Source organism: Pseudophryne corroboree, chromosome 7, assembly GCF_028390025.1.
Source record: "Pseudophryne corroboree isolate aPseCor3 chromosome 7, aPseCor3.hap2, whole genome shotgun sequence".
Taxonomy (NCBI): Eukaryota; Metazoa; Chordata; class Amphibia; order Anura; family Myobatrachidae; genus Pseudophryne; species Pseudophryne corroboree.
The window spans coordinates 386412524-386700881 of NC_086450.1; the positions used below are offsets into that span (position 1 = coordinate 386412524).

A 288358-nucleotide genomic window follows, 5' to 3' on the forward strand; every position below is an offset into this window, starting at 1 on the left:
GCATGCAAGAGCTGTCTTGCCAAATTACACAATCACAATGTGGAGATGTGTCCTGTTTTACAGGACACATTCCACTTGCGGGAGGGCGTCTCTGACAGCGCTGGGACAGCTTGTCTGTCCCTAGCGCCTGTCAGTGTGCAGGAGCAGCGGGTGTCCGGTGCAGGGATTACACTTTTCCCTGCACCGGACCGGAGGCGTTCAAATGTCGGCGCCCTCCGGTAGCCAATCGCGGCTCCCGGAGCGGTGGCCAATCAGAGACGGGCGCGGCGAGCCAATCGGGACGTCACAGGCCCCGCCCCCGGCATCTGACGTCAGACGCCGGAGGGGAGCCGAAGAGGTCAGGCGCGCGGAGGAGCGCGAAAGAAGACGCCGGCGGGAGCCGAAGACGGAGGGCACGCGGAAGAGCGCTGAAGAGCTCCGGTGGCCGCGGAAGAGGCCAGAAGACTCCAGGCTCCGGGAAGAAGATGTCCAGCGGCGGCTGGATGCGGAGAAGAGACGGCGGCGCCGCTGGCCAGGATGGGTCAGCGGCAGAAGAGGGTTCCGGAGACCCCCGGATTAGGTGAGGCCTCAGTGAGGCTACTCTCACCCCCTCCCCTTTTCCTCCCTAGACCATCAGGGACGGGCATTAGGCCCGGGGGCACAGTTCAGGCACTAGGCCTGTGGCGCAGGTAGGAGTTTGGGGGTCACCATTAGATTTGGTGGTTTGAGCGTTAGGCCCAAGCCACCTAAACTGCGCAAGTTAGGTGGGCACTAGGCCCGTGGGCAATCCAGGCAATAGGCCTGTGGGGGCATTAGAGGGCATTAGGCCCTAGTTCAGTTTGGCGGCCGCTAGGTACATATAAGGTGACCCTGGGAACTAGGCCCAGGTCACCCAACGGGCAACAAGTTAGGCGGGCGCTAGGCCCGTGGGTGAAGTCAGGCCTCCAGCCTGTGTGCAGTCAGGGGGCGCTAGGCCCAGTGAATAAGTGCCCCCCCCCCCCCCCGAGGTGAATAAAAGTGGCACTGGGCACTAGTCCCAGGCCACCCTGAGGTGTTTAGGTAGGCAAGTCCGCTTGACCTGAGCCCCATAGAAGGAAGTGTACAGGAGGTGGGCAGGCTGTGTGGCGCCCACCCCCTTCCAGCGGTAGGTAGTGATTTAAAGGGACAGCACCGTGGGATCTTGTAATCCGATATTGTGATGTATGTTGTTACCGTGCAGGGCAAAGTGTCTGTTTGTTTTAAGTTTGTGCATAGTTGTGTTGCACCTCCACACGAGCTAGTTTGAGGGCTCTGTTTATGTAGCTAGTGTAGCGGACGCACACTAGGGTAGTTCTTGACCCTGCACGGCTGTTTTCACTTTACCTCCTTACAGGGATCTGTAAGTGGAGAAGATCGGAGTGCAAGACTTGTAACAGTGAGTAGCATCTGTGTACGTTTGTCCCTTGTCTGTCCCCGAGCGCCGGAATAGGGATTGCTCACGGACGTGAGAATCCTCTTCATCACACTACGCGCGAGAGTGCGAGTGTGTGAAATCTGGGTGACTGAGGCTTTGTGCCAGTGATGACCTTTCACCCAACCGGTGAAGGTCGCTGTCACCCATCGGGTATCCCCTTTTCCGGTGGAAGAAGGGTTGATACCCCCCTTAAGGTAGACTATTTTCTCCTCAGCTCGGTCGTCGGTCAGCTCCGAGAGGGAATCGCCATGTCCGGATCCGACTGAAGATTGCCAGGTCCGTTGAAGATTCCGGTATCTGAAGGTGAGAGAGAGCGGCGCCTGGTGAGTACCGAAACTACACCTGCACGGCAGCAGGCACCACCACACGCACCGCCGCCACCCTCTTACATTTTGGCGTAGTCGGCAGGATAAAGGATACAGGATCACGGACACGATGTGGAACGCCACCAAGAAGACCTCCTTGCGGACGGCTCCGGAACAGACTCACCCCCGGACGTGTGCGGACCAGAGCGACTGGGTGACGGTGTCTGGGGCAGACCTCCTGAAGATGGCGCAGCGGTCGGTCCAGCGTGAAAAGGAAGAGCGCCGGGAGAAGGGGCGCAAGAAGGCCGCTGTGACGCCCTGCAAGAAATGTCGGCAAACGGGGCACTTTGCCGACGAGTGTACTTGGCGAGAGACGTCCTCAAAGAAGGTGGTCCAGGAAGCGGACCGAAGACGTCAGAAGGGCCAAGCGAAGAAGGAGTCCTGGTGTTTGCTCTGCGGAAACTACGGGCATGAGCATAACCGTTGTCCCTGGGATGAAGAGTGGAGCCAAGAAGAGGTTGATTTCCAGTGTGAAAGCTGTGGAGATCCCCGACATAGACTCCCGGAGTGTCCATGGACTGAAGACAGGACGGACTACAAGGCCACAGTGAAGCAGCTGACGGAGTCTCGTCAGCGACTTCGGAACCCGTGGCTGCAGAGCCCGTGTGTGCGCTCTGCGAGGCGAGAGGACTTGCGCTTCCCGATTGTCCGTGGAATGAAGACCGTATGATTGCGGATGGTCGTGCCCAGAGATGGGAGGAGGAAACCAGGGAAATGGAGCGGAAGACCCTGCTTGAAGTTAGTTCGCAGGTGCCCATTTCCTCTGAGCCGGAACCAACGGGTGAAGATTAGAGATGAGCGGGTTCGGTTCCTCGGAAACCGAACCCGCCTGAACTTCAGTTTTTTTTACACGGGTCCGAGCGACTCGGATCTTCCCGCCTTGCTCGGTTAACCCGAGCGCGCCCGAACGTCATCATCCCGCTGTCGGATTCTCGCAAGGCTCGGATTCTATCGCGAGACTCGGATTCTATATAAGGAGCCGCGCATCGCCGCCATTTTCACACGTGCATTGAGATTGATAGGGAGAGGACGTGGCTGGTGTCCTCTCCGTTTATAGAGAGTGAGACTACTAGAGTAGAGAGAGACACAGTATTATTTACTTTAGTAATTTTGGGGAGCATTAGGAGGAGTACTACTACTTGCTGAAGTGATAGTGTGACTGTATATCTGACTTGTGGGGGAGACAGTGGGGAGCAGTTAGAGTCTGAGAGCAGGAGTACATATTTTAACGTACAGTGCACACTTTTGCTGGCACTCTGCTGCCAGAGTGCCACACTGCCATTGTGACCACACTGACCACCAGTATATATTGTGATTGTCTGCTTAGGAGTACTACTTGCAAGTTGCTGATAGTGTGACCAGTGACCTGACCACCAGTTTAATTAATCACCACCAGTTTAATATATATATATATATATAATTGTATATAATATATATATAATTGTATATGTATACCACCTACCCGTGTTTTTTTTTCTTTCTTTCTTCTTGATACATACTACTATAGTAGCTTACTGTAGCAGTCTGCGGTGCTGCTGAGCTGACAGTGTCCAGCAGGTCCGTCATCAGTCATTACATAATAAATATATATACCTGTCCGGCTGCAGTACTAGTGATATTATATATATATATATATATTAATTTCATCTCATTATCATCCAGTCTATATTAGCAGCAGACACAGTACGGTAGTCCACGGCTGTAGCTACCTCTGTGTCGGCAGTCGCTGGTCCATCCATAATTGTATACCACCTACCCGTGGTTTTTTTTTTTTCTCTTTCTTCTTGATACATACTACTATAGTAGCTTACTGTAGCAGTCTGCGGTGCTGCTGAGCTGACAGTGTCCAGCAGGTCCGTCATCAGTCATTACATAATAAATATATATACCTGTCCGGCTGCAGTACTAGTGATATTATATATATATATATATATATATATATATATATATATATTAATTTCATCTCATTATCATCCAGTCTATATTAGCAGCAGACACAGTACGGTAGTCCACGGCTGTAGCTACCTCTGTGTCGGCAGTCGCTGGTCCATCCATAATTGTATACCACCTACCCGTGGTTTTTTTTTTCTCTTTCTTCTTGATACATACTACTATAGTAGCTTACTGTAGCAGTCTGCGGTGCTGCTGAGCTGACAGTGTCCAGCAGGTCCGTCATCAGTCATTACATAATAAATATATATACCTGTCCGGCTGCAGTACTAGTGATATTATATATATATATATATATATATATATATATTAATTTCATCTCATTATCATCCAGTCTATATTAGCAGCAGACACAGTACGGTAGTCCACGGCTGTAGCTACCTCTGTGTCGGCAGTCGCTGGTCCATCCATAATTGTATACCACCTACCCGTGGTTTTTTTTTTCTCTTTCTTCTTGATACATACTACTATAGTAGCTTACTGTAGCAGTCTGCGGTGCTGCTGAGCTGACAGTGTCCAGCAGGTCCGTCATCAGTCATTACATAATAAATATATATACCTGTCCGGCTGCAGTACTAGTGATATTATATATATATATTAATTTCATCTCATTATCATCCAGTCTATATTAGCAGCAGACACAGTACGGTAGTCCACGGCTGTAGCTACCTCTGTGTCGGCAGTCGCTGGTCCATCCATAAGTATACTAGTATACATCCATCTCCATTGTTTACCTGAGGTGCCTTTTAGTTGTGCCTATTAAAATATGGAGAACAAAAATGTTGAGGTTCCAAAATTAGGGAAAGATCAAGATCCACTTCCACCTCGTGCTGAAGCTGCTGCCACTAGTCATGGCCGAGACGATGAAATGCCAGCAACGTCGTCTGCCAAGGCCGATGCCCAATGTCATAGTACAGAGCATGTAAAATCCAAAACACCAAATATCAGTAAAAAAGGACTCCAAAATCTAAAATAAAATTGTCGGAGGAGAAGCGTAAACTTGCCAATATGCCATTTACCACACGGAGTGGCAAGGAACGGCTGAGGCCCTGGCCTATGTTCATGGCTAGTGGTTCAGCTTCACATGAGGATGGAAGCACTCAGCCTCTCGCTAGAAAAATGAAAAGACTCAAGCTGGCAAAAGCACCGCAAAGAACTGTGCGTTTTTCCAAATCCCAAATCCACAAGGAGAGTCCAATTGTGTCGGTTGCGATGCCTGACCTTCCCAACACTGGACGTGAAGAGCATGCGCCTTCCACCATTTGCACGCCCCCTGCAAGTGCTGGAAGGAGCACCCGCAGTCCAGTTCCTGATAGTCAGATTGAAGATGTCAGTGTTGAAGTACACCAGGATGAGGAGGATATTGGTGTTGCTGGCGCTGGGGAGGAAATTGACAAGGAGGATTCTGATGGTGAGGTGGTTTGTTTAAGTCAGGCACCCGGGGAGACACCTGTTGTCCGTGGGAGGAATAGGGCCGTTGACATGCCTGGTGAAAATACCAAAAAAATCAGCTCTTCGGTGTGGAAGTATTTCAACAGAAATGCGGACAACATTTGTCAAGCCATGTGTTGCCTTTGTCAAGCTGTAATAAGTAGGGGTAAGGACGTTAACCACCTCGGAACATCCTCCCTTATACGTCACCTGCAGCGCATTCATAATAAGTCAGTGACAAGTTCAAAAACTTTGGGCGACAGCGGAAGCAGTCCACTGACCAGTAAATCCCTTCCTCTTGTAACCAAGCTCATGCAAACCACCCCACCAACTCCCTCAGTGTCAATTTCCTCCTTCCCCAGGAATGCCAATAGTCCTGCAGGCCATGTCACTGGCAATTCTGACGAGTCCTCTCCTGCCTGGGAATCCTCCGATGCATCCTTGCGTGTAACGCCTACTGCTGCTGGCGCTGCTGTTGTTGCTGCTGGGAGTCGATGGTCATCCCAGAGGGGAAGTCGTAAGCCCACTTTTACTACTTCCACCAAGCAATTGACTGTCCAACAGTCCTTTGCGAGGAAGATGAAATATCACAGCAGTCATCCTGTTGCAAAGCGGATAACTGAGGCCTTGACAACTATGTTGGTGTTAGACGTGCGTCCGGTATCCGCCGTTAGTTCACAGGGAACTAGACAATTTCTTGAGGTAGTGTGCCCCCGTTACCAAATACCATCTAGGTTCCACTTCTCTAGGCAGGCGATACCGAGAATGTACACGGACGTCAGAAAAAGACTCACCAGTGTCCTAAAAAATGCAGTTGTACCCAATGTCCACTTAACCACGGACATGTGGACAAGTGGAGCAGGGCAGGGTCAGGACTATATGACTGTGATAGCCCACTAGGTAGATGTATGGACTCCCGCCGCAAGAACAGCAGCGGCGGCACCAGTAGCAGCATCTCGCAAATGCCAACTCTTTCCTAGGCAGGCTACGCTTTGTATCACCGGTTTCCAGAATACGCACACAGCTGAAAACCTCTTACGGCAACTGAGGAAGATCATCGCGGAATGGCTTACCCCAATTGGACTCTCCTGTGGATTTGTGGCATCGGACAACGCCAGCAATATTGTGTGTGCATTAAATATGGGCAAATTCCAGCACGTCCCATGTTTTGCACATACCTTGAATTTGGTGGTGCAGAATTTTTTAAAAAACGACAGGGGCGTGCAAGAGATGCTGTCGGTGGCCAGAGGAATTGCGGGACACTTTCGGCGTACAGGCACCACGTACAGAAGACTGGAGCACCACCAAAAACGCCTGAACCTGCCCTGCCATCATCTGAAGCAAGAAGTGGTAACGAGGTGGAATTCAACCCTCTATATGCTTCAGAGGTTGGAGGAGCAGCAAAAGGCCATTCAAGCCTATACAATTGAGCACGATATAGGAGGTGGAATGTACCTGTCTCAAGCGCAGTGGAGAATGATTTCAACGTTGTGCAAGGTTCTGCAACCTTTTGAACTTGCCACACGTGAAGTCAGTTCAGACACTGCCAGCCTGAGTCAGGTCATTCCCCTCATCAGGCTTTTGCAGAAGAAGCTGGAGGCATTGAAGGAGGAGCTAAAAGGGAGCGATTCCGCTAGGCATGTGGGACTTGTGGATGGAGCCCTTAAATCGCTTAACAAGGATTCACGGGTGGTCAACCTGACAACGATTACGGACATGTCGTCTACTGTCACTGCATATGATTCTGTCACCATTGAAAGAATGGTGGAGGATTATATGAGTGACCGCATCCAAGTAGGCACGTCAGACAGTCCGTACTTATACTGGCAGGAAAAAGAGGCAATTTGGAGGCCCTTGCACAAACTGGCTTTATTCTACCTAAGTTGCCCTCCCACAAGTGTGTACTCCGAAAGAGTGTTTAGTGCCGCCGCTCACCTTGTCAGCAATCGGCGTACGAGGTTACTTCCAGAAAATGTGGAGAAGATGATGTTCATTAAAATGAATTATAATCAATTCCTCCGTGGAGACATTGACCAGCAGCAATTGCCTCCACAAAGTACACAGGGAGCTGAGATGGTGGATTCCAGTGGGGACGAATTGATAATCTGTGAGGAGCGGGATGTACACGGTGATATATCGGAGGATGATGATGAGGTGGACATCTTGCCTCTGTAGAGCCAGTTTGTGCAAGGAGAGATTAATTGCTTCTTTTTCGGTGGGGGTCCAAACCAACCCGTCATTTCAGTCACAATCGTGTGGCAGACCCTGTCACTGAAATGATGGGTTGGTTAAAGTGTGCATGTCCTGTTTATACAACATAAGGGTGGGTGGGAGGGCCCAAGGACAATTCCATCTTGCACCTCTTTTTTCTTTCATTTTTATTTGCGTCATGTGCTGTTTGGGGAGTGTTTTTTGGAAGGGCCATCCTGCGTGACACTGCAGTGCCACTCCTAGATGGGCCAGGTGTTTGTGTCGGCCACTAGGGTCGCTTATCTTACTCACACAGCTACCTCATTGCGCCTCTTTTTTTCTTCTTTGCGTCATGTGCTGTTTGGGGAGTGTTTTTTGGAAGGGCCATCCTGCGTGACACTGCAGTGCCACTCCTAGATGGGCCAGGTGTTTGTGTCGGCCACTAGGGTCGCTTATCTTACTCACACAGCTACCTCATTGCGCCTCTTTTTTTCTTCTTTGCGTCATGTGCTGTTTGGGGAGTGTTTTTTGGAAGGGCCATCCTGCGTGACACTGCAGTGCCACTCCTAGATGGGCCAGGTGTTTGTGTCGGCCACTAGGGTCGCTTAGCTTACTCACACAGCTACCTCATTGCGCCTCTTTTTTTCTTCTTTGCGTCATGTGCTGTTTGGGGAGTGTTTTTTGGAAGGGCCATCCTGCGTGACACTGCAGTGCCACTCCTAGATGGGCCAGGTGTTTGTGTCGGCCACTAGGGTCGCTTATCTTACTCACACAGCTACCTCATTGCGCCTCTTTTTTTCTTCTTTGCGTCATGTGCTGTTTGGGGAGTGTTTTTTGGAAGGGCCATCCTGCGTGACACTGCAGTGCCACTCCTAGATGGGCCAGGTGTTTGTGTCGGCCACTAGGGTCGCTTAGCTTACTCACACAGCTACCTCATTGCACCTCTTTTTTTCTTCTTTGCGTCATGTGCTGTTTGGGGAGTGTTTTTTGGAAGGGCCATCCTGCGTGACACTGCAGTGCCACTCCTAGATGGGCCAGGTGTTTGTGTCGGCCACTAGGGTCGCTTAGCTTACTCACACAGCTACCTCATTGCGCCTCTTTTTTTCTTCTTTGCGTCATGTGCTGTTTGGGGAGTGTTTTTTGGAAGGGCCATCCTGCGTGACACTGCAGTGCCACTCCTAGATGGGCCAGGTGTTTGTGTCGGCCACTAGGGTCGCTTATCTTACTCACACAGCTACCTCATTGCGCCTCTTTTTTTCTTCTTTGCGTCATGTGCTGTTTGGGGAGTGTTTTTTGGAAGGGCCATCCTGCGTGACACTGCAGTGCCACTCCTAGATGGGCCAGGTGTTTGTGTCGGCCACTAGGGTCGCTTAGCTTACTCACACAGCTACCTCATTGCACCTCTTTTTTTCTTCTTTGCGTCATGTGCTGTTTGGGGAGTGTTTTTTGGAAGGGCCATCCTGCGTGACACTGCAGTGCCACTCCTAGATGGGCCAGGTGTTTGTGTCGGCCACTAGGGTCGCTTATCTTACTCCCACCGCTACCTCATTGCGCCTCTTTTTTTCTTCTTTGCGTCATGTGCTGTTTGGGGAGTGTTTTTTGGAAGGGCCATCCTGCGTGACACTGCAGTGCCACTCCTAGATGGGCCAGGTGTTTGTGTCGGCCACTAGGGTCGCTTAGCTTACTCACACAGCTACCTCATTGCGCCTCTTTTTTTCTTCTTTGCGTCATGTGCTGTTTGGGGAGTGTTTTTTGGAAGGGCCATCCTGCGTGACACTGCAGTGCCACTCCTAGATGGGCCAGGTGTTTGTGTCGGCCACTAGGGTCGCTTATCTTACTCACACAGCTACCTCATTGCGCCTCTTTTTTTCTTCTTTACGTCATGTGCTGTTTGGGGAGTGTTTTTTGGAAGGGCCATCCTGCGTGACACTGCAGTGCCACTCCTAGATGGGCCAGGTGTTTGTGTCGGCCACTAGGGTCGCTTAGCTTAGTCATCCAGCGACCTCGGTGCAAATTTTAGGACTAAAAATAATATTGTGAGGTGTGAGGTATTCAGAATAGACTGAAAATGAGTGGAAATTATGGTTTTTGAGGTTAATAATACTTTGGGATCAAAATGACCCCCAAATTCTATGATTTAAGCTGTTTTTTAGTGTTTTTTGAAAAAAACACCCGAATCCAAAACACACCCGAATCCGACAAAAAAAATTCGGTGAGGTTTTGCCAAAACGCGGTCGAACCCAAAACACGGCCGCGGAACCGAACCCAAAACCAAAACACAAAACCCGAAAAATGTCAAGTGCACATCTCTAGTGAAGATCCCCCAGTGAAGGAGGTGGCCAAGGAACCCGTCTTGGAGAAGGTGGCAGTGACTCTCCCTTGTTGGAAGTGTCGGCGATCAGGACATTCGGCCAGTGAGTGCCCCTGGGAAGATGCCGCGGATCTACTCTGTCCCAAGAAAGCAACCCCATTAAGGAAGAATCCTTTCCCGCAGAAGGCGGAGGTGGACGACTGGGAGGTGAAGAGACCACGCTGCGAGGGAAAGCGTGAAGACCCAGTGATGGAGATGTCCGGAATCTCCCCACGTTGGAACCGTCCACGACCAGGACGTGCGGAACAGGTGTGTCCTGGGTACTTAGAGATGCCAGCGGAAGAGAAGTACGCTGAGGGATTAGACATGCCAGCGGAAGAGACGTACACTAAGGAAGTAAGGATGCCAGCGGAAGCGAAGGAGTACGCTGAGGAAGTAAAGATGCCAGCGGAAGCGAAGGAGTACGCTGAGGTAGTAAAGATGCCAGCGGAAGGGACCAAGTACGCTGAGGAGGAAAATAATCCCCTAGTCCAGGTATCGGTGGAGGAGGACTCGGACTACGGTGAGCTGTCCGCAGACGAATCCCTCCAGGAACAGATGGAGGACGACTCTGGCATCGGCAGTGCTGACGAGAGTGACTGGCAGGATCGGGTGGAGTCGTGCTCCCAGTTGAATACCCTTCGTGAAGAGGAGGAAAAAGTCCTGGAGCAAGAATACCTGCCGGAAGTGCCGAAATGGACGGACGTACGGGGACAGGATCGTGATGCCGTGGGAGGACCCGTTCCAGAGGAAGACATGGGACCTTTGGAGATGCCCCACGAGGAGATGCGACAGATGGTGGTTGTTGCCCGGAAGGAAACGGATGCCCCGGAGGATTCCGCTGTAGGGTGGTGGTCGGTACCACACCCTGAAGACAGGGACGATGCCACAGACGACATGGGAGGTCAAGAGTGGGTGACTGTTGTCACCGTGCAGGAAGAGTCCCCTTGGTGGCCAACGTCGAGCGACCGTGAGGAGATGCCACTCCCCCAGAGGATCCGCCGATGGAGGTCAGGAGGTAAGAAGAGGAACCCGGAGCTGGAGGAGGAAGGATGTGGGGTCACGGTCTGTCCGGGCTGGGCCCTCGAACACAACCTCGCAGGAGGGACCTCGGAATTCCCTGACCCGCGGACAATGGACATCGTGGAGACATTTGTAGGGACTACAAAGGAAAAAGGGGGGGGAAATGTGGAGATGTGTCCTGTTTTACAGGACACATTCCACCTGCGGGAGGGCGTCTCTGACAGCGCTGGGACAGCTTGTCTGTCCCTAGCGCCTGTCAGTGTGCAGGAGCGGCGGGTGTCCGGTGCAGGGATTACACTTTTCCCTGCATCGGACCGGAGGCTGCGCAGGCGTTCAAATGTTGGCGTCCTCCGGGAGCCAATCGCGGCTCCCAGAGCGGCGGCCAATCAGAGACGGGCGCGGCGAGCCAATCGGCGCTCGCCGCATCACAGGCCCCGCCCCGGCGTCTGACGTCAGACGCCGGAGGGGAGCCGAAGAGGTCGGGCGCGCGGAGGAGCGCAAAAGAAGACGCCGGCGGGAGCCGAAGACGGAGGGCACGCGGAACAGCGCTGAAGAGCTCCGGTGGCCGCGGAAGAGGCCAGAAGACTCCAGGCTCCGGGAAGAAGATGTCCAGCGGCGGCTGGACGCGGAGAAGAGACGGCTGCGCCGCTGGCCAGGATGGGTCAGCGGCAGAAGAGGGTTCCGGAGACCCCCGGATCAGGTGAGGCCTCAGTGAGGCTACTCTCACCCCCTCCCCTTTTCCTCCCTAGACCATCAGGGACGGGCATTAGGCCTGGGGGCACAGTTCAGGCACTAGGCCTGTGGCGCAGATAGGAATTTGGGGGTCACCATTAGATTTGGTGGTTTGGGCGTTAGGCCCAAGCCACCTAAACTGCGCAAGTTAGGCGGGCACTAGGCCCGTGGGCAATCCAGGCAATAGGCCTGTGGGGGCATTAGAGGGCATTAGGCCCTAGTTCAATTTGGCGGCCGCTAGGTACATATAAGGTGACCCTGGGCACTAGGCCCAGGTCACCCAATGGGCAACAAGTTAGGCAGGCGCTAGGCCCGTGGGTGAAGTCAGGCCTCCGGCCTGTGTGCAGTCAGGGGGCGCTAGGCCCAGTGAATAAGTGTCCCCCCTAGGTGAATAAAAGTGGCACTGGGCACTAGGCCCAGGCCACCCTGAGGTGTTTAGGTAGGCAGAGGTCCGCTTGACCTGAGCCCCATAGAAGGAAGTGTACAGGAGGTGGGCAGGCTGTGTGGTGCCCACCCCCTTCCAGCGGTAGGTAGGGATTTAAATGGACAGCACCGTGGGATCTTGTAATCCGATATTGTGATGTATGTTGTTACCGTGCAGGGCAAAGTGTCTGTTTGTTTTAAGTTTGTGCATAGTTGTGTTGCACCACCCACACGAGCTAGTTTGAGGGCTCTGTTTATGTAGCTAGTGTAGCGGACGCACACTAGGGTAGTTCTTGGCCCTGCACGGCTGTTTTCTCTTTACCTCCTTACAGGGATCTGTAAGTGGAGAAGATCAGAGTGCAAGACTTGTAACGGTGAGTAGCATCTGTGTACGTTTGTCCCTTGTCTGTCCCCGAGCGCCGGAATAGGGATTGCTCACGGACGTGAGAATCCTCTTCATCACACTACGCGCGAGAGTGCGAGAGTGTGAAATCTGGGTGGCTGAGGCTTTGTGCCAGTGATGACCTTTCACCCAACCGGTGAAGGTCGCCGTCACCCCTGGGTTATCCCCTTTTCCGGTGGAAGAAGGGTTGATACCCCCCTTAAGGTAGACTATTTTCTCCTCAGCTCGGTCGTCGGTCAGCTCCGAGAGGGAATCGCCGTGTCCGGATCCGACTGAAGATTGCCAGGTCCGTTGAAGATTCCGGTATCTGAAGGTGAGAGAGAGCGGCGCCTGGTGAGTACCGAAACTACACCTGTACGGCAGCAGGCACCACCACACGCACCGCCGCCACCCTCTTACAACATAATGGCCTAAGAAGAGGTACGTTAACCCCTCACACTCTAAGGGGCTATTACAGTATGGATCACAGGACCTGTTCAGCGCATGTGCAGAGCGGGACCTTCGTGTGGCTCACATATTTTTTTTAATTGACAGGCAGTGGCATTCAGGAGGAGGGGCAGGGGGTGGAGAAGGCCAGCGTTTCTGGAAAACGGAGGCATGTCGCCCCTGTTTTCCGGGAGTGGTGAGACCAACATCTGATTCTTGGAACGTAGATTTCCTGGCCTCACAAGGCCCCCTGGGACAGCCAACCTAAGTAAATTTAGGCTTACACAGAGTGTAGTCTGTGGGGAACAGATGGTCGCAATGTTGACAGCGCTGGGATCGCAAATGCAGCAAGAAGGTATTTATCATCTCCTACTGCATTTGCATTAATATGGATTGCATTTGCAAATCTGCGTTTGAGCAGCTTTACAAATGCAATCCATGCTGATTGAGGGCCTGAGTCAGTATCTTTGAAGTGGCAAAGTGCTATTGGGCCCGATTCAGAGTTGATCGTAGATGTGTTATAATTAGCACATCTACGATCAGAATCTCTGACTTGTGGAGATATAGGATTTAAGAGGTTCTAAAGTGCGCAATACAAACCGGAAATCAGCTCAGTGATATATATAAATGAAGTTTCACCTACTTCACAAGTTTGTCACAATTTTTTACACAGATAATATATTCCACTTTAGCGCTCTCCGGATTTAACACGTCACTTTTGCATGCAAAATTCTTCCAAAGGCCACAACCTGTATAATATGCGTCTCTGATGGCAATTACCAATCAGAGTACACACAGAAAGAGACAAAAGGCACACAATAGTGTAGAGTCTTTTTGTCAGGCAGAGATAATTCTTATTTCAATACATTACACTCACAAGGATCCATAAGATCTTAGGCATATCTTGGTTTCTTTATATCACATAGTTTGTCCCATTCCACAGAAATGGAGGAGGAGGAGGGCCACTTCGTCTGGAGATTCAAACTCCTATCACTCCAGTTCTCATATAACGAGAAAAAGAAGGCAAATAGTGCAGCAAGCCCTTACAAATGGCAAGTAATTTATTTTTTAAAATTGCACTCACATATTAACAAAAATAAAAAGGCATATCACAGCGTTATTCCTGATTTCCCCAATAAACACCTCACTGGCTCGCTAAGTTGTCCTTCAGCAGGTATAGTCAGAGTCCCGGGCACTCACGGCTTTCCTTCCAGGTGGTGAAGAGAGGAATCTCAGGAACCGTCAGGATATCCAATGCAATCCCGCTTAACGCGTTTCGGTTTATTACCTTTCTCAAAAGCGGATTGTATTGTACTGAAAGCTTCCCCTATATATACCCCCATAAGTCCTTTAATAAGTTCCAGGTGTTAAGATTGGAATTACAATGTTCAAACAAACCGCCGCGTATTAGCGGCTATCACTTCCGGTCACATGGTGCTGCGTCCTCCGTCAACTTCCGGTTGCCGTTATGCGGTTCAAGATGCGTTCCAAGTCACTGCATCTCCCGTCAGCTTCCGGTTAGCGGCGCACTCATTTCCGTGCGGCTCACAATGCGTTCCAAATTAAATAACATACTTTTCAGCCGCTGGCATGTTCGTTTTTGTACTAATCGGATATATTTCAAGTTCCTCTGCCTTCTTTATATTAATAAGTATCATACAAGATGGTTTCTCTTCACATAGTGATATTTATAAGTCAGATGCAATCCGGAAGTTTATTCACAAGTATTATTTGGAATATCATAAAGTGCATATGTGGGGCATGCCCAGCACAGGGCTAGTCCACCCCGCATGTCAGGCCCTCCCCCCCTCCCCCCCGCACAGGTGCAAAAGCACCGCACAGCAACAATGCTTTCGCACCTGCCTAGTAGCTCCCTACCTGTGCAGCCGTCACGCAGCCGCTGCGGCCTGCCCCAGCAATGGTCCGGACACGCCTGCGTTGTGCAGACGGCACCCCCTGGCATGCCCCCTCCTGCCCTGCGACCGTCTCTGCTTGTCAATCAGGCAGAGGCGATCACACCAGTGAGATACTTTCGCTGCGCAAGCCCTCTCCACAAAGGGCTTCAGAGTGCGATTGATGCCGTTGCAGCAATCGCCTCTGAATTAGGCCCATTGTTTTGGTAAATTGTGATGAAAAGAGATTTTTCTTAAAATTGTCCTAATTACCAGAGAAGTTAGCCTATTTATCAATAGCGCTTTCCTTTCTATTTATCCTATAACGTGGAAATATCAGTTTTAAACGATCTGTGGGTTAAAATTAGTGACTTGTTTCTGCAATTTGTGGAAAATTTTACAAACTGGAACATCTATTTAATTACTTTAGCAGCAGCAAGTTGTAGGCGTGGAACCAATCAGTTTAAATCTAATAATAATTAAGCATATTTGTCCAATTAGAACACAATTCAATTTGCAGCTGTTTTGTTAAACGCGAGGCTCCGCTAATGCTATAAAGGTTGCATTGATGGTGTGTAATGCTCAGAGGACTCACACCACTTGAATCTTGTTTGTCTGAGGAGTGGGCTTAATATGTCTGTAATTGCGGAAAAGAGGGGGGAAGGGAGACAGAACACTGATGTTTTACTGTTGTGTTATTGGAATCTCAGATAAAACAAAGGCAAGTTCTCTATCCAGCCCAACAAAGGGCAAGGCAACAGGAACATGTGGCAATTGCTACAAGGGCAAACCATGGCTACTGGGTGGGCCCACCAGTGAAGGCGCTGGCATGAGATTTTCCTATTTTGTCTGTGTGGACTAGTCATCTTGCACCTGTTATAAATATGCTACTGTAGGGCATACTTGCCTACCTGACCCTCTCCATGAGGGAGAAAATGCTCTGTTCCTGGACTTTCCTGGTAACGTATGATTGCCATCACCTGTGCTGAGCTAGGTAATTGATAAGAAAGGTGTTTCACCACAGGTGATGGCAATCATACATTAACAGGAAATTCCAGGAACAGAGCATTTTCTCCCTCATGGAGAGGGTCAGGTAGGCAAGTATGCTGTAGGGTGACCATATTATCCCTTTTACCCGGGACGCTCACGGATTACACAGGTTCTGTGGCTGGCTGACTTCAAGCCTACATTACAGCTGGTTTGAATCAGTCACAGAACCTGTGTAATCCATGAGCGTCCCAGGTAAAAATAAGAATTTACTTACCGATAATTCTATTTCTCGTAGTCCGTAGTGGATGCTGGGGACTCCGTAAGGACCATGGGGAATAGCGGCTCCGCGGAGACTGGGCACAAAAGTAAAGCTTTAGAACTACCTGGTGTGCACTGGCTCCTCCCCCTATGACCCTCCTCCAAGCCTCAGTTAGGATACTGTGCCCGGACGAGCGTACACAATAAGGAAGGATTTTGAATCCCGGGTAAGACTCATACCAGCCACACCAATCACACCATATAACTTGTGATCTAAACCCAGTTAACAGCATGATAACAGAGGAGCCTCTAGAAAAGATGGCTCACTACAGCAATAACCCGATTTTTTGGTAACAATAACTATGTACCAGTATTGCAGACAATCCGCACTTGGGATGGGCGCCCAGCATCCACTACGGACTACGAGAAATAGAATTATCGGTAAGTAAATTCTTATTTTCTCTAACGTCCTAAGTGGATGCTGGGGACTCCGTAAGGACCATGGGGATTATACCAAAGCTCCCAAACGGGCGGGAGAGTGCGGATGACTCTGCAGCACCAAATGAGAGAACTCGGGTCCACCTCAGCCAGGGTATCAAATTTGTAGAATTTTACAAACGTATTTGCTCCTGACCAAGTAGCTGCTCGGCAAAGTTGTAAAGCCGAGACCCCTCGGGCAGCCGCCCAAGATGAGCCCACCTTCCTTGTGGAATGGGCTTTTACAGATTTTGGCTGTGGCAGGCCTGCCACAGAATGTGCAAGCTGAATTGTACTACAAATCCAACGAGCAATAGTCTGCTTAGAAGCAGGAGCACCCAGCTTGTTGGGTGCATACAGAATAAACAACGAGTCAGATTTTCTGACTCCAGCCGTCCTGGAAACCTATATTTCCAGGGCTCTGACAACGTCTAGCAACTTGGAGTCCTCCAAGTCCCTAGTAGCCGCAGGCACCACAATAGGTTGATTCAGGTGAAACGCTGAAAACCACCTTAGGGAGAAACTGAGGACAAGTCCTCAATTCCGCCCTGTCCGAATGGAAAATCAGATGAGGGCTTTTACAGGATAAAGCCGCCAATTCTGACACGCACCTGGCCCGGGCCAGGGCCAACAGCATGACCACTTTCCATGTGAGATATTTTAACTCCACATATTTAAGTGGTTCAAACCAATGTGACTTTTGGAACCCAAAAACTACATTTAGATCCCAAGGTGCCACTGGAGGCACAAAAGGAGGCTGTATATACAGTACCCCTTTCACAAACGTCTGAACTTCAGGGACTGAAGCTAGTTCTCTTTGGAAGAAAATTGACAGGGCCGAAATTTGAACCTTAATGGACCCCCATTTCAGGCCCATAGACACTCCTGTTTGCAGGAAATGTAGGAATCGACCTAGTTGAAAATTCCTCCGTCGGGGCCTTACTGGCCTCGCACCACGCAACATATTTTCGCCAAATGCGGTGATAATGTTTTGCGGTTATATCTTTCCTGGCTTTGATCAGGATAGGAATGACTTCATCCGGAATGCCTTTCTCCTTCAGGATCCGGCGTTCAACCGCCATGCCGTCAAACGCAGCTGCGGTAAGTCTTGGAACAGACAGGGTCCTTGCTGGAGCAGGTCCCTTCTTAGAGGTAGAGGCCACGGATCCTCCGTGATCATCTCTTGAAGTTCCGGTTACCAAGTCCTTCTTGGCCAATCCGGAGCCACGAATATAGTGCTTACTCCTCTCCATCTTATAATTCTCAGTACCTTGGGTATGAGAGGCAGAGGAGGGAACACATACACTGACTGGTACACCCACTGTGTTACCAGAGCGTCCACAGCTATTGCCTGAGGGTCCCTTGACCTGGCGCAATACTTGTCGAGTTTTATAAACATGTGGAAGACTTCTGGGTGAAGTCCCCACTCTCCCGGGTGGAGGTCGTGTCTGCTGAGGAAGTCTGCTTCCCAGTTGTCCACTCCCGGAATGAATACTGCTGACAGTGCTATCACATGATTTTCCGCCCAGCGAAGAATCCTTGCAGCTTCTGCCATTGCCCTCCTGCTTCTTGTGTCACCCTGTCTGTTTACGTGGGTGACTGCCGTGATGTTGTCCGAATGGATCAACTCCGGGTGACCTTGAAGCAGAGGTCTTGCTGAGCTTAGAGCATTGTAAATGGCCCTTAGCTTCAGGATATTTATGTGAAGTGATGTCTCCAGGCTTGACCATAAGCTCTGGAAATTCCTTCCCTGTGTGACTGCTCCCCAGCCTCGCAGGCTGGCATCCGTGGTCACCAGGACCCAGTCCTGAATGTGCGGCCCTCTAGAAGATGAGCACTCTGCAACCACCACAGGAGAGACACCCTTGTGCTTGGTGACAGGGTTATCCGCTGATGCATCTGAAGATGCGACCCGGACCATTTGTCCAGCAGGTCCCACTGGAAAGTTCTCGCGTGGAATCTGCCGAATGGGATTGCTTCGTAGGAAGCCACCATTTTTCCCAGAACCATTTCATTGATGTACTGAGACTTGGCTCGGTTATAGGAGGTTCCCGACTAGCTCGGATAACTCCCTGACTTTCTCCTCCGGGAGAAACACCTTTTTCTGGACTGTGTCCAGGATCATCCCTAGGAACAGAAGACGAGTCGTCGGAATCAGCTGCGATTTTGGAATATTGAGAATCCAATCGTGCTGCCGCAACACTACCTGAGATAGTGCTACACCGACCTCCAACTGTTCCCTGGATCTTACCCTTATCAGGGAATCGTCCAAGTAAGGGATAACTAAAATTCCCTTCCTTCGAAGGAGTATCATCATTTCGGCCATTACCTTGGTAAAGACCCGGGGTGCCGTGGACCATCCATACGGCAGCGTCTGAAACTGATAGTGACAGTTCTGTACCATAAACCTGAGGTACCCTTGGTGAGAAGGGTAAATTGGGACATGAAGGTAAGCATCCTTGATGTCCCGAGACATCATGTAGTCCCCTTCTTCCAGGTTCGCAATCACTGCTCTGAGTGACTCAATCTTGAATTTGAACCTCCGTATGTAAGTGTTCAAGATTTTAGATTTAGAATCGGTCTCACCGAGCCGTCCGGCTTCGGTACCACAACAGTGTGGAATAATACCCCGTTCCCTGTTGCAGGAGGGGTACCTTGATTATCACCTGCTGGGAATACAGCTTGTGAATGGCTTCCAAAACTGCCTTCCTGTCAGAAGGAGACATCGGTAAAGCCGACTTTAGGAAACGGCGAGGGGGAGACGTCTCGAATTCCAATTTGTACCCCTGAGATATCACCTGAAGGATCCAGGGGTCTACTTGCGAGTGAGCCCACTGCGCGCTGAAATTCATTGAGACGGGCCCCCACCGTGCCTGATTCTGCTTGTAAAGCCCCAGCGTCATACTGAGGGCTTGGCAGAGGCGGGAGAGGGCTTCTGTTCCTGGGAACTGGCTGATTTCTGCAGCCTTTTTCCTCTCCCTCTGTCACGGGGCAGAAATGAGGAACCTTTTGCCCGCTTGCCCACGAAAACACTGCGCCTGATAATACGGCGTCTTCTTATGTTGAGAGGCGACCTGGGGTACAAACGTGGATTTCCCAGCTGTTGCCGTGGCCACCAGGTCTGAAAGACCGACCCCAAATAACTCCTCCCCTTAATAAGGCAATACTTCCAAATGCCGTTTGGAATCCGCATCACCTGACCACTGTCGTGTCCATAACCCTCTACTGGCAGAAATGGACAACGCACTTAGACTTGATGCCAGTCGGCAAATATTCCGCTGTGCATCACGCATATATAGAAATGCATCTTTTAAATGCTCTATAGGCAATAATATACTGTCCCTATCTAGGGTATCAATATTTTCAGTCAGGGAATCCGACCACGCCAACCCAGCACTGCACATCCAGGCTGAGGCGATTGCTGGTCGCAGTATAACACCAGTATGTGTGTAAATACATTTTAGGATACCCTCCTGCTTTCTATCAGCAGGATCCTTAAGGGCGGCCATCTCAGGAGAGGGTAGAGCCCTTGTTCTTACAAGCTTGTGAGCGCTTTATCCACCCTAGGGGGTGTTTCCCAACGCACCCTAACCTCTGGCGGGAAAGGATATAATGCCAATAACATTTTAGAAATTATCAGTTGTTATCGGGGGAAACCCACGCATCATCACACACCTCATTTAATTTCTCAGATTCAGGAAAACTACAGGTAGTTTTTCCTCACCGAACATAATACCCCTTTTTGGTGGTACTCGTATTATCAGAAATGTGTAAAACATTTTTCATTGCCTCAATCATGTAACGTGTGGCCCTACTGGAAGTCACATTTGTCTCTTCACCGTCGACACTGGAGTCAGTATCCGTGTCGGCGTCTATATCTGCCATCTGAGGTAACGGGCGCTTTAGAGCCCCTGACGGCCTATGAGACGTCTGGACAGGCACAAGCTGAGTAGCCGGCTGTCTCATGTCAACCACTGTCTTTTATACAGAGCTGACACTGTCACGTAATTCCTTCCAACAGTTCATCCACTCAGGTGTCGACCCCCTAGGGGGTGACATCACTATTACAGGCAATCTGCTCCGTCTCCCATCATTTTTCTCCTCATACATGTCGACACAAACGTACCGACACACAGCACACACACAGGGAATGCTCTGATAGAGGACAGGACCCCACTAGCCCTTTGGGGAGACAGAGGGAGAGTTTGCCAGCACACACCAGAGCGCTATATATATACAGGGATAACCTTATATAAGTGTTTTTCCCCTTATAGCTGCTGTATTTTTAATACTGCGCGTAATTAGTGCCCCCCTCTCTTTTTTAACCCTTTCTGTAGTGTAGTGACTGCAGGGGAGAGCCAGGGAGCTTCCCTCCAACGGAGCTGTGAGGGAAAATGGCGCCAGTGTGCTGAGGAGATAGGCTCCGCCCCCTTCTCTGCGGCCTTATCTCCCGTTTTTCTGTGTATTCTGGCAGGGGTTAAATTCATCCATATAGCCCAGGAGCTATATGTGATGCTTTTTTTTTGCCATCCAAGGTGTTTTTATTGCGTCTCAGGGCGCCCCCCCCCAGCGCCCTGCACCCTCAGTGACCGGAGTGTGAAGTGTGCTGAGAGCAATGGCGCACAGCTGCAGTGCTGTGCGCTACCTTGTTGAAGACAGGACGTCTTCTGCCGCCGATTTTCCGGACCTCTTCTGTCTTCTGGCTCTGTAAGGGGGCCGGCGGCGCGGCTCTGGGACCTATCCATGGCTGGGCCTGTGATCGGTCCCTCTGGAGCTAATGTCCAGTAGCCTAAGAAGCCCAATCCACTCTGCACGCAGGTGAGTTCGCTTCTTCTCCCCTTAGTCCCTCGATGCAGTGAGCCTGTTGCCAGCAGGTCTCACTGAACATAAAAAACCTAAAACTAAACTTTTCACTAAGCAGCTCAGGAGAGCCACCTAGTGTGCACCCTTCTCGTTCGGGCACAAAAATCTAACTGAGGCTTGGAGGAGGGTCATAGGGGGAGGAGCCAGTGCACACCAGGTAGTTCTAAAGCTTTACTTTTGTGCCCAGTCTCCTGCGGAGCCGCTATTCCCCATGGTCCTTACGGAGTCCCCAGCATCCATTTAGGACGTTAGAGAAAGGGATAATATGGTCACCCTGGCTACTGCAAGCGCTCGGTACACACTATACAATTATCTGGCAGATAATCTGCCGGATCTAGCTGGTTGGAATGAAAATCTGGTAATGGATGAGTACAAATGACAATCAACCATTTGCTACCAAAACACTGGAAAACGAACAAAACCTGTCATTCATACAAATTAGTTAAACACAAATGTAACCAGCTTGGATGACTGACAGTTTTTGTCTGTTCTCCAGTGTTTGGGAGCAAATGGTCGATTGTCATTTGCTCTCATTCATTACCAAATATTCATTCCAACCAGCTAGATCTTGCAGATTATCCGCCAGATAATTGTATAGTGTGTACCTAGCTTAAAACCATGGCTGTAGCTATTTAAGTCATGGATGTTTAACTAACAGTCCAGGTTTTAAGGAAATCCTTGCTTGAGCACAGATGGTTTAATCAAAATTAATGTGGTACTAATTAAGTCACCTGTGCCCAAGTAGGGATATCCTTAAAATCTGGACTGTAAGGGTACCTCGTGGACCAGGTTTGCGAACCACGGACTTAATAATAATAATAATTATTATTATTATTATTATTATTATTATAAATAAAGACACAGAGACATACTTTTGTCAGAAACTGTTAGCTATTTATTTAATAAAATAAATATTTAAGGGAAAGTACGGTGGCAAAGACAGGACAGCCAGAATCAGCACAATCCACACTGCACAATAACAACCAACAACATGCATTGTAGGCAGATACCGCCCAAGGTGCACGACTCAACTATAACCCCACCAAGAGTAAATCCTCACTGCGACCGCCGATGCAAGACCATCATTGCACATGTGCAGTGCGACGTAGATGCATGTGCAGCAAAACATCCCCGTGCAAAACGTCGACAGTCAAACGGTTGACATGGTCAAAGGGCCGACAATAAAAAGGTCAACTGTTTCTACGGTCGACAGATACAAAATATCAACAGGGTCAAAAGGTCAACATGCAAATGGTCGACACAGAAAAGGTCAACACACTTTTTTGGGGGTGTCATTTTGTATGTTTCATCATATGTGTACCATCAGTTAGTGCACCGTGTACCCTTGCACATGCCAGACAGCTGACGGCTGTCATTAGCTAGCGAATGCCTCTGCCTGATTGACAGGCAGAGGTGGTCGCTGGGCAGGAGGGGGCGGGACGGCAGCGCAGGCGTGGCCGGACCATTGGGGGGGCGGGCCGCGGCGGCTGCGCTGGCTGGGAGCTACTCCTGAAGTACAAAAGCATCGCCGCTGTGCATTGCTTTTGTACTTCTGCGACGGGGCAGGGACCGACATGCGGGATGGTCTAGCCCTGTGCTGGGCTTCCCCCTGCATGTGACTGATTGTAGCTGTGACTGATTGTAGCTGTAATAAATTTAGCACAGCTACGATCAACTCTGAATCACCCCCATTGCCCCACAGTGCCAGATACACTCTGTCCCACAGTGCCAGATACACATTGCCCCACAGTGCCAGATACACATTGCCCCACAGTGCCAGATACACATTGCCCCACAGTGCCAGATACACATTGCCTCACAGTGCCAGATACACATTGCCCCACACTGCCAGATACACATTGCCTCACACTGCCAGATGCACATTGACCCAGAGTGCCAGACACACATTATCTCAGAGTGCCAGACACACATATGCCCCCACAGTACAAGATATGCCCCCACTGCGCGAGATACACATATGCCCCCACAGTGCCAGATACACATATGCCCCCACAGTCCCAGATACACATATGCCAGATATGCCCCCACAGTGCCAGATATGCCCCCACAGTGTCAGATACACATATGCCCCCACAGTGCCAGATATGCCCCCACAGAGCCAGATATGCCCAAACACTCCAGATATGCCCCCACTTTGCCAGATACACATGCCCCCACAGTGCCAGATACACATATGCCCCCAGAGTGCCAGATATGCCCCTTCAGTGCCAGATATGCCCCTTCAGTGCCAAATATGCCCCCACTTTGCCAGATATGTCCCCACTTTGCTAGATGTCTCCACTTTGCCAGATACACATGCCCCCAGGGTGCCAGATATGCACCCAGAGTGCCAGATATGCCCCCACTTTGCCAGATACACATGCCCCCACAGTGCTAGATATGCCCCCACAGTGCCAGATACACATATGCCCCCAGAGTGCCAGATATGCCCCTTCAGTGCCAAATATGCCCCCACTTTGCCAGATATGTCCCCACTTTGCTAGATATGTCTCGCTTTGCCAGATACACATGCCCCCAGGGTGCCAGATATGCACCCAGAGTGCCAGATATACCCCCACTTTGCCAGATACACATGCCCCCACAGTGCTAGATATTCCCTCACAGTGCCAGATATGCCCCCACTTTGCCAGATACACATGCCCCCACAGTGCCAGATATACCCCCACAGTGCCAGATATACCCCCACAGTGCCAGATATGCCCAAACAGTCCAGATATGCCCCCACTTTGCCAGATACACATGCCCCCACAGTGTTAGATATGCCCCTACAGTGCCAGATACACATATGCCCCCAGATTGCCAGTTATGTCCCTTCAGTGCAAAATATGCCCCCACAGTGCCAGATAGGCATGCCCCCAGAGTGCCATATATGCCCCCAGAGTGTCAGATATGCCCCAGCAGTGCAACTCACCATTGTTGCTGCTGCCTGAGGCTGGCACTGTTTTCTGCTGCTGCTGCTGCTGCTGCTGCTGGGGAAAGGAGAGTGCAGCACGCACACCTCCTGCCCCTCTCCTGCCTTCAGTCCGGTCTCCGAGTCCTCCTACGGCGGCGGCATCCTGTATATTAGATCTGGCGCCAGTGCGCGAGCCAATCAGGGCTCGCGGTCCGGCAGCGGCAGCCCCTGATCGGCTGACGGTCCTCGAGCTCTGATTGGCTCACGAATCTGCGTTTCAGTGCACGCCGCCACTGCCACTGGACTCAGGGGACTCGGGAGTGACTGGGCAGGCAGGAGAGGGGCAGGAGAGTAGGGGCGCATGCTGCGCTCTCCTCTCTCCAACACCCTGTGTCTGCAAGGTGACGTACTGGCGGTACGGCGTACTGGCTGGGAATTTCTTACCGGTACACCCTACCGCCCTGTACCACCATACTTGCAGCACTGCCTGTCAACCCTTTGACCATGCTTACCTTTTGACCATGTCAACCTATTGCATGTCAGCCATATGGAATTGACCTATTGACTATCTAACTAGACACTGTCCATCCAGTGTCTGGAACCCGCTCCAAACAATGCATGTTTCTCTGTTAGAAAAGTGGGACTTGGCATGGGGAGTGCTGTGATTGGCTGTGAGGCACAAGGGCTGGTTTGAGGAAGTATGTGAGGGTGACCCAGAGACCCTATTCTTAGATTACTAGTGTCTTTTAAACATGGCACACTACATTTTTGTTTGGCTAATGAACAATATAGAACCCATCTCTGGTATAAGTGGGAAATTTAAACTGTATTTGCAATCTTGGCACAATCTAATTTGGAGTATTAATGATCATGTCTCGTAAATTGGGTGATGTTAGTCCTTGTATACACAAGTCGGATGAAGGTAACACAAGCTAGATGAAGGTAACACAACACAATGCAGTGTATCCTTAACTACAATATATCAAAATATTTATTAGGAGATTACCAAATTAGGGGGCTCCTCAAGCATAACCCACCCATTATAGTAAAACACATGGGGGGGGGGGGATTCAATGAAATGCAGTTTTTTCGACTGGTCGAAAAAAAGGCACTAATTCGACACAGGGTATTCAATTGCGGGCATTTTCAACCATTTTTTAATCCATTTTCGCCCATGCCATTTCACTTTTTTTTTGTTGAATCAGCATGGGTGAAAATTGTGCCAAAACACATGTATCAGCGGCAAATTCGCCGATACACGTGGTTTTCGCCAGTGCCGGATTTTTCAACCAGTCGAAAAAACAGCATGGGCATTGAATAGGTCGAATGTGAATTTAACCTAAAAATGGGAGAAAAGTGCAGTTTTTTTGACTGGTCGAAAAAACTGCACTAATTGAATACCCCCCAGAGGGTGAGATAGGGTGAATAGCATCCTTCTATGTTACACCCTTGCATACGCAGCCTCCATAAATGAGTAGGAAACAATCACGCCATATGTTTAAGGCACATTTTATGTGGCTAAAACTAGTTTTGACAAATATTTAATATTTAATTGAATAAACTACATCATAGTAAAATCTTGAATGCATATAATATAATGATTTCATAATAACTCCTTACCATTGTTATACTACATGAAATAAACCTTCATAAAAATCCTGGCATGTTCAGCAACTTTATTTTCTGTAAGAAATTGGTAATCTCTCCCTCAAGTTTCATCAGCCTTTATGCGTCGCCCTGGCTGCTCCTGGGTCCCAGGCGTACTACAATACCCAGGAGTACTGGTAAGGAGCTGTGTTAAGAACTTTCTAGGGAATGAAAATGAATTGTGTGTCATTAGCAATCTATGATACTTCATTATAGAGGGAAAGAAAAACAATTCTGTTTTAGCCAGGTTGCAGTTATGTTTTTGCTTCATGTAGGGCAAATCTCATTTATCCTAATACATGAGTGTACTTAACTGATGTAATCAAAGCTATGTTCAGGCAAACCATTGTAAAAGAATGGCCTGCCTTTGCTGTATTCTAGAGGATATAAGTATGTCAAGCATTGGTACTGTACATTGCCCTTGGGGTATCTCAAACAGATTCAAGAGGTAATACAGCCTTTTAATGTCCTCCTGCTGCATACACACAATGGAGGAAGCCATTTTGTGAGGCGAGCCAATGTGCATGAGAATGCATCATATTACTTCACTAGGAACCACTGATATAAATGCGGCAGCCATTTTGGGTGCAGAGGAAGCGGTTTTCAAAGCCAAATTGCAGTATTTAGTATCCCAGTGTTTTTATTTTTCCTATGAAAAATATTCTGGTAGTCAAATAAAAGGTACCGATTCCCACCAAAAGCTACAAATTGCTACAAAATTTATGGTAGCTTCCATACGCAATGTCCAGACTCTTATTTTATCATGCACATCTTATTTACCGCTAAAAAATTGAATTATTGTGAGGGTCATTTGGAATCAGCTGTTGTAAATGAATGAACATTGACAATCTCTGTGCGCAATGGTTACCTAGCAACGGAACAACAAAATTTCTCCGGATATGACGAGGACATCAGCTCCATGTAGATGAGGGCAAATAAACAGGATCCACCTTCGATGAAGTAAGGGCGGAAGTGCCATCCGAAAACGGAGCAGATACACGAAGGACTGGTGGAGAGCGGTATCACATGTCCTATTTACGATGACGTAGACGGTTTCCATGGCTACACAGAGGTAAAAGGATTGGTGGAGAGCGGTATCACATGTTATGTTGGTGATGCCGGAGATGGTTTCCATGGATACCGTGCCAAACAACATGGGGGCGGCCATATACACGCAGGTGTTTCTTATAATAATTGATAAGGACGGACATTTCATTGGTGGACTTACAGAAAAAAGCTTTAGAATTCATTAGGGGACACACTCACCTTGAAAAAGGCCTGAAATGCGTTGGTATAGCGCAGAGGAATACCCAGACGATAGCCGGTGGAGTGATTATCGGATCCAGGGAGCTGAATACCTGGGAGGCTTTCTGGAATTTTATGACATCTATGCGATTTGAGAACTGGATAGGTTCTCTCAACGTCCGGTAATTTCAATACCTGTGCCTTCACTGGGATTCTTCTCTGCACTTTGTGTGTCTTATACTCGTCTCACTGGACGCTACTTGGACCTTTTTTTAGAGTGTTTCATGTTCTAGACGTTCATGTCTGTTTTATGTTCTAAAAAATAAAACGTTTGTGCACGATCTTGTCCTTATCGCCTCTATTTTATGGTCATCCTGAGAGGGAGCATAATTAGAAGAGGAATACTACACAGGACATGAGTTGATCCACTCTTTATATGCTGAAGATACAAGATACAAGCCATCTACAGGAACGTATATTGTTAATTTTTCTATACATTAGCATTTTGTTGGTCCCTTTATCTGTGACTCTGTTGAAAGAATGTTCATGTAGAGGAGCGCCTTTTACATATTCACTACCATTTGTTTACATTTTGTCTTATTTTATCCATTTCTGAAATTATTTATTCATGTTTCTGGAACCAGTTGCAAGAAGTAGAAATTCTACCACAAAAAAAGCTGCCGGTATTTGGGGATGCGGTTATGTGACTGACGCCGGGATCCCGCATGCTCAATAGCCCGCCAGTTAGCATGCCGACCAACAGGGACTATTCCCACTTGTGGGTGTACACTACACCCATAGAGTGGAAATAGAAGCTGTGGCGAGCGCAGTGAGCCACCAAGTCCGCTGCGTGACAAGCATCCCCTGTGCCGGCCATCTCAAACCCAGGATCCCGGCATCGATAAGGTGACCGGCGGTATTACCTACCATTGCGTACCATCATAAAAAAGCCACTGCAGCACAAGACCATCATAACAGAATGACAGGTCCTGTGCAAAGTCACACAGTGGGGCCCCCATACACCCATTAATGGGAAACAAATAAAAAAAAATCATAACATGCCCTTACTGTGGTCCCGCACTGTCTGTCCCAATGCTTGCATGCAGTGAATCCCTGTCAGCACTCTGATTGGTGGATAGCTCCAGCCATCCACCAATCAGCATGCTGACAGCCATTTACTACTCAGCGGCAGGCTTGGAGGTAGATAGAGAATGCTGCCTCACCTCTCTGATTGTGTGATTATGGGGCCCTGGGCAGCTTCCCAGTGTGCCTATACACTAATATGGCCCTGCTGCAGCATCTAGAGAGTTACAGTTTGCTACCCACTAAACAACATACAGTTTTATTGCTTCAACTGTGCAGGACCTCAGCCTACTCAGATTATCAGAGCAATTCTGACCAACATGGGCCCCACGTGGTAACCCTGGCTTGTGGGTACTGTGATAATACTGTAAAAATATATTGCAAACATTTGGGGTACTACAAGTGCATAACATGCATTGATAGCTTATGTTATTGCATGCTGGTGTTTGTAGCGCTACTAGATTATAGTTGCAGACATTCTGGCTGCTTCCTCCGGCAAGAGGCAGCCAGGTCGGCTCAGATGGGGCGTGGCACGGCAAAGGAAGGCGTAACGGGGAGGAGTAGGGGGAGTGGTAGTTAGATTGCATCATCATAGCCCCGCCCCCTCTACGCTTTGCTGAGATTACCGGCATAGCGGGGACAGAGGGCGGGACCACGATGATACAAATTGCTTCATCGGTAACTCCGCTGAAGGGGATACTTGAGTGTTTCCCCAGGGGGTGCGGGGACTCAGCTGCCAGCCGGGAGACTTGCCAACTCTCAATGATTTTTGGGAGCCTCCCGGCCATTCCGGGAGAGTAGGTAAGTACAGTATGTACTAGATAACAGTAGTGCCCAATGCCCATACAGATAAATAAATGTTGGCAGTTTTACAAATGTGGTTTAACGTACAGTTTTGATTTTTAGTAAATGTCACGGTTGAAACTTCCTCAACCCGCCTCTTCCTCAAGAAATTCACCAGCCAGGTTTTGGGTGTCCTCTCTAGCTAGAGTAGATATCTTTCCCATGATTCCCCTACAAGAACAGTAGAGTAAATGAAGAATTTCTTTAACAAGTAATATAATTAGTATTCAATAAATGGATGTCCATTGGGAAATGGTCAATAGGACAACGGCTTGACCATAGATTAAACATAGAAGTAGTGTGCTGCAGCTAGACCTCAAACTAGAAAATTGCCAAATGAAGACTCATCACTGTACATTAGGGAGGGTATGGGACTTGGAGCAGGGATATAAACATATAAGTTACTAAAAGCTTTTCTTTACTATTAGATCAAATTGCAATACTGATATAATATGAGGGCACTGCTGGTTAGAATGGGGAAATTATTAATTATTTCTGGCCAAGAACCCTTTACTTGTCTGGTCTGACACTATTTTCCTACATATAAAAACAAAATATAAAAAAATCTGAGACTCAATGTTGTCTGCATTGCTCAGCTGTTCTGTAATCCTCAGGTGGGTGCTGTGCTGATGTCTATTACGGGAAAATCTCCTTTCGTCATCCATAGTTACTACGTGTTTGTGGCATATTACTTGATGCATAACCCTTGTTTATTTTGCACTTTTAATGATCTTTTAGAAGGTACCAGTGGGAATGTAATTAAGGAGCTCTGCGGCCAGGAAATCAGAGAGGAGGAGTCTGGGAAACTCTTCTGTAATAGCAGTAGGTCTTCAGAGGCGACATTGTCTTATAGACTTCTGTTCCTTTAAGTCATGCTCTGCTGAGTGTAACTAGATATTAATTAATCTTTTATGTGAGGTTCCTTGTTCAGATCAGAAAGTCCGAACCTCACTGTTCTAGTAACAAAACACATACCTGGTGGACAAAAAACTGAAAACATAGACACCCAGGAATATATACTGTAAGTAGAATTAATAATGGTCGTTAGACAAAGTTCAAAGTTTGGGAGCCAAAGAAGACCCCTGTCTTAATTACTTCCAGCTTTACCTACAGCTGCATATATTTCACTGTGAGCATTTTTAGATGAGAAAAAACAGAAAAGAAAACCTAAATCTGTATTAGCGTTGACCAAAAGTTTTTGCAGAAATGTCTCCTACGAAAAATCCAGACAGTATGAAAGCATTTAGTCAACCTTGGACACGGTTGACAACTGTCCCTAATTTGCAAGGAAATCCCGAGCAGTGGTGACCCCAGGGTCAGTGACACCCGATGCGGCCGATACTGTCTCCACTGCACACACAAAAAAGGGGTGGGTCCTCGTGGAAAGGGGTGGGGCCTAGCGGAAGCTCCTCTGGTTGCATTATTCCGGGGGCGTGCCCAGCATCCCTGGAGATGCTGACCTGCCCCAGAGACCAGTGCCTGCAATGTTCTTAGTGACAGGAGCCGGTTGCTGCAAGATAATCTACACTGAAGCACCCAGCTATTGACACTGTGGGGGAGTCGGCATTTTGGTGTCACCCCTCTGTGAGTGACACCTTAGTGCAGCCTGCACCCCCCTTGTGATGCCTGTGATCCCGGGTTTTAAAGATTTGTCACTGAAAATGTACCTGTTTCTCAGTATTGAGCAAAGGGCTGATTTAGAACTGGACACTAATTGCACATCTGCGTCTTTGCACATAGAGGTGGCGCAAAAATATCCATAACCCACAGTAGGCATCTTCAGCAATATAATACATTATATACAGTGCGCGAAGTGGGCCGGTATACAGCGGTATGACATCCCGGCACTTCGAGCACTGACCCGGAAGTTGCTGGTAGTGGCTGTACAGCGGGGGAGTAGAGTGCAGCATACAGTGTTTGGTACAGCATGTGGTACCGAGTTACACACTCCGGAGCACTGCACTGCATCCATTCCTGCTTCACCCATGACTGCCTGTCAGTGCCCGACAGCAGCACCTCTTGTTTCGCTCCCCGCGGTGTCAGACAGGATGGCACTTTTAAAAATAGGCCCCAAACTGCACATGATGCAAAGAAAAAAGAGTGCACCGAGGTTGCTGGATGACTAAGCTAAGCGACACAAGTGTGCGGCACAAACACCTGGCCCATCTAGGAGTGGCACTGCAGTGTCAGACAGGATGGAAGTTTTAAAAACTAGGCCCCAAACCAGTGGCGCACCCAGGGGGGTTTCCGAGCACCCAGAAACCCCCCTCCACTAAAAAAAAAAAAATTTTTTTTTTTTTTTTTTTTTTTAGCAACATGAGTATTATTAATGGCTGTCTAGCGTCCTCTGCAGCCTGCTGTCTTCCTGGTGGCACTTGTACTGTAAGTGCTTAATAAAAGTTTACTTTATTTTAATTATAGTACATATATGTCCATGTGCATACATATATACACATGTATATACATACATACATATAAACACACACACACACACACACACACATATGATGTATATATATGTGTACTGTATGTGTATATATATATATATATATGCATGTTTAATATGCTATGTGTATGTGTGTGTGTGTATATATATATATATATACACACGGTATATATATGGGGTGTCTTCAGTATGCTGACTCATTTGCACTCGCCACACTGTCGGTAAGCCGGCGGTCGGGCTCCCGGCGCCGGTATGCTGGTTGCCGGGAGCCTGTCCGCCGGCATACCATAGTGAACCCTATATATGTGTAGATATGTATATATATATATATTATATATGGTGAAGAATGAGGGTGGCACTCACGCAGACTGGTGCAGGTGTAGAAAAGGTCAGTTTATTGTTCCGACATGTTTCGGGGACTAGCCCCGTCCTCAGGGCCTTAACAACCCAAACTGAAATTTAGACAAACATATATACCCAAACCAAAGACAAAACAATCATGATAAAATGCCACTCACCTGCTCCACGGCGCCATCCTGTTCGTCCGGACGCCGAACAGCGCTGTCACGTCGCACACCACTGGCGTCATCCAGCCGTGCCGCGTCACCGTCACCTAGGTAACCAGACGCTCTTCACGCTGGGCACCGGAGGATACTCAGTAATCCCACGCTGACGGCCCGTGATGTCATCAGGCAGCGCATCACAGTGCGGTTACCGTGGCAACTAGAGCTAAAACATAAAAGACAAATACAAAGATATACCAAATATAAGTGCATAAAACCAAAGTGTTACGACCCTACCACCTTAGTCGGCAGTACACGATACCGATCAATTAAATACTAAATTAATGACGACATAACAACATAGTTAGAGCAAAATACTAGCAGAGTATTAGTAAGACTAAATCTACATGTGCTACTAATGTACTACGCTAACACATATAACCATCATTGATTAACTAGGGACTAAACCTATATTGGTAAACGATTGCATCTCCAATGTAACACTTTACAGAAAACTCTGAAGGCCAAGATTTTCATTCAGGCCTCGAGGGGATAGGGTCCCCAATTTATAAATCCATCTAGACTCATGTTGCAATAACACTCGATCCCTATCTCCCCCTCTTATCTCCCCCTCCCCCTCCCCCTATCTCCCCGTTGTGACGCGACCCAGCATCCAGTACAATTCACGTTTATTATTGATGGCACCACGGTTAATTACTTAGATGTGGCCATCACTAATAATCAGGGCAAGCTGTCAACTTCTCTATTTGTTAAGAAGACTGATAGAAACATGCTACTTGACTATCGCAGCTTCCACCCTAGTTCATTGAAAAGGGGATTACCCTTTTCGCAGTTCATGAGGGTAAGACGCATTTCATCTGATCCCAGTGACACTGAGATAGCCATAGATAATAAGCTGTTCAAATTTGCTCAACGGGGTTACCCCTTAAGGGAACTTGAAAAAGCAAAAGCAAAGGCCCTTAGCATTCCCCGTGAACAAGCATTGAGATCCGTAACTAAATCCCATAGGACTGACAACCCCAAATTGCCCTGGGTTAGCAGATTCACCATGGCTACTAATAGGAATATTAGAAAGGCCAAAGCATTGTGGCCAATTATACAGACAGAGGGAGCTCTGTCATCATTGGCCCATACTTCCTTGTTGCCCAGTTATACTAGGGGCCGTAATATCGGCGACCATATAGTTAAATTAGATGTTACCCCACTCACAGGTGCACAGGAAACCCACTTTTTGAGAACTAAATTGGGTTGCTTTAGGTGCTTGGGTTGCGCTACCTGCAATACACTAATGACAGGTAATACATTTAACCATCCGTTAACTGGAAAGAAGATCTCTATCAAACATCGTCTCACATGTACTTCCACACATGTGGTGTACCTTTTGACGTGCCCGTGTGGTCTTGCTTATGTGGGCAAGACCATACGTCAGTTTCGTGAACGCATGGCCCTACATAGAAGTGCCATCAAAAAAGCATTAGAGAAAGGTCACAGTGACCAACCTTTTGCCCGTCACTGTTTGGAATTTAAGCATGGGGTGGCGAGCATTAGGGCCATCTTGATTGATCAAGTCCCGAAGACTCTAAGAGGGGGAGATAGGGATCGAGTGTTATTGCAACATGAGTCTAGATGGATTTATAAATTGGGGACCCTATCCCCTCGAGGCCTGAATGAAAATCTTGGCCTTCAGAGTTTTCTGTAAAGTGTTACATTGGAGATGCAATCGTTTACCAATATAGGTTTAGTCCCTAGTTAATCAATGATGGTTATATGTGTTAGCGTAGTACATTAGTAGCACATGTAGATTTAGTCTTACTAATACTCTGCTAGTATTTTGCTCTAACTATGTTGTTATTTCGTCATTAATTTAGTATTTAATTGATCGGTATCGTGTACTGCCGACTAAGGTGGTAGGGTCGTAACACTTTGGTTTTATGCACTTATATTTGGTATATCTTTGTATTTGTCTTTTATGTTTTAGCTCTAGTTGCCACGGTAACCGCACTGTGATGCGCCGCCTGATGACATCACGGGCCGTCAGCGTGGGATTACTGAGTATCCTCCGGTGCCCAGCGTGAAGAGCGTCTGGTTACCTAGGTGACGGTGACGCGGCACGGCTGGATGACGCCAGTGGTGAGCGACGTGACAGCGCTGTTCGGCGTCCGGACGAACAGGATGGTGCCGTGGAGCAGGTGAGTGGCATTTTATCATGATTGTTTTGTCTTTGGTTTGGGTATATATGTTTGTCTAATGTTCAGTTTGGGTTGTTAAGGCCCTGAGGACGGGGCTAGTCTCCGAAACATGTCGGAACAATAAACTGACCTTTTCTACACCTGCACCAGTCTGCGTGAGTGCCACCCTCATTCTTCACCATATTCATTGAGGAGCAATACCTCTGGGAGGGCACCGCAGCATCTTTTACACCTTTATAAGAAGAGTGCCGGGATTATCTGCAAGTATATATTATATATATATATATATATATATATATACACAATCACACACAGACACACTAGTTTTACGGACCCAGCATATACAGGGTCACCTCAGTCCCCACCCCCGTGATTGGCTCCACCCAGTTCTGGAAACCCCCCCATGCAAATCCTGCGTTTGCCACTGCAAACAGCACATACTTGACAATGTACTTCACTTTAATTTCATTTAATTGACACTTGACAATGACTTCTGATGAATGCGCTGCAGGTGACGTTTAAGGGAGGATGTTCCAAAGTGGTTAACGTCCTTACCCGTACTTATTATGGATTGACAAAGGAAACAGATGGTTTGACATCTGCTGTCCGGATTTGTGAAGAAATAATTCCACACCAAAGAGGTGGCTTTTTTGGTATTTTGCCCAGACATGACAATGGGCTTTTTCATCCCATGGCCAACAACTGTCTCCACTGGTGCCTTATTCAAACAAACCACATCACCATCAGACTCCTCATCGGCAACTTCCTCTACAGTGCCAACTACACCCATATCCTCATCCTGGTGTACTTCAACAATGACATCTTCAATTTGAATATCAGAAACTGGACTGTGGGTGTTCCTTCCAGCACTTGCAGAGGCCGTGCAAATGGTGACAGGAGCCACCTCTTCCCGTCCAGTGTTGGGAAGGTCAGGCATCGCAACCGCCGAAACACTTGAACTCTCCTTGGGGATTTGTGATACCATCTTAGAACGCACAGTTCTTTGCTGTGCTTTTGCCAGCTTAACTCTTTTCATTTTTCTAGCGGCAGGATGAGGGCTTCCATCGTCATGTGAAGCTGAACCACTAGTCATGAACATAGGCCAGAGCATTAGCCGTTCCTTGTCACTCCGTGTCGTAAATGGCATATTGGCAAGATTACGTTTCTCCTCAGATGATTAAAATTTATTTTTTGGGGTCATTTTACTGAACTCTGTTTTTTTGGATTTTACATGCCCTCATCTATGACATTGGGCATCGGCCTTGGCAGACGACGTTGATGGCATTTCATCGTCTATGTCATCATGACTAGTGGCAGCCGCTTCAGCACTAGGAGGAAATGGTTCATGATCTTTCCCTATTTTATCCTCCATATTTTTGTTCTCCATTATTTTTCAGGAGTTATATAACAATAAGTGGCACAGGAAAGCGTACCCCTACATCACACAGGGCAAACCCTGTAGAAATTATTTGGATTAAATATTAATAACCCTTTTATTTGGAGTAAATAATATACAGCACATGACAGCACCACTGGACTTATACGGCAGTACCCCTGGACTTATACGGCAGCACCCCTTGACTTATATGACAGTACCCCTGGACTTATACGACAGTACCCCTGGACTTATACGGCAGTACCCCTGGACTTATACGGCAGTACCCCTGGACTTATACGGCATCACCACTGGACTGGACTTATATGGCAGCACCACTGGACTTATACGGCAGTACCCCTGGACTTATATGGCAGCACCACTGGATTTATGCACTCGGGGATTCAGAATTACAAACTACTGATCGTGTGCGAAATCTTGGCGTATTCCTGGATGGTGGCTTGACACTTAAACATCAGATATCAGCCACAATCAAAACCTCATTCTTTCACCTGAGGAACATAGCCAGAATCAAGCACTTAACTCCCACAGATGATCTGCCAAAATTCATACATGCATTTGTATCATCTCGATTAGACTACTGTAATGCCCTCTACCTTGGTCTCCCAGCATAATAATTGCACTGCTTACAGCTGGTGCAAAACACAGCTGCCAGGCTGTAAACCAACCAGCCCCGCTCTAGCCACATAACACCCATCCTCTACTCCCTTCACTGGCTGCCTGTAAAATGGCGAATCATCTTCAAGATTGGCTTACTGAGTTTCAAAGCACTACATGACCAGGGCCCAAGGTACCTGAAGCAGCTTCTGATCCCATAGTGCCCCACTCAATTCCTACGATCTATAGATGAAGGACTTTTAGCAGTACCTAAAATCTACCGTAATTCATCTGGGGGTCGAGATTTTAATCATGCGGCTCTGACTCTATGGAACGCATTTCCCCGCACAGTGCGAGAGGCCCCAACTATAGAATCCTTCAAAAGTAGACTCAAGACTTTCCTGTTTACTCAAGCATTTCCATAATGTCCCTTTAGTATCTACATGCTTCTGTATTTTATGAAAAGCTGTTCTGTACTCCATTATTTTCTGTACTATATTAGGCTATGTATCTGTTAAGAGCCTTGAGTCCTATTGGAGAAAGAGCGCTATATAAATAAAATTATTATTATTATTATTATTATCATCATTATTATTATACGGCAGCACCACTGGACTGGACTTATACGGCAGTACCCCTGGACTTATACGGCAGTACCCCTGGACTTATACGGCAGCACCACTGGACTGGACTTATACGGCAGCACCACTGGACTTATACGGCAGTACCCCTGGACTGGACTTATACGGCAGTACCCCTGGACTTATACACCAGCACCACTGGACTTGACTTATACGGCAGCACCGCTGAACTTATACGGCAGCACCACTGAACTGGACTTATATGGCAGTACACCTGGACTTATACGGCAGTACCGCTGGACTTATACAGCAGCACCACTGGACTGGACTTATACGGCAGCATCACTGGAATGGATTTATACGGCAGCACCACTGGACTGGATATATATGGCAGTACCCCATGACTTATACGGCAGTACCGCTGGACTTATACGGCAGCACCACTGGACTGGACTTATACGGCAGCACCACTGGACTTATACGGTAGCACCACTGGACTTATACGGCAGTACCCCTGGACTTATACGGCAATACCGCTGGACTTATACGGCAGTATCCTTGTACTTAAACGGCAGCACCACTGGACTGGACTTATATGACAGTAGCCCTGTACTTATACGGCAGTACCCTTGGACTTATATGGCAGCACCACTGGACTTATATGGCAGCACCACTGGACTGGACTTATACGGCAGCACCACTGGACTGGATTTATACGGCAGCACCACTGGACTTATATGGCAGCACCACTGGACTGGACTTATACAGCAGTACCCCATGACTTATACGGCAGTACCGCTGGACTTATACGGCAGTACCCCTGGACTTATATGGCAGCACCACTGGACTGGACTTATACGGCAGTACCCCTGGACTTATACAGCAGTACCGCTGGACTTATACAGCAGCACCACTGGACTGGACTTATACGGCAGCACCACTGGACTGGACATATACTGCAGTACCCCATGACTTATACGGCAGTACCACTGGACTTATACGGCAGCACCACTGGACTGGACTTATACAGCAGTACCACTGGACTGGACTTATATGGCAGCACCACTGGACTGGATTTATATGCCAGCATCACTGGACTGTGCTTACACAGCAGCAACACTGGACTGGACTTATATGGCAGCACCACTGGACTTATATGGCAGCACCACTGGACTGGACTTATACAGCAGTACCCCTGGACTTATACGACAGTACCCCAGGCCTTATACGGCAGTACCACTGGACTTATACTGCAGCACCACTGGACTGGACTTATACGGCAGTACCCTTGGACTGGACTTATATGGCAGCACCACTGGACTGGACTTATATGCCAGCATCACTGGACTGGACTTACACAGCAGCACCACTGGACTGGACTTATACGACAGCACCACTGGACTTATGGCAGCACAGGACACCACCACTGGACTTATGGCAGCACAGGACACCACCACTGGACTGATGCAGCACAACACATCACCACTGGACTAGACTTATACAGCAGCACCACTGGACTTATGGCAGCACAGGACACCACCACTGGACTTATGGCAGCACAGGACACCACCACTGCACTGATGCAGCACAAGACAACACCACTGGACTGGACTTATACAGCAGCACCACTGGACTTATGGCAGCACAGGACACCACCACTGTGACTGGACTGATACAGCACAAGACACTACCACTGTACTAATGCAGCACAAGACAGCACTGGAATGACACAAAAGAGCAGGTCCCCACCCCATGCGCCACACCACTTTCCCGCACAGACACTGAGGAGACACGTCCTCTTGCTACACTCTCCAGGACTGGAGTGAAAATGGCGGCGACGCGCGGCTCCTTATATGGAATCCAAAACCCGCGAGAATCTGACAGCTGGATGATGACATTTTTCCTTGTTCTGGTTTCTGAGTCTGGTGGGAAAACCCGAGCCAGGCTCAGATCCGGGCTCGGGATGTGATGTTCGGGGGGGTTCGGTTCTCAGGGAACTGAACCCGCTCATCCCTAATATATATATTTATATACTGTGCTCTCATACAACTCTATACTGTTATATATCTATAGTGTTCACTCTAGGCTGTTTTAGCAGGGCGCCGCACCCTGCCCGTTTTTTTAGCAGGCAAAACCCACCCTGCCCCTTTTGCGGCGCCCTGCTAGAACAGCCGCCCGCTTCCTGCCCTCCCGGCGTGTATAGAATAGATGCCGTACGCATGCGCGCGGCATCCATTCACGCATTGGGAGAGGGCTGGGGGAAGCCCAGCACCGACGGAGGAGCTGGGCACGCCCCCAACAGGGACGTCGCCGGCCACAGACGCTCTCTATAGTAGCGTCTGTGGGCAGCACCGCCCCCTAAAATGACGTAGGCGTGGCCACACACCCTAATTCGCCGCACGTGCACATGTGCCCCCGGAGTCCGGCACCCTGCCCCTTTTCACTCCTAGAGTGAACACTATATCTATACACTGTGCTCTCAGTCCTATATATCTATATACTGTGCCATCACTACTCTATCCTTATATATACTATATAATGTGCCTTCAACCCTAAATATCTGTATACTGTTTCATCACAACTTTATCCTTACATATATCAATATACTTATACTGTGTCCTAATACTGTTTTATCTTATCTATGTGTCTATCTGTCTCTCTCTCTATCTATAAATATATACATTTCAGTGAAAAGCCCATCAAAATTGGTTCAGCGGTTGTCAAGTTCACATCGCACATACATTACAAACAAACAATTTTATATAAAGTACAGTATATATATACTGTATACAGGGGCGGATCCAGAAGAAAATGATAGGGGGGGCACCATGGAAGGGGCAAGTACATTTGCGTGCGGCTTCGGTGCATGTGAGGTGGCGCTTCTTATACAATGCCCACAGTTGTAGCGCTCATTATGCAATGTCCACTGTCCACCTTATATAGACCCCATAGTAGTGGTGCCCCTTATGCAATGCTCGTATTGCCCCCAGTAGTAATGTTGCCTGTAGTAATGACCCCAGTCATTTAGCGCCCTAGTAGTTATGCCCCCAGTGGTAATGCCCCTGCAGTTATGACCCCAGAAGTTTACCCACACCCCCTTTAGTTTAGCCTCCCAGTGGTAATGCCCCCAGTAGTTTGCCTGCTTGTAGTTTAGCCACCAGTAGTAATGCCCCCCTGTAGTTTGCCCCATTGTAGTTTAGCCCCTGTAGTTATGCCCCCCTTGTAGTTTAGCCCCCAGTAGTAATGCCCCCAGTAGTTTGGCCCCTGTAGTTATCCCCCAGTAGTTTGGCCCCTGTAGGTATGCCCCCAGTAGTTTGGCCCCCCTGTAGTTTAGCCCCCAAGTAGTAATGCCACTGTAGTTAAGCCGCCAGTAGTAATGCCCCTGTAGTTATGCCGCCAGTAGTAATGCCCTCCTGTAGTATGCCCCCAGTAGTTAGCCCCTTTGTAGTTGACCCCCAGTAATAATGTCCCCCAGTAGTTTGCCCCCAGTAGATGTCCCCCAGTAATAATGTCCCCCATTAGTTTGCCCCCAGTAGATGCCCCCAAGTAATAATGTCCTCCAGTAGTTTGCCCCCAGTAGTAATGCCCCCTAGGTGTTTGCCCCCCAATAGATGACCCCCCAGTAGTAATGCCCCCAGTAGATGCCCCCAGTAATAATGCCCCCAGTAGATGGCCCCCAGTAAAAATGTCCCCCAGTAGCTGCCCACAGTAGTCATGCCCCCAATAGATGACCCCCCCAGTAGTAATGCCCCCAGTAGATGCCCCCCAGTAATAATGCCCCCAGTGGTTTGCCTCCAGTAGTAATGCCCCCCCCAATAGTAATACCCCTTATTGATGCCCCCCAGTAGTTTGCCCCCAGTAGATGCCCCCGCTGCATTAAGGAAGAAAAAACCATCATACTTACCAAGCCCCGTTCCCGCTTCCAGACAGCTGCAGTCCTCCTCTTGGCATCCGCTCCTCAGCACTATGAGAGAGACGTCATGACTGACGTCTCTCCCATAGCGCACGCCGCACAGTGACAACGCCGGAAGCCGGAGCTCAGTACTGAGCTCCGGCTTCCGGCGGCCACTGTGCAGGGAGACGGGCACCTGCTGGTAACACAAGCCGGCGCTGGGGGGGATGGGGGACGGAGGCCATAAATGACAGAGGGAGGCATGGGCCCGAGTGCCCCCCCCCCCTGGATCCGCCACTGACTGTATGTATATATATATATATATATATATAAGATAGCATGGGTCCGGCACTCCTCGATGAAATCCACTATTGCATCGGTGCCTTCACATGTACTGCTGTACACAAATATAGTTACCCCAGTGCGGCACTCGACTCATAATAAACGGACTCTGGAGACCAGTAAAGTTCAACAACGTTTCAGTGCTCGCAAGCACTATCGTCAGGTTTATTATGAGTCGAGTGCCGCACTGGGGTAACTATATATATATATATATATATATATATATATACACACACACACACACACAGAATATACATATATATATATATATATATATATATATACTGTACTTTGTATAAAATTGTTTGTTTGTCATGTATGTGCGAGGTGATCTCGACAACCGCTGAACCAATTTTGGTGGGGTTTTCACTGAAATGTATATATTTATAGATAGATAGATAGATAGATAGATAGATACCAAGCGCCCCACGATTGATGCCCCCTTGCCCTTCTTCCCGATACTGGCACTCATCTTTGAACACTGTGTTGCTGCCTTTGAATAACATAAAATAAACATTTTTGTAAATGACAAGGGGGCACGTGCCTTGGTGACCTACCCCCCCCATGAACCCGCCTATGCATGCATACCTTGTTGCCACATCACTACCGCACACCTAATAAGAATGAAACATGTGCAAGTTTGACAAACTCAAGTCTATGTCTGTAGCGCGATACCGGTCGCAGTGTGACTTGGCTACGATGGGTAGGTATATTAGAGATGAGCGGGTTCGGTTCGTCGAGATCCGAACCCCCCCGAACTTCACCTGGTTTACACGGGGCCGAGGCAGCCTCGGTTCTTCCCGCCTTACACGCAAAACCCGAATGGGGGAAACCGTCATCATCCCGCAGTCGGATTCTCGCGAGATTCGGATTCCATATAAAGAGCCTCGCGTCACCGCCATTTTAACTTGTGCATTGTCGAGATAGAGAGAGGACGTGGCTACGTTCTCTGCCTGAATAGCCCAATATCAGCTAAATCTCAGCTCAATATCTGTGCTCAGTATCAGTGCTGCATTGTGGTGACCAGTATATATATAGTAGTACAGTACAGTAGTTCATTGCTGTCCAGTGTCAGTTCTATTATCCTGAACAGTGCTCAGTATCTGTGCTCATTATTATCATTGCTGCATTGTGGTGACCACTGACCAGTATATAGTAGTACAGTACAGTAGTCCATTGCTGTATTTTGCTGCCCAGTGTCAGTTCTATTATCCTGAATAGTGCTCAGAATCTGTGCTCATTATTATCATTGCTGCATTGTGGTGACCACTGACCAGTATATAGTAGTACAGTACAGTAGTCCATTGCTGTATTTTGCTGCCCAGTGTCAGTTCTATTATCCTGAATAGTGCTCAGTATCTGTGCTCATTATTATCATTGCTGCACTGTGGTGACCACTGACCAGTATATAGTAGTACAGTACAGTAGTCCATTGCTGTATTTTGCTGCCCAGTGTCAGTTCTATTATCCTGAACAGTGCTCAATATCTGTGCTCAGTATCAGTGCTGCATTGTGGTGACTAAAAGTCCAGTGTCTTGTGCTGCATCTTGCTGCTGTAAGGTGCTGTGGTAGTGTCCTGTCACTGTGCATAGGTCATCATCATTCCAGTCAGAGTGGTATCTGGTATCTATCTAGTGGTATCTAATTCCAGAAATTACTGCCGTCTAATTCCAGATATATTACTGGCATATAATTCCACACATTAAAAAATTGAGAACAAAAATGTGGAGGGTAAAATAGGGAAAGATCAAGATCCACTTCCACCTAGTGCTGAAGCTGCTGCCACTAGTCATGGCAGAGACGATGAAATGCCATCAACGTCGTCTGCCAAGGCCGATGGCCAATGTCATAGTAGAGAGCATGTAACATCCAAAAAGCAAAAGTTCAGTAAAATGACCCAAAAATCTAAATTAAAGTCAGGAGCAAGTGCTGAGTGCTGACATCTGGTCCGGACTGAAGGACCTGCCAACGATTACTGACATGTCTACTGTCACTGCATATGATTCTGTCACCATTGAAAGAATGGTGGAGGATTATGTGAGTGACAGCATCCAAGTAGGCATGTCAGACAGTCTGTACGTATACTGGCAGGAAAAAGGCAATTTGGAGGCCCTTTCACAAACTGGCTTTATATTACCTAAGTTGCCCCCCCTCCAGTGTGTACTCCAAAAGAGTGTTAGTGCAGCCAGTAACCTTGTCAGCGATCGGCGTAGGAGGTTACTTCCAGAAAATGGGGAGAAGATGATGTTCATCAAAATTAATTATAATCAATTCCTCCGTGGAGACATTTACCAGCAATTGCCTCCAGAAAGTACACAGGGACCTGTGATGGTGGATTCCAGTGGGGACGAATTAATACTCTGTGAGGAGGGGGATGTACACAGTGAAAGGGGTGAGGAATCGGACGATGAGGAGGAGGTGGACATCTTGCCTCTGTAGCCAGTTTGTGATTGATTGCTTCTATTTTGGTGGGGACCCAAACCAACCAGTCATTTTAGCCACAGTCGTGTGGCAGACCCTGTCGCTGAAATGATGGGTTTTTTTAAAGTGTGCATGTCCTGTTTATACAACATAAGGGTGGATGGGAGGTCCCAAGGACAATTCCATCTTGCACCTCTTTTTTTTTTTTATCTATCTTTGCATCATGTGCTGTTTGGGGACTATTTTTTAAATCGGCCATCCTGTCTGACACTGCAGTGCCACTCCTAGATGGGCCAGGTGTTTGTGCCGGCCACTTGGGTTGCTTAGCTTAGTCATCCAGCGACCTCGGTGCAAATTTTAGGACTAATAGACTGGAAATGAGTGTAAATTATGGTTATTGAGGTTAATAATATTATAGGAATTACCCCCAAATTCTATGATTTAAGCTGTTTTTGAGGGGGTTTTGAAAAAAAACACCCGAATCCAAAACACACCCGAATCCGACAAAAATTCTGAAGGGAGGTTTTGCCAAAATGCGTCCGAAACCAAAACACGGCCGCGGAACCGAATCCAAACACAAAACCCGAAAAATGTCCGGTGCACATCTCTAATGTATATATATATATACACTGCTCAAAAAAATAAAGGGAACACTAAAATAACACATCCTAGATCTGAATGAATGAAATATTCTTATTAAATACTTTGTTCTTTTGAATGTGCTGACAACAAAATCACACAAAAATTATCAATGGAAATCAAATTTTTTAACCCATGGAGGTCTGGATTTGGAGTCGCACTCAAAATTAAAAGTGGAAAAACACACTACAGGCTGATCCAACTTTGATGTAATGTCCTTAAAACAAGTCAAAATGAGGCTCAGTAAATGCCCGTGGAGCTCTCACCTGGCTGTTTATGACGACTCCTGGGGACGCCTGGTTGTATTTAATTTAACAAACGCTGTTGTCTACTATTATTGGTAGACCATCTTGTCTGGTGAGAACCCATCTGTCAAAAGGGTTTTATGTTATATGTGGAATTAATTTTAAATGCTATAACGCTATTTGAGATCCATTTTATTCACATGTACTGCGGTTGATGTAATAAGGAGGATATCCATAAGAACCATAGAAAGCCGGATAGTGATCCGCTCCCTATAAGGCGCAATTGTCTACCACGGTAGACCACCATTTCGGGTACGAGTCTGGACCCCCCCCCCCCCCCTATTTACATCTAAATCAATTGCCATAACAGTATTACGCTATGTTGGTGCTTTCTGTATTTTAAAAGGTTGAATATTTTCCATGTGTTTGAGAGATTGAACACCAATGGGTTCTTTTTGAAAGCGCCTGAGAATCAGGGTGGTAACCATTTCCATTTGTCTATTTCAAAGTGTGGGTGACACTTTTTGTACCACTTATTTTCTTGGGCTGCTCTTGTTGTGGCGCACAGTTTGTGATCTACTCTCTTTTCTGGTCAAAATTGAATGAATGTTGAGATTAATAATACTGTCAGAATAAAAACAGGCCCAAATTGCATGATTTTAGCTGTTTTTAGCATTTAAAAAACCATAAATGAATACATATCCAAAACCAAAACACGTGAGGGTGGTTTTGCAAAACCAGAACCAAAACACAAAACTTAATTGATACAATACTTTATTGTCGTTAACAAAACAACAATTAATTGCTAATGAAAAAAAAAACACACCGGCCGGGGCAATAGAGAGCCTGGCTGGGCCCAGGTTCTTTTCAGGGGCGTGGCCTAATCACAGGAGGCGTGGCTATGCACCCTTAGAAAAAAAATACAGAATTTTTTTTATTTTAAGCTCCTCCCTGGCTACACTGCAGCCCAGCACAGAGGAGATTGGCTGCAGCTGCTGCTTCCAGGGAGGGGGAGGGGCCTAGGCTCCGACTGTGCCCCACCATCATACCTGGGTCTGGGTCATTAGAACACTCTCCCCCCTATCGGCGCCACTGACGATGGCAAATGAAAACAGGCAATACATACTTTACTATTTAGTAGACGTACAGCTGTGGAAAAAAAACGATTTAATATACACTTAGTATGTGCACACGCTCTTAAAACGTTTATTAGATGTCAGGCTTAGAATTACAGGCTGGTGCTGACACTAATCCTGATCCATAATTAAAACATGGGGGTCAGTGCACATCTGTAACCTTAATGACATGATACTATTTGTCTCTATACTAGTCATGGAAACAAGCCAAAAGCTGAAGTTCACAACGTGCTGATCCTTGTTCTCTATGTGACCATTGTAACATTGGGTTGGGCCTATGCAATCATTTTTTATGTAATTTTTTTTCCAATATCCCAATCACATGATTCACAATTCACATAATCACAGATAAAATAATTCTATGAAGTTTATTTAATTACAATATAAATAGCACAGGTGCTATAATCTATAGCTGCCAATCAGAAAATAGATTCTATTGATTCAACTTAAACTGTATTGATCAATGCTAGTATCTGATTTGTAGCTATAATTAAATTGTTTTTCCAGTGTTCTGTGTAACTAAATATTTAAAATACCTTTGTTGAAAAGTCCACTCATTATGCCCCTAATTGCTGGGCTACCTCTCTTTCTGCCTGTACCCTGCTAAATACAGCAGCAGCACAGGTAAAGGCGACATATGAACTGCACCCCTGAGATTGTCCCACCTGCAGGGCCGGCTCTCTCATTAGGCAGCTTTAGGCGGCTGCCTAGGGCGCCGGAATCTGGGGGGGAAAGGGGGGGGGGGGGCCACTGAGTCCGCCTATCACAAAATTAAGGATGTCTCTGATAGAAACATCTTCGCTGTACTTAATGCAAGTGGTGGCTGTGGAATTTATAAGTCACACATCTGAAGGGCTGGGAAGTGGGTATTGATGGCAGTTGGGGGCAGTAGGCTGAAGTTTTGTCTGGGATGCCGAGAAACCTTTTCACTGGCCCTGCCCCCCCTTAGGGTGTCCCCTTTGTACCCCCCCTTCCCTTCCCCTTCCGGGCCTGGAGAGAACAAAGGGCAATTCAAATACACCATTAACATTTTTATGCTGCCATGCACACCTATAATATGTACCGATAAACCTTACTGATTTTATAAAACAATGTAACATATGGACTTATAGCATACACATGTCATTTACAGTACACTAGTCACAGAATATGCCATACTTGTATCCTCCTTTATGCTTCCTTTCTTGGAGGCCTCAGAGTAGAGGACCAAGTGGAAAGGGTAGGAGGTGGAGGGGAGCATGTTTACATGATCTATCACTGCCCCACCCTCAGCTAGGCAATGCGGAATGGTAGTGCAGTTAATTTTCCGTCTGTTGGGACCCCGGCGGTGAGGAGACCGATGCCGGAATTCCGTCAGCCGGCCAAGTGTCACTGGTCGGAATCCCGACCGAAGCCCTAAGTTCCCACTGAGGGGGAATATAATAGTGTGTCGAGCGAAGTTCACCACGGGGCCCAAAGCGTGGCGAGCACAGGGAGGCCATGAGGGGACCCGCTGTGCACAGTCTCCTGACCGCCAGTATTACATACCAGACCCGCTGAATGACGCAGTTTGCCTTGAATTGCATCATCAAGCCACTGGACAAGCCACATCTTTGGGGAAGTGGGTGGGATGCTGGAGCTTGCGCTACCCTCCTGGGAGCTCAGAAGAACTCCGCGGAAATCGGGAGAAGAGATGTATGTAATATGCAATCAGACACTTTCTATCATTACGATATATTTGTAAAGTGCAAAAGTCCCAACCCTGCAACACAAATGCCCATCAGTGTTACAGCGCAGATTATCTCCTGGTATCTTTCACCAGTTGCACTTCTGCGAAAAGCTCATCTCTAAAAATCTTCAAACACACAAGTGACGTGCAATAATGACAGTCCCAATGTACCCTCAATCTCATAATTAAATTAAGAGATAAATAAGGATAAACCAAGCAGTTTTGAAGGAAAAGAAGCAGAAAAGTTGAAATTAATCAGCTTGAACATTTATTTAATAGGCCACCTCAGATTTTATAGCGCCACACAATCACCATGTAGATATGAGATACATAAATACAGAAAACATAATAACAGACACATGAACACGTTAGGTATACTAAAGATGGACACATACAAATAATGGGGGTCATTCTGAGTTGGTCGCACGTAGCAACTTTTTGCTGCTCGTGCGATCAATTAGATGCCGCCTATGGGGGACTGTATTTTAGCATAGCAAGGCTGCGAACGCTTGTGCAGCCCTACTATGCTAAAAAAGTTTTGTGCAGAACAAGACTAGCCCTGCAGTTACTTACCCTGTGCGATGGATCCAGCGATGAAGGTCCCGGAATTGACATCAGACAACCCCCATCCAAACGCCTGGACATGCCTGCGTTCGGATCTCCACGCCCGTAAAACGGTGAGTATCTGCCCCGGAACGCCTCCCCGCTGTCAATCTTCTTGCAATCGCGCTAGCAATCACTTTCTTCTTTCTTCTGGTCATTGCCCGGTGATGGCTGTCGCTGGGCAACGTCGCGTGTGCGCATTGCGTGCGCCGCGCATGTGCATTTACGACCGTTCTCACCTTCAGCGACGAACCGCTGTGTCCGTACGGGTCGGAATGACCCCCAATAGCAATATAGGTCGTGCACAGGCAATAACATCACAAATCAAGCTACAATTTTCATACATAGTAATCAAACAGCATAGCACTCACATACAGATGTGACCCAGAGTGAGTGAATGGTGCCGAGCAGTGTAGCATAGCGACCTTTTCTTTAAACTCGCATCTTGGTCGCAGATGCAGTGTAACACCACTCAATCTGTTCCAGAGACGCCGGACTGTGATTTTAACTGCACAGGTATTATATGTTCAAAGTCACAGGTGAAGCACAACAGAAATTGGCTCGAAAAAAGTCCCAGCCGCTGTACTGCAGCACTTTGTATAAACCGCTAATGCTGAAAGTTAGGATCCGATTGATTTTCCATACCATGAAGTGGACATAAACCTTAACATACGGTACACTAGGTGTTCAGTAGCCCCACTTGCCCACATAAAGCAGTACGGCTCTGCAATTTTCAGTGGTTTATATTTGACCATTATTGAATGTTAATTATTGTTTGGATGTGTTTTTTGCTATAATACACTCCCCCATAGGCAGCATCAAGTTAATCGCACGAGCAGCAAAAAGTTGCTACGTGCGATCAACTCGGAATGACCCCCTATGAGGGTAATTCAGACCTGATCGTAGCAGCAAATTTGTTAGCAGTTGGGCAAAACCATGTGCACTGCAGGTGAGGCAGATGTAACATGTGCAGAGAGATTTAGATTTGGGTGGGGTGTTTTCAAACTGAAATCTAAATTGCAGAGTAAAAATAAAGCAGCCAGTATTTACCCTGCACAGAAACAATATAACCCACCCAAATCTTAATCTCTCTGCACATGTTATATCTGCCCCACCTGCAGTGCAACATGGATTTGCCCATTAGTGTGATTTTTTGGTTTGCTAACAAACCTGAATAACCCCCTATTATTGTTGTTGGCAAATAAGTAATAGATTTCTGCAATATTAGGTTGTGAATGATAATTGGTACAATAACCTTCACGAAAGAGCAAGATTTATCTTTATCCTTAAATAATCTCTAAGGAAGGATCGTTTAATGTCTCTCTCACCCTTAGAACCTGGGCCTCACAATTAATGATGCAATGCTCGTGTCTGTGAAGCATTGCTCGGTTGAAAGTTCAGTTCCACATTGGACCAAACTGAAATGCTCGCCTATTTTTTCTGAGGTTAAAGCCAGGTGAGACCAGTTGCTCCTTCTAATTGAACAAGACAGGTTTAATTATTTTTTAAATAGGCCTGGAAATGGCTAATTATTTTAACATATAGTTCATGTTTGGTCAGCTTTTGTGCTAAGATTTTAAACACTTTAAAGAAACCTCCTCTTTAATACATGCTACAATTTAAAGGCTTTTTTTTACATTAAGGGGGACATTTACTAAGCAGTGATAAGAGCGGAGAAGTGAGCCAGTGGAGAAGTTGCCCCATCAACCAATCAACAGCTCTGTATAATTTTATAGTATGCAAATTATAGATGTTACTTCAGTGCTGATTGGTTGCCATGGGCAAATTCTCCACTGGCTCACTTCTCCGCTCTTATCACTGCTTAGTAAATGTCCCCCTTAGTATATTATATTGATAAGTACATGTTCTCCTGCAACTATTACTACAGACATGGCTTTATAATTACCTAAAGTTGCTGGAGGGCATGTGAAGACATTAAAGTTATCTGAAGGTACACCAACATTAAAGGCCAAGGTGCATGCTCCGTCACCCAGTGCAAAACCTGTACTGCGGACTTGGAAGGACCCCATTTCTCCCCATCCCCCGGGATCCACAAGGTCCCATAAAAAGGAAAACAGATGGTTGGAGTTCCCCTTTGCTGAGACTAGGGGGATTTCCACTCCCTGAAAACTGCTGACATTGGGCCTAATTCTGAGTTGATCGCAGCAGCAAATTTGTTAGCAGTTGGGCAAAACCATGGGGATAATTCCAAGTTGATCGCAGCAGGAATTTTGTTAGCAGTTGGGCAAAACCATGTGCACTGCAGGGGAGGCAGATATAACATGTGCAGAAAGAGTTAGATTTGGGTGGGTTATTTTGTTTCTGTGCAGGGTAAATACTGGCTGCTTTATTTTTACACTGCAAATTAGATTGCAGATTGAACACACCACACCCAAATCTAACTCTCTCTGCACATGTTAAATCTGCCTCCCCTGCAGTGCACATGGTTTTGCCCAACTACTAACAAAATTCCTGCTGCGATCAACTTGGAATTACCCCCTATGTGCACTGCAGGGGGGGCAGATGTAACGTGCAGAGAGAGTTAGATTTGGGTGGGGTGTATTCATACTGAAATCTAAATTGTAGTGTAAAAATAAAGCAGCCAGTATTTACGCTGCACAGAAACAATATAACCCACCCAAATCTAATAGGCTCTACACACTGGCCGATTTGTTTGAAAGATATGAACGATCTCGTTCATAAATGAACGAGAACTCGTTCATATCTTTCAGTGTGGAGGCTCCAGCGATGAACGATGCGCGGCCCCACGCTCGTTCATCGCTGGTCCCTCGTCGGCTGTGCATGCAGGCCAATATGGACGATCTCGTCCATATTTGCCTGCACTTCAATGGAGCCGCGTGACGGGGGGAGTGAAGAAACTTCACTCCCCCGGTCACTGCCCGCTCGCCGCCGGGTCGCTCGTCGGCCGTATCCGCCGTCGGGCAGCTCGGCGGCGGATCGGCCAGTGTGTAGGGCCCATGACTCTCTCTGCAAATATTATATCTGCCCCCCCTGCAGTGCACATGGTTTTGCCCAATTGCTAACAAACTTGCTGCTGCGATCAACTCAGAATTACCCCCATTGTACAAATGCAGATGCTCCTATATCCAATGTCAATATATTTCAACCATGTCAACATCATATCTGTCTACAGTTTAGCTTTTCGGTTGGGAATATAGAAATGATCCGTACCCTGGCAAGAGGACTAGGACAAAGGGAAAATAGTATTACCTATGGTTTTCCTCCCTGCAAATGTAAAATGCTTTGAGCCTTTTTGGGGGTAACATACACAGTAAACTCTTGATGAACTGAGTAACTCTTGTCTATGTGGGGAAGCTGTGGCTGATATTCAACTTTATTAACATACTGTAGGAAGACAAACTCTGGCTGATTTTGCTCCCTCAACAGCAGGACTACAGAAAAGAGAGTTTGGGTTTTTTACAAGGAGTGACAAAGTCAATTACAGTATTTCGGAATGTTGTTATGTTAATTCTGATTCACCAGTATTTGTAATTACACAGCATGGTGGGATCTCTTGGGTTTCAAAAAGTTGTATCTTCTGATGTAAGCAGTTGGGCAGATCAGGGAATTCCTGGCTGAGTATGTGTAAGATGGGATGTAATCACATCACCGGTGGTTGGGATCCCGCCAGTCAGTATACCAACGCCGGAATCCCGACAGCTAGAAATGGCGACAGTCGGCATGCCAACTAACAAGGACTATTGCCACTCGTGGTTGTCCATGACACCCATAGAGTGGGAATAGAACCCGTGGCGAGTGCAGCAAGCCACCGAGCCTGCAAGGTGCTTTGTTGCGCTTGCCCCATGCCCCCCCTCCCCTACCAGCATTTTGGCGGGCGTGATCCCGGCTTTGGGATGCTGACCGCCGGGGGGCCGAGATCCCCGGCAAAGCATACCCAACCCCAACTGTGGTTGTAGCTGATATTGCGCACTCAAACTAGGGGAATGTGGCCCAATAGAAAGCTAGAAGAGTGCAGTTACGTTCTCCTACGCACAATATGGAGCAGCTGTGGCAGTGGAGAGGTGGATTTGTAACGGACTCTCTGACGAGTGTATCATGTATCTCCCCATGTCTACCACCCCTGAGTAGGTTACATGTCTGCCTATACTTTCTGTGTTACGCGTTCTACACATTCCAGGTGAACTTTTAAAGGAAAGCAAATTTCTAAACATATTTTGTACAGCGTGAAAAACCCTGAAACACACAATAATAGTGTCAGAAATGCACATGGGCTGTTTCCTTACTCTCATGAATAAATGAAGATATAAATGAGAATAAAATTAGTAGTATTTAAAGAGAATAACAAAAATGCTAAATCGCAGGGCCTCATAGTGACATTTTCTGAGCATGTGCAGTCCAGCATGTATGCTCACTGGGCGTGTGCCACTTGGAGAAGGAAACAACAGAGCGACTCAAGTTGTGGGGGTCAGGAAGAATCCATTCCCGGACAGCCCTAACCTCTGGTCCCCATAATGCACCTCCTCTACACCCAGGGAAGTCTTATGACTGGGTGATCCCATGGTGGTACAGCAACAGCTGCATTTGGAAATAAATATGGGTGATAGAATAAAATACCACTTTACTTGGTGACGCAAACCCGCCAAAGGTCACGTAGAGCATTTTTATAGAGGAGTTTCAAAATCCAAGATGAAGGCATTCTCTTGACGTCATTAAGGCACATTTTGGCTAATTGAGTCAACATTTTGTAAATTACAATTAAAGTTAGGAAACAACTATTTATATTAGCAGCATTTACAATACGTATATGTTCCCAGCCTAAAACATCAGATTAGAGAATAATGTTACGTTAGAGCTCTCAATTCAAAGATCTGTCACTAATCAGAGTATCAGCTGCTTTAAAAACCCGATCAAATGTTTGTTCAGCTTGAATGTATTTGTACCTGCCGTTCTGTCTTAACATACAGATCTAGAAAATCAAAAGATACTGTAATTGGATTCTAATATTAATTCAACTCCCACATCGCATCTACTGGAAGACAGATTCACATACTGTATTCACCTCACTATAGTAAAACTGTACAATTATTTCCCACTTATTAAAGCGGCATAAAACATCCAAATTAATAATATTAATCGTTAATAAAAGCTAGTAAAAGAAACTATTTACAAAGGGATCATTATTTTATCACAGGTAAGATTGTGAGATTATGTAACAAGCACATTTTAGGTTTTACTAAAATCAATTATGTAATGTGGGATTACAAGTGTAACAACGGAGTAAATAACAGATGTTATACTGCCACCTGCTGGACACAAAGACATAATGCACTTGCAAATTTCCAAAAAAGACAATTATTTCACACACAAAAGTACCAATTTCAATGTACAGTATTGAGCAGGTGAATTTATATCTTATGCGTGTTTGAAATACTGAACAGACAAAGGGCTAGATGCGTCATCACTTGCAAAGTGATAAAATGGAGTGAAAAAGCACCAGCCAATCACCTCTTAACTGCCATTTTTCAAACACAGCCTGTAACATGACAGTTAGAACCTGATTGGCTGGTGCTTTTTCACGCTCCATTTTATCACTTTCCAAACGATGGCACATCTAGCCCCATAGAATATTACAGTTAACTAACATGACATGACCATAATTCGATCATAGAACAATTACAATATCACAGTGTATAAAGAAGACATAGGGGCATTACATCTCACATCATGACCTAACCATTGGACATGATCATAATATATAGGGACGTAATGAGGGGTGTACTACCGGTGTTGCCGCCCAGGGCACAGGGCTGAAGGGTTGGCACTATCACTACTCCGATGCACCGTCCTTCACCAGGTGGGGTGCCTTTAGGGCAGTACGGATGGTGTAATGGTTAGCATTACTGTCTCACAGCAGAGGTCATGGGCTCGATTCCCATCATGGCCCTAACAGTGTGGTGTGTGTATATTCTCTCAATGCTTGCGCGGGTTTCCTCCCGCAATCCAAGAATATACTGGTGGGTTAATTGGCTCCAAACAAAAAATAAAATAAAGCTAGTGTGTAAGACTAGATGGGCCAAGTGGTTCTTATCTGCCATCAAATTCTATGTACTATGTTTCATCTGGCTGTAGAGGCACCAAATTCCATAGAATTTACATGATGCTAAGCATCCTGGGATGTGGGGTGATGGGGGCCAGCCCACTCACCAACACAGTTCGCAAGAAATGTAGTTGACATCCCGGTGTACAGGATCCCAACGGTTAGAATACCGGCGCTATAATCCTGATAGCTGTTAGAATGTCGACATCAGAATCCTGACAGCCGAAATCCTAAACTGTAGTATGTCGGGTTTAGGCCGCGGGGCAGGGTTAGGGTTAGGCTGCTGGGAGGGAAGGTTAGGATTAGGGTTGCTTTGCTCCAGCACCCCTGTCGGAATTTCAGGCTGACGGCATGTCGGTGTCGGTATTCTGACCGCCAGCATCCTGACTGCCGGGATCCTATACCCAATTCTATTTGTAATCATGTATATAATAATAATAATAATAAAGTAGCATGTAATAATAGTCAGTCTGTAATGTCTGATTTATTATGACCAAGACATAAGTCTTTCTCACTGACAAGTTTATAAAAAAAAATACTGATGTCCATAATCTTTATTATGTAGTGTATGTAATAAGAAAATATGTATAAAATGATCAGCAATATAGAGGAAAAAGGGTTTCAGCAATTGGAATTAATGGATTCACATCACTAGCCACGGAACTGTATTGTTACTGATCAGTGCATGGCTTTACTGGTGGACTATACTATCACTTATCTTTTAATGACTGTCAGTACATGTAGTGTCGGTCGGTGACCATGGATGATGGATTCTGCCTGTGTAACGCAGGCTTGTGAGAACGCCACTGGAAACTTTGCATTTTATTCTAATGCACTGGCTACAGCATATACAATTATACACTCCATAATCAGGGCTGAGAGTCAGGAGCAGCCTTACAACTCAAGAATGGTTTAATTAAAAAGTGAAAAACATAAGAGGAAAAACATAACAATATGACCATGTAAATAAAATAGCATTTAATTGGTTCAGGGTTAGTCTGCGATTTAAATAGCAAAAAAACAAAAAACAAAAACTACAGTATATTGGAAATGGGGCATGGAAACAGTATCACAAATGTCCCCTGTCATGCTTTGCAATGCACTTCTTGTCGGATAAAATGATGGTACTCCCGTATCTGAGAGAAGTATAAGAAGAACAATTATCAATGCTGTTACACCTTCAGCTGCGGGGACACCTCAGACTCTCTTTATCGACAAATGCAGACAGCAGGCCTAATACAGCCCTGGACGCAGTCCCAAATCGGTCGCAAATGTTATCAGGACTGCGTACTGTGGCTCCGGTCCCAGAGCCCTGAAGGCATTTCTGGTAGCGTTACAGAAAACGGAGGAATTTCTGCCCTGTCTTCCTGGCATGCTGAAGCCAGTGGCTGTGTCCAGAGGTGTAGTGTGCAGCCACGGTGCCTGGAGCACATCCGTGCTATGGCTCCCCCCCCCCTTCCCCAAGTGTACATGTGGGGTTAAACTAAAAGGGTGTCTTTCCATGACTGGCACCCTTCCTGTATCTCCCCAAAGCTGCCTCCCCCCCCACTGTGTCTCCTCATGGCTGCCTCTCCCCCTGTATCTCCCCAAAGCTCCCCCCCCCCCCACTGTGTCTCCTCATGGCTGCCTCTCCCCCTGTATCTCCCCAAAGCTGCCCCCCCCCCCCCACTGTGTCTCCTCATGGCTGCCTCTCCCCCTGTATCTCCCCAAAGCTTCCCCCCCCCACTGTGTCTCCTCATGGCTGCCCCCCCCCCCCCCACTGTGTCTCCTCATGGCTGCCTCTCCCCCTGTATCTCCCCAAAGCTGCCTCCCCCCCACTGTGTCTCCTCATGGCTGCCTCTCCCCCTGTATCTCCCCAAAGCTGCCCCCCCCCCCCCCCACTGTGTCTCCTCATGGCTGCCTCTCCCCCTGTATCTCCCCAAAGCTGCCTCCCCCCACTGTTTCTCCTCATGGCTGCCTCTCCCCCTGTATCTCCCCAAAGCTGCCCCCCCCCACTGTGTCTCCTCATGGCTGCCTCTCCCCCTGTATCTCCCCAAAGCTGCCTCCCCCCCACTGTGTCTCCTCATGGCTGCCTCTCCCCCTGTATCTCCCCAAAGCTGCCCCCCCCACACTGTGTCTCCTCATGGCTGCCTCTCCCCCTGTATCTCCCCAAAGCTGCCTCCCCCCCACTGTTTCTCCTCATGGCTGCCTCACCCCCTGTATCTCCCCAAAGCTGCCCCCCCCCCCCTGTGTCTCCTCATGGCTGCCTCTCCCCCTGTATCTCCCCAAAGCTGCCTCCCCCCCACTGTGTCTCCTCATGGCTGCCTCTCCCCCTGTATCTCCCCAAAGCTGCCTCCCCCCCACTGTGTCTCCTCATGGCTGCCTCTCCCCCTGTATCTCCCCAAAGCTGCCTCCCCCCCACTGTGTCTCCTCATGGCTGCCTCTCCCCCTGTATCTCCCCAAAGCTGCCCCCCCACTGTGTCTCCTCATGGCTGCCTCTCCCCCTGTATCTCCCCAAAGCTGCCTCCCCACTGTGTCTCCCCATAACTGCCTCTCCCCCTGTATGTCTTCATGGCTTCCCCCCCAAGTGTGTCGCCATAGCTTCCTCCCCCCCCGTGTCTTTCCATCGCTGCTGTCCCCCGTTTATCTCCCCAAAGCATCCTCCTCACTGTGTCTCCCCATGGCTGCCTCTCCACCTGTATGTCTTCATGGCTTTCTCATCCCCGCCCATGTGTGTCCCCATGGCTTCCTCCCCCCCCTTCCTGTGTCTTGTCTCTGTATATATGGCGGCGGCGCCGGGGAGAGCTGAGAGCATCCGTCCCTCCTCCTCCCGCAGCACAGCAATAGAACACTGATGCAGCTGGCAGCGCAGTGGTAGCTGCTGGCGGGACTGCAGCGCCCTTGCTAGAGGCGGGCGTTCCACCGGCCCCGCCCTCGCTACGCCTCTGGCTGTGTCCTTGGACATAGTTTCACTGGTCCCGGCAGCATAGTTTTGCCGGACACCCAGAGTGACATGAGGGTTACTCAGGCATATGGGCCAGGCTGATGTTTAAGCTGTGGATCCAATGCTTTGTCTTTGGGCAGCAGATCTGAGAAGCAGCAGTGGGTGTCTTTTTACATGACACAATATGTTTGTTGTGAGGTTATTAATCAGTAACGCCAAGGAAACAATTTAGTAGGTTTAAAAATGTGCTTAATGAAATGGCGATGCTCTAGAATAAGCCACAGTGGGTGGCTTTCTCGAACACATAGGGGCAGATGTACTAAGCTTGGAGAGAGATAAAGTGGAGAGAGATAAACTAACAACCAATCAGCTCCTGACACAGCCTGTAACATAGGAGCTGATTGGCTGGTACTTTATCTCCATCTGCTTTATTTCACTCCAAGGTTTAGTCTCCCCCAGAGATTTGATGGGACACCAAAATGTTACAAGTAATTGAATAAAATATTTTTTATAGTTTTCTACTATTGCGCTGTCTTAACCTTAGTGGAGGATCACAGAAAAATTCAACTATTTGGACTAATTCTGAGTCAGGTATAACTATCAAAATACTATATGCTGGGTGTGAACAGAGGACTATCTACACATACTAGTCAAACAGGTCTCTGTGACTGCATTTCCCCCAGCCTCCGCCTACTACAGCAGACGTCACTATCCTCGAGATTTACACCTGCTTGTTGCAAGAGATATGACTGAAATGGGTGTCTGCTCGGCTTAGGCACCTCTTAGAATATGACTATATGCCCATGACACATCCAGGAGATGGGTCTCTTGCGTGCATATGCCTTTTGCTGCCCAGTTGCCACCCAGAAAAGGTCCATTTGATGGACCGAAAGAAAGAACAAAAATAAGTCCAACTTGGAATCATTTTTTACATAAGCAAATATTGGTTTGTTTGCTGCTCTGTGATACCCCATAGAGATAAATGGTATGGTCCTGGTGTACATTGGAATTACCTCTGTGGTGGATCAATCTTCTCACTTCTTCCTTTGTTGGCAATTCTGAACTCAGATCACACCCCAGCAGAGAGGCAAGGATTCTTACCTCAGACAGACAGAATCGCAGACAAAATGTATGCAAAAGGGATCTTTGCATTTATTACTAATGATGACTGTAATAAGTCAGTTAGAGTTAAGTGGTTAAATGGCAAGTAATTCACATATATCATTCAAACTAAGGGGTCTATTCATAAAGCAGTGAAAAGTGTGGAGAAGTAAGCCAGCAGAGAAGTTACCCATTGCAACCAATCAGCATTGAAGTAATATTTATAATTTGCATATTATACAATTATACAGAGCAGCGGATTGGTTGCCATGGGCAACTTCTCCACTGGCTCACTTCTCCACAATTTTCACTGCTTCATTAAGAGACCCCTAAATGTGCAATGTCCAGGACGGTATCCGGTCTTTAGGTCGACTACACATAGGTTGACAGTCATTAGGTCAACCACTATTGGTCGACATGCATTAGGTCGACATGACAAAATGTCCACATGAGTTTTTCGCAATTTTTTTCCATTTTTAAAACTTTTTCATACTTTACGTTCCATGTGGACTACAATTGGGAATGGTAACCTGTGCCGAGCGCAGCGGTAGCAGAGAGGGGCGCTTTGCCCAAAGCATGGTGAGCGGACACAGTGCACTAATTGGGGTTCCCGGTCACTCTACAAAGAAAACACCCAAAAATTTAAAAAACACATGTAGACCTTTTGTCATGTCGCCCTAATGCTGGTGTCGACCTATTTTGGGATGTCGACCAAGACACTGTCAAACCTATGAACCACACCCATCCAGGACACAATGCAATGTACCTCATTCTTTAAGTTGCTTGAATGGTGACAACCCAGGTTACATTTAAGTCCTTGTGTGTACACGTTGGGGCCTTACTATACAAGTGTATGTTGCAGTGCTGGTGTAGAAATAATAGCAGTAATGTCTATCCCACAAAATGGCTAACTGTGTATATACAAATAGGTTAATCTCCTCAACGCAGAAGATCTCAACAGGGATGCAGCTTCTCCTCCGGAAGTTAGACATATCTTACACTGAAATACTTTTAAGTATGCTGTAGCACTAGAACTGCTGTGGCACTGCAAGTCTCAGCAATCTATTACTCTTTGCAGCTTGACTCTGTATCTTTCTGCACCACAACTTGGCATAATTAGTCTCCAATGGATCTTTTTCAGTGTCTCTCTCTGGGCTTTCCTTTACTCCTTTCTGTGGTGTGCTCTCCTTGTACAGAGGAACACTTTCCTCCTTCTTGTATCCAGTGGCTCTCCCTCAACACACTAACATTGCCAATTCCAAGCAGACATTTTGCTGCTAGTGTTGAATGAAGAAGAATGTGTTCCTTCTGAAGTGTGCCACCACCATACACACAAACATTACATAATGGACGGGATGCATCAAAGTTGAGTCTGCGATCAAACCTCAGAAAACTGCACTTTCGAAGGTTTGGCCACTTACCTCATATGCACCAAGCTCCGAAACAATGCCGTATATTCCGGAGCTTGGATCCGATGGGTTACGGCATACTTGGAAAGCATTAACCAATAGAAGCCTAAGGGCTTCTATTCACATTTCCCCGAGAGGGATCTGTCCTTTAAAAAGTTCCTTTTTGTTATTGTATTAGAATGCATAGTGGAACCATAGATACATCTGTGATCCTGCCTTTAGGGAAGGCCAAAGCTGGAGGCTGGATCAAAGGCCTCATTTGTCCTTTCTAGTTTTATCTTCACCAAACTCTAACTTTACCTGCAAAAGGGTTCAAATATGGATGCTTTTGTATTTCCATCTTGTTTCCACAATGGCTGCAATAAGTAAAACAGATCTTCAGCAGTAACGAACATCTCTTATGTGGCGTAAAGAAGGAACTTTGTATCGGTGTCCTTGCATGATGTATACAAACTGTTCTCAAGGAGATGGTGAATGGTTAAGAATTAGTACAGATACCCAGCCATTATCATTGCTTATTTTGCGGATTGCTTGCAGATGATCTGGATTCAATCCTGAAATGTGCGTTCACTTTCCAACTACAGAACACTGATGATGCAAACTTCAAAATAAGAAACACACTTTATTCAGATGGATTCCTCACACATGTACTAATATACCGAGCACCTATTGTACTGTATAGGCTTCACTTCACTACTCCAGAGTGGAGATGCTATTCGTGGAAATGCCTAGAGCAGTGCTGGCCAAAACGTTGATCTGGATCTACCGGTAGCTCGCGGAGCGACCAACTTCTTCATTATGGTGCCCACAAACGGTGCGATTATCGCATACTATTTGATCTTTTTATTCAAATAGCATTGTGTCTAGTTCACATCGCACCGTGTTTAGTTTCCCTTGCGATGCGATGCCCGCTCCCGTGTAGTCCATATTGCAAGGCAAAATAGTATATGCAGGCCGGTTTTTCTGAACTACATCGCATACATTACATATTGTAGTGTAATCAAATTCGGATGTAGTTGAAATCGCATGTAGTTCAAATCGCATGCCACTAAAGCACAAATCGCATAGCACAAATAGTATAGCTCAAATCGCACCTAGCACAGATAGCACTGTGTGTGGGCACCATTACAACTGTACTTACCGTTTCTGATTGCTCCGAGTCCAGAGCGTTCCCAATGATACATTGCGCAGGTGACGTCATTACGTCAGCCGCGCATCCGCGCAATGCATCATTGGGAACGTGATGTGAGTAGCCTTTGCGCCTGTTGGATCCGGTTTCATCCAGTCAGCCGCGGCAGGACAGCGGTAGCGGGAAGCGGGAGCTCCACTCTGTGAGCAGGCACATGACAGCAGGGAGCCAGCCAGCCAGCGGGGGAGGCACTCAAGCCAGTGGGGATTCACTCAAGCCAGCCAGTGTGAGTTGTGCACAGGGGTCTATTATGCACTGGGAGGGGGTGGGGGATCTGCATAGGGGGAATCTGCACATGAAGGGGGACAGAATATTGCACAGAGGGCTGTTCTGCAATGGGAATGGGAAGGGGGGTATTCAGCACATGGGTGTATCTGCACAAGGGAGGGGGGATCTGCACAGAGGGGGATGTTGCACAGCGAGCTGTTCTGCACAGGGAAGAGGAGGGAGTATTCTGCACAGGGAAGAGGAGGGAGTATTCTGCACAGGGAAGAGGAGGGAGTATTCTGCACAGGGAGGAGGATTATTGCACATGGGACTGTTCTGCACACAATCATGACAAGATTGTGTTTATTAATATTAATGTATTTTTTGTAGTGTGGACAATACTATTGGTGCTGTTATTTAAAGTTGTCATTACTAATGCTATTTGTAGATGTGCGCATTCTTATTGGTGGTGTTATTTGATGGCGTCATTATGAATGCTATTTTTAAATGTGTGCGCAGTATTGCTGATGTTATTTGTCAGAAGGATCAGCGGTAAGTAAGTGAACAATGGAGGTCATTCCGTGTTGATCGTTCGCTAGCTATTTTTTGCAGCGCTGCGAACAGATAGTCGCCGCCTTTGGGGGAGTGTATTTTCGCTTTGCAAGTGTGCGAGCGCTTGTGCCCTTGAGCACTACAAAAACAGTTTGTGCAGTTTCTGAGTAGGTCGGAACTTACTCAGCCCTTGCGATCACTTCAGCCTGTCCGGTCCCGGAATTGACGTCAGGCACCCGCCCTGCAAATGCTTGGACACGCCTGCGCTTTTCCAACCACTCCCTGAAAACGGTCAGTTGGCACCCATAAATACCTTCTTCCTGTCACTCTTCTTGCGATCGGCTGTGCGAATGGATTCTTTGTTAAATCCATCGCCCAGCAACGATCCACTTTGTACCCGTACGATGCGCCTGCGCATTGCGGTGCATACGCATGCGCAGTTTTGCTGAGTTTTGACCTGATCGCAGCGCTGTAAAAAATAGCTAGCGTGCAATCAGGTTGGAATGACCCCCAAAGAGTAGAAACCAAGTCCTAGAGATTTAATAGTACATATTGGGGGTAATTCTGAGTTGATCGCAGCAGGATTTTTGTTAGCAGTTGGGCAAAACCATGTGCACTGCATGGGGGGGCATATATAACATGTGCAGAGAGAGTTAGATTTGGGTGTGGTGTGTTCAATCTGCAATCTAAATTGCAGTGTAAAAATAAAGCAGCCAGTATTTACCCTGCACAGAAATAGAATAACCCACCCAAATCTAACTCTCTCTGCACATGTTATATCTGCCTCCCCTGCAGTGCACATGGGGGGTAATTCCAAGTTGATCGCAGCAGGAAATTTTTTAGCAGTTGGACAAAACCATGTGCACTGCAGGGGGGTCAGATATAACATGCCAGAGAGAGATAGATTTGGGTGTGGTGAGTTCAATCTGCAATCTAAATTGCAGTGTAAAAATAAAGCAGCCAGTATTTACCCTGCACAGAAACAAAATAACCCACCCAAATCTAACTCTCTCTGCAAATGTTATATCTGCCCCCCCTGCAGTGCACATGGTTTTGCCCAACTGCTAAAAAATTTCCTGCTGCGATCAACTTGGAATTACCCCCATGGTTTTACCCATCTGCTAACAAAAATCCTGCTGCGATCAACTCAGAATTACCCCCATTATGCACTGAATGGCTGTTGATGATACTCACTAAGCAATTCTCATCATATGCAATGACACCCGTTCTATGCAGCCTGTGTACTTCTCCAGGCTATTACCACTCTCCCTAGCCACCCTCGTGCAAGCCCATCCTCACCCATGCAATTCATTCTCCACCCTCCCATCTCCACCAAAAATATTAAAACATTTTCCCAAAACTTCCTGCGAACCTGTGCTCACCCTTTGTGTGCAGTGCTGATTCCTTTTGGGATGGGAATAGTCTAGAAGATTACTTCTACAAGTTCTCACCCCAAAATCACTGTTCCCATAAACCTGCCGTCGCTGGGCGGAAACCATGTGATCACACGGAACTGAACCATTTTGGTGGGGTGCAAGCAGTTGAGTATACTACAGATCCTGATTAAGACCCCTTTTTCCCATTAAGAAAATAAAAGTTGGTTAGTCTAAATTGAGTGTCTCAGTGTCCACTGGCCGCTGTCGTGCACCATCATTTCTTAATGTATGATCAGACTCTGAGTGAGTATGAGGGTCACGCTGCTTCTCACCCCCCCCCCCCCCCTCCCTTCCCTCCCATATTCTGACCCAAACTAAGCCCATTTGTATGCAGTGGGGATGTAGAAACACATCATACAGTGTTACTTTTTTCCCCCCGATTACGCTGGATTCTTTTAGTCCTTTCAACCTTGAAAGCGTAGCATTTAGTTTTCAAATCCTCTTACAGATCTACTGTGCTGGGAGGGTCAGGAATAAGTCCTACATGAAGACAGGTGTAGCACTGAGTAGATGTTCTAATTTAATTACCTCACCAATGAGCAATCATTTAAAGTCTGGCATTTTAGTGGTCTCCAAAAATTTATTGTGCAGCTGTTTCACAGAAATCCTTCTGCCAGAGTACCTGATAGTCACCACAAGGTGGCAGACTGCTTCCAGTATCTTCTTCAGTCACTCATGACAATTCTAGCTTGATACGGAGCGATGCATGCGGAATGGAATAGAATGAGGTTTATACTAGAGATGTGCGCCAATTCTCGTGTTTTGGTTTTGGATCAGTATTAACTTTGCATTTTGGTTTTGCCAAAACCGGCCTCACATGTTTTGGAACATTAATAAAAACAGCTAAAATCACATAATTTGGGCCTTTTTCATTCCTACAGTATTATTAACCTCAATAACATTAATTTCCAGTCATTTCCAGGCAATTGTGACCACCTCACAGCTCACCATGTTGTTCACCAACATATGCCAAAGGCTGGCTGGCTAAACTAAGCAACAGAGCAGCTGCACAAATACACGGCAGTTATTTCTGATTAGAAATGTTTTGCAAATTAGCAATGTATTAGCAATAACCTATCAAACCAACTCGCAAGTATTTTCAATAGAAAACAATCCAACACAGAAATTTACTAAGAATCGTGTGTGGAATATCATTGCTCAAAAATAGTAGCTAACAAACAGCAAATAAAAAAACAAACCCCTAAACCCTGTATAACATAGCAACAGCAGACATGGATGCCCCCTACACAAGTGCTCATGCCCCTAGTACATGCCTATTCTCAGTAACCAATCTGCACCTCCCTTCTGGGGGTCCCGGGCCACTTGATGACTGGCACCCTGTTCCCATGAAAAGCCCTGATCCATCAGCCTTGTTGTTGAGCAGCTCACCATAATTTCCCCAACAGTGCTCCGTACCTGCGGAGTACAGTGAGGAACACTTTGGGATACACAGTTTAATATTGAGCAAGTGACAGTGGGGACACACAGTGCGGGTCAGATAAAGTACAGGCTGGACACAGGGCAGGTCAGATACAGTGCAGGTTACAGTGCGGGTCGGACACAGTGCATTAGATGGGTGGTATTCATATGACCGCCGGTCAGCTGACCGACAGTCACATGACCTCCTCCACCAGCCCGACGGGTCACTATCCCGACGGTCGGCATGCCGACCAACAGGGACTATTTCCACTCGTGGGTGTCCACGACTCCCATAGAGTGGAAATAGAACCCGTGGCGACCACAGGTCGCCACCAAGCCCGCAGCGTGGCGAGCGCAGCGAGCACGCAAGGGGCTTGCTGCACTCGCCCCTCCCCGCCGGGATCCCGGCGTCGGTATGCTGCCGGGATCCCGGCAGTACTACACCCCATTAGACATGCCAGCTGTAGTCAAGTAATAGTTCACTTACTGTGACCTCAGGCTGGAGGGGGCCTCCCAATAGTAAGTGCCTCGGTGGTGTCTGTGAGGATGATGATGGTCCGGGCGCTGCAGTCAGAGTACACAGCACTCTCCCAGTACCATTGGTGTGCTGTGGACTGTGGCTGCAACAGCCCTTGGGTGGAAGAGAATGCAAGAAGCCGGCAATTTAAAGTCCCATAGAAATCAATGGTCTGACTGCGGATTGGTTTGAGAACGGCTCTCTCAGCCAATCAGTGGTCAGCCCATTGATTTTAATGGGATAATGACATTTCCATCTAAATCCAAAACCCACAAGAGCAGACAGCAGGGAGATGACATTTTGCAGTGTTGCAGGATCCGAACATGGCGAGGAGATCCTAATCCTGGACCGGATCCTCTCAGATTTGGTTAGTTCGGATTGGCTCGGTTCTCCGAGAACTGAGCTAGCTCTTTTCTAGTTCATACAGGGATGGTGTTGCCATTCTTAAAAACACTGTAACAATGAGTGGGCCAGCCAGGAAAGAACCATAGTGCTGCAGTTGGTTCCCATGACGTTGGGCAAAATAATCACATTTCACTCTTGGAGCAACCCCCATAGCTGTCTATAGGGACTGCAATAATGCCATATTTACCCAAGCTTTTTGGAGCTGGGTCCCATTAACTAATGCCATCTAATGATTAGCCATTGTAACCTATTGGTTACACTAACATGAGGCCCAACAGCTGATATCCCAGTAGTTACACAAATGATGCTGGTAAGATGAGACGTCAGCAGGGCCTAAGAAAGGTACACACTATACAATTATCTGTCAGATAATCTGCCAGATCTAGCTGGTGGGAATGAAAATCTGGTAATGGATGAGAGCAAATGACAATCAACCATTTGCTCCCAAACACTGGAAAACTAATAAAACCTGTCGTTCATACAAATTGGTTAAACACAAATTTAACCAACGTGGATGAATGCCTGTTTTTGTCCATTTTGCAGTTTTTGGGAGCAAATGGTCGATTGCTATTTGCTCTCTTCCTTTACCAAATTTTCATTCCAACCAGCTAGATCTTGCAGATTATCTGGCAGATAATTGTATAAGGTGTACCAAGGCTTTAGTGCTGGACTTTAGATTAGGCAGAAGTCCCACTGCTACAGCATACAAGTGTTAGCATGGTCTCCTAACCACACCTCTAAGGTGCTTTACACCGTGTGACTGTGCTGTAGAAAAGGTGATACTTTACACTGAGGCAACAGAACTAGGACCCATGTTTAGGTAACTGGAAAATGGATGCAAAAGTGAAAGTGTTTTTCCAAACTAGTAAAGTACAGCATTTAGGGCAGGGCAGCCTATCCAGATGACTTACTGCAGCTGCACAGCTGAGTAACACAGCCCAGCTAAAAGTTACATAGAAACAGAATGTGATGGCAGATAAGAACCACTTGGCCCATCTAGTCTGCCCTAAACACATGAACACACTTACACACTAGGGTTCATTTTTCTTATCAGGAGCCAAGTAAACTACCAGTATATTCTTGGGAGGAAACCAGAGTAACCACACAAGTACAGGAAGAATATACAAACTCCACACAGTTAGGGCCATGGTGGAAATTGAACCCATGACTGCAGTGCTGTGAGGCAGTAATACTAACCATTACACTATCCGTACTGCCCTAAGTAAAGGTGGGTACACACTGATAGATATATCTGCAGATCAATCGATCTACAGATATATCCATGGACGGATCAGGCAGTGTGCTGTGCATACACACTGCCCGATCCGTAGGGGACTGACGTCACACCAGGGACGTGCGGTGAGCTAAATAGCTCAGGAGGCACTGGCTAGCACCAGAGCCAGATTTACATGCAATATATGAGCCAAAGCGTACATGTGGGCATTATACACAGGTGCAGCAGCATAAACTCCTGGAAATTTGGTGAGTTTTGATCAGAGATGTGCAGAAACGTTTGCCAGGTGAGGCATTGCCTCACCTGCCATAGACTTTTTACTCCAGAGTTTTGGCTATAAAAATTATTAGAATACTGCAAAGAAGATATTTCAAACATATTCTTTGTATTTTTCATATACTTTATACAATCAAAACTCTGGTACAACCGTTAGTATGACAGGAAAGGCTCTGCCTCACCCCACCGCACGTCACTGCGTCACACGCCTGCCCAGTTCAGCTGTCAATCACCGCCGGCTGCCGCAGCATGTGTACTGGCGGTCAGCTGGTTGCCCGTACACACACAACGATGCGCCAATATATCGGTAGATATACTGTCCGTCGGCTGTGCAGCAGGGCCGACGCAATATGTCTGTGAACGATGGAGTTCTAAACTTCCTGACCCATTAATGCCCGGTACAAAGCTCTCATAACACGTGTGTGTGTGTGTGTGTGTGTGTGTGTGTGTGTGTGTGTGTGTGTGTGTGTGTGTGTGAGTGATGATTTGTATACCGTTTTTACCAAATAGTCACTCAAAACTAAAAAAGAATAATAACATCAAGTCAAATACCTGAATGTTTATTCTTAGTATATAAACAGAGGTAAAAAAAATGATGTTCTCATAAAATACAATACAGAGAGTTTGCCATAGAAGTAACAGATAAACCTGCCCAAATCTAGGATATATGGTGTTACTGTCACCTCACCCTTACGGGTGTGAGTTCATAGATGAAAATCCCCTACAATGGATGCAGGCTGTTGCAATGATGACCCTATGTGTTTCGTCCAAGACTGCTGACTTTATCAGGGGTACAATTCAAAAAATCAATTGAATGCACAATCAGTGGTGGAGATTTATTTTCTCCACTTGACTATATATATATATATATATATATATATACACATACATACACTAGGTGATTCATCGCGCCCTACGGGCGCTCTTCACACCGTCGCAAGGGGCTACGCCCCCTTAACCCCTGAACGCCTTTTCGGCGTTCAATATTTGTATTATATAGAGAATTACAATTGCACAACGAAAGGGCATCAGATGGTGAAGGGGGCGAAGCCCCTTGCGATGGGGAGGGGGCCGCAGATGGGGGAGCAGTCCAGATGCTCTGCGGTTAGGGGAGGGGCAGGTGCAGCTGTCGCAGATGGGGGAGGGGTTCCGGAGGCGCTGCGGGTGGGGAAAGGGGGGTTTCGCGGGTGGGGGAGGGGCGGGTGTAGGGGTGCTGTGGATGGGGGAGAGGGTTTGGGGGCGCTGCGGGTGGAGGAAGAGCCGGATGCGGCGGTGCCATGGGTGTGGGAGTATAATGGGGTATATATGATGGGGTGGTGGTATATATATAATGGGGATTGATACACGTTGGGTGGTATATATATAATGGGGATGGGTACACGTTGGGGGGTATATATAATGGTGATGGGTACACATTGGGGGGTATATATAATGGGCATGGGTACATTGTGGGGGGATTATATAATGGGGATAGGTACACTGGGGGGGTTTATATAATGGGGATGGGGTATGTATAATGGGGTCTGGGTATCGGGAGAGACTTCCCGCGCGTCCCTCACCTTCCCTGGCCAGCATGCCTCTCTCCATCCCGCTGGCCGAAGCTTCTCCTCCTCAGCCCCGCAGGCAGGTGGCGCCGGAGCTGTCACTGGGTCAGGCCAGGGACCGGCATGAGGCCTACACCGGCGCCCTGCCTAGAGTCTGAGGATGCAGCCGGTTTGGAGCGGGAAACACACGGAGCAGAGGCCGTCTGGGCTGGGAGAGGAGTCAGCAGGGAGAGCGGCATCCGGCAGCCAGGGTTCAGGGACCACAGAACTGCCTTCACCCGGAATATATACAGGGGGCGTCCAGTCCTACACAGCCGGTGTGTGTGTGTGTGTGTGTGTGTGTGTGGAGGAAGAGCATAGGGCAGGTAGGTATGTGTATGTGGGTGCATAGGGCAGGTAGGTATGTGTGCGGGTACATAGGGCAGGTGTATATGAGTGGGGGGTATACAGGGCAGGCATTGGTATGTATGAGTGTACAGCAGATATGTGTATGGAGGGGGTACATAGGGAAGACAGGTATGTGTGTGCGGGTACATAGGGCAGGTGTATATGAGTGGGGGGTATACAGGGCAGGCATTGGCAGGTATATGTGTGTATGGAGGGGGTACATAGGGTAGACAGGTATGTGTGTGGGGGTGTAGATGTGTGTACAGCAGGTATGTATGTGTGTATGGAGGGAGTACATAGAGCAGGTATATACACAGAGTGTGGGCCGGGGAGGAGGTGCTGCAGCCGCTGTGTACTGCGGGTCACATGCTTGTCTCTGTGTCTCCCTGCTTCGGCGCCGGCTCCCCGCTCTCATCTCTCAGCTCCCCGCTCTCATCCTCCCTGGGCGGATCCGTCCATCTGCTGCTGCCGCCTCAGACTGCGCCGGCTCCCCGCTCGCATCTCTCGGCTCCCCGCTCTCATCCTCCCTGGGCGGATCCGTCCATCTGCTGCTGCCGCCTCAGACTGCGCCCGCTCCCCGCTCGCATCTCTCGGCTCCCCGCTCACATCCTCCCTGGGCGGATCCATCCTCTGCTGCCGCCGCCTCAGACAGCTGCTGCCCGTTACACGTCCTCCTCCTTCAGTCAATCACACAGTGCCAAGTTGACTGCCGCCACGCCCCACCGACAGGTGATTGGCAAACAGCTCCGAGGGATCACAACCCCTTTTCAGACACTCCGCCAATCACATGACTGGGGTCATACCTAGATGCCTCCTTATTAGCCCAGATCTGTGACTCTGACTCCGCCCAGCATTGTGACTCCACCCAGCGTTATCAAATGAGTCACAAAGTCACAGAACTGGGCTAATATATAGAAGATATATATATATATATATATATATATATATATATACTGCTCAAAAAAATAAAGGGAACACTAAAATAACACATCCTAGATCTGAATGAATGAAATATTCTTATTAAATACTTTGTTCATTACACAGTTGAATGTGCTGACAACAAAATCACACAAAAATTATCAATGGAAATCAAATTTATTAACCCATGGAGGTCTGGATTTGGAGTCACCCTCAAAATTAAAGTGGAAAAACAAACTACAGGCTGATCTAACTTTGCTGTAATGTCCTTAAAACAAGTCAAAATGAGGCTCAGTAGTGTGTGTGGCCTCCTCGTGCCTGTATGACCTCCTTACAATGCCTGGGCATGCTCCCGATGAGGTGGCGGATGGTCTGCTGAGGGATCTCCTCCCAGACCTGGACTAAAGCATCCGCTAACTCCTGGACAGTCTGTGGTGCAACGTGGCATTGGTGGATGGAGCGAGACATGATGTCCCAGATGTGCTCAATTGGATTAAGGTCTGGGGAACGGGCGGGCCAGTCCATAGCATCAATGCCTTCGTCTTGCAGGAACTGCTGACACACTCCAGCCACATGAGGTCTAGCATTGTCTTGCATTAGGAGGAACCCAGGGCCAACCGCACCAACCTATGGTCTCACAAGGGGTCTGAGGATCTCATCTCGGTACCAAATGGCAGTCAGGCTACTTCTGGCGAGCACATGGAGGGCTGTGCGGCCCCCCAAAGAAATGCCACCCCACACCATTACTGACCCACTGCCAAACCGGTCATGCTGGAGGATGTTGCAGGCAGCAGAACGTTCTCCTTGGCGTCTCCAGACTCTGTCACGTCTGTCACATGTGCTCAGTGAGAACCTGCTTTCATCTGTGAAGAGCACAGGTTGCCAGTGGCGAATTTGCCAATCTTGGTGTTCTCTGGCAAATGCCAAACGTCCTGCACGCTGTTGGGCTGTAAGCACAACCCCCACCTGTGGGCGTCGGGCCCTCATGGAGTCTGTTTCTCATCGTTTGAGTAGACACATGCACATTTGTGGCTTGCTGGAGGTCATTTTGCAGGGCTCTGGCAGTGCTCCTCCTTGCACAAAGGCGGAGGTAGCGGTCCTGCTGCTGGGTTGTTGCCCTCCTACAGCCTCCTCCACGTCTCCTGATGTACTGGCCTGTCTCCTGGTAGCGCCTCCATGCTCTGGACACTACGCTGACAGACACAGCAAACCTTCTTGCCACAGCTCGCATTGATGTGCCATCCTGGATGAGCTGCACTACCTGAGCCACTTGTGTGGGTTGTAGGGAGGTCATACAGGCACGTGGAGGCCACACACACTACTGAGCCTCATTTTGACTTGTTTTAAGGACATTACATCAAGTTGGATCAGCCTGTAGTGTGGTTTTCCACTTTCATTTTGAGGGTGACTCCAAATCCAGACCTCCATGGGTTAATAAATTTGATTTCCATTGATCATTTTTGTGTGATTTTGTTGTCAGCACATTCAACTATGTAAAGAACAAAGTATTTAATAAGAATATTTCATTCATTCAGATCTAGGATGTGTTATTTTAGCGTTCCCTTTATTTTTTTGAGCAGTGTATATATATATATATATATATATATATATGGAGTAAAGATGCGGCGGCACTCAGACAGACTCATTAGTATGCAAAAATCAGGTCATTTATTAGGACCTCATATGAGGTCCTAATAAATGACCTGATTTTTGCATACTAATAAGTCTGTCTGAGTGCCGCCGCATCTTTACTCCATATACCAGTGACCCAGAGTCACCCGGAGGGCACCGCAGCAGATATTCTACAGGCGTTCAGGAGTGCCGGGCCATCCAAAAACTTTCTATATATATATATATATATATATATATACTAGGTGCTTCATCGCGCCCTACGGGCGCTCTTCACACCGTCGCAAGGGGCTACGCCCCTTTAACCCTTGCATGCCTTTCTGGGGTTCAATATTTGTATTATATGGAGTATTACCTGCATTCCTTTGTTAGTGGTTAAATATTGCACAATGAAAGGGCATGCGATGGTGAAGGAGGCGCAGCCCCTTGCGACGGTGTGGACAGCACCTGCAGGGCACAATGTACAGAACGTAGCGGGTGCGGGGGGGACTGCGGATGGTGTCTGTAGATGCTGCGGGTGGAGGGGGGGTGGGAGTGGGGGTGGGGCCCGGATGGGGAAGGGTCGGGAGGTGCTGCGGGTGGGGGAGGTGCAGAGGAGTGGGGGATGCAGATGGGGGAGGGGTCTGGAGGCACTGCAGGTGGGGGAGGGGCAGGGGTGCCACGGGTGGGAGAGGGGCAGGTGTGGGGATGTTGTGGATGGGTGAAGGGTTCTGGAGGTGCTGTGGGATGGGAAGGGACGGGAGTGCCGGGGTTGGGGTAGGGGTCCGCAGGCGCCATGGGTAGGGGAGGGGCAGGTACGGGTGGTGCGGCGGATGGGGAAGGAGGTCCGGTGGTGCTGCACGTGGTGGAGGGGCAGGTGCAGGGGTGCCTTTGGTGGGGGAGGGGTGGGAGAGGGGGGGACCGTGGATGGAGGAGGGTGTCTGCAGATGCTGCGGGTGGAGGGGGGCAGGTGTGGGGGGAGACATATAAGGGGGGTAAATGGTGGAGGGGGCCTGGAGGTGCTGTGGGTGGTGAAGGGGCGGAGGAGTGGGAGCTGCGGGTGGTGTAGGGGGTCTGGAGGCACAGCGTGTGGGGGAGGGGTGGAGTGCCGCATGTGGTGGAGGCGAAGGTGCGGAGGTGTGGTGCATTGGGGAGAGGTCTGGAGGCGCTGCGGGTACTGTACCTGCCAAAAAGGTAGTTGGAGGGTATGCAGTAACAGGACCAGGACAGGGGTGACAGGGTCAGAACAGGGTTGACGGGGCCAGGACAGGGGTGACAGGGTCAGAACAGGGCCGACGGGGCCAGGACAGGGGCGACGGGCCAGGACAGGGGCGACGGGGCCAGGACAGAAATGACAGGGACAGGATAGGGGTGACAGGGCCAGGGTAGGGCCGGCAGGACCAGGACAGGGGTGACAGGGCCAGTATAGGGTTGTCAGGGCAAGCACAGGGGTGACAGGGCCAGGATAGGGGTAACAGGGTCAGCATAAGGGTGACAGGGCCAGGATAAGGGTGAAAGGGCCAGGATAAGGGTGGCAGGGCAAGGCCAGGGGTGAAAGGGACATGTCAGAACACAGGGCACGGGAGAGATTGGTATTAGGGACAAAACAGTGGTGACAGACAGATGTGTCTTACTGGAGTCACTGCTGCTGGCTGCTGCTGTTCCACTCCAACCTGTTGGGATCTGCTGCTGGTGGAGACTTGGCATGGCTGACTCTCTTAGGCTGGAGTCCTGCTTCCTCTGCCCGTCCGCATCCCTCCCCCCTCCTCAGTCACACACCGCAGACCTCGCGCAGCTGCCGGGCACTGTGGTAAGGGGAGACTGGGAGTGACTGGTTAGCCCCCAGGAGATGCTGCGGCTGGAGGGAGGAGGGGGTCATAGCATGCACGTGGCGCGGACCTTGCGGCTGCTGGGCACTGTGGTAAGGGGAGACTGGGAGTGACTGGTTAGCTCCCAGGAGACGCTGCGGCTGGAGGGAGGAGGGGGTCGGAGCCTGCAAACAGCTCGGACTTCTGCAGCGCTACCTGCCGGCTAAAGTGTGTGAAGGAGCTGGGCGCACCTCACTGCGGGTGGCAGCGCTGCAGCTAGCGGTGGGGTTGCCGGGGCTGGAGATAACAGAGGCAGTACGGAAAGTGCACAGCGGCTGGTGCCCCACAAAACTGCAGCTAAGAAGCGTGGAGTGTGCCAGAAAGTGACGCTCCTCCACGCCAGAGAGACCCTGCTGAGTATGCTGATGTGGTGGGTCAAGCACACAGTGAGCCGGTGCCCGTCTGTCTGTACGGCATACCCCCTCACACACCCCCATACCTCCCAAATGTCCTGATTTTTCGCGGGACAGTCCCATTTTTTGGGGTCTGTCCCGCTGTCCCACCCGCGTGTCGCAGTGTCCCGTGGTGGGGGGGGGGGGGGGGGGGGGCAGTTGGAAAGCTCCTGTACTCGCTGTTCTGCTTAGCAGAGCAGCGGTGAATAGTGGAGACAGAGGGGGCATCAGGGGGTACGGATTAAGGGGGGGTTCCAGCAGCAGAGCCGGATTAAGGGGGGGGCAGGGGGCACGTACCGTTGGCCCCACAGTTTTAGGGGGCCTCCCGGCTCGAGTAGCTCTGTCCCAGCTCAGAAGCTCCCCCGTCCTGCCAGCAACAACGGCAGCATTGTGCTAGAGTCAGCACACGCTGCTGCGTATTGGCAGGTCCGTGGTGTTGCAGGGAGGCAGCAGTCTCCCTGCTTTCTTCTGCCTGTGCGGGTGTGTAGGGGGGAGCGACCACCTCCTCTGGATTTAGCCCTAGCTGAGGAATTTGCTGAGGGGCCAAAATTCCATTAAAAAATAATAATCCCGGAATTTGCATAAGGGGGCGTGGCCTCGCGTCCCGCGATTAGGCCACGCCCCCCCCAACCCCACAGCAGGCACAGCAATGAGATAGGGCTCCCCTGTCTCAAGTGCCCTGGGCCCCCCGGACTCATAATCAGCCCCTGGGGGCATGCCAGCAGCTCACAGAGCGCTGGGCATGCCCCCTCACTGACGAAAATGGGGGCCCTCCTGTGAAGCCACGCCCCCTTTTCGCTGAGTGTGTGTCCCTCCTTCTGCCTGAAGAAAGCTCCTGAAGAAAGCTGGGAGGTATGCACCCCTGCCTGTGCCATGCCCATACTATCTGCTTCTGCTCCTAGTCTCCTATAGATTTGGCCAGATCTGTGACTCATTTGACTAACTCCGCCCAGTGTTGTGACTCCGCCCAGCGTTAGCAAATGAGTCACAAAGTCACAGATCTGGGCTATTATATAGGAGATATATATATATATATATATATATATATATATTGCAGTGCTGGGGCTCTGGTGGTCTGTTTTTTTTCTAATTCCTGTGAGTGCTGTCCGGCCATCCCTACAAATATATATTGTAAAATAAGATGAAACTGTGGAAACAGAGCATTGTATACTGGATAGAATAGGTTCAGAGCAATTTATTTAAACTGGAAGCGTGGGCAATGAAATGGGGTATGAGGTTTAATGTGGAAAAATGTAAAGTTCTGCACTTTGGGACTAAGAATAAACATGCAACCTACCAATTAAATGGGGAAAATATTGGGAAACTGTATTAGAAAAGGATTTGGGGGTGTTCATTGATAGTAGATTTAGCAGCAACACACAATGTCAAAGTGCAGCAACAAAGGCAAATAAGGTGTTAGCATGCATTAAAATGGGAATTGAGACAAGGAACGAGAATGTAATCCTGCCACTGTACAAATCATTGGTACGGCACATCTTGAGTATTGTATACAGTTCTGGGCACCACACTATAAAAGAGACATATTAGAACTTTGAAAAGGTTCAGAGGCGAGCTACCAAATTGATTAAGGAGTTGGAGACAATGGACTTTGAGGAGAGGCTTTCTAGGTTAGATATGTTTACACTAGAAATGAGACGACTAAGAGTAGATATGATTAAAATTTACAAATATATAAAGGGGCAATATGCGGAGCTATCATGTGAGTTGTTTACTAAGAGACCTCTACACAAAACACGCGGACACCCGCTAAGGCTTGAGGAGAGTTAATTTCGTACTGAGCGCAGGAAGGGATTCTTCACTGTAAGGGCAATACGAATATGGAATACACTGCCAGAGGAGGTTGTAATGGCGAACTCAGTCAATGCGTTTAAAAATGGGTTAGACATAGATATACGAGGATATAGCCTTTAATCTGCATAGAATAGGGAATGCAATATAATTCAGGTTGAATTTGATGGACTACTAGTCTTTTTTCAACCTCACCGACTATGTTACTATGTTTATGGTATAAAATCTATCAGATTTCACCTCTAGTCTGTAGCATACTTACATGTACCAATACGGGCGCCTTCGGTAGAATTAGTCTAGGTTGCTAAAGGCAGATATTGGTTCCTATGGGTTACAGATAATTATCTTTGCACAGTGTTCATAATGCCCTTTGCACTGCGTTTATAAATAGGCCTTCCTAGGTCCCAACCTTTCAACGCACAATTAGAGGCTCCTCTAATTGGTGTAAAGCCAGCAGGTGAATGGTGGCCTGAAGCTGCAACCACAAATAGTGACATTAGTAAGGCTAAAAGCTATAATACAATTTTTTTTATTTATTAAATAAAAAGTTCATTTTCACTTTACAGTTAATGTATGGGTACTGAGCAGAATAAAAGGCACTGAATGAAACCACTCCAACAATCCATACAATGTTAAACAATATATTAACGAGACGACTTGTTACAGAAAAACCACACACACTGAATTATCTATATAGAAGTGCCCACGACAGAGCATCACATTTTGTTTCCCTATATAAACCAAACAACAGGAAAAAAAACATGACATCACATGGCTGAGTAAGTACTGAAGGCATTACAGCAGCCATCTGTATAAAGCTTTCCCCAGTGTGCTGTGCTGGGCCCCAGACAATAGAAAACTTTGCATCATGTTCAGCAGGGATTTGGCTCTTTGCACATATGTGACAAACTCCTGAGACATAAGTTAAGGAGATGTAATGCTTTGCTTTCATGGACCAGCAGTCACAGAACTCATTGTCACTTTGTTCAGAGATTTTCTGTACTCTGTTAAAACTAGTTATTCAGTACACTGTCCAGCGTTCCAGGGCACGTTCTAGCAACAGGTGCCTACATGCAGGCATTCCAGCTCCTGATTCCATAGAACTTTAAATGAAGAATTGTTGATTCCCTTGGATGATCGCAAGAGTTATTTGAGCAGTACAAGGTTAATGTGTGATGGGGCATGTATCATACCTGGGTGAGAGATAAAGTAGAGAGAGATAAAGTACCAACCAATCAGCTCCTGTTATTTTTCACAGCCTGTACATCAGCAGTTAGAAGCGGATTGGTTAGTACTTTATCTCTCTCTACGTTCTCCTAGGTTTGCTACATCTCCCCAAGTGTATGTCTGATTGGCACATCAAACAACCAGTTGACAGAAGGAAGTAATCTTATTAGGCTGGAAAGCATTTCATGTAGAAGAACTAGTCAGGAATTTCTGAGGAAATATATCTGTGACTAATTCAAGGAAGCATTTGTTAATACATCCCAGCACTGAACAAACTTTAGCGCAATGAGGCAGTTAAATTCTAACCTCAATGGTTTTGCAACTACATTGATTTCAGACATTAACAGTTGCACCGTAGAAGGTACGATCTGCTGCAATTTCATTTCGGAGTGAAAAATGGCAAGGTTGTACTGTTGTTATACTGGTTGTGTCCAGCAGGTGGGGAGGGGGAGGGGGGGGGGGGTGTTTGTTGATGGTTGCACTAATCTTCCTAGAGTTTGCCCTGCAGCTTGGACAATGCTGACAAGGACGGGGAGTGGCTCAACACATAAATGTATTGTGAACGTTGATCCAGTGTTTCCTCAAAAGGTCATGTGCAAGGCATAATTGTTTCATCCACGTCACTGACTGTGTTCAGGCAATCACTTTAAGTTTTGTTTTTGTCTTTTGGCTTTAACCAGCCGGAAAAGCTCAATCTGGATCTTCTCTTTAGGTTCGGCTCTGGACTTGGCTGCTTCTGCTTGGAATCTGTAAGCAGAACAGGCTCAGAAGTCACAGGAGAAAATATAATACTATTGCAACATAATTCCAAAAAGAAAGAAGACATACAGTGCATCCAGAAAGTATTCACAGCGCTTCACTTTTTCTACATTTTGTTATGTTACAGCCTTATTCCAAAATGGAATAAATTCGTGTTTCCCCTCAAAATTCCTCACATAATACCCCATAATGACAACATGAAAAAAGTTTTTTGAGATTTTTGCAAACTAGAAAATCACATGTATATAAGTATTCAGAGCAGTTGCCATGACGCTCAAAATTGAGCTCAGGTGCATCCTGTTTCCACTGATCATCCTTGAGATGTTCCTACAGCTTAATTGGAGTCCACCTGTGGTAAATTCAGTTGATTGGACATGATTTGGAAAGGCACACACCTGTCTATATAAGGTCCCACACTTGACAGTGCATGTCTGAGCACAAACCAAGCATGAAGTCAAAGGAATTGTCTGTAGACCTCAGAGACAGGATTGTCTTGAGGCACAAATCTGGGGAAGGGTACAGAAAAAAATCTGCTGCTTTGAAGGTGAAAACCTGCTCCAGAGTGCTCTTGACCTCAGACTGGGGCAACGGTTCATCTTTCATCAGGACAACGACCCTAAGCACACAGCCAAGATACCAAAGGAGTGGCTTCAGGATAACTCTGTGAATGTCCTTGAGTGGCCCAGCCAAAGCCCAGACTTGAATCCAATCTCTGGAGAGATATGAAAATGGCTGTGCACAGATACTTCCCATCCAACCTGATGGAGCTTGAGAGGTGCTGCAAAGAGGAATGGGCGAAACTGCCAAAAGATAGGTGTGCCAAGCTTGTGGCATCATATTCAAAAAGACTGGAGGCTGTAATTGCTGCCAAAGGTGCATCAACAAAGTATTGAGCCATGGCTGTGAATACTTATGTACATGTAATTTCTTAGTTTTTTATTTTTAACAAATTTACAAAAATCTAAAAAAAACCACCTTTTTTCACGTTGTCATTATGGGGTATTGCGTGTAGAATTTTGAGGGGCAAAAAATTATTGATTCCATTTTGGAATAAGGCTGTAACATAACAAAATGTGGAAAAAGTGAAGAGCTGTGAATACTTTCCAGATGCACTGTAAAAGTAAAATAAAGCTTTTTTTAATGAAATACTAAACCGTGACTTGTGCAATAAAATTTAGCATGGTGATTGGCCCTGAAATTCTCCAGGTCCATACCCAGGGAAATTAGAATTTGTCCATATACTTGAATTTTGGAAAAGATAATACAATCTGTCCAAATCCTGAACTGGGTACAATGATTTTACAGGCAAATGAGCTATGTGAGTAATTCATTAAACTACAACAGCACACACATAAAATAATAATAATCATAGATCACACCCATGGAAACAGAGGAAGCTTTCTATATTTTGCCTGTAATATGCAAGCCTAGAATGGGCCACTTAACTGATAAAAGGTACATACAAGTTACCTGAATGTTTTTTGATCATATTTGCCATGACTTCATCCTCTTCCTTTTCCCTATAACATAAAGTAGGTTTTTACATCAGATCAGGACGTTTCACTTCCTGTTATTTCAGGTTCTGTATTGAATGAAGATGACACAAGTAGGGATGTCAAGGGTAAGGAGGGGTGAGAGGAGTAAGTAGGAGGAAGGGAGAGGCAGTGGTAAGGGCTGAATTCACCGGCAATGAATTTACTGTAGATGTAAAATCTACATTAAACCACAACCGCCAGACACTTAGGGCGGGCTGTAATGCCGCCCGAGTTCGGCCGATGTGCAGGATTCCGGCTGAACTCGGACATTTTCTTAAAGGGACAATCACTTACAAGGCAAAACCATGCCTTGTAAGTAACTGCCCCTTTAAAAACAAAAATGTCCGAGTTCGACCAGCACGTCGGCTGAATCGGGCGGGATGTAATGCCGCCCGAGTTTGGCCGACGTGCGGTTTCCGACCAAACTTGTAAGTGATCGCCCCTTTAAAAAAACGTCCAAGTTTGGTCGGAATTCACACGTCGGCCGAACTCGGGCGGCATTACATCCCGCCCGATTCAGCCGACGTGCTGGTCGAACTCGGACATTTTTGTTTCTAAAGGGGAAGTTACTTACAAGGCATGGTTTTGCCTTGTAAGTGATTGCCCCTTTAAAAAAACTTCCAAGGCAAAACCATCCCTTGTAAGTGATTGCCCCTATAAAAAAACATCCAGCATGTCGGACGAACCCGGGCGGCAGTACATCCCACCCTTACTTTCATTGTCTAAAGGGCCCTACTCACTGGCCGACCCGCCGCCGAGCTGCCCGACGGCGGATACGGCCGACGAGCGACCCGGCGGCGGGGGGGCAGTGACGGGGGGAGTGAAGTTTCTTCAATGCGGCTGCATTGAAGTGCAGGCAAATATGGACGAGATCGTCCATATTGGCCTGCATGCACAGCCGACGGGAGACCAGCGATGAACGAGTGCGGGGACGCGCATCGTTCATCGCTGGAGTCTCCACACTGAAAGATATGAACGAGTTCTCGTTCATTTATGAACGAGATCGTTCATATCTTTCCGAAAATCGGCCAGTGTGTAGGGCCCTTAACTTAAGTCATAGAAAATTTTCCTGTTGTTTAGGGCAGCCGTTCTTCAAGTGCCACCAACAGGTCATGTTTTGTGGATTTCTTTAATCATCCAGGTGAGTTAATCTATTTTGCTGGGTCAGTAATTATCCCACCTGCTTTCACAGACAGAAATTCTCAAAACACGACCTGTCGGGCTAACTTGAGTGTTGAGAACCACTGGTTTACGGTAACATTTGTAATAGGCCCTTAGGCAGAGATTCCTAAACTCAATCTTCAAAACAATAACAGTCCAGGTTTTAAGGATATCCATGCTAGAGCACAGGCTCTCAACCATAGATATCAATAAAACTAGGACTATTAGGGCGCCTTGAGGACCATGGGCCTAACTCAGACCTGATCGAAGCCCTGCAAAATTTTGCAGGGTTACGATGAGGCACACTGACATGCGGGGGGGCGACCAGCACAAGGATGTCTGCCCCGCATGTCAGGCCCGCCCCCCTTCTCCCTTGCAGAAGTACAAAAGCGTCTTTTGCACTTCAGGAGTAGCTCCCGGCCAGCGCATCTTTTGCGTGCTGGCAGGGAGCTACTCGTCGCTGCCTGGGTCGCAGCGGCTGCATGTGACGTCACGCAGCCGCCCGCCCCCCACATGGTCCGGCCACGCCTGTTTTGGCTGGACTGCACCCACCAAACGGCAGCCAGACACCGCCATGCCGCCCCCTCCCATCCAACGACCGCCTCTGCCTGTCAATCAGGCAGAGGTGATTGCTAGGCAATGACAGCCGCCGGCGCATGCGCACTTCTGACCTGATCGCTGCGCGATGAACTGCAGCGAGCGATCAGGTCAGAATGACCCCCCCAAGTTTGGGAACCGCTGCCATAAGGGGTTTATTTACTGAACAGCAGTGTGTTATTTGGTGTGTTTTGACATTAATACTATTGCTGTTATAAATACTTAGGGCAAACGCGCTAATAAATTTAGTAAATAATACCACATGAAACTAATACCAGTTATATTCCCACTTAACTACAAAATTGTTTCCAAAAACCACTCAGAAATTGACTGTTTTTTTAAAATGAGACAATAAGGTGAAGAACATGTATTTAATCTTATCCAACACGGGTTTATTACAAAAAAATATATATACTTGTAAAATATCAGTTTTTCAAACATTGGAACATTGCCATCGGAAACCATTATGACCAACGCAAAATAGATTTTCCCAGGGATCTGAGTGACCGCCAGGTACATACCGAGTGGCATGGAGGGGAGTGTGATCGGCAGCACAGCAGACACTGGGAGATGGTGCAGGGAGGCAGAGGGGCCAGGAGGTCCCTCTGTGATTGGCGGCTGCCAGACAATTATCTTCTGGCAGCCAGCCACTCTGTATCTGACTGATAACGTACCGTCTGGTGTGCTCCAAATGATGCGTCCGTGCCAAGCAAGTATTTACAGCAGTCCCAACATAAAATTTTGCACTTTAAAATGTACTCTGATATTCTTAGCACCTACATCAAGGTGGACGGGTGGGGTGGTGCACACAGGGTTGGTCTGCCGAGAGCTGCTTCTGAATGAATAGTGCATGCAGTACAGTATGTATTTAGAAGCAGTGGCACAACAGCTGGGCTAGAACCAGCCAGTCCCCGTCACTGGCTTGCTAATCTCATCCCAACTGCACTTGCTCTTCTCCTCTGGCAGTGACACTAGCTGGTCCCTAAGAGGACCTTGCGAGGACTCCTGCTGTATAACCTGGAATCAGTGTAGGTAGCGAGAGAAGAGTCCTGCAGAAAGACCCCCGCAGGGAGGACCCTGCCTAGAGAGTTCCATACTGAGGACCAGAGAGTGCCCTGCCAGAGACTGAGACATCCCAATGCAGGAGAGCTGGAGGTTGGAGCGTCTGTGACAAAGATTCATCTGAACCTCCTGAAAAGATTGCCAGAAATTGTATTCTGAATCATTCTAAATCTCTACGGAAGTAGAAGGGACTAACTACTAAATCCCTCCCCCAAAAAACCTCCACAACATGAAAAACGGGCAGATTAGATATATGCGTAGGATCTTTTTTTGCCACCAAATTCTATGTTTATTTGGGGGAAAACAAATTATTTTGTTTCACAATAAGGAAATTTCTTACCGTAGCCTGTCTTCATCCAAGCATTCAATTATCTCACTGCGGTCATTGACGATAAGTATATATTTATCCAGCAGTTGCTTTTCTCTGGCCTTGTCCAAATGTGATTTTAGATGCTCTGTAAAAAAATAAATAAATAAAAAATAGGATTTTAATTACCTACCGGTAAATCCTTTTCTCGTAGTCCGTAGAGGATACTGGGAATCTATTTAGTACCATGGGGTATAGACGGGTCCACAAGGAACGCTGGGCACTTTAAGAATTTGATAGTGTGCGCTGGCTCCTCCCTCTATGCCCCTCCTACTAGACTCAGTCTAGGAAACTGTGCCCGAGGAGAAGGACATACTTTGAGAGAAGGATAGATAAGAAAAGTGGAGAGATTACGAACCAGCACACACTGAACGATAGGAAAGCCATGCTAACCAAACTTGAAACATGAACAGCAAAAGCTGAACAAACCAGAATACTTAACGAAGTAACAGTGCAGTAAGAACGAAGCACCGGGCGGGCGCCCAGTATCCTCTATGGACTACAAGAAAGGATTTACCGGTAGGTAATTAAAATCCTATTTTCTTTTACGTCCTAGAGGATACTAGGAATCCATTTAGTACCATGGGGATGTACCAAAGCTCCCAAACTGGGTGGGAGAGTGCTGAGGTTGCTGCAGAACTGACTGACCAAACTGAAGGTCTTCAGAGGCCAAAGTATCGAACTTATAGAATTTTGCAAACGTGTTTGAACCTGAACAAGTAGCTGCTCGGCAGAGCCGTAAAGCCAAGACACCCCGGGTAGCCGCCCAAGAAGAACGCACTGACCTAGTAGAGTGGGCCTGTACAGATTTTGGAACCGGCAATCCTGCTGTGGAATAAGCATGCTGGATAGTGAGCCTGATCCAGCGTGCAATAAACTGCTTTGAAGCAGGACACCCAATTTTATTGGGATCATAAAGATTGAACAGCAAGTCGGATTTTTTGTGACGAGCTGTTCTCTTTACATACACCTTCAAAGCCCTCACAACATCCAAAGACTTTGAAGTAGCAGAGGTGTCCGTCCCACCGGCACCACAATAGGTTGGTTGTTGTGAAAAGTGGACACCACCTTAGGAATAAATTGCTGACGAGTTCTGAGATCAGCTCTGTCCTCATGGAAAATGAAGTAGAGACTCTTGTGAGACAACGCCCCTAGTTCCGACACACGTCTTGCTGAGGCCAAGACCAACAGTGTGACGGTCTTCCACGTAAGGTACTTTATGTCAACTTCCTGTAACGGTTCAAACCAGTCCGATTGAAGGAACTGCAGCACCAAATTCAGATCCCAAGGTGCCGTGGGAGGCACAAAGGGAGGCTGGATGTGCAGAACACCTTTCAAGAACGTCTGGACCTCAGGAAGAGAAGCCAATTGTTTCTAAAAGAAAATAGACAAAGCCGAAATCTGGAATGGAAACCAAGCGTAGGCCCACATCCACTCCCGACTGCAGAAAAAGCAGGAGACGTACCAGATGAAATTCCACTGCAGAATATTGTTTGCTCTCACACCAAGAGACATACTTCTTCCATATACGGTGGTAATGTTTAGACGTTACCCCTTTCCTGGCTTGGATCATTGGGGGTAATTCCAAGTTGATCGCAGCAGGAATTCTGTTAGCAATTGGGCAAAACCATGTGCACTGCAGGGGAGGCAGATATAACATGTGCAAAGAGAGTTAGATTTGGGTGTGGTGTGTTCAATCTGCAATCTAATTTGCAGTGTAAAAATAAAGCAGCCAGTATTTAACCTGCACAGAAATAAAATAACCCACCCAAATCTAACTCTCTCTGCAAATGTTATATCTGCCACACCTGCAGTGCACATGGTTTTGCCCAACTGCTAAAAAATTTCCTGCTGCGATCAACTTGGAATTACCCCCATAGTCGGGATGACCTTGTCAGGAATCCCTCTCCTGGCTAGGATCAGCCGTTCAACCTCCATGCCGTTAAACGTAGCCGCGGTAAGTCTTGATAGACGAACGGGCCCTGTTGCAGAAGATCCTCGCGAAGAGGCAGAGGCCAAGGATCTTCGAGGGGCATCTCCAGAAAGTCCACGTACCAGGCCCTTCTTGGCCGGTCCGGAGCAATGAGAATTGCTTGAACCTTTTCCCTTCTTATTCTTTTTAGAATTCTTGGGATTATAGGAAGTGGAGGAAACACGTACACCATCTGGTAGACCCATGGAGTCGTCAGAGCGTCTACCGCCACTGCCTGTGGGTCTCTCGACCTGGAACAATACCGCTTGAGCTTCTTGTTGAGACGAGAGGCCATTATGTCGATTTGTGGAAATCCCCACCGACTTGTCAAGCACCTGAACCCTCCAGGTGAAAGCTCCACTCCCCCGGGTGCAGGTCGTGTCTGCTGATGAAGTCTGCTTCCCAGTTGTCTACTCCCGGAATGAAGACCGCCGACAATGCCACAGCGTGTTTTTCCGCCCAGAGGAGAATTCTTGACACCTCTGACATTGCTGCTCTGCTTTTCGTTCCGCCCTGTCAGTTTATGTACGTTACTGCCGTTACATTGTCCTACTGGACTTGAATGGCCTGATTCCGAAGTAGAGATGAGGTCTGTAGAAGGGCATTCTAGATCGCCCTGAGTTCCAAGATGTTTATTGGAAGGACGACTTCCTGACTTGACCATCTTCCTTGAAACTGCACCCCCTTGATGACTGCTCCCCAACCTCTGAGGCTTGCGTCTGTGGTTAGCAGAATCCAATTCTGAATCCCGAACCTACGACCCTTGATAAGGTGAGAAGTCTGTAGCCACCACAGAAGGGAGATTCTGGCTTTTGACAACAGACAGATCCTCTGGTGCATGTGTAGATGCGATCCGGACCATTTGTCCAACAGATCCAGCTGGAAGAGCCTTGCATGAAACGCGCCTCGTAAGAGGCCACCTATTTCCCCAGAAGGCGAATGCACAGATGCCTCCGAGATCCAGGTTGGCTTCAGGACAGCCCGAACCATCGACTGGATTTCCTTAGCCTTCTCTAAGGGAAGGAACACTCTCTGAGATTTCGTGTCCAGTATCATTACCAGGAAGGAAAGCCTCTGCGTCGGTTCCAGTTGAGATTTTGGTAAGTTCAGAATCCACCCGTGATCCAGGAGTAGTCTGGTTGATAGGGGAATGCTGTCCAACAACCGCTCCTTTATCATAAGATCGTCCAGGTATGGAATTATGTTAACTCTCTGTTTGCGGAGTAGAAACATCATCTCTGCCATCACCTTTGTGAACACTCTCGGTGCCGTGGAGAGACCAGGGCCTGGAACTGGTAGTGGCAGTCCTGCAGTGCAAATCGTAGATAAGCCTGGTGAGGCGGCCAGATCGGAATGTGAAGGTACGCATCCTTGATATCCAGAGACACTAGGAATTCCCCCTCCTCCAGAACTGAGATCACTGCTCTCAGAGACTCCATCTTGAATTTGAACACTTGTAAGTACGGGTTCAACAACTCGAGGTTCAATAATCGGTCTTACCGAACCGTTCAGTTTCGGTACTACAAACAGGTTGGAATAATGGGGGTCATTCCGACCCGATCGCTCGCTGCAGTTAGTCGCAGCGCAGCGATCTGGTCGGAACTGCACATGCGCCGGCACTGTAGTGCGCCGGGGCATGTCAGCTTTCGCTACCTAGCGATCGCCTCTGAGACAGAGACGGTCGCTAGGCGGGAGGGGGCTGAACGACGGCGTTAAGCTGCCATTTAGGACGAGCGGTCCGGCCAACGCAGGCGTGGCCGGACTGTTGGGCGGGCGGCCCGCGGGAGCGACGAGCAACTCCCGGCCAGCCGCAGGAGCTGCGCTGGCCGGGAGTTACTCCTCAAATACAAAGGCATCGCCGCTGTGCGATGCTTTTGTATTTGTGCGGGGGGGGGGGGGGGGGGGGGGGGGCGCGGCACTGACATGTGGGGCGGACTAGCCCTGTGCTGAGCGTCCCCCCTCATGTCTGAGTTAACGATCGTTGCTGTGCTAAATTTAGCACAGCTACGATCAACTCGGAATGACCCCCAATATCCCATGTTTTGCAGATGAGGTGGAACTGGAACAATAACCTGAGTCTGTACCAGTTTTTGAATGGCGTCCTGTAAGGTTATACTTGCTTACTGTAAAACTGGTAAGCCTGACTGGTAAGCCTGTGAGGTGGGAGCTCCTGAAACTCCAGTCTGTAGCCCTGGGAAATAAGATATATGACCCGGGGATCCTGGCATGATGTTGCCCAGATGTGACTGAAAAAATTTAGTCAGGCTCCCACCTGCCCGTCTTCCAGGCATCGCGGTCCACCGTCATGCTGAAGGCTTTGAGGAAGCAGAGCTTGAGCTCTGTTCCTGTGAACCGGCAGTTGCTGGTTTTCATGGTTTACCTCTAGCGCCTCTGATGGCTGTAGAAGAACGTCTGGTTTTGCCCTTAAACTTGGCAGTACAAAAGGATATGCAGACACTCTCTGATAGCCTCTATGAGAGCCTCTATTCCCTGTGACAGAGTAGCCTCCCCCACCTCTGAGTCCACCTCCCCTCCTCCATGTCTGACCTTTCATCATCAGAGTCAGACTGCAGGATATGGGCCAAAGGACGTTTTTGCGGACAAATGGTAGGGGACTGAGACGCTGGTTTGGGTACTGAGTCTCTGTTCATAAACTCAGTCATAGATTGTCTTATGTATTGTGTCTCTTTCTCATTGCAGGGCAATTTAGTAGAAATATTGGAAATCATTCCCCTAATGCAGGCATGTCCAAACTGTGGCCCTCCAGCTGTTGTGAAACTACATATCCCAGCATGCCCTGACACAGTTTTGCTGTCAGAGAATGCTAAAGCTGTGTCAGGGCATGCTGGGATGTGTAGTTTCTCAACAGCTGGAGGGCTGCAGTTTGGACATGCCTGCCCTAATGGAATCCAGCCAAGCTGGCTCTGCCCCGCTAGCCTGGGAGGGTGTACTGCACTGAGTACACTGCAGTGAACCCCCTGGAGAAGAGGAACACTGTGCCTTACATGAAACACACTCTTTGTCTGACACACTATGACAGTGACGGCACACACACACAGGAAAAGGTTAAATGCACAATTAACCCACAAAGAGCCCTTCAAGAGAGACACAGAGATAGTCTGGAGTCAGCACACAGTGCCCTTACTGCTAATGTCAAGCTTAGCCGGGTCGCAGACTAAGGGGGGCATTTACTAAGCAGTGATAAGAGCGGAGAAGTGAGCCAGTGGAGAAGTTGCCAATCAGCACTGAAGTAACATCTATAATTTGCATATTACAAAATGATACAGAGCTGCTGATTGGTTCCACTTCTCCAATGGCTCACTTCTCCGCTCTTATCACTGCTTAGTAAATGTCCCCCTAAGTATCCAGATTGGGGATTTAGGGGGTCATTCAGAGTTGATTGCTAGCTGCCGTTGTTCGCTGCGTAGCGATCAGTGAAAAAAATGGCGAATCTGCGCATGCGTATGCACCGCAATGCGCACGCGCGTTGTAGGGGTACAAACTCCTTTGTGGTTTTGCACTGGTTCTAGTGACGATTCCAAATGCACAGCCGATCGCAAGGAGATTGACATGAAGTGGGCGTTTCTGGGTGGCAACTAACCGTTTTCAGGGAGTCTTTGGTAAAACGCAGGCGTGGCAGAAAAAAATGCAGGCGTGGCTGGGCTGGTGAGTGACATTAAAAGCCGTCCCTCCGTCGTTAGAATTAATGCACATGAAGAGTAACTACAGGGCTGGTCTTGTTTTGCACAAAAATATTTTGCAGGCGCTCTGCTGCACAAGCGTTCGCACTTCTGCAAAGCGAAAATACACTCCCCCGTGGGTGGCGACTATGCGTTTGCACGGCTGCTAAAAACTGTTAGAGAGCAATCAACTCGGAATGACCCCCCTAGTACACTAGTAAGCGCTCCCCCCCCCCTTCCCCCATGCTATGACCCCCTGGTACCACTGAGGTAATCTGGAGTCTCTCTGGAGGAGCTGCGTGTTCCTGTCAGTCAGCGTCTGTGTCCACTGCAGAGTGAAAATGGCGCTGGTGAGCTGCTGGATCCGCTCAAAGTGAAGCCCCGCCCCTTCAATGGAGCGCTGTCTTCCCGCTTTTTTATATTGGCTGAGGTGATTTTATTGCTTAAAATGGAGTCAGCCGTCTTTTAAGTCTGTAATGCCAGTCTGGGTACTGTGTACACCCGTAGTGTACTTAGACTCAGTTCGCTCCCTCAGAAGCGGTGCGTCCGCACTGTGTACCGAGTCTGGAGACCCAGCCGCCCCACGTAGAAGCCGTGAGTCTCCGTACCCTCATGCCGCCATAATGGCCAGTGACCCGCTAACCAGTACGCCGGCTTAGTACTCACCACTCTTCTATCTTCTGGCTCTGTTAGGGGTGGCGGCGTGCTGCGTGAATGTACGCTCGCCATGGTGGGGCTTGCGAATAGTTCCCTCAGGAGCTCAGTGTCCTGTCAGCGGGAAACAGGACCATTAACCCTTCAAGAGGTTGGACTGTCCCCCCCCTCCTAAGTCCCACGAAGCAGGCAGGCTGGTGCCATCCTGACCTGCCTGAAAATAACAAACATACAAAATAAATGTAGAAAACTCTTCAGGAGCTTCCAGTGACGTGACCAGCTCCTCCGGGCACATTTTGTAAACTGAGTCTGGTAGGAGGGGCATAGAGGGAGGAGCCAGCACAAGCTATCAAATTCTTAAAGTGCCCAAGGCTCCTAGTGGACTCTTCTATACCCCATGGTACTAAATGGATTCCCAGTATCCTCTAGGACGTAAGAGGGGGAAAAAAGTTAGCAAAGTGTATAGCTCAACACATGCATGGCAATCTAACCCCTTTCCCCCACCCCTCCCGATTTCAAACACACCTCCAGTATTATCCAAATACTAATGGAACCTCATATTATACTTGCTCTGCTATTAAAATTTTTCTCATCTGCAAATTGTAATATATTTATATGTATCTCACTATCATTATGTTTTGTCGCTAACTTTATCCTTCCAGTTACATGTACTTTGAGCATTTATTGGGATATTCTGGAGGCAGTCTAGATCTGGTTATGGAGAAGGTCATAACGTATGGATAACATTAGTGTCATTGTTCATCAGATCATAGGGAAACCACACCTGCTCTACAGATGTATTAGGACAATTGCTCAGTGCCACAAAGTAGAGATTAGCATTGACCTTGCCTTATAAACAGCTGCACTTGAACCAAGAAAGGAAATTGTGCTACACTACAGTAAGGAGCCCTTAGAACAGTGGTTCTCAAACTCTGTCCTCAGGACACCACACGATTGACGTTTTCCATGTACCCAGCAGCTGCACTGTGTAACACCAACTGCCACATTTTAAAAATCTACAGGTGACCTGCAAAACATGGAGGTGGGGTCCTGAGGACCGAGTTCGAGAACCTGTGCCTTAGAACATTTAATTGTACAGCTCTTTATGCTGGTAGCACTCATCCATTGAACAAAGTGAAAGAGGATTCTTCTGACTGTATAATCTTCATCCTCTGCTTGGTAGTCCAACACCCATGCTCTGTACATGGCTGTATGCAATCTAATCCAGAGGGTCCCAAATGCGGTCCTCAAGGCAGCCAATGGTCCAGGTTTTAAAGCTATCCATGGCTCAGAAGAGATGGTTAAATCAAATTGACAAGGTACTAATTAAGTCACCTGTGGCCAAGCATGGATATACTTAAACTTGGACTGTTAGAGTGCCTTGAGGACCGCGTTTGGGAACCTCTGATCAATCTATATCCCGTTATGTTGAGCTTTCAGTTGATCTTTTTTTTTTTATAGCACCTGCATGAACCACTGGATAAAATCAGAAGTCAATCTGCTCCGTAGTTGCTCACTTCCAATTGAATGCATGAACATCACAATCCCAGAGATTGCGCTTCTGCACACTGGGCCTGATTCAGATGTAGCAGCGATGGCACTAATATGGTAAATCAACTGGAGGCGCCTAAGGACGCAGCATCAGCGATATCGGATGGCTTGCGGCACCCATGGGAATACGCAAACTGCCCGTCTCAGAGGCCATGAAATCTCAGTGCAATGATGGAGATCCCTGGCCTCTTCCCACTCGCTAAGCGGTGGTGACACACCTCAGTTTTCACAAATGGAGGTCCTCATCACTCCCTCCCTACCCCTAAGTGGCATCAGACTGTCAGCGATTGACAGTCTGATGCCGTTTGGGGTCGGGGCGGAGATGGGACAGCGACAGGCTCGGTTTGTAAAAGCGGCGCCATATCTGCATCCTGTGTCGCAGGACCCTCTCACGCACGCCCACCAGAGCCAGCGCAGCTGTCCATAACTGCACACACATACCCAGCATCGGACGATGATCGTGCAAACATCGATTCCTTGGAAGCAGCAGTGATAGCGCTGCATGGTAATGCAGCAGGAGGCGTCTATTACAAGCAGATGGCTACTGCTGCAATAGTGATCCGACCTGAGTCCTAGGAAGCAGCATCAGATCAGTCACTCACCATTTGGTGGATTATGGCACCCATGGTGATGTGCAAGCCGCCCGTTACAGAGGTCTCTTCTTTCCCCCTAAACTGCGGCAACTCACCTCCGTTTTGGGAAAATGAAGCAGCCACATACTGTAGGGACGGATTCTAAATCGCACACAGAGCTGATGCCAGACGCAGTTGCGTGTTTTTTTTTCTGCGTTTGCTTCTAAGGCGCATTGTGCATGCGTACAGAGTCACAATTGAGACTGAGGAGCACGGGAGACCCACAGTTTCAGAAATGATTTGAAAATGTACTGGGTGCCGCCCCACAAACAATGCAGCATGTCAATCATTCTGCAGCTGCAGGGGGTTGTGAGGGATGTACCGGTGCAGACCCACAACCATCGTATTTGTACATAAACCATAGGGTTTACATACAAATACGAATTAGCCCAGTGTCACTACCCCGCCAACGGCACAGAACAGTGTCATTATCCCCCCAATGCCATGCCACATAACATAAAAACACTATGCAGCAGGTCATAGTGTCACTACCCCGCCACTGGAGCAGAACACTGTCACTACCCCGCCAACGGCACAGAACACAGTGTCACTACCCTGCCAATGGCACAGAACACAGTGTCATTATCCCCCCAATGCCATGCCACATAACATAAACACTATGCAGCAGGACATAGCGTCACTACCCCGCCACTGGAACAGAACACAGTGTCACTACCCCGCCAACAGCACAAAACACAGTGTCACTACCCCGCCAACGGCACAGAACACAGTGTCACTACCCTGCCAATGGCACAGAACACAGTGTCATTATCCCCCCAATGCCATGCCACATAACATAAACACTATGCAGCAGGACATAGCGTCACTACCCCGTCACTGGAACAGAACACAGTGTCACTACCCCGCCAACAGCACAGAACACAGTGTCACTACCCTGCCAACGGCACAGAACACAGTGTCACTACCCTGCCAACGGCACAGAACACAGTGACATTATACCCCCAATGCCATGCCGCAGAACATAAACACTATGCAGCAGGACATAGTGTCACTACCCCGCCACTGGAACAGAACACAGTGTCACTACCCCGCCACTGGAACAGAACACAGTGTCACTACCCCGCAACGGCACAGAACACAGTGTCACTACGCTGCCAACGGCACAGAACACAGTGTCATTATCCCCCCAATGCCATGCCACAGAACATAAAAACACTATGCAGCAGGACATAGTGTCACTACCCCGCCACTGGAACAGAACACAGTGTCACTACCCCGCCACTGGAACAGAACACAGTGTCACTACCCCGCCACTGGAGCAGAACAGTGTCACTACCCCGCCACTGGAGCAGAACAGTGTCACTACCCCGCCAACAGTACAGAACACAGTGATACTACCCCGCCAATGGCACAGAACACAGTGTCACTACCCTGCCATGTCAATCATTCTGCAGCTGACAGGTGGTTGTGAGGGATATACCGGTGCAGACCCACAACCATCGTTTTTGTACATAAACCATAGGGTTTACATACAAATACGAATTAGCCCAGTGTCACTACCCCGCCAACGCACAGAACAGTGTCATTATCCCCCCAATGCCATGCCACATAACATAAAAACACTATGCAGCAGGTCATAGTGTCACTACCCCGCCACTGGAGCAGAACACAGTGTCACTACCCCGCCAACAGCACAGAACACAGTGTCACTACCCTGCCAATGGCACAGAACACAGTGTCATTATCTCCCCAATGCCATGCCACATAACATAAAAACACTATGCAGCAGGACATAGCGTCACTACCCCGCCACTGGAACAGAACACAGTGTCACTACCCCGCCAACAGCACAAAACACAGTGTCACTACCCCGCCAACGGCACAGAACACAGTGTCACTACCCTGCCAACGGCACAGAACACAGTGTCATTATACCCCCAATGCCATGCCACAGAACATAAACACTATGCAGCAGGACATAGTGTCACTACCCCGCCACTGGAACAGAACACAGTGTCACTACCCTGCCACTGGAACAGAACACAGTGTCACTACCCCGCAACGGCACAGAACACAGTGTCACTACGCTGCCAACGGCACAGAACACAGTGTCATTATCCCCCCAATGCCATGCCACAGAACATAAAAACACTATGCAGCAGGACATAGTGTCACTACCCCGTCACTGGAACAGAACACAGTGTCACTACCCCGCCACTGGAGCAGAACAGTGTCACTACCCCGCCACTGGAGCAGAACAGTGTCACTACCCCGCCAACAGCACAGAACACAGTGTCACTACCCCACCAACGGCACAGAACACAGTGTCACTACCCTGCCAACGGCACAGAACACAGTGTCATTATACCCCCAATGCCATGCCACAGAACATAAACACTATGCAGCAGGACATAGTGTCACTACCACGCCACTGGAAAAGAACACAGTGTCACTACCCCTACAAACTGTACAGACAACAGTTGCACTCATTTGAAAAAACAATTCTATCTTCAGACACACTGTGCGTTCCACAGTGCAATTGTCATTTCCCAGCCTAAGTTAAAGCTTTTTGTATTCTTAGGGGCCAAATCAGTTTTGTCTGCACACACTGCTGCCTATTACAGTAGCTCAACTTTGGAAAGTTGAATTACGGTATATTGAGCAGTTACATTTAAGTCCAACAATTAACAACCATTGCACAAGTGAAGGGCTAGTATTGAGCGTTTTCAGCCCCTAGACACTGTAACACTGTGCCTTATGCTACATCCTGCACCTGAGTACTGGTAACATGTGTATAGTGATTAAACCAGTATACTGACAGTTGGCTTATTGTCTGGACAATGAATCATAAAAGCACAAATATTTGTATGACACTCTTCAACGTGGATTAGTTCATAGATCATAAGACTGTAGCTAAGTGCGTGATGCAGGGGTTTATACAGGTGAGCTGCTTCCTGAATGCCTGCCACTCGCACCCATTTATACAGCTAATCTGTCTTTCACTTTCATGCTCCAAGGCCACTCCTATGCTTGCAATTCCTTTCTATGGTGTGGTTGTTCTGTATATCGGGGCGATGATGGTTCCTGGTGCTTCTAGCTGTAATCTCACAATAGAGCACAATCTGACTCATAAAAACCCTTTAGCATGCCTGTAGGCCGTCCCATGCTCGCCTGCCGTGCCCTATCCTCACCTGGCTTGTTCATGAGGTTGCGCAGCTCGGTCTCCACATCCTGCTGTTGGTTCTCCAGAGCTTGCTGCTTGGATCTGGAAAACATTGACTAAACCATTAGCAGTCTGTATACTCTGCACAAAAGTTGAGAGGCGGCCAAGCTACTTTCTTTCAATCAGTGTTGTTTACTAAGACCAGCGTCTGCCAACAAACACACCCCCTGCCCACCCCTGACTCTCACTGCGATTTCCAATTTACTGAGCACGGGTCCATTGATTTAGACCATGGATGTGTTTAACAAAGGGAAAAAAAAAACACTGAACTGTAATAAACTTTTCTAACACACAATTGTAGAGCCCACAGCACATGGGCCACTATTTGCTACCCTAGCTTCCATCTTGTTTATACATGGTGCCAGTTGTCCGATAGGATCTAGTCCATGAATACACTTCTGCGGCATACAGTACATGCTGCCAGCAGGGTCTGATATTACATTAGCGTTGTGTGTGCTTAGCAGTAAAATCTGATAACACCATGTAATATTTGCACATAATGTTAATTATTAAACTTGGATCATAATAATGGTTTCGGATGCACAGCAAGTTACAGATTAGAGAAGTATTGCTATAAGAAAAACAAACAGGCAAAAATAAACATTTTGCCATTAGTTGTCCTATTAGTATTTTTGCGCAAATTACACAGGTGCAGTGAGCTACCACGAAACTTGATTCGCCACTTCCTTCAAAGCATAGGTTTTAGAACCAAACAGCAGATACAGTGGGGCAGAGTATTAACCTGGAGAAGGCATAAGGAAATGATAAACCAGTGATAAGTGAAAGGTGATAAACGCACCAGCCAGTCAGCTCCTGTTAATTTACATGTTGGAGCTGATTGGCTGGTGCATTTATCACTATGCACTTATCACTGGTTTATCACTTCCTTATGCCTTCTCCAGGTTAATACATCTACCCCAGTGAGCTTTATTAACAATGCATTTTGGTGCAATTCTGCATTACATCATAGACCAAATCGGACTGTTGCTTTCATTGCTTAACTTGCAGATCAGTGCAAATTTGTGCTCGGTCTGACATCCACCATCCACACATACAGTATGTACCAGTGAGCACAGCCAAACTGAAGATCACCTAATATTCCTATGTAATCGCATACAATTGGGTGAATCATACAAGCAGTATTACAAAGCTGAAGCCCCTTGCCAGCAGATGATGTCTGTCTAGGTAATCAATTTGCTTCTTACCCAGACAGTAGCACTTAATCAGCGGATCATTAAATATAAAACACAGGCTGAAAAACACATCTTATAGCAGCCACAGTCTGTAGTTGCTGTGACAATTCTGTAAAGTCAGCACTATTAAGTCCAGTCATTCTCTATTGTGATCATTTATCTGCGACCGGAAAATTCCTTCCCTGTGATCACGTCAGTGATATCAAGTTTCTTTGACACGGTTTCATTCCTATTTGTCTGAAGGATACTGGATGTAACTTATAAAATACCTTCCTGTTCCTATAACACAACATATAACGCAGTGACGTTGTGTCTGCAATGAAAGAGTCACACTCACATGTAATTCAGCTCCGATTCCTCTCTCAGCAGAAGCTGCTTTTTATGGATGAGTTTGAACCATTCCACCATAAGCAAATCCTCCGACTCATCTGCATACAAGAAGAGAATACGGTTATTGGAGGGCGCTGGTATAATGTGAGGGCGAGGGTTGGGATAATGATGCTGGCATAGGATGTAGGTTCTGGTGTTGGACACTAGCTGGGCACTGTGTGTGTGTGTGTGTGTGTGCTGCACTTAGTAAGGTCTGGGATGCTTAGAACATCCTGAGCTCCTCTGGTACGGAGAGAGGAGCAGGAGCAGAGCTCAATATAAGGAACACAGGACATTCGTTTCTGCATAGAATAACTGTACGTAAGGTCATGAGTCTAATTCCCAGCCACTATCTGTGTTGATTTTGTATGTACGTGTATGGATACTGGGGGTCAGTCCGAGTTGTTCGCTCGCTAGCAGTTTTTAGCAGCCGTGCAAACGCATTGTCGCCGCCCACCGGGGAGTGTATTTTCGCTTTGCAGAAGTGCGTACGCCTATGCAGCAGAGCGCCTGCAAAATCTTTTTGTGCAAGACCAGCCCTGTAGTTACTTATCCTGTGCGTTGATTCTAACGACGGAGGGACGGTTTTTGACGTCACACACCCGCCCAGCGAACGCCCAGCCACACCTGCGTTTTTCCCGACACGCCTAAGTTTTTCTAAGCTCTCCCTGAAAACGGTCAGCTGACACCCAGAAACGCCCTCTTTCTGTCCATCACCTTGCGGCCATCTGTGCGATTGGAATAGTCGCTAGAACCAGTGCAAAACCACAATGGACATTGTACGCGTACGACGCGCATGAGCATTGCGGTGGCTACGCATGTGCAGATTTGCCGTTTTTTACACTGATCGCTGCGCAGCGAACAACGGCAGCTAGCGCTCAACTCGGAATGACCCCCTCTGTCCATATGATAGGGAATACCAATCTGTTGCTTCTCACTTTAAAATCAAATGGGAATGCTACTACTTACAGTAATCCACAAAAAAATTTAAAATTAAGGAATGCGAATAGACAAAATGCATCCGCGTCTAATGCGTTGCAATTATGTGATCACACCCATACTGTCCTCTGCTTGCACTGTGTTGCCCCAATAGAGCTCTCCTAGTGAGATGTAGTAAGGGTCCCAGCAGTAGAATCCAGACAGATGCCAATGGTGAGCATTAGGGCTAGGGTTAGGCACTAGGGGGAGGGTTAGGCTTAGGCTGTGGGAGGAATGAGTTAAGAGTACGGTTAGAATACTCTCTGAAATTGTTAGGATTGTGATTGTCGGGATTCCAATGCCGGGACATCATACCCAACACCTCCAAGCAAGTCAACAATACTCAAATATCTATATACAGATATACATGCACCCATTTAGTGTGTGCATGCACAGAACAGAAATGTATTACTTGCATATAAAATACCTGATGTATGTCCAAATCTAAATAATGCATTGGGCATACAAAAGAAAGCTGGATGCAGCCGGAAGAGAAGTAAAATCCATAGGGACTCTCTCATTGGATAGGTATCAGCAATCTTTGTTTTGGGCATATAAAGTTATACTTGCATCTACATACTCTGCACACGTGTCAGCTGATCCGATTAGCTACCCAGGTGGAATTACACAAAGATGACAACAGACGGCCTCACCTCCATCACAGTCCCGCAGCTGTTTCTCCAACTCCACCCCGTGCTGCTCCAATGTGTCCAGCTCCTGCTCTATGATCTGGAGCTGTTTCTGGATAGCTTCTTCTGGAATGTATTCTGGACGAAGCTATATAAAACCAAATGGGTTATTCAATCCGCAAACATTCTGCAAACACATCCCCATCTTCCATCTTTTAGACGTCATAGTAAGAGGGCTTGTGCTCAGAGGGGTTGGGGCTGGGAGAGACCAGTGTTTGGGATCCCGGAGGTCAGCATACCGACCCCGGGATCCCAGCAGCAGAATGTCGGGGGGGGGGGGGGGGCGAAGACCCTGGCGGGCTCGTGGACACCCTCGAGTGGGAATAGAGCCTGTGAGTCGGCATTCCAACTGCCACCATTTTGTGTGCTCGGGATTCCGGCGTCGACATGGTGACTGTCAGGATCCAAGCGTCGGTCAGATGTGATCGGGTATTACCATTAGCTGAAAATAGTTTGGGCAATCCAAACATAAATTAACATACAGTCTAGTTAATAGCGGCAGAGTCTACATAAAAATGGCAGCCAAGATCTGTAAGTGACTGACAACCCTATTGGAGCAAGATCTATGAGCACTGTAGTGCGAGGAAAGACCAGATTTATTTTTTATTCTTATGGACACTTACTTATTGGTAAGATCAGACAACTGGCCACCCTGAATAGCATCAGGCCCATAAGTATTATCACTGATGCTTTAGATTTACAGACAGTTGGTGACTGCATATAGAACTTCACCAACAAGAATTGGGCAGTTGCAGAGCTGAACGCAACTTAACATTGCGGAGGGATCTGGTGGGGTTAGAGACTGTGGCATGCGCAGTGGCCGAGTGCACACATCTATGGGTGATCGGAACTGTGTGCAACTCAGTTACATCTCCTCTTGCAACTGAAGGGGCATAATGGGCTGTTTAGAGAGGACAGGTCGAGGGAGTGTCATCACAACTGCGGGCTACGAAGTGTTAAGAGTTATATGTCCAGGGTCGAACTGGCCCACAGGTGTACAGGAGAAATCACCCATGGGCCGCATTCCATTCTCTAATGTGCACCCAAACTATACATAGTTACTCTATTAGAGGGTCAGTAACATGGTTTCTAATAGCTGTCCAAGCCTCTGCGGGAGCTGGCCTTACCACCTGAGGTAACTGACCACACCCCAAAGTATGGGCCTACTGCATTCCCCCAGTGGGTCCTTAATGCCCAAGTCTGACATTGTATATAACTGTTACAAGGTGATCACTTGCACAAAGGATAAGGCTTGGTGCAAGTGCACATAGAGAATGATGGAAATGATGAAACCAAGTGTACGAGTAAGGGATTGTGTGGTCACAAGATGCGTACAACCCGGCATACGGTCCTGGGGAGCAGCCACATTTCTAATCATGCACACAATGAGGGTGTAATTACATTAGACTCGCATTTAACTCTGTATCCAGCACAGTGTGTCCGCTAACACACATTGTCGCAACATGACTAGAATATATTTAAACATTTCCGCTATTCTTATTTACAGACCTTGCTAGGTGATGCCAGATTATTGTTTTCCACCAAACTCGGATTGGAAGGTGTAGCTGCAAGAAAAAGAATTGGTTGATTAAAAATTAAGTAAAAGATTCTTCACGTTTCATAAACATAGAGACTGCATCATTCCAAAGGGAGAATCCAATTAGCCGCGAACAGCTCCCGGAATGAGTATAGTAAGTGTGGCTGTAAGCTGCACTTATGGTACTACTAGAATCGCGGAAGTTTGGCTGGCAGCCCCATAGGGTTTCGAGCAAATATGTGCGAGTCCAACACTAGAAGGGGCTGCAAGAGGTGGAAGTACGGGTGCCACTGCCAGCATTTACATGCCATCGCAACAGCAAGTCACACAAGCTGTTCGTGGCTAATAGGAGTTCCACTGAAAAGATTATCTGCTGCTTGGACTGTGCATTTTAATAGCTGAATGAACAGCCCAGGTTTGTGCTGGACAGCCTGGGTGCAAGCAGCAGAAAGTATAAATAGATGCGTCTGGTTTCCGCACTACATATAATAGCTGCTCTTCTGATCAGCTAACTGCAGGGTCTGTCTGTAATTAAAGGAAATCACTACAATCCTCTGCTTAAATCGGATACACTTTTCCCCTCACATTGTTTTCATATGAAACATTCTAGTCTCCTAAGTCAAGAGGAAACAGTTTGTTTTATTCCTTTTATCTGCAATGTTTCCTGTAACAAGTTAGTTTACAATACAATGACAAGAGAATAAAGAAGGCATTGTGCTCAAAGGAGCATAAATACACAAAAAACACAATGTACACAGTTACAAAACAAGAGGCTCGGGAGGCTGGCTGGCTCTGCGGAGTGTTCCAAAGATGGCCTACGCCTGGCCCTACAAGTGAGAAGTGAAGGTATTACAGATGTGTCCTCATACTTCAGGCCTCATTACGCCATGTGCCGTGAGATGCCTGGCGTGAGTGAGCCGGCAGTTCCCAAGCAACTCTGCTAACGACGGGCGGCTTTTTTTGCCGAACATGCGTCAGTCACGTTAAACAGTCCTTCTAGTCACACGTAGTAGTCAGCGTGTTTACTAATGCTGGGCGTCTTTTTGGGCATTTTTACCATCGTGAATAAGACGCAAAAGCAGTCTCTGCTGATTAAAATGATATGCGGCATGCCTATGTTCTGTGTGCGACTGCGGCTGTATCTACACACGAAATGCCATGTTACAGTGGTTTCCTTAGCATTGTGTATAAGATGCATTTTCGGGGAAATAATGCACAAAAAGACGACCGGCGTTAGTAAACGCGCTGACCACTAGGAGCAACTACAAGGGCTGTTTGATGTGACTGCAGCCACGATGAAGAAGGACACATCCGTAGATCTCCAGGAACTAAATTATCTAAGACACTTTCCATAGGGTACAGAAACCAAAGCTAGTGAATCAACTGCCTCGGGGCACAGAGTGAGTGTCTCACTTTTCCACATTCAGCAGCTGTCATCGCTGCTTAAATCACGCATGGACAGCTCAGGCTGGGGATTATTTTGCTGAGTAAGCCAAGTACCATATTTAATCTCAACTTCCTGAATGAAAGGAAAAAAACATAGAAAAAAAAAAAAAAAAAAAAAAACAATGCTAAATGGCAAAAAAAAAAAAAAAAAAGGTAAAAAACAAGGTAAAAATACCAGATGCAGGTACTTCAACAGCACCTAATCCTCAATTTCTGCCACCCTGATGATTATTTCAGTGTCCTGTTCCCTGATGCAGTGGTGTTTATATTCCTTGTACTTGTCCTACATTACCTTATACAGTAAATTGTTGTTTTCTTGTTATGCTCATTTGTTTATGTACTTTATTAGGTGCTGCGGAACCCTTGTGGTGCCATATAATTGATAATAAGAATAATAACAACAATAATAATAATTATTATAATAATAATACATCAAAAGTCTTCAATTTGAGTCAAATGCAATGGCCAAATATTTAAAATGCATGCAACAACCCAAAATGTAGATGTTTACGCTGCTTATCTTAAAACAATACCACTTTTCCACAAACAAATTGCACCTCACCCTCGGACGGTTTACAAAAATCAACACTTAAATACCTAGCGGAGGCAGCCATTTTGTAGGCTGAACAAGTATCAGTGAAAATGAATCAATCACTTCATTAGGAACCATCAGAGTAAGTTACTTTGAAGGAAGTCTGGTAAATAATGACTTGGCTCTAAATTTAGCTCTAAGCAGGAAACATTACAGAGGTGCGCACCTGACAGTACATGGAATTACTTTCTACCTCCCATGTCATTAACGTGACTCAGACGGGTGAGGCAAATGTTGTGTAACTTGTCACATCGCTGAGGTCATGTATTCAGCTGACTGAAAGTTTATGTCTCACCGCCTCGTGTGTGTTCTATATGGAGGAGTTAAAAATAACGTGTACAGAAACAAAAACACCGCTGTAACTATAACTGCTGGGAATTGGAGATTAAATCAAAACTACAGAGGAGTGTTTGTAATAAATAACTAATGTACACAGATGCAGCTCATATTCCAGGTGGACCCATACTAAGCATTTAAATGATTTAATAGAGCAACTTATGCCATGGTTTGTTGAAATGCGATTATATGCAAGTAAAATATGTTCTAGATCGCTTTTTTCTGTCTTTAATACACAGTGTTTTGTTCAGTATTTAGCAAAAGAGGGAAAACAAACAATACGCAATAAAATATGTGTCTTTCTGTACACAGTATGTAATATGACAGCTCCATTGTGTTTCAGAGTGGAGCTGTTGGCCACGCTCCCTCCCGTGAACTACTCTTCTGCTGTAAGGTATGCAAGAAGCAGCACAGTGCACACAACGATCCCCTGCGGGGTCACAGAGCAGCCCTTTTGTGTGTGTCGTGTGTTTGTCTATTTAAGTACATACGGGTTGACCTATAGATATGACCTCGCATATCTAGCTTAATAAGTGGCCCAAGAAGCCTGGCGCGAATGAGCCGCCAGATCCTGTACTACTCGGCTTGCGCTGAGTGTCTGTTTTGCACCTGAAGTAGTCACAATGCGATGTCACATATGTCTGTGTGCGATTCTGAATCTGTATACGAAGCACAACAGAACTTGGTGTGATAGATTCAGACTCAGTCGCACACAGATATACAAGTGTCACATCTGTATTAAGGAGTGAAAAGAGTGGAACAGTGGAGAAGTACCCATAGCAACCAATCCACTTTGAGGTAGCATTTATGAAATACAGTCTAAATGATAGGGACAAGCTGATTGGTTGCTACGGGCAACTTCTCAGCTGGTCTACCTCTCCACTACTTGATACATGAACAGCACAAGTTTGTTTTTATGATGCTGACACTCAGGTAAACTTTATCCATAGAAAGACAGTATCCACAGTAGGACAGTCTGACCTCTCGCAGGTCCTCCTCATGAAGGGATCCAGTGATGTCACTAGTTCTGACATATCTAACAACAGACCCCACTGTCTGCCCCGTAATGAGTCAATAAATGAGTTATTTGATCTGATCTGGGTTTTGGTGCATCAGATGTGCCCTAATATGTTATTCATAATTGTTGGCAGATATACAGATGAGTCCTCATACATCTAGCCTCAATACGCCATGCAGTGCGAGATGCACGGTGTAAGTGAGCCGCCATGTCCCGTGCAACTTTGCTAATGTCGGTGTCTTTTTTTGCCAAACAATGCATTTAAATTGCAACACAATGTGCTAGGACACATGAGGAAACTGTGCTGATTAATTTGCTATATGACACTTGTATATTGTGTGTGACTGAGTCCGTATACGGTGCACAAAATAATTAGCATTGGTACAAAGCTGCTACTTTGTGTACAGATTCAGAGTCTCAGTCGCACACAGATATACAAGTGTCATATATCAAATTAATCAGCAGAGTCTGGTGCGTCCTAGTGGCATTGTGTGGAGACTAAGGGGTGTATTCAATAAGTGTCGGACGCTGCCATCTTGTCGGAAAGACGGCAGCTTCCGACAGGTTTAGGTCGGAAAGGGTTCCGACCTATCCAATACTGGCTGTTTTTTTCCGACAAGTCTGGAATTTCTGACTTGTCAGAAAACACGTGGATTGTCGGATTAGCCGCGGATCCACGTGTTCCGCAGCCAAATCCGACAGGTTTTGGCCCCGGTTCCGACAATGTCAATCCAACTTTTTTTAAAGTCGGATTGACATTGTCGGAACCGGGGAGATGAGACGTGCGAGACGGCCAGAGGAGCAGCGTGAGGCGGCCGGAGGAGCAGCGGCAGAGGCAGACGGAGGAGCAGCGGCAGAGGCAGACGGAGGAGCAGCGGGACAGGCGGCCAGAGGAGCAGCGGCAGAGGCGACCGGATGAGCCGGGGATCGGAGACAGGTGAGTATTGCCAGTGGCAGCAGCAGCAGCACGGCCCGGCGCTCAGCAGAGCACTGACAGTTGTAGGGAGCGGCCAAATCAGACAGTCGGATTTGGCAGCCCCATTGAATACTCACCTGTCGGGTCCTTTCCGTCAGAAAGGACCCGACAGGTATTGAATATACCCCTAAGACAACAAAAAAAAGAGGCAAAAAGCTGTCAGACACTAAAAGATTAATACGCAACCTGCCAAGAGGGGCTGTTTGCATGACTGCAGCAAAGATGTATGAGAAAATATCTGTAGTTACAATGAACTCATAGGCTGCATTCAAATATAGGGAACAACTCACACAGTGTTCCTTTTATAATGCTGCACCTAACTTACTGGTTCCTAATAAATTTATAGGTTACATGTCTGTCAATATCGGGCCATCCCAACATTTATTTGCCCACTTAAAATTATTACAAAAGAAAGCCTGATGTGTGTAAACTATGTTCCCATTTCACACAAACACTAAATCTACTCAACCACACCCACTTCTCCACAAGCCCCACCCCTTTTCTGTACTTGCACAGAAGGCCCGCAAATGGCCGAAATTAGCACGGCTTCTGCCATTTGAGCATTTATCACCCTGTCTAGCAGCTATGTAGTTTTTAGCTACTTATTTGGGCTCACTGACCCATAAATAGCAGGCAGGCCTAATACTTCCCCCATAAGGTTTCTTGGGAGGAGATTTAACAAACCTTGGAGATTGATAAAGTACCAACCAATCAGAGCCTAACTGCCATTTTACAGGCTGTGCTAGAGAAATGACAGTGAGAAGCTGATTGGTTGAAACTTTATCTCTCTCCAATATTTGGTAAACCTCCCCCCAGGAGTGATGATTATTCTGCATGAATATCATAGAGCTTGTGGATCATAATTCATTATAGGCTCCTACAGCCACATTCTTTGCCATGATCATGTTATCGGATGCACGTGAATGGAATACTGATAGCATAATGCAAGACTTCAGATCCCAGTTTTTCATTTCAAAATTAGGACGCTCTGCGATGCCCTTTCTCTGAGAACATACAGTATAGTCCCACATTTGTCTTTGGTAGGCTGACCATATTATCCCTTTAACGCGAGACACTCATGAATTACACAGGTTCTGTGGCTGGCTGACTACAAGCCTGCACTTCACCTGGTTTTAAGCAGCCACAGAACCTGTGTAATTCATGAGTGTCCCAGGTTAAAGGGATAACATGGTCAGCCTATCTTTGGCATAATACCCTTGAGTCATTCAAGTTTATAAATACCGGTAAGCGTACCTGTGGAAGTCTTGTCTGTTGAAAAGTGAGAGCGCCATGTGGGTGCCTCTCCCTCAGTGACCACAGCGCCATCCTGCCACTTTTGCTCAGGTTTCGGCCAATCGTTAATTAAGTCTATTTTGGCTGGCAGAAGCTTTTTCTTTGGAGGCGTTACATTGGCGGATTCTGAAAAGAGGCGGAGGTTTCTTTTAAAACATAGAAAGGGCACCTTAAATGTGTTGCTATGAAGGCAGAGAAATAATTCTAAAAAGTTACGGCAAAACAAATCTCTTAATATACAAAAAAAACCTCATGCACACACACATGCCATCAGATACGCAATGTTGTGTCTGAGGACTACACAGACATGAGAGAGCGCTGACAGAAAAAAAGACTCACAATAACAGATTTCCTGATACCTGGACCAACATGTTGGCACAAGTGGAATCTATTCACTTTTGTAGGAAATGTCCATAATAATATGGCTGTGCAAGAAAATGAAAGGAATTTAAAGCATAAGGCATCAGGTAAAGATAGCGTTTACTGGGGGTAATTCCAAGTTGATCGCAGCAGGATATTTTTTAGCAGTTGGGCAAAACCATGTGCACTGCAGGGGGGGGCAGATATAACATTTGCAGAGAGAGTTAGATTTGGGTGGGTTATTTTATTTCTGTGCAGGTTAAATACTGGCTGCTTTATTTTTACACTGCAAATTAGATTGCAGATTGAACACACCACACCCAAATCTATCTCTCTCTGCACATGTTATATCTGCCTCCCCTGCAGTGCACATGGTTTTGCCCAACTGCTAAAAAATGTCCTGCTGCGATGAACTTGGAATTACCCCCACTGTGCAGAACCCAAAGACCTCAACTATGCGTAAAAAAACAAAAAAACTACTATCTTATGATTTTATAGTTTACCTGCACCATACAAAATGGAGGCAGTCATTTGTGGTCTAAAGCAGTCATGAGTGCGTAGCCAAGCACCTCATGGAAATTTCAGACATCACTGAAGCACAAGGTACCAAGTGTCTCGGTGACATCAACAGTTCCTAGTTAATTGATAGGCAGTATATTGGTTCAGCCTCCCCAAATAAATGCGGACCCACGTCACCTTAAGATCATAATCCACACAAAGGCAATGCAGACGCAAGGGGTAAAGTACATCACTGTAGAACATGCATTACAGCACAACACACATCAGTGAAATCACTGTGCATGCGAGTTCCTACACAACCAGCTCACCACAAACGCCTCAGTGAGACGACTGCACGTTCAGGGAAGCCTAGCTTTTTTCAATCTGCTTTTTCAAATAAGTTTGCAAAGAGTTAAAAAAAAATAATAATTATTAGTAGAAGACAGAACGAATAGGAAATAAGTACAACAGAAATAGCTGTAAAGTAAATGAAAAAAAGCCGTAAAGCAATCTTGAGAAACGGAAACAGCTGGAAGATAGAGAAATAGAGAATTAATAAAATAGTATAAAATACATCATAGAATTCTAGGGCATTGGAATTCTACTTTCAGCACTACGTAGGGGATTTTCATGTTGCCTCAGGAGAAGTAATTACCCATTAAGAAATCTAGATATCCACTGATCAGGTAAATGGATAGCAATAAACTAGGATCCAAATACTTTATTTATATGTTCAGATATTTATTTTTCAATTTAAGCATTTACTCTGGGACGAGATGACAGTACTTTACCTTAATTATGACTGAAATTAGTCTGTACGATTTTACAAGGATTAGGGGAGATTACTCCTTACTATAACATAAAGCACACTACTTGTCATCTGCGTATGGGTCATCAGGTCCGCCACACTTAGGTCGACAGTCATTAAGTCGACATGGTCACTAGGTCGACATGGAAATAGGTCAACATGAGTTTTTTTTAACTTTTTTCGGTGTTGTTTTCTTTGTAAAGTGATGGGGAACCACAATTAGTGCACCGTGTCCCCTCGCGCTTCGGGCAAGGTGCCCCGCTCCGCTGGTTACCATTCCCAAGCGTAGTCCACGTGGATCGAAAAGTATGAAAAAGTTCACAATTTTTTTTCCAAAATGTGAAAAACTCAAGTCGACCTTTTTCCATGTCGACCTAATGCATGTCGACCAATAGTGGTGGACCTAATGACCGTATCCCTTGTCATCTTACCAGGCAGTGTCTCACAAGCCTCAGCTGGTTGCTCTCTAGTTATGTGTGCTAGTCACAGGTGATGGTATGGTGAGCGACTACACTGTTGACTGTTCTAGAGCAACTCTGTGAGGAATGGCAATATATAAAAGTCCTCCTTTATAAGCACAACGTACCACTGTTAGCCGTGTTCCTGATGTGTCAAGAATTCAGCATTCAGTATATGGTCATGATATACTAACTGCGGGATGCAGTCAAGATCCCGCCGGACGGGATCCCGGCAGTCGGAATACCGACACCGGGATCCCGACCGGCACAATCCTGACATATTCTCCCTCGGTGGGTGTCCTGTCGGGATTGTGCCGGTCGGTATCCCGACCACTGGGATACCGTCCAACGGGATCTCGTACTGATCCCCTAACTGCACCCTATATCAGACGTAATATTATTAACTATAACAGAGTTCAGATTTAGGCAGAACGGAAAGTCATAGGACATTCCAGGGGGTACAAAACCTAAGGCAGGTCTACATGAGCGTCCTGTATTAAAAGGGTTAATGCTCCACAACTTTCAAATGTATAAAATATACTGTTGTGGAAAGAGGTATTGCGCCTCCCAAACTAGTATACCCTCCATAGGAGCTCCCATTGGTTTCAAGAGACAGCAGCCTCAACAAAAATGTGTACTGAGAACCTCAGCTTAAGACTGCCTTAGTGCACTGATTCTTAAGGGAGATAAACACACTTAAGCTCTATACTCCATCTATAATAGTGGGGGAGATGTATGAAGCCGTGAAAAGATTGGAGAAGAGGAATCGGTATGATATACCAATGGCTGGGATGCCGGCGCTATTATACTGACGCCAACATCCCGGCCACCAGGATGCTGACAGACTGGCGAGCTCTAGTAAGCCCTTTGCGGGCACGATGTGGTCAGGTTATATTCTCCCTCTATGGGTGTCGTGGACACCCATAGAGGGAGAAAAGCCTGTGGCGTCGACATTTCCGGCACTGGCATTGTACCGCTGTGCGGGATCCCGGCGTCGGCATTGAGATCACCAGGATTCAGTGCGGCTGTATGTTAACCGCATACCGGAGAAGTGTGCAAGTGGAGAAGTTGCCCATGGCAACCAATCAGCACTGAGGTAACATTTTTCAAATGCATTTCATAAAATTATAAGTAGCAGCTGATTGGTTGCCATGGGCTCCACTGCTTCACTTATCTACTCTTTTCACGGCTTCATACATCTCCCCCATTGTATTCTATTTAAAGTTCCCCTGTATTTACCTCCACCATACCACATGTATCTCCTTGCACGTGAACATCAGTTCTACTCATACAATAGTATGGAACAGTTTAGTGAAAATGAAACAGAGGGAATGCACAAAGCCAAAAAAGAAGAAGATTGGGGCGCCTGTTACCGCCCCCCAAGTAGCTGGCACCACAATCCACTTCAACTGCTGAAATCTGCTCTCCGCATATTCTCTTCTTGGAGTCTATTCATTTTTTACCTGTGACCACAGGGCTTGGTTTAACAGCGGGTACTTTTGGTGGAACTGGGTTGTTCTCTTTGCCAGCAGGGCTTGGTGAGATGGTCACAGTCACAAACGTTGTCGGTTTCTTTTGAGCAGCGGTGGTCTCCGGTTCTTTTGGAGTAGGCTTGGCCTCATGCAGAGTCCTATGTCAAACACAATAAGCATTTGCAGGAGGAAATAGGCTTTGCTGAAGCATCTGTAGCATTCCGAAACATCAAGACTTAATCTTACACAAACCCCACATTAGAGTGACAAATAGGAGGCAAAGAAATGTGTTGTTTGATTTATGTGGTCGGGAAGCAGGAATTACTTTGGCTGAAGCCATAACCCAATAATAAAGGATTCTGCTGCACCAAGGCAACAGCTCTGCAATACTGGAGCCAGACCGTTCTGTAATCCAGCAGTTAGAGGATTTTCCCAGACACAAGCTGTAAACACACATATGACACATAACTGGAAGTGGCCTGGAGTTAATCTTTCCAAGTTACAAAACAATTTTACATAGTAAAAGATGACTCAAACATTTCAACTCTTTCTAACAAGAGGCCTCGGAAAGCGGCTTAAAGGGCGACGTGTTTAAATCACAGCCTTCTATGATACTGTATCGGCGTGTAACGTGCTAACAAATACAAGTATTCCTGCAATACGTCCTAGTTGTAACAAGAGCTTATGGGCCTAATTCAGACCTGCACGCAAAAGCAAAATCTCTCTCTAATAGGCAAAACCATGTTGCACTTCAGGTGTGGCAGATGTAACATGTGCAGAGAGAGAGAGTTAGATTTGGGTGGGTTATATTGTTTCTGTGCAGGGTAAATACTGGCAGCTTTATTTTTACAATGCAGTTTAGATTTCAGTTTGAAGACACCCCACCCAAATCTAACTCTCTCTGCACATGTTATATCTGCCCCACCTGCACTGCACATTGTTTTGCCCATTAGCGAAAATGTTGCTGTTGCGATCAGGCCTGAATTAGGCCCTTTGGGGCAGATGTATTAAGCTTGGAGAAGTGATAAAGCAGTGATAAGTGCAAGGTGATAACTCACAAGCCAATCAGCTCCAATATGTAAATTTACAGTGACTGGCTGATGCGTTATCACCTTGCACTTATCACTGTTTTATCACTGCTCCAGGCTTAATACATCTGCCCCTATATACATTAGAGGGAAGATGATTAAAAAAAATGCAGTTTTAAAAATCTGGGTTCATATAAAATAGATAAAATATCTGTATAACTATAAGAATTATAATGAAAAGTAATATTATACTATACACCAGGGTAAAGTAATATTATACTATACACCAGGGGTTCTCAAGTCCAGTTCTGGGGGACTTTAAATCAGGTGCGTTAATCTATTTTGCTGGGTCAGTCATTATCCCACCTGCTTCCACAAATCCTCAAAACATGGCCTGCTGGGTAAACTTAAGAGCTGAAGTTGAGAACCACTGCTATACACAATGGTTACACTCTATTTAACATAGAGAAGCATTTCACAACTGTATTTAGTATTGCTCTTAGTGAGGGGTCTTACTGACTTGATTTCCCCCCTTCCCCTAATATTAACAGAGCAAGGAAAATGGAAGGGATGTAGTTGGCAACCCCACGTACAGGATGCTGACGATCAGGAGACCGGCCAGGGCCATCTTTTCATATGTGCCCAATGGGCTCTTGCCCAAGTGCCCCAGGAGTCTAAAGGCCCTAGGCCGATAGCTGAGGGTCCCTTTTTTCCAGGGGAACCAGATTTTTGAAAATCGGCCCTGGGAAACCGGAGATATCCGACTTCAAAGCAGCGGTCCCCATCTGAGCCTGTTAATTGCTCTTCCCAGCCAGATATCTTGGGTTCTGTCTGACAGCGTTTTCTGAAGGTGTACTCCAAAAGCTGGGACACTTCTCTTTCAGTTGACACTGGCAGCTTGTCTCTACTGTGCCCAGAACCAGAGATATCAGCCTTCCAGCAGCTGGTCCCCGCTACAAATCCACATGCCTGGTATGCAGTTTTATATTTTCGTTGGTGGATTGTTCTGACTCCTGAACTCTGATCTCCAAGTCCCCAATACCTCCTGAAAGGTGGAACTCTCTAGTGTTTTTATCCCATTGAAAGCCAAGAAATCTATTTCCAGAAACTGGAGATATCTTCAGTCAAGCAAGTTGCCCTCCGACCTGAAAATTACAAAATATTAAGCCCACTCCACTATCCACCCCTCCTCTGCGTATTAAACCCCTAACATCCTGGAAGTCATGTACAGGGGCTCCTTCATTCCCAATGCCCCCTTCTACACTTTAGTGTTCTCCCTCCTGCCCCATCTCCCACCATCTGTGCAGTAAAGGAGTAATTAGCAGAAATGACTGCTCCAGGTCCTACATGCTGAGCGGAAGATAGAGAACCCCTTACCGCCGATGGGACATCAACGCTGTCCCCCTTCCATACCACTGGAGGATGGGTAGGGGCCCCAGTGCATTGCTTTGCCCAGGGGCCTACACTGCTGTTAAGACAGCCCTGAGACCGGCACCGGAATCCCAACACCTGTCAAATGCTGACGCTGGAATCCCAATCGTAAGTATCTGGGGGAGGTTTGGGTTAGGCTGCGGGGGGGGAGGGTTAAACTATGGAGGGACGTTAGGATGTGGGGGGGGAGTTAAAGTTAGGCTGCGGGGTAAGGGGTGGGGTTAGGGTTAGGCTGCGGGGAGGGAGGGTTAGGGTTAGCTTCCATTCTCACCCCTGTTAGGATTTTGTCAGTCGGGATTCCGGGGGTCAGTATTTTGACCGCGGACATCCTGACTGAAAGACTCCCAAACCCAACCCAAATAAAAGACCCGGATAAATTCATAAAAAACAAATATAAACCGAGAAGTCCTGAACCACTGCTCGTTAAATACTCATTAACTACTATCTTCATAACAACTCCCTCATCCCGAGGTTATTGTAAAGCTATTTCTCAAATTGCTGGAGTACCAGGTATCAGATCCCTTTAGGAATTTCCAGTATTCCAGCAACAATGCCCCTCCCTGGAATATACCTATGAATTAATGGTTTCTTGTCAACGGATTTCAACATAGACCTCCATGCCTCCGGGGCTTCTGATTTTGGCACTGTTATGGCAGGATTTTCTTCTGCAATAAACAAAACAGTTAATTAAGAGGAAGACTCACACTTCAAAGCAAATCAGACCAGCGAGGAAGGAACACTAAGGTGGAATATGCAGACTACAGTCATTAGAAGTTCCACGTCACTCGAAGTTCCCATAACTAAACCTAGCAGAACAGCTGTAGTCAAAGTATACTCACTCTTTGGAGATGGTTCCTCCACCTTCTGGACTCTGCCTGGGTTCACCACACTGGGCTGTGTCGGATGGGTGGGCTGTGCTGGGACAGAACTCTTGTCAGAGCTCGGTGTGCTGGGCCCTTTGGCAACACTGGCTGTTGGAGTAGTTTTTGGGGGCTCATGAGTGGAAACAGAAGGTGGCAGTTTACTCTTTCTTTCTTTTGGAACTGGTTTCACAGGTTCAGTCTTTGGTGTGGCATTTGGTGTTCCCCTTTGAGGTGGATCAATTGTCCTTTATAAATTGAAGATATATTACATACCGATCAGCCATGTTGGTGTATATAGGATAAGGCTGGATTACAATTCCAGTGGCAAATTATTTGTAGGAAAGGTACACGCAGTAGAGAGTACATTTTGTGAATATTTAAGATTGAATGTATTTCATACAGTAACATGTTCAGCAACCCTTTAAAAGTAATAAACTATAATTCAGATAAATGTAAAAAGGGGACCTTGTTTGGGAAGGGGGAGAGGCTGTGTTATTCTAGATGGTATATCATTTAAAGTAAAAAAAAACTTCAATATCATTAGAATAGGGAGATCTAAACCCAGTTCCCAAATGTGCAAATCTCATAACGGTCATATATGAGCATATTATATTTATTGTTCCCAATGGTAAGAGTATGTACATAACAGTCAATGATCATTAACCACATTCAATCTCCCCCTTTTCTGCCAGCTCTTGCTATAACGTTTCCCCATTTCAAAGAATAAATCTCTGGAGGGGGGGGGGGGGCGGGGAATGAAGAACATTGAGGTTAGCAGGGGGAAAAAAGACATTCTACAAAAGTTGGAGTAAACAGAAGATTCCTAATGCAGCACTTTAGTGCTAAATAATAAACAGGGCACTGGAAAAAGAACTTTGGGAAGGCGCAAGAGCCCTTTCTTAAGCTCTGATGCCTGCTTCCAAGGGGCTCCCCTACTGCTGAAATACAAATTAAATTTCCAGATATCTTGGTGTAGATGGAAAATTCCTTACAACCAGCCTTTAACCCATTCAGGAGTTCATGAACTAAATGTATATAGCCTATACACACAAACACACACTCACTCACACACACGCACACACACACACACACACACACACACACACACACAAGCACACACACAAGCACACACACATGAATCTTGCACAAAGTTAGGATGTAAGGAACCAACACAGATGTATTAATTAGAAGCAGGTATGATTATCTGAATACAAGCAGTTGGCAATACGCTGACACAAAGAGGACATTATAAGTGACATAGGCTTTATAAAAATAACAAAAACACTTTCTTGACTAACTGTACAAAGAGAAGTCAGACACACGTACCTATTCGGTGTGGATATACTGTTAGGACCTTCTGACGATCGGACTGGTGTGAGAGGAGTCGAACCAGGAATATTTTTCAGGAGATAGTTCCGAGCTTTGTCTTTCTCAGTGTTATCTTTATTCTGCTCAGTGTTAACTTTATTCTGCTCAGTGTTAACTTTATTCTGCTCAGTGTTAACTTTAACCTTCTGAGTGTTAAATTTATCCTGCTCAGTGTTAACTTTAACCTGTACAGTGTTAACTTTATCCTTCTCAGTGTTAAATTTGACCAGCTCAGTGTTAACTTTGACCTTCTCAGTGTTCACAGGAGTGTGTGGTGTCACATTAATAGCCACAGACCTTCCTGGCCCATTAGCCATAGATATTTTTGGGGACTCTCGGCCAGATGGAGATTTATTTGCTGATGATTCCGTGACAGGTTTTAACTGGAAGAATGCATCACGGGCTTCCTTATTTTTTGTAGTTGAAGAAAGACAAGGCTTTGGTGTTGTATTTTGTTCCTTTGCTTCCTCTATAGCAGCTGGTGACCTTGCAGCTGACAAAGAAGGCCCACTTGGGATATTACCTGAGGTAGCACTTATTTTGCCTTGTTGGCCAATGTGACCCAATTCTTTCTTAGCTTCCCTTTGAAAGGCGTTGTTCTGAGGCACAGGAGAGTTACCATTTTCTATTTTTCCCTTTACCGTCTGTAAATAACCTGCGGTTGGAGTTGTGGCCTGCTGTAAATGGGCCACACTGCCTGACGGATTGGAGACTGTCCTGTCCTTACTGGCACCCCAATGATTATGTGTAGGTTTGTTATGTTGTTCCGTTACTCCAGAAGCAGCGGAGAGATTCGAGTTTGCTTTAGTGTTACCATAAAATCCAACAGCGGTCCTGTTTGTGGGTTCAGGATTGGTTGTGTTTGCAGAACCTGGACCATCCTTGATGATTGTGGATTGAAATTTGTAGGAGTTCTTATTACCAGGTTCCTGGTCTGCGGCATTAGTAATACTAGTCTTGTTATTATTCACAAAGCCAACAGAAGTCCTATTGTTTGGTACCGGGACAGGGGGGCTTGTGGTGCGCTGCCAGGGATTGTTATTGGTGGTGGTGCTAGGCCGTGTAGTTGCACTTGGACTTGCCGTATTACCACCTACAGAAGACACTGCAGGACTGTATGGGCCAGAAGTTGAAACGCTGTTTATTGTTGGGGAGTGAGTGTGAGAAGAATGATGTTTGCAGATGAGAGTTCCAGGCTGATCTCCTAGTTTATAACTACCCGGCTGCAGCGTCCGTGTACACTGTTTACATCTGAAATAGTCAAAACATCATTTTAGTTTTGAAGCCTTGAAAAATGTACACAAAAGTGCAGACTGGCAGACGGCACCCCAATCTATTATATAATCTTCTAATGTGTCAGTCTAGTAGTTACTCAGGTAGAGCTGAAGGTAGGGAGACCATGGACAGGGGAGCAGACAGGAGAGACACACATACGTGGGGAGGAGGACAGAGATAAAAGAATTGGGGGATGAGAGAGCGAGAGAAAGAGATGGTGGAGGTGGGGGGTAGAGATGAGAGATACACACATACACACACAGGCATGAAGGAGGGAGGGAGAGAGAGAGAGAGAGAGAGAGAGAGAAGAGGAGTGGGATCAGATATGAGAGGAAGAAATAGGGCATTGGGGACAGATGAGAAAGACAGAATGAACAGAGAGAGAGAGAGAGAGAGAGAGAGAGAGAGAGAGTGTACAGATGAGAGAAAATTACACAAGGACACTGGGGGGGGGGACAGGAGGAGCAGCTATATACAAGAGAGAGGGGGGGGGGAGAGAGAGAGAGAGAGAGAGAGAAAGAGAGATGGGTTGACTGAGGGTGACCTAGACAGATGGAGAGGGGGGGGACAAAGATGAGACAAAGATGAATGGGGAGGGGGAGAGGGAGAGGGAGAGAGAGAGACAGAGATAGAGAGAGAGAGCGACAGACAGACATAAGGAGGTAGCAGAGATGAGGGAGAAATACAGAAGTGGGGACAGAGATGACAGATAAGAAAGAGTGTCAGTGAGAGATGAGATGCCAGAAAGGGAGGACAGGAAGGATGGAGATGATAGAGAGAAAATGAGGGATACAGTATACAGAGATGAAAAGGTGAAGGGGGGGGGGTCAATTGTTAGTGACCCAGCAAATAATGGGTACAAAATATTGCTTGCAAGCTAAAAAGAATCGCTGAAAAACTCATTTTTATACAAAATGTACCCCATTCAACAGGGCTGAATAAGGTAAACCTACTTCTAAAATAGGAGGGTCCAATAAAAGTGTACTTATGATACTTGGGGCTCAAGTACAAGAACTTACCAGTCTGCACTGCCACACACATCTCACTGACTTCATAACAGGTAGCCATTTAATGGATTCTTACAGCTTGCAGGTTGCTAACAGGTCAGATAACAAGATCCTACAGTATATTCTATCAGTGATACAGGCTACAGGAGGCTGTACAGCTCCCTCAGACCCTCCACTGATCATTATAACACTTTCAGCAAATGTGCACAGAACCCAAATAAGGAGACCACATTGTATGGCAGCCTTCTCCCTTCCTTATGCCATGTACAGCAGACCTACCTGAAACAGTTCCTGTGATACAGCTTTCCGTCAGCCATGTGCCTCTGGACCAGATGTACATGTTTCCCGCAGACGGAGCAGTTGCTGCTTACTTCACTATTTGGATTAATTTCTCTAATGCCCTGAAACAAAAGAAAGTATTATCCTGTTTGTGTCACACACCTAGAACACTTGTTCAGTAGCCAACATTAATGCATTGTTTAAATTCAAATTAAAAAAAAGTATTAATCAACCATTCTACATTAGATTCCGATGACCCTATGGAGAGGAGTTACTGAACAAATTACAAATCTTAGAAAATAAACAACCAATACATTTCCTCTGTATCGTCATTGATATAATAGGATTTTAATTACCTACCGGTAAATCCTTTTCTCGTAGTCCGTAGAGGATGCTGGGGTCCATTTTAGTACCATGGGGTATAGATGGTTCCAAAGGAGCCTTTGACACTTTAAGACTTTTTAACAGTGTAAACTGGCTCCTCCCTCTATGCTCCTCCTCCAGACCTCAGTATAGGAACTGTACCCGAGGAGACAGACATCTTCGAGAGAAGAATTTACATTAAACTAGTGGCGAGATTCACACCAGCTCACACCATACAAAAAACATGCCGTCTAACATGGCCTTTAACATAACCCATGCTAACGTGCATGCATAACGCAACAGCAACAGCTGTGACCATCTTAACACATGAGAACCTGTGTAGAAAGATAAAACGTAATTCTGCAGGAAAAATGAGCACTGGGCGGGCGCCCAGCATCCTCTACGGACTACGAGAAAAGGATTTACCGGTAGGTAATTAAAATCCTATTTTCTCTTATGTCCTAGAGGATGCTGGGGTGCATTCTAGTACCATGGGGGATGTACCAAAGCTCCCAGTATGGGCGGGAAAGTGCTAATGTTCCTGCAGAACTGACTGGCCAAATTTAAGGTCATCAGCAGCCAAGGTGTCAAACTTGTAAAACTTAGCAAACGTTTTTGCACCTGACCAAGTAGCAGCTCGGCAGATTTGCAATGCCGAGACACACCGGGCAGCCGCCCAGGACGAACCCACTTTCCTGGTAGAGTGGGCTTTTACCGATCTCGGCAACGGCAATCCTGCCATGGAATAAGCGTGCTGAATGGTACCTCTGATCCAGCGCGCAATAGTCTGCTTAGAAGCAGGACACCCAATCTTGTTGGGGTCAGAGGACAAACAAAGAATCTGTTTTCCTCATCCGAGCCGTTCTTGCAAAGTCCTCAGCGCTCTAACTACATCCAAGGACTTTGAAACAGCTGAGGTGTCAGAAGCCACTGGCACCACCACAGGTTGGATGAAATGGAAAGAAGAGACAACCTTCGGAAGAAAGTGCTGACGTGTCCTCAGTTCAGCCCTATCTTCATGAAAAATCAAATAAGGACTCTTGTGTGACAGAGCCCCTAATTCAGACACTCGTCTGCCTGAAGCCAAGGCCAACAGCATGAGCACTTTCCAAGTAAGAAACCAGTCCGATTTAAGGAACTGCAACACCACATTAAGATCCCATGGCGCCGCAGGAGGCACAAAGGGAGGTTGGATGCGCAGAACCCCCTTCACGAATGTCTGGACCTCAGGAAGGGAAGCCAACTGTTTCTGAAAGAAAATGGACAAAGCCGACATTTGGACCTTGATAGACCCTAATCTCAAGCCAGCATCCACACCCGCCTGTAGAAATAGGAAAAGACGTCCTAATTGAAACTCCACCGCAGGAGACTTCTTGGATTCACACCAAAATACATATTTTCTCCAAATGAGATGGTAATGTTTGGACAGTACCCCTTTCCTGGCCAGAATAAGTGTGGGAAAGACTGCATTGGGAATACCCTTATGGGCTAGGATCTGGCGCTCAACAGCCGTCAACGCAGCCGAGGTAAGTCTTGATAAACTAACGGCCCCTGCTGAAGCAGGTCCTCGTGAAGAGGAAGAGGCCGAGGATCTTCCAGTAATAACTCCTGAAGATTTGGATACCAAGCCCTCCTTGGCCAGTCTGGAGCAATGAGAATTGCTCGAACCCTTGTTCTTCTGATGATCTTGAGAACTTTTGGTATTAGTGGAAGTGGAGGGAACAGATACACCGACTGGAACACCCATTGGGTTACCAGTGCATCCACTGCTATTGCTTGTGGGTCTCCCAACCTGGAACAATATTTCTGAAGCTTCTTGTTGAGACGTGATACCATCATATCTACTTGAGGAATGCCCCAACGACCTGCTACCTCCGCAAAGACCTCTGGGTGGAGGCCCCACTCTCCTGGATGGAGATCGTGTCTGCTGAGGAAGTCTGCTTCCCAGCTGTCCACTCCCGGAATGAAAATTGCCGACAGAGCTGTTGCATGTCTTTCTGCCCAGAGGAGAATTTTTGTCACCTCTGCCATTGCCGCTCTGCTTTTTGTTCCGCCTTGACGGTTTATGTAAGCTACTGCCGTTATATTGTCTGACTGGATTTGTATGGGACGACCTTGAAGAAGGTGTGCCGCTTGATGAAGGCTGTTGTACACAGCTCTCAATTTCAGAATGTTTATGTGAAGGAGTACTTCCTGACTTGACCATCTTCCTTGGAAGCTTTTCCCTTGCGTGACTGCTCCCCAACCTCAGAGGCTTGCATCTGTGGTCACCAGGATCCAAGTCTGAATCCCGAACCTGAGTCCCTCCAGGAGGTGTGAACTTTGAAACCACCACAAGAGTGAAATTCTGGCTTTTGTGGACAGGATTATCTTCCGGTGCATGTGTAGATGCAATCCTGACCACTTGTCCAGTAGGTCCCATTGGAAGACCCTGGCGTGGAAACGGCCAAATTGTAGAGCCTCGTAGGCCGCTATCATCTTCCCCAGCAGGCGGATGCACTGATAAATCGATACGCGTGCTGGTTTCAAAACCTGTTTGACCATCCTCTGGATCTCCAGAGCCTTTTCCACAGGTAGGAATACTTTCTGTGCTTCCGTGTCCAATATCATACCCAGAAATGATAACCTCATTGTGGGTTCCAATTGTGATTTTGGAAGGTTTATGATCCAACCGTGCTGTTGAAGCACCTTCAGGGAAACTGCAATGTTCTGCACTAGTTTCTCTCTCGATCTCGCTTTTGTCAAGAGATCGTCCAGGTAAGGAATTATGTTGACTCCCTTCTTGCGAAGGAGAACCATCATCTCCGCCATCACCTTTGTGAATATTCTCGGAGCCGTGGAGAACCCGAAAGGTAATGTTTGGAACTGGTAGTGGCAGTCCTGCACCGCAAACCCCAGGTATGCCTGATGCGGAGGGTAGATGGGAACATGTAAATAAGCATCTTTGATGTCCATCGACACCAGAAATTCCTTTTCCTCCAAGCTGGAGATCACCGCTCTCAGGGATTCCATCTTGAATTTGAACCTTTTCAAATAGAGGTTCAGATTCTTTAGGTTCAAAATTGGTCTGACTGAGCCATTCGGTTTTGGCACTACAAACAGGCTTGAATAAAACCCTTTTTCCTGTTGTGACACAGGAACTAAGGAAACTACGTTGTCTTGACATAATTTCTGTATTGCGTTCAGCACTTTTGTTCTGTCCTGAACAGAAGCTGGTAAGGCTGATTTGAAAAATCGGCATGGGGGAAGGCCTTGAAATTCCAGTTTGTACCCTTGGGATACTATCTGTAATACCCAAGGATCCAGATCTGAGTGAATCCAGACCTGGCTGAAAAACAGCAGACGTCCACCGGATGGTACTCCCGCTGGGGAGCCCCAGCGTCATGCTGAGGTTTTAGCAGTAGAATCTGTTGACTTCTGCTCCTGCGAACCTGATGGTGTTGCAGATCTTTTACCTCTTCCTCGACCTCTTCCTGCGAAGAAGGGGTTACCTTTTGCCTTGTTGTACTTGTTAGGCCGAAAGGACTGCATCGTATGAGAATGATATCCTTTCCTAGGTGGAGCAGCTGCGGAAGGCAGAAATGCCGACTTGCCTGATGTAGTTGTTGAAATCATGGCATCTAGCTTGTCTCCAAAGAGTGCTTCTCCATTGTAAGGCAACAGTCGCGAAACTGAGGTGTCTATATTTGAGGGTGTCTCCCATTTGTGCCTGTCTTCCTCAGGGAAAGGGTACGCTACACGCATCCTTCTGGGAATAGTCAATTTCTTTTCTGGGTTAGCCCATGATTCTTCAAAGAATGCATTCAAATCCTTTGAAGGAGGAAAAGTCACAACCTGCTTTTTATTCAATTTAAAATAATCCTTTTCCTCTGGGACCAGTGTTGTTTCAGGAAATTCCAGCACGTCCTTTATAGCGACTATCATACATTGTATGCTTTTGGCTAATTTGGGGTCTACCCCTTTCAAATCCCCAGTGTCGACGTCAGTGTCGGAATCAGTGTCTGTGTCCCCTTGCATTATCTGGGCCAGAGACGTTTTCTGGGAACTGGATGGGACCCGAGTGGATGATATGGAGGGGTCAGTAAACAGTGCATCCTCCACGGACTGCCTCCAATATTTAGTCTGCTGTTCAGACTCAAAGAATTTCTTTGCAAGCATTGACATATTCTTCTGCAACATTCTCACCCACTCCGGCTCCTTCTGAGAGGAAAGGGCCACCATATTACTCTCTCGTGCATCCAAAATGGTTTCTTCCGGGGAAGAACCCTCCCCGATGTCTGACATGTTACACACTTGTACACACACACACACACACACACACAGGGGGCTATCGGGGACAGACCCAACTAAAGTCTGTCAGAGAGACACAGAGGGATTTGCCAGTCCACACGTTGCGCTTTATATGTGAATTGTGGAAATATTACCCAATTACAGCTCAAATACCAATATTAGGCCCACAGACCTAATGATAAAGAACACTCTCTTCCCCATCTACAACCCCTGGTACTTGTAGCAGCATTGTCAAGAGGAGAAACAGCTTTCAGGAGGTTCACACTGGCGTTTCTGCAGGAGAAAATGGCGCCCAGTGAGTGTTCTGGCAAGTCTGATGAGAAGCCCCGCCCCCTTATAATGGCGCGATTCAGCCTCAGCAATGTAAATTTTTTTATACTGGCCGGGGATTTAGTACATCTTGTATGTACTTTTTTAGCCAGTGAGAGTAAGGATTTTTTTACCATGCCGTTCAGAGCGCATCCACCCCGCGCGCTCTGCACCCTTGTGCTGAGAGACATGGCGCACAGCGTCCCGCCGCTGCGCGTGTACCTGTATGCCGCCAACGATGACCGGAGGACCCCTCTCTGCAGGACTCCGGTAATATACTCACCAGCCTTCTGACTTCTGGCTCTGTTAGGGGGTGGAGGCAGTGCTGTGGGAGTGAACGCTGGCCAGGCTTGGGCTGTGTTCAGTACCCTTCAGGAGCTAATGGTGTCCTGTCAGCGGAAGCAGAACCATTAACTAATTGAGAAGTTGGTTCCTACTTCCCCCCCCTAAGTCCCACGAAGCAGGGAAGATATTGCCAGCAGTTTCCCTGCAAAATAAAAAACCTAACAAAGTCTTTTTTAGCAAAGCTCTGTAGAGCTCCACTAGAGTGCGTCCAGTCTCCTGGGCACATTTTCTAAACTGAGGTCTGGAGGAGGGGCATAGAGGGAGGAGCCAGTTCTCACTGTTAAAAAGTCTTAGAAGGCTCCTGTGGAACCTTCTATACCCCATGGTACTAAAATGGACCCCAGCATCCTCTAGGACGTAAGAGAAATAGGGGAAACTATACATAAACTTCATTAGTCAATCACATATAGACGTGCCCATCAACCTGATACTGGACAGATTGTCAATCTTAGGACATCATTTTCCCTCCCAATACAATGGCTTTTTGGGTATTGTATACCTGAGATGTGCTTATATGGAGGTTTATCAATCTATGGCCCTCATTCAGAGTTGTTCGCTCGGTAAAAATCTTCGCATCGCAGCGATTTTCCGCTTAATGCGCATGCGCAATGTTCGCACTGCGACTGCGCCAAGTAAATTTGCTATGCACTTAGTAATTTTACTCACGGCTTTTTCATCGTTCTGGCGATCGTAATGTGATTGACAGGAAATGGGTGTTACTGGGCGGAAACAGGCCGTTTTATGGGCGTGTGGGAAAAAACGCTACCGTTTCCGGAAAAAACGCAGGAGTGGCCGGAGAAACGGAGGAGTGTCTGGGCGAACGCTGGGTGTGTTTGTGACATCAAACCAGGAACGACAAGCAGTTAAAAGATCGCAGATGCCTAATAAGTCTGGAGCTACTCAGAAACTGCTACGAGGTGTGTAATCGCAATATTGCGAATACATCGTTCGCAATTTTAAGATGCTAAGATTCACTCCCAGTAGGCGGCGGCTTAGCATGAGCAAATCTGCTAAAATCCGCTTGCGAGCGAACAACTCGGAATGACCTCCTATATAAGATCATCTTTCACTTGGCCTGTTCCACACAGACTGCATTATTCTGCATCAGTACAGATAGCTCAGTCTTCCTAGGGGAATATAAGACCACTCCAATGTTTAGGGATCTATATAATAAGATCACCACAACTATCCAATAGGAATGATTTTCTCCTTCCCAGCTGTACTCAAATCCATAACATTAATATGAAAGAAATTGCTGCTGTTTGGCCAAGTCAAAATTATATTGCACCTAAAAATACTGTGTGTGTGTGTGTGTGTGTGTGTGTGTGTGTGTGTGTGTGTGTGTGTGTGTGTATAATTACATGTGCTCCGAATGTTTGTAGGACTGCAGCAAAAAAATGACTTCTTGACAATCCATGTTTAGTGAACTACTCACAATTCTGAACATTCGTTTGTGAACTACTTATCAACAACACTATATACACAGAGGGCCCTGCACTCCTTTACCCAGATACAATGGATAAAATAAGCTTTGCCTTGTACATCATTTAAGCAGTTTGTACAAGCCAAGCCCAATTTACACTATCCGCTCTGAATACTTAATAATAAGAATACTGCACACACAGGTGCTCTAAGGCCCAGTACCACGATTATACACTAGTGTAATTCATGCAAAGAGGAATGATCCGCCCCTTAAGATAAATGTAAACCTATCCCAAGACTTATAGATGACTAATTAGGAAGATACTGTCCAGTTCCCATTTTAACATCCCCCAATTAATAAACTAATGCAACTGTTCACAAGCATACTGTACATTTCTCCTGATACATGAGGTGGGTTTTTTAATTGCCCCCATATTCCCAAAATGCCATCTGCCAGTATCAGACTGGTCACCTACTATGGGCAGTTGTCCCTCAGCTGTGACATATTGGAAAGATGTGACTATATTCCTGTCTGTACTTTCCCCAAACCCATTTGCATCATTCATGCAGGCAGTGTCTTCACATTTCTTTAAGGTCCTCTAATTGTCTAACATGGATTGGTCACCTGAGCCTGCCACGATTTCCCACAGGAAGCAGATAATAAATGACATACCACCCTATGGAAAAATAAGATTTTACTTACCGATAAATCTATTTCTCGTAGTCCGTAGTGGATGCTGGGACTCCGTAAGGACCATGGGGAATAGCGGCTCCGCAGGAGACAGGGCACAAAATAAAAGCTTAAGGATCAGGTGGTGTGCACTGGCTCCTCCCCCTATGACCCTCCTCCAAGCCTCAGTTAGGATACTGTGCCCGGACGAGCGTACATAATAAGGAAGGATATTGAATCCCGGGTAAGACTCATACCAGCCACACCAATCACACCGTACAACTTGTGATCTGAACCCAGTTAACAGTATGATAAACGCAAAGGAGCCTCTGAAAAGATGGCTCACAACAATAATAACCCGAATTTTTGTAACAATAACTATATACAAGTATTGCAGACAATTCGCACTAGGGATGGGCGCCCAGCATCCACTACGGACTACGAGAAATAGATTTATCGGTAAGTAAAATCTTATTTTCTCTGACGTCCTAGTGGATGCTGGGACTCCGTAAGGACCATGGGGATTATACCAAAGCTCCCAAACGGGCGGGAGAGTGCGGATGACTCTGCAGCACCGAATGAGAGAACTCCAGGTCCTCCTCAGCCAGGGTATCAAATTTGTAGAATTTAGCAAACGTGTTTGCCCCTGACCAAGTAGCTGCTCGGCAAAGTTGTAAAGCCGAGACCCCTCGGGCAGCCGCCCAAGATGAGCCCCTTTCCTTGTGGAATGGGCTTTTACTGATTTTGGCTGTGGCAATCCTGCCACAGAATGTGCAAGCTGAATTGTACTACAAATCCAACGAGCAATCGTCTGCTTAGAAGCAGGAGCACCCAGCTTGTTGGGTGCATACAGGATAAACAGCGAGTCAGATTTTCTGACTCCAGCCGTCCTGGAAACATATATTTTCAAGGCCCTGACAACGTCAAGCAACTTAGAGTCCTCTAAGTCCCTGGTAGCCGCAGGTACCACAATAGGTTGGTTCATGTGAAATGCAGAAACCACCTTAGGTAGAAATTGAGGACGAGTCCTCAATTCCGCCCTGTCAGAATGAAAAATTAAGTAAGGGCTTTTATATGATAAAGCCGCCAATTCTGACACACGCCTGGCTGAAGCCAAGGCTAACAGCATCGACACCTTCCATGTGAGATATTTTAAGTCCACAGTGGAAAGTGGTTCAAACCAATGTGACTTTAGAAAACTCAACACCACATTGAGATCCCAAGGTGCCACTGGAGGCACAAAAGGAGGCTGTATGTGCAGCACCCCTTTTACAAATGTCTGAACTTCAGGTACTGAAGCCAGTTCTTTCTGGAAGAAAATCGACAGGGCCGAAATTTGAACCTTAATGGACCCTAATTTTAGGCCCATAGACAGTCCTGTTTGCAGGAAATGAAGGAAACGACCCAGTTGAAATTCCTCTGTAGGGGCCTTCTTGGCCTCACACCACGCAACATATTTACGCCAAATGCGGTGATAATGTTTTGCGGTTACGTCCTTCCTGGCTTTGACCAGAGTAGGGATGACTTCTTCTGGAATGCCTTTTTCCCTCAGGATCCGGCGTTCAACCGCCATGCCGTCAAACGCAGCCGCGGTAAGTCTTGAAACAGACAAGGCCCCTGCAGTAGCAGGTCCTTTCTTAGAGGTAGAGGCCACGGTTCGTCCGTGAGCATCTCTTGAAGTTCCGGGTACCAAGTCCTTCTTGGCCAATCCGGAACCACGAGTATAGTTCTTACTCCTCTCCTTCTTATGATTCTCAGTACTTTTGGTATGAGAGGCAGAGGAGGGAACACATACACTGACTGGTACACCCACGGCGTTACCAGAGCGTCCACTGCTATTGCCTGAGGGTCCCTTGACCTGGCGCAATATCTGTCCAGTTTTTTGTCCAACAGTTTACAATCAGGTGGAAGACTTCTGGGTGAAGTCCCCACTCTCCCGGGTGAAGGTCGTGTCTGCTGAGGAAGTCTGCTTCCCAGTTGTCCACTCCCGGAATGAACACTGCTGACAGTGCTATCACATGATTTTCCGCCCAGCGAAGAATCCTTGCAGCTTCTGCCATTGCCCTCCTGCTTCTCGTGCCGCCCTGTCTGTTTACGTGGGCGACTGACGTGATGTTGTCCGATTGGATCAACACCGCCTGACCCTGAAGCAGAGGTTTTGCTTGACTTAGGGCATTGTAAATGGCCCTTAGTTCCAGAATGTTTATATGAAGAGATGTTTCCATGCTTGACCACAAGCCCTGGAAATTCCTTCCCTGTGTGACTGCTCCCCAGCCTCTCAGGCTGGCATCCGTGGTTACCAGGATCCAATCCTGAATGCCAAATCTGCGGCCCTCTAGTAGATGAGCACTCTGCAGCCACCACAGGAGAGACACCCTTGTCCTTGGCGACAGGGTTATCCGCTGATGCATCTGCAGATGCGATCCGGACCATTTGTCCAGTAGATCCCACTGAAACGTTCTTGCATGGAATCTTCCGAATGGAATCGCTTCGTAAGAAGCCACCATTTTTCCCAGGACCCTCGTGCACTGATGCACTGAGACCTGGCCTGGTTTTAGGAGGTTCCTGACTAGCTCGGATAACTCCCTGGCCTTCTCCTCCGGGAGAAACACCTTCTTCTGGACTGTGTCCAGAATCATTCCTAGGAACAGTAGACGTGTCGTTGGAATCAGCTGCGATTTTGGAATATTTAGAATCCACCCGTGCTGACGTAACACTACCTGAGATAGTGCTACTCCGACTTCTAACTGTTCCCTGGATCTTGCCCTTATCAGGAGATCGTCCAAGTAAGGGATAATTAAAATGCCTTTTCTTCGTAGAAGAATCATCATTTCGGCCATTACCTTGGTAAAGACCCGAGGTGCCGTGGACAATCCAAACGGCAGCGTCTGAAACTGATAATGACAGTTTTGTACTACAAACCTGAGGTACCCTTGGTGAGAAGGGTATATTGGGACGTGGAGATAAGCATCTTTGATGTCCAGAGACACCATATAGTCCCCTTCTTCCAGGTTCGCTATCACTGCTCTGAGTGACTCCATCTTGAATTTGAACCTTTTTATGTAAGTGTTCAAGGATTTCAGATTTAAAATTGGTCTCACCGAGCCGTCCGGCTTCGGTACCACAAACAGCGTGGAATAATACCCCTTTCCTTGTTGCAGGAGGGGTACCTTGATTATCACCTGCTGGGAATACAGCTTGTGAATGGTTTCCAAAACTGCCTCCCTGTCGGAGGGAGACTTTGGTAAAGCAGACTTCAGGAACCGACGAGGGGGAAACGCCTCGAATTCCAGTTTGTACCCCTGCGATACTACCTGTAGAATCTAGGGATCCACTTGCGAGTGAGCCCACTGCGCGTTGAAATTCTTGAGACGGGCCCCCACCATATCTGAGTCTGCTTGTAAAGCCCCAGCGTCATGCTGAAGACTTGGCAGAAGCAGGGGAGGGCTTCTGCTCCTGGGAAGCGGCTGCATGGTGCAGTCTTTTTCCTCTTCCTCTGCCCCGGGGCAGAAAGGAGTGGCCTTTTGCTCGCTTGTACTTATGGGAACGAAAGGACTGAGTTTGAAAAGACGGTGTCTTTTTCTGCTGATGTGAAGTGACCTGGGGTAAAAAGGTGGATTTTCCAGCTGTTGCCGTGGCCACCAGGTCCGATAGACCAGCCCCAAATAACTCCTCCCCTTTATACGGCAATACTTCCATGTGCCGTTTGGAATCCGCATCCCCTGACCACTGTCGCGTCCATAACGCTCTTCTGGCAGAGATGGACATAGCACTTACTCTTGATGCCAGGGTGCAAATATCCCTCTGTGCATCACGCATATATAGTAATGCATCCTTTAAATGTTCTATAGTTAACAAAATATTGTCCCTATCCAGGGTATCAATATTCTCAGTCAGGGAATCCGACCATGCGACTCCAGCACTGCACATCCAGGCTGAGGCGATTGCTGGTCGCAGTATAACACCAGTATGTGTGTATATACTTTTTAGGATATTTTCCAGCCTTCTATCAGCTGGTTCTTTGAGGGTGGCCGTATCAGGAGACGGTAACGCTACTTGTTTAGATAAACGTGTGAGCGCCTTATCTACCCTAGGGGGTGTTTCCCAACGCGCCCTAACCTCTGGCGGGAAGGGATATAATGCTAATAATTTTTTAGAAATTAGCTGTTTTTTATCGGGGGAAACCCACGCTTTATCACACACCTCATTTATTTCCTCTGACTCAGGAAAAACTATTGGTAGTTTTTTCACACCCCACATAATACCCTTCTTTGTGGTACTTGTAGTGTCAGAAAGGTTCAATGCCTCTTTTATTGCCGTGATCATGTAACGTGTGGCCCTACTGGACATTACGTTTGTCTCGTCACCGTCGACACTAGACTCAGTATCTGTGTCAGGGTCTGTGTCGACCCACTGAGGTAACGGGCGTTTTAGCGCCCCTGACGGTGTCTGAGACGCCTGGACAGGCACTAATTGATTTGCCGGCTGTCTCATGTCGTCAACAGTTTTTTGCAAATTGCTGACATTATCACTTAATTGTTTAAATACAATCATCCAGTCAGGTGTCGACTCCCTAGGGGGTGACATCACCAACACAGGCAACTGCTCCGCCTCCACATCATTTTCCTCCTCATACATGTCGACACACGCGTACCGACACACAGCACACACACCGGGAATGCTCTGATAGAGGACAGGACCCCACTTAGCCCTTTGGAGAGACAGAGGGAGAGTCTGCCAGCACACACCCAGCGCTATATATATATATACAGGGATAACCTTATATAAGTGTTATTCCCTTACAGCTGCTGTTATTATCGTTATTTGCTGCCAAAAATGCCCCCCCTTCTCTTTTTTACCCTGATTCTGAAGCAGGACTGCAGGGGAGAGTCAGGGAGCCGTCCTTCCAGCGGAGCTGTGAGGGAAAATGGCGCTTGTGTGCTGAGGAGATAGGCTCCGCCCCTTCACGACGTCCTTATCTCCCGCTTTTTTGTGTAAAAATGGCAGGGGTTAAAATACATCCATATAGCCCAGGAGCTATATGTGATGTATTCTTTTTGCCACCTAAGGTATATACTGTTATATTGCGTCTCAGGGCGCTCCCCCCCAGCGCCCTGCACCCTCAGTGACCGGAGTGTGAAGTGTGCTGAGAGCAATGGCGCACAGCTGCGGTGCTGTGCGCTACCTTAGTCTGAAGACAGGATGTCTTCTGCCGCCGATTTCACCGGACCTCTTCGTCTCTTCTGGCTCTGTAAGGGGGACGGCGGCGCGGCTCCGGTGACCCATCCAGGCTGAACCTGTGATCGTCCCTCTGGAGCTAATGTCCAGTAGCCTAAGAAACCCGATCCACTCTGCACTCAGGTGAGTCCGTTTCTTCTCCCCTTAGTCCCACGATGCAGTGAGCCTGTTGCCAGCAGGACTCACTGAAAATAAAAAAAACCTAAACTAAACTTTTATTCTAAGCAGCTCAGGAGAGCCACCTAGATTGCACCCTTCTCGGCCGGGCACAAAAATCTAACTGAGGCTTGGAGGAGGGTCATAGGGGGAGGAGCCAGTGCACACCACCTGATCCTTAAGCTTTTATTTTGTGCCCTGTCTCCTGCGGAGCCGCTATTCCCCATGGTCCTTACGGAGTCCCAGCATCCACTAGGACGTCAGAGAAATATGTATATAAACACTGATAGTGCTCTGACAAATTTAAGTATAGTGGACCCAGCGCGTGTCCATTAATGACAAGACATTCCACTCACAGCAATACCTAAGTGACTGAACAATGATGGTATATTTCTATTCTAAGGGGGAGATATATCAAATCTGGGGGGGGGGATAAAGTACCAACCGATCCGCTTTTGTCAGTTTATAGGTCTATGGGGGTCATTCCGAGTTGATCGCTAGCTGCTTTAGTTCGCTGCGCAGCGATAAGGCAAAAAAATCGCACTTCTGTGCATGCGTATGCGGCGCAATGCGCACGCGCGTCGTACTATTACAACGAACGATAAAGTTTCACACAAGGTCTAGCGAGGCTTTTCAGACGCACTGCTGGCCGCAGAGTGATTGACAGGAAGAGGGCGTTTCTGGGTGTCAACTGACCGTTTTCAGGGAGTGTTCGGAAAAACGCAGGCGTGGCTGGGCGAACGCAGGGCGAGTTTGTGACATCAAAACAGGAACTGAATAGTCTGAAGTGATCGCAAGCGCTGAGTAGGTCTGCAGCTACTCTGACACTGCACAAAATTATTTTGTAGCCGCTCTGCATCCTTTCGTTCGCACTTCTGCTAAGCCAAAATACACTCCCAGTGGGAGGCGGCATAGCGTTTGCACGGCTGCTAAAAACTGCTAGCGAGCGAACAACTCGGAATGACCCCCCCATATACGGATTAGTTACTATAAGCAACTTCTCCACTTTATTTCTCTCAAGATTTGCTAACTCTCCCACCCAAGGACGTGGTAATTTCAGTATAAAAAAGCAAAGGAGCGATAATGGTTGTCTTATACTATGTATATTTACATGCCTATTTGTAAAGCAGTAATTTTTCATTATATTACAGAACTGATAAGTTCAACTTAAAAACAATTATTTGTTAATGCTTATTAAATCCGGTCCATCAGAGAATTCCAACCTACAGAACCAATATATCACAGCAAGCTGGCGGTGAAGGACGATGGGATCTGTAGTTCAGTAGCACATGGATGGACAAGCTCTGTAGCTGCCGGCCGTCATACCGAATAAACAAAAGGAGTATTAAGTACACTTACTGCTCTAACAGGAGCGTTTTCAATCGGTGCCGGGCTTCTCTGTGGTGGCTGTTTCATGGGTGTCCTATCAGGATTAGGAGCAACATGGTTGGTCATCTTCTTTCCAGCTGGCTCCTCAATGGTGTCTGGCGGAGGACGTTTCACAGCCGCTATCCCTCCAACTGGAAAATATAAATATGTGACGCGTTACTAAAACAGAATCTGAAAGAAGTATAAATAAATAAATTTGATTTCTCATCAGTTGAGCTGCAAAATGCTGAATGGTCACAGATGAAATCAAATCATATACACTTATAAAACAAAGGTCTAACCTTAGAAGGACAATATATACACAAAGAGGGATATATAGGAGTGGGAAGCAAAGTGGACTTGCGTGATGCTGCAGCTGCCAGATTTACTAAATTATGCTAATGTGAGTACGGCTAACAAGAGGATCTGCGCCGCTTCAAGTGGGAAAAGGCTCCATTCACGGTTTTTCCGTCCACTGCCGCAACAGTATCGGAACTTGCACCAGCTCTATCCTGAGTGCTAGAGATCGGTCAGGACAGGCTTCCCTTCTTCATACACACAGAACTCTAGATACATGCCTTGGCACTCCCACCAGATAGAGCAACTTCGCATGATAGCAATGCCGCCACCCAGTTCCCGCCCCAAAACGCCAATTTTATGCAAAGTGAGATACGACAAAGATCCATCCAGCTCAGAATCGGCAGGAGATATGCAAAAACGCATAAATTCACTTTTGCGCATGTGCTGTATGCTCCAACTCTTTATTTGCGTCCGTGCCGTCTCAGAATGTGCCCCACAAAGTGCAGTAACCCACTGCAACCAGACTCCTTCTTTCATTGTCATCGTGCGCTACATCATCCAAACTGTTGCTCGGTTGCTTTGCATTATTCCACGTTTGCATTGGGGGTAATTCCAAGTTGATCGCAGCAGGACATTTTTTAGCAGTTGGGCTAAACCATGTGCACTGCAGGGGGGGCAGATATAACATGTGCAGAGAGAAAGAGATTTGGGTGTGGTGAGTTCAATCTGCAATCTAAATTGCAGTGTAATAATAAAGCAGCCAGTGTTTACCCTGCACAGAAACAAAATAACCAACCCACATCTAACTCACTCTGCAAATGTTATATCTGCCCCCCCTGCAGTGCACATGGTTTTGCCCAATTGCTAAAAAATTTCCTGCTGCGATCAACTTGGAATTACCCCCATAACCCGTTGTCGTGGACGTATTTGGGTATCACGCCTTTTGGCATTTTCTAAGCAAATAAAGTTCCCTTAATGTGTACAAAGCAGGCAATAGATCCTTGTTCCTTAGCTAGAACGCATGGCAAATGTATTTATTTATGCTGTGCTAACCACTGACCCACTAACAAGGATAATTCAATTACTCCACAAAATGAGCTGAGAACAGAGCCTGTAGCTGAGAGCAAATGCTGTTTTCTTTATTACCCCATGGACACGTTAACAAAAAAAAAAATTGAGACAAATTAAAGAGAGTGTTTTTATATATTGTTTTATTCCATTAGACAGACTAACGAGAACATGTTCAGACTCCCTTCATGGCAGGTTTAGGGCAGGATCTCAGCCAAGCTTGTATTTATTCTGGAAATATTTGACTTCCGAGAAACACACATCTCAATCCAGAGCACAAACGAGAGGGATCAGATGCAAACAAACAAGGCGGATGCGGAGAGAAGCAGCGAAACAGCAGAGAGAGCAATGTCAAACCATTTTACGGTTACTTTAGATGGCTTCAAAGCAGAGTTTAGTATCCTCGGAGCTGGGAATGTTATTCACTTACCTGGCTACAGTGTATGCCACGGGAATCATTACCTACAATATATATATATATATATATATATATATATATATATATATATATATATATATATATACTCCTGTTAAATCCATGGCACAATCGCCATTGCCCCTTCTTGAAACATCTTTTCTAAAGTTGAGAAATTACCTCTGTATTCACTGGGAATGGGACTGTGTGTTTCTATATTCACTACAGTACTTTAAGGAACCAAGGGGCATATTTAACAACGAGTGATATTCTTGTTATCACTCGTTGCGAATGATAACTGGTGCTCCAGTCAATCATCTCCTAACTGTCATGTGTTTGAAAAAAATGACAGGAGCTGATTGGCTGGAGCACCATTTTCATAACGAGTGATAACAGGAATATCAATCGTTGTTAAATCTGCCCCCAATTTTTTATGCAGAGTATAACAGCTAAACAGCTAGTGTCTGATATTTTGTTTATTGTATATCTATGTATAGGGAACGATACAGTCCTTCAGCTAATCTGTTATTATGAGATACATTTCTTCCCTGTCATTTTGTATGGTTTATATACGTGTTATGCGCTTAGGTATGTATTTATTTGAATAAAACTTGTGTTTTTTTTATGAATGCGGACTGGAGTTTTTAGTTTTGTTTTATCAGGAGGTTTGAAGTTGCCATTTTTCTCTTTTGTACCTAACTTGTTTTAGGGTGCTGGTGGCCCTACACAAGCAGCAGCTACCTTCCAAACTAGTGCTATTTAGTGGGCGCCCCTCGTTTTTCTCTTGGTTAGTTGTACAGGTTGGAGTATCCCATATACAAAATGCTTTGGGTCAAGAAGTAATTTTGGATATCGAATTTTTCCGTATTTTGGAATAATTGCATACCATAATGAGGTATCATGGCTATGGGACCCAAGTCTAAGCACAGAATGCATTTACAGTGCATCCGGAAAGTATTCACAGCGCTTCACTTTTTCCACATTTTGTTATGTTACAGCCTTATTCCAAAATGGAATAAATTCATTTTCCCCCTCAAAATTCTACACACAATATCCCATAATGGCAACGTGAAAAAAGTTTGAGATTTTTGCTAATTTATTTAAAAAAAATAAGATTTTACTCACCGGTAAATCTATTTCTCGTAGTCCGTAGTGGATGCTGGGGACTCTGTAAGGACCATGGGGAATAGACGGGCTCCGCAGGAGACTGGGCACTCTAAGAAAGAATTAGGACTACTGGTGTGCACTGGCTCCTCCCTCTATGCCCCTCCTCCAGACCTCAGTTAAGGAAACTGTGCCCGGAAGAGCTGACATTACAAGGAAAGGATTTTGGAATCCAGGGTAAGACTCATACCAGCCACACCAATCACACCGTATAACTTGTGATAACCTATCCAGTTAACAGTATGAACAACAACAGAGCATCAAACAAACGGATGCCAACAAAACATAACCCTTAATTAAGCAATAACTATACACAAGTATTGCAGAAGAAGTCCGCACTTGGGACGGGCGCCCAGCATCCACTACGGACTACGAGAAATAGATTTACCGGTGAGTAAAATCTTATTTTCTCTAACGTCCTAGTGGATGCTGGGGACTCCGTAAGGACCATGGGGATTATACCAAAGCTCCCAAACAGGCGGGAGAGTGCGGATGACTCTGCAGCACCGAATGAGCAAACACAAGGTCCTCCTCAGCCAGGGTATCAAACTTGTAGAATTTTGCAAAAGTGTTTGAACCCGACCAAGTAGCTGCTCGGCAAAGCTATAATGCCGAGACCCCTCGGGCAGCCGCCCAAGAAGATCCCACCTTCCTTGTGGAGTGGGCTTTTACTGATTTAGGATGCGGCAATCCAGCCGCAGAATGAGCCTGCTGAATAGTGTTACAGATCCAGCGAGCAATAGTTTGCTTTGAAGCAGGAGCACCCAGCTTGTTGGATGCATACAGGATAAACAGCGAGTCAGTTTTCCTGACTCCAGCCGTTCTGGCTACATAAATCTTCAAAGCCCTGACTACATCTAGTAACTTTGAATCCTCCAAATCACGAGTAGCCGCAGGCACCACAATAGGCTGGTTCAAATGAAAGGATGACACCACCTTCGGCAGAAACTGCGGACGAGTCCGTAATTCTGCCCTGTCCATACGGAAAACCAGATAGGGGCTTTTACATGACAAAGCCGCTAATTCTGACACATGCCTAGCCGAAGCTAAGGCCAATAGCATGACCACTTTCCACGTGAGATATTTTAACTCCACGGTCTTAAGCGGCTCAAACCAGTGAGATTTCAGGAAACTCAACACCACGTTAAAGATCCCAAGGTGCCACTGGTGGCACAAAAGGGGGCTGAATATGTAGCACTCCCTTTACAAACGTCTGAACTTCAGGAAGAGAAGCCAGTTCCTTTTAAAAGAAAATGGATAGGGCCGAAATCTGGACCTTAATGGACCCTAATTTTAAGCCCATAGTCACTCCCGCCTGTAGGAAGTGAAGGAAACGGCCCAGCTGGAATTCCTCTGTAGGGGCCTTCCTGGCCTCACACCAAGCAACATATTTTCGCCATATACGGTGATAATGTTTTGCTGTCACGTCCTTCCTAGCCTTTCTCAGCGTAGGAATAACCTCATCCGGAATGCCTTTCTCCGCTAGGATCCGGCGTTCAACCGCCATGCCGTCAAATGCAGCCGCGGTAAGTCTTGGAACAGACAGGGCCCCTGTTGCAACAGATCCTGTCTGAGAGGCAGAGGCCATGGGTCCTCTGTGATCATTTCTAGCAGTTCCGGATACCAAGCCCTTCTTGGCCAATCCGGAACAATGAGTATTGTTCTCACTCCTCTTTTTCTTACGATTCTCAGTACCTTGTGTATGAGAGGAAGAGGAGGAAACACATAAACCGACTGGAACACCCACGGTGTCACTAGTGCGTCCACAGCTATCGCCTGAGGGTCTCTTGACCTGGCGCAATACCTTTGTAGCTTTTTGTTGAGGCGGGACGCCATCATGTCCACCTTGTTAGGCGCCGGGGTCCGCTCGTCGGTGCGGCCCGGCGCCTAGCAACCAGGGACGCCGTACGCGAACAGCCGCCGGCTCCCTGGCAACGCTGGACGCCGGGCGCGCTGAGCCGCACGGACCCTAGCAACGGGGACGCCACTGGCGGACCGTGTTCCCCGTTGCTAGGCTTTAAGGGTTAATGTTTTCTCCTGCTCTCTGGCCGGGCAGCAAGGCAGCTGCACGGCATTTATTCTAATCAGCCTTTTGGCAGCTGATTGGAGGACTCCTTGTTAAATACACTCCCAGGGCTTCTCACAGACGCCGGTAATAGCTTCCTGCATGCTGTCTTTGTTTGCTGAGAGTCTGTTCCAGTCTTGCTGTATCCGGTCATTCCAGTATTGGAAGCTCTGAACTCGGAAGTTTGTCATCTAATTCCTGGAGTCCTGACTAATCACCTTATAACATCCAGTGGTGTTCTTGAGTCACGGCCTTGCCGTGTGTTGCGGCTTGTCCGCTTTATTATTTATGTTTTGGTGCATTTTGCGGAGGGTTCCGCTTCCACAGGTCCACTCTGGTATCCGGCGGTGCCGGGTAGGAGTATTGGACAAGTGGATTTTGGTTGTCCTTTTCCCTGGCGGGTTTCCGCACATACTTTAGGTTTTGTCAGTTAGCTTGTAGCCCCTGGCCTGGTTGTTTAGTCAGAGGGCCCCTTGTTATCACCCTGTCTCGGATTTCCCTTTGTCTCCCATTAAGACCTGAGGGGGCATCGGAGTTGGGCAGACTTAATCCGCCCTTCAAACGCGGCTGCCATGGGCTCAAGCAACCATAGTCTCGCAGGGGATTTCTGACAGCACGGGCGAGACAACGGAGTTAGGGCGCCAGGGGCTATTTTCCATTCCCGCTCCCATAACCAGCATTCCCTTCCAGTACTCTGACCATTGCCATGAGATCTCCTCCGGTCAGGAGTACTGGAATCATAACATTATTACCGGCCATACCAAAACCTAAAATTAAACTGGGTTTAATTTTTTCCTTATTCAGTTTTGTAAGAGTTATCGGCCTCATGAATCCCACAGGTTTAGGGCCAAATCCTGGTCAGCTCCTAGTCAGCCAGATTCAAGAACTTACTCAGATGTTTCAGGATCTTTCCCTTCGGGTGAAGTCGCAGGAAGATCTTTTACGAACTTCCCCGAGGGTAGTCCCTGAACCAAAAATGCACTTGCCTGACCGTTTTTCTGGTGATAGGAAGGAGTTTTTTAATTTTAAAGAATCCTGTAAACTTTATTTTCGTTTAAGACCGATCTCCTCAGGTACTGAATCTCAGCGGGTCGGAATTATTATTTCTTTGCTCCAGCGAGATCCTCAGACCTGGGCATTCGGTTTAAAAGTAGAGGATCCGGCGTTGTCATCAGTAGACGCCTTTTTTGGGTCTTTAGGGCTTTTGTATGATGACCCTGATAGAGAGGCATCCGCTGAGAGTCAGTTACGCACTCTCAGACAGGGTAGAAATCCTGCAGAAGTTTTTTGTACAGAGTTTCGCCGTTGGTCGAACGACTGTGGCTGGAATGACCCAGCCCTGCGCAGTCAGTTTCGCCTCGGCTTATCAGAGTCTATAAAAGACAGTCTCCTTCAGTATCCCGCTCCTGAGACTCTTGATAAACTCATGGAGCTTTCTATTAAGATTGATCGTCATCTCAGAGAGCGGAGGGCTGAAAAAGGAGCACCTGTCAGGTCTACTCCATGTGTATTTTCCATTCCTGAGGACGTAGAGAAGCCCATGCAGATGGGTCTCTCCCGGCTGTCTCCAGAAGAAAGAGCCAGAAGGCAAAACTCTGGTCTTTGTTTGTACTGTGGGGGTAAGGGACATTTTGCCCGTAATTGTCCGATCAAGTCAGGAAAACGCCTCGACCAAGTGAATTGTGAGGGGGTTCACTTTGGTCTGCAGCTTATCTCCTCGAAGAACTCCCTTTTAGTCCCAGCTAAAGTTTCCTTTGGCAGCCTCTGTTCCTTGGTGTCGGCTTTTGTTGACAGTGGAGCTGCAGGGAACTTTATGGACTTAACGTGGGCCAAGGCCTTAGGTATTCCTCAGTTAGCCTTGGGTAGGTGTATCACCATGCATGGTTTAGATGGGAGTCCCTTGTCCAATGGGGTTATTTCCCTCTGTACACCCCCTGTACTACTTACGGTAGGAGCTCTTCATTCCGAAAAAATCGAGTTTTTCCTTACCCATTGCCCAGCAGTTCCAGTGGTTCTGGGTCACCCTTGGCTGGCCTTTCATAATCCCACCATTGATTGGCAGTCGGGGGAGATTTCACAATGGGGTACCATCTGTAATAAGGAATGTATTACGTTTCCAGTCAGAATAGCTGCTGCCATTCCCGAACTCATTCCCGTGGAATACCAGGACTTTGTTGATGTGTTTTCCAAGGGCAATGCAGACATTCTGCCTCCCCATCAGCCTTATGATTGTGCTATTGAGCTAATTCCTGGTGCCACATTGCCAAAGGGAAGGTTATATGCATTATCCGGGCCAGAAACTGCGGCCATGAATGAGTATGTTAAGGAGAGCCTAGGGAAAGGATTTATCAGGCCATCTAAATCCCCTTTAAGTGCAGGCTTCTTCTTTGTGGAGAAAAAAGATGGATCACTCAGACCTTGCATTGACTTTAGAGCCCTGAATAAGATCTCAGTTAAAAATACTTACCCTCTGCCGCTGATTTCTGTCCTCTTTGATCAGCTGCGTTCGGCTGTGATTTTTTCTAAAATTGACCTGAGGGGAGCGTATAACCTCATCCGAATCAAGTCGGGAGATGAGTGGAAGACGGCTTTCAGTACTCAGTCGGGTCACTACGAGTATCTGGTGATGCCGTTCGGCTTGTCTAACGCTCCGGCAGTATTCCAGGATCTCATTAACGATGTGCTCCGTGATTTTCTAGGAAGATTCGTGGTCGTTTACTTAGACGACATCCTGATCTATTCTGAATCAATTGAACAACATGTTACCCAGGTGCGTCAGGTTCTTCAAAAATTACGTGAAAATCATCTATATGCCAAGCTGGAGAAGTGCGAGTTTCATGTCACGGAGGTATCCTTTTTAGGGTACATTATTTCCCCTCGGGGATTCTGCATGGAACCTAAGAAGCTCCAAGCCATCCTTAGCTGGGCGCAACCCACCAACTTAAAAGCAATTCAGCGCTTTTTAGGGTTTGCGAATTATTATAGAAAATGTATTCATTCTTTTTCCGACCTGGTTGCTCCCATTGTTGCACTGACTAAGAAGGGAGCGGATCCTACCAACTGGTCACATGAAGCCGAGTTATCCTTTCAGGCCTTAAAACAAGCTTTTGTCTCAGCTCCAGTCCTCAGACATCCCAACCCAGAATTGCCCTTCATTGTTGAGGTTGATGCCTCGGAGGTTGGAGTGGGGGCTATCCTATCTCAGAAGGATCCGGACACTCTGGAACTACATCCTTGTGCCTTTATGTCCAGGAAATTCTCATCCGCTGAATCCAACTACGATGTTGGTAACCGGGAGTTACTGGCTATTAAATGGGCTTTCGAGGAGTGGAGGCATTGGCTTGAGGGAGCAACACATACCATTTCAGTATTGACTGACCATAAGAATCTGCAATACATCGAATCAGCTAAGCGGCTGAATGCCCGGCAGGCTCGTTGGGCTTTGTTCTTTACTCGTTTCAAATTTATTATCACTTTCAGGCCAGGTTCCAAGAATACCAAGGCAGATGCTCTGTCACGCAGTTTTCTTCCGGTTCATGATAACAGTCCTGTTACTCCCATACTTCCATCTTCAGTCATTTGGGCAGGCCTCACACAAGATTTATTTACCCAGTTAAAACAGCTTCAACACCAAGCTCCTGGAAATACTCCTGCTGGTAGTCTTTACGTCCCTGAGTTCTTGAGAGCAACTGTTTTGACTGAGTTCCATGATAACAAAGTTTCCGGGCATCCGGGGATCTCTAAGACATTGGAGTTAGTCTCCCGCTCAGTATGGTGGCCTGGTCTTTCTAAAGACGTTAAGGAGTTTGTTTCTTCATGTCAGGTTTGTGCACAGCATAAGGTTCCCCGTTCCTTGCCTATCGGGCAACTTATGCCCTTGAATGTCCCTCTCAGGCCATGGTCTCATATTTCCATGGATTTTGTGGTGGACCTTCCCCTTTCAGCTGGGTGCAGAGTCATTTGGGTGGTAGTAGACCGTTTTAGCAAGATGGCTCATTTCATTGCCCTTCCCCGACTGCCATCTGCCCAAGGATTGGCAGTGTTGTTTCTCCGCCATGTTTTCAGACTTCATGGGTTGCCCACTGATATTGTTTCTGATCGGGGTCCACAATTCATTGCACAATTCTGGAAGTGTTTCTGTGCTTCATTAAAGATGAGATTATCATTAACATCTGGTTACCACCCACAGTCCAACGGGCAAACCGAGCGAGTTAACCAATCATTGAAACAGTATTTGCGTTTGTATTCAGCTAAACTCCAGAATGATTGGTCCGAGTTTCTTCCATTGGCGGAGTTTGCTTACAATAATTCTTGTCATTCCTCCACCAACGTGTCTCCATTCTTTTCAGTTTTTGGTTTTCACCCCAGAGCTAATTCTTTTTTTCAACATTCCTCAGTTTCCTCGCTAACCTTAACCTCCCATCTCAGAGCCATTTGGAAAAAAGTGCACCTTGCTCTCAGAAAAGCGGCCTTTCGAGAGAAAAATTTTTCTGACCGGCTCCGACGTCCTTGCAGTTTTAAGGTGGGAGATAGGGTATGGTTGTCGACTCGTAACATTAGACTTCGACAATCTTCAGCTAGGTTGGGACCCAAATTTATTGGACCATTTCATATCATTAAAAAAGTTAACCCAGTTGCTTTCCGGTTACGTTTACCAAAATCTCTTCGGATTGGTAATACGTTTCATTGCTCCCTGTTGAAGCCATACATTTCTTCCAATAAATTTCCTCGGAAGATCTCTCAGGGAAGATCTCCAGTGGATGTACAGGGGCAACAGGAGTTCCTGGTGGAGAAGGCTCTCGATTCCAAGTTGTCCAGGGGCCGGCTCTATTTTCTGGTTCACTGGAGAGGTTATGGTCCAGAGGAAAGGTCCTGGGTCCTGGATAAGGATCTTCATGCCCCAAGGCTCAAGAGGGCATTTTTTTGGGAGTTTCCTTGGAAGCCTGGCTTTAGGGGTTCCTTGACCCCTCCTCAAGGGGGGGGGTACTGTTAGGCGCCGGGGTCCGCTCGTCGGTGCGGCCCGGCGCCTAGCAACCAGGGACGCCGTACGCGAACAGCCGCCGGCTCCCTGGCAACGCTGGACGCCGGGCGCGCTGAGCCGCACGGACCCTAGCAACGGGTACGCCACTGGCGGACCGTGTTCCCCGTTGCTAGGCTTTAAGGGTTAATGTTTTCTCCTGCTCTCTGGCCGGGCAGCAAGGCAGCTGCACGGCATTTATTCTAATCAGCCTTTTGGCAGCTGATTGGAGGACTCCTTGTTAAATACACTCCCAGGGCTTCTCACAGACGCCGGTAATAGCTTCCTGCATGCTGTCTTTGTTTGCTGAGAGTCTGTTCCAGTCTTGCTGTATCCGGTCATTCCAGTATTGGAAGCTCTGAACTCGGAAGTTTGTCATCTAATTCCTGGAGTCCTGACTAATCACCTTATAACATCCAGTGGTGTTCGTGAGTCACGGCCTTGCCGTGTGTTGCGGCTTGTCCGCTTTATTATTTATGTTTTGGTGCATTTTGCGGAGGGTTCCGCTTCCACAGGTCCACTCTGGTATCCGGCGGTGCCGGGTAGGAGTATTGGACAAGTGGATTTTGGTTGTCCTTTTCCCTGGCGGGTTTCCGCACATACTTTAGGTTTTGTCAGTTAGCTTGTAGCCCCTGGCCTGGTTGTTTAGTCAGAGGGCCCCTTGTTATCACCCTGTCTCGGATTTCCCTTTGTCTCCCATTAAGACCTGAGGGGGCATCGGAGTTGGGCAGACTTAATCCGCCCTTCAAACGCGGCTGCCATGGGCTCAAGCAACCATAGTCTCGCAGGGGATTTCTGACAGCACGGGCGAGACAACGGAGTTAGGGCGACAGGGGCTATTTTCCATTCCCGCTCCCATAACCAGCATTCCCTTCCAGTACTCTGACCATTGCCATGAGATCTCCTCCGGTCAGGAGTACTGGAATCATAACACACCTGTGGCAGTTCCCATCGATTTGTAATCTGTGTGAAGACTTCTTGATGAAGTCCCCTCTCTCCCGGGTGGAGGTCGTGCCTGCTGAGGAAGTCTGCTTCCCAATTGTCCACTCCCGGAATGAACACTGCTGACAGTGCTGGCACGTGATTCTCCGCCCAGCGAAGAATTCTGGTGGCTTCTGCAATCGCCACCCTGCTTCTTGAGCCGCCCTGGCGGTTTACATGAGCCACTGCGGTGATGTTGTCTGACTGAATCAGCACCGTTTGGTTGCGAAGCAGATGCTCCGCTTGACTCAGGGCGTTGTATATGGCCCTTAGTTCCAGGATATTGATGTGCAGACAAGTTTCCTGACTTGACCACACCCTTGGAAGTTTCTTCCCTGAGTGACTGCCCCCCATCCTCGGAGGCTTGCATCCGTGGTCACCAGGACCCAGTCCTGTATGCCGAACCTGCGGTCCTCGAGAAGGTGAGCACTCTGCAGCCACCACAGAAGAGACACCCTGGCCCTGGGGGATAGGGTGATCAGCCGATGCATCTGAAGATGCGATCCAGACCACTTGTCCAACAGGTCCCACTGAAAGCTCCTCGCATGGAACCTGCCGAAGGGAATGGCTTCGTATGACGCCACCATCTTTCCCGGGACTCGCGTGCATTGATGCACCGACACCTGTTTTGGTTTTAAGAGGTCTCTGACCAGAGTCACGAGCTCCTGAGCCTTCTCCGCCGGGAGAAACACCTTCTTCTGGTCCGTGTCCAGAATCATGCCCAGGAAGGGCAGACGTGTCGTAGGAATCAGCTGCGACTTTGGAATATTCAGAATCCAGCCGTGCTGTTGCAACACTTCCTGAGAGTGTGCTACGCTGATCAGCAACTGCTCTCTGGACCTCGCCTTTATGGAGGAGATCGTCCAAGTATGGGATAATTGTGACTCCTTGCTTTCGTAGAAGCACCATCATTTCCGCCATTACCTTGGTAAATATTCTCAGTGCCGTGGACAGACCAAACGGCAACGTCTGGAATTGGTAATGAGAGTCCTGTACCACAAATCTGAGGTACTCCTGATGAGGTGGATAAATGGGGACATGCAGGTAAGCATCCTTTATGTCCAGAGACACCATAAAATCCCCCTCTTCCAGGCTTGCAATGACCGCTCTAAGCGATTCCATCTTGAACTTGAACCTTTTCAGGTAAATGTTCAGGGACTTTAAATTCAATATGGGTCTGACCGAACCGTCCGGTTTCGGTACCACAAACATTGTGGAATAGTAACCCCTTCCCTGTTGAAGGAGGGGAACCTTTACCACCACCTGCTGGAGATATAATTTGTGAATCGCCACTAACACTACCTCCCTTTCTATGGGGGAAGCTGGCAGGGCCGATTTGAGGTAACGGTGAGGGGGCATCACTTCGAATTCCAGCTTGTATCCCTGAGACACAATCTGTATAGCCCAGGGATCCACCTGTGAGCGAACCCACTGGTGGCTGAAATTTCGGAGACGCGCCCCCACCGCTCCCGGCTCCACCTGTGGAGCCCCAGCGTCATGCGGTGGATTTAGTGGAAGCCGGGGAGGACTTCTGTTGCTGGGAACTAGCTGCATTGTGCAGCTTCTTTCCTCTACCCCTGCCTCTGGCAAGAAAGGACGCACCTCTGACTTTCTTGCCTTTTTGTGACCGAAAGGACTGCATTTGGTAATACGGTGCTTTCTTAGGTTGTGAGGGAATATATGGCAAAAAATTTGACATCCCAGCCGTAGCTGTGGAAACTAGGTCCGAGAGACCGTCCCCAAACAATTCCTCGCCCTTATAAGGTAAAACCTCCATGTGCTTTTTAGAGTCGGCATCACCTGTCCATTGCAGAGTCCACAGGACCCTTCTGGCAGAAATCGACATTGCATTTATTCTAGAGCCCAGTAGGCAAATGTCCCTCTGGGCATCCCTCATATATAGGACAGCGTCTTTTATATGCCCCAGGGTCAGTAAAATAGTAGCCTTGTCCAAGGTATCCAGTTCCTCAGACAGAGTATCTGTCCATGCTGCTACAGCACTACACATCCAGGCCGACGCAATTGCCGGCCTCTGTTTGGTACCTGAATGTGTATAAACAGACTTCAGGATACCTTCCTGCTTCCTATCCGCAGGATCCTTTAGGGAGGCCGTATCCTGTGACGGCAGGGCCACCTTCTTAGATAAGCGTGTCAAAGCTTTGTCTACCCTAGGGGATGACTCCCAGCGTAACCTGTCCGTTGGCGGGAAAGGATACGCCATAAGTAACCGTTTGGGAATCTGCACTTTCTTATCAGGAGAATCCCAAGCAGTACGGATGGTGTAATGGTTAGCATTACTACCTCACAGCACTGAGGTCATGGGTTCGATTCCCACCATGGCCCTAACTGTGTGGAGTTTGTATATTCTCCCCGTACTTGCGTGGGTTTCCTCCGGGTACTCCGGTTTCCTCCCACAATCCAAAAATATACTGGTAGGTTAATTGGCTTCCAACAAATTATCCCTAGCGTGAATGTGTCTGTGTGTACATGTGGTAGGGAATATAGATTGTAAGCTCCACTGGGGCAGGGACTGATGTGAATGTACAAATATTCTCTGTAAAGCGCTGCGGAATATGTGTGCGCTATATAAATAACTGGTAATAAATAAATAACTCACTTAACTCATGTGAAGGGGGAAAAGTCACTTCTTGCCTTTTTTCCCCAAACATATAAACCCTCTTGTCAGGGACAGGGTTTACTTCTGAAATGTGCAATACATCCTTCATTGCTATAATCATGTAGCGTATAGCTTTAGCCATTTTAGGCTGCAACTTTGCATCATCGCCATCGACACTGGAGTCAGAATCCGTGTCGATATCTGTGTCAACAATTTGGGATAGTGGGCGCTTCTGAGACCCTGACGGCCTCTGCGCTGTAGGATCAGGCATGGGTTGAGACCCTGACTGTCCCAAGGCTTCAGCTTTATCCAACCTTTTATGCAAGGAGTTTACATTATCATTTAACACCTTCCACATATCCATCCAATCAGGTGTCGGCGCCGTCGGTGGAGACACCACATTCAACTGCACCTGCTCTGCTTCCACATAGCGTTCCTCATCAAACATGTCGACACAATCGTACCGACACACCACACACACAGGGGATGCTCTATTTGAGGACAGAACCCCCACAAGGCCTTTTGGAGAGACAGAGAGAGAGTATGCCAGCACACAACTCAGCGCTATATGACCCGGGAATCACACAGTAACTTAGTGTTTACCCAGTAGCTGCTGTATTAGTGAATTTGCGCTAAATTTATGTACCCCCCCCTCTCTTTTCACCCTCTTTCTACCGTGATTCTGCAGGGGAGAGCCTGGGGAGCTTCCTCTCAGCGGAGCTGTGGAGAGAAAATGGCGCTGGTGAGTGCTGAGGAAGAAGCCCCGCCCCCTCAGCGGCGGGCTTCTGTCCCGCGATTTTGTGAAAAATAATGGCGGGGGCTCATGCATATATACAGTGCCCAGCTGTATATATGCTCTATTTTTGCCAAGAGGTACTCAATTGCTGCCCAGGGCGCCCCCCCCCCCCTGCGCCCTGCACCCTACAGTGACCGGAGTGTGTGGGAGCAATGGCGCACAGCTGCTGTGCGCTACCTCATATGAAGACAGGAGTCTTCTGACGCCGATTTTGATGTCTTCTTGCTTCACTCGCCGGCTTCTATCTTCTGGCTCTGCGAGGGGGACGGCGGCGCGGCTCCGGGAACGGACGACCAAGGTTAAGTTCCTGTGTTCGATCCCTCTGGAGCTAATGGTGTCCAGTAGCCTAAGAAGCGCAACCTATCCGCAGTTAGTAGGTTTGCTTCTCTCCCCTCAGTCCCACGTAGCAGAGAGTCTGTTGCCAGCAGATCTCTCTGAAAATAAAAAACCTAACAAAATACTTTCTTATTAGCAAGCTCAGGAGAGCTCACTAAAATGCACCCAGCTCCTTCCGGGCACAGATTCTAACTGAGGTCTGGAGGAGGGGCATAGAGGGAGGAGCCAGTGCACACCAGTAGTCCTAATTCTTTCTTAGAGTGCCCAGTCTCCTGCGGAGCCCGTGTATTCCCCATGGTCCTTACAGAGTCCCCAGCATCCACTAGGACGTTAGAGAGAAAAAACTAAGAAAGTGAAGCGTTGTGAATACACTGTATGTTTCATATACACCTTGTACACACAACCTGAAGGTCATTTTAGCCAATATTTTGAATAACTTTGTGTATTAAACAAAGTTTGTGTACATTGAGCCATCAGAAAACAGAAGGATTCACTATCTCAGTCTCACTCCAAAAATTCAGAATTTCGGAATATTTGGATATGGGATACTCAACCTGTATTCACACTGCTACATTTGGGGCAGGAAGTTGTAAATAAATCCTAAACGCACACTCTCCATCTACTAAGTCTGTCATTGAAACAAGCTGTTTTGTTATCATATGCTGGTCATATGGGGAAAATCCTGGCACCTTAACTCAACATATATTTATTTTTTACTACATCCTCCTCATCTGTTTCTCTGCGTCATCAATAGGAGGATTCCATGCAATGAAAACATTTTACTAAACCACGCCCTTCTCAAGCAGTAGAATCACATTGTGTGTGTGTGTGTATATATATATATATATATATATATATATATATATATACACACACACGGTATATATATATATATATATATATATATATATATACATACATATATACACATATATATATATATATATATATATATATATATATATATATATACACATATATATATATATATATATATATATACACACACACACACACACACACACACACACAGTACTATGAAAAAGTTTTAGGTGGGTGTGGAAAAAAATGCTGCAAAGTAAGAATGCTTTCAAAAATAGAAGTGTTAATAGTTTATTTTTATCAATTAACAAAAACAGGGAAGAAATCTAAATCAAATCAATATTTGGTGTGACCACCCTATGCCTTGAGAACAGCATCAATTCTTCACTTGCACACAGTTTTTGAAGGAAATCGGCAGGGAGGTTGTTCCAAACATCTTCTGTGGATGTGGGCTTGCTCAAATCCTTCTACCTCTTCATGTAATCCCAGACAGACTCGATGATCTTGAGATCAGGGCTCTGTGGGGGCCATATCATCACTTTCAGGACTCCTTGGGGTATATTTACTAAGGTTCCGATTTTGTCGGAGGTTTTTTTTTTTTTCTAAGTGTCATCTCGGGAATTTACTAAAACACAAATCTCGGCAGTGTTGAGGCTATTCGTATTCTTTTCCCCGCTGAGTTCACAAATACGAATGAGTAGACCATCGGTCAAACACGGCTGTTATTTGATACAACTCGGTAATTTACTAAGAATTCGTATTCTCAATCACTGCCGACAATAGCCAAACATTGCCAGGAAAGCATAGAAATCGTAAAAAAAAGCAGTTTAAAAATAGACCTGCTTTTTGGTGGCGTGTTCAGATAGTCATGCACGGATCAGTGAGATCCGTGCATGCTTATCTGTGGAAAAGGGTCTTAAAGAGTTAAAAATAAAAAATAAAAATTGCGCGGGGTCCCCCCTCCTAAGCATAACCAGCCTCAGGCTCTTTGAGCCGGCCCTGGTTGTTTAAATACCAGGGGGGGAAATGACTGGGGTCCCCCCGTATTTAGACATCCAGCACCGGGCTCTTGGGCCAGCACTGGTTCCAAAAATATGGGGGACAAAAGACGTAGGGGTCCCCCGTATTTTTAAAACCAGCACCGGTCTCCACTAGCCAGAGAGATAATGCCACAGCCGGGGGACACTTTTATATAGGTCCCTGCAGCCGTGGCATTACCCCCCCCCCCCAATTAGTCACCCCTGTCCAGGGTTTCCTGGAGAAGTGGGAACCCCTTAAATCAAGGGGTCCCCCCTCTCCAGGCACCTAAGGGCCAGGGGTAAAGCCTGAGGCTGCCCCCCCCATCCCTGGGCGTTGGATGGGGGGCTGATAGCCTTTGATTGTGTAGAAAAAAGAAAATTGTTTTTTGTTGTAGAACTACAAGTCCCAGTAAGCCTCCCCCGCAAGCTGATACTTGGAGAACCACAAGTACCAACATGTGGGGAAATAACGGGCCTACTGGTACCTGTAGTTCTATAAGAAGAAAAAAAAACCAAATAAAAACAGATCACATCGTGGCCTATGATGGGAACTTTGCGGTCTGCGGTTAACCGCAAAGTTAATTGGGGTCACTCTTGTGGGTGACCCCAATTAACTTCACGGTGAACCGCAGATCGCAAAGTTCCCATCATAGGCCAGAATGGAGCCGTGCTAAGCTTAATTTTAGCTGCTGCGCTCCGCCTGATTGGCTGTGCACTACTAGCCATGACGTGACGCTCCCCGATTGTCTGGCGTGATCTCCAGTGACAGCAGTCATGTGTAAACATGGAACCCCTTTAGTGCGTTGGACCAGGATTTTTTCGATTTTTTTGTTTTTTTTTTAACCCTGTGGATTCTACATGGAACAAAGAGGACCGAAAATCACTAGAAAATAGGCGAGTATTTTGGGCTTCTTTTTCCAGGTTTCCAATTGGATTCTACTTGACAAGGGGACCGATGGGCTCCGTGGGACACTAGGTAAGCATGTGTGAGTGTGCAAGTGTGCATGTATGTTAAAGTTTTACTTCCACGGTGTGTGTGTTCTGTTTTTATTTGGTTTTTTTTTTTGTGGAACTACAGGTACCAGCGGGCCCTTTATTTCCCCACATGCTGGTACTTGTGGTTCTCCAAGTACCAGCTTGCGGGGAGGCTTGCTGGGACTTGTAGTTCTACATCAAAATGCAATATTCCTTTTTTCTTTTCTTTTTTTTTACACACGAACAAAGGCTATCAGCCCGGGGGAGAGGGGGGGGGGGGGGGGGGCACAACCTCGGGCTTCACCTCTGGCCCTCAGGTGCATGGAGAGGGGGGACCCCTTGATTTAAGGGGTCCCCACTTCTCCAGGGAACCCAGGACAGGGATGACTAGTTGGGGGGTGGTAATGCCACGGCCGCAGGGACCTATATAAAAGTGTCCCCCGGCTGTGGCATTATCTCTCTGGCTAGCGAAGCCCAGTGCTGGTTTTAAAAATACGGGGCACCCCTACGTCTTTTGTCTCCCGTATTTTTGGAACCAGGGACGGCCCAAGAGCCCGGTGCTGTTTGTCTAAATACGGGGGGACCCCAGTCAATTTTCCCCCGGTATTTAAACAACCAGGGCCAGCAAAAAGAGCCCGAGACTGGTTAACCTTAGGAGGGGGGACCCCACGCAATTTATTTTTTAACTTTTCACGGTTTAAATACTTCTCATACTGTACTCAATGAAGCCCTGCACGGGTCTCACTGATCCGTCCAGGCTTCATTGTGTTATGTCCGGCAGTGTTTTACTAATCACTCCCGTAAAACACTGTACGACAATACGAATAACATCGACATCGGAAAATACGAAAACTCTGCACTCTAGTAAATAACCCAAAATTCATTCAAAAAGTTGCAGAAAAATACGACCGATAAAATTCGAGTTCAAACTCCCACCAACTCGGCAGAAACATGCATCTTAGTAAATAAACCCCGTTGTTCTTCTTTACGGTGAAGATAGTGCTTAATGACATTGACTGTATGTTTGGGGTCATTGTCCTGCTGCAGAATAAATCAGACACTTCCGTGATGAAATTGCATGATGGATAAGTACCTGCCTATATATCTCAGCCTTGAAGCACAAATTAACGGGCAACGTTGAGGACCATAGACGTCATAGTGCATCAGATGAAAGACACATCATGCTTACTTCCCTTCAAAATCGTAAGATGTCCAGCAGTCCCATCAGCTCAGAACTGGCAGAAACCAGAGGGGCCCAGGTATACCTGTCTACTGTTCGGAAAAGTCTGTCCAGGAGTGGTCTTCATGGAAGGAATGTGGCCAAAAATTCATACCTTAGACATGGAAACAAGGCCAAGCGACTCAACTATTTACGAAAACATACGTACTGGGGTGTAGAAAAATGGCAGCAGGTGCTCTGGACTGATGACCCAAAATTTGAAATGTTTGGCTGTAACAGAAGGCAGTTTGTTCGCCGAAGAGCTAGAGAGCGGTACAATAATGAGTGTCTGCAGGCAACCGTTAAGCATTATGGAGGTTACTTGCAAGTTTGGGGCTGCATTTCAGCAAATAGAGTTGGGGCTTTAATGAACAGCATTAATTGTGTCCCCAATGCTGAGAAATACAGGCAGGTACTTATCCATCATACAATACCATTAGGGAGGCGTCTGAGTAGCTCCTAATTTATTCGGCAGCAGGACAACGACCCCAGACATACAGCCAATGTCATTAATAACTATCTTCAGCGTAAAAAAGAACAAGGAGTCCTGAAAGTTATGGTTTGGAACCCACAGAGCCCTGATTTCAACATCATCGAGTCTGTCTGGGAGATCTGTGGTTAGTTCACCAAGATGTTTGGAACAACCTCCCTGCAGAGTTCTTTTAAAACTGTGTGCAAGTGTACCTGTATGCAAGTGCAGAATTGATGCTGTTTTGAAGGCAAAGGGTGGTAGCATTTTGTTAATTGATAAAAAATAAACTATTAACACTTCTACTTTTGAAAGCATTTTTACTTTGCAGCATTTTATTCCATGCCTGCCTAAAACTTTTGCACAGTACTAATATATATATATATATATATATATATATATACATACATACACACACACACACACATATATACATACACACATATATACATACACTAACATACACACACTCACAGTATGTGTATATATAGGAAAGTGACAAAGGGCCTGATTCAGAGTTGGACAATGTTTCGATTCGCTCACAAATTAGCGAGATGTCTTCTGTTAAGCCACAGTGCGCAAGTGTAGAATTGGTGTTGCGCCCCAGCTCGCAGTGCGGTGTAAGTAAGCCACTTTGATTGACAGGCTGCAGGTGTTTGGGGGTGGCGATCGTGCGCTGTTTTTAGGGGGATGCCAAAGCCAGCGACTGTGTATTAGGACACAGATTCGCTGGCCTCAGCAGCTTATCCGACGGTCCATGTGATGGTCGATGTATTTCTCCGATGCTGCGTCTTCGGGCACAGGCAGCGGATCTGCGAAGCCGTCGGTGGGCGTGTTTTTACAACAGACGATTTGCCCCCACCTCTAAATCAGGCCTAAGCTGTGAAAGCTTATACTGGTGTCTGTTGCACTTTAAACTGAAGATCCGTTCCACTTTATACCAGTAGATGTGGTAAAGCTGAATATTTAAGGATTTTATTTTCCACCACTTACTTTAGTTAGCGGTTTATTGGAATTTAAGGATTAATGTTGATATACAAATAATCAACATTTAAGGTGGACATACAGTACCTACCCCACTAGTGTGTTAACAACACCATCACCAATCAAGGACATGGCTACAGACTGTAAGAAACACAGGAACTAACTGCAGAGCCTGACAAATGGGGCCCGAGGCATGATACTGGATTAGGGTCATTTCTCCCAATCCTTCTGTATATTACAAAAAAAAAAAAAAAAACGCAAAGACGGGATCCTGGGATGATTTACGGATGATCCAACCCTAACTAGTTGCAACAATTACCGTAGACATCTTCCTATATAACCTGTAATAACTCCTGATGAACCTGACTGACCGTTCCACTGGATGTTACCTGTAAGGAGAGTGCTACCCTTTTTTCCCATGTGTGTTACAACATTTTAGGGCTGCACTGATAAACCTGCAGCAATATTCTCTTAACACCTGCTCATTCCAACCTATTCTGCTTAATCCATTTCATTGTTTAAGTCGTTTGCATCAACATATGCAAGTGTTACTGGCAGTTACTTCACATGGAAAAAAATTGTACTTTGAAATTCTTTCCTTTTTATAGAAAAGTCAAACAAATATAACAGCGTCAGACACTCTAAAATCACATTTATTGAAGCTTGTACGACGGCCGCATTACTGGTTAGAGAAGTAAACATTTCCAGAGCCTGGGATTTCCCGCAACTACTGAGCTCTGAGGGACTTTTCCAAGGATAATTAAATCAAACTTGGCGAAGGGCGACTTCAATATACACTGCTGAGTTACAGCATGTTCCAAATGTCTTAACTATTTAGCACTTTGTTTCAAGGCCTGTAACATATTGTCTCTACAGCAACATAGCTTGTCGTTGCTCAAAGCCACCTCTGGAAAACTTACAGTACAATTTTTAGCCCGTTGGGTTTAAACAACGCGGGGGTCTTTTTTGGCATAGCTTCCTTGTGTACAATTCTTGCAATGTACTTTGTCTATAAAAGCAGGAGGTCGGGCCTAGGGGTCACTTGTCAGCGGCAGCCACATTCCTCTCATCGCTGTTCTTTGGAAGAACGTCTCTTCCCCTCTGTGTGAGGGGCACAACTGAACACAATCCTCTCGAGAGACTGATTCTTTTCAAACCCTTTCAGCTGGATAGGGCTTTCCCACAGAGGAGGGGGCCCACACGGACTCTACTCTGAAACCCATCCCAACGCAGCGCACAAACAGTTCTGTAGGGCCCATTAATAATGCAATACGATTTTAATTATTAATAGCTATTAATAGCCAACATATTCTGCAGCCTACTATAAACTTGTGACCTGAAAAATTACAGAGGAGGCTAATGTAATAAAACTAGTTACATTTCAGATAATTAAAAAGAATAAACAAAAAACACCTCTGGCGCTCAGATATTAATTCAATACCATACAATACAAGGATAAATGACAGAAGATAATTTCCAGAGCTTTAAATAAATGATAGCTTCTGCCAGAAAGGACTCGGTGTCCCAGTTCAGCCTCAACGAAAATCATTATCGCTGTGCAATCTATTAGAACGTAATAGTTCCACATGGGGGGAAAAAAAAATTGAGGTTTTGTTTAGGTACCAAGCCAACATGTCCGAGACAAGCAGAGCAGGGATTAGTGCCTGTCCTTGTCTCACATGAAATCCGTGTGTTTCCGTGATTAGATGGCTGTGGGAGAGGGGCTTTGACATGTCGCTTGTTTGTTTCAGAAAGGCAAAAGTAGGAAAAGGAAAATGGAGCACAGCATGGGCCATTAGATCCATTGAAGACTCCATCATGCCTGGCAAGTGAGGTGAGTCAGGTAAGGAAGTGGCTGTAGGGTTTTGGTCTGTTAAAGCCCACTCAAGGTTACATTTTTAGTTTTGGATGGCATTATCCTTTACATTTTTGAAACTCTAGGACTAACATGTATACAAGACTTAGGGCCTAATTCAGCTTTGATTGCAAATCGCAACACAACCGGAATTTCAGCATTCGCCCGCCAGGCGCAGTAAATGTGAATGCCTCTGTCTGTCTGTCAATCAGACAGAGGTGTTCGCTGGGCAGGAGGGGGGCGGCAACACTCCGTTTACTAGGCGGTGACGGAGCATTGCGGGGCGGAATCAGGGAAACTGGGGCATGGTGGCGCGAACGGGGGGGGGGGGGTGAACGTGGCGTGGGCATGATCGGAGTGGCTGCGTGGCGTCACACGCATCTGCTCCGAATACAATCAAGGCGGTGGCCCACCTGCCATTGCAGCCAGGCTGCGCAGGAAAGAGGCATCCCCAATTTCAGCACCGACGCAGGGGGGAGGCGGCGGGTAGCATGCTGGGCGGCCTGCAGCATGTGATCAAAAGGATTGCAAATTGTGCTAAAAAGCAGAATTTGCAATCCTTACTGAATAGGGTGCAAAGTTCAATTCTGTACATGTCTGAGTACAAGAGACTCCATGGACAATTACAGGTTGTACATGTGCCAGCGGAATGATGTGTGAACGCCAATAACGGTGGTACTACATCCCTCCAACACCACTTATTTTGCCTCGCACCCCCAAAGGGGTCTGCAGGAAAAGCACCTGGGCTACCTTATGTCTGGGTGATGGGAGCACATCACCTGTACTTCACCAGATCCTACCCAAACGGAGTAAGATGGGTATTCTATTTGGTCTCACCTGATTCCAAGTTTTTACATTAGCCTTGCAAACTATGCAGAGACCTATTGTGGTCCAAGTCATAAATTATCAAACCATATATTAAAAAAGATAGTAAAATAAAGTCCCACTCTAACCAAAGACCAGTTTTTTTTCTTTCAGAAACTAAATTATCACTTTACCCCCATCCGGACAATAAAAAGTTCACCATGGCAAGCACGCACTGCCTACGGGGACAGCTACTCTGTTAAAGTGGGCCCAGGTAAGTAATATTGGGGGTCATTCAGACCCGACCGCACGCTAGCTTTTTTTACAGCGGTGCGATCGGGTCTGAACTGCGCATACGTATGCACCGCAATGCGCAGGAGCATCGGCGACGGGCATCGCCGGACAGCGACGGATTTTACAAAGAAAGTGATCGCATCAGCGACTGCAAGAAGATTGACAGGAAGTGGCCGTTTGTGGGGGGCAACTGACCGTTTTTAAGGAGTGTCCAGGAGAACGCAGGTGTGCCCAGCAGTTTGGAAGGAGGGTCTCTGACGTCAGCATCGGCCCGGATCGTCGCAGCGGGTGAGTAAGTCCTGGGCAGTGCAGAGACTGCACAAACTTTTGGTTTGTGCAGCTCTCTGCACATCCGATCGCACCCCTACACAGCACTTACCCCCTGTAGGCGGTCATTACCTGGTCGCAGCAGTGCAAAAAACGCCTGCTTGCGACTCGGTCTGAATTATGCCCATTGTGCATTACTGGTGGATGTATGACACTTCACTTAACTATTTGGTTGGCGATTTGCTGCAGATCAGGAATTATGTTCCTGATGTGTCACACATTCTACAGTACTTCAGGTATTCGTATAGATACAGATCTGGTCATTTGGTGTGACCATCCAACAATCAATTATGTAACCACAAATATTGGGGCCATGTGTACTCCTGATTCAAAATGGTTGTACAGAAATATCTTGCTCCAGTCAACAGGAGTGTACCCAGGGTGTATCATCGGCCAACCATATCCCCTGTTCTCTTAATCCAACAGATTGCCATAATGCCAATTCCTGTCTAGAGGTATGTATAATTCATTTGAAATAACCACTATTGGACATCTATTTTCAACTTGACAGAAGTCGGCATTTATTAAACTTTACAAATAATTGTAATGTGTTCTCTGCATATCCTGAACTATGTAAAACCCAACATAATGCTACATACATGTAATAATAAAGATACAATATTGATATACACATACAAATGTTGCCTAAAAAAAATGTATGGTCGGAACAATAAAGCAGGTGACTCACTTGGCGACCGTCCATGGAAGTAGTTATAATATTGGGACACGTAAGTTAAAATGCTGAGTCGGTCTGGCACACGTAGCTTGACCATATCCTCAGCATCAAGTAGAGCCGGAATCCCCAGCTGTTCCTCGGCAACACGGAAAGCCTGCAGCATGGAGAGACAGCAAAGGACTCATGGGACACATTGAATTACAAGAACAATGAGACTGACGTTACTAGGCCTGTTCTTTACCACACGGACAGCTGGAGAATGGATGTCAGTCAGCCTGCTGTGTAAAGAAGAGCTCAATAACCAGCGCACTACAGCCTTATCAATAATTGAGGCGGCATTAATTAGTGGTTAACAAATATGTAAATTATGCTAAAATCTTCTCCATACTTATTAAACTTATCTGTCAGCTTATACATTAGTGCAGAGTATGCATGTGTAATTTATATTATATATATATATATATATATATATATATATATATATATATATATATATATACACACACACACACACACACACATACATATACACACATACATATATACATATACACACACACATATATATATATATATATATATATACACACACACACACACACACATACATACATACATACATACATATGCACACATACATACATACATACATACATACGCACACATATACACATACAGTGTCGGACTGGAGCATGAAGGGCCCACCGGGGGTATGCAGTGGTAGGGGCCAATGATTAGAGGTGTGGCCAGCCACCACAGAGGTTTGGCTAACCATTATAGAGTACCTGGTCTGGACTCCTTGATAATTTATATAGTAATTAATGCTAGTGCATGCATGATAATGTGCCAGATTAATGACAGCAATGTACTGCAGAGAATATATCATAATCCTGTGCAGTACAAGGTAATATATGTATAATATATAATTCAGGTGCACAGTCTAGAACCTGATCCCTAGAGGAGGAGGGCCCCCAGGCAGTGGGGCATACCGGTGGTTTTCCCTGTACCCCTGTGGGCCAGTCCGAGCCTGTACACATGTATGCAAAGTATACACCACACACACGCACCGAGAGTTAGAAGTTTGAAGGGCAAAGACATTTAGGTTTTATCATCAGGATTCTTCATCTTAATGTGTAAATTAGCAGTCTGATTCTGTTCAGTGCTTGGCTTAGTTTTTAGTAAAAAGTAGGAGTATTCAGTTGAATCCTAAATATGGATTAAGTGCATCTACATTAATTAACTCTCCTTCGGCCAAGCAAGGTTACCATGACATAATGACTCTGCAAGACCTTGGAACTTTATGGAGCATTTTCCAAATAGAGAACTCTCAGCCACGTTATCACACCCACGCAAAGAAACATTTGGGAAGGCAGAAGTGATGGGATTTTGAAAACAGGAACACACTAAATATCTGGAATACTTGACTCAAAGAAAAAAAGTTAAGCACTTAAAATAAAACTTGGCTTATAAGGAAATGTTCCTCACTTAGGAGATACATCTGTAGCTTTACAATAAAGAGTATAGGCAAAAACCAAGATAATCTTTAACAAGTACAGAGGCCTATTTCATATCCTTTTACATTGCGTTACACAGACTGGTTATCCGGACGATAAAATGATAAACTTACCAAGTGGTTATTCTCATACACATTCTCCTTACTAAGAGAGTTGAAATCTCTGAAATGAAGCAAAACAGAAAAATGTTACTTAGGTTTAAAATATAACGCCAACAAATCTCTTTTAACTATGGAAGAAAGTGTGTTCTAAGGAATGAAAGAAAAAGAAAAAAATCCTCATAAGGAGCGGGATGTACTAAGCGGAAAATGCGGTAAACCCCCTGTTTACCGCATTTTCCTGATGTACTATCCCCCGGACGCGAGGTCAGCGCCGCGGCGGGGTTCGCCAGCTTTAGCTGGCGATAGTCCATAGAAGCCTATGGGCTTCTCTCCGCGGCGCTGTGTGAGGGATCCGATCGGATCCCTCCCAGCATGCTCTGCGGCCGCCCCCGTCACCCCACGCATGCGCAGACTGACTTCTGGGGCCGAATCCCGGAAGTCAGGCTGCCGCTGTGCATCGCGGAGGACAGCTCTTATCTGTAGAGCTGTCCTCCGCAACGCTGATCGCATATGTTAGTACATATGCGATCAGCATCGTGGCGCAGGGCGGCGATGTACATTAGTACATCCCGCCCAAGGTTTGTTTAACAATAATTCCCCCTTCCTCCTAAACCCAAAAGTGCAGTGTTTCATGCTCGGGAACCCTGCAGTTTGGGAGGTTCCCAACCAGGAGCGTAACCAGGACTTTGTGGGCCCCATAGCAACACTTTGAAGGCCCCCCCATTGCCTCTACAGAGACACCTCTCTCCGCAGTGTTTGTTCATTTTATGCCCCATTATATAGCACTAGTTCATTTCATACAATATACAGTAATAGTGCCCTTTTTGATTTTACGCCCCATAGTAGTGAGCTAGTTCATTTAATGCCCCATAGAAGTGCATGCATGTACATGGGCAAACTAGATGGGCCAAGTGGTTTCTATCTGCTGACAAATTCTATATGTTCACATTATACCACACAGTGCCACCAGTTCATATAATGCCACACTGAATTCCCCCCAGTTAACAATATGCCACATTGTAGTGCTGCCAGTTCACATTATGCCGCACAGGGGACCAACCAGCTCCTACCTGAGAGGGTTACCTACTAATGCGGGACATTCCATTTTGAGGGGAGATCTTCTTAATGCAGACACACTGTCCCTTTCTGGGACAGTCCTAATCTCAGGGTTCAATTCCCACCCCCACCCCCCAGTTTTACAAAGGCTTTAAATAAGAAGAAGCCTACTATCTGACAGTGCTGGGTTTACTGATTAGCTCAGCTGTGTCTGAGCATGAAACAGGATTGTGGGAGATGGACCATAGTGTGGAGCTTTACTGAGAGGGAGAGAAAGACTACCACTGTGGAGTCCCCCGTTTTCGTGCTCAGACAATTGGCCGGACGCAGTTCCTTAGCAGGTAATTTCAAGAACTTGGTAGACATCTATAGAAGCTGGGACCAGGGCCCCATAAGCCACTGGGCCCCATTGCAATGGCATACCTTGCACCAACTGTAGTTATTATTTTATTATTATTATCCTTTATTTACAGAGTAAACAAATGAGCAAGACACGAAGACAGTGACTTATGGGCCCTACACATTTGTCGATCCGCCGTCGAGCTGCCCGACGACGGATACGGCCGACGGGCGACCTGGCGGCAGGGGGCAGTGAAGTTTCTTCACTCCCCCCGTCACCCGGCTCCATAGCAGTGCAGGCAAATATGGACGAGATCGTCCATATTAGCCTGCATGCACAAGCAACGGGGCACCAGCGATGAACGAGCGCGGGGCCGCGCATCGTTCATCGCTGGTGCCTCCACACTGAAAGTTTATGAACAGTATCTCATTCATTAATGAATGAGATCGTTCCTATCTTTCAGTATTCTCGCCCAGTGTGTAGGGCCCATTACAATTCAAAACAATACAAGACAAGTACAGGGTATATAAACATAGCTGCGTCAGTAAACAGCACTGAAATAAGTATCAGGGTGACAGAAAACCGAAGGATTTGCTGCCATCAAAGGGAGAATTGAAAAGAAGATAAGTTAAGTAAGAGACGTAAAAGCACATGAGAAAAGAGGACCCTGCTCGTGAGAGCTTACATTCTAAAGGGGAGGGACACACAGACAGGGGTGACACAGATGGGGTAGAAAGTGAGTGTGGGCCACAGAAGGCTTAGGATGAGAGGCGGCTGGGTTTGGTGAAGAAGTGTGTCTTGAGAGCCCGCTTGAAGTTTTGTAGAGAGGTGGAGAGTCTGACGGGGAGAGGTAGAGAATTCCAGAGAAAGGGAGCAGCACGTGCAAAATATTGGAGGTAGAAGTGGGAGGAGGTAAAATCAGAAGGCAGGAGAGGCGGCGTGCATTAGCAGAGCGAAGAGGACAGGCGGTAGTGTAAAGGGAGATAAAGTCAGAGATGTAACTGGGAGAGGAGTGGGTTAGGGCTTTGTAAGTGAGTGTGAGAAGCTTGAAATGGATTCTGAAGGGGAAGGGGAGCCAGTGAAGGGCTATTCCCATGATCCCAACCCTTATTATGCCTACAATCTCTTGATGCTCCTAAACACACAGGGATCTCTCCATGAAGCACTGAAAAGAGTGGAGAAGTGAGCCAGTGGAAAAGTTGCCCATGGCAACCAATCAGCATTGAAGTAACATTTATCAAGCGTATTCTATAAAATTATACATAGCAGCTGATTGGTTGCTATTGATAACTTATCCACTGGCTCACTTCTCCACTCTTTTCACTGCTTCATGAATAGACTTCTGGACATCAGAGTCAGCCCTGGGCATAGCCATATAGACGAATGCCTAGGCCTCATTGCAAGATTCAACATTCACTGATCACTCATCTAGTGTTTGCACATCTCCGTTTTCCCATTATTGAATCCCATAATTCCAAAACAATAGAATCCATTATGAAATGAAGGCTTGAATCAATAGCAAATAGTACTGCATTCATGTACATGTAAATATCATATGCAATCAACTGGTCTTCCCCTTTAGATAAACACATATAACATAAGAAACATACAGTACAATGGATAATAAAAAAACTAAAAAGCCAAGCTTCTTTGGTTAAAATGAAACTTGCGTGTGCAGGCAGATATACCCAGATACGTCTCGTTATCAGAACATGTAGAAACAAAATATCACCCACAACAGACAATTGGCAAGAAATTGTAGATGTATAGCACCCAGTCATTAAAAGCTTTCAGTACTGAACTTACACTTGCATACAGTAGGCAAACAGTCTGCACCACATCTATGTATGGGAGCAGGGTAGTTCAAAGATACAAAATGGAATTATTTATACGTTTGTGAACTTCGGAATATTAGTTTAATAACAATAAAAAAAAAGGAAGGATATAAATCTGTAAAACCTGCATTATAAAAACCATGACGACAGCAGAATTATTAATCATGGGAGCCGCACCAGGTCATATCAGAGTTCTGCAGAGAGCACATTACGCACCAGCCGTGTAATCACACTGGGGTTGTGAAGCCAGGCTACCAGCTGAGAAGAAAGTCACAGCCTGAATTAAATTGCATTGTCCCATCCTTTAGCATCCATCCAGGTGCTTCCTGCAAATCTGTGTCCATTGATAGTGCCACAATGTAGGAGTGACAGGGCCTCAACACCACAGATAAAGATCTCACAGCTAATGAGACAGGACACGCACACAATGCACAGACGTCGCAACAATGGGCAGCATTACCTGATAATAAGGGTATTAGGCCATCATATATTCCTACACAACCCAGCGACAGTATCTCATACTTCATTCACATCCTCCATATTACATGCTGCATTCAGGCCATCACAACGTAACACCCAAGCATCCTTGGACAGTCCATTACCATGGTAACAAAAAAATGTTTAAATTCTTTTTTTAATGTTACAGAATCTTTAAAGACACTAGAAATCTACGGAGGTGTATTTAATGACATGGTGCACAGACAAATGCTGCAATCTATTGCAAGCAAAGATCCATTCTTAGCCTTATGCGGTGAGATTAATGAAATATAATCTGTTTGGGTGCTAAGGGTTACAACATGTGTCCAGCTTGCATGATTTTATTAATAAAAGCCTTTGTGTTTAACTTCCGTACTTAGCGCAGGTTAACGTAGGCGTGAGTAAGTCCAGTCCGCTTCAAAGGGCATACATTACATGCATTATTGGGTTTATACTTAACTAGGGTCATTATATTGATTTAGCCAAGTACAGGTATTGCTGTGCTACACACTTTGTTACACACAAGCAGCAACACATACAGTACATATTGTGGCAGCCAGATTGTGGCCTCAAACAATATCCACGTGTCAATGCAACCGATGGGTCATTCAGCCTACAGAGTGGCGGCCTTCGCAGCGATTCGCAAGGTGTATTAAAACCTATATGAATGCCCAGTTTTTTTTCTCAACTTTGTAGCCAGCCGTACATTTTTGCACTAGACATCCAAGAAAATAATGCCATTAGCTTTGCAGAGTTATCATCAATGATCGACCACTTGTGCACAGAGAGTGCAGCAGCAGCAGCTCAGTTGTATGTTCTGGGTGCAGGGAACACTGTGAAAAGGCTGGCGATTCCGCAACCATAATTAGAACATTTAAATTCAGTTTTACAGCAGGGAAAAACAAAAAGCCACAAACATTCCAGAAAGGTTTATTTATTAAAACCACAAACGTAAACAGGGTCTATAAAAAAATAAAAAAGCAAAATGAGTGAATACAACCTTCTAACATACAGATGTGTTCTCATACATCTAGCCTCCCTGCACGTTAAACAGCCCTTCTAGTCAGGCCCGAAGCTAACGGAGTTGCATGGGTCCAGTCTGCTCACTCACAGCAGGCATCTCCCATTGTGTTGCCTATTAAAGCAAGACGTCTGAGAACACATCTGTACTGTATGTATCACAAAGCTCCAGAAAGTGATGGAGTGAAGAGAGAACTACTAGTCCCTTATGTGGAGTCCTATTGAGGGGTTCGGTATGGCAACCTGGCGGTCGGGATGCTAGCGGTCACATGACCAACAGCGTCATCCCGACATTGAAGATCCCGACATCGGAGGGGGTAAGTATTTCTACCCTCCTCCAGCACCTACCCTAACTCTCCGGGGGTGGTGGCTACGGCTAACCCTCCGGGGTGGCGGCTAGGGCTAACCCTTTCGAGGGGTGGTGGCTAGGCCTTATCCCCCCTCCCCAGTGCCTAACCATAACCCCCACCCCTAACAAAAAGGCGAACTGTGATACTTACCTTCGGGGTGTCGGCTGTCTGTGTTTCGGCGCCGGTCTCCTGAGTGGTGTCCGGACTCCGGCCTTGGAGCCCTGCAGCAGCAGATGTGGATGCCACATAGATACTGCTGGGAGCTACTGTACGTGTGGACGAGTAATTTTATCCCACTAAATAGGTACAAAAATAGGTCTGTTTGGGTAAGTCTTTACCACAATGCTTTGCAATTTTCACCCATTTTGCACTAAAAAATACATTGCTCGAGTTTCAAGGAGGAATCTTTTTAGACAAAATTCACAGTATCTATGATGGACTTGACAGTGTTCTGGAGACAGTAAAAGATTTAGAAAATTTGTAACCTTCACCTGATTGGTGCGCTTCAGGGATTTGCTTTGAAATGTTATTTGATCTTCATGATGAAGCTCTTGTATAGAAATGAATGAAGCCAACTGTGGGGTGTCTTACAGAACGCTGTATCATTTCAAAATGATCAAAAAGCAGGTAACTGTACACAGGTGTACTCCAATCAATTAAATGCATTACCTCTAAAGAAAAAACATTGCAACGGGGCTTAAATCAGGCATAAATAAACAAATGAATGAATACCGTTTTTTTAAATTAGCTATATGCTGGGTTTTTATTATTATTATTATTATTATTAGCAATTAAGAAAAAGCTTAAATAGATCTGTGGTATTTACTGTTGATTGAGTAAACATTTCCAGATACATTTATTTTTATTCTACAATATAGGAACAACTTCAAGGAGTTGAATGCTTTTATAAGCCACTTATGGAAAGATTACATCATTATATTTACACACAGATGGTTTTTCCTTATTTGCTGCTAAGAAACAAATTTCCCATCACGTTTTTGCTAAACCAGTCCCTGCCACATCATTGCTGGCAGACACAACACAAACAGCACACAGACCACAAATGCCACCACCTTCCTGCCAGGTGTGTACTGGCAATTCCAGAACAAGGACCAATCAGCACCCAAGGCAATTTAGCTCTGTAGGGGAAGAACAGACCCAAGTACTGAACATCCCAAAAAAATCTGTTTCTATACAGAGAGTACAGGGGTGTCAGGTGTATTTGGTAACATAGATGGCTTGTAGATATAGGGGTATATGCAATTCACGGCGAATCGCGGCAATTTTTCGCCGTTTTTTAATTCGACTCAATTCGACAGGTGAATTCCGGCAGGTGGCTGCCGGAATTCACCATATTCAATGAAAAACGGATTCGACAGACCCGCGGGCGAAAATCGGCCGATTTGGCGGATTTTGCCGCGATTTTAAAAAACGGGGAAAAACGGGAAAAACCCGGAAAAAAAAATGGCGTGGGGTCCCCCTCCAAAGCATAACCAGCCTCGGGCTCTTCGAGCTGGTCCTGGTTCTAAAAATGCGGGGAAAAATTGGGTAGGGATCCCCCGTATTTTTAAAACCAGCACCGGGCTCTGCGCCTGGTGCCAAAAATACGGGGGACAAAAAGAGTAGGGGTCCCCCGTATTTTTAACACCAGCATCGGGCTCCACTAGCTGGACAGATAATGCCACAGCCGGGGGTCACTTTTATGCCGTGCCCTGCGGCCGTGGCATTAACTACCCAACTAGTCACCCCTGGCCGGGGTACCCTGGGGGAGTGGGGACCCCTACAATCAAGGGGTCCCCCCCCCCAGCCACCCAAGGGCCAGGGGTGAAGCCCGAGGCTGTCCCCCCCCATCCAATGGGCTGCGGATGGGGGGGCTGATAGCCTTTTGTGATAATAAAAAGATATTGTTTTTTCCAGTAGTACTACAAGTCCCAGCAAGCCTCCCCCGCAAGCTGGTACTTGGAGAACCACAAGTACCAGCATGCGGGAGAAAAACGGGCCCGCTGGTACCTGTAGTACTACTGGAAAAAAAATACCCAAATAAAAACAGGACACAGACACCTTGATAGTAAAACTTTATTACACACTACCGACACACACATACTTACCTATGTTGACACGCCGACTGCCACGGTCTCCGACGATCCGAGGGTACCTGTGAAAAAATTATACTCACCTTCCAGCGTCCAGAGGTACATCCACGTCCAGAGATAATCCACGAACTTGTTAAAAAAACAAACCGAACACCCGCTCCATACCGGACTGAAAGGGGTCCCATGCTGACACATCAGACCCCTTTCTCCCGAATGCCGGGACATCACGTGACTCCTGTCACTGAAGTCCCTTCAGCCAATCAGGAAGCGCTACTTCCGTGGCGCTCACCTGATTGGCTGTGCGCTGTCTGTGCTGTGACAGCGCATCGCAAAGCCGCTCCATTAGTTTCAATGGTGGGAATTTAGCGGCTAGCGGGGGGGTTACCCGCGGTCAGCCGCTGACCGGTGGGTGACCTCACCGCTAGCCGCTAAGTTCCCACCATTGAATATAATGGAGCGGCTTTGCAAAGCGCTGTCACAGCACAGACAGCGCACAGCCAATCAGGTGAGCGCAACGAAGTTGCGCTTCCTGATTGGCTTTAGAGACCTTTCTGTGACAGCTGTCACTGACAGGTCTCATTCGTGGAAAGGGGTCTCATGTGTCAGCATGGGACCCCTTTCAGTCCGGTGGTCGGGTATTTGCGATTTGTTATTTTGCCAAGTACGTGGATGTATCTCTGGACCATGGCTGAGGTGAGTATATTGAACTTTTCTTTTCAGGTATCCGTGGATTCTACTTGGAGAAGAAGACCGATGTCGGCGTGTGAACATAGGTAAGTATGTGTGTGTCGGCAGTGTGTAATAAAGTTTTACTGTCACGGTGTGTGTGTCCTGTTTTTATTTGGGTATTTTTTCCCCAGTAGTACTACAGGTACCAGCGGGCCCGTTTTTCTCCCGCATGCTGGTACTTGTGGTTCTCCAAGTACCAGCTTGCGGGGGAGGCTTGCTGGGACTTGTAGTACTGCTGGAAAAAAGAATATCTTTTCATGATCACAAAAGGCTATCAGCCCCCCCCCATCCGCAGCCCATTGGATGGGGGGGGACAGCCTCGGGCTTCACCCCTGGCCCTTGGGTGGCTGGGGGGGGGGGACCCCTTGATTGAAGGGGTCCCCACTCCCCCAGGGTACCCCGGCCAGGGGTGACTAGTTGGATATTTAATGCCACGGCCGCAGGGCACGGCATAAAAGTGACCCCCGGCTGTGGCATTATCTGTCCAGCTATTGGAGCCCGATGCTGGTGTTAAAAATACGGGGGAACCCTACTCTTTTTGTCCCCCGTATTTTTGGCACCAGCACCAGGCGCAGAGCCCGGTGCTGGTTTTAAAAATACGGGGGATCCCCTGTCAATTTTTTCCCCGCATTTTTAGAACCAGGACCAGCTCGAAGAGCCCGAGGCTGGTTATGCTTTGGAGGGGGGACCCCACGCCATTTTTTTTTAGGATTTTACCGTTCCAGCAATAAAAAAAAAAAAAAAAAATATTTTAAAAAATATATAAATAATATTTGTGCCTCCAAAAAAAAAAAAAAAAAAAGTACCTAATCCCTTCTAATATAAATAGATATGCTATTCCTAAAAAAAAAAAACACCAAAAAAAACATGTTTAAAATTTTTTTTATTGTTTTCACCCTCCAAAGTGTGGCGGATTGAAAATGACGAATTTGCTGTCTAAAAGCACTGCTGTCGAATTTCCAAACTTGAATTGAATATGCTTTGGTCGAATTGCAGCACTTGTATCATTGCAGAAAAGTCGAATTTGCAAAAATTCGAATTTCAAAAAGTCGAATTTTGAAAGTCCGTTTTTTGGTCGGAAAGCACTGAATTGCATAGGCAAATTTTTTTTTTGGCCGAAAATGACCCGAAATTCGACAATTTCGGGAATTCGACCGCAATTGCATATACCCCATAGTGCTTTAATGTTTGCTAGTCCAAAATGAGTGTCAGGAGGCTTAATAAGTAAAATTAAAAAAACTGGACAGAAAGAAGGCAATATAGAATACAGAAGTTATATGGGAGGTAATTGATAATAAGATATAAATATATAAATATGTACTATAGGGTTAGAATGTAAGTAATAGTGTAAATACATTTGAAGAACAAATTAATAAAGGTGAAAAATACATAAATAAATAAATACAGAAGTCAATCTGTATAATCAAACGCGTTTCACCACTTGAGTGACTTCCTCAGAGGATTCGTACATTAAAAAAAAGCTTCATAAAGTGCAATTCCATGAAGTGTAGTTTTGGGGAAATAAAGAACTTACATGGTCCCAACAACCTTTCTAAGACCTGGGCCCTCAAAATTGTAATTCTCAGAAAATGATCAACGCTGCCTAATTAGATTCCTTCTATAGGGACATCAGCTTTTCAAACAGATGGATGGGAACAATGCCTAGAACTCATAAATAATGGGAGTCTGCCACCGCCATAAAAATAAAAAAATAAAACTTCTCAAATAATAATAGCAAAAAAAATAGGAAATGAAAACAAACATTCAGGAATTGCCCCAACAAGTCGCAGTTAGTGAGTGAACGTCACAGGCGGCTTCTGCGTCTATCCCTCGCTGGGGTCTGTAGGGAGTTAGAAATAAATCATATGTCCCTTCAGTGGCCACATAGAGTATAAAGAACATGAAGCTTTGGGAACATCTGATAAACAGATTCTTTTGTCTGAGCGCACAGCTGTGTGATATCAACTAGAAGTGAAGAACAAGTCAGCTTCAGAGTATTTTCTCTGGCATAACAGGAAAAAATACTGAGTGGGAGGAAAGGCCTTCTGACTTGTGGACCCCACCACCCAAAATAGACTGCATTAGAGTTGTTTTATGCTACATCTCATAGTTTCCTGCCCGGCAGACCTTGCACACACCCTCTGTCTTAGCCTGTTCTGCCTTACTTTTTTGGATGGGACACAGAGCTTTCTGACCCATTGCTCAATTGTAATTAAGCGCTTCCTTTGTAATTAGTTTACGGTTGTTTCCTTGAGTATATTTCTGATATTGTTTATAAGAATAAGATCATGGTGTATCAGGCTACAGTTCACTTATGTTTTGGGTCAGAGTAATTTTACAGGACAGAAAGAAGCAAAGAATTATTCCACATTAACTAAACATGGACAGTATATGTTTTCTCCAACATAACCAGATAAAATAATTATAAAGAATTACCCTAGATTGAGATGATCATGTTCCAGGCATACCATTTGTGTATCACTGAGTGCAGTTTTTCTGCTCCTGTTATAATAAATTGTATATATATTTTAATTATATTCAATATAAACACCATTGGCCGCTTGGAACCCCCCTTTTTTCTATATATAAAGGTGCTTAAAAGCCGGTATAGATCCAGTTCAAAGACCTTCTAGAGTATTCAATTATCTGCAAATTCGCCGCAATTTTTCACCCGAAAATTTTTCGCGGTAATCGGGCGAAAATTGCAGCGAAAACGCTCAGTTTTTCGACCTATTTAATTCCAAACGGGTTTCACCTGAAAATTCTTGCAGTGAAAAGTGCAGGTGAAAATGGGGAAATCAGCCTGTACCCCAAAAAATGCTAAACTAACATAGGAAAACATAAGAGAAGTTTATTAGAGATCACATTAGAGAGTTTTTGGGGACTTAAATTGTGTGAAATGGCTGTTATATGCATTTTTTTTTTAAATGCAAAAAAATTATAGAAAGCAAGTTTTTTTGAGCAAAATAAATGCTCTCATTAAATTTGGGATACATGAAAATGGGTATAAGTATATATTTGGGTCATTTTAGGGTACTTTAAAAAAAAAGTGGAAACAGACCAATTACTCCCATCTGCAAGCCTAAAAACACCTGTCCCACTCATAAAGCACCCCAATATACCTGTCCCATACCTTGAACCCCAATTTCCATCACTTTGTACTTTTTCACCCCAAAAATGACATGTCATTATTGGCCAATTAAAAATAATTAAAAACCTCAACATGCCTAATTACTTAGTCATTAAGGAGGGTGTCCCAGGAGTTCTGTACCATATCCAAACATTTTTACCTTAAAATAGTGACTTTTCCCAACTTTTCACCTACTTCAGAGTAGGTGAAGTGAAATTAGTGAAAAAATGATCACCGATAAATTTTTCAGGAAAATTGAATAGACTGTAATTTCGTTTCGCGGGAAAAGTCTGCTAATTGAATATACCCCTTTGTCTTTACGACCTACACCAGATTCCAGAGGCAGGGTTACTCAAGTCACAGCAGCTCAACAGAGTGCAGTCTCGGATTTCTAACCTACATCAGAGGTTGCACTAGCAGTGGGGGGGGGGGGGGGGACTCAGCTGCCTGTATTGAAGAAGTAGTGGGATGGGGGGGGGTACTCAGCTGCCTGAACTGAAGAAGTGGTGGGATGATGCTCTATAAAAAAACATTAATTTTACAAAACTGTAGAAACTCAAGTTAATAGAACTAAATAGATTAGTCCCATGCTTTATATCTAAAAAATAACAATTTATAGGATTTCTGTGTTAATACCCCAGTTACTTCAATACTTTGATGAGTATTAAAATGAGTGTAAGTATAGATCCACACTGAGCATATACAGAGGCACCTGGCTAAGGTTTATTCTCGAAGCTACAGTCTGTCTCTGAACAAGCTTGTGAAATAATTCCTGCTGCAATAGCAATCTTGTATCGTGGCAGATGAAATGGTCAACCGCCGGTTCACTGCAGCCAAAGGCAAGTAACAGAACACCTACAAAGCAAACACTTTATAAAGTTTGTGTAGACCAAGATATAATACAGACTAAGGCGTACAAAGGATCAGTGGGTGCCAGCGTTTTATGCCGGAATAAGATAAGGAAATACAAAGAATATCAGAAGAATCATTTCTCAGGGGCTTCTGCTGTCCAATTGGAAGACACGCACGTGTTTAATTAGCCATCCACTAAGGACATCTCTATCCCAGTACACATGTAAGAGATGTATGGCCAAGAACCGTGCAACCTGAAGCTAATACAATAAATAACTCACAGACAGTTAGTTGGTAAAGTATCCCACTGTTATTCATACGACCCAGTCAGCAACACAATGTTCTGAAGTCCAGATACCAACACTTTTGCATGGGTAAGTTAACCGGATGCCAAATCTAATTTAAGAGTGCAAAGATGACAATGGTTATGTATGAATGGCTGATAGAAAACCCTTCTTCTGAGAATACTGTTAGGCTGCACTGAAGCCAATACCTACATATAAGTCTCAGAGAGCAGTTGGTTGAACAGTCATAAATGTTGTCTTGTGCAAAGCAATCAGAGGTGGTAGATAAGACAGTAGAGCAATTGAAACACACTTGGCATTGGCATAAGAATATCCTTACAAAGAACTAAGGAACAAATGGGGCTGACGTTACCAAAAGGATTAAAGAGGATGGGCCAAAATGTTCTTATCTACCGTCAAATTCTATGTTTCCATAGGGGCAATTCTATTCAGCATGGATTGAATAGTGCCAGTCATTAGCTCCCGGTGCCATTCAATTCATCGCAATGTGATGCCCGACGAGAAGATTTGTTCTCGCATCCCGCAGAATTCCGAAAAAGTACTGGCGCAATGCTGTTTTCTCCCATTAACGCGGCCGAAACAGCATCACGCCAGGCACTGAAGTCGGAGAATACCGGTTCTCATGACAAAACACCCTGTTTAGTTCACGAGACCCGGCCTTCTCCGACATAACAGCGAACTGAATTGCTCGTTCCCGGCACTATTCAATCTGCACTGAAGTGAATTGACCCCTTTCAGGTACTGTAGAAGCCTCTAGACTCCATCTACATGTTTGCTTAGATTAGGAGATGATAGTACAGTATGTACAAAGTGAATGAAATGTTGTGAAACATTCAAAAATTACCTTTAAAAAGGAATTTCACAAAAAACTGAATATGTCGTTGTGGGTGGAATACAATTGGTTATGCTTGAAAACAATTGCTCCAAGCCTGGAGAGGTTTTAAATTTGCCTTGTAATACTCTCTCTCTTTTTTTGGGGGCCATTTCAAAGGGGTAGTTGGGTGGTCGATGCCCCAACTCTGGCTGGGTACACACTGGAGCAACGGGAATTAGTTCCGACATACCTTGCTAGGCACTGCAGAACCCTTATGCTGCCATATAAATAAAGGATGATAATAATAATAATAATAATAATAATAAGTTTCTGATAGTTCAATGTACACTAATTTTGTTTAATGCACAAAAATATAGTATAAAATTACCTTCAAGCTGTGTGTATAAGGTGTACATGAAACATAAATGCATTTCATGGTATAGTATGGAAATATTCCAAAATACGTACAACTCCAGAATTTAAGATCCAAAATACTTCTGGTCCCAAGCGATTCGGATATAGGAGACTCCACCTGTAGGTCACTGGACCTATACAGTTCTTGAAGGACCAATGAGGGCTGGGCTAGACTACAGGTAAGTAGCATTCTGCATCTTGAGATTTACATTTATTGGGCAGAATTGAAATGTTGCCACCCACTCCCGGCCGTCGGCAGCTATTCAAATGTTGCAGCCAACGGGCGTGACATCAGCATTTCAGCTCACTACCCCCAGGGGAGGCAAGATGAAATGCACAAAAAGTGACCAGTTTGGGCGCCCAAATGGGACTTTTTGCGATTGCGCCCATGACTTTAGTAGGGTTTAGCTCTTTTACGCGTCTAAACTAGACGGCTATGGGCACAATAGGGGCAATAATGGGGGTCAATTGAATATTGCTCCGCGATCTCCCATCACTTTAATTGAGAGATCGGGCGTAATATATCCATTGAATATCGCCCATTGAGTCTTTAAACCAGGCCTGTCCAAACTGCGTCCCTCCAGCTGTTGAGAAACTACACATCCCAGCATGCCCTGACACAGCTTTTGCATTCTCTGACCCCAAAACTGTGTCAAGGCATGCTGGTATATGTAGTTTCACAACAGCTGGAGGGCCGCAGTTTGGACATGCCTGCTTTAAACCATTAAGGTTACACCAGAGTGAGCATAAACGGAGAACACATCAGCACAATAACTTACACTGATGCCCACACATGTGCAGAGAGGTAGATGTAACGGGACGTAGTTATGTGACAGACGGTCAGGAGACGTCTGCATCCCGCACACTGAAATTACTGACAGTCGGCATGCCGACTAGAAGAGAATATTTCCACACGTGGGTGTCCACAACACCAACAGAGTGGGAATAGAACCTGTGACGAGCACAGATCAACACCGAGCCCGCAAGGGGCTTTGTTGCGCTCGCCCTCACCACAGGCATTCTGAGGCCGGGATCCCGGCGTTGGAATGCTGACCGCCGGGATCCTGTCCGCCGGTAAAGCGTCCCCAACCCGATGTAACATATCGGGCCAAATGTAATAGAGTGAGAGTTTCAAAAAGTGAGAGATTTGGTAAGGTTTTGCAGTTGTTGTTTTTTAAAGTGGCAATCATTTACACAGCAAGATCAACCTGGTTTTGCAGTGTAAATGATTGCCACTTTTAAAAAAAAACTGAAAAACCCTTACCAAATCTCTCACTTACTGAAACTCTCACTCTATTACATTTGGAATATTGTGTCCTTAGTGAAAAGCTATAAGGCAGAGGCTTTGCATCTATCACACCTGTGGTGCACCAATAATTCACGCTACTACTTCTGAAGAGACATTTGTGAAGAGACATTTTTCAAGCTCATGGTTCATTCGTGACACTTTACACATTTAGCCCATAAAGGGGGGTACTCACGGAGCGATATTCTAAGCAATCTGACTAGATTGCTTAGAATATCGGCAGGATCGCTCCGTGTGTAGCCCCCTCGGCGATAGCGATGCGCGGCCCCGCACATCGCTATCGCCGCTGCTAGATTGGCCTGCATGCAGGCCAATCTAGCGGGTCGCTCACCTCACCCGCTGGGTGAAGTGAGCGGCCCCCCCGTCTCCCCCCGCACGCTCAGCACAGATCGCGCTGTGCTGAGCGGCAGGAGAGATGTGTGCTGAGCGGTTCGCTCAGCACGCATCTCTCCTTGATCGGCCCGTGAGTACTGGGCTTAAGAGTGAAACCTTATATTCCTGGAGTCCTGACGCTTCTATCAGTAATCTTGATCCTAAGCCTTAAAAGAGAAATCTATCCTGAGCAAAGTACATAGTCCTTCTGTGTGTACACAAAACAAACACCTTTCTGAAATCTTAAGGGGGGTACACACGGAGAGATCCGTGCTTAAAATCTAAGCAATCTTGCTAGATTGCTTAGATTTTAAGCACGGATCTGCCGTGTGTATACCCCCCAGCGATAGCGATGCGCGGCCCCGCGCATCGCTATCGCCGGTGCTAGATTGAGCCTGCATGCAGGCTCAATCTAGCGGGTCGCTCACTTCACCGTTGTGTGAAGTGAGCGGCTCCCCGTCGGCTTTCCCCCTCGCTCAGCACATCGCGCTGTGCTGAGCGGGGAGAGAGATGTGTGCTGAGCGGTCTGTGTTAAGATCGCTCAGCACACATCTCTCCCGTGAGTACCCCCCTTTAGAGGGGATTTCAATTGTTTTGTCAATCGGGGACAACTACATTACTTATTACTCGCGTCCAAATGCACCGGGTTTGATGCGTAAAGCGGCTAAATCCTTGCGACTAAAATGGGACTGTGTTTTACACCTCCAGCAGTCCTCTCACCACTGGAGCTATAAACAGCATTTATTATTGTTTTATTTGTTTTGTAATACTGTGTGCGTTTGTTACACCTAAGTTACTGCCTCATTCATACAGCGCTCTTTTTTATTTTTATATTCGTATTGCACTAGTGGCCTAATTCAGGTTGGATCGCGATCCAACCGGAATTTCTGCGTTCATCCTGGCCATGCATCCGCACTTACTGCCGGTGACCCGCAGTAAATGCGTACGCCTCTGCCTGTTTGACAGGCAGCGGTGTTCGCAAGGCGGCAACGCTCGTGTTTCTAATGCGGAGATGAAGCGTTACAGGGGGCGGCAGCTTCCGAAATGGGGGGCATTTTCAGCGGCGTTATCAGGGCGGCTGAGTGATGTCACGCACAGCCGCTCCGATGAAAAAGATGACGGCAGGCCTCCTGCCGTTGCAGCCAGGCTGCGCCGGCAGGAGCCATCCACAATTTTAGCGTGATCGCAATGGGTGGGCCCCAGCATGCGAGCAACAGGATCACAAAATCTGCTGTTTAGCAGAATTTACAATCCTTACTGAATAGGGTCCAAAGTTTGGACACACACGTGTGATATTGGCGCATGTGTGATTAGTTACAAAGGGCCCGATTCAGAGACATGTTTAAATGCATTTGCAGGTGCGAATTTGTACGCAGCGGTTATTCAAAAATATGCAAATGTCGCTGCTGCCTGAATTTGTATTGAGTTGCCCACTGGCAGCGTGCAAAGATGCAGATCAGTCGTGCAGCATGGCCGCAGGAAGCAAGACGCCGGAAACATTGCAGCGGAGTATGGGATCCCAAACTCAAACACACCCCCAACACGGACGTGACACACCTGCCCTTTTGCTGACCCTCCCAGTTACCTCCCCCAAACATTCCCTGACTGTTAATCACTTATAAATCATCTCTGCAACTGCCAGCACAAAACCATGGCGGAACATGCGCAGTACGAGTGAGACGCATGTGAAGACTGCCGATAATCGTAGGAAAGGTCACACACTAGCCAACATTAATGCAGCGATACACATTACGGTTTATCAGCTGCCAACACGTTAGGCAGATAACCGACCTTTACATTCCTGCTGATATTACGCAGCGTTGGATAGTTAAAGATTTGCCATACAATGCTTATCTGAATGAAATAAACATTAGATTGCCATTAGAGTAAGATTTTAAAAGTTTCTCACGGCAGCTCCCGGTCAGCAAAATAGAGACTGCAGAAGAGACTTAAAGAATCTGGTCCCTCTGGAACTCCTCTATTCACTACATGCTGTACTGCAGATAGGGCCGAGAGGGTAGACAGGGAATAAACAATGAGATGTTGCAACAAACCCTTGCACTATCATCTGTAACACTCCCATATCCATCAAAAGAAAATTAAGTAGAAAAACGACACTAAGGGGCTGATTCTCAGTTGCACGGATCTCCGCTGCATGCAGTGTGTGCGTAGAAGTGTATTTACACATCTTTGCATATGTCTGTCCTATTCTTGATCAGTCTTTTTCTGTGAAAAAGGGCTTTTCGGGGCGTGAACTGGGAAGGGGTGTAGGGGTCACAATGTGATTGTACGCAACCATCTTTACTTGTGAGTGTGTCATGGGCATGTCATAAAAACAGTGGCGGCGCCTACTTACTTTAAGTAGGGGGGCTAGCACTACCCCCAGCCCGAAGAGGAGAGGAGACATGGAGCCCCGGGTCCTGGCATCTGCGCAATGGATCCAGTAGGTTCCAGGACCGGCACAAATGCAGACGTCGCGGTGCGAATGCTCATGCACAAAGCCCCGGCTTTTGTGGACTGCATTGGCTACAGCCCATAGTAGCCGGATTGGGTTGCACGAAAGGCAGAGTGGCTTCCTACAGGAAGCCAGATCTCTGGGATCAGTACGAAATCCCGCTGGACGGGATCTTGCCGGTCGGAATACCGACACCGGAATCCCGACAGCACAATCCGCTCAGCACAATCATTTATTCTCCCTCTATGGGTGTCGTGGACACCCACGGAGGGAGAATATGTCGGGATTGTGGCGGTCGGGATTCCGGTGTCGTATTCCGACCACCGGGATCCCGTCCGTCGGGATCTTGACCGCATCCCAGCTCTCTGCCTATCATAGCCCGGTCTGGCAGTCCCAGAGGGTGGAAACAGCTCCCAGTGGGACTGCCTTGTGTGCCCGAGACTGGCAGGTAGGACTACCAATAGGAAGTCACAGTGTAGCCAGTGCAGTCATGCACTGCATCTGGCTCACTGACACAGTGAGGGGGAAGGGAGAGTTGCAGTCCTGCAACCCATAGGTAATATCATGCATACTGGGAAGGGAAGCCTGTGTCTGACTGTTCTCTTGTACCAAGCCTTGGGGCTGGTCCACGTGCAGGAACGTATGATGACAGCTGTGGCGGCCGGAGCAAAGTCAATGGGTGGCACAGGTGTCCGCTTGCACTTGATCCCCCGCATTATACGGATACTGGCATTAGCATAAGGTAGTGAATACAGCTTTTGTGGCTACCCGCAACCACAGCCACTTTGCATGCAACCCAGTCATTTCATATGCACTGCCAAATAAGTTTACATATAACTAATAAGGAGGAGACATCAGTGTTCAGCAGCATTGCTTTATCGGTTAACCCATGTTGCAGAAAAAGTAGGAAGTTTAAGGATCTATACCACAAATACGCAGCCAGCACCCCATAACAGGGTCACGCAACGCTACAGTGAACAAAGCAATACAACTAATATATGAGCACTAGCTCCACCCAGAATGTGGGAAAAAAAGTTAATAAATAAAAAAATACTTCAGCCATAACAATGTAGAACAATATTTTACAGGCCATCTTATTCTCAATTAGGATAACCTCCCGGCCATGATGGAACTAACGGGCAGATGTATTAACCTGGAGAAGACATAAGGAAGTGATAAACCAGTGATATGTGCAAGGTGAAAAAAGGCACCAGCCAATCAGATCCTAACTGTTAATTTACATATTGGAGCTGATTGGCTGGTGCCTTTATCACCTTGCACATATCACTGGTTTATCACTTCCTCATGCCTTCTCCAGGTTAATACATCTGCCCCTCAATTCAGACTTACCAATTCTCTATTTTTGTTTATTGATTTTGAAAGTGAATCATCTGATTACATGTATAATAAAATTACAGTGCTACATACATATAAAAATAGAGAATGAATACACAGCCTTGCAATTACGCTTTTCAGTCTCTGCCTGTCCAGCTACCACATTTCAGTTGAACACAGAACATATTTGGGCAGAACATAAATGGATGCATTGTGGTCCTCACACCAGTTACTGGAAAACATGTCATAGGCGTGGATGCATTCACACTGCTCTATTACACATTTTCCAATATTACCAACACACCCACAGTGGTTATAATTTCATCCCTCGGTCCAGCAGTCATCCAGATTTTCATGAATGCTACGTTTATTTGGGCTTAGAAGCAAACACATCCACTTTTTGGGAAAAATTAAATCTCCAAATAGGATGATGAAACAGGTTCTCGGTATTTCACTGAACGGCGTACATTTGCGCAAGTAAACAATTATTATTAAATGAAAACTTTTACATACAGAAAATACGGTAGTAAAATGAGACTATAAACATGTTTTTTTTTTCTTGATACAATTAATTGAAATGTTTGTAAAGCCAAAAACATTAAGGCAGGCTAAATACAGGTATTGCCAGCATTGGTGAAATAAGAGAGTGCTCCACCTCTTGCCTAATACATGTCATGTTAGAAGTCAAACAGGACAAACTTCCTCTACAGAGAGGAGTGCCCCTAGAAAACTAAGGGGTGTATTCAATAAGAGTCGGATCCATTGCGACATGCATTTGTTAGAATCGATCCGACATGCCGTATTCAATGAGAGGCCAAACACAACTGTCGGATTTGGCCATTCCCTGTGCCCTGTCCCTGCTGCTACTGTCAGAAGCTCCCCCTGTGTGATTTCACAGGGAGCTGCTGGAGGGAGCCGTGGAAAGAGCCGCTGGAGGGAGCTGTAGAAGGAGCCGCTGGAGGGAGCCGTAGAAGGAGCCGTGCCCGCCGGTAAGCGCTCTCTCTCCCTGCCTCACCCCGCTCCCCCATCTCATCTCCTCAATCCGACTTTTTTTTAAGTCAGATTGAGATTCCGCCGATCCACGCGTTTTCTGACAAGTCGACAAGTCGGGGGGAAAAAAACCAGCCGCTATTAAATAGGACAGAACCCCTTCCGACCTAAATCAGTCAGAAGCTTCCGACTCTTATTGAATACAACCCTAAGGGTCTGATTTGTCAATAAGTTTTATCATACGCAACGAGTTTTAAAACTCTTTGTACATGATAAATGGTGCTTCAGCCAATCAGCTCCTAACTGTCATTTGCAAACAAACGACAGTTGGGAGCGGATTGGCTGGAGCAACTTTAAAACACATTGATAATCAGTCCCCAATTTCTCTGACCACAAAAAGAGGCTCATTTCAGCATTTTCTTATGCCAGTAGCCGAGCTTCAGTCAGCAACACAGGAACGCAGCCGAAACACTACGGGCCGCAGACACTTGTGCAGAACGTATAGGGTGTATAACAACAGTAAAGAACAGTTATATTAACACACCAATCAAAAATTAAACCAAGATCAGCGCTAGGAAACATTTCAACCACACTAACATATCAACAGCACAACACTGGGCTAAAGCTATGCAGACACAAAATATTGTCCATCATTATTCCCCATCTGTCTCTACTGTAGCCGAAGGAAAGCTACCCCCTCTTGCCCATGTCTGAAAATTCTAGCCACTAAGCTCGTATAGGAGAGATGCACCAAGCCTTGGAGAGAGTGGCTGCTCAAAGCAACCAATCAGCTTAAAACTGTAATTTCAAAACCTGTGCTAGATAAATGACAGAATCTGATTGGTTACTTTGAGCAACTTCTTCACTTTATCTCTATCCAAGGCTTGATACATCTCCAAGTTATTGACTTACTAAACTTGTGCCATCCTGCGCACTTCCTCAAAAGACAGTACAACTCCTCGCTTTCAAAATGATATACCCTGGGAGACTCAGGTGATAGGCCTGTATCATATGCATACAAGGAAACAGCAATTCCTTCGCTGGCTCCACGATTAGAGATGTGCCAGCCAAGACCTTCCACCAATACCACACTTAGGGGATAGATGTATGAAGCAGTGAATAAGAGTGGAGAAGTGCAATACGGCAACCAATCAGCTTTGAAGTAAACATTTATCAAGTGCTTTCTGTAACATTATACGCAGCAGCTGATTGGTTGCCGTGGAACACTTCTCCACTGGCACACTTCACTCTTATCACTGCTTCATACATCTGCCCCTCGTAGGAGTTTGCTATAGAATTCTATGGAAATACTTACATGAGGTCAGGCCGGTGTTTGTGTAGTATGGCACAAAACGCCAGCCCGTCTCGGAACGATGTTGTCATATTGGTGATGCTGACATCCCGATAGCCATCGCATTGTTGCTTGCACCACTGTTGGAGAGCCTTAATAGCAGCCATCCTAATGATTATCCCAAAGAAAGAAACAGAAAAATAAAGTCAGAGAAAATAAAATACTTTAAAATTATTCATTTTAAAAACAACTAAAAATTCTCATGAAGAAACACATACAGAGGAAAGGTGACCGATAGGTAGATTAGCTCCATGTGCAAGCTTTCTGCTTGGGCAGTCACAGTGCAGATGGCTAATGCTGGGTACACACTGGCCGATATATCGCGATGGTTGGCGGGTGTGTACCCCCGATATGTCTGAACTACGTTGTTCACAGACATACTGCGCCAGCTGTGTAGCACAGCTGACGGACGATATATCTGAAGACCTATGGGCACATCTGGCTGTGTGTACGGGCGGTCACTTGCTGCAGGGACCGCTGGTGAATTACTTCTCAACTGGGCGGGCACATTTAAATGCCCGCCCAGTTGTGACGGGGAGCCGGCAGCCGAGTCTTCCTCTGGCACAATCCTTGAAGGTTATTGGCAGGTGTTATCTCACCTTTCTCTTGACCTGAAGGGTTTTAATAATGAATAGAAACCTTGCCTACAACCTGCTTTTGTACAGGTATTTATTGCTATTAAAAAGAAACTCCAAAAAATTTACAGACAAAAAATAAAAAAGTGACTTTCTTGGCGGCCTCTTCACCGTGATGCTGTACGGCCATGCAGTGGCTACGAATGCCATTTACCTCAATACTAAAACAAAGCAGCCACCAGCGTCCACCTACCTACCAGAACAGCACCATCAATGAGGCCATTTCCCAGTAAGTCAGCCAAGAAACATTAGACTCCGTCACCAGTCCTCAGACATCAATAATAATACGCTACTATAGGCACACTTCTGCACGCACCACAATCCCAGGGGACGTTCTAGAACATTGAACGTGGCAGCTAGGACAAGTAAACTGGTCTTTATTGCCAGAGTACACCGTATGTATTCTGGGCAATTAAAAGCTGGTGATTGATTGTGCCAATGCTTGAAATCACGTAATAAAATCCACAATATCCTTCCTAGCCACACCTGCCAATGCACATATTCCCAACTGTAACATTTGGCGCAGGTCACAAATCTGTCATTACAGAATTGCAGCCTTGGTCCTGGATTCTACCTTCCAAAGAAAATGACTCAGAGTTGGTACTGCGACAAAGTAAGCACCAACTGCAGAACTCAACGTAGCCTAAGTGCATCTATTATGGCGACAAATGCAATCGGCAAGAGAACTGGGAATGTGTGACAGGGGAGACCTCCTGGTGGTAATGTAAGTGAGTGAATGAATTCTTGTTACTGATCTTTAATCACTATACAAAAAAGAAAAAGTTGTTGCGACAACTGCAATTAAGCCGACAAACTAAAGTTTGCAAAATCCACTTTCACCATTTCTATTAGAATAGGTGAGAGAACAACTGATGATGAGCATATGGAGACATAAGGCCCTAATTCAGGGTTGATTGCAAAACAATTTTCCTCTAATGGGCAAAACCATGTGCACTGCAGGTGGGGCAGATATAACATGTGCAGAGAGAGTTAGATTTGGGTGGGTTATTTTGTTTCTGTGCAGGGTAAACACTGGCTGCTTTATTTTTACACTGCAATTTAGATTTTCGTTTGAACACACCCCACCCAAATCTAAAGGCGCATACACACTGGGCGTTTTGTCCAGCGTGTATGCACAGCGATGATCGCTGACATCGCTGTGCTGAAAATCGCTCAGTGCATACACACTGAGCGACCATGTGCAGAGAGAGTTAGATGTGGAGTGTTCAAACTGAAATCTAAATTGCAGTGTAAAAATAAAGCAGCCAGTATTTACCCTGCACAGAAACAAAATAACCCCCCCAAATCTAACTCTCTCTGCATGTTATATCTCCGCCCCCACCCCCTGCAGTGCACATGGTTTTGCCCATTAGAGGAAAATGTTGCTTTGCAAATCAACCTTGAATTAGGCCCATAGGTTTCCAGTTACTAAGCCTTGGATGGAGATAAAGTACCAGCCAATCAGCTCCTAGCTGCCATGTCACAGGTTGGGTTTGAAAAATGAAAGCTAGGAGCTGATTGGCTGGTACTTTATCTCCATCCAAGGCTTAGTAAATAGACCCCATAATAACTGAAATCACAAATTTGGGTAAAGTCCTGTGTGAAGAGCACACAGCACAATTATTATCTGGCAAACCAAAGCAAACTGACATTTCCCGGGAAGATTCCATGAATGCACAGTACGACGATTGTTTTTGGCGGCTGACGGAGATTTGGAGCTCAATAGGAGCGACTTTATTGTTGGATGTCCACGATATCTTGCTGTACACACACAAAACAAATGTAAAGGCAATAAAACAAAATAAACTCAACCCTGTCACTAGGCTATATATGTCACATATATGTCACTGTCACTAGGCTCAAGTTTCTCAAGCTCCATTCAGTCAGTTGTGTTTCTATATTAGATAAAGTTCCAGTTGATCAACCATCGGCAGAATGATGTTATCACCAAGTATGTGTCAATCTATAGAACAGATAGGGAGGCATTCATTATGCCAGCTGTCGGGATTCCGGTTGTGACAATACCGACGCCGGAATCCTGACACCCGGTGTAATACCGGCAGTCGGAATCCTGTCCGCCGTCTGGAATCCCCACTCGTGTGGGTGGTCCAAGCCACCATCGAATAGGGAATATAACACTGTGGCGATTGAAGGTATCTACCGGCCCAGAAGCGCGGCGAGCATAGCGAGCCCGCGAGGAGACACGCTGCACTCGCTGCCGGTATTCTGGCTGTCGGGACATCATACTGAACCCAACAGATTCCAGATGCTCTTGTCTGTCCCAGGACAGGTTCCAGTATGGTCCTCGATGACCTACTGAGGACTACTCTGAGGTCAGCGTCTTCTTTCTGTACAGCCACACATGGGTACATATCATTTAACAGGTCAAACAAAGCAACAAATACAGATATGTCCTCATACATCTTTTCTGCAATCATGCCAAACAAACCCTCTTGGCACGCCAGGTCACATGATAATCGTCTAGCGCCAGGTGCTTTTTTTGTCTAAGAGGTCTATTTACTAAGCCTTGGATGGAGATAAAGTCACTGGAGATAAAGTACCAGCCAATCACCTCCTAACTGACATGCCACAGGCTGGGTGTGAAAAATGACAGTTAGGAGCTGATTGGCTGGTACTTTATCTCCAGCGTTTATATCTCCATCCAAGGCTTAGTAAATAGACACCTATGTCACAACACAATGCAAATAGGACGCACAAAGAGACTGTGCTGATATAGGATGACACTTGTATATCTGTCTGCGACTGAGTCTCTGAATCTGCACACAAAGTGCTACAATGTAGCAGCTGCAGCTTTATTCCAATACAAGTTACGTTCTGCTCAGTCACACAAAACATACAAATGTCATATATCTAATTCATCAGCACAGTCTCCTCGTGCGTCCTAGCCGCAATGCATTGCAACTAAGATGCCCAACATTAGCAGAGTCTCATGGCACCTGGCCGCTCACTCACGCCAGGCATTTGGCGCTGAGTGGCGTATTGAGGCTAGATGTATGAGGACGCATCTGTATAATACATTTATATCACGGTCCAGTAAATAATGTTGTTAGAGATTAAGGCCTCACAGCCACTGGGTACAATTCATATGCTTGACTACCATTTTAATGCCAGTAACCACATGTAAATAGGTCTGCATTATCATCCAATTATACAGCGACCTGTATGATGCACACGGGTGTGGTTCATTAAATCGACAGTGTCTAGGTCGACAATGTTTAGGTCAACCACTATAGGTCGACAGTCACTAGGTCGACATGGACGGAAGGTCGACATGTGCTAGGTCGACAGGTCTAAAGGTCGACATGAGGATTTTTTATTTTTTTGGTGTCGTTTTCTTCGTAGAGTGACCGGGATCCCAAATTAGTGCACCGCGTCCCCTCGCATGGCTCGCTTCGCTCGCCATGCTTCGGGCATGGTGCCTTCGCTCCGCTACCGCTTCGCTCGGCACACTTTACCGTTCCAATCGTAGTCCACGTGGATCGTTAAGTAGGAAAAAATTCAAAAAAAGAAAAAAAATGTGAAAAACTCATGTCAACCCTTAGACCTGTCGACCTAGCACATGTCGACCTAGAAACCCTGTCGACCTTGACACTGTCGATCTTTAGACCGGATCCCGATGCACATATGGTAGAGTCCTTTTGGTCACTACCCAATTAACCTACTAGTATGTCTATGGACTCTGGGTATGATTCAGAGGTGGGCAGAGTGCTGATGTTTGTGGATCTGAGTTATTTTTTACTACCGTGCCTGAATACGAGTCGCACTGTACACATGCAGTGATGAATTAGAGATGGCGGGCATACTGAGAAATTTGACGCAGAGTGGTTGACAGACAAGGATCATTTGTGGGAGGTAATGGGGGGGGGTTGGCGATTCAAACGCAGGCCTGTTGCAACTTTTACGGGGCGGGTCTCAGTTTGCGTCTCCGTACACAGATTGGTTCCTGTTCAGAATGGAAACCATGACTCTCCCGCGCTGAGAGTAAGCAATGCTAGCCACTGTGCCACCGTGGTTGTACTTGCGTTATGTACAGCAAGTACAACCTTATAGCAGTGGTTATAAGGGTATGGGTCATCAGGTCGACAAGACTTAGGTCAACAGTCATTTATCCGACCACTGTTGGTCGACATGCACTAGGCCGACATAGTCATTAGGTCGACATGAGTTTTTTTACTTTTTTTGGTGTCGTTTTCTTTGTAAAGTGACGGAGAACTCCAATTAGTGCACCGTGTCCACTCGCATGGCTCGTTTTGCTCGCCATGCTTCGGGCAAGGTGCCTCGCTCCGTTACCGCTGCGCTCAACACAGGTTACCGTTCCCAATTGTAGTCCACATGGATCATAAAGTATGAAAAAGTTCAAAAAATGAAAAAAAGTGTGAAAAGCTCATGTCGACCTAGTGCATGCTGACAAATAATGGTCGACTTAAAGGTCCATACACATTAGACGATGTCGCTCTGTGAGCGACATCATCTAATGTTTCCCCCTCCCGGGCCGGCCAGTTGGCAGCCGCCTGTGCACACTGAGGGATATGACCACTCATATCGCTCAGTGACGTCACGCCTCCGCCAGCCCTGCATGCAGGTCGTGGACGACTGTCCAGATCCTGCATGCATGCCCTACCGACAGCGACGATCGTTGCCGACCCGCGGGGCCGCGCATCGGTCATCGCTGGCGGCATACACACTTGCCGATAAAATGAGCGACGTCGCTCAGGGAGGGGGGAAATGAGCGACGTCGCTCATTTTATCGGCAAGTGTGTATGGGTCTTAAGTCTTGTCGACCTAATGACCGTAAGCTGGTTATAAGACCTAGCTGTGGAAATGTGTCATAACAAGTCAAGACAAAGTAAAACAAACACAGGAGACAACAAACTCACAGACTCGCTGCAAATTGGGAGATAAGAACATTTTTATCCCTGATCCTATCACATGGCGGTGATTAGTCTACATGTATTGTGAACCTCAAGAGGTGAACTGAAGCTCCCCAACCTAACTTGTCCTACTTCTCAGTTTCTTACCAATGGCATCTGTCACACATAACTCATACTGTGACCACAGCAAAACAAGACAGAAAGCAGACTAGTATAAAATGCATGTTATGATCTTTGCTCCTTAACAGACTGTAGGTCATTATAGAGTAGTGTCTCCGCAGCACACAGTGCCTACCGCACTACACAGGGAATGTGCTGGGGGACAGCAGAATGCCAACAGTTATATCCTTCACAGGCGCAGGGGATCCAGGTGCCCGCATAACTCCAGTGTGGTATGAAAGCCTCTAGCATTTCTCAAGCAGGACAACAATGCAAAGCATATAGTATTTGAGATAGACAGAGATATACATAGAGAGAAACACACACATATAATTTAAAAGGATCTACAGCAATCATTATATACAGATGTACTTTTTTCAAGAATGCATCTTGCAAATCAATCAATGACAGGCGAAGCTGTTGGCGGACGTGTCTGCATAGCAGTGACCCATGTACAGAGCGCAGTGTACACTACCGGCATGTAACGCGTCACTCAGATCTCCGCAGCAGCAGCAGGCATACAGTGACAGAGGTACAGTATATAGCACCTTACTTTTGTGATTGCTGCAGTCAGTGAGCCCGGCGGGTAAGGCTGCCCCCTTAGTGTATACGTGCGGCTGTCTCCTCCATATGCCCGCAGCGCAGGCGGGCGGCTTAGCTGTCTGTGTCCCGAAGATAAAGATGTCGCTTTTACTCGCTTCCAACTCGCAGCCCTGGGAGATCACACTACGGGAGAGGAGTGGCCCGGGGCAGAGGGGCGGGGCTAAGCGCGCACTGTAATGGAGCAAATGATTGTGTTGGGCGGGGCTTGTGGAGAGGGCGGGGCTAGCGATCAGCGTGCTGGATGTTGTGAGGGCGGGGACATAAGCGTTATTGCCGCTGACAGAAGGAGAGCGGGCGGGGTTTCAGAGTCTATGCAGGGAGGGAGAGAGGAATGATGGAACTCTTGTCTCTGGGAGGCGGGAGGAGGAGGAGGAGGACTCGAACGCAGGCAGTCAGTCAGTACAGGTGGCAGGGCAGCAATATGAGGAAGCTGTGGAAGTCTCAGTGGCTGCATGGCTCAGTGTGAGTCTCAGTATGAGTGTCAATGTGTGCGTGTCAGTATGAGTGTGTGTGTGCCTCAGTATGAGTGTCAATGTGTGCGTGCCTCAGTATGAGTGTCGGTGTGTGTTTGTGTGGGGCCTCAGTATGCATACCCTCCAACATTTACACAGAAAAATCGGTACAAATCCGGAAAAGGGGCGTGGCCGCGTGTAAAGGGGGGGCGTGGCCACGCCCCTTTTCCTATGGTAGATGCTAGAATCAAGTGGGCTAAGGGACCTTTTCCGTAAGGGGGAGGAGTTACGGCGCAAGGGGGAGGAGCTAGGCCAGCGGGATAGTTCCTCTACTATCCACGCCACCAACTATTACCTTTAGTAATTAGGTGGTGAGCGAAGCGGAGCGGAGCGAGCCACCGTGCCCGAAGCGTGGCGAGCGAACTTTTCGGGTACCCTGTTCGCCCGTAGCTCCTCCCCCTGGTGACGTTGCTCCTCCCCTCAAAACGTCACAAGGTCCCTTCAGCCCCTCCGATATAGAACCAACCCTTTTCCTATACTTTCAATGGAAGTTTGGAGAGGCAAAAATCGGTACAGACCATGAAAAAAAGGTACTGTACCTATTAAAAAGGTACAGTTGGAGGGTATGAGTATGAGTGTGTGTGTCTCTGCCTCAGTATGAGTGTCAGTGTTTGTGTCTCAGTATGAGTGTCACTGTGTGCGTGTGTGTATCTCAGTATGAGTGTGTGTGCCTCAGTATAAGTGTCAGTGTGCGTGTCAGTATCAGTGTGTGTATGCCTCAGCATGAGTGTTAGTGTGTGTGCCTCTGCCTCCGTATGAGTGTCAGTGTGTGTGTGCCTCAGTATAAGTGTCATTGTGTGCGTGTCAGTATCAGTGTGTGTATGCCTCAGCATGAGTGTTAGTGTGTGTGCCTCTGCCTCCGTATGAGTGTCAGTGTGTGTGTGTGCCTCAGTATGAGTGTCATTGTGTGCGTGTCAGTATCAGTGTGTATGTGCCTCAGTATGAGTGTCACTGTGGTTGTGTGTCAGTATCAGTGTGTGTGTGTGTGTGTGTGTGTGTGTGCCTCAGTATGAGTGTCACTGTGTGTGTGTGTGTGTGTGTGTGCTTCTCAGTATGAGTGTCAGTGTGTTTGCCTCAGTATGAGTGTCATTGTGTGCGTGTCAGTATCAGTGTGTGTATGCCTCAGTATGAGTGTTAGTGTGTGTGCCTCTGCCTCCGTATGAGTGTCAGTGTGTGTGTGTGTGTGCCTCAGTATGAGTGTCATTGTGTGCGTGTCAGTATCAGTGTGTGTGTGCCTCAGTATGAGTGTCATTGTGTGCGTGTCAGTATCCGTGTATATGTGCCTCAGTATGAGTGTCATTGTGTGCGTGTCAGTATCCGTGTGTATGTGCCTCAGTATGAGTGTCACTGTGTGTGTGTCAGTATCAGTGTGTGTGTGCCTCAGTATGAGTGTCACTGTGTGTGTGTGTCTCAGTATGAGTGTCAGTGTGTTTGCCTCAGTATGAGTGTCATTGTGTGCATGTCAGTATCAGTGTGTGTATGCCTGAGTATGAGTGTTAGTGTGTGTGCCTCAGTATGAGTGTGTGCCTCAGTATGAGTGTTATTGTGTGCGTGTGTGCCTCAGTATGAGTGTTAGTGTGTGTGCCTCAGTATGAGTGTCAGTGTTTGTGTCTCAGTATGAGTGTGCGTGTGTCTCAGTATGAGTATGTGTGTGCGCCTCAGTATAAGTGTCACTGTGTGTGTCAGTATGAATGTGTGTATCTCAGTATGTGTGTTTGTGTGCCTCAGTATGAGTGTGCGTGTGCCTCAGTATGAGTGTCTTTGTGTGTGTGCCTCAGTATGAGTGTCATTGTGTGTGTGTGTATGCCTCATTATGAGTGGCATTGTGTGTGTGTCAGCATCACTGTGTGTGTGCCTGAGTATGAGTGTCAGTGTGTGCATATGCCTCAGTATGAGTGTGTGTGTGTGTGTGTGTGTGTGTGTGTGTGTGCCTCTGCCTCATTATGAGTGTCAGTGTTTGTGTCTCAGTATCAGTCCGTGTGCGCCTCAGTATGAGTCACTGTGTGCGTGTCTCAGTATCAGTGTGTGTGTGCCTCAGTATGAGTGTCAGTGTGTGTGTGCCTCAGTGAGCGTGTCAGTGTGAGTGGTTGTGTGTGTGTCATAGAGCTCATCCAATACTTGTATTGCTATGGGTGTGGATCATTAGATCGACAGTGTCTAGGTCGACAATGTTTAGGTTGACCACTATAGGTCGACAGGGTTTTTAGGTCGACATGTGCTAGGTCGACAGGTCAAAAGGTCGACATGAGGTTATTGTGGTTGTTGTTGTTGTTTTTTGTGTCGTTTTCTTCGTAGAGTGACCGGGAACCCCAATTAGTGCACCGTGTCCCCTCGCATGGCTCACTTCGCTCACCATGCTTCGGGCAAGATTACCATTCACATCGTAGTCCACGTGGATCGATAAGTATGAAACAGTTCAAAAAAAGGGAAAAAATGGGAAAAACTCACGTCGACCTCACACTCTGTTAGAAATTTTGTGTTTGTAATATAGCAACAGGCGGGCTGGACTGGGGAGCAGAATGTCATATATCCCCCAGGCCACTCCATTACATATGTCCAGGGCCACCTCATCTACAGGAAGTGCCCTGGTGGTCTAGTGGTTTATGTGTCTGCGGCCTGATCCAACTGTCGCTGTGAGGACCGCACCAGCACGTGATACTACTGCGGCCTTTTTTTTATTTTTTTTTACTTTGTCCTACAGAGTTACAGAAGACCTGCAGGTCCATAGGCTTGGATTCCGTCTGACAGTTTCTTCTCCTTGAAAGTAGGTAGTGGATTTTTTTCCATGTGTCACCTGTGGCTGGTTTGAAACTACATTTCCCAGTATGCCCTGCTTCTTTTTGGGACCTGGAGTTGCACATTTGCTTGGGGTGCCACATCTTTCCTATATTTGCTACATAAAAACTGTTTGTTAATGAACCAACATAGTATATCACCAGATATATAGTGTATGGCTGAACAAGACATCCGTACCGGCTGCTCGGAGAACGTATTTCTCTCTTTGTCGTGTTCTGTTTTTTTGCCATGTATTAGAAAAGAATACTGAATTAGTACTAACTGCACACACTGAGGGGTCGATCCAGTTACCTCTGAGAGGTGCCGTTGCTGTCAGCCCCAATTCACACAGAACTGCTCGGACCTCTATGGAGTGGCGAGCAGTTCTGTGTGAATTCGGCCCGCTGTAAAGTGTAGGCGCTGATTCTCACAGCCAATTGGATTGACCCCTGAAGAATGTGCTGCCCGAAAACAGTCAGAATCCTGACACCGGAATCCCAAGAGTCAGCATACCAAATGCAAGTATGAGGAGAGTTAGAGTTAGGCTGCGGGGGTGGGGGTGGGGGGGGGGGGTTAGGGTCAGACTGCGGGAAGGGAGGGTTAGGCTGCAGGAAGGGGAGAGGGTTAGCATACTTTCCAGCAAAGTGTTGGGAGTCTAAGCGTCGGGATGCTGATGTCATTCTTCTGACCACCGACATCCTAAACGCCGGCACCCCTTTCCCAACCTGCTGTAGGGTGTATTCTCTATACAGCCTGCAACATTTTTTATACGTTCTAATCCAATTGGCTGGACTGTGGTATAGGGTAAGCATTACTGCCTCACAGCACTCAGGTCATGAGTTCAATTCCTGGTCATGGCCTGTCTACATGGAGTTTGCATGTTCTTTTCATGTTTGTGTGGGGGGTTTTTCTGTGAGGGCAAATGTGTGTTTTCTTTACCCTGTGGAGGCCAATGTGTTTTATTTCTCCTTCGTCCTAGAGGATGCTGGGGACTCCAAAAGGACCATGGGGTATAGACTGGATCCGCAGGAGACATGGGCACACTATAAGACCTTGAATGGGTGTGAACTGGCTCCTCCCTCTATGCTCCTCCTCCAGACCTCAGTTAGATTCTGTGCCCAGAGGAGACTGGTCGCACTCTAGGGGAGCTCTACTGAGTTTTTCTAAAAAGACTTTTGTTAGCTTTATTATTTTCAGGGAGCACTGCTGGCAACAGGCTCCCTGCTTCGTGGGACTGAGGGGAGAGAAGCAGTCCTGCTTCTGTGAGACTGATAGGCTCTGCTTCTTAGGCTACTGGACACAATTAGCTCCAGAGGGTCCGATCACTTGGGTCGCCTAGCTGCTCGCTCCCGGAGCCGCGCCTCCGTCCACCTCACAGAGCCAGAAGATCGAAGACAGGTGAGTAACCGAAGCAAAGGTGACATCGGAAGGCAGCAGAAGACTTCAGTCTTCCTGAGGTACCGCGCCATTTTCTCTCCACAGCTTGCTGCAGAGACGCTGCTCCTGGCCCTACCACTGCTGTCACAAGTAACAGGCTGTTGAAAACAAGGGGGGGGGCACTTAATTTTGGTGTCGGTTGTATTATATTACAAGCGCTGATAGGTCTGGGCCATTGTGCTTTTCAGACAGGTGTGGCGCTGGGTGTGAGCTGGCAAACTCCTTCTCTGTCTCTGAAAGGCCTTGCTGTGGGTCTGTCCCCTTTAGCCCAGTGTGTTTGGGGGTGTCGGTACGTGTGTGTCGACATGGCAGAAACTGAATGCTCTTCCCAGGAGGAGGTTAGTGTGAGAGCTGAGCAGAATGAAGGTGTGACTGTCGGCACCGCCGACTGCTGATTGGGTTGACATGTGGAATGTGTTGAATACCAGTGTGGCTTTGCTACATAAGAGGTTAGACAAATCTGAGTCTCAGAACCAAGCATGGAGGCAATCCATGGGAGACGTGGTACCACACACTCAGGCCCCCTCGGGGTCCCAAAAATGTTAATTTACCCAGGTAGCAGACACTGATACCGACACGGATTCTGACTCCAGTGTCGACTATAATGATGCAAAGTTGCATCCTAAGGTGGCTAAGAGTATTCAGTACATGATTGTGGCTATAAAAGACGTGTTGCATATTACGGAAGACCCCGCTGTCCCTGAGACAAGGGTCTGTATGTATAAGGGCAAGAAACCGGAGGTAACGTTTCGTTTCTCATGAACTGAATGCCCTTTTTGAAAAAGCCTGGGAAACGCCAGACAAAAGGTGGCACATTCCCAGGAGAATTGCTATAGCATACCCGTTTCCTTCTCAGGATAGGGTTGGGTGGGAGGCAACACCCACAGTAGACAAAGCTGTAGCGCGATTGTCCAAGAAAGTGGCGCTACCGTCTCCTGAAATGGCGACCCTTAAAGGTCCTGCTGATCGGAGGCATGAAGCTACCTTGAAATCTATTTATGTCACAACAGGTACACTGCTCAGGCTGGCTGTGGCTTCGGCGTGGGTGAGTAACGCGATTGAAAAGTGGGCAGATAACTTGTCATCGGATATAGACACCCTGGATCGGGATAGCGTGCTTTTGACACTGGGTCATATCAGGGACGCTGCAGTCTATCTAAAAGAGACGGCGAGAGATATTGGCCTTTTGGATCAAGGGCCAATGCCATGGCGGTCTCGGCTAGAAGGGCGTTGTGGACTCATCAGTGGAATGGTGATGCTGATCCTAAGAAGGCTATGGAGGCTCTCCCCTACAAGGGTGGAGTTTTGTTTGGTGAAGGCCTCGCTGACCTGGTTTCTACAGCTACCGCGGGTAAGTCTTCTTTTATGCCTTTTGTTCCTCCACAGCAAAAGAAAACGCCCCCATATCAGATGCAGTCCATTCGGTCGCAGAAATTCCGGAAAGCAAAGCCGGCCCTAACCAATATGATGCCCTAGGCAAGATTTTGACTGGTGCCCCCTAGCACCACCACTAGTTCCGCCTCTGTCAGTGCACCCCTTTCCCAGCACCATCACCCCTCACCCATAGCAGTCCTTATTTTGAGTTTCATACTCCCTACATTTTAAATGGGAACAGTGTGCACATTCGGCGCACAGCCCAAAAAGGGGTGTGTTTTTGCTGGTAAGGGGCGTGGCCACACAATAGTATCCCCAATTCAAATTACGCCACACAGTACTACAAATTTAGTCACATTTTATCATGCGATAGTGTCCTTAATTCACGTTACATCACACAGTAGTACCGCTATACCTTATATACATTACTCCTCACAGTAGTGCCTTTTATTCACATTACACCACACTGAATTGCTCCTTATTCACATTACACCACACCATATTGCTCTATATTCACATTAGACCACCCAGTAGTGCCCTTTTTATACATTACGCCACACAGTAGAGCACCTTCTACAATAAGTAAGGCATTTATACACATAATACCACACAGTTATGCCCCTTACACATATGACACACAATATTAATGTGCTTATAAACATAATGCGCCTTACATATTATGACAACCTTTATTAATGCCCTTATACACATAATGTCCCTTACACATATGTTGCACATTATTAATGTCCTTATACACATAATGACAAACATAATGTCCCTTATACATATGCCGCACATTATTAATGCCCTTATACACATAATGACACACATAGTACCCCTTACACATTTACTGCACATTATTAATGCATTTTTACACATGACTCACATAATTGCCCCTTACACACATGCCAATCACTACTGCACAACCAACCCACTCACACAAAGCACTCACACAGCCGCAAACACTGTGACCTCTGCCTCTGCTTGGATACAGATGTGTCCTCATAAATCTTGCCTCGGTGCTAATGTCGGGTGACTTTTCTTGATGAAAATGCATCTTTTCTCTAACGTCCTTGAGGATGCTGGGACTCCGTAAGGACCATGGGGAATAGACGGGCTCCGCAGGAGATAGGGCACTTTAAGAAAGCTTTGTGTGTGCACTGGCTCCTCCCTCTATGCCCCTCCCCCAGACCTCAGTTTTACACTGTGCCCAGAGCAAGATGGGTGCACTGCAGAGAGCTCTCCAGAGTTCTCTGCCTAGAAGCATTTTTGTTTGGATTTTTTTTTTTTTTTACCTTTTACTACTTTTTCACAGGGAGCACTGCTGGCAACAGGCTCCCTGCATCGAGGGACTGAGGAGAGAGGAGCAGACCTTCTTGTCAAAGATAGGCTCTGCTTCCTCGGCTACTGGACACCATTAGCTCCAGAGGGGGTGAACGCAGGTTCTTACTGGGCGTCCACCCCCGGAGCCGCGCCGCCGTTCTTCTCACAGAGCTAGAAGTACAGAAGACAGTAGTCGTCAGGCGGCAGAAGCCTTCAGCTTCACTGAGGTAACGCACAGCACTGCAGCTGTGCGTCATTGCTCCCATACACCTCACATACTCCGGTCACTGTAAGGGTGCAGGGCGCATGGGGGGTGCCCTGGGCAGCAATATAAACCTCTGCATGGCAAAAAGACTATATACATGTACAGGTGGGCTCTGTACATGTATATAAAAGACGTGAGAAGAATGCTTTGAATAAAAAGCCGTGCGCCACAGGAGCAGCCGTCTGATCTCAAACTGGAGAAAGATGAGAGTGTCACCAACCACTCTATGTAGATACCGTCACAAAGAATTCCCAATTGAGTCCACAGGCGCTCATACAATAATAGAAAAAAAGAAAAGAACAACCATAGTGTACTCTATTTTACACATGTAATCCAATGAAATAAAATAGGTAATTACTCGTACCCCACGATATGGTCTACCGTTTTACAGGTAGACAGACACACTTTTCATGGAGCTGGATATCACCAGTTTGGACTCTCTTCTATCAGGGTCTCCTTACAGATTGTGTCCATACTACCACAGGAGCAGACAAAAACAGCATAGGTAAGATGGCAAACACAGTTTCAACACGTATTGTGTCTTTATCAAGGCATACTCATGCCTTGATAAAGACACAATACGTGTTGAAACGCGTTGGCAGGAGGACTATAGGAGGGAAGACGGTGTGGATATCTCTCCATGGGATTTGGACAGCTGGTTCCAGGGACGCCTGTGTTTGCCATCTTACCTATGCTGTTTTTGTCTGCTCCTGTGGTAGACCATTTCCATTGGTGAGAGACCATTTCATATCCCCCCTAAATTTGTTTTAGGTACAGATGTAGCCACCTTTGTCTTGATTGATTCTCTGCCTAGACGTCCGTTTAGTCACGCTAAGGCGATAGCTGAGTTTAATCACAGGCAGGCGCGTTGAGGCGATCTAGATACTCAGCATGCATTACACATCTCCACCACTGGGTGGCTAATGCTCCACTAATCCAGTACTTTAGATCGTACAGTATAGCGGCGGATTGATCTACCTGTACCTGTACAGCTCTGGCAATTGGTCAGTGACGACTGTAATGTTAATACTGTAGGCGTAACGGGAGGCGTTGGAAAAAGATGGTGACCTACTGTAGAGTACTGTATGTGTATGGAGACGCAACTAATTGTGTAAAAGGAAGAATGTACAGTACAATGTATAAACACCGTGCTTTTAAAATACATGAGCGTCTGAGTTCCCTAAGGCATAATGGGAATGGAGGGCTAGCAGGAGGCGGTGGAAAATACCGTGCTTTACAAATGCGAGTGTCCGAGTCCTCTAAGGCATAAACCAACACCAATGGGGTGGGGGCCGGGCGCTGTTTGCAGTACTTTTACACATGAAATTGGGAATCTCTCATGAGGCATCGTGGGCTAGGGGTGAAGGCTCCCACCTCCCACGCTGAGGGTCCAGGGTTCGAGACCTGATGTGCCTTCTTTTTTTTTTTATTGTAATAATACACTGTATTATTTTATTTTCATTGTAAGACAGTCAATGGAAGGATGCACACAAGTTTCATATAAATCAGAGTAGATCTGCAGGAGCGATTCTTTACGCTAAATGCATCTACACAGCGGTAATGAGTAGAAATGAGTGTATTCTGAGTGAGCAAAACAGTACAGTAGATCTTCGGCGTTTGTGTATTGCACAGGACCTGAATTCCCTCCCTGTCCACTGCATGATCTGTGCAGGCTCCCAGGGGGGAAGGGCGATGGGCTAGCAGGAGGCGGTGGAAAATACTGTGCTTTACAAATGCGAGCGTCTGAGTCCCCTAAGGCATAAACCAACACCAATGGAAAGGAAGGGCCAACCTTTTTTTTTAATGTGTTCCCGTGAACAAGCACAAACAGCTAATTAGTACCCTAATAGAACATACTGTACAGAGATACTAAGTACGGTGATTTGGTAAAACAGCTGTTCATGCTAATTAGTACACTAGTAGAACATACTGTACAGAGATACTAAGGATGGTGATTTGGCATCTAGGAACTTTCAGAGGAGCTTTTATCTCTCTCCATTATACATACAAAGATTAAACTTGCAACTGTACGTTACAAGCTGTTCGTGCTAATTAATACACTAGTAGAACATACTGTACAGAGATACTAAGGATGGTGATTTGGCATCTAGGAACTTACTGAGGAGCTTTTATCTCTCTCCATTATACATAGAAAGATTAAACTTGCCACTCTACGTTACAAGCTGTTTGTGCTAATTAGTACACTAGTAGAACATAGAGTACAGAGATACGAAGGACAGTAATTTGGCATCCAGGAATTTAGGGAGGAGCTTTTATCTCTCTCCATTATACTTAGATAGATTACAATGGAGAGATTAAAGCTCCTCCCTAAGTCCGTGGATGCCAAATCACTGTACTTAGTATCTCTATACAGTATGTTGTACTAGTGTACTAATTAGCACGAACAGCTTGTAACGTACAGTGGCAATTTTAATCTTTCTATGTATAATATAGAGAGATAAAAGCTCCTCCCTAAGTTCCTGGTTGCCAAATCACCATCCTTAGTATCTTTGCATAGTATTTTCTATTAGGGTACTAATTAGCACAAACAGCTAATTAGTACACTAGTAGAACATAGAGTACAGAGATACGAAGGACAGTAATTTGGCATCCAGGAATTTAGGGAGGAGCTTTTATCTCTCTCCATTATACTTAGATAGATTACAATGGAGAGATTAAAGCTCCTCCCTAAGTTCGTGGATGCCAAATCACTGTACTTAGTATCTCTGTACAGTATGTTCTACTAGTGTACTAATTAGCACGAACAGCTTGTAACGTACAGTGGCAATTTTAATCTTTCTATGTATAATATAGAGAGATAAAAGCTCCTCCCTAAGTTCCTGGTTGCCAAATCACCATCCTTAGTATCTTTGCATAGTATTTTCTATTAGGGTACTAATTAGCACAAACAGCTAATTGGTACCCTAATAGAACATACTGTACAGAGATACTAAGTATGGTGATTTTGTATCCAGGAACTTATTGAGGAGCTTTTATCTCTCTCCATTATACATAGAAAGCTTAAACTTGCCGCTATACGTTACAAGCTGTTCGTGCTAATTAGTACCCTAATAGAACATACTGTACAGAGATACGAAGTATGGTGATTTGGCATCCAGTTAAAAGCTGCTTGTGCTAATTAGTATACTAGTAGAACATACTGTACAGAGATACTAAGAATGGTGATTTGGCATCTGGGAACTTCCAGAGGAGCTTTTATCTCTCTCCATTTTACATAGAAAGATTAAACTTGCCGCTGTACTTTACAAGCTGTCCGTGCTAATTTAGTACCCTAATAGAAAATACTATACAGAGATACTAAAGACGGTAATTTGGCATCCAGGAATTTAGGGAGGAGCTTTTATCTCTCTCCATTATACTTAGAAAGATTACAATGGAGAGAGATAAAAGCTCCTCCCTAAGTTCGTGGATGCCAAATCACTGTCCTTAGTATCTCTGTACAGTATGTTCTACTAGTGTACTAATTAGCACAAACAGCTTGTAACGTACAGTGGCAAGTGTAATTTTTCTAAGTATAATGGAGAGAGATAAAAACTCCTCCCTATGTTCCTGGATGTCAAATTACCATGCTTAACATTTCTGTACAGTATTTCCTATCTAGCCAGAAACCCTGTATCCTGTGCAAGCTAGGTGGACAACTGGAGGGGACCCGAAACACGGTTGCTTCCCGTTTCCCTTCCCAGTGTCACATAAACTAGTGGTTGGTCAGCCCCGAAAGCCAAGAGTCTCCTCTTTTGTATGGTACAAGTCCTGATTCTCTGGTACACCCAGAACTAGAGATATCAGTACGCAAAATGGACCCATTTTCCCATAGACTATAATGGGACCGTTAATTCAGACCCACCATAGGTTCCGACGCTTGCCATGAGCCTTGTGGGGGTCACAGAAACTTGGGGTTGGTACCCTCCGGTAGCTAATTGTCTCCCCTTCCATACCAACCTAGTGATGAAGGCTCCCACCTCCCATGCTTAGAGTCACAAAGTGCCAACCTTTTTTTTTCTATGTTCCCGTGACATTCACTTTATTATTTTTTTTTTCTTTGTTGTACATTCAATGAAAGGGTGCACACAGGTTTCACATAAATCAAAGTAAATCTGCAGCAGCGATTCATTCCGCTATATACAAATACACAGCGGTAATGAGTATAAATTAGTGTATTCCGACGCAACTAACTGAGCAACACAGTACTGTAGATCGTCAGCATTTGTGTATTGTACCTGACCTGAACTCCCTCCCTGTCCACTGCATGACCTGTGCAGGCTCCCAGGGGGGGAAGGGCGATGGGGGTAGGGAGAGGTGGTGGAAAACACTGTGCTTTTGAAATACAAGTATTAATGTCCGAGTCCCCTAAGGCATAAACCAACACCAATGGGAAGGAAGTGCCAACCTTTTTTTAATGTGTTCCTGTAACATTCACTTTATTATTATTATTTCTCTAACGTCCTAAGTGGATGCTGGGGACTCCGTAAGGACCATGGGGAATAGCGGCTCCGCAGGAGACTGGGCACATCTAAAGAAAGCGTTAGGACTAACTGGTGTGCACTGGCTCCTCCCCCTATGACCCTCCTCCAAGCCTCAGTTAGATTTCTGTGCCCGACGAGAAGGGTACACACTAGGGGCTCTCCTGAGCTTCTTAGTGAAAGTTTTAGGTTTAGGTTTGTTATTTTCAGTGAGACCTGCTGGCAACAGGCTCACTGCATCGAGGGACTAAGGGGAGAAGAAGCGAACTCACCTGAGTGCAGAGTGGATTGGGCTTCTTGGCTACTGGACATTAGCTCCAGAGGGACGATCACAGGCCCAGCCTGGATGGGTCCCGGAGCCGCGCCGCCGGCCCCCTTACAGAGCCAGAAGAGCGAAGAGGTCCGGAAAAATCGGCGGCAGAAGACGTTCCTGTCTTCAATAAGGTAGCGCACAGCACTGCAGCTGTGCGCCATTGCTCTCAGCACACTTCATACTCCGGTCACTGAGGGTGCAGGGCGCTGGGGGGGGCGCCCTGAGACGCAATAAAACATGATAAAAATACCTTACATGGCAAAAAAATACATCACATATAGCTCCTGGGCTATATGGATGCATTTAACCCCTGCCAGAATATACAGAAAAACGGGTGATAAGGCCGCCAAAAAGGGGGCGGAGCCTATCTCCTCAGCACACTGGCGCCATTTTCCCTCACAGCTCAGTTGGAGGGAAGCTCCCTGGCTCTTCCCTGCACTACACTACAGAAAGGGTTAAAAAAAGAGAGGGGGGCACTAATTAGGCGCAGTATTAAAACATACAGCAGCTATAAGGGGAAAAACACTTATATAAGGTTATCCCTGTATATATATATATAGCGCTCTGGTGTGTGCTGGCATACTCTCCCTCTGTCTCCCCAAAGGGCTAGTGGGGTCCTGTCCTCTATCAGAGCATTCCCTGTGTGTGTGCTGTGTGTCGGTACGTTTGTGTCGACATGTATGAGGAGAAAAATGATGTGGAGACGGAGCAGAGTGTCTGTAACAGTGATGTCACCACCTAGGGGGTCGACACCTGAGTGGATGTACTGTTGAAAATTACGTGACAGTGTCAGCTCTGTATAAAAAAAAACAGTGGTTGACATGAGACAGCCGGCTACTCAGCTTGTGCCTGTCCAGACGTCTCATAGGCCGTCAAGGGCTCTAAAGCGCCCCTTACCTCAGATGGCAGATACAGACGCCGACACGGATACTGACTCCTGTGTCGACGGTGAAGAGACAACCGTGATTTCCAGTAGGGCCACACGTTACATGATTGAGACAATGGAAAATGTTTTATACATTTCTGATAATACGAGTACCACCAAAAAGGGGTATTATGTTCGGTGAGGGAAAAACTACCTGTAGTTTTCCTGAATCTGAGAAATAAAATGAGGTGTGTGATGATGCGTGGGTTTCCCCCCGATAACAATTGATAATTTCTTAAAAAGCATTGGTGTATACCCTTTCCCGCCAGAGGTTAGGGTGCGTTGGGAAACACCCCCTAGGGGGGATAAGGCGCTCACACGCTTGTAAGAACAAGGGCTCTACCCTCTCATGAGATGGCCGCCCTTAAGGATCCTGCTGATAGAAAGCAGGAGGGTATCCAAAAATGTATTCACACACATACTGGTGTTATACTGCGACCAGCAATCGCCTCAGCCTGGAGGTGCAGTGCTGGGTTGGCATGGTCGGATTCCCTGACTGGAAATATTGATATCCTAGATAAGGATAGTATATTATTGCCTATAGAGCATTTAAAAGATGCATTTCTATATATGCATGATGCACAGCGGAATATTTGCCGACTGGCATCAAGTATAAGTGCGTTGTCCAATTCTACCGGTAAAATGGTCAGGTGATGCGGATTCCAAACGGCATTTGGAAGTATTGCCTTTGAAAAGGGACATTTGGGGTCGGTCTTTTAGACCTGGTGGCCACGGCAACAACTGGGAAATCTACGTTTGTACCCCAGGTCGCCTCTCAAAATAAGACGCCGTATTATCAGGCGCAGTCCTTTGTTGGCAAGCGGACAAAAGGTTCCTCTTTTCTGCTCGTGACAGAGGGAGAGGAAAAAGGCTGAAGAGATTAGCCAGTTCCCAGGAACAGAAACCCTTTCCCGCCTCTGCCAAGCCCTCAGTATGACGCTAGGGCCTTACAAGCTCAGGCACGGTGGGGGCCCGTTCTCAATGAATTTCAGTGCGCAGTGGGCTCACTCGCAAGTAGACCCCTGGATCCTTCAGGTAATATCTCAAGGGTACATATTGGAATTCGAGACGTCTCCCCCTCGCCGTTTCCAAAAGTCGGCTTTACCGACGTCTCCCTCTGACAGGGAGGCAGTTTTGGAAGCCATTCACAAGCTGTATTCCCAGCAGGTGATAATCAAGGTACCCCTCCTGCAACAGGGAACGGGGTATTATTCCACACTATTGTAGTACCGAAGCCAGACGGCTCGGTGAGACCGATTCTAAATCTAAATCTAAAATCTTTGAACACTTACATACAGAGGTTCAAATTCAAGATTGAGTCACTCAGAACAGTGATTGCGAACCTGGAAGAAGGGGACTACATGATGTCTCGGGACATCAAGTATGCTTACCTTCATGTCAAAATTTACCCTTCTCACCAAGGGTACCTCAGGTTATGGTACAGAACTGTCACTATCAGTTCAGACGCTGCCGTAGGGATGGTCCACGGCACCCCGGGTCTTTACCAAGGTAATGGCCGAAATGATATCCCTTCGAAGGAAGGAAATTTTAGTTATCCCTTACTTGGACGATTCCCTGATAAGGGTAAGATCCAGGGAACAGTTGGAAGTCGGTGTAGCACTATCTCAGGTAGTGTTGCGGCAGCACGATTGGATTCTCAATATTCCAAAATCGCAGCTGGTTCCGACGACTTGTCTTCTGTTTCCTAGGGATGTTCCTGGACACAGTCCAGAAAAAAGGTGTTTCTCCCGGAAGAGAAAGCCAGGGAGTTATCCGAGCTAGTCAGGAACCTCCTAAAACCGAACCAAGTCTCAGTGCATCAATGCACAAGGGTTCTGGGTAAAAATGGTGGCTTCCTACGAAGCAATCCCATTCGTTAGATTCCACGCAAGAATTTTCCAGTGGAACCTACTGGACAAATGGTCCGGGTCGCATTTTCAGATGCATCAGCGGATAACCCTGTCACCAAGGACAAGGGTATCCATCCTGTGGTGGTTGCAGAGTGCTCATCTTCTAGAGGGCCGCAGATTCGGCATTCAGGACTAGGTCCTGGTGACCACGGATGCCAGCCTGCGAGGCTGGGGAGCAGTCACACAGGGAAGGAATATCCAGGGCTTAGGGTCAAGCCTGGATACATCACTTCACATAAATATCCTGAAGCTAAGGGCCATTTACAATGCTCTAAGCTTAGCAGGACCTCTGCTTCAAGGTCAGCCGGTGTTGATCCAGTCGGACAACATCATGGCAGTCACCCACGTAAACAGACAGGGTGGCACAAGAAGCAGGAGGGCAATGGCAGAAGCTGCAGGGATTCTTCGCTGGGCGGAAAATCATGTGATAGCACTGTCAACAGTATTCATTCCGGGAGTGGACAACTGGGAATCAGACTTCCTCAGCACGACCTCCACCCGGGAGAGTGGGGACTTCACCCAGAAGTCGTCCACATGATTAAAAAACTCGACAGGAATTGCGCCAGGTCAAGAGACCCTCAGGCAATAGTTGTAGACGCTCTGGTAACACCGTGGGTGTACCAGTCAGTGTATGTGTTCCCTCCTCTGCCTCTCATACCCAAGGTACTGAGATTGATAAGATGGAGAGGAGAAAGCACTATATTCGTGGCTCCGGATTGGCCAAGAAGGACTTGGTAACCGGAACTTCAAGAGATGCTCACGGAGGATCCGTGGCCTCTACCTCTAAGAAGGGACCTGCTCCAGCAAGGACCCTGTCTGTTCCAAGACTTACCGCGGCTGCGTTTGACGGCATGCCGGTTGAACACCGGCTCCTGAAGGAAAAAAGGCATTCCGGATGAAGTCATCCATATCCTGATCTAAAGCCAGGAAGGATGTAACCGCAAAAACATTATCACCGCAATTGGCGAAAATATTTTGCGTAGTGCGAGGCCAGTAAGGCCCGACGGAGGAAATTCAACTGGGTCGATTCCTACATTTCCTGCAAACAGGAGTGTCTATGGGCCTGAAATTGGGGTCCATTAAGGTTCAGATTTCGGCCCTGTCAATTTTCTTCCAAAAAAGAACTAGCTTCAGTCCCTGAAGTTTAGACGTTTGTAAAAGGGGTACTGCATATACAGCCTCCTTTTGTGCCTCCAGTGGCAATTTGGGATCTCAATGTAGTTTGGGTTCCAAAAGTCACATTGGTTTGAACCACTTAAATCTGTGGAGTTAAAATATCTCACATGGAAAGTGGTCATGCTGTTGGCCCTGGCCTGGGCCAGGCGCGTGTCAGAATTGGCGGCTTTATCCTGTAAAAGCCCTTATCTGATTTTCCATTCGGACAGGGCGGAATTGAGGACTCGTCCTCAGTTTCTCCCTAAGGTGGTTCCAGCGTTTTCACCTGAACCAACCTATTGTGGTGCCTGCGGCTACTAGGGACTTGGAGGAATCCAAGTTGCTGGATGTTGTCAGGGCCCTGAAAATATTTCCAGGACGGCTGGAGTCAGGAAATCTGACTCGCTGTTTATCCTGTATGCACCCAACAAGCTGGGTGCTCCTGCTTCTAAGCAGACTATTGCTCGTTGGATTTGTAGTACAATTCAGCTTGCACATTCTGTGGCAGGCCTGCCACAGCTAAAATCTGTAAAAGCCCGTTGCACAAGGAAAGTGGGCTCATCTTGGGCGGCTGCCCGAGGGGTCTCGGCTTTACAACTTTGCCGAGCAGCTACTTGGTCAGGGGCAAACACGTTTGCTAAATTCTACAAATTTGATACCCTGGCTGAGGAGGACCTGGAGTTCTCTCATTCGGTGCTACAGAGTCATCCGCACTCTCCCGCCCGTTTGGGAGCTTTGGTATAATCCCCATGGTCCTTACGGAGTCCCCAGCATCCACTTAGGACGTTAGAGAAAATAAGAATTTACTTACCGATAATTCTATTTCTCATAGTCCGTAGTGGATGCTGGGCGCCCATCCCATGTGCGGATTGTCTGCAATACTTGTACATAGTTATTGTTACAAAAATCGGGTTATTATTGTTGGGAGCCATCTTTTCAGAGGCTCCTCTGTTATCATACTGTTAACTGGGTTCAGATCACAAGTTATACGGTGTGATTGGTGTGGCTGGTATGAGTCTTACCCGGGATTCAAAATCCTTCCTTATTGTGTACGCTCGTCCGGGCACAGTATCCTAACTGAGGCTTGGAGGAGGGTCATAGGGGGAGGAGCCAGTGCACACCAGTTAGTCCTAAAGCTTTCTTTAGATGTGCCCAGTCTCCTGCGGAGCCGCTATTCCCCATGGTCCTTACGGAGTCCCCAGCATCCACTACGGACTATGAGAAATAGAATTATCGGTAAGTAAATTCTTATTTTTTCTTTGTTATACATTCAATGGACGGGTGCACACAGGTTTCACATAAATCAGAGTGGGCGGTGGATTTTCCTACATACAGTAGTATACTGTTGCACATGTCTTGTAACCTGATCGGAACTCCCTCCCTGTCTACTGCATGTACTTTGCAGGCTCCCAGGGGGGAAGGGGAAAGTGGAATGGGGGTGGGGTGAGGCAGTGGAAAATACCGTGTTCAAAGAAAAGGCATAATCAAAACCATGGGGAACTTTGCGGTGTATCGTTATGCGCAAAGACCTCACTTATCCCTATCACCCCTGTGTATTTTAGCTAGGGGATTCTGACGCTCCTTCAGCATTGCCCCGTGACCTACCAAATCTGTGCTGTTACTTGCTCCATAGCCGAGGGCCTCCATTGGGCGAGGAGTCACAGACGGTAGCCATTTCAATTGAGTCTGCCCTGCTACAGAATTGTATGTATACCATATGGTGCATAGACCCTAAACATTACAACTGCTCCTGCAGCTTTGCCCTAGTTTATGTGAATAACTCCCTCCCTGTCTACTGCATGACCTGTGCAGGATCCCAGGGGGGAAGGGCGATGGGCAAGCGGGAGGCGGTGGAAAATACTGTGCTTTTGAAATGCAAGTACTGTATGAGTCTGAGTCCCCAGTATGTTCTTCTAGTGTATTAATTAGCACGAACAGCTTGTAACGTACAGTTGCAAGTTTAATCTTTCTGTGTATAATGGAGAGAGATAACCGCTCCTCTGGAAGTTCCTAGATGCCAAATCACCATCCTTAGTATCTCTGTACAGTATGTTCTACTAGTGTACTAATTAGCACGAACAGCTTTTAACTGGATGCCAAATCACCGTCCTTAGTATCTCTGTACAGTATGTTCTATTAGGGTACTAATTAGCAAGAACAGCTTGTAAAGTACAGCGGCAAGTTTAATCTTTCTATGTATAATGGAGAGAGATAAAAGCTCCTCAGTAAGTTCCTGGATGCCAAATCACCGTACTTAGTATCTCTGTACAGTATGTTCTATTAGGGTACTAATTAGCTGTTTGTGCTAATTAGTACCCTAATAGAAAATACTATGCAGAGATACTAAGTTTGGGGATTTGGCAACCAGGAACTTAGGGAGAAGCTTTTATCTCTCAATATTATACATAGAAAGATTAAAATTGCCACTGTGTGTTACATGCTGTTCGTGCTAATTAGTACACTAGTAGAACATACTGTACATAGATACTAAGTACAGTGATTTGGCATCCAGGAACTTAGGGAGGAGCTTTTATCTCTCTCCATTGTAATCTTTCTAAGTATAATGGAGAGAGATAAAAGCTCCTCCCTAAGTTCGTGGATGCCAAATCACTGTCCGTAGTATCTCTGTACAGCATGTTCTTCTAGTGTACTAATTAGCACGAGCAGGTTTGATCTTTCTCCTCCGTAAATTCCTGGTTGCCAAATCACCGTCTTTAGTATCTCTGTATAGTATTTTCTATTAGGGTACTAGTTAGCACGAACAGCTAATTAGTACCCTAATAGAACATACTGTACAGAGATACTAAGTACGGTGATTTGGCATCCAGGAACTTACTGAGGAGCTTTTATCTCTCTCCATTATACATAGAAAGATTAAACCTGCCATGTACGTTACAAGCTGTTCATGCTAATTAGTACCCTAATAGGACATACTGTACAGAGATACTAAGTTCGGTGATTTGGCATTCCGTTAATAGCCGTTTGTGCTAATTAGTACACTAGTAGAACATACTGTACAGCGATACTAAGGACGGTGATTTGGCATCTAGGAACTTTCAGAGGAGCTTTTATCTCTCTCCATTATACATAGAAATATTAAACTTGCCACTGTACGTTACAAGCTGTTCATGCTAATTAGTACACTAGTAGAACATAGAATACAGAGATACTAAAGACTGTAATTTGGCACCCAGGAACTTAGGGAGGAGCTTTTATCTCTCTCTCCATTATACTTAGAAAGATTACAATGGAGAGAGATTAAAGATCCTCCCTAAGTTCGTGGATGCCAAATCACTGTCCTTAGTATCTCTGTACAGTATGTTCTACTAGTGTACTAATTAGCACGAACAGCTTGTAACGTACAGTGGCAAGTGTAATTTTTCTAAGTATAATGGAGAGAGATAAAAACTCCTCCCTATATTCCTGGATGTCAAATTACCATGCTTAGCATTTCTGTACAGTATTTCCTATCTAGCCAGAAACCCTGCATCCTGTGCAAGCTAGGCGGACAACTGGAGGGGACCCGAAACACGGTTGCTTCCCGTTTCCTTTTCCAGTGTCACATAAACTAGTGGTTGGTCTGCCCCGAAAGCCAAGAGTCTCCTCTTTTGTATGGTACCAGTCCTGAGTCTGTGGGACACCCAGAACCAGAGATATCAGTATGCAAAGTGGACCCATTTTCCCATAGACTATAATGGGCCCGTTAATTCAGACCCACCATGGGTTCCGACACTTGCCATGAGCCTTGTGGGGGTCACAGAAACTTGGGGTTAATACCCTCCGGTAGCTAATTGTCTCCCCTTCCATACCAACCTAGCGTTGAAGGCTCCCACCTCCCACGCTGAGAGTCCCAAAGTGCCAACCTTTTTTTTCTATGTTCCCGTGACATTCACTTTATTATTATTTTTTCTTTGTTATACATTCAATGAAAGGGTGCACACAGGTTTCACATAAATCAGAGTAGGTGGAGGATTTTCCTACACACAGTAGTATACTGTTGCACATGTCTTGTAACCTGATCGGAACTCCCTCCCTGTCTACTGCATGTACTTTGCAGGCTCCCAGGGGGGAAGGGGAAAGTGGAATGGGGGTGGGGCGAGGCAGTGGAAAATACCGTGTTCAAAGAAAAGGCATAATCAAAACCATGGGGTACTTTGCGGTGTATCGTTATGTGCATTGACCTCGCTTATCCCTATCACCCCTGTGTATTTTAGCTAGGGGATTCTGACGCTCCTTCAGCATTGTTTCAAATCTGTGCTGTTACTTGCTCCATAGCAGAGTGCCTCCATGGAGCTAGGAGTCACAGGCGGTAGCCATTTCAATTGAGTTTGCCCTGCTATAGAATTGTATGTGTACCGTAAAGTGCATAGAACCTTGACAGTAGAAACTCTCCTGCAGCTTTGCCCTGCTTTATGTAAAACTTGTGTTTTGTCAGTTTGCTATACGATCGAGCCCGGTGCAACGTAATGTGCATAGACCTCGCTTATCTCTATTGCCCCTGTGTATTTTGGCTAGGGGATTGTGACGCTCCTTCAGCATTGCCCCATAGCCATCGCTGCCTGCCACGAGGTGGGGGTTCAGGGGTAATGGTCATTTTGCCAGTGTGCTATGCGATTGAGTCCGGTGTACCGTAATGTGCAGACCTAGCTTATCCCTATCGCCCCTGTGTATTTTAGCTAGGGGATTGTGACGCTTCTTCAGCATTGCCCCATGCACAAGGGTTCAGGGGCGGTGGCCATTTTGCCAGTGTGCTATGCGATCGAGTCCGGTGTACCATAATGTGCATAGACCTCGCTTATTCCTATCGCCCCTGTGTATTTTAGCTAGAGGATTGTGACGCTCCTTCAGCATTGCACCATAGCCTGTAAAATCTGGACTGTTACTTGCTCCGTAGCCTAGGGCCTCTGTGGGGCAAGGAGTCATAGGTGGTAGCCATTTCTATTGAGTCTGCCCAGCTACAGAATTGTATGTGTACTGTACGGTGCATAGAACCTTAACAGTAGAACCGCTCATGCAGCTTTGCCCTGGTTTATGTGAATAAAAAATAATAATAAAGTGTCTGGAAAAAACTAACATGCATTTGTACTTTAGGAATCGAACTCAGGACTCTGAGTATAGGAAGCGGAACACTTCACCACTTCGCCGCAGACAGATGAATAAATCCATTGGTTTTGATTATGCTGTAATGACTACGGGATTAGGACGCTAACATACTGTACAAAATTCCTAATCTCAAGAGGCAATAGTGAACTTCTAACACGTCCATTTGCGACAGTGTACACTACTGGTTTTCTGTTGTTTTGTCTGCGGGACTTGGACGCTCACATATTCATAAAGTACTGTAGATGGATCATATACTGTATGCTTTACTATCTGTGTCTGTATCCTATATACTGTATTAAATAATGCAGCGTAATGAGTATTTACTGTATGCAGCGTAATGAGACGCCTTAGTAAAGTAGTCCTTATTATATATTTCAGTATTGTATTTTACGGGAGACCACACGCATGCTCAGTGGTGATTGTAAAAAGCGACATCTGGTGGCTGATCGCAGGTATTACACGTAAAGGTAACGCCAAACGCTCTGTCTGCCTCCGTGCGATTAGGTACGCCTCTCTGTGACTAGGCGCGCCTCCCTACGCTGCGTATGCTCGATCGGGACAAACGCCTCAGCCAGTCAAGATAAAGGTGGCTACATCTGTATATTTTAAAGGAATAAAACAGTGTTGCACTATCAGAGAATTTTTTCTTTTTTTGGTATGGACACAATCTGTAAGGAGACCCTGATAGAAGAGAGTCCAAACTGGTGATATCCAGCTCCATGAAAAGTGTGTCTGTCTACCTGTAAAACGGTAGACCATATCGTGGGGTACGAGTAATTACCTATTTTATTTCATTGGATTACATGTGTAAAATAGAGTACACTATGGTTGTTCTTTTCTTTTTTTCTTTCATGTATATAAAAGAGCCCCCGCCATATTTTACTACGTTTGAGCGGGACAGAAGCCCGCCGCCGAGGGGGCGGGGCTTCTCCCTCAGCACTCACCAGCGCCATTTTCTCTCCACAGCACTGCTGAGAGGAAGCTCCCCGGACTCTCCCCTGCTTACACACGGTGAAAGGGTGCTTAAAAGAGAGGAGGAGTGGGGGGCACGTAATTGGCGGTTTACATATTATACAGCGCTGCTGGAGAAAAACATTGTGTGTTGGTCTCCAGGGTTATTGCGCTGGTGTGTGTGCTGGCATACTCTCTCTCTGTCTCTCCAAAGGGCCTTGACAGGGATACTGTCTTCAGGAAAGGGGTTCCGTGTGTGTGTGTGTGTGTGTGTGTGTGTGTGTGTGTGTGAGAAGTGTGTCGGTACGCGTGTCTCGACATGTTTGACGAGGAAGGCTCGCTTAATGTGGAGCGGGAGTGCTTGAATGTCAGGTCGCCGTCGGCAACACCGACACCGGAATGGGTGGATACGCTGAATGTCTTGAATGCAAATGTCAGTCTATTGCATAAAAGATTAGACAAGGCAGAAGCTAGGGATCAGTCAGGTAGCCAGTCCATGCCTGTCCCTGGGGCGCCAGGTCCTTCGGGGTCTCAGAAGCACACCATATCCCAGATCGATGACACAGATACCGACACAGATACTGACTCTAGTGTCGACTATGAAGATGCAAAATTACAGCCGAAGGTGGCTAAGGGTATACGGTACATGATTATTGCCATTAAAGAGGTTTTGCATATTACTGAGGAACCCCCTGTCCCTGACACGAGGGTACACATGTATAAAGGGAAAAAGCCTGAAGTCACTTTTCAATCCTCATTTGAATTAAGTGACTTGTGCGAAAAGGCTTGGAAATCTCCGGATGGGAGACCACAAGTTCCCAAAAGGATTCTCATGGCGTATCCTTTTCCACAAACTGATAGGATACGCTGGGAATCTTCGCCAAAAGTTGACAAGGCGCTGACACGTTTGTCCAAAAAGGTGGCACTGCCTTCTCAGGATACGGCTTCCCACAAGGAACCTGCTGATCGCAGGCAGGAAATTACCTTAAAGCACATTTACAATCATTCCGGTACTATTGCTCGACCGGCTATGGCGTCGGCCTGGGTTTGTAGTGCGGTTGTGGCATGGGCAGATTCCTTATCTACCGAAATTGATACCTTAGATAGGGACGCCATTCAAATGACCATAGAGCATATCAGAGATGCTGCCTTGTATATGAGGGATGCTCAGAGAGACATTTGTTTATTAAGCTCCAGAATAAATGCTATGTCTATTTCTGCTAGGCGGCTCTTGTGGACCCGACAGTGGACGGGAGATGCCGATTCAAAGCGGCATATGGAGTCTTTGCCTTACAAAGGGGTGGAGTTGTTTGGAGACGGCCTCTCGGATCTTGTCTCTACGGCTACGGCTGGTAAGTCAAATTTCTTCCCTTATGTCCCCCCGCAGCATACAAAAAAGGCACCTCATTATCAAATGCAGTCCTTTCGTTCCAATGAAAACAAGAAGGTACGTGGATCATCCTTTGTTGCCAGAGGGAAAGGCAGGGGAAAAAAGCTGCACACAGCTAGTTCCCAAGAGCAGAAGTCCTCCCCTGCGTCTGCAAAGTCACCGCATGACGCTGGGGCTTTCCGAGGGGAGGCAGATCTGGTGGGGGCTCGTCTTCGGTTTTTCAGCCACGTCTGGGTTCACTCGCAGGTGGATCCCTGGGCATTAGAGATTGTTTCTCAGGGATACAGGCTGGAATTCGAAGACTTGCCTCCTCGCCGATTTTTCAAATCGGCTCTGCCGGCTTCCCCGTCAGAGAGGGAGCTAGTGTTGGCAGCAATCCAAAAATTGTATATTCAACAGGTGAATGTCACAGTTCCTCATCTCCAGCAAGGAGAGGGATATTACTCAACCCTGTTTGTGGTCCAGAAACCGGACGGTTCGGTCAGACCCATTTTAAACCTGAAATCTCTGAACCTGTACTTGAAGAGGTTCAAGTTCAAAATGGAATCACTCAGGGTGGTCATCGCCAGCCTGGAGGGGGGGGATTGGATGGTGTCCCTGGGCATAAAGGATGCTTACCTTCATGTTCCGATATTCCCCCCGCATCAGGCGTTCCTGAGATTTGCAGTGCAGGACTGTCACTACCAATTTCAGACGTTGCCGTTTGAGCTTTCCATGGCCCCGAGAATTTTCACCAAGGTAATGGCGGAAATGATAGTGCTCCTGCGCAGGCAGGGGGTCACAATTATCCCATACTTGGACGATCTCCTCATAAAGGCGAGATCTCGGGAGAGGTTGCTGGACAGCGTGTCTCTGTCCATGAAGACGTTGCAGATACACGGCTGGATTCTCAATATACCCAGCTAGTCCCTACAACGCGTCTGACCTTTTTGGGGCTGATTCTAGACACAGACCAGAAAAAGGTTTTTCTTCCGATCGAAAAGGTTCAGGAGCTCATAGCCATGGTCAGGAACCTATTAAAACCAAAAAAGGTTTCAGTGCATCATTGCACGCGGGTCCTGGGGAAGATGGTGGCTTCCTACGAGGCCATCCCTTTCGGCAGGTTCCATGCGAGGACTTTTCAATGGGACCTCTTGGACAAGTGGTCCCATTTACAAATGCATCAAAGGATCACCCTGTCTCCCAGGACCAGGGTATCTCTCCTGTGGTGGCTGAACAGTGATCACCTAATAGAAGGTCGCAGGTTCGGCATTCAGGACTGGGTCCTGGTGACCACGGACGCAAGCCTCCGAGGCTGGGGAGCAGTGACACTGGGAAGAAATTTCCAAGGTCTCTGGTCACGCCTAGAGTCTTGTCTCCACATCAACGTCCTGGAGTTGAGGGCCATATACAACGCCCTGCGTCAAGCGGAGGAATTGCTTCGGAGAAAACCGGTTCTGATTTAGTCAGACAATGTCACGGCAGTGGCTCATATAAACCGCCAAGGCGGAACAAGGAGCAGAATGGCCATGGCAGAAGCGACCAGGATTCTACGCTGGGCGGAAGGCCATGTAAGCACGCTGTCAGCGGTGTTCATCCCGGGGGTGGACAACTGGGAGGCGGACTTCCTCAGCAGGCACGACCTGCATCCGGGAGAGTGGGGACTTCATCAAGAAGTCTTTGCACAGATCACGGATCATTGGGGACTGCCTCAAATCGACATAATGGCATCCCGTCTCAACAAAAAGCTAAAGCGGTATTGCGCCAGGTCAAGGGACCCTCAGGCGGTAGCGGTAGACGCTCTGGTGACACCTTGGGTGTTCAGATCGGTCTATGTGTTTCCTCCTCTTCCTCTCATACCCAAGGTGTTGAGAATAATACGAAGAAGCAGGGTCAGAACAATACTCATTGTTCCGGATTGGCCACGGAGGACTTGGTATCCGGAGCTGCAAGAGTTGCTCGGAGGGGATCCGTGGCCTCTTCCTCTAAGGCAGGACCTGTTGCGGCAGGGGCCCTGTCTGTTCCAAGACTTACCGCGGCTGCGTTTGACGGCATGGCGGTTGAACGCCGGATCCTAGCGGAAAAATGGATTCCGGAGGAAGTAATTCCTACCCTGATCAAGGCTAGGAAAGATGTGACGTTAAAACATTATCACCGTATATGGCGGAAATATGTTTCTTGGTGTGAGGCCAGAGCTGCTCCTACGGAGGAGTTCCATTTGGGCCGTCTACTTCACTTCCTTCAAACAGGAGTGACTTTGGGCCTAAAATTAGGGTCCATAAAGGTCCAGATTTCGGCTTTATCCATTTTCTTTCAAAGAGAATTGGCCTCTATTCCTGAAGTACAGACCTTTGTGAAGGGAGTGCTGCATATTCAGCCTCCCTTTGTGCCTCCGGTGGCGCCTTTAGATCTTAACGTGGTGTTACGTTTCCTCAAGTCAGCTTGGTTTGAACCACTCAAAACTGTGGAGTTGAAATACCTCACGTGGAAAGTGGTCATGTTGTTGGCGTTCGCTTCGGCAAGACGTGTTTCCGAATTGGCGGTTTTATCACATAAAAGCCCATACTTGGTTTTTCACATGGATAGGGCGGAGTTGAGAACTCGCCCTCACTTTCTGCCAAAAGTGGTCTCATCTTTTCATGTGAACCAACCTATTGTCGTGCCTGTGGCTACACGGGACTTGGAGGATTCCGAGTCCCTGGATGTAGTCAGGGCTTTGAAGATTTATGTGACCAGAACGGCTAGAATCAGGAAGACTGAAGCTTTGTTCGTTCTGTATGCGGCCAACAAGGTTGGCGCTCCTGCTTCAAAGCAGACTATTGCTCGCTGGATCTGTAACACGATTCAGCAGGCGCATTCTACGGCAGGATTGCCGTTACCGAAATCGGTTAAGGCCCACTCCACTAGGAAAGTGGGCTCTTCTTGGGCGGCTGCCCGAGGGGCCTCGGCATTACAGTTGTGCCGAGCAGCTACTTGGTCGGGGACAAACACCTTTGTAAAGTTCTATAAGTTTGATACCCTGGCTGAGGAGGACCTCCTGTTTGCTCAATCGGTGCTGCAGAGTCATCCGCACTCTCCCGCCCGTTTGGGAGCTTTGGTATAATCCCCATGGTCCTTACGGAGTCCCAGCATCCTCAAGGACGTTGGAGAAAATAAGATTTTACTTACCGGTAAATCTATTTCTCATAGTCCGTAGAGGATGCTGGGCGCCCGTCCCATGTGCGGACTTCTTCTGCAAGACTTGTATATAGTTATTGCTTACATAAGGGTTATGTTATAGTTTTTCGGTGGAACCGTGGCTATGTTGTTGTTCATACTGTTAACTGGGTAAGTTTATCACAAGTTATACGGTGTGATTGGTGTGGCTGGTATGGATCTCGCCCTTAGATTTACAAAAATCCTTCCTCGTACTGTCCGTCTCCTCTGGGCACAGTTTCCCTAACTGAGGTCTGGAGGAGGGGCATAGAGGGAGGAGCCAGTGCACACCCAGAGTCCAAAGCTTTCTTAAAGTGCCCTATCTCCTGCGGAGCCCGTCTATTCCCCATGGTCCTTACGGAGTCCCAGCATCCTCTACGGACTACGAGAAATAGATTTACCGGTAAGTAAAATCTTATTATTTGCATTGCTCTTTGGCTAGGATGCACAAGCAGCTTCTGCTGATTAAAATGATATGCAGCAAGCCTATATACTGTGTGAGACTGTGACTGTATCTGCATATGAAATGGTACACACAGAATATAGGCATGCCGCATATCATTTTAATCAGCAGAAGCTGCTGATGCCCCTAGGCATACCAAATGCCCTAGGCATTTGCCTAGTTTGCCTATGCCTAGGACCGGCTCTGCCGGAAAGGACGTGGGTCATCTTTCCTTGCGGCAAGAGGTAAGGGTAGAGGAAAAAGATCGCCAGCTGTGGCAGTCTCCCAGGAGCAGAAGTCCTCCCCGGCTTCTACCAAATCCACTGCATGACGCTGGGGCTCCCCTGCGGGAGTCCGCACCGGTGGGAGCGCGTCTTTAACTCTACAGTCAAGTCTGGGTTCTCTCGGGCCTGGATCCTTGGGTGCTGGAAATTGTGACCCAAGAATACAAGCTGGAGTTTCAAGACGTTCCTCCACGCCAATTTTTCAAATCGGCCTTGCCAGCTTCTCTTCCGGAAAGAGAGGTAGTGTGTACGGCGATACCAAAGCTGTGTCAGCAGCGAGTCATTGTCAAAGTTCCCACGTCACAGCGGTGAGAAGGGTTTTATTCAAGCCGGTTCGTGGTTCCGAAGCCGGACGGCTCGGTCAGACCGATTCTGAATTTAAAATTCCTCAATGTGTATTTGAAAAGTTTCAAATTCAAGATGGAATCTCTCTGAGCGGTGATCTCCAGTCTGGAGCGGGGGGGGGGGGGGGGTTATGGTGTCAGTCGACATAAAGGATGCTTACCTGCATGTCCCCATTTATCCTCCTCATCAGGCGTACCTGAGGTTCGCTGTTCAGGATTGTCACTGCCAATTTCAGACGTTGCCGTTTGGTCTTTCCACGGCCCCGAGGATTTTCACAAAGGTAATGGCGGAAATGATGGTGCTCCTGCGCAAGCAAGTGGTCACAATTATCCCGTACTTGGACGATCTCCTGATAAAGGCGAGATCACAGGAGCTGTTACTAAAAAACATTGCGCTCTCACTGCGGGTGCTGCAACAGCATGTCTGGCTCCTGAATTTGCCAAAGTCGCAGTTGATTCCGACAACTCGGTTGTCGTTTTTGGGCATGATTCTGGACACGGAACTGCAGCGCATTTTTCTCCCGTTGGAAAAAGCTCAGGAAATCCAGAACATGGTCAAGGAACTTCTGAAACCGCCAAGAGTGTTGATTCATCAATGCACTCGAGTGCTGGGGGAAATGGTGGCGGCCTACGAGGCCATTCCGTTTGGCAGGTTCCATGCAAGAACATTTCAGTGGGACCTGCTGGACAAGTGGTCAGGGTCCCATCTGCAGATGCACCGAAAAATAACTCTGTCCCCCAGGACCAGGGTTTCTCTCCTGTGGTGGCTCCAAAGTTCTCACCTTCTAGAGGGTCGCAGGTTCGGCATCCAAGATTGGATTCTGGTGACCACGGACGCGAGTCTCCGAGGTTGGGGAGCAGTCACACAGGGAAAAAATTTCCAGGGAAAATGGTCAAGCCAGGAAGCTTGTCTGAACATAAACATTCTGGAACAAAAAGCAGAGCGGCGATGGCGGAGGCCACCAAGATCCTTCGCTGGGCGGAAAAACATGCAAGCGCCCTGTCAGCGGTCTTCATTCCAGGCGTGGACAACTGGGAAGCAGACTTCCTCAGCAGACACGATCTCCGCCCAGGAGAGTGGGGTCTTCATCAAGAGGTCTTTGCAGAAGTGACAAGTCTTTGGGGAATTCCTCAAATAGACATGAGGGCGTCTCGCCTCAACAAGAAGCTTCAGACATATTGTTCCAGGTCGAGGGACCCTCAAGCAGTAGCAGTGGATGCTCTGGTGACACCGTGGGTGTTTCAGTCGGTCTATGTGTTCCCTCCACTTCCACTCATCCCAAAGGTGATAAGGATCGTGAGAAGAACAAGGGTTCAGGCGATACTCGTTGTTCCAGATTGGCCTCGGAGGGCCTGGTATCCAGATCTTCAGGAATTACTCCCAGGAGATCCTTGGCCTCTTCCGCTAAGAGAGGATCTGTTACAGCAAGGACCGTGCGTGTTCCAGGACTTACCGCGGTTGCGTTTGACGGCATGGCGGTTGAACGCCAAATCCTAGCTAGGAAGGGTATTCCCGGGGAAGTCATCCCCACCCTGCTTAAGGCTAGAAAGGAGGTAACGGCGAAGCATTATCACTGTATCTGGAGAAAATATGTGTCTTGGTGTGAATCCAAGAAGGCTCCTACGGAAGAGTTTCACCTGGGGCGGTTTCTCTATTTTTTGCAAGCAGGTGTGGATGCGGGCCTGAAGTTAGGCTCCATTAAAGTGCAGGTTTCAGCCTCATCAATTTTCTTTCAAAGGGAATTGGCCTCACTTCCTGAAGTTCAGACGTTTGTGAAAGGCGTACTACACATACAACCTCCATTTGTGCCCCCAGTGGCTCCATGGGACCTTAACGTGGTGTTACAGTTCCATTGGTTTGAACATTTACAAACGGTTGAGTTGAAATTTCTCACTTGGAAAGTGGTCATGCTATTGCCCTTGGCGTCCGCAAGCGGGTGTCCGAATTGGCGGCTTTGTCTTACAAAAGCCCCTATCTGATCTTCCATGAGGATAGAGCGGAGTTGAGAACTCATCAACATTTTCTACCGAAGGTGGTTTCTTCGTTTCATATGAACCAACCTATTGTGGTGCCTGTGGCTACTGAAGCCTTGGCTGATTCAAAGTCTCTTCATGTGGTCAGAGCTTTTGAAAATTTATGTAGCCAGAACGGCTCGGGTGAGAAAAACAGGGGCGCTGTTTGTCCTATATGCGGCCAACAAGGTTGGCGCTCCTGCTTCTAAGCAGACTATTGCGCGCTGGATCTGTAATACGATTCAACAGGCTCCTTCTACGGCTGGATTGCCGTTGCCGAAATCGGTGAAAGCCCATTCCACTAGGAAGGTGGGCTCATCTTGGACGGCTGCCCGAGGCGTCTCGGTATTACAGATTTGCCGAGCAGCTACTTGGTCGGGGACAAACACTTTTGCAAATTTCCTGGCTGAGGAGGACCTCATGTTTGCTCAATCGGTGCTGCAGAGTCATCCGCACTCTCCCGCCCGGTTTGGAGCTTTGGTATAAACCCCATGGTCTTTTTGGAGTCCCAACATCCTCTAGGATGAAGGAGAAAATAGGATTTTAATACCTACCGGTAAATCCTTTTCTCTTAGTCCGTAGAGGATGCTGGGCGCCTGTCCCAGTGCGGACTCTATCTGCAGTACTTGTATATAGTTATTGCTTAAGTTACACAAAGGTTGTGTTTGGTAAGGGTCAGGCTGTTGCTGATCTGTTTTTGTTCACACTGTTAACTGGGTTTAAATAAATGCCATGTGGTACGGTGTGGTGTGGTGTGAGCTGGTATGTATCTCACCCTTAGTTTAACATAATCCTTTTCCTCGAAATGTTCGTCTCCTCTGGGCACAGTTCCTATAACTGAGGTCTGGAGGAGGGGCATAGAGGGAGGAGCCAGTTCATACCCATTCAAGGTCTTATAGTGTGCCCATGTCTCCTGCGGATCCCGTCTATACCCCATGGTCCTTTTGGAGTCCCCAGCATCCTCTACGGACAAAGAGAAAAGGATTTACCGGTAGGTATTAAAATCCTATTTTTTCCCCTGTCATGTTCGGTGGTGGTGGGGATGGGGGCGGTAGGCTGAAGTTTTGCTTAGGTTGCCGAGAAACCTTGCAACGGCTCTGTATACAATTAGAATGTGGAGGACATTGCTTGCCTGCTGTTAAGGCAAATTGCACATAGTTATTTAAATCAATCTAAAAGCAAACTTCCAAACTGTTCCGGAATGTCTCGGGGAATCCCGTATCTCAGGATGCCAGGAAAAGTGACCAGTCTGAAGTTAGCTTCTTATTCAGCCAGCTTCTTATACCTCTTTCAGAACGACACGTGATTGAGCGTGATTGCACGGGAACCTGGGTTGCGGCGCAGTCTGAAAGGGGCCAGTTGAAATAACCCGGGTTGTTAAATAAACTTGGGTCTCAAATTTGACACCTGAAACCAACAGAGGGTGGTCACTTACATACTGTATGACCTATTGTATTTTGCATGGCCCAACAAGGTTTTGGCATGACATTTGCTCATTTCGCACATTAGGCACAGACACCATATTTCTCTTACGTCCTAGAGGATGCTGGTGTCCACATTAGTACCATGGGGTATAGACGGGTCCCTTGGGAGCCATGGGCACTTTAAGAGTTTAATAGTGTGGACTGGCTCCTCCCTCTATGCCCCTCCTACCAGTTTAGAAAATGCTAGGGGAGCTCCTAGGAGTTTTTCTAGTTATATTGTTTTTTTAAAAGAGTTCGGTACAAGGAGGCTGCTGGCAACAGCCCCCCTGCTTCGTGGGACTTAGGGGGGGGGGGGGGGGGGGGTAGGAACCAACCCTTGAGGTTAATGTTTCTCTATCTCCGCTGACAGGACACTGAGCTCCTGAGGGTGATGATCACAAGCCCCCGAGGCGACCGCGCACTCCTGCAGCACGGCCGCCACCCCCTAACAGAGACAGAAGATGGAGTGGGAAGTATGACGCCGGCGCCCCGGTAAGCGACTCGCCGGCCAGAATGGCGGCACAAGGGTAGAAGCACAGCTCTGACAGGCTGAGCTCCGTGGGTCAGCGCAAATACCCTACAACTGGTCACTATGCTAACAGGGGCTAATCCCACTGTTAGCAGAGAAATCACCTCAGGCCAGTATAATCTGTACAAGCGGGAAGACGTGCCATTACAGGCGGCGGGGCTTCTCCTCAGAGCGGATCCAGCATCTCACAAGCGCCATTTTCTTCCTGCAGATCACACTGAGAATGCTGACAGGGAGCGCTGCCTCCACATAACTCCAATACCTCTGCGGTACCAAGGGTTACAGATTAGGGGGGAGATTGTTATATTAACTGTGTAATTCTATTAAGGTTATTCAGTCAGCGCCGGCCGTTAGTGTATAACTGCCTACTGGGGCGCTCGGTGGCTGGCTCCAAATACTCTGTGTTTCTCTGAAGGTACTCTGGGGGAAACTGTGTCTGAATTTTCGTGTGTGTTTGTATAGCTCACATAAGCATGTCTAGGAACTCTGTATCCTGTGCTGCAGAGTGTGTATTTCTCTATCGTCCTAGTGGATGCTGGGGTTCCTGAAAGGACCATGGGGAATAGCGTCTCCGCAGGAGACAGGGCACAAAAGTAAAGCTTTCCGATCAGGTGGTGTGCACTGGCTCCTCCCCCTATGACCCTCCTCCAAGCCAGTTAGATTTTTGTGCCCGGCCGAGAAGGGTGCAATCTAGGTGGCTCTCCTAAAGAGCTGCTTAGAAAAGTTTAGCTTAGGTTTTTTATTTTACAGTGAGTCCTGCTGGCAACAGGATCACTGCAACGAGGGACTTAGGGGAGAAGAAGTGAACTCACCTGCGTGCAGGATGGATTGGCTTCTTGGCTACTGGACATCAGCTCCAGAGGGACGATCACAGGTACAGCCTGGATGGTCACCGGAGCCTTGCCGCCGGCCCCCTTGCAGATGCTGAAGTAAGAAGAGGTCCAGAATCGGCGGCAGAAGACTCCTCAGTCTTCTAAAGGTAGCGCACAGCACTGCAGCTGTGCGCCATTTTCCTCTCAGCACACTTCACACGGCAGTCACTGAGGGTGCAGGGCGCTGGGAGGGGGGCGCCCTGGGAGGCAAATGAATACCTATTTTGGCTAAAAATACCTCACATATAGCCTCCGGAGGCTATATGGAGATATTTAACCCCTGCCAGAATCCGTTAAGAGCGGGAGACGAGGCCGCCGAAAAAGGGGCGGGGCCTATCTCCTCAGCACACAGCGCCATTTTCCCTCACAGAAAGGCTGGAGGGAAGGCTCCCAGGCTCTCCCCTGCACTGCACTACAGAAACAGGGTTAAAACAGAGAGGGGGGGCACTAATTTGGCGCTAGAAATATATAAAAAAGATGCTATAAGGGAAAACACTTATATAAGGTTGTCCCTATATAATTATAGCGTTTTTGGTGTGTGCTGGCAAACTCTCCCTCTGTCTCTCCAAAGGGCTAGTGGGTCCTGTCCTCTATCAGAGCATTCCCTGTGTGTGTGCTGTGTGTCGGTACGTGTGTGTCGACATGTAGGAGGACGATGTTGGTGAGGAGGCGGAGCAATTGCCTGTAATGGTGATGTCACTCTCTAGGGAGTCGACACCGGAATGGATGGCTTATTTAGGGAATTACGTGATAATGTCAACACGCTGCAAGGTCGGTTGACGACATGAGACGGCCGACAAACAATTAGTACCGGTCCAGACGTCTCAAAAACACCGTCAGGGGTTTTAAAACGCCCGTTTACTTTAGTCGGTCGACACAGACACAGACAGGGACACTGAATCCAGTGTCGACGGTGAATAAACAAACGTATTCCTTATTAGGGCCACACGTTAAAGGCAATGAAGGAGGTGTTACATATTTCTGATACTACAAGTACCACAAAAGAGGGTATTATGTGGGATGTGAAAAAACTACCATAGTTTTTCCTGAATCAGATAAATTAAATAAAGTGTGTGATGATGCGTGGGTTCCCCCCGATAGAAAATTATGGGCGGTATACCCTTTCCCGCCAGAAGTTAGGGCGCGTTGGGAAACACCCCTTAGGGTGGATAAGGCGCTCACACGCTTATCAAAACAAGTGGCGGTACCGTCTATAGATAGGGCCGTCCTCAAGGACCAGCTGACAGGAGGCTGGAAAATATCATAAAAAGTATATACACACATACTGGTGTCATACTGCGACCAGCGATCGCCTCAGCCTGGATGTGCAGAGCTGGGGTGGCTTGGTCGGATTCCCTGACTAAAAATATTGATACCCTTGACAGGGACAGTATTTTATTGACTATAGAGCATTTAAAGGATGCATTTCTATATATGCGAGATGCACAGAGGGATATTTGCACTCTGGCATCATGAGTAAATGCGATGTCCATAACTGCCAGAAGATGTTATGGACACGACAGTGGTCAGGTGATGCAGATTCCAAACGGCACAAAGGTGTATTGCCGTATAAAGGAAGAGGAGTTATTTGGGGTCGGTCCATCGGACCTGGTGGCCACGGCAACTGCTGGAAAATCCACCGTTTTTTACCCTAAGTCACATCTCTGCAGAAAAAGACACCGTCTTTTCAGCCTCAGTCCTTTCGTCCCTATAAGATCATATCTGCCCAGGGATAGAGGAAAGGGAAGAAGACTGCAGCAGGCAGCCTATTCCCAGGAACAGAAGCGTTCCACCGCTTCTGACAAGTTCTCAGCATGGCGCTGAGACCGTACAGGACCCCTGGATCCTACAAGTAGTATCCCAGGGGTACAGATTGGAATGTCGAGACGTTTCCCCTTCGCAGGCTCCTGAAGTCTGCTTTACCAAGGTCTCCCTCCGACAAGGAGGCAGTATGGGAAAAAATTCACAAGCTGTATTCCCAGCAGGTGATAATTAAATTACCCCTCCTACTACAAGAAAAGGGGTATTATTCCACACTATATTGTGGTACTGAAGCCAGAAGGCTAGGTGAGACTTATTCTAAAAAAATTTTTTTGAACACTTACAAAGGTTCAAATCAAGATGGAGTCACTCAGAGCAGTGATAACGAACCAGGAAGAAGGGGACTATATAGTGTCCCGGGACATCAGGGATGCTTACCTCTATGTCCCAAATTTGCCCTTCTCACTAAGGGTACCTCAGGTTCGTGGTGCAGAACTGTCACTATCAGTTTCAGACGCTGCCGTTTGGATTGTCCACGGCACCCCGGGTCTTTACCAAGGTAATGGCCGAAATGATGATTCTTCTTCGAAGAAAAGGCGTCTTCATTATCCCTTACTTGGACGATCTCCTGATAAGGGCATAGTCCAGGGAACAGTTGGAGGTCGGAGTAGCACTATCTCGGATACTGCTACAACAGCACGGGTGGATTCTAAATATTCCAAAATCGCAGCTGATCCCGACGACACGTCTGCTGTGCCTAGGGATGATTCTGGACACAGTCCAGAAAAAGGTGTTTCTCCCGGAAGAGAAAGCCAGGGAGTTATCCGAGCTAGTCAGGAACCTCCTAAAAACAGTGCATCATTGCACAAGGGTCCTGGTAAAAATGGTGGCTTCCTACGAAGCAATTCCATTCGGCAGATTTCACGCAAGAACTTTTCAGTGGGATCTGCTGGACAAATGGTCCGGATCGCATCTTCAGATGCATCAGCGGATAACCCTATATCCAAGGACAAGGGTGTCTCTCCTGTGGTGGTTATAGAGTGCTCATCTTCTAGAGGGCCGCAGATTCGGCATTCAGGATTGGATGCTGGTGACCACGGAGCCCAGCCCGAGAGGCTGGGGAGCAGTCACACAAGGAAAAAATTTCCAGGGAGTGTGATCAAGTCTGGAGACTTTTCTCCACATAAATATACTGGAGCTAAGGGTAAATTTATAATGCTCTAAGCTTAGCAAGACCTCTGCTTCAAGGTCAGCCGGTATTGATCCAGTGGGAAAAACATCACGGCAGTCGCCCACGTAAACAGACAGGGCGACACAAGAAGCAGGAGGGCAATGGCAAAAACTGCAAGGACTTTTCGCTGGGCGGAAAATCATGTGATAGCACTGTCAGCAGTGTTTCATCCCGGGAATGGAAACTGGGAAGCAGACTTCCTCAGCAGGCACGACCTCCACCCGGGAGAGTGGAAACTTCATCGGGAAGTTTTTTCCACATGATTGTAAACCGTTGGGAAATACCAAAGGTGGACATGATGGCGTCCCGTCTGAACAAAAAACGGGACAGGTATTGCGCCAGGTCAAGAGACCCTCAGGCAATAGCTGTGGACGTTCTGGTAACACCGTGGGTGTACCAGTCGGTGTATGTGTTCCCTCCTCTGCTTCTCATACCTAAGGTGCTGAGAATTATAAGACGTAGAGGAGTAAGAACTATACTCATGGCTCCGGATTGGCCAAGAAGGACTTGGTACCCGGAACTTCAAGAGATGCTTACAGAGGTCTTATGGCCTCTGCCGCTAAGAAGGGACTTGCTTCAGCAAGTACCATGTCTGTTCCAAGACTTACCGCAGCTGCGTTTGTCGGCATGGCGGTGGAAAGCCGGATCCTAAAGGAAAAAGGCATTCCGGAAGAGGTCAGTCCTACCCTGGTCAAAGCCAGAAAGGAGGTGACCGCACAACATTATCACCACATGTGGCGAAAATATGTTGCGTGGTGTGAGGCCAGGAAGGCCCCACAAAGAAATTTCAACTCGGTCGTTTCCTGCATTTCCTGCAAACAGGAGTGTCTATGGGCCTAAAATTGGGGTCCATTAAGGTTCAAATTTCGGCCCTGTCGATTTTCTTCCAGAAAGAATTGGCTTCAGTTCCTGAAGTCCAGAAGTTTGTCAAGGGAGTATTGCATATACAACCCCCTTTTGTGCCTCCAGTGGCACTGTGGGATCTCAACGTAGTTCTGGGATTCCTCAAATCACATTGGTTTAAAACCAGTCAAATCTGTGGATTTGAAGCATCTCACATGAAAAGTGACCATGCTCTTGGCCCTGGCCTGGACCAGGCGAGTGTCAAATTGGTGGTTTTTTTCTCAAAAAAGCCCATATCTGTTTGTCCATTCGGACAGGGCAGAGCTGCGGACTCGTCCCCAGTTCTCTCCCTAAGGTGGTGTCAGTGTTTCACCTGAACCAGCTTATTGTGGTGCCTTGCACCTACTAGGGACTTGGAGGACTCCAAGTTGCTAGATGTTGTCAGGGCCCTGAAAATATGTTCCAGGACGGCTGGAGTCAGGAAAACTGACTTGCTGTTATCCTGTATGCACCCAACAAACTGGGTGCTCTTGCTTCTAAGCAGACTATTGCTAGTTGGATGTGTAATACAATTCAGCTTGCACATTCTGTGGCAGGCCTGCCACAGCCAAAATATGTAAATGCCCATTCCACAAGGAAGGTGGGCTCATCTTGGGCGGCTGCCCGAGGGGTCTCGGCTTTACAACTTTGCCGAGCAGCTACTTGGTCAGGGGCAAACACGTTTGCTAAATTCTACAAATTTGATACTCTGGCTAAGGAGGACCTGGAGTTCTCTCATTCGGTGCTGCAGAGTCATCCGCACTCTCCCGCCCGTTTGGGAGCTTTGGTATAATCCCCATGGTCCTTTCAGGAACCCCAGCATCCACTAGGACGATAGAGAAAATAAGAATTTACTTACCGATAATTCTATTTCTCGGAGTCCGTAGTGGATGCTGGGCGCCCATCCCAAGTGCGGATTATCTGCAATACTTGTACATAGTTACAAAAATCGGGTTATTATTGTTGTGAGCCATCTTTTCAGAGGCTCCGCTGTTATCATACTGTTAACTGGGTTTAGATCACAAGTTGTACGGTGTGATTGGTGTGGCTGGTATGAGTCTTACCCGGGATTCAAAATTCCTCCCTTATTGTGTACGCTCGTCCGGGCACAGTACCTAACTGGCTTGGAGGAGGGTCATAGGGGGAGGAGCCAGTGCACACCACCTGATCGGAAAGCTTTACTTTTGTGCCCTGTCTCCTGCGGAGCCGCTATTCCCCATGGTCCTTTCAGGAACCCCAGCATCCACTACGGACTCCGAGAAATAGAATTATCGGTAAGTAAATTCTTATTTTTCTCCTGAAGAGTCTATTCCATGTACTCAGGACTGTAATATACTGTCTCAGCCTCCTGAATCCGAACCCCCATGGGTGGATTCTATTAGGGGAATGATATCCCAGATTTCTGTTACGTCCTAGAGGATGCTGGGGACTCCAAAAGGACCATGGGGTATAGACGGATCCGCAGGAGCTTGGGCACACTATAAAGACTTAAACTGGGTGTGAACTGGCTCCTCCCTCTATGCCCCTCCTCCAGACCTCAGTTAGACTTTGTGCCCAGGAGTGAAGGGACACACACAATGGGGAGCTCCACTGAGTTTCTCTTAGACTTTATGTTTTTTATTTTCAGGTAGACCTGCTGGCTACAGGCTTCCTGCAGCGTGGGAGTGAGGGGGGAGAAGCAGGGCCTACTTCTTAGTTCAAGGGCTCTGCTTCTCGGCTACTGGACACCATTAGCTCCAGAGGGTTCGATCACTTGGTGCGCCTAGCTGCTTGTTCCCGGAGCCACGCCGTCACCCCCCTCACAGAAGCCGGGTGAGTATTAGAAGAACAGAAGACTTCAGTGACGGCAGAAGACTTCAGTAACGGAGGTAACATGCGGCGGTCGTGCTACGCTCCATGCTCCCACACACCAACGCACTCACAGGGTGCAGGGCGCTGGGGGGGGGGAGCGCCCTGGGCAGCAATGTTACTGAGGCTCTTTTACACATAATAGGCTGGCTTGTCTGGGTATTCGGGGCCTGGGCCCCGTGGCCGCTACCCCCGCCAGCATGACGCAGTGGTCCCGCTGCGCGCCGATGCTCCCACACACCAACGGCTGGTATCGGGTGCAGGGCGCAGGGGGGGAGCGCCCTGGGCAGAATATTTACATTGCTTTTACAATCCCAGAGACCATATACAGTGGGTAACCACTGTATATGCTCCCCTACCTGCATAAAAACGTTTTTAACATAGTGGGCTACTGCGTGCCGATAAGGGGCGGGGCTTAGCCCTCACAGCAAGAGACAGCGCCATTTTATGCAATGTCCCCGCCAAAATCTGTGTATAGCACAAACAAGGGGAGGCACATTTTGTTAGTGTTGTGTAGGAATATATAACACTATTTAATTGGAAATGGGCATGTACTCATGGTTGTGTTTACTCTCTGTGTGCTCCTTGTCAGATGTACACTTGTGTCGACATGTGTGAATGTTCTGTCACTAACGCCTCTGGGGCTCATTGTCGGCATCGCCGACGCCTTTTTGGTACTTGATGCAGAGTCAACAGGTCGGTTGTGTTATACTTGTTCATAGTAACACGGTATGAGAGACACAGTAGTATGTGGGTGACCCTGTCGGTACCACCTGTTATTACCGGGTGTAACTGACTTATACCTGTATATAAATTTATATGTATTTATATGGTTCAGTTCAGGGAGTCTGGGGCTCGAGCACAGACATGATTATATTTGTGGGGGAATGTTATTAAAATTATTTATGTATAACTCCGTCGGGGTCGCAAGTATGTTATTTTGCCTGGTTACTACTCCCTGCTGTCGACGATTACTAAGTTTTCTGTCGACTATATTGTTTCCTGGTAGAGCCACAACTGCAGATTCAGTACATGGTCATACACATTAAGCACACATTAATGTCACTTGGGTCCCGAAGGTTCCGGACAATCCGCTTTTATTTTTTTTTATATATATATATATATATATATATATAATATGTGTGTGTATATGTATATATTGGTAGGATATGTGTGTTTATGTGTATTGCAATTTGTATATTCATCTTATGATTATAATGAATGCTAAAGTAATAGTATTCTCTCTCATGTACTGGTCGCTCTGTTAATAAAGCTCTAGGTCGGCCATGACGAGTGGGTCTCCCGCCCTCTCAAGGAGTCCGAATGTTTATTCCTTTCCTGCGGCGGAGAAGATACTGTGAAAGTCAACTCCTGGTCGACACGGCGTCCTGTCATAAAGGATCGGATACAGGAAGCTAAGTGATATTTTATTTCTATTCTTTGGATTTATTTGCATTACATGCACATGAGGGAGTGTTATATTCGGAAGGACATCCGATGACATTATCCTGCTGAGATAGGGGATTTTCCTTATGTTGGGTTGTCTCTATATATCGCGGCAGGCTACAGTGCGTATACAGGAGGTAGCCGGGGAAATACGGTGGCTGACTCCGAGTGATACTGGAGTTTTTTCCCTGGGTCGGTGTACCGCTGTTTGGGGATGCCTTACTTCATCCAATCTCGGCGAATGCTGCTGATAAATCTAACTTGGTGGGTTAGATTCCCTCACAACGGTTGGTGACGCATTCTTCTGTGGGATGCAGTCGATTTAACTAGTTTGATGCCGTTCTATTTTACTTTTCTGTGCAGATGGAGTGGGAAAAGGAAAGTGTTCTGCAGCCTTGTTAGGTTCGCAGAAGCGGAAGTCGTTTTCTGTTTCTCACACATCCACCACATGGTGTTGAGTCTATCTGCCTGGACCCCACTCCGGTGGGGACTCGTCTACTACCTTTCAGTTGGTCCGGGATTAGACCAGGACCCGTGAGTTAATTGTAGAATCCAGAGGGGAAATGTCTGGAGTTACAGATGTTTCCCCTCACTGTTTCCTAATAGAGCTTACAGTTTCCCCTCTGGAAGGGGTGGTAATACGCGACGCCATATCAGAGGTGCGTCAGGTTCAGGCCTTGTTCTCCTGTCCCGGTTATATATATTAAAAAAAAAAAAAAGTTTACGTGCGTTGTTTTACGCATTCAGATTACCTGGAGGGATATCCAGGATGGTCTTTGCCATTTCGCTGGAGTGATGGTAGTATGATGGTTTTCTTTCAATTGTAAGAGCCATTGTTATTCTGTAATGAGAGGTTCGCCTGATTGAGGCGAGGTCAAGTAACAAGTGATACAAATCGTTATTTCTTTCTCTGACTGTTCTTCAACACAGGGAAGGGCTGTTGTTCCCTACGACGCAGATGTCGGAGGTGGTATCAGGGTGGATACTGAACGGTTGAGGTTCTGTGTTTTCCTGTGGAAAGAGGTCTGAGGATCCTGAGTCGGATCAGATTTGCAGTGCCAATCCCTTTATATGTTCTGTTAATGAAGAAGTTGAGTGCGGCCTAAGAAGCCTTTTCGGTGCGCAGGTCAAATGCCAGAAGTGGTTTTCATGGGACCTGTTGGGAATGTGGTCCGGGTCTCACCGGCACATACACCGGAATATAATTCAAATGGTTAAGATATCGCTCCTGTGGCGTCTGCTCAGTTCTCACCTCCTAGAGGGACGAAGGTTCGGGATCCAGGATTAGATCCTGGTGTCCATGTATGCGGATCTCCGAGGCTGGGGAGCAGTCCTTGCATGGGAAGTATTTCCAGAGGAAAAGGTCAAGCTGCGAAGCTGGTCTGCAATGAGCTTTCTTGAAGTAAGAGGTATTTTCAACGAACATATCCTTCGTGATCTGCCCGGGTTCATTCTGTCAGACGACTTGACAGCAGTGGCGTAAGTAAGCCGCTAGGGCGGAACAAGGAGCAAAGCGGCAATGGCAGAAGCTGAAATAGTTTTTCGCTAGGGGGAAAGACTGGTAAACGTTATATTAGCAGTCTTAGTTCCGGACGTAAACGACAGAGAAATAAATTTCCTCTGCAGACCCGCTCTCCATCCGGGAGAAATACTGTCGTCGTCGAGAAGTTTTACAGAAGTGACAAGTCTTTGAGGAGTGCCTCAATTGGGCATGTTGGCGTCTCGCCTCAACGAGAGACCTTAGGAATATGGTTCCAGGTCAAGGGACACTCAAACTATAGCAGTGGACGCCCTCGTGACACCGTGGGAGTTTTCAGTCGGTCTATGTGTCCCCTGCCCTTTCACTCTGCTGAAGGTGATAAACGTAAGGAGAACAGAGGTTCTGGCGATCCTCATTGTTCCGGTCTAACCAAGGAGGGCTTGGTATCCAGTTCTTCGGGATTTATTCATAGAAGATCCCTGGCCTCTTCCTTTACGGGAGGAACTGTTACAGCAAGATCTGGGCGTGTATCAGGACTTACCGCGGCTGCGTTCGACGGCGAGGCGGTTGAACGCCATATCCTAGTCCGATCGGGTATTCCCAGTAAGCTCATTTCCGCACTTCAGGCTTAAAAAAATTAAGTAACGGCGAAGCCTTATTTGGCGTAAATTATGTGTCTTGGTGTAAATCTAAGATGCTTCCTACGGCGGTTTTTCAGCTGAGTCGCTCTTCTCCATTCTTTGCAAGCAGGGGTGAATGCAGGCCTACAGTTAGGCTCCGTTTCAGGGCAGTTTTGGCCTTGTAAATTTTCTAAAAAATAAAATAAAAAAAAGGAGTTGGTCACCTTTCCGGAAGTTCAGGCTTTCGTGAAAGGAGTACTGCACATCCAACCTCCATTTGTGCCCCATTGGCACAGTGGGCTCTTGATGTGGTGTTGCGTTTTTTGTGTCTCACTGATTTGGGACCTTTATTAAAGGTTGGGTTAAAATTTCTCTCTTGGGGAGTAGTCATGCTTTTGCTTTTTGGGCAACCGCAAGGCGGTTGTCGGAAGTAGCGGCTTTGTTTCACAAGAGCCCCTGTTTGATCTTCCAAGTGGATAGAATGGAGAACTCGGTTAGTAGTTATGCCGAAACGGGTTTTCGAGGTTTATCAAAAACCTGCCTGGTTTGATGCCTGTGGTAACTTCAGCATTGGCTGATTCAATCTCTCTCGAGGTAGTCAGGGCTTTGAAGATTTATGTCGCCAATTGGGCTCAGTTTGGGAAAACAGAGGCTCTGTTTGTCCGGTGTGCTCTCAGCGTGCTTGGGGCGCCTGCGTCTCTGCAGTCTGTTACACGCTGGATCTGTGATACGATTCGGTGTGCTAGTTCTACGGCTGGATTGCAGTTGCCGGAGTAAGGGGAGACCCATTCTACTAGGAAGATGGGTTATTTTGGGCGGATGCCCGAGGTGTCTCGGCGGGTTAACTTTGCCGAGCGGCTACTTGGTCGGGTTTCAAACACACTTGCTAAGCTCTACAAGTTTGATACTCTGGATGATGGGGACCTCATGTTTGCTCAGTCGGTGCTGCAGAGTCGTCCGCACTCTCCCGCCCGTTCTGGAGCTTTGGTATAGACCCCATGGTCCTTTTGGAGTACCCAGCATCCTCTACGACGTAAGAGAAAATAGGATTTTAGTACCTACCGGTAAATCCTTTTCTCCTAGTCCGTAGAGGATGCTGGGAGCCCGTCCCAGTGCGTACTGTGTCTGCAGTTATTGATTTTGGTTGCACTTTGTGGTTTTCTTCTCTGTCAGGCTATCGCTGACGTTGTTCATGCCATGGCATGTGGTTTTTTATTTTTGGTAGGCTGACACACAGGTTGTTTTACATATTCTCTCAGCATATGGCTGTATGGTTTTCATACCGTGGGCTGGTTTTCTGTAGAAGGCCATGTCTTGCGGTATGTTCATGGTGTGAGCTGGTATAACACTCACTGTGTTTAAATTATAAATTCTTTCCTCGAAATGTCCGTCTCTCCTGGACACAGTTTTCTATCTGAGGTCTGGAGGAGGGGCATAGAGGGAGGAGCCAGTTCACACCCAGTTTAAGTCTTTATAGTGTGCCCAAGCTCCTGCAGATCCGTCTATACCCCATGGTCCTTTTGGAGTCCCCAGCATCTTCTACGGACTAGGAGAAAAGGATTTACCGGTAGGTAGTAAAATCCTATTTTTATCTCGGATAGCTCAAAATGAGACGGAAACACAGGTTTTGAAAAAGTCTGTTGAGGTTTTGTCGTATTCAGCTCCCACTACCTCTTCAAAGACCCCAATTTACCATAAGAAGCGTGCTCTTGCCCAGATAATGCAAGCTAACACAGATACTGACTCTGATACAGGGGACGGTGATGGGGATATGCAGGGGGGGATGCATCCCTTCTAAGGGGGTGCAACTCATGATTGAGGCAATTAGGGGCATTTTACACATTACTGATAAGGTACCTGAGCAAGTAGAGGAGGCTTACTTTATTGATAATAAGAAATCCTCTCTTACATTCCCTGCGTCTAAGGAATTAAACGTATTGTTTGAAAAATCCTGGGAAAACCCAGAGAAAAAATTCCAAATCCCAAAAAGGGTTCTCATTGCGTTTCCTTTCCCTGAGGAGGACAGAAAAAAGTGGGTAATCCCGCCTGTAGTAGACGCTTCTGTGTCTAGGTTATGTATATTCTACTAAGTGATAAAAGGGTTAAAAATGTAAAAAAAAATTGCGTGGGGTCACCTCCTCCTCTGCGTAACCAGCCTCGGGCTCTTTGAGCCGATCCTGGTTGTAAAAATACAGGGGTAAAATTGTGTAGGGTTCCCCCATATTTAAACAACCAAATACGGGGGACCCACAAGAGTGACCCCAATTAACTTCACGGACTACTGCAGACCGCAAAGTTCCCATCATTGGTTACAATGTAGCTGCGCTACGCTACATTCTAACCATTGCGCTCCTCCTGGTTGACAGGGCAGGAGCGCACAGCCAATCAGGAGAGTGCCATGACGTGTCGCTCCCTGATTGGCTGGTGGGATCTTCACTGACAGAAGCTACGGGGGGTCTTGCCATTCGAGTAAAGGGGTTCCATGTGTGAACCCCAACAGGTAGTGAGTGGATGGTGAGCTCAACGCGTTTCACTGGTTAAAATGAATGTCCAGCTTCCTCAGGAGCATAAAGTGTATGTGCATTAAGATCTCCTTATATACCCATCTCTAACATACAGTTGGTAACAGCTGTGTTGTATTCATCAGCTTAATAAAACAAACCGTCCAGCAAATTCTTATAAAAAGTATTAGGAGACAGACCTTTCTGGTATATATTTAGATAAATACAACATTTTCACAAAAACGAGTATAATAAATCATTTTAATTCATTGGAAAAGTTATATAGAGCTGTATTTAGAATGTTATGTGACCGCATTAGGTCACCTGATCGGACAAATTCCCGTTCTCATAGGTACACAGGAGTTCCGTGTTTGTGATGTAATGTCACGGTCAGGTGATCCCGAATGCGCGGCGTCATAGTCATATGATCACATTCATACAAGGGTATAGAGAGAGAGCCCATTTGTTCTTTTGCGGCATGTGACTCGGGACAGCGCCCCACATGATCTAAAGGCGCGTGCACACTTCCCCCGCAGTCACCGCCCCCCAAGTTCAACAATCACCATGTCTCAATAAGAGGACGCATCCCAAACAGGAGGCGTGACTTTATCACATGACACACGACCCGTCCCTCCTCCCGTGGCCCAGTGTCAAGCCTGTAAACTTTGGACTAGTCACATGACTATTGTGACAAACCAGGAAGAGTATCTGAGTCCTGGTGAACTTTGTTTAGGTTTAGTTATTGTCATGGAAACTGATATATTAGATCAAGGGTAAGTATATCGTGTAAGAAGTTAAACAGGTTGATCACCAGATGATCTTTGAAGTGAGAAACCAATTTGTATCCACAGATGGGTACAATTAGTTAAACAAAAAACATTTATCCACATTTAAATAATATGTTATCCATTAAAAGTAAACATATCATGTTCCTATTGAACAATATATTTAGCAGAACATACATAAGTTAAAAAGATTAGTTAGTAATTGGAGAGTTTAAACCCAAATGCACATACATAAATGATTAAACCCACATGTGTATGAATAAATGTGCATGTATGAATGTACTGACGCACACCCATGTATGTATATATGCAACAACGGGATGCGGTCAAGATGCCGCCGGCCGGAATCCCGGCGGTCAAAATACCGACGCCGGAATCCCGACCGCCACAATTCCGACATATTCTCCCTCAGTGGGTGTCCACGACACCCGTAGAGGGAGAATATAATAGTGTGCCGAGCGTAGCGAGGCACCGTGCCCGCAAGGGGCTGCATTCCGCTCGCCACCCCTGTCGGGATTGTGTGGTCGGGATTCCGGCATCGGTTTTTTCGACCACCGGGATTCCGGCCGGCGGCATTTAGTACTGATCCCGCAACAACCATGTCAGGTTCGGTCTGGTTTGTGTCCCCGGAGGGGGCGCTAGTGGGTCAGTGGAGGTAGGATGGAAGAAGTGAGGATACTGGATTGGATTCCTGCGCATGTGCGCAATGTTGTTTATTAAGCAGAAAGATAAAACAATATGGCAGCAGGAATACTTGGAGAAATAAACAATAATAAATGCAATGGGTATGATGCAGCGTGGAAGCTGAGAGTCTATGGCAAAACAGTGAGAGTCTATGGCAATGCAGTGAGAGTCTATGGCAATACAGTGAGAGTCTATGGCAATATGCTGGTATGGGAACCAGAGATGATAAACACGTGGAGCCAGCAGAGGTGATGATAATGGTAGCAAACCTGGTAGCAGATGCAGAAGACTTGATGCAGGGTTCACAGTGCTATTGGAAAGCACAGGCAGCTTGCAAGCTGATTCACAGGTGAGGTGATGAGCTGCACCTGGAGATGGAGTCTCTACAGCTGAGGCTGAAGCACACTGTGTTGGAGATTGGTGTGAAGCCTGTAAATGAATGCAGGAATTGCTGATGCTTGTAGTTCCACGGAGATGCAGGAGGATAACCAGGAACACAGGGGATCTGGAGACTGGAACACAGGGAACCACTGGATGCAGCAGGAGAGCTGGAGTGGTTGCTGGAACTTGTAGTTCCACAGAGATGCAGGAGGATAACCAGGAACACAGGGGATCTGGAGACTGGAACACAGGGAACCACTGGATGCAGTAGGAGAGCTGGAGTGGTTGCTGGAACTTGTAGTTCCACAGGAACACAGGAACTTGCACACTGAATGTCGCAGGAGAGCTGGAGGGGTTGCTGGAACTTGTAGTTCCACGGGAACACAGGAACTTGCACACGGAATGTCGCAGGAGAGCTGGAGGGGTTTCTGGAACTTGTAGTTCCACGGGAACACAGGAACAACTGGGAACTGGAACAGCTGGGACCTGTTGTTCCACAGGTCTAATACACAAGGAAATCTCTGTAGACAGAGGATTGCAAACAGGAGCGGTCTGTTCACGGGATGTGACGTGTTGTCCAAGGCAATGTGAGAGAGCCACAAACTGGAAGTTATACCTCCTGCCCAGAAGTGATTGGACACAAACTGCAGGCAGAGATACTAGCTGGATTAGGTGTCCAGATCAGCTGTGAGTTAGCTGAAGCATTCCAGGCTGCAGAGGACTGAAAACCAGAACTGGAACAGAACTGAACTGGTTAGGTGGAGCACGGTGAGCTGTGGGCTGCAGGAGACTGAAGACTGGAACAGAACTGAACTGCTGGGACCTGTAGTTCCACAGCAGTGATGCGATGGAAAATGCAGATTCCTGACAGTACCCCCCCTTTTATGGGTGGGCACCGAACACCCACGCTGGAACTTGGAGGAACCTTGAAAAAGAACTTAGGAAAACACAAAAGCAGAGGTCCTCAAAAGTCTTCCCAACTTTCATCTTCAGAAGACAGATTTTCCTCGTCAGAACAAGTAGACCATTCAGGGTCATTTGAGACAGAATTTACTTCCTGGGAAAAGGCATAGCTAGGAAGGATAGAACCTCCCATAATGTAACTTGAGTCTTCATCAACAAACTCACTTTCAGAGTCAGAGTCCAGGTCTAGTGTGGTCATGGGAGCCTTTTGTTTAGGAACAACAGAATCTGAGACAATCTGTGGACCAGTGAATTTGAAGCTATATGAGACACCAGGACTAGGGTTTACGGCAGCATAGCCAACACTTACGTCAACAGATGGTAGACTTTGAACTGGTTCTGGAGCTCTCCAATACCTGTAATTCTTGAAATCTCTGATACGTTGATTCAACAGAACCTGTTCGTGTTTGGAAGGAGTTGAGTCGAAAAACTGAGAACTGGAAGACTGATCAGAAGACTGAGCAGATGTTGAATCTGGGGAGTCAATACTTTCAGAAGTGTTGCTGTAGGATGGAGACACGGGAGTATATGCAACTTTCAAATCTGAAGTCTGAGAACCCTGTCTTGACTTTACAGCTTGGAAATCTTTAATAGCTTGGTCTAATGTATCCTGATCTTGCACAGACAGAGATGTTGGAGAGGATTTAGCAGTAGACAAACTGTTGACAAATTGGCCAGAATGCCCAGATGACTCTGAATGCATAAACTTTGGAGCAAACTCCTGTTTTACGGCTTCGCAGAAAGCGGGAAGATCACTCAGTAACGGATCTTTAGATTCAATGAGAGGATTCGCCCAGTCCAGTGCTCTACCTTTGAAGAACAGGAGGAAATATCTGATTGCATTGGCTGGAGAAATAGTCACTGAAGGTTCAGACTCAGTAAAAGCGAGATATTGGCTCGCCACTGCACGAAACTGAGCATAGTCACCATCAAAGTAGACTGGAGCTTTTGTATCTGGTGGACACTTGGAAGGCTGAATGTCAGTTGAAGTCTCGGAAGACCATGTCGGACACTTGAGAGTAGAGGACTGGAATAAGCATTCAGAAGCAGGAGTAGAATCAACTTGAAATGCTCGAGGGTGGAGAGAGGACGTCATCTCCTGGATTGACTGACGGGAATTCTCTGCTGAGGTTGACAGAATGCTAGAAGCTTCATCTTGGGGTGAGATGCGTAGAGCCTCCATCTGGGTTGAGGCAACTGCAATATCTGCAAGAACTGTAGACTCTGGACATAGCGACAGGAGTTGCTTACTTGAAACACTGGAGAGAACCACACCGGGTTCAGAGGAACTGGAATCGGCAGGAACCGACGACAACTTTGGACAAACGGATGGAACAGGGATTTGTCCAGGACTACTTGAATTGACTTGAACTGTAAGAGGCTGATCTGGACAGACGGATGGGACCGGATTGGGTCCAGATAAGCTTGAACCGGCTGGAACCGCAGGAGTCTTCGGACTGACGGATAGAACCGGATTTGATCCGAAGAGACTGGAATCGGCAGGAACCGAAGGAGGCTTACTGGAATCGGCTGGAACCGAAGGAGGCTGATCCGGACAGACGGATGGGACCGGATTGGGTCCGGAAGAGCTTGAAGCGGCAGGAACCGGTGGAGTCCTCGGACTGACGGATAGGACCGGATTTGATCCGAGGATTCTGGAATCGGCTGGAACCGAAGGAGGTAGCCCATCATTGGAGCCACTCAGGCTGGCTGGAACCAGTGGAGACTTTGGACCGACGGCTGGAACCGGGCTAGGTCCATTGACACTTGACTCTGTATAGACAGAATCCGGATGTTCTGATGATCCCTTTTGGAGTGGTACTGAGCTGGTAGCACTCTCTGAAGTTGGCAAACAAAAGTTCATGTCTGTATCTGTGACTTTAAGAATTCCTCCTGGGATCTTGGCCCTGGATTCCTCACTTGAGGCTGAAACTCTAAAGACCCCTCCTGGGGTTAATAGATCAGACACACTTCTTTGAGTTGCATGCCCGGATGCCACTTCTGGAACCTGAACATCAGATACCCCTACTGGGGTCACAACATCAGATGCCCCACCTGGGGCTGTAGACACGGATGCCCCTTCTCGGGCTGTAGACATGGATGCCCCTTCTCGGGCTGTAGGCACGGACGCCCCTTCTCGGGCTGTAGGCACGGACGCCCCTTCTCGGGCTGTAGGCACAGACGCCCCTTCTCGGGCTGTAGGCACAGACGCCCCTTCTCGGGCTGTAGGCACAGACGCCCCTTCTCGGGCTGTAGGCACAGACGCCCCTTCTCGGGCTGTAGGCACAGATGCCCCTTCTCGGGCTGTAGGCACAGATGCCCCTTCTCGGGCTGTAGGCACAGATGCCCCTTCTCGGGCTGTAGGCACAGATGCCCCTTCTCGGGCTGTAGGCACAGAAACTACTTTAGTTATGGGTAACATAGATAGTCTCTGTTGATTTCTGAACTTGGGATTGGGTCTATTTGTCACAGGACCCCAATCGTATACTTTTTGGACTCTCCTGTCCGAGGAAAAGGAACTTGAAACTGCAGAGGATACATTGGAAGGTTTGCAGGTGAAAACACTGTGATGCTGGGACCGGTCACCAACTTTTGAGTTGCGGAAGGAACAGTCCTTAATAAGATGACTAGAACTCCCACAGTAAAAGCAGAGGTGAAGCTGCTTGCGATGCCGGCGTTCAGCTTCCGTTAGTTTGGAGCGCGGGTAGCTCTGGAATCTGCCCTCTCTCTGCATAGGAGAAGAGACTTTAGCTTGAAGAAAAGTTGACACGGAGGTCGCACTAGTCTCAATACTTTGAGCGGTACTCTTGACTGCGTTTAAAGCACCACCTAGGATTTCTGGCATTATTGGAATGATTTTTGTTAGGAGACTTTGAAGTTGTTCCAATAGATGATAAAGAGTGCTTATTGGTTCAGAGTTCACAGCAGACAACAAAGGAGTCTTGAAGCTTTCAAAGGAGGAAGTCGCTCTCTCAGGAGAATTAGCTGTGAAGGGACTGCCATAGGACTGACTTGAGCAAGATCCATCCACAGGAACGGATTGTGCAGGGAAAGTTGAAATGACTGGAGCAGGAGTGACTTGAACAGGAACTGGAGAAACAACAGAACTTGGAAGGGATTGCTGCAAGGTATCCAAACGGATAGACATTCCCTGTAGGAACTGGAACATCTGCTGCTGCGCAGCCTCTTGACCATCCAAACGGGAGACCAGATTTTGTAAGGCCCCTGACCCCACATTCTGACCACCATCCGAGTCCATGGGCCTTGGACAAACTGTCAGGTTCGGTCTGGTTTGTGTCCCCGGAGGGGGCGCTAGTGGGTCAGTGGAGGTAGGATGGAAGAAGTGAGGATACTGGATTGGATTCCTGCGCATGTGCGCAATGTTGTTTATTAAGCAGAAAGATAAAACAATATGGCAGCAGGAATACTTGGAGAAATAAACAATAATAAATGCAATGGGTATGATGCAGCGTGGAAGCTGAGAGTCTATGGCAAAACAGTGAGAGTCTATGGCAATGCAGTGAGAGTCTATGGCAATACAGTGAGAGTCTATGGCAATATGCTGGTATGGGAACCAGAGATGATAAACACGTGGAGCCAGCAGAGGTGATGATAATGGTAGCAAACCTGGTAGCAGATGCAGAAGACTTGATGCAGGGTTCACAGTGCTATTGGAAAGCACAGGCAGCTTGCAAGCTGATTCACAGGTGAGGTGATGAGCTGCACCTGGAGATGGAGTCTCTACAGCTGAGGCTGAAGCACACTGTGTTGGAGATTGGTGTGAAGCCTGTAAATGAATGCAGGAATTGCTGATGCTTGTAGTTCCACGGAGATGCAGGAGGATAACCAGGAACACAGGGGATCTGGAGACTGGAACACAGGGAACCACTGGATGCAGCAGGAGAGCTGGAGTGGTTGCTGGAACTTGTAGTTCCACAGAGATGCAGGAGGATAACCAGGAACACAGGGGATCTGGAGACTGGAACACAGGGAACCACTGGATGCAGTAGGAGAGCTGGAGTGGTTGCTGGAACTTGTAGTTCCACAGGAACACAGGAACTTGCACACTGAATGTCGCAGGAGAGCTGGAGGGGTTGCTGGAACTTGTAGTTCCACGGGAACACAGGAACTTGCACACGGAATGTCGCAGGAGAGCTGGAGGGGTTTCTGGAACTTGTAGTTCCACGGGAACACAGGAACAACTGGGAACTGGAACAGCTGGGACCTGTTGTTCCACAGGTCTAATACACAAGGAAATCTCTGTAGACAGAGGATTGCAAACAGGAGCGGTCTGTTCACGGGATGTGACGTGTTGTCCAAGGCAATGTGAGAGAGCCACAAACTGGAAGTTATACCTCCTGCCCAGAAGTGATTGGACACAAACTGCAGGCAGAGATACTAGCTGGATTAGGTGTCCAGATCAGCTGTGAGTTAGCTGAAGCATTCCAGGCTGCAGAGGACTGAAAACCAGAACTGGAACAGAACTGAACTGGTTAGGTGGAGCACGGTGAGCTGTGGGCTGCAGGAGACTGAAGACTGGAACAGAACTGAACTGCTGGGACCTGTAGTTCCACAGCAGTGATGCGATGGAAAATGCAGATTCCTGACAAACCAGAGTATGACAATTCTCTTTCTGTATGATATATTTCAAATGAGTCTGTGGACCACACTAGTTTGCTTCTGGGTTAGATGGTGTTAAGGGGATCTTTCAGTTCCGTATAACCGCAGTGAGGTAACCACCCGCGGGAACGCAAGTGTGGCGCCCCCACTGAGGATAGTGGAAATGAAGAATGGAAACTAGAAAACCCAGACATGTTAGCTGCCGTTTTATAGGACTTTATATAATTCAATGGTCTCGTTCAATCCATCCGGATATAATGAATTAAATTTCAGCGTCCAAAAGACCTCCCTTTTGCAAAGTCTATTGAATTTGTCACCTCCTCTCGCCGTGGTGGCCACATGTTCCAAACAGATTATTGAAAGGCATGAGGGGTTACTCGCATGCTTTAAATGATAGTGTCTCGACACACTATGTGTCATACAGTTGCGCATAATGTTGCGCCTATGTTCCATAAAACGTGTGTGTACCACTCTAGTTGTCCTGCCTATATATCTTAAACCGCAGCCACAAGTCAGTAAATATATTACATACTTAGAATAACAATTCATAAATGATTTTAAATGATGTATTTCATTTGAAGATGATAATGGTATCTGGGTTGTTTTACATTCCATATGTGGACACATAGTGCATCCAGACCTACCACACCTATGGAAACCTAAAGGTTTATTGGTCAACCAAGTGCATCCCTTACTGGATTTCTTGGTTTGAAAGGTCTTAAGGTGACTCGGTGCCAATAATGTTTTGAGAGACCGATTTTTCTTATAAATGACTTGTGGTTTGGATGGTATAAAGTCCCCAAGTATAGTATCTTGTTTCAAAACCCTATAGTTTCTACTGATAATGGTCTTGATTTCACGTGCACAACTGTTATATTTGCAAATGAAGGCTAGATTTCTATTCTCTTCTATTAGTTCACTATCTCTGGGTCTAGCTGTTTTTTTCACTTGAAGAAGTTCCTGGCTGTCCATGATTTTAACTTCGTCTAATGCTTTTTTTAAGCAAGGAGTGTGGGTAATCTCGTTGTTTAAAAGATTCAATAACGTAATCTGCCTGTTTCATAAACATATCTAGGTCCGAACAATTGCGTCTAAGACGCATTAGTTGTCCCTTTGGTATGTTGTTTTTTTTCCAGGGTGCATAATGCGCACTCTTGTAATGAAGATATTAATTACTATTTACTAATTAGATGTAATTATCTGGTTTTCCTTAATTTCAAGGGTCACATCCAGAAAGTTAACTCGATTTCTATTATACGTGGATGTGAAGGTCAAATTATATGGATTAAGATTAAGACTGGTGATGAAAAGTGTGGCTGAAGGTAGATTCCCATCCCAAATAAAAAAACAAATCATCGATATATCGCCCATAGAAGACCAGACTCAACCCCCAGCCGCTGCCCCACACATGGGTGTCATCAAAGCTACCCATGTATAGATTGGCATAACTGGGGGCGAACCTGGTCCCCATGGCTGTGCCCGTGGTCTGTAACTAATACGTGCCAGTGAATATAAAATAATTGTGAGATAGGATAAATGATATACATTGTAAAAGAAAAATGTGATGGTCCTCCTCGAGATCGTCCTCCAACTTAATTCTTTTTGGTATTGCCTCCATCCCTGTTTGATGTGGGATGTTGGTATATAATGCCTGTACATCTAAAGTTAGAAATGCATAGGTTTCTCTCCATTGTACATGTTGTATTTTGTTCAGAAAGTCGGTGGTGTCCTTTAGGTACGATCTCGAAGAGGACACCAATGGCTGGAGATGAGTGTCGATATAATAAGAAAAGTTGGAGATGAGGGAATTAATACCCGAAATAATAGGGCGACCAGGGGGTGCAGTGAGGGACTTATGAATTTTGGGGAGAAAATAAAAAGTGGGAGTGATTGGAAATTGTGGAAATAGAAGTCTGTATTCATCTTTGGATATGACCCCTCTGCTGGTACCAGAGTTCAATCATATTTTTAACTCCTGTATAAATTTTGGAGTGGGGTCGCTATCAAGTCTTTTGTAAAATTTCTTATCCTCCAACTGTCTGAGGGACTCCTCCAAATAATAAGATCGATTCATAATTACTAGGCCTCCACCCTTATCGGCCTCTTTGATGACTATAGAGGTATTCTGTGTGAGTTCTTTAATGGCCCTTTTTTCTTGTCTGGTAAGATTAGATGGGCATATAAAGTTAGTAGGATGTTGTTCTACCAATTCTTTAAATTCCTCTAAAGTTATCCTGTAAAAAGACTCAATGCAGCTACTCTTTGCTGAAATAGGAAAGAATTCAGATGGACACTTAAACTGGTTGGTTGTTCTTTGGGTGTCAAATATTTTCTCATATTGTGGGGCTTCTTCAGATGGTACATGACTCTCATTCCACAGCTCCTCGAGGGTACCGAGCATAATATGATCAGTACTGTCCAGGACAATGGGAAGAGAGTCCTCTTTCTTGGACTGTAAACTCTTTTTAGCAAAATACCTCTTCCTACATATGGTATGCACAAACCTATTTAGGTCTACATATAATTCAAAGATATTAGGACCCTTTGTGGGTGAAAATTTGAGACCCTTTTCTAGAAGTGAGAGTTCTGATTTGTTGAGAGTTCTATCTGAAAGACTGAACACACTGGATTTGGAGACCATGGAACGTTTCATAATCTCCGTGGATTTTTGTTTACCTTGTCCTCCCCCTCTACATCGTGTGTCATGTGATAAAGTCACGCCTCTTGTTTGGGATGTGTCCTCTCATTGAGACATGGTGATTGTTGAACTTGGCGGGGGCGGTGACTGAGGGGAAGTGTGCACGCGCCTTTAGATCGTGTGGGGCGCTGTCCCGGGTCACATGCCACAAAAGAACCAATGGGCTCTTACTCTATACCCTTGTATGAATGTGATCATGTGACTATGACGTTGCGCATTCGGGATCACCTGACCGTGACATTACATCACAAACACGGAACTACTGTGTACCTATGAGAACGGGAATTCGTCCGATCAGGTGACCTAATGCGGTCACATGACATTCTAAATACAGCTCTATATAACTTTTCCAATGAATTAAAATTATTTATTATACTTGTTTTTGGTGAAAATGTTGTATTTATCTAAATATATACCAGAAAGGTCTGTCTCCTAATACTTTTTATAAGAATTTGCTGGACAGTTTGTTTTAAGCTGATGAATACAACACAGCTGTTACCAACTGTATGTTAGAGATGGGTATATAAGGAGGTCTTATTGCACATTGACAATGTATATAATATTTGTCCTATTAAAAACACGTTAAAGGTTAAAGAACACAGTACGCAATTGGCGCAAAAAGTACCGCAAGGGTACTCCCTTAACTATACCTTAAGGAATGTACTTATACTGTAAACATTTGTGCAGTGACAATGTGTAGATGTAATGCAGTGTAACCTTGTTAGCTTAAAAGCTGTATGAGCGACTATGACGCTCTGAGAACCTTTATGCATTTATAATAATCAATCAAATACCGGTCTAAGGTTCTAACGCCTTTAGTGAGAGAATGAACGTTCAAAAAGAATAATACAATACAAGCTATACACTACCAAAATAACATAGAATATCTAACCAAGTTACTACACATAAAATACAATAAAGACACAATTACGTTTAAGGGGGAGGGGAGAGAGAGGGGGAGAGAGAATGGCTAACAATAACAATAAGACAATATGGTTGCAGAGAAGCTTACACATGTGAGGAACAATCGCTGCGCAGTTAGTCAATGCTGAGAATCTTTGTGGAGAAAATACTTGAGCTTACCCATACTGGCTGTCCCTATATACACAACCCTACAATACCGCATGGGACAGAAGCTAGACTCCATTTTGGGAAAACTCCCATGATTCCAAAGACTGCACCACATGGCTGAAAGGGGGAGGGGAAAACACCCAGCAGCAGCCATTTTACTCAAACCAACTAATCTTATTCCACATTCCAATCCAACTTCCTAGAACCATCTTATTGCATACAGTCCATGTTATATGAATCACCAGATCACAATGTAACCACACATCCCAGCATGCCATTGCTACAGAACCCATATTCACAAGTAACTGCATGGCGGTATTCATGATTGACAAGATATATTATAACAAACCAGCACAATCTATTTTAAATCACCATAGGCAAACAAATACCACAAATGCTATGCTACAGGTTGTCTAATGTCCCAGCTACCATCACAGATTCCCAGATCTATCACACAAACAAGTTACAATATCCTATTTAAACCAGCACCATTGACCTTAAAGCAATCTGTCTATATTTCCTTATCTAGCCATGTGAATTCTATACTTAGCCTTCCGCTTGGAGGTCAGTCCTAGGGATGAAGCAGCCATGCAGCTGGGTGCCAGGTAGCTGTGTGAGTGAGTGAGCCCTGTGATTTCCAGTGGATAATATCATACCTGCATTCCAGCTGTGGGGGGGTGTCACCCACAGGAAGTGTGTCTTTCACAGTATGTGAGCTAGCTGTATCAGTGGCCTTGGTTATGCAAAACGATGGGTGATGACTAACACATTCCTGTCTTGTGGGAAGCTATTGTTTGGCGAATACAAAACAAAACCCTGTCTCTGGGTTTTGTTCGATATTCATGATGTCCACTTTCAGTTGAGACAATGACATCTCAGCAATCATTCTTCTGGAGACAAATCCAGCCCCATTTCGTAAACACAGGTGTTGGCCCTCCTCATTGAGTCTCAAAGCTCAGTGTAATTAAAGGCTATTGTACTCCGTCTGCGGGAAAGATACTGATTTGGAATACAATTAATCTTCAATTACTATTCCTATGCTTAACTATGCATATGAACATGTGAAGCCCTCCCAACATGCAAGCTATTGTTTGGGGAATCTCTAAGGTCAAAGATCCATCTTTAATATACCATACTTTGCTGAACTCAGGGGAATATTAACTTATAAAATACATTATTTTGATTTAAATATGCCGCGTGCACACACACATGAAGTGCATATATGGCAACGTGCAGCGTGATATTTTTCTGACTTTGACAGTCCACCCTTTGGCAGTCACCAATAACTGCCCCTTCCTAAAACATTTCAAAAAGATAAAAATATGTCATATGTAAATACATTTCTATGATTGGGTAAGGGAGGAGAGAAGAAGGTAGGAAAAGGGTATGACCTAGTGAGATAGCAGAAGCATACGTGTATGAATCCATGTTTGGGGGGTCATGTATCATCGTGCCGTACGTGTTTTAAATCAAGCTTCGAGGTATTGCGAAGTATACATTTGAATTCCTTCTTATCCCGTATTAAGGGTCTGTGGATGGGCTGTCAAACTTTACCGAGATCTTTTTGGCTTTTGGTTGTAACAAAATGGGGGAGCACATCTTAGTTGATGATACATGAATGGGGGGATATGTGATTGCTGATATCTGTGCCTGTATTCCCTATCGACTATGTGTGGCATTACCTGAAGGTTGTAGAAATGAAGATAAAGAACAATTATGGTAAATGCAGTGGTATTCTATGTCAGGTTAATGAACATTTGTCGGCTGAAGTCTTGTCTGGTATCTGTTGAATGCAGTCTTCTTTGGGCTTTTGCCAACGAGTGCGAGCAAAAGCTTTGTCAATGTCCATAGACTTACAAAAGTGTTGGGCTAGCGTAAATTTAAAATTTCTAGGGAAACTGGGGGTCTATGGCATAGTTCATCAATTATCTGTGTACAAGGTTGTCAAAACTTCTTCTTTAATCCATCAGTTGTCTGTATACAGGCTCGTCAAATTCCTCGTCCAAGTGGGTCTTTTTACTTTGGAGAAAACGGAGAAACAGGTGAAAGAAACGGACCGTATAATCGCATTTTCATCACATCATTGTCTCTACCGTTGGGTCATAACTCAAATCCATTGGAATTACAATTTCCTCACTCCTTAGACTCATTACCCTGGTACTACGTTTGCACTTCATTAAAGCCTGACCGCATCTAAATATCAAGCCAATCGATATGACAACACCCAAGATACATAGAAGAAACTTCCCAACATCCATTATGACTCCTTGAGCCCATTCTCCTAAACCAGAGAACCAATTTCGCGGGTTCAACCATGACACCCAACCAGTCAGCTCATTACCCACAGCAGCAAGGGTGAGATTGTGTCTCCTGCGAAATTCCCACTTTAATTGGAGAATGTCGTCCATCTTTTGGTCTATGACCTCGACCGGGTCCTCGGTGCTATTCGTAATATATGTGCAGCATTTCACGCCGTACTGCGTTGCCAGTGTGACACAATATCCACCTGTCACTGCCGTGAGATAATTAAGAACCATCCTATGCTGAACCAGTTCTGTTTTATAAGCTTGAAGTTCCCTTCCAGTATACCTAAAAGTGTCGTCATACATTTCAGTGATATTGTCTAATAAATTTGAAAGTGCCGATATATATCTATAATTCAACACTCCTCTAGCGGTGCGAGTGAAATCTAACGCAAGTAAAACCTGAATCCCGGTGGATTCATGGATCATGTCAGAGGCCGGATGCTCTGTCCTTTCTGTCAGTTGCCTTTTAACGACGTGCTCGTAATGAGTGTGAGTATAAGGAGCTTGGGCACCATGGTGTATATCTTTCATTTTGGCATGTGATACAGTCATTACTTCAGGCAGTACTTTTCCAATATAACACAATCCTTCTGAGTTTGGGGCAAGCCACTTATACGCCTTCCTCCCGCATATGAAATATGCATCATCGGGGAGAACATATGGGACGGAGTAGGACATAACCATGTTACACATTTTCCATGTGAACTCTCCTAACCCTAATTCTCCCATCTGTTTAGTACACCTATCAGTTTGTACGATCTGTGCACTGTATCCTGGTGATACCTCTCCAACTCTCGTAATCCTACTTCCTAGGGTATACCTATATCGGAATGATTTTCCACTACCGGCTATGTGGCGTATAAGTTCTGTATCTGTTGGCATTCTATCGGCTCTATGTGAAAAGGTCATGGTTTTGTTATTCCATGACACTTCCCAATTTCCCGGCTTTCGGGGATTGGAAATGTTAAAACATACTAGGGGTCTATCCACATGATATTGGTGGAGCTTCAAACTAGGAGGACTAGAGATATTAAACCTCCTGTCCACCGGCCTCCCACCATTTAGCTCAAGTACCTCCCCTATCGTTAAAAGGAAATGGTACTAGTCCTAGCTTGCTGTGGCCTTGAGGTACTTGAGAGCATACCCAACAATCTGTCTGATTTCACACTTTACCCACTAAGGAGTGATAGTCACTCAATGGGTGCCGGTCCATGTTAATGTTAAAACTGGACTGACATTTCTTGATGCACACATCCTCTACTACACTGTCACAGAGTCTACAGATACAGTTCTCTTTTCAGCTAACAATCCTTCACAATGTTTACAAATAACATGGCTGTTAGATCGTTTCCGGTACTCGCCTTTGCTTGGTGATTGTGTTGCTATTGGAAATTTACACCTCCGTCTCAGTCATCAGAAACCCATTCTGGATCCTTTCTCGACCTCACTGGTACTCTCACCGAAACAGACTGCTCTGGTCAACATCAGGGTCAACATGAAAACACGGATCACAGTCTCTTGAGGCGAGTCCATCTTACAGGAGGAGAAAAGGAGAAATTTGTAATGGGGGTATAGGAAAACAGTTTGAGGGGGAGAGAAACTTGTTACGATAATTAGTTCTCTAGTCTTGTTGTTCTTAAGGTGCTGTCTCTCAGTCTTCCAAACGAACATTCCGGTGATGCAATATTCCTTCCAAACCAGCGAACTTTCTGTAAGGAGCAAAAATCTTGCATTACCATTTGTCTAACTAATGTGTGACATACCATCTTTAAAACATGAGAACATGAGAAAGAAGAGAGAGAGAGAGAAAAAAACAACAAGAGAGAGAACCATTCATATATATATATATATATATATATATATAACATAACACATCAATAAACAACAACAGGAAAAAAAACATTTTTCAAACATTTTAAAACATTGTCAGATCATCAGGCTGTCATATCTACATGTCCAATGGTTTCCTTGCGCAGTCCCTCCCACCAGCACCTCCATACTCCACCCTCTGTATCTGGCCAGGATACATTGATGCGGATAGGTCATGATGGGGTTTGGTAGACTTCTGCAAAGACCAAGCAGATATGCAATGTTTGAGTCCTATCAATAATCGTCAGAGATGGGGAGAGAAAAGAAACATTTCACAGATACATTTACAACGTTTCACCCGGTCATTCCTGTGTCTTCAGGGAATGACCTCCCAATTTATTAACTGTTACCTCAGGCTTACCATCAGTCCTAATGATCACCTTTTATAATTTGGTGTGTCATATTCATGCTCATATTCATGTCTAGGGGGTCTGACTTTATGTGGGCTGTTGCAGTTACTGGCATAATGCCCTTCTCTTTTGCAAAGATCACAAACCCTGGGCTTCCTCCAAGTGTCAGTGAAATGGGGTCTTGGTTGATTTGATGCCTCCTCAAACGCTTGGATGCTCATCACCATCAACCGCTTTCCCTGTACCTCCCTGATTCCTTGGATACCATGATTATGTCGTTGTCTAGGGAGTTGATATACCTTCTGTGAATCTTTGATCATACACTTAGATCTTTCCTAGGATCTGGGAAATCAGACATGATTGATCTCAATTCTGTCCGGGACCAGGGATGGCGCATTGCACTGTCCTTGACGGGAATGATTCCCTGATCGTCAGTCTTCCCATTGGGGACTGTGATCACCCTGACAGGACTAAATTCAATTACATCACCTTGTGTTGGTCTTACAATATGGGGTACATTTGTTTGTGCGTGATATAAAACATTGTACGTACCTGTGGACACGACCTCACCTGACCCTCCGTTAGGGGGTTTGATTATTGCCTTTACCGATTTGGTCGCGTCCACCTGGATGTCTTGTGTGATGGCTGCTGGAAGGGGTGCCGACATCGGGCTGGGCTCACTTTCTTGCTTGTATTCCTGAGGGAAGTTTAACATGGGGTGCGACTTGCACAGGTTAACATTTGTGATTTTTACACTTTCATTTTTATAAACATTATTACATTTGTTACTTTCATTCTTAATACAGTTACTAAGTGCATTTTTATCGTACAACATTGTGCCATTTCTCTGCAACCATAATCCTCTCCATTGCCATGTCTCTCTTCCCAAGATGAGGGTCAGATATGTAAGTTAAATTTCTTTGCATTTCACTTTCCTGTTGCCATAACTGTAAACAATCATAATGTCTAATTCGTTGCTTCCAGGATTTTATGAGACAGATCCTTCGCCTTAAATTATGCAGTACCTCTGAGTCAAAACTACCTATCCCAGGAAATGGTGCTTTATCCCCCACAGTCATTCGTGTCCATTCATCACAAAAGGTCTCAGTGTGGGGACCATATCTTCCCCACATTACTAACCGAGCAGACCCTCGGGGTCTGCAAGCCTCTGCAGCCTGAACTCTGACTGCTAAACGTCCCTGTGTTGTGCACTTGGCTTCCATTGTGGACCTTTTTAACACAGAAAAACTTCCTAAAATGCACCAAACACAGAAGTCTACGGTGGAAGTTACCCAAGCTCTTCCACCAGCTTCTTCTACTCCGAGTACAACGAATCCGCCCCTTTTTAGCAGACCCACGTAATCGTTGCAGGCCCTACCAGCGAAAATTTCTTACTTTACACAAATCACGCTTGCATGTGCTCCCTACAACACGTATGAGGGCAATTTACCTCGTATCACGTTGCGTTATTGGTCACACCTACAACCGTGCGGTCCAATCGTACCACTTATAGACACTTGTTGCCCATAAATGGTAGGATCATTGGAGTCTCTCTACTGTGCTCCAAAACAGCCGGAGCGTAATACCACGAAAACTTTATCACACTCCGTCGCACGTTTTCACCAAGACCGTGCACGCACGTTTTCACCTAGACCGTGCTCATCACGTATTCACCTAGACCGTGATTCACCAAGATTTACTTCACCAAGATTTCACCAAGATTTCACCAAGAGGAGTTCAATACACTCATACCGTTTTCAACCCACACTAACATTCTATAGTTTTCTGATCAGAAAAATCATTTCCCGTAATCTGATAGCTCTCCCCAGAGGCACTACAGTAAAGTAAGGTATTTAAACTAAGTTTTGGAAACTGAAATCAATTTGTGCTATTATCGCAAGGCTATACTATACCGCCCCCACTAAAACAATGCTATTGTGCGATTTGAGTTTCGGTGGGCGTACCCAGACGCTCCGTTGCGTCGACCCTTTTGTTAGAGACACGTGTACGCTGGCCACAAAAATACAATTAGCACGTTTATCAATGTAGATGATCTTTAACTGTAATCATCTACCGAGCACCACACAGGTCTCTCCTTGTATCTCAGGCAAAGCTGTGTGTGTGTTTTACAAATTACCCCTTAATGTATCATTTTTACTCTTTAAGTACCAATAGCAACAAATCTTTCTCAGCACGTTATCAATTATGAAATGGCAACCAGGAAAGTGAGATGTGAAGATTACACAAACGAACATGCAATTCTAAATTAATCTAATAACATATATTGATGTAAGCACACGCATATAGATATTACATATATGAGACCCTATTCAGTGCTTCTAATTTGCATATGAATGTGCGATTTCTTTCACTGCTGGGAGAGAGAAAAAAAAAAACAACAAACCAGTCCCACAGGTCATTTGCATTTCAATGGCCATCCTACAAGTAGCAGCGTTAAAACAGGTTCTTGAAGAGAGACAGTTACCAAAAAAAAACTACTTGTGTATTTCTTAAATCAAATATTTAATTTATTATTAACTGTTATTAAACTCTATCTGAACTACTTATGATTGACTATGATATGGACTAAACAAATGCATTAAAAAAAACTCATTAAATGATGATTTCTTTTTGACAATGGATGGCTGATTATTTCCTGAGTCAACTGAAAATCAGCCGCTTAGGGGGGGAAAAAATTTGACCTTCCCAAAATGGCCGCTGCTCCTCCCCCTTCCACCTCCATGAGGGTCACACAAAATGGTGGACAGACCATGCGGCCTCTTGTCACAAAGAAAGTCATCATTCAAACTCCTAAAGTTATTCTAGGCCTGAGTTTAAAAAAAAAAAAACTATATCAAGGCTATGCAGCAACTTTTAAATGTACTTTTAAACCTACTTAAACAGATAAACCATCCAATCTGCGTGTGTAGTTAGGCACAAAATAGAAATAAAAAAAAACAGATTTTCAAAGACAATAACGTACTGTTCTTACCTTCCAGTTCCCGAATTCCCTCAGCACTCCTTACCAAGTGAAGCAGGTTCTTATCTGGTCAGCACTGCGAGGGATAGCACCTTCCCGCCTTTTGCTGATCGATAATGTCTGCTAAAGTTACCTAGTGCAGATATGTGAAGACCGGAGGAGAGCCCCCAATTGACAATGTATATAATATTTGTCCTATTAAAAACACGTTAAAGGTTAAAGAACACAGTACGCAATTGGCGCAAAAAGTACCGCAAGGGTACTCCCTTAACTATACCTTAAGGAATGTACTTATACTGTAAACATTTGTGCAGTGACAATGTGTAGATGTAATGCAGTGTAACCTTGTTAGCTTAAAAGCTGTATGAGCGACTATGACGCTCTGAGAACCTTTATGCATTTATAATAATCAACCAAATACCGGTCTAAGGTTCTAACGCCTTTAGTGAGAGAATGAACGTTCAAAAAGAATAATACAATACAAGCTATACACTACCAAAATAACATAGAATATCTAACCAAGTTACTACACATAAAATACAATAAAGACACAATTACGTTTAAGGGGGAGGGGAGAGAGAGGGGGAGAGAGAATGGCTAACAATAACAATAAGACAATATGGTTGCAGAGAAGCTTACACATGTGAGGAACAATCGCTGCGCAGTTAGTCAATGCTGAGAATCTTTGTGGAGAAAATACTTGAGCTTACCCATACTGGCTGTCCCTATATACACAACCCTACAATACTGCATGGGACAGAAGCTAGACTCCATTTTGGGAAAACTCCCATGATTCCAAAGACTGCACCACATGGCTGAAAGGGGGAGGGGAAAACACCCAGCAGCAGCCATTTTACTCAAACCAACTAATCTTATTCCACATTCCAATCCAACTTCCTAGAACCATCTTATTGCATACAGTCCATGTTATATGAATCACCAGATCACAATGTAACCACACATCCCAGCATGCCATTGCTACAGAACCCATATTCACAAGTAACTGCATGGCGGTATTCATGATTGACAAGATATATTATAACAAACCAGCACAATCTATTTTAAATCACCATAGGCAAACAAATACCACAAATGCTATGCTACAGGTTGTCTAATGTCCCAGCTACCATCACAGATTCCCAGATCTATCACACAAACAAGTTACAATATCCTATTTAAACCAGCACCATTGACCTTAAAGCAATCTGTCTATATTTCCTTATCTAGCCATGTGAATTCTATACTTAGCCTTCCGCTTGGAGGTCAGTCCTAGGGATGAAGCAGCCATGCAGCTGGGTGCCAGGTAGCTGTGTGAGTGAGTGAGTGAGTGAGTGAGCCCTGTGATTTCCAGTCATAACTCAAATCCATTGGAATTACAATTTCCTCACTCCTCACTCCTTAGACTCATTACCCTGGTACTACGTTTGCCAATTAAGTTATTTCATATTTTGTTGCAAGAGACTTTCCGTTACTTTTGATTTCAGTTATCAATCATTGTTTGCTACATTGCCGGTCTTCATTTATTATTCATTATTATACCATCTGCTTTGTTACCTCTGTGCTAATAAACATCAGCGCATATGCGCAGGACTTTCATATTGCCTCCACGCTTTGCACATTGCACCAACACTGACCCACTAGTGCCCCCTCCGGGGACAGACAAAACCTGAGACCTGACAGTTTGTCCGAGGCCCATGGACCCGGACGGTGGTCAGAGTGTGGGGTCAGGGTCACTCCAGAGTTTGGTGTCACGACTCAATGATTATGAGGCTGCACAACAACAAGTGATCCTGTTTCTACAGGGAATGTCTATCCGTTTGGATACCTTGCAGCAATCCCTTCCAAGTTTTGTTGTTTCTCCAGTTCCTGTTCAAGTCACTCCTGCTCCAGTCATTTCAACTTTCCCTGCACAATCCGTTCCTGTGGATGGATCTTACTCAAGTCAGTCCTATGGCAGTCCCTTCACAGCTAATTCTCCTGAGAGAGCTACTTCCTCCTTTGAAAGCTACAAGACTCCTTTGTTGTCTGCTGTGAACTCTGAACCAATAAGCACTCTTTATCATCTATTGGAACAACTTCAAAGTCTCCTAACAAAAATCAGTCCAATAATGCCAGAAATCCTGGTTGGTGCTTTAAACGCAGTGAAGAGTCCTGCTCAAAGTATTGAGACTAGTGCGACCTCCGTGTCAAGCTTCCTTCAAACTAAAGTCTCTTCTCCTATGCAGAGAGAGGGCAGATTCCAAAGCTACCCGCGCTCCAAACTCACGGAAGCTGAACGCCGGCATCGCAAGCAGCTTCACCTCTGCTTTTACTGTGGGGGTTCTAGTCATCTTATTAAGGACTGTTCCTTCCGCAAATCAAAAGTTGGTGACAGGTCCCAACATCAGAGTTTTCACCTGCAAACCTTCCAGCGTATCCTCTACAGTTTCAAGTACCTTTACCTCGGACAGGAGTGTCCAAAAAGTCTACGATTGAGGTCCTGTGACAAATAGACCCAATCCCAAGTACGGAAATCAAAAGAGACTATCTATGTTACCCATAACTAGTTTCTGTGTCTACAGCCCGAGAAGGGACGTCTGTGTCTACGGCCCGAGAAGGGACGTCTGTGTCTACGGCCCGAGAAGGGACGTCTGTGTCTACGGCCCGAGAAGGGACATCTGTGTCTACGGCCCGAGAAGGGACATCTGTGTCTACGGCCCGAGAAGGGACGTCTGTGTCTACGGCCCCAGAAGGGACGTCTGTGTCTACGGCCCCAGAAGGGACGTCTGTGTCTACGGCCCGAGAAGGGACGTCTGTGTCTACGGCCCGAGAAGAGGCGTCTGTGTCTACGGCCCGAGAAGGGGCGTCTGTGTCTACAGCCCCAGGTGGGGCATCTGATGTTGTGACCCCAGTAGGGGTATCTGATGTTCAGGTTCCAGAAGTGGCATCCGGGCATGCAACTCAAAGAAGTGTGTCTGATCTATTAACCCCAGGAGGGGTCTTTGGAGTTTCAGCCTCAAGAGAGGAATCCAGGGCCAAGATCCCAGGAGGAATTCTTAAAGCCACAGATACAGACATGAACTTTTGTTTGCCAACTTCAGAGAGTGCTACCAGCTCAGTACCACTCCAAGTGGGATCATCAGAACATCCGGATTCTGTCTATACAGAGTCACGTGTCAATGGACCTAGCCCGGTTCCAACCGTCGGTCCAAAGACTCCACTGGGTCCAGCCAGCCTGAGTAGCTTCGTTTCCAACAATGAGCAACCTCCTTCGGTTCCAGCCAATTCCTGCATCTTCGGATCAAATTCGGTCCTATCCGTCAGTCCGAAGACTCCTCCGGTTCCAGCCGGTTCAAGCTTTTCTGGACCCAATCCGGTCCCATCCGTCTGTCCCGATCAGCCTCCTCTGGTTCCAGCCACCCCGAGTAGCTCTGTTTCCAATGCTGAGCTACCTCCTTCGGTTCCAGACGATTCCAGCCTCTTCGGATCAAATCCGGTTCTATCCGTCAGTCCGAAGACTCCTCCAGTTCCAGTCGGTTCAAGCTCTTCTGGACCCAGTCCGGTCCCATCCGTCTGTCCGGATCAGCCTCCTTCGGTTTCAGCCGATTCCAGCCTCTTCGGATCAAATCCGGTCCTGTCCGTCAGTCCGAAGTCTCCTCCGGTTCCAGCCGGTTCAAGCTTTTCTGGACCCAATCCGGTCCCATCCGTCTGACCAGATCAGCCTCCTTCAGTTCAAGTCAATTCAAGTAGTCCTGGACAAATCCCTGTTCCATCCGTTTGTCCAAAGTTGTCGTCGGTTCCTACCGATTCCAGTTCCTCCGAACCTGGTGTGGTTCTTTCCAGTGTTTCAAGTAAGCAACTCCTGTCAATATGTCCAGAGTCCACAGTTCTTGCAGATATTGCAGTTGCCTCAACCCAGATGGAGGCTCTAAGCATCTCACCCCAAGATAAAGCTTCTAGTGTTCAGTCAACCTCAGCTGGGAACTCCCGTCAGTCAATTCTGGAGATAACGTCCTCTCTCCACCCTAGAGCATTTCAAGTTGATTCTACTCCTGCTTCTGAAAGCTTATTCCAGTCCTCTACTCTCAAGTGTCCTACATTGTCTTCTGAGACTTCAATTGACATTCAGCCTTCCAAGTGTCCACTTGATACACAAGCACCAGTCTACTTTGATGGTGACTATGCTCAGTTCCGTGCATTAGCGAGCCAATATCTCGCTTTTACTAACTCAGGATCTTCAGTGAGTATTACTCCAGTCAATGCAATCAGATATTTCCTCCTGTTCTTCAAAGGTAAAGCACTGTATTGGGCGAATCCTCTCATTGAGTCTAAAGATCCGCTACTGAATGATCTTCCCGCTTTCCTCGAAGCAGTAAAACAGGAGTTTGCTCCAAATTTAGTGCATTCAAAGTCATCTGGGCATTCTGGCCAATTTGTCAACAGTTTGTCTACTGCTAAATCCTCTCCAACATCTCTGTCTGTGCAAAATCAGGATACATTAGACCAAGCTATTAAAGATTTCCAAGCTGCAAAGTCAAGACAAGGTTCTCAGACTTTAGATTTGAAAGTTGCATATACTTCCGTGTCTCCATCCTACAGCAACACTTCTGAAAGTATTGACTCCCCGGATTCAACATCTGCTCAGTCTTCTTATCAGTCTTCCAGTTCTCAGTTTTTCGACTCAACGCTTTCCAAACATGATCAAGTTCTGTTTAATCAATGTATCAGAGATTTCAAGAATTACAGGAATTGGAGAGCTCAAAAACCAGTTCGAAGTCTACCATCTGTTGATGTAAGTGTTGGCTATGCTGCCGTTACCCCTAGTCCTGGTGTCTCGTATAGCTTCAAATTCACTGGTCCACAGGTTGTCTCAGATAATGTTGTTCCTAAACAAAAGGCTCCCATGACCACACTAGACCTGGACTTTGACTCTGAAAGTGAGTTTGTTGATGAAGACTCAAGTTACATTATGGGAGGTTCTATCCTTCCTAGCTATGCCTTTTCCCAGGAAGTAAATTCTGTCTCAAATGACCATGAATGGTTTACTTGTTCTGACGAGGAAAATCTGTCTTCCGAAGATGAAAGTTGGGAAGACTTTTGAGGACCTCTGATTTTGTGTATTCCTAAATTCTTTTTCAAGGATCCTCCAAGTTCCAGCATGGGTGTTCGGTGCCCACCCATAAAAGGGGGGGTACTGTCAGGAATCCGCATTCTCCATTGCATCACTTCCAGTGAACAGGCGTCTCCTGGCTTCAGTCCTCTGTTTTCAGATTATTCCCTGTGAATTGGACCTGTGGAACTACAGGTCCCAGCAGTTCCAGTCTTCAGTCTCCTGCAGCCCACAGCTCACTGTGCTCCACCTAACCAGTTCTATCTTTTGGTAACCACTGGTTTCAGCCAGCAGCCTGGAGTACACAGTGCTTCTAGCTAAACAGCATTAACTCCCGGTGCACTACTGATCCCAGCCAGCAACCAGCAGTGCATTGCATTAACTGTCTAGAATTATTCTCCTGGTTAATCACCAGCTCCAGTTAACACTCAGCTGATCCCGGCATCCAATCCAGCGCTGTGTTTCCAGCCAGGGCCCTGTGACCAATCACTGCAGAGCAAGGGGTATAAGTTCCTGTCCGGGGCTCACTCACATCGCCTCGGACAACGAGTCACATATGGTGTGTCTAGTTCTCCTGGTTCCCGTGTTCCTGTCTCCAGTGATTCCTCCGTTGTTGTTCCCGTGTTTCTGTCTCCAGTTATTCACCGTGGTTACTCTCATCGTTCATCACTCTGCAATTCTCCTGTTTACTCTGGACTTCAAACCACAGCTACAAGCTCATCAGCAGTAAGAGACTCTCCTCAGGTGTTCATTCCATTTCCTTACCTGTGCACTTCGTTATCAGTATATCAACCTGTGCATCTCAGCAGTAATACCAACTAATTGCATTGAGACTGTCTCCTGCTTGGGCCTAGTGAGGCCATAAGGACTTATGCTATATAGAGACTGTGTATTTTCAAATAATACCGGAGTTCTGCCTTTTCCATCTGCATTTCAGTTTTCAGTTCATTTCATATTGTGTTATACAGAGACTGTGTGTTTCTAAATAATACCGGAGTTCTGCTTTTCAATCCATCTGCATTCAGTTATCCGTTCATTTCATATTATACAGAGACTGTGCTTTCAAGTATTACCGGAGTTTTGTTTATTCATCTGCATTCAGCCAATTAAGTTATTTCATATTTTGTTGCAAGAGACTTTCAGTTACTTTTGGTTTCAGTTATCAATCATTGTTTGCTACATTGCCGGTCTTCAGTTATTATTCATTATTATACCATCTGCTTTTTTACCTCTGTGCTAATAAACATCAGCGCATATGCGCAGGACTTTCATATTGCCTCCACGCTTTGTACATTGCACCAACACTGACCCACTAGAGGGGGCCTCCGGGGACAGACAAAACCTGAGACCTGACACTATCCCTCCAGCTAACAAATGGACTCTTCCTAAAGCTGACGCACCATCGAGGGATCATCTATACTTCAGTCTGGTAACTAATACTGCATATAGTGACTATGTCTAATTTGATTGGAAGTTGCCCTAGCCGAATGCTATTGGAGCCCTATAATCCATTTCTCAGTGGACTGATAACTATAAAATACATGGTACAGGTGGCATTAATCCTTTATTTATGTGCGAATACCCATCATGTTTTATTAAATGTGATTATGTAATACATTTTATTTATTCCTTTTAAAACAAACCGTCCTACTTGTATAGTTTTTTGTACATGGGACAGCCACCGCTGGTTTATATATTCTGTTTTGACAATTTTTCCCCTGTATTTTTACAACGAGGACCGGCTCAAAGAGCCCGAGGCTGGTTACGCATAGGAGGGGGGACCCCACGCAATTTTTTTTTTTACATCTTAACGGAAAAAGACCCTTTCCCACAGATAAGCATGCACGGATCTCACTGATCCATGCATGACTATCCAAACACGCCATGAAAAAGCAGGTCTATTTTTTTCCTGCTTTTTTTTTTACGATTTGTAAAAAAAAAAAAAACGACCGCAATTGACCACTCACTGTGGAGTCTTTGTGGAGGAGCTGCATTTCCCTGTGATTCCTGTCAGTGTAAGCTGCAGAGGGAAAATGGCGCTGGTGAGCTGCTGGATCCGCTCATAGTGAAGCCCCGCCCCCTTAATGGCGCTCGGCTTCCCGCTTTTTTATACTGCCTGAGGTAATTTTTATGCCTAACCCTTTTCAGGTATGTATCCAGTGTGGGTATGCATTGGTGGCTCAGCGCGCCCCTCACAGCGGGACACACGTTTGTGTGTATGTCCTCTGAGCCCCATGGAACGCAGCCTGCACTCAGAGCTGCGCTCCTAACCTTGTGCCGCCATTCCCGCCGGCGTCTTGGTTAGCTGTACTCACCACTCTTCTATCTTCTGGCTCTGTTACGGGGTGGCGGCGGTGTGCTGCAGGAGGGTACGCTCGCCGTGGTGGGGCTTGCGAATGACTCCTTCAGGAGCTCAGTGTCCTGTCAGTGGAGAAACGGGACCATTAACTCTTTAGGAAGCTGGGCCGCTCTCCCCCCTAAGTCCCACGAAGCAGGCAGTCTGGTTTCAATCAGACCTGCCTGAAAACAACAAACAGAAAATAAATGCAGAAAACTCTTCAGGAGCTTCCCTAAGCGTGACTGGCTCCTCTGGGCACATTTTCTAAACTGAGTCTGGTAGGAGGGGCATAGAGGGAGGAGCCAGTGCACACTATTGATTTCTTAAAGTGCCCAAGGATCTTAGTGGACCTGTCGATACCCCATGGTACTAATGTAAACCCCAGTATCCTCTAGGACGTAAGAGAAATAGTAATATAGAATTTGTCCTCGGCCTGAGGGAAAGTAATAGGTTGCCTAGGAGATTGTCAATAAGGTATGCCAGAGATCCAAGACCCTCTTTGTCCCAGGCGGTACAGGGATAGGCAGCCATGCAATTTTGAAATTCAGGATTACATAAGAAATGGAGGTAGATGAGAGTTTAAACCTGTGATGCAGGAGGTGCCAAGCAGGGCCGGATCCAGGGGGAGGGGGGGGGGGGGTCATAGCCTTGCCCACTTACATGATGGTGACGGTGGCCACATTGCCAGCCACAGCCACCAGGTCCAGCAGCGACATGAGGAAGATCCCAAGGTAGCGGAGCAAGCTGTCTTCGGCGCACAGTGGGGAGAACATGCTGGAGGAGCAGTTCCCGCTGCTGCTGATGCTGTTCAGACAGGGGCTGTGCGCTGGCAGCTCCTCCATTATGGGCCCGGTCACCGCGGGAGATGGGGGTAAGCCGCTCTGGGTGGCAGCGATCCAGTCCAGCAGCAATCTCACTCTGCTGGCATCGCTCATTTTCCTCCCCTGACTCCCCCGCCATCAGCACCTGCAGCAGCCAGCACAGCTCAGCATCTCTCACCTGAAGGTGGATCCTCATAGCGGTAGCATCCACCTCCCCAGCATCCGGCTACCCGTACCAATACCTGGCACGCTGCAGCAACGTGAGCCCCACAGGCATGGACTGGGGTCGTGCTAGCTCCCTGCGCTGCTGGAGCCGCCAGAGGTGGGGGCTGCTGCCAGGTGATAGTGTGTGGATACACTGACATCCCTCCCCATCCTCCGGGGCCCCTATCCCATACCGCCCAACTGTCCCAATTTTTGAGGGGCAGTCCTGTTTTTTGGGGACTGTTCCGCTGTCCCACCCGCGGGCCGCAGTGTTCCGCCATGGAGGGGGGGGGGCGCAGTTGGGAGGCTCTGTCTTTCTGCCCTGCTTAGCAGAGCAGCGGTGACTAGACGCTATGCACATGCGCACAGTGTCTATTTACTAGAGGGAGAGGGGGCATGCCAGCAGCTCACAGAGCGCTGGGCATGCCCCCTCAGTGATGAAAACCGGGGGCGAGGCCCACGACCGCGGCACTCCCACGAAGCCACGCCCCTTTCTTGAGGCCACAGACCCTTTTCCCGGCGGGGCGCCGCACCAAAGCTCCCTCTTCTACAACAAAGTTGGGAGGTATGCTATCCCCATCTGCCATCATCACACCTTGGGCAGTGTGTGCCGCCTATCGGGGTGTTAGTAGTTACATGTGTGTGTGTGTGTGTGTGTGTGTGTGTGTGTGTGTGTGTGTGTGTGTGTGCTACATAAGAAGTACATGTGTAGCCTGGCAATTCTTTATATGCTTTTTACAGCATAAATGGACAGTTGGGATGGGAAGTGGGAGGAGTAATGAGTGTAGGGGAGGAGTCAGGAATAAATAAACCGCCCCCCCCAAAGAAAAGTCTAGATCCGTCTGTGGTGTCAAGGAGAGGGTGGTTGTGAGAATTTGCTTAGGCAGCTCATGGTAATGGAGGTGGAGAAAGGCTATGAGGTTATATTGTGCAGCAATATTTGTTCAGTAGAAGGGTTAATCTGGGTACGTGTGTACCCAGCTGATCCGGCGGGCGATGGGATCTTGCATCGGCATCAGGGCTGACCAGATGACATCACTAACAACGGCGGGGGCACGGACCATTATTCTGCAAGATTAACGATATGTCTGGCCAATACACCGGATCAGACAACATATCACCTAGTGTGTACCCAGCTTTAGTATATGAATCCCTGAATCCAATCTTTCAGGTTTCATATAAGTATGCTGACTGCTTATATACTGTAAGGGGTAAATTTACAAAGATGAGAGTTCTATTTAGGATGGGATGTTGCTCATAACAACCAATCAGATTCCAGGTATTTTCTTTTATAAGGTGCTACATAAATGAGAAATAGAATCTGATTGGTTGCTATGAGCAACATCCCATCTTAAATAGAACTCCCATCTTAGTAAATTTACCCCTAAGTGTCAAGTTATGAAGGTTTTAGTCCGCCATTCTTTTAAGGTTGCTGGAATCAAAACAGTCCAATATGGGGTCTTTTAGTATCCCAGAAAAACTGACAAAAGATTGAGACAACAAGCATGGAGTCCATACATTGTTAGAAGATAAATAGCAAGCGGTACAGCAATTTTGGGAATATGCTCATCTTCACAAAACTAACCCCACCCCCATAAGAGAGAGCTGCAGATGGCCCTGGCCCTTCATTATGGATTCAGTATTAGTGATAGTGCTTGTAATGTTAATAGTGTAACATTGGTATATGCTCATTATGCTGGAGCATATACCAATGTTCTCTTCATTCTGGGGGCAGCATCGGTGCTGGGATACTGGCAGGTGTTGCTGATGGAGTGTTATGCCAGTATTTGTCTAGAAGGAAAAAGAGGGACATCGAGGGCGGTGATTTTGAACCTCTCTAACTACCAGGAGCCCACTAGACATGGCTGTAGCAATATGTTCCGGCACACACTGAAGATTCCGTAGATCTCACTTGCTGGACCAATAAATGATGAATCTGGTTCCCAAATACTGTATGACTAGTATAGGGTTCTCATTTGTCTATTTCATCCACTTATAATTTAAGGTAAAATAAAACTTACGGTGAGGTTTTCACATATAGTTCTAATAATACAAAACAAAGACCTTTATATAATATGCCTAAATTTCCATGTGAATGTATATCAGGATGGGGAAATACCTGTTATGCTCTATGATAAGTAATGGTATAATAATATATATAATATAGTCAATAGGTAAGTACATATGTTAGGGGTTCACTACGGCTGGCCGGCGGTCGGGCTCCCGGCGACCAGCAACCCGGCGCCGGGAGCCCGACCGCCGGCTTACCGACAGCTTGGCAAGCGCAAATGAGCCCCTTGCGGGCTCGCTGCGCTCGCCACGCTACGGGCACGGTGGCGCGCTACGCGCGCCACACTATTTTATTCTCCCTCTATGGGGGTCGTGGACCCCCACGAGGGAAAATAATTGTCGGTATTCCGGCTGTCGGGCTCCCGGCGCCGGTATACTGAGCGCCGGGAGCCCGACCGCCGGCAAACAGAAGACCACCCTATGTTAGGCCCTATATTCTTATATTGTAAAAGCCGAAGTTCCCCGCCAAGGCGATATGTAACACCGGGTACACATCAGAACAGTGTGTGTTCCTAGCCGATCCTATGTGCAACGGGACAATATATCATGCCCTGCGTACACATTGCGCAATGCAGTGGATTACATCACAATGTACCATGCTGTGCTACGTTTAGCAGATGGCATCATACATGATATCTTCTGATTGACTGTGCTGCACGGCCAGTCAGAAGACATTCAAACGAACCACGGGAGCACACAATTGTGGGTACACACTGCATGAACCACACAATATGTAGTTCCAATTTGCCTGGAAATGACTACTACTGTACATTGCTTTAAAAAAATATGAGTCAGTGCCATTTTCATGAGTATTTAGTGTCTGATTCTGAGTCAGACATACATAGAAATGGGGGGGATATAGTGGATTTCAACATATGTACTATGCAAGGAATTAATGCCTGCTCATGCACTGGATCAGGCATCAAGGCTGCCATCAGAAATTGTGGGGCGTGGGACTGCCAGAATAGGCAGGGCCCCCCTCGGCTCACCCCCATTACCCCTCACCTTCCACTCCTGTTGCAGCCCCCACATCTTACTGCTCTGGGCATCAGAAGCCGGTCCCGGGAGAAGGCCGCAGGAGATCAGATGGCCTCTAGCATTACCACAGGCTGGGACCACAGCAGCAGCACAGAGGAGTCCAAAGCAGGCAGCTATAGAGGCAGCTTGTGGGCCGGCAGCTAATCAGCACTGTATAGAAAAGCACACCAATTGATCAGCACTGTAAAGGAAAGCACACCAATCGATCAGCACTGTATAGGAAAGCACACCAATCGATCAGCACTGTATAGTTAAGCACACTGATTGATCAGAACTCTATAGGAAAGCACACCAATCAGTGTGCTTAACTATACAGTGCTGATCAATTAGTGTGCTTACCCAGTGCTGATCGATTGGTGTGCCTACCCAGTGCTGATCATTGGTGTGCTTGACTATACAGTGCTGATCGATTAGTGTGCTTACCTAGTGCTGATTGATCGGTGTGCTTAACTATATATTGCTGATCGATTGGTGTGCAGAGACTGAACGCAGATTATGACCCTGCTCTTCTGCCAAACGGGTCTGCAGACCTGTGTTTCCACTCCATGCAGCTGTGCTGTCTAATACACTGTACCAGGTTTCACTGTAATATGCTAGCAACTACAGAACATTACAGAGTAATATATATGCAGGTCCATAGGAGTAATAATGGGGTAATTGAAGGGGACATTTGCAGATAATTTAGCTGAAGATTCCATTTAAAATAGAGACTGTCTCTTTAATACAAAATATTATAGCTACTCAACAAAACCATGTGTTTTCCTCTATTGAAACCAGATTTTGATGAGCTACACAAATGCCATCTCAGGAACACAGCATCTGGTATATTACTAATAAAAGGACACAAAATATATCAAGATAGACCCAGGAGCCAAGGCCTTTTTATTTATCCCTGGATCAAAAGAAATGACAATTATCCAAAGTTTTTATAGATAGCACATCTCATTCTCCAGGCCACATACAGTTGATGATTAGTTCAAGAAGCTCAATTTCACTGAAAAAGAGTGTCAGGCTGGATTATAGTGCACGGTGCACCCGTCCCCTAAACAGGGCGGAGGCCGCCATTGCTAAACCAGTATTCAGTACAAGGTAGTGGCACCACTGAGGCATGTGCTTTCACTAGTTGTTGGTGAATGGCAAGTTGCATTCCCATCCATCAGACAAATTGTAGGTAGGTGACAGGTCCACTTTTACCCCTTTAGGTTAAACGAATGGAAAGAGATAAAGATCTGCAGCATCTTTATGCCACAATGAATTTTAATTATTGCAGAAACAAATGCCTTTTCCAAAACTATTAGCGCACATAGGGCTGGATTCTCAGTCAGAGGCTGCAGTGTCCTTGGCTAGATCATTCATTTGCCTGTCTTGCATCTGCAACTTTATCCTAATGTCGCTACAGAGCCCTTACCTTGTGTACATCCGTGCACCCCAATGTGCAAGGACTGAGGCACACATTGTAAACCTCTGTAGACGCTGATGTACAGTATGGATGATGTATCTTTATACGCACCAAGGGTTGCACCTGTCCTATGGCTATTCCTGGAGCAGTGGAAGCCCTGTTTTGCTGAAAATAAGGCTTTTCTCTGCTTAGTTCTATTCATAGAGCGGGTTACCAAGGAGAAGTTCCTTCCTACTGTGGTGGCGATTACTTCGCTGGCTGTCAGCCTGTCACCCATTCTAGCCACGCCCCTTTATATCCCAGCAGCCTCTCGTGAGCTCAGATGCTGGCACATGCGCAGTAAGGACCTGCCTTCCGACTCCACGCTTCTCAATGAGCAGCTGGAGACGGGATCAGTGGTGCCCTGTTTATCAGATACCATTGCAGGAAAGGTAAGTATACATGAATTGTTACTAAACAAAGCTAGTGAAAAGTAACAATTCATAACCACATATCTACATGAAAAGACCCCTGTGTGTGATCCAAGGGAACAGAGGGGCATATTGAGCAAGCAGTTGTCCATCAAAAGCAATGCAGACACTTTAAAGAATGCTCTGACTTTTTAGAAATGTGAAACTAGTCGAAAAACTGTGAGGCCAGCTACACATAAGAATGACTGGGAATCAGGTCAATGGACAGGGGAATATCCCTACGCCCTGGACCATGCTAGATTGCTGGTACACACCAGGAAGATTTAATGAAAGATGGACCGATCACTGTTCCGTCCTGCATTATTTTGCATGGTGCAGCATGTGAAATCGTCTAGTTGGCCGTACAGCATGTCCAATCAGAAGATGTCACGCGCAAACGGCGGGAGTGCACACATCAGATAATATGCACAACTTGCCATTCCGATACAGAAGATAGTGCCGATATCGGCTGATGTGCACCCACCATTACATCCAGAAAGAAATGTAGGATGTTGTGACAGAGGCGTGGAGAGGCTGGGTGAGCCAATTGTCAGATAAGCTGAACCTTTATTACTTGATAGAACGCATCTATTTGGATTTTTAGTATTTGTTGGGGTTTTTTTTTTTTTTTTTTAAAGCATAATATGCTAGAGGTGCCTCAAATTTCTTCTTTCTTTTCTTCTCGTTTCTAGAACCATTGGGTTGGCCCTCAGCCGGTCAGGACTGGAAAAGGAGAAGTTGCCAAATATACCATCATATATATATATATATACACAATCCGGCTTGTGTCCGGCACTCTGCTGTAAATGAATGGCTGCCACGGTGCCCTGGTTTTTCAATGGCATAAAATTCCATAGATAGCCGGCACTCGTGGGCTAAAACACGGACAATACTCAGGTGCTTGTTGCCAACGTTTCGGGGTTTTATTCCCTTTGTCAAGACCACATGTAATACAAAATGACATACCTTATAAAGCGTGCACCATCACCATCTCCACAGCTCCCGGGTGTCGGGTACTCACTGGGAAGTGGAAGAAACCTCAGTGTATACAATACAACAAAACATGAATGTATAAAACCACATAAAATTGTATGTCAAATGACGAAGACAACAAGGTACAATCATAGCATATCTAATCTATCATGTTTTGCAAGAAACGATCTGCACGATAAGAAGCAAGCGGAACGTGATGCGGACAAGTACAAACTCAACACCAGTGTGTTTCAATATCATGCTACTGGCGTGGAAAGATGGAATTAATTAAAAAATGAGTACACTATGATGACATCAAATTGGATCATGTTAAAGGGAGACTAGCATCCGTCTAACTATAATTCATTGTGGTGTGACCACCTAATGGAATATGTTCTGTGCACATTCTATGTTATCACTGTCAGGGGGGAAACTGAAAATATGGTGATGGAAGACATGTTCCTATACATTCAGATCACATCTAATTATAGGATACATAATTATAAGAACGAAGTGTATGATAACATGTCATTAAGACCGTGCGGTTTATAGGTTTTAAGGGTGTGGATCCAGAATGCCTCTCTCTGCAATAATTTACGATCACGATCACCCCGTCTGATGTTAGGAGGAATACAGTCAATCATCTTGTAGCGCAATGAAGCCAGGTTATGCTTTTGTTCTGCAAAGTGCCTGGCTACTGGCTGGTCCGAACCTTTGCCTTCCAAAGCTGCACGGATACTAGACCTGTGCATGGCCATACGCTCTTTCAATTGTCCTGTGTGGCCCCGAGTTTCGCTAATATTTTTATGGCCGAGGTCGAGAGAGATTTATTCTTAAGCAATGATATGGTCAAACCATACATTAAATATTACTGTCGCTACATCGACGACATTTTTGTATTGTGGTCAGAGAGTCAAAATATGTTTGAAGAAAAAATGAAAGAGATTAACACACTGGATTCAGCGGTGAAGTTTACATGGGAGAGCAGTGTATCATCCATCCATTATTTGGATGTACTCATTTCCTGCAATCATGAACATGTAATTTCTACTTCATTATACATCAAAGAAACAGACCGCAACACAGTATTGCATGCATCGAGTGATCATCCAGCGGCAACTATACGAGGGCTACCTTACTCGCAGTTTTTACGGGTAAGAAGAATATGCAGCAATGAAGAAGATGCGATTGTACAAATTGACAACTTGCTGCACAAATTCCTTCTTAGAGGATACCACTATAAATCATTAAAATTAGCCAAAACTAAAGCATTAACACTCACCAGAGAACAAGCCTTAAGTGGGAATATAACAAAGAACAAAACTCTGGTAAAGAAGGTGATTTGGCCCCAGGGGTACTCAGGAATCAGCAGAAAATTGGCACTGCGAGCAGTTTCCCCCCTGACAGTGATAACATAGAATGTGCACAGAACATATTCCATTAGGTGGTCACACCACAATGAATTATAGTTAGACGGATGCTAGTCTCCCTTTAACATGATCCAATTTGATGTCATCATAGTGTAGACTCATTTTTTAATTAATTCCATCTTTCCACGCCAGTAGCATGATATTGAAACACACTGGTGTTGAGTTTGTACTTGTCCGCATCACGTTCCGCTTGCTTCTTATCGTGCAGATCGTTTCTTGCAAAACATGATAGATTAGATATGCTATGATTGTACCTTGTTGTCTTCGTCATTTGACATACAGTTTTATGTGGTTTTATACAGTCATGTTTTGTTGTATTGTATACACTGAGGTTTCTTCCACTTCCCAGTGAGTACCCGACACGCCGGCACGGACGCGCCATGATGACGTCATCGGGACTCCGACGGGAGCTGTGGAGATGGTGATGGTGCACGCTTTATAAGGTATGTCATTTTGTATTACATGTGGTCTTGACAAAGGGAATAAAACCCCGAAACGTTGGCAACAAGCACCTGAGTATTGTCCGTGTTTTAGCCCACGAGTGCCGGCTATCTATGGAATGTTATATATATATATATATATATATATATATATATATATAGGGGATCTCAAGGGAGCCATAGTGCTGTGATAATCCTTCTCAATGTAGTAGGATATTCCCCACAGCACTCCACATTATTTTAATTGTTGATATTTGCTGATTTTTTGCTGAAGTCATATTGATACCCCATGTTGATGGCCAAAAATTATTTATCTCCATATTGTGTGAATTCATCATACTGAGAAAAACCAGTGACAAGTACCCCTATTGCAAAAATTTGATCTTTAACCCCTGATGAAGTCCGAAGGACGAAACGCATTGGGTTCCAATAAGCTTACTGATTTTCATCAGGTGAAGAAGTATGTCAGGATGTACAATTGAACGATCTTGATATGTATCGTGGGTTTGATCAATATTACTGATAACATCAGAGATGCATCCTATATCTATATAACACTGGAACCACCACTTCTGTGTATAATTGATGAAAACTATTTTATTTAAAAAAAAAAAATGTAATTGCATCATAGACGTTGTAAAACAATGCCAACTGATACTTTGTTTATTTTATGTCAATGTAAAAAAAATCCTTTTATACAGTATGTTATCATTGATGATATTTGGTCTAAAATGGTGGTTTGAGAATTCTACAGTATCTCCCTTGAGATCCCCTCTTTTTTTTTTGTGTTATTATCACCATACCTCGTCTAACAGGGGTGGTATTCAGTATGCCGGCTGTTGGGATCCCGGCGGCCAGTATACCGGTGCCGGAATCCCGACATCCGGCATACCAACAACTATTCTCCCTCTTGGGGGACTACGACCCCCCCTGGAGGGAGGATAAATAGCGTTTTCGCGCGTAGCACGCCACCGTGCCCTCAGTGTGGCGAGCGCAGCGAGCCCGCAAGGTGCTCATTTGCGCTCGCCCAGCTGCCGGCGGTCGGGATCCTGGCGCCTGTATGCTGACCCCTACTGCCTTCATAACATACTACACCCGTCTAACAGTAGGTATCTCTCTGGTGAAGCTTTCTATCGCTTAGCGCAAAACAGGGTCTTAATAAATACTCTCATTTATATATATATATACTTACCATAATCTGCCTTTAAACTGTGACACACATGGATTACACATGTTCTGTGGATGAGTAAAACCAGGTGAAATGCAGGTTTGAACTCAACCAGCCACAGAACCTATGAAATTCATGAGTTTCCCAGTTTAAAGGGATAGTATGGTAAGCCTATTCCTACACATATATATATGCATACATTATTTCCAACCCATAAACAAGCAATTTCCTTTCTATAAGAAGATACATAAAAACATCATTTCCACTTAATCCCTCAAAGTTCGATCATCTAAACTACAAATCCCTCAGCTGCCAAATGTAATAATGCAACCCAAACAAAGCGAGCCACAAGGAGCTTACATTAGCGGTTCGTCCATTACCTACCAGGAAAAAATAGACAGTAACTCAATTTTATTAAGATTGAATTAAAGTGGATCATAGTTTTAAAGGATTTTGTACCTGTGGGGAAAAAGCCCTTTCAAGACATCTACTAATGATATGGTAAAGTGTTTTTTTTTATAAAATACTTGCCACTGGTAAACAGGGATACATTTCATTTTTAGAACATGTTATGCGAGTTCCATCATCCCTGTGTATAAGCAGCATGTCAGAAGCCCTTAAGAATTCCTCGTCGTGAGTTATTTACATTAGGAAATATATTCCATGGAGAGAATTCTAGTTTGATCTACGAGAAAGAATTTACTTGTGCTGAATCTGTGGATAGATTCCAAATGTTACAGAAATGCCATTATATGGCAATGCATTGTATAAGTGTAGGTAATCATGATGTGGTTATCTGCAAATAATGCTTTCTATCTGCTAATCTGACAAGGCCATAATAAAAGCAAGATGATGTGTGATGCAAAGATTTCAACCAGGAAAAATAAATTGAAACGCCACCAGTGTTTTGCTGCCTGTAATATATTCAGGACTACCAGAAGCACGTTCCAGGATAAACAGTATCCAGCAAAGTTTTAGAATTGAGTATTTAGATAATACAGACATTTTACATAGCGCTGTGTAATCAGGGCCGTTACCACCCGTGGACCAGGGTATGTCCCCGCACCTGCTCATTGTAGTGTGGTATAAAATGAACTGGAGGGCATTATAATGTTACATAATATAAACTGGGGCATTGTAATGTGGCACAATATGAGGTGGAAGCATTCTAGTGTGGCATAATATGACCTGGGTTGCACTTTAATGTGACAATATGAACTGAGGTCACTGTATGTCATGATGTGAATTGGGGGTATTGTGCTGCATAATGTGAACTGGCAGCTCTACGATATAGCGTGAACTAGGGCACTACTATGGTTTAGAACAGGGGTGGGGAACCTCCGGCCCGCGGGCCGTATAAGGCCCGCAAAGCCGTTTGCTCCGGCCCACCCTCTTCTCTCAGTGAGACACGCCGCCGCTCAGTCCGGCGGCAGCGTGTCTCAGCTGTCAGAACAGGGAGGAGAGCGCGGCTGTCGGGTGGGAGCGGCGGCGTGTAGGACTTGAAACCAGCCGCCGGTTCGTGAGCCAATCAGGAGCCGCGGCTGCCGGTCCGCGAGCTCTGATTGGCTCTCGAACTGGCGGCTGGTTTCAAGTCCTACACGCCGCCGCCCAACATAGCCGCGCTCTCCTCCGTGTCACGCCGAAAGGAGCGGTAAGCAGGAGGGGGGGGGGGGGGGGCATCTGTATACCTGGCACTGTGGGGGCATTTGTATACTTGGCATTGTGGGGACATCTGTATACTTGGCACTGTGGGGACATCTGTATACCAGGCACTGTGAGGGGCATTTGTATACCTGGCACTGTGGGGGCATCTGTATACCTGGCACTGTGGGGACATCCGTATACCTGGCACTGTGGGGGCATCTGTATACCTGGCACTGTGGGGACATCTGTATACTTGGCACTGTGGGGACATCTGTATACCTGGCACTGTGGGGACATCTGTATACCTGGCACTGTGAGGGGCATTTGTATACCTGGCACTGTGGGGGCATCTGTATACCTGTAACTGTGGGGACATCTGTATACCTGGCACTGTGGGGGCATCTGTATACCTGGCACTGTGAGCGGCATTTGTATACCTGGCACTGTGGGGACATCTGTATACCTGGCACTGTGAGGGGCATTTGTATACCTGACACTGTGGGGACATCTGTATACCTGGCACTGTGAGGGGCATTTGTATACCTGGCACTGTGGGGGCGTCTGTACGCACTGTGGGGACATCTGTATACTTGGCACTGTGGGGACATCTGTATACCTGGCACTGTGGGGACATCTGTATACCTGGCACTGTGAGGGGCATTTGTATACCTGGCACTGTGGGGGCATCTGTATACCTGTAACTGTGGGGACATCTGTATACCTGGCACTGTGGGGGCATCTGTATACCTGGCACTGTGAGGGGCATTTGTATACCTGGCACTGTGGGGACATCTGTATACCTGGCACTGTGAGGGGCATTTGTATACCTGGCACTGTGGGGACATCTGTATACCTGGCACTGTGAGGGGCATTTGTATACCTGGCACTGTGGGGGCATCTGTATACCTGGCACTGTGGGGACATCTGTATACCTGGCACTGTGAGGGGCATTTGTATACCTGGCACTGTGGGGACATCTGTATACCTGGCACTGTGAGGGGCATTTGTATACCTGGCACTGTGGGGGCATCTGTATACCTGGCACTGTGGGGGCATTTGTATACCTGGCACTGTGGGGGCAATTGTGGATCTGGCACTGCACTATTGGGGGCATATGTGTATCACGTCCCATTTTAACTGTCCACACCCAGTCTAAGGGGCAGACCTACTGGGGGGCAGGGTCATTTTTTAAGTTGAGAATTTTTGTATGGCCCCCGAAGGATTTTATAAATATCCAAATGGCCCTTGGTAGAAAAAAGGTTCCCCACCCCTGGTTTAGAAAATGAATTCGGGCACTATTATGGGGTGTAAAATGAACAACTGCTGCAGGGAGGGGTCTCTCAAAAACCATTGGGACCAGTGCCGGCAACAGGGGGGGTCAAAGGGGACACCAGAACCGGGCCCCAAGGATCAGAGGGGCCCCAAGGATACACCACTTAGTGCCCGGCAGTGATGGGAGTCATCTTGTCCAAATAGGACAGGGAGCTGTAGGCAGTGTGGGCGCAGCCTTAGAGTGGCAGGAGCCTCTCACACACAATGACTCCACTGGCCAGAATTCCTGTGCCCTGCACGGCCTCTAAATATATAGTCTGAGGGGGCCCCAGAGATATCACTGTGGCCAGCTCTGCTTGGGACAGGGGCCTCTTCAATACTGTATGTTGCTATGGGGCCCACAAAGTTCTGGCTACACCCCTGCTTCCATGATGTTGTAGCCCAGTAGTACAGCATAAGCAACTTCATGAATTTGCAGGATGCGTTTGGCATCCCGGCAGTCGGGATGCCAGCAGTCTTGTGACCGACGCTGGAATCCCGACACCACTCAGGATACTGGTGTCGGGACGCTGACAACCAACATCCCGATGGTAAGTATCGGGCCGGGTATTAGGGTGAGGGACCGGGGGAGGATTAGGGTTTAGGCATCAGGGGGAGTAGTTAGCCGTATCCGCCACCCCCTGAAATTTAGCCCTAGCCACCCCACGCCCCCATAGATTTAGCCCTAGTCGCCACCCAGGAGAGATAGGCTTAGGGTGGGTGTTAGGGTACTTAGGGGCAGATGTATTAACCTGGAGATGGCATAAGGAAGTGATAAACCAGTGATAAGTGCAAGGTGATAAAGACACCAGCCAATCAGTTCCTAACTATTAATTTACATATTGGAGCTGATTGGATGGTGCGTGTATCACCTTTTCACTTATCACTGGTTTATCACTTCCTTATGCCTGTCGAAGTCAAAAATATTACATAGAGAGAACATACAGACTACACACATTATAAGTCGCTATGCTTGCAAATACGCGCAGCGAGCACAGCAATATATGGTAACATACACATTTACATGGACATGCCACAGAGATGGATTCAACACTTATTTCTTACAGCACATAATTATAACATATCAAGCGCCAGCCATAATGATTTAAAATTATATAATGGAGTAATGTCATGTATGTGTATTATTTGAACAAAGCAAGATAGACCTGTCGTATTTGGTATTAAAGCAAGCAGATTAATGTGTAGATTCATTTGATACTTGTTATTAAGTTGTAGGACATTGCAACAAGTAGTTATGATTAAATGTATGAAAGCTAAAGTCACAGTTATTAGGACAATTGACATTCCAAACAGGTGGTGGACAGGAAATTCTGGCCAGCCCTTTTGATGTCTTCAAGGCTGAACCTGGTTAGCATACGAACAAACCAGTGACTCATCATGAATGAGAAAGTTCCCTCCCTTAGACTAGATGTGTGCACTCCCCCAAACTAGATAACACATTACAGAGAAACACAGAAGTGAGTTGCTGTTTTGTCCCAGACGATGGAGGTGCTGCCATACCAGTTCCTGTATTTATTTACAGAGAGAGAAAGAGTGAAATGGAGGGAAGAATTTATATGAGAAAGATATGGTAATTGTATTGCTGGCCTGTAACTGTATGTATTAACTGCTTACTGTATGAATTGTAACCATGTAACTATATGTATACCAGGGCTGGCCAAACCAGTCCTCAAGATCTACCAACAGTTCACATTTTCCAGACCACCTAGCTAGTGCACAGGTGTAGTCATTACTAATTAAGATGTGCTGCATTCATTCCTAACTGACAATTCTACAGATCTCCAGGAGGCCTGGAAAACATGTACTGTTGGTAGATCTCGAGGACTGGTTTGGCCAGCCCTGATGTATACTGTACATTGTGATATATTGAATACATATCCTTTTAATAACAAATATATACATCAATGAGCTTTGGAACTCAGATAATGTGTGGGTGTATTGTTTTCTCTTATGGGATGCAGTGTTTTGAGACGTACAGCGCACTTTTATCGTACATGGTAATGAGATGCGCCTGGCGTCTGCAGTATGTATTAGAGCGGGCATTTTAAATATTTGTTAGAAAGCAATTTGGTATTCACAGATGAGGGCTCGTCCGCCATATCACGGTCTTAATGGTGCACTGTACATTACAAACGCGACGCTGTGGTCGATCAGCTTATGGTGGACGCATCGTGATGCTGAGAAAATCATATCTGTGTGTTCTGTTGTGTTATCAGTAAGCCAATGATATGAAAATTCAAGGGACAATGTGTTTCTCATAATATTTAAGATGCTAAAGCGTATTTTTATTGTTGCAAAACAAAGTTCAAATAAGTCATATTGTGTTTGATTCAGATTGGATTGTTTATCTGTTAAGTAGATTTAAAAGTACATTTAAAAGTTGCTGCATAGCCTTGATACAGTTGTTTTTAAAACTCAGGCCTAAGGTAACTTCTGGTGCTTGTATAATTTGTGATTTCTTTGTGACAAAGGAAGCCGCATGGTCTGTCCTCCATTTTGGCCTAACCACACGGCCTGTCCACCATCTTTTGTAAACCTCATGGATGTGGAAGGGGGAGGAGCAGTGGCCATTTTAGGAAGGTCACTTTCTAAATAGCTGATTTTCAGTGTGCTCAGAACAATCAGTTTCCTTTGTCACATCAAGCACCATTTATGAGTTACCAATGCATTTATTTAACCCATGCCGTAGTCAATTACAAATAGTTTCAATTGGGCCTAGTGAGAGTAAATGGTGAGATAAGTGTTTTTTTCCCTTGTCTGTGCGTAATTACTTTACATCAAGTGGGGGGTTGCACACAGATAGAAAAAGGAAAGAAAGAGTTTTTGTTTTTTCTTCCAAGACTTGTAGAATCTGCTTACTAAAGAGGATAGCCATTGAAATGCAAATTAACCAGTGTAACTACTTTTTTTTTAGCAGTGAAAAGCAAATGTCTTTGATATGCAAATTAGAGGTAATGTGTCTCATAGGAGACCAGTGAATGGTACATATATATAATATTATTATAATTATGTGTATATTTTTATCAGTGTATGTTCTGCAAGATAGCTATCCAATCTGAATCATCATTTAAATTATAGATTATTGCAGTCATTATAGATCTGTGTGAAATCGGATACATTTGTTTGCTATACAGATAAATTTTAAATAAATGTATTTAAGGGAGTAATTATAGACTTGAAACGCAGTTCTGGCCTGGTTGTTAAGAAAAAAACTGGGTGTTGTGTTAAGTGAGCGATTATAGTTAGTATTGCTCACATTTATAGAGTTGTGTGATTTGTTTTATTGCGTACGCATATTGGTACACATGGTACGGAACGTGAGGACAGCATACAAAAACGTGCACCTGGCGCAAAGCCGCACACGTGGCATAGGGGTACGCACGGTTGCGTAATTACGCAAGCTTGCGTAGGGTTGTGTGCGCATAATAAAACCACATGATATTTGTTCAATTAAGGTGGGATAGTAGACATTTAATACAATAGCACATAACTATCCGATTTCAAAAGCAGGTTATGCTAAAATTTAGTTTAAAAACTGTAAGCAACTCTGGAATAAAGCTACTGACCTAAAGGGAGTAAAACTATTTTCTGTACAGAAAAACAAAGCATATTTGAATGAGGGAAAGCAGGAGTGAGAGAGTTGAACCCCGTGGAATTCGGGTATCCCGTCGTTTGGTACACCAAGTAAGTGGAGGCTTGGCGGCGTGAGGCGGCTGACTCACATTAGTATAGATTGAAATACGCAAATCGTGAGGAGATTTGCAAAGGAGCGTAATAGGTAATTGTGCATTGGGGGTAATTCTGAGTTGATCGCAGCAGCAAGCTTGTTAGCAATTGGGCAAAACCATGTGCACTGCAGGGGGGACAGATATAACATTTGCAGAGAAAGTTAGATTTGGGTGGGTTATTTTGTTTCTGTGCAGGGTAAATACTGTCTGCTTTATTTTTACACTGCAATTTAGATTTCAGTTTGAATACACCCCACCCAAATTTAACTCTCTCTGCACATGTTATATCTGCCCCTCCTGCAGTGCACATGGTTTTGCCCAATTGCTAAAAAAATTACTGCTGCGATCAACTCAGAATTAGGCCCATTGTGTAGTATTTGAAGTAAAAAGGTTTTTTTTGTTACCCTCCGGCTGAGGGTCGCAGTTTGTACATTTGTGCAGCTAGGTAACAAGAACCTATACGCCGTGCGATTAATCGCGGTATCATTAGCGCCGTGTGGAGCATACGCAAGCGTGATTTGTGTATAAGTGCATAGGGAGTTTTCGCTGGTCTCTCTCAGGAAAATCTCCAGCAGTGGATATTTGCTGGAAAGGGTAAGTCACTCCTAACACTTCCAGTAAATAGAAATCTTAGGTTGACCTCACTGGGTACGCGGTGGTCACTATTGGAGTGAGTCGTGGCACTCAGCGGAGAAGGAGTGGGTGAAAGCGCTCTAAGAACTTTCATCATCTATTTGTGTCATGCAATTGGGGATTGCGTAAAAGGAAAAAGTCCACGATGGGATCCAATTGCACAAGCGGACGTATGGTAGCCAGGGTTCAGGTTGAAGAGCCGCGGCCCAAGGGGTCAGCGAGGTTTGTTATGTGTGGAAAATATGGTCCACATGCTGAAGACTTTTTGTCTGAATGGGTACGTATGACTGACAACGATAGGGTATCATTCCCTATTGAGGGCAGCTTTGAGCCAGAGGTACTGCAGAACGTAAAGTTTAAAATATGTCTGATAAATTCCAGAAAACAAAGGGTCAGACATACAAATTGTTTAAACCTGTGGCAGCAAGAGGGGTTGGTGAGTTTGATCCTAAGGTATTGCAGGTGGTATGTCTAACAAAAGTCATATAAGACAAGAATGGAAATATAAGAACTGTTTGAACTTGTAGCAACAATAAACAAATAGGAAGAAAAAAGAGAATGCAAGTACACCGCCATATGTAGATGTGGAAGCAGTTACGGCCAGCATACAAACTATAGAAAATAATAAAAACATGAAAAATATGACTGTAACCTATATATGTACTAATGAATGTTGAAGTTTTATTTAGGAGGAGAAGGTGACCTGATTGTTTTCAGCCATCTGTCATGCACTCAGAGGAGTATCAAACCGGTAAAAGAAGAGCAGTAGCCTGCGGGGGAAGTGACTGAGACCAGTGGAACTGGTAAGTATGGTATCATTCGTGTACATATATAGTAAACCCTAAAATAAAAATCAAGAAAGTAACCTCAGAAATGGAGAAAAACCTGTCCGCACATTAGTATTTGCCAGTAGGAAAGCGGACAGAGACAAGGTAACCCCCGGGTATTTCTTTTAGTTACCATATAAGAAGTATTCATTCCTAGTAATGCCGCTAGTCAAGATGAGCTCGGAAATGTTTGTTGGACCATGTACAGACCCTTAATACGGGATGAGAAGGATTGAATGAATACTTCGCATGACCTAGAAGCTTGTTGAACTTTTTTTTTTTGTCTTTTGCAGTAATAGAAAACTCTCCATCTGGATAAGATCACTGGTAAACACTAGTTCGGCAAATGGGAGGTGGCTGTCTCTGTGCTAATGGACGGGCTCAATAAGGCATTGAGGGTCAGGGTGCAGACTTCTTTGCCAAATTGGAAAGGGGTCTCAGTAGCTAATCTTAAAGAGTGTGCTATTGAACATCACAAGAATAGTGCTAGGCACAGAGAACAACAGGTGGAGAGGTTGAGGACGGTTAGTATACAGGCACATACAGGAAAGACCCATCAGTCCAAACCCCAGATCCCTAATGGTCAATAATATGTTACACTCATAGGTGTGCGCAGGGGGGGTGCTTCGTGCGCACAGGCACCCCCTAATGTCTGGCACTCCGATCACATATGCCTGATGCAGCGATCGCCGAGCAGGCTGATTACTGTCCCTCTGCGATGCACCCTGTCACGACTGCAGTACTGACCGGACGCCTGGGTTAATCAAGGGTGCCACTGCCACCGGCTTTCAAGCTCCCGGCTCCACTTCCATGTACAAAAACAGCGTGATGTGATGTGATTACGTCATGCTGCTCGCACGCGCACCCGCTACATGCCCACCTCTCTCCTTCTATGCTATGCCAACGCCAGCCACTGATGAGGATCAGCATGTAGGCAGCATTCCTCTTAGGAAGACAAATTCAATACTGGCAGGCAGCCGGCAGCAGCATTTTCCAGCAGCAGCAGTACTAGCGACTGTCAGTGTCCGTGAGCGGCTGACTTGTAAGTAAGTTGCTGCAGCTTGCAGGAGTAAGAGAGGGGGAGCCAGACCAGGCTGAGGAGGAGCACTGTAATTGCAGTGAGTGACATCAGGGGTGTTTGGTGCACACCACAACATCTGACAATATATCTGCTTTATTAGGATTGGTACAAGGGTGGATATTTTATATTGCATTGACACGCCCAAAAGGCAGTGCTAGACACACCCCTCTGATGGTGCACCCCCTAATAAAATGTGCTGCGCACGCCTATGGTTACACTTGTAGGAAGGAAGGGCATTTTGCCAGAGATTGTAGGAGTACTAGGACACATAGTCAATATAGACCCCCTAGACAGAAAACACAAGCCACATTATTAAACACATAGACGGGACCAAGGGACATATAGTAAGGAATCACGAGCCATATAGAAAACACAGATTCGGCTAATGGGAAGAACAAAATAAATGCAACATTACCCTTTGACAAAACTTGCTGGGGTTAAGATGGGGCCTCTAAACTTTTGCTTCTTTTTCCTAGCAGAAATGGCCCATGATTAACTTAACAGGAGCTTTGTTAGATATGATATACATATAATGTGCTCCCGCTCAGGAAGTACAAAGTATGTTAGACACCCACGAAGACTAATGTTACATTTCACTGTTCTAGATGCATGTCCATCACAGGTAGAGGAAATCATCTCACAGATACCGGGTTCCCTATGAACTTCGGATGGACAGGACACTGGAGTGATGGCTGGGATAGTCCCAATAGCGATACGACAAACACAATTTTTTTAATGGGAGTAGACCAAGCAGAGAACCACTTCCCCGTAGTGCCCAATCCAGTTGTCAAATTTTTATAAAATCTTCTCCACCTCTACAAACTCACCTGTCACCAACCTCTATTCTGTTTCTCTACAGTTTCCTCTTCATCTTTTGCGTTCACACAGGGTGGTACAATACATGGACCCGATTACAGTTCAAACACTATATGCCTAATTGGTCGTTCAGAGTTCTGCCCGAACTCAGTATATCCCAACAGCATGATAATACCATTTTCTTCTTTCTCTCCTCTAGAGATGTATTTTTTTTTCTTTTCTTTTCTTTTTTTGGAGTTATGCTCATGGTACTCTACATTGCAAACACACAACGACTTCGTACAGTTAACACCCTTTAGGAATTATTGTTATGTATTGGTGTGCACTGATGTTTCCTCAAACTGGGTAGAGGCATTTCCTGCCGCCACGGATGCTGCTGTGTTTACCGCAAAGAAAAATTGTGCAGCGATTTGTGTGTAGATAATGGTACCCCTAGAAGTAGGAGCAAAGCTTGAAATTGTACTATTGTGATCATAGATACTGCCACTAGTATTATGTAGCATCGGAACCACTCCCAGATCTTCACTTAACGAATCACCCTCTTCGAAATTTGTTTTTGTTTTGGTATTTGTGTCTTTGTTTTTTTGGAAGACAACCTCATGTCATGATTGATCCGCACAATGATCAGAAATACACCAATGAGGTGACAGTACAGTACTTTATCGAGATGAGCCAGCATTTGAAAACTTGACAAAAGAACTTGAAACTGTTGATTGCTGGTATGCCAAATACTAACTGTCTTGATTGTGAGCCAAGAGACTGTGTGATTGTTCTTACGCTCAGGTTGCCTAATAGACAGGTGGGAAGGACCATACCAAGTTTTGTTGACAGCACTATCCCAGTGAAAGTAGCCGAGAGAGAGACTTGGGTCCACGATTCCCATTGCAGGAAAGTCGGTAGTCCGGAAGGAACTTGTAAATGGAGTGAGATCGCAAATGTATCACCAGAGACTCTGTTCCGTGAAGACTGAGAAGCGGCACTGTTGAACACTACATGAGCGTACTAAAGGATTGCAGAAAGACCAGTCATTGTAATTGATTTGTTATGAACAAGAGTTTTGTTCTATTTCTGTTTTCTCTCTTTCCCGTTGACAAACATTTTCTTTCAGGATATTCTATTTTTGCGAGGTTTTTTTATGAGGAGTCGAGTGTGGGACTGGAACTGGTTCTGGAGGAAGGAGTGATTTCCTTATAGGATCCCAGGATTAGCCGATCAGTTTGTTAAAGCCAGAGAAAAATCAAAGGTCTAGTAGTTATGGAGTTCGGAGGTAATCAGGAACAATCAGACAATAGCTATTCACACATTGCAGATAAAGAGCTCATTAGTATATGTAGAAGAAAGGTTTATGAGTGGCTCTCCCCAAACTCCGAAGGTTTATGTTATTTAGGAAGGACACTACTTATAACCCTTGTTCAATTATTAAACAGACCTACCATACGTTCCAGAAATGGAAACAATGTTCAGAAAAGGATAGGAATATGCAGATCATGAAAATTTTATGTCACTTTCACGATTTGTTTGTGTCTTCATCTACTCAGCAGAACCTCAATCGAATCCAAACATCCGTGTACAAAGACGTAGGTGCATGTATGTGTGAAATGTTCGTCCAAATCAGACATTATAGGCCAAAGCACTGTCCCAGCATACTCTATAGGTTGAATGTTGTCCCACACCCAACCAGTGGTCCCGTGACCGCCGAGTGCATATAGAGGATGTCTCGTCCTCTTCCCTGTCTTCCCCAAATATGGTCAAACATCTGATTTGTGAAATGAATACATGCTTGTGTCTAGGTCACCGATTATTGTCTGAAATATTTTTTTTTCTTATGTTAATAATTGATGGCAATTGTTTACTGCCAAAGGGTGGACTGTCGAAGTAAAAAATATTACATAGAGAGAACATACAGACTACACACATTATAAGTCGCTATGCTTGCAAATACATGCAGCGAGCATAGCAATATATGGTAACATACGCATTTACACGGGCATGCCACAGAGATGGATTCAACACTTATTTCATTCAGCACATAATTATAACATATCAAGCGCCAGACATCATAATGATTTAAAATTATATAATGGAGTAATGTCATGTATGTGTATTATTTGAACAAAGCAAGATAGACCTGTCGTATTTGGTATTAAAGCAAGCAGATTAATGTGTAGATTCATTTGATACTTGTTATTAAGTTGTAGGACATTGCAACAAGTAGTTATGATTAAATGTATGAACGCTAAAGTCACTGTTATTAGGACAATAGACATTCCAAACAGGTGGTGGACAGGAAATTCAGGCCAGCCCTTTTGATGTTTTCAAGGCTGAACCTGGTTAGCATACGAACAAACCAGTGACTCATCATGAATGAGAAAGTTCCCTCCCTTAGACTAGATGTGTGCACTCCCCCAAACTAGATAACACATTACAGAGACACACAGAAGTGAGTTGCTGTTTTGTCCCAGACGATGATGGAGGTGCTGCCAGACCAGTTCCTGTATTTATTTACAGAGAGAGAAAGAGTGATATGGAGGGAAGAATTTATATGAGAAAGATATGGTAATTGTATTGCTGGCCTGTAACTGTATGTATTAACTGCTTACTGTATGAATTGTAACCATGTAACTATATGTATACTGTACATTGTGATATATTGAATACATATCCTTTTAATAACAAATATATACATCAATGAGCTTTGGAACTCAGATAATGTGTGGGTGTATTGTTTTCTCTTATGTGATGCAGTGTTTTGAGATGTACAGCTCACTTTTATCGTACATGGTAATAAGATGCGCCTGGCATCTGCAGTATATAGTAGAGCGGGCATTTTAAATATTTGTTAGAAAGCAATTTGGTATTCACATGCCTTATCCAGGTTAATACATCTGCCCCTTAACCCCTGAACTTGTCGGCATTCTCAGATTCAAGATGTCGCGGTCATGTGACCGCAGGCATCCCAAACACCGGGATTATCTATCACCCAATTTTGCAATGCAGTTGAGCAAGCCCAGGCCCCTAGCTACGCTACTGTGTATAATTAAATGAAAAACTGTATACGGTTCAGATGTATATACAGAATACAAATCCATGTGCAGATAATAGCTGGTCCTGCCCATTAGAATTTACAATTTAAAGGGAATGTCCAAGAGATTTTCAAAATAGTGGGTAATCACCCAGATTGCCGAGAGTTTATCAACCTCTGTCAATTATCGTCTTCATGCTCAGCCCAATTTGTATTATTGCACTGCAGTGGTGAAGCGATTATAACAGGATTTTAATACCTACCGGTAAATCATTTTCTCCTAGTCCGTAGAGGATGCTGGGGTCCAATTCATGACCATGGGGTATAGACGGTTCCGCAGGAGGCATGGGCACTCTTAAGACTTTTCAATGGGTGTGAACTGGCTCCTCCCTCTATGCCCCTCCTCTAGACCTCAGTTATAGGAGCTGTGCCCAGGGAGACGGACATTTAGAGGAAAGGATTTACTTTAATACTAGTGGTGAGATACATACAAGCTCACACCTCAACCATGCCGCACACATGGCATTCAACATAACACACGCCAACAGGCATGAACCAATTGCAGCAACATGCTGAACTAATATAACACAACTTGTGTAACTCTAATAACCAAACTGCAGGTAAAGTACGCACTGGGATGGGCGCCCAGCATCCTCTACGGACTAGGAGAAAAGGATTTACCGGTAGGTATTAAAATCCTATTTTCTCACACGTCCTAGACGATGCTGGGGTCCACTTCATGACCATGGGGTTTATACCAAAGCTCCAGTACGGGCGGGAGAGTGCGGATGACCCTGCAGCACTGATTGACCGAACTTGAGGTCTTCATCGGCCAAGATGTCAAACTTGTAGAATTTTGCAAATGTGTTTGACCCTGACCAAGTAGCTGCTCGGCAAAGTTGTAAAGCCGAGACCCCCTGGGCAGCCGCCCAGGATGAGCCCACCTTCCTAGTGGAATGGGCCTTCACCGACGTCGTTAACGGCAATCCAGCCGTAGTATGAGCTTGCTGAATGGTAGCTCTGATCCAACGCGCAATAGTCTGCTTGGAAGCAGGACACCCAATCTTGTTGGGAGCATACAGGACAAACAAAGACTCTGTTTTCCATATTCGATCTGTTCTAGCGACATAAATCTTCAAAGCGCTAACCACATCTAGAGACTTTGACTCAGTAAACGTGTCAGTAACTACTGGCACCACAATAGGTTGGTTTATGTGGAACGAGGAAACCACCTTTGGAAGAAAATGTTGACGAGTTCTCAACTTTGCCCTATCTTCATGGAAGATCAGGTAAGGGCTCTTGTGAGACAAGGCCCCCAATTCAGACACTCGCCGTGCGGATGCCAAGGCCAAAAGCATCACCACTTTCCAAGTGAGAAACTTCAACTCTATCTCCTGTAGAGGCTCAAACCAATCCGATTGAAGGAACTGCAACACCACATTAAGGTCCCATGGTGCCACTGGAGGCACAAATGGAGGCTGGATGTGCAGAACCCCTTTCACGAATGTCTGAACCTCTGGAAGAGGGGCCAATTGTTTTTGGAAGAACACTGACAAGGCCAAAATCTGGACCTTGATCGATCCCAATCGGAGGCCCGCCTCCACATCAGCCTGCAGAAAATGGAGAAAACGTCCAAAGTGAAACTTTTCCGTAGGAGCCTTCTTGGATTCAAACCACGACATATTTTCTCCAAATACGGTGGTAATGTTTCGACGTTACTCCTTTCCTGGCCTGAATAAGAGTGGGGATGACTTCCTTGGGAATACCCTTTCGGGCTAGGATCCGGCGCTCAACAACCATGCCGTCAAACGTAGCCACGGTAAGTCTTGTACACGCACGGCCCCTGCTGCAGCAGGTCCTCGCGAAGAGGAAGAGGCCGAGGATCTTCTATGAGCAACTCCTGAAGATCTGGATACCAAGCCCTCCTTGGCCAGTCTGGGGCAATGAAGATTGCTCGAACTCTTGTTCTTCTTATGATCCTGAGCACTTTTGGGATCAGCGGAAGTGGAGGGAAGACATACACCGACCGGAACGCCCACTGGGCCACTAGCGCATCCACCGCTATTGCTTGAGGGTCTCTCGACCTGGAACAGTATCTTTGAAGCTTCTTGTTTAGACGAGATGCCATCATGTCTACTTGTGGAACTCCCCAAAGACTTGTCACCTCTGCAAAGACTTCTTGGTGGAGGCCCCATTCTCCTGGATGGAGATCGTGTCTGCTGAGGAAGTCTGCTTCCCAGCTGTCTACTCCCGGAGTGAAAATTGCCGACAGAGCCTTTACATGTTTTTCTGCCCAGAGGAGGATCTTTGTCACCTCTGCCATCGTTGCTCTGCTTTTCGTTCCGCCCTGCCTGTTTATGTACGCGACTGCCGTTACATTGTTTGACTGGATCTGCACGGGATGATCTTGAAGAAGATGTTGAAGAAGATGTTGAAGGCCGTTGTAAATGGCCCTCAATAAGCACGTTTATGTGAAGGCAGGTTTACTGACTTAACCATTTTCCTTGTAAGCTTTCTCCCTGAGTGACAGCTCCCCAGCCTCGGAGACTTGCATCTGTGGTCACCAGGAGCCAATCCTGAATCCCGAATCTGCGTCCCTCTAGTAGGTGAGAGCTGTGTAACCACCACAGGAGTGAAATCCTGGCTTTTGACGACAGGATTATCTTTCGGTGCATGTGTAGGTGGGAACCCGACCACATGTCCAACAGGTCCCACTGGAAATCTCTTGCATGGAACCTGCCAAACTGTACGGCCTCGTAGGCCGCCACCATTTTCCCCAACAACCGAATGCACTGATGGATTGACACACCTGTTGGCTTCAATATCTGTTTTACCATTTTCTGGATTTCCAGAGCCTTTTCCACCGGAAGAAAAACTCTCTGAACTTCTGTGTCCAGGATCATCCCGAGAAAAGAAAATCTTGTCGTCAGTTCCAACTGTGACTTTGGATAATTTATGATCCAACCGTGTTGTTGGAGTATGGACAGGGAGAGCGTGATGTTTTGTAATAACTGCTCCCTGGATCTTGCCTTTATCAGGAGATCGTCCAGATAAGGAATTATATTGACTCCTTTTTGACGCAGGAGAACCATCATCTCCGCCATCACCTTGGTGAATACCCTCGGTGCCGTGGAGAGACCGAAAGGCAATGTCTGGAATTGGTAATGGCTATCCTGAACCGCGAATCTCAGATAAGCCTGGTGAGGAGGATAAATGGGAACATGCAGGTTTGCATCCTTTATGTCTACCGACACCATGTAGTCCCCCTCCTCCAGACTGGAAATCACTGCCCGGAGTGATTCCATCTTGAATTTGAACCGTTTCAATTAGAGATTCAGATTTTTTAGGTTTAGGATCGGTCTTACCGAGCCGTTCGGCTTCGGATCTACAAAAAGGCTTGAATAAAACTCCTCCCCTTGTTGTGACAAAGGTACCCGGACTATGACCTGATCCTGACATAATTTTTGGATTGCCGCTGTTACTGCTTCTCTTTCTGGAAGAGAAGCTGGCAAGGTCGATTTGAAAAATCGGCAAGGGGGAACGTCTTGAAACTCCAGCTTGTATCCCTGGGACACAATTTTCAACACGCAGGGATCCAGGCCAGACAGAATCCAACCTTGGCTGAACAGTTTGAGACGTGCCCCCACCCAAGCGGCCTCCCGCAAGGGAGCCCCAGCGTCATGCTGAAGATTTGGCAGAAGTAGGGGTAGACTTCTGCTCCTGGGAACCTGAAGCCACTGTGGACTTCTTTCCCTTTCCTCTTCCCCTACCTGCAAAGAAGGGGGAACCTCTCGCTTTTTTGTATTTATTGGGCCGAAAGGACTGCATGTGAGAATGATGTTTTTTTTGCCGGTGCAGGCGCAGTGGGCAAAAATGTCGACTTACCTGCGGTAGCCGCCGAGACTAACGCATCTAGTCCATCGCCAAATAAGGCCTCACCTTTATATGGGAGAGCCTCCATATTTCTTTTGGAATCTGCATCCGCGTTCCACTGGTGAATCCACAACGCCCGCCGAGCCGATACTGCCATGGTAGCGGATTGTGAACTCGAGTCCAATATCTTTCATCGCTTCTAGCATGTATGCGGCAGCGTCTTTGATATTCCCTAACTTAAGGAGTATCTCATCTTTGTCAATCGTATCAATTTCAGATGACAAGCTTTCTGACCATTTTGCAATTGTGGGCCTGAGCAGCGTACCATTGGTAACATAAATGGATTTCAATGTAGTTTCCATCTTTCGGTCTGCGGGCTCCTTTAGTGAAGCCATGCCAGGTGCAGGGAGAATTACCTTCTTTGTCAACCTGGACAGTGCACTGTCTAACACAGGGGGTGACTCACATTTTTTCCTGTCCTCTACCGGGAAAGGATAAGCTATCTGAATTCTCTTGGGAATACGAAATTTCTTTTCGGGATTCACTCACATCCCCTCAAAGAGAGTATTAAGCTCGTGAGAAGGGGGGAAAGTGACCTTGGATTTATTTTCTTTATAGAAATAAGCCTTCTCCTGAGGTACAGGAGTGGCTTCCGTGACTTCCAGAACTTCCCTTATAGCCACAATCATATATTGTATCTTTTTAGCCAATTTATGATCTATTTCCCTGGAGTCACTATCGTCGACACAAGAATCAGTGTCTGTGTCGGTATCAGTATTCACAACATTTGCAATTGGTCTTTTATGTGACCCAGAGGGGTCGCCTGCGGATGGAAGAACAGAATCCTGAAAAATCACATCTTCCACAGATTTTCTCCAGCATTCAGCATGAGATTCAGCATTATCTAATCTCCTATTGAAATGATGCATACTATCACATATTTCTTTCACCCATGCAGGCTCTCAGTGTGCCGGCAGCGCCACCACATTACAACTCTGTGTCCCTAATATGCCTTCCTCCAGGGAGGAATTACCTGCCTCACCGACATGTCACACACGTGTACAGCACACACTCACAGACACCCTGGGATTTATAGGGAACAGACCCACAGTAAAATCTGTCAGAGGGACACAGTTTAAGAGCAGCCAGTTCACAACCCAGCACCAAAGAAAAAATCCCTGTGCCGCGTACTTTGTCCACAGAGACAAAATCCCTGTGTCGCATACTCCATACACAGAAACCCTTAAGCGCTATTATATTATGAACAATATGGTTTAGCACCCAAGCCCCCCCCCCCTTTTTTTCACCCTGATACTTGTTCAGAAGTGGATGAGGACCAGCTTCTTCTCTGCAGTCTGTGAATGAGAGAAAATGGCACTGAACAGTGTGCTGGCTGCCTGAGGAGGAAGCTCCACCCCCGCAATGGAGCGTTTCTCCTCAGAGATTTTTCACATAATATTTATACTGGCGGGGGTAGGGCTGTGCCTTGGCATCTTATGCCCCCTTTTATCCAGTTTATGAGGTTATTTGCTGCCCATGGTGCCCCCCCCCCCAGCGCTCTGCACCCTGTAGTGCCTGTGTATGTGTGGACAGCAATGGCGTGCTGCGCTCCCGCCAGCCGCGCGGTACCTCAGCCGTCACTTTACTTGATTGAAGATCTGTCTTCTTACACTCACCTGACTTCTGGCTCTGTGAGGGGGGTGACGGCGTGCTGTGGGAGTGAGCATCTAGACACGGCTAGCGTTCAGTTCCCTTCAGGAGCTAATGGTGTCCTGTCAGCCAGAAGCAGAGCCATGAAACTCTTCAGGAAGTTGGTTCCTACTTCTGCCCCCTCAGTCCCACGAAGCAGGGAGACTTGCCAGCAGTTCTCCCTGAAAATAAAAAACCTAACATAGTCTGTCTTTTCAGAGAAACTCAGTAGAGCCCCTCAGAGTGCATCCAGTCTGCCTGGGAACATTTCTAAAACAGAGGCCTGGAGGCGGGGCATAGAGGGAGGAGCTAGTTCACACCCATTGAAAAGTCTTAAGAGTGCCCATGGCTCCTGCGGAACAGTCTATGCCCCATGGTCATGAAGTGGACCCCAGCATCCTCTAGGACATATAAGAAAATGTAATTGGCATCTTGTAGTTCCCAGGGTTCTAGACATCACAATGCATCTGCAGAGCCTTAACTGGGAAAGGGGGTGGGGCTCTAGGGAGGCACTGGATCTGAGCTGGGGGGCACTGAGACCCAGTGGACGCAGCATGCTCTGCCAGACAGACCCTTGCAGCCCAACAGCCTGCCCACCCTGGCACACATGGATCTATATACACGCTGCATGTGTATATAGAAAAGCACACAGACACTTGGCTTTCTCCTGGGTTCCAGCATTCCATCTTCGGGACACCCAATCACTCTGAGGGAAAGGCTGCACGCCACAATGACCTCTGTGCACCCCACAACCTCAGTCGTGGTTGAGAAAGTGGTGCTGCACCCAGCCTTGATACCGCCTGCAAGCCTAACAGTACCGTGCTGCACCAATCCCCCACCTCTAAAATGCCTGCCTAGTTCCTGCAGCTGTGGTTTGGGACATCTCCCGTGAATCACGGTGCCCGGAGCAATGTGGCATCACTTACGTAGAGAACTGATGGACTGGACCCCATCGTGGGCTTCCGGTACTTTGGGTTTGTACTTCTTACTAGGGAGCTGCTATAATTCTGCCTGCTAAGTCTCTGGCTTCACATTTGCTACTGGACTTTGGTGCAGTATCAGCTGCCACACTCTACACTAAGCTGATATTGCCACGCTTGCTCCCCCAAATCTGTGGACCCTCGTTTTGCAAATCCCTGGGTAGGGGAGGGGGGCAAATTACTGCCTTCCTCCGGGTGACAAAAATTCTAGTTTCGGTCCTGGCATCTACGTGGAGGTTTGAAAAGTCAGCGTCTATAGAGAAAGTGAACAAGTGTGACAGAAGGTATAATCTGCACTTGAGCTAGGTTGTGGTTGAAAAGGCCATTGATGAAAATAGCACTATTAGAGGAGTCAGGACAGGTTTCTCTGAAAGGGTGAGTTTTCAGTGAACTATTACAAGTTGAGAAATTAGAAGAGCAATGTAGAGATGAGCGGGTTCGGTTTCTCTGAAACCGAACCCGCACGAACTTCATGTTTTTTTCACGGGTCCGAGCAGACTCGGATCCTCCCGCCTTGCTCGGTTAACCCGAGCGCGCCCGAACGTCATCATGACGCTGTCGGATTCTCGCGAGACTCGGATTCTATATAAGGAGCCGCGCGTCGCCGCCATTTTCACACGTGCATTGAGATTGATAGGGAGAGGACGTGGCTGGCGTCCTCTCCATTAGAAATTAGATTAGAAGAGAGAGAGAGATTGTGCAGAGTCAGACAGAGTTTACCACAGTGACCAGTGCAGTTGTTGTTAGTTAACTTTTATTTATTTTAATATATATCCGTTCTCTGCTATATCCGTTCTCTGCCTGAAAAAAAACGATACACAGCAGCAGCCAGTCACACAGTGTGACTCAGTCTGTGTGCACTCAGCTCAGCCCAGTGTGCTGCACATCAATGTATAAAAGGCAAAGCTTATAATAATTGTGGGGGAGACTGGGGAGCACTGCAGGTTGTTATAGCAGGAGCCCCCAGGAGTACATAATATTATATTAATTTAAAATTAAACAGTGCACACTTTTGCTGCAGGAGTGCCACTGCCAGTGTGACTAGTGGTGACCAGTGCCTGACCACCAGTATAGTAGTATATTCATTGTTGTATGTATTGTATACTATCTCTTTATCAACCAGTCTATATTAGCAGCAGACACAGTACAGTGCGGTAGTTCACGGCTGTGGCTACCTCTGTGTCGGCAGTCGGAACTCGGCAGGCAGTCCGTCCATCCATAATTGTATTACAATATATACCACCTAACCGTGGTATTTTTTTTTCTTTCTTTATACCGTCATAGTGTCATACTAGTTGTTACGAGTATACTACTATCTCTTTATCAACCAGTGTACAGTGCGGTAGTTCACGGCTGTGGCTACCTCTGTGTCGGCAGTCGGCAGGCAGTCCGTCCATCCATAATTGTATTATTATTATAATATATACCACCTAACCGTGGTTTTTTTTCCATTCTTTATACCGTCGTCATAGTGTCATACTAGTTGTTACGAGTATACTACTATCTCTTTATCAACCAGTGTACAGTGCGGTAGTTCACGGCTGTGGCTACCTCTGTGTCGGCAGTCGGCAGGCAGTCCGTCCATCCATAATTGTATTATTATTATAATATATACCACCTAACCGTGGTTTTTTTTCCATTCTTTATACCGTCGTCATAGTGTCATACTAGTTGTTACGAGTATACTACTATCTCTTTATCAACCAGTGTACAGTGCGGTAGTTCACGGCTGTGGCTACCTCTGTGTCGGCAGTCGGCAGGCAGTCCGTCCATCCATAATTGTATTATTATTATAATATATACCACCTAACCGTGGTTTTTTTTCCATTCTTTATACCGTCGTCATAGTGTCATACTAGTTGTTACGAGTATACTACTATCTCTTTATCAACCAGTGTACAGTGCGGTAGTTCACGGCTGTGGCTACCTCTGTGTCGGCAGTCGGCAGGCAGTCCGTCCATCCATAATTGTATTATTATTATAATATATACCACCTAACCGTGGTTTTTTTTCCATTCTTTATACCGTCGTCATAGTGTCATACTAGTTGTTACGAGTATACTACTATCTCTTTATCAACCAGTGTACAGTGCGGTAGTTCACGGCTGTGGCTACCTCTGTGTCGGCAGTCGGCAGGCAGTCCGTCCATCCATAATTGTATTATTATTATAATATATACCACCTAACCGTGGTTTTTTTTCCATTCTTTATACCGTCGTCATAGTGTCATACTAGTTGTTACGAGTATACTACTATCTCTTTATCAACCAGTGTACAGTGCGGTAGTTCACGGCTGTGGCTACCTCTGTGTCGGCAGTCGGCAGGCAGTCCGTCCATCCATAATTGTATTATTATTATAATATATACCACCTAACCGTGGTTTTTTTTTCATTCTTTATACCGTCGTCATAGTGTCATACTAGTTGTTACGAGTATACTACTATCTCTTTATCAACCAGTGTACAGTGCGGTAGTTCACGGCTGTGGCTACCTCTGTGTCGGCAGTCGGCAGGCAGTCCGTCCATCCATAATTGTATTATTATTATAATATATACCACCTAACCGTGGTTTTTTTTCCATTCTTTATACCGTCGTCATAGTGTCATACTAGTTGTTACGAGTATACTACTATCTCTTTATCAACCAGTGTACAGTGCGGTAGTTCACGGCTGTGGCTACCTCTGTGTCGGCAGTCGGCAGGCAGTCCGTCCATCCATAATTGTATTATTATTATAATATATACCACCTAACCGTGGTTTTTTTTCCATTCTTTATACCGTCGTCATAGTGTCATACTAGTTGTTACGAGTATACTACTATCTCTTTATCAACCAGTGTACAGTGCGGTAGTTCACGGCTGTGGCTACCTCTGTGTCGGCAGTCGGCAGGCAGTCCGTCCATCCATAATTGTATTATTATTATAATATATACCACCTAACCGTGGTTTTTTTTCCATTCTTTATACCGTCGTCATAGTGTCATACTAGTTGTTACGAGTATACTACTATCTCTTTATCAACCAGTGTACAGTGCGGTAGTTCACGGCTGTGGCTACCTCTGTGTCGGCAGTCGGCAGGCAGTCCGTCCATCCATAATTGTATTATTATTATAATATATACCACCTAACCGTGGTTTTTTTATACCACCTAACCGTGGCAGTCCGTCCATAATTGTATACTAGTAAACTATCCAATCCATCCATCTCCATTGTTTACCTGAGGTGCCTTTTAGTTCTGCCTATAAAATATGGAGAACAAAAAAGTTGAGGTTCCAAAATTAGGGAAAGATCAAGATCCACTTCCACCTCGTGCTGAAGCTGCTGCCACTAGTCATGGCCAAGACGATGAAATGCCAGCAACGTCGTCTGCCAAGGCCGATGCCCAATGTCATAGTACAGAGCATGTCAAATCCAAAACACCAAATATCAGAAAAAAAAGGACTCCAAAACCTAAAATAAAATTGTCGGAGGAGAAGCGTAAACTTGCCAATATGCCATTTACCACACGGAGTGGCAAGGAACGGCTGAGGCCCTGGCCTATGTTCATGGCTAGTGGTTCAGCTTCACATGAGGATGGAAGCACTCAGCCTCTCGCTAGAAAACTGAAAAGACTCAAGCTGGCAAAAGCACCGCAAAGAACTGTGCGTTCTTTGAAATCCCAAATCCACAAGGAGAGTCCAATTGTGTCGTTTGCGATGCCTGACCTTCCCAACACTGGACGTGAAGAGCATGCGCCTTCCACTATTTGCATGCCCCCTGCAAGTGCTGGAAGGAGCACCCGCAGTCCAGTTCCTGATAGTCAGATTGAAGATGTCAGTGTTGAAGTACACCAGGATGAGGAGGATATGGGTGTTGCTGGCGCTGGGGAGGAAATTGACCAGGAGGATTCTGATGGTGAGGTGGTTTGTTTAAGTCAGGCACCCGGGGAGACACCTGTTGTCCGTGGGAGGAATATGGCCGTTGACATGCCAGGTGAAAATACCAAAAAAATCAGCTCTTCGGTGTGGAGGTATTTCACCAGAAATGCGGACAACAGGTGTCAAGCCGTGTGTTCCCTTTGTCAAGCTGTAATAAGTAGGGGTAAGGACGTTAACCACCTCGGAACATCCTCCCTTATACGTCACCTGCAGCGCATTCATAATAAGTCAGTGACAAGTTCAAAAACTTTGGGTGACAGCGGAAGCAGTCCACTGACCAGTAAATCCCTTCCTCTTGTAACCAAGCTCACGCAAACCACCCCACCAACTCCCTCAGTGTCAATTTCCTCCTTCCCCAGGAATGCCAATAGTCCTGCAGGCCATGTCACTGGCAAGTCTGACGAGTCCTTTCCTGCCTGGGATTCCTCCGATGCATCCTTGCGTGTAACGCCTACTGCTGCTGGCGCTGCTGTTGTTGCCGCTGGGAGTCGATGGTCATCCCAGAGGGGAAGTCGTAAGCCCACTTGTACTACTTCCAGTAAGCAATTGACTGTTCAACAGTCCTTTGCGAGGAAGATGAAATATCACAGCAGTCATCCTACTGCAAAGCGGATAACTGAGTCCTTGACAACTATGTTGGTGTTAGACGTGCGTCCGGTATCCGCCGTTAGTTCACAGGGAACTAGACAATTTATTGAGGCAGTGTGCCCCCGTTACCAAATACCATCTAGGTTCCACTTCTCTAGGCAGGCGATACCGAGAATGTACACGGACGTCAGAAAAAGACTCACCAGTGTCCTAAAAAATGCAGTTGTACCCAATGTCCACTTAACCACGGACATGTGGACAAGTGGAGCAGGGCAGGGTCAGGACTATATGACTGTGACAGCCCACTGGGTAGATGTATGGACTCCCGCCGCAAGAACAGCAGCGGCGGCACCAGTAGCAGCATCTCGCAAACGCCAACTCTTTCCTAGGCAGGCTACGCTTTGTATCACCGCTTTCCAGAATACGCACACAGCTGAAAACCTCTTACGGCAACTGAGGAAGATCATCGCGGAATGGCTTACCCCAATTGGACTCTCCTGTGGATTTGTGGCATCGGACAACGCCAGCAATATTGTGTGTGCATTAAATATGGGCAAATTCCAGCACGTCCCATGTTTTGCACATACCTTGAATTTGGTGGTGCAGAATTTTTTAAAAAACGACAGGGGCGTGCAAGAGATGCTGTCGGTGGCCAGAAAAATTGCGGGACACTTTCGGCGTACAGGCACCACGTACAGAAGACTGGAGCACCACCAAAAACTACTGAACCTGCCCTGCCATCATCTGAAGCAAGAAGTGGTAACGAGGTGGAATTCAACCCTCTATATGCTTCAGAGGTTGGAGGAGCAGCAAAAGGCCATTCAAGCCTATACAATTGAGCACGATATAGGAGATGGAATGCACCTGTCTCAAGTGCAGTGGAGAATGATTTCAACGTTGTGCAAGGTTCTGATGCCCTTTGAACTTGCCACACGTGAAGTCAGTTCAGACACTGCCAGCCTGAGTCAGGTCATTCCCCTCATCAGGCTTTTGCAGAAGAAGCTGGAGGCATTGAAGAAGGAGCTAACACGGAGCGATTCCGCTAGGCATGTGGGACTTGTGGATGCAGCCCTTAATTCGCTTAACAAGGATTCACGGGTGGTCAATCTGTTGAAATCAGAGCACTACATTTTGGCCACCGTGCTCGATCCTAGATTTAAAGCCTACCTTGGATCTCTCTTTCCGGCAGACACAGGTCTGCTGGGGTTGAAAGACCTGCTGGTGA

The 288358-nt window shown here is 46.5% G+C and overlaps 1 protein-coding gene across 1 annotated transcript; it reads right to left on the reverse strand.

Moving 5' to 3' along the window:
- Positions 1-75442: 75442 nt before the first annotated feature.
- Positions 75443-182243, reverse strand: MICALL2 (MICAL like 2). Its single transcript, XM_063934587.1, has 18 exons — positions 182027-182243; positions 175752-175895; positions 154576-154624; positions 152961-153102; positions 128737-128897; positions 114585-114706; positions 111982-113274; positions 110632-110900; positions 110364-110457; positions 107325-107491; positions 103699-103863; positions 98049-98104; positions 96504-96627; positions 94841-94931; positions 93279-93352; positions 81611-81725; positions 78386-78435; positions 75443-76903 (listed from the first exon to the last, which is right to left on the reverse strand). The coding sequence occupies exons 2-18, from the start codon at positions 175892-175894 to the stop codon at positions 76803-76805; spliced, it is 3216 nt and encodes a 1071-aa protein (XP_063790657.1). The 5' UTR covers position 175895; positions 182027-182243; the 3' UTR covers positions 75443-76802.
- Positions 182244-288358: the final 106115 nt, after the last annotated feature.

What these genes read in the sequence shown, in the direction of transcription:
- MICALL2 (XM_063934587.1), bottom strand. Translation starts at nt 175,894, where the DNA reads ATGGCTGCTATTAAGGCTCTCCAACAGTGGTGCAAGCAACAATGCGAT. An exon ending in AAGAAACCATTAATTCATAG is followed by an intron (nt 107,492 to 110,363) that starts GTATATTCCAGG and finishes TGTTTGACATAG; the next exon opens with GACTCTGCATGAGGCCAAGC. An exon ending in TATGATCAAAAAACATTCAG is followed by an intron (nt 76,904 to 78,385) that starts GTAACTTGTATG and finishes TTCTGCTTACAG; the next exon opens with ATTCCAAGCAGAAGCAGCCA.